Source organism: Cygnus atratus, chromosome Z (assembly GCF_013377495.2).
Source record: "Cygnus atratus isolate AKBS03 ecotype Queensland, Australia chromosome Z, CAtr_DNAZoo_HiC_assembly, whole genome shotgun sequence".
Taxonomy (NCBI): Eukaryota; Metazoa; Chordata; class Aves; order Anseriformes; family Anatidae; genus Cygnus; species Cygnus atratus.
In genome coordinates this window covers 15,046,259-15,334,616 of record NC_066396.1, presented here as the reverse complement: position 1 = coordinate 15,334,616, position 288,358 = coordinate 15,046,259, and the positions used below count along the sequence as shown (strand labels likewise).

The 288,358-nt window shown below is 40.8% G+C and overlaps 6 protein-coding genes, 1 long non-coding RNA gene and 1 other non-coding gene across 16 annotated transcripts; 3 read left to right on the top strand and 5 right to left on the bottom strand.

The window, feature by feature from the left end:
- The first annotated feature begins 2,286 nt into the window (after positions 1-2,286).
- On the top strand, positions 2,287-12,730 carry HMGCS1 (3-hydroxy-3-methylglutaryl-CoA synthase 1). The gene is made up of 10 exons (XM_035566169.2): positions 2,287-2,418; positions 5,599-6,056; positions 6,390-6,515; positions 7,008-7,172; positions 7,854-8,022; positions 8,150-8,320; positions 9,016-9,122; positions 9,465-9,590; positions 10,413-10,576; positions 10,976-12,730. Exons 2-10 carry the CDS (start codon positions 5,609-5,611, stop codon positions 11,066-11,068), a joined length of 1,569 nt encoding a protein of 522 aa, XP_035422062.1. The 5' UTR covers positions 2,287-2,418; positions 5,599-5,608; the 3' UTR covers positions 11,069-12,730.
- NIM1K (NIM1 serine/threonine protein kinase) lies at positions 12,099-25,777 on the bottom strand. 3 transcript variants are annotated; one of them, XM_050716595.1, is made up of 4 exons: positions 23,222-25,777; positions 18,948-19,032; positions 17,856-18,124; positions 12,099-15,143 (listed from the first exon to the last, which is right to left on the bottom strand). In XM_050716595.1, exons 2-4 carry the CDS (start codon positions 19,015-19,017, stop codon positions 14,394-14,396), a joined length of 1,089 nt encoding a protein of 362 aa, XP_050572552.1. In that variant the 5' UTR covers positions 19,018-19,032; positions 23,222-25,777; the 3' UTR covers positions 12,099-14,393. The 3 variants fall into 3 exon arrangements, with proteins under 3 accessions (XP_050572552.1, XP_050572551.1, XP_035422063.1); XM_050716594.1 differs by lacking the exon at positions 23,222-25,777 and adding an exon at positions 20,285-20,940; XM_035566170.2 differs by lacking the exon at positions 18,948-19,032.
- Positions 25,778-45,453: 19,676 nt separating this feature from the next.
- Positions 45,454-64,963, bottom strand: ZNF131 (zinc finger protein 131). 3 transcript variants are annotated; one of them, XM_035566174.2, is made up of 8 exons: positions 64,834-64,954; positions 61,158-61,296; positions 59,614-59,715; positions 58,358-58,502; positions 55,098-55,461; positions 54,773-54,995; positions 50,429-50,559; positions 45,570-47,978 (listed from the first exon to the last, which is right to left on the bottom strand). In XM_035566174.2, exons 2-8 carry the CDS (start codon positions 61,279-61,281, stop codon positions 47,316-47,318), a joined length of 1,752 nt encoding a protein of 583 aa, XP_035422067.1. In that variant the 5' UTR covers positions 61,282-61,296; positions 64,834-64,954; the 3' UTR covers positions 45,570-47,315. The 3 variants fall into 3 exon arrangements, with proteins under 3 accessions (XP_035422064.1, XP_035422067.1, XP_035422066.1); XM_035566171.2 differs by having other exon boundaries at positions 45,454-47,978; positions 54,773-55,461; positions 64,834-64,963; XM_035566173.2 differs by lacking the exon at positions 64,834-64,954 and adding an exon at positions 61,885-62,547 and having other exon boundaries at positions 54,773-55,461.
- Positions 64,964-68,266: 3,303 nt separating this feature from the next.
- On the bottom strand, positions 68,267-75,906 carry LOC118257797 (uncharacterized). Its single transcript, XR_004781706.1, has 3 exons — positions 75,753-75,906; positions 70,917-70,997; positions 68,267-68,452 (listed from the first exon to the last, which is right to left on the bottom strand). It is a non-coding gene; the product is annotated as an uncharacterized LOC118257797 (long non-coding RNA).
- Positions 75,907-78,529: 2,623 nt separating this feature from the next.
- Positions 78,530-87,787, top strand: SELENOP (selenoprotein P). The gene is made up of 5 exons (XM_035566165.2): positions 78,530-78,636; positions 79,920-80,123; positions 81,958-82,170; positions 84,000-84,117; positions 85,997-87,787. Exons 2-5 carry the CDS (start codon positions 79,933-79,935, stop codon positions 86,642-86,644), a joined length of 1,170 nt encoding a protein of 389 aa, XP_035422058.1. The 5' UTR covers positions 78,530-78,636; positions 79,920-79,932; the 3' UTR covers positions 86,645-87,787.
- A 75-nt stretch (positions 87,788-87,862) lies between these two features.
- CCDC152 (coiled-coil domain containing 152) lies at positions 87,863-125,009 on the bottom strand. Its single transcript, XM_035566167.2, has 10 exons — positions 124,991-125,009; positions 114,195-114,494; positions 112,423-112,622; positions 104,308-104,413; positions 93,676-93,744; positions 92,440-92,504; positions 90,852-90,954; positions 89,586-89,713; positions 88,541-88,627; positions 87,863-87,999 (listed from the first exon to the last, which is right to left on the bottom strand). The coding sequence occupies exons 1-10, from the start codon at positions 125,007-125,009 to the stop codon at positions 87,877-87,879; spliced, it is 1,200 nt and encodes a 399-aa protein (XP_035422060.2). The 3' UTR covers positions 87,863-87,876.
- On the top strand, positions 120,721-120,802 carry TRNAS-AGA (transfer RNA serine (anticodon AGA)). Its single transcript has one exon. It is a non-coding gene; the product is annotated as a tRNA-Ser (tRNA).
- Positions 125,010-126,265: 1,256 nt separating the features above from the next.
- On the bottom strand, positions 126,266-264,483 carry GHR (growth hormone receptor). 5 transcript variants are annotated; one of them, XM_035566134.1, is made up of 10 exons: positions 264,268-264,483; positions 212,921-213,005; positions 196,885-196,964; positions 142,888-143,017; positions 140,258-140,418; positions 139,035-139,213; positions 134,302-134,473; positions 132,055-132,145; positions 129,353-129,422; positions 126,266-129,071 (listed from the first exon to the last, which is right to left on the bottom strand). In XM_035566134.1, exons 3-10 carry the CDS (start codon positions 196,952-196,954, stop codon positions 128,109-128,111), a joined length of 1,836 nt encoding a protein of 611 aa, XP_035422027.1. In that variant the 5' UTR covers positions 196,955-196,964; positions 212,921-213,005; positions 264,268-264,483; the 3' UTR covers positions 126,266-128,108. The 5 variants fall into 5 exon arrangements, with proteins under 5 accessions (XP_035422027.1, XP_035422028.1, XP_050572356.1 ...); XM_035566135.2 differs by lacking the exon at positions 264,268-264,483 and adding an exon at positions 264,006-264,153; XM_050716399.1 differs by lacking the exon at positions 264,268-264,483 and adding an exon at positions 263,523-263,656.
- Between the last annotated feature and the right edge of the window lie 23,875 nt (positions 264,484-288,358).

Sequence of the window (288,358 nt, the reverse complement as noted above, 5' to 3'; positions counted from 1 at the left end):
AAAACTAGGATTGCATTGTGTCTTTAGACTCTGTTTTAAAATTCAGAAAATCCAGTAACTGGCTGTTACATTTTACCTTTTAGCTTTCCTTCATCAGCTGCAGGATGTAATCTGTAAACGTGCTTTGGTATGGGCAGAGTAGGAGAACATGGTTATAATTCTGTTGGCTACAGGTGGTTCATTCATTTGTAGTGTTTTTAAATTTCTTTTACTGTTTTGCACATACATTATTTCAGATTAATATCAATGATTTTGTGCATGTCTATGTCATACTGTCTTCAACAACATAGAAAGTTAATGAGAAAGGCTGTGGAAAGACTGGAAACAAGGCAGTAAATATGGATCATCCCTTGGTCAGATATGTGAAGATGTAATAAAAATCAGAATATTGCTATTTACATATGCACATATTGTTGGGTACACATTAAAAAAATAATAATAATAAAAAAATCTGCTTTTACCATTCTGGAAGCAGATAGGACGTTTATCAAAAAGAAAGCCTGATGTGAGTGCAGGCGGACAGGCAAGCACAGTTGATCTGTCAGGGAGCAGCAAGGGCAGGCTGCCGGACAAGGGCAGGTGAGCCAGGAGCCGAACGTGACACCAAGGCTGGCCGGGCAGCGGCCTCGCTGACAAGGGCACGCTCTCACGGCGCCCAAACAGAAAAGCAAAGCAGGTCCAGGGACAGCTGCAAGGGTCAGCTGGGAGCCCAGGTTTGCAGGGAAGGTTGTGGCAGTGAGGCAGGTCCAAGGTGAAGCTGGGCATCATGTCCATGGCCAGGAGCATCCCAGGAGGGAGCTGGACATGTGCACCTGCAGAGCTCCTGAGTTGGGAGGCAGCTCCAGAGTGATGGGGAGTCTTCCTGCTGCTCCCTGCCTCACAGCCCTCCTCACTGCATCCGACCTGGCTGAGGAGGGCATGCTGTATGGCGGCTGGCCCTGCACAGAGACAGCAGGGTCCCCAGGGTGTAGGGAAGGGGCTGTGAAGGCCCAGCTTGCTGCGCTTCCACCCCGACATGAGGTCCTGCAAATTCAGGACCAGACAGCTTGTTTCCTCTCTTCCTGAACGGGTGCGGTTCTCCACGGCAGAACAAAGTACCACAGTGTGAGGAGCCATTCTGGCACTGGGGTACGTGGTAAGAGGCTGGCATTAGGAGCCCATTCTAAGTCTGGAAGAAGGAAACTTTATTTTTTCTGTGGTAGGAAGAAGGAGGAATTGAAGTTTTAGATACCCAGGGGAGAAGTTCAACTCTTCCAAAAGAGCAGAAAAAAAAATCAGTTTTCTAGCAGGAAGTCTGTTTGGTCTGTAGGCATGGAAGATGTGGTGTGTCTATAGGATGTAACCATGCCACGGCATGTTCAGTTTGCATTTTGTCACCGTGTTTTTTCAGGATTATAAAGGGAACTGGCTAGTAGAGACTGACATAAGCTTATCAGCGTGCAGAGTACCAACTGCAAACAACTCCCAATTTCTCAGTAGCATTTCTCAATTTTGCTCTATGAAGAGTTCCATGACAAATCTGCGACTATGTGTGACGCTAGCTGAGTGATTACAGGTTCAAATCAGATTGAACAAACAGGGCAGGAGCTAAGGCTTTCCATGAGAGCTTTCCCCTTCCTTTTCCATTGTTTTCACTTGTTCCTAGGACTGTGGAAACAATCTATTTGTGTTGCCCTGACGCTGCGTGAGGTGAGGAAGGTGGTGTCCCTGCCAGCTGTAGCCATCAGATGCCACAGAAGCTGACACCAGCTGCCCAGGGAGGGTATCCCTTTGGCTCTAGCGGCTTTAAAATCAGCCTGCGATTTGGCACTGCCCGCTCCCAGCACCCCGGGACAGGACCACCGAGCCCCTGTCCCCCCGGGGGTGTGCCCGTGTGAGGTGTGCGGGTCCGTGTGAGGTGTACGGGGCTCATGTCAGGTGTGCGGGTCCGTGAGGCGACCCCCGCCACACGCCGCAAAATGGCGGCAGGGTTCGGGCCGGGGCGGGCCGGGCCGCGCGGGCCGGGCCGTGCCGCCCGTTGCTAGGCGACCGACGGCCTCCTCGCTTCGCCGTGCCCCGGCGGCCGCCCTACTCTCACCCGCGGTCGGCCGCGCGCTCCCATTGGCTGCCCCCGCGCGGCGCTCGGCTCCCATTGCTCCGCCGCCGCCCGTGCCGCGTCCTCATTGGCGCGCCGCCCTCTGGCCACGCCGCGTCACTTTCTCACACCATTCCCCCCGCCTCCTCCGGCGGCCGCGGCGCGCTCGGAGGGCGGGACCCGGGGCGGTGGCGGCGCCCGTGATTGGCCGACGGGAGCTGCCACTCAGCGCGCGTGCAGGAGCCCGGGCCGCGGGGCCGTTTAAAGGCGCCGCGCGCCGGTTGCCGGCGTTTCCTCCTGGTCGGGCGTGCGGCAGCGGCAGCGATCGCCATCGCCTCGCGCAGGTGAGCGGCCGTGGGGCCGGGCCGCGTCCCCTCAGAGTGGCCGGGGACGGGGGGCGGCTGTGCGCGGCCACGGGGCGAAGTGCCGGTACCGGGAGCGTAGGGTCGGGTTTTCGGCTGGTGACTTGCAGCCGGGGGCTGTGCGGCCGTTAGTGGCCTCAGAAGTTACCTCAGAAATGTCAAAAGTGTCGGCGGTATCCTCATGGCTCCCTACAGGTACCTGAAGGGAAGGTGCGGGGAGCAGGGGGTCCGCCTCTTCTCACAGATAAACGGTGATAGGACTAGAGGGAATGGCCTCAAGCTGCCCTAGGGGAGGTTCAGGTTGGAAACGAGGAGACATTTCTTCTCGGAAAGAGCAGCCAGGCATTGGGACGGGTTGCCCAGGGAGGTGGTGGAGTCACCGTCCCTGGGGGTGTTCACGGAAAGGCTGGACGTGGTGCTGAGGGACGTGGTGTAGTGGGTGATAGTGGTGGTAGGGGGATGGTTGGACTGGGTGATCTCGGAGGTCTCTTCCAACCCCAGTGATTCTGTGAATAATGATCATGAATGCTGCCGGTTGTTGTGGGAGAAGGCGTTTCTACATCTGGCAACGCAAAAGAGAAAGTTGTGGCTGTCTGATGCTGCTCATTCATTCCCTGCAGAACCCAAAGGGGATGCAAAACAAAGCAGGTTCCTCGTTGCCTTGCACTGAAGCATCTCAGGCTCTCGATTTTTAAAGGAAGTAGTACTTCTGAGTACCATTTCACTCTCAGTGACTGGGATTGTTTGTTGTTGGACCAGGGGAACAAAAGGCTGCTTGTCTCAGGTCAGACGAACAATTTCCATCGTAACAAGTGACTTAAGATGCCACACGTCCCATTTTCTTAAATGACCAGAGCAGGCATATAAAGCAACGTTGTACACTGTGGTGTAACCTGACAGCCCTGGCTGCTGCTACGCCAAGCGTACTTGGTGAGAATACAACAGAAATCGCCTCCCTTAAGTTGTCTTCCACAAAAAGCTCTTCAGCGAAGGAACTGCGGCAAGTAACATGTAATTAAATGCTGGTGTTGATCTCCAAGCCCTGTAACTGGCAAGCACAGAAGCAGAGTGTTTTCCTCAGAGCTCACCAATGATGCAAACCCTTTTGGCATACTGAGCTGTCCTCAGAATAAATGCCTGATTAAAAGCCATTGTTCTAGGGCTGTGACATGACAAGTCCATTATATGCCATCATCTTGTCTTCTGTGCTCATATGTAACTTAATTAAAACTGCAGTCTCTGCTCCCTGGTAACCAATGATGGGATGCATGGCAATGGCACAGAGCTGTGCCGGGGAGGCTCTGGCTGGACATGAGGAACAATTTCTTTGCCATGAGGGTGGCTGAGCACTGGGACAGGCTTCCTAGGGAGGTGGCTGGTGCCTGTCAGGGACACTTGGATAACGCCCTCAGTAGCGTGCCCTCTAACTTTTGGCTAGCCCTGGTGTGGCCAGGCAGTGGGACTTGGTCATCTTTCTAGGTCACTTCCAAGTGAGCTGCTCTGTCCCAAAATTAACCATCGCAGTCTCCGCAGGATTGTGCCGGGCTCTGGGGGCGAGGCTCAGCCCTGGGGTGTCACCGTGACCGTGCCAGGGCACCCCACAGCTGGCTGTGCCCTGTCTGGTGCCGTCCAGAGGGAGGAAGGGGTGTCTGTGCCATGGCATGCTGCTCTCCAAGCGGCTCTTTGGACCTGGAAAGCTCGTGGTTGGTGCTGTTGGCATTCATTCACCCTCCTCTCCTCACCAGTGCCCGTGTAGATTTAGGATAAAATGCGGCTCTGGGGTCTGGGAGCAGCGCTCCCAGAAAGCCACGAAGCTCACAGTTGCTGTCTGTCCCCCTAAATCCTTCTCACGGTCAGTGGGGCAGCCCTGGAAGCATGCATGGGATGCCCACCGGAGCTGGATGGTGCTCTGGGCATCCCGTCTCCCGGCTGCAATTTCATTTAAAAACAAATAAAAAAAGGTGAAAGCAGCAGCGAAGCGTGTTCAAAAACAAGAAGAAAGGTGAGGGCAGTAGGGAAGCCTCCGACACGGAGAGCAGGGAAAGCCGGCGGGACGCGTGGCGCCGGCCGCAGCAGGGGCACGGCGGCGCTCTGGGGCCGCGCCGTGCCCGCGCCGCGCGCGCTCCCGCGGGGAAGGAGGGGGGGTGCGCGCGCGGGGGGTGCGCGCGGTGCCCGCCCCCCCCCCCCCCCCCCCCGCTCCGGCGCATGCGCCCTGGCCGCAAGCCGCCGGCCATGGGATTCCGCAGCGTGTGAGGGACGGGACGGGACCCGGGGGGGGGGGGGGGCGGGGAGAGCGGACGGGAGGGGAGGGGAAGGGAAGGGAAGAGAAGGGAAGGGAAGGATCGGAGGGGAGGGGAGGGGAGGGGAGCGGCTGTCCGCGCGGCGCGGCCCCGGGTGGGTCCCGGTAACCTTGAGGCGGGCGTGGGGGGGCGGCCGGTGGCGGCTGAGGGCCCGCCCCGCTGTCCCGGGGGAGGAGCGCCGTAGGTGGAGGGATTGAAGGGGTAACAAGGCCGTGGGTGCTCCTCTGGCCGGGGAGCACACCTCTAGGCATGGTGTCGGCGGTCATAGTTCAGGGACGGCAGAACGGAGTGGGTGTTAAAGGAGCAGACAGAGCCTGGCGTCTCTGGCACTTACAAGCGCGGTGGAACACCCTGGGTCACTGAGCATAAAGATACAAGCAGGTTCGGAAAGTTCTGACCTGTGTTATGGCTGGGTTTATTCCTGAGTTAGTTGGTTCTTGATCAGCAACAGTTTAAAAAGCAGTCCGGTGTTCCTAGCCTGCTTGTGTAGAATTGAGACTTTGCTTACACGCAGAAATAGAATAATAAACAGACTCATTTCTCAAACACTTCTTGATCATGTATTTTGCTGCGGTGAAATACCTTGGGCTTTAGCTAAATGTACCCGGCTCCAGTGCTGAAATTGAATTTTCAGTTAAAAGAACTTAAAATGAAATGTTATCAAATTGATTATGATGTTTTCAGTATGCTCAGACCAAAATCTCTGAGGCTTGCCTTTTGCAAATGAACTTGTAGGATACCTAAAACTTAACCTTTTCTGTATACCTGCAGAGAAAGCTAAAGTACATACAAAGTAGGTCTCTAGAAAGGGATGTGTATAAATGAGCTGTTTTTGTTTTTTTTTTTTTTTCTTTTCTTAAAGATCTGCCACAATGCCTGGGTCTCTTCCAGTGAATGTTGAATCCTGTTGGCCCAAAGATGTGGGAATCGTTGCACTAGAAATATATTTTCCATCTCAGTATGTTGACCAGACAGAGCTGGAGAAGTATGATGGCGTGGATGCTGGCAAGTACACCATTGGGTTAGGCCAGTCGAAGATGGGGTTCTGCTCTGACCGTGAGGATATCAATTCCCTCTGCTTGACTGTGGTTCAGAAGCTTATGGAGAGGAACAGCCTCTCCTATGATTGTATTGGGAGATTAGAAGTTGGAACGGAGACAATAATTGATAAATCAAAATCTGTGAAGACTGTCCTGATGCAACTTTTTGAAGAATCTGGTAATACAGATGTAGAAGGAATCGACACCACGAATGCATGCTATGGAGGCACTGCTGCTCTTTTTAATGCGGTTAATTGGATTGAGTCCAGTTCTTGGGATGGTAAGTTCAGGGTATTTTCTTGCAAATTTACGTCATTCTCTGCTGTTGGTTAATCTCTTTATAATCACAGTGTCTATGCTTAACTGTATGAAATCCAGAGGATAAACTATGTTAATTCTTTCTGAAGTCTTAAATATTCTGGGCATTTGCCACTAGTTAATTACATGCAGAAGATGAGACCATGGATAATCATCACTGGTCTTTTCCCACGAAATTCGGTAGCTGACAGAAAAGTTAAATGGTTTGAAATAACCAAATCCCAAAAGTTGCTGGTGGGTAGCAAAATCTAGATTCTTGACTAGTTCTCATTGTTATTTCTGTGTGTTTTTACAGGGCGTTACGCACTTGTTGTTGCTGGAGACATTGCTGTGTATGCCACTGGAAACGCCAGGCCAACAGGGGGAGCTGGTGCTGTTGCTATGCTGGTTGGCCCAAATGCTCCTTTGATTTTTGAGAGAGGTGAGTCCTGTGAGAAAACAAATACCATTCAGCCAGATACTCGGTCCATTCTGAAGCATGCCCCCTGTTTCTCTGGGTTGCTGGAGGGCTGGATTAACTCCCACTAATGTCAGAAAGTTGTCTCCTTTTGGCTACCTTGGCCAAGTCTCCTATAGTACGCAGTAAAAACCAGTTAGAGATGCTTCTATCTGTTTTGTACTAGGAGATTCTCCAATAAAGTGTGGGCTAGAACTGAATAACAAAGCACTGCACTCTCATTTCAAGAAGAAATGACCTGTTAATGTGTTTGTGATGCTCAAGCCTACTGTACATGAGTTGCAGGCGTTTGAGAACTGTGTGAAACATTACCTAGAAAGGCTTGAAGTGCTAAGAAAACCTGTTTGTCTGGGACCAAATATTAGTTGCTTTCCACATTTGTGAAGTGATGTATTCAAACTGACTCACAGAAGCTAAATAAAATAAAATTCAACGTTGCCAAATTCTCTCCATCAGGATTGCGCGGAACCCACATGCAGCATGCCTATGACTTCTATAAGCCAGACATGGTCTCCGAATATCCTGTCGTTGATGGCAAGCTGTCTATACAGTGCTACCTCAGTGCGTTAGATCGCTGCTATACTGTCTATCGCAACAAAATCCACGCCCAGTGGCAAAAGGGTATGTAGCCACAAATACTGGAACATATAATTACACAAACAGTATATTTTCAGGTTTTAGCATCCAATCTAAAGACAAGCATACTGCCTCCTTTTTTTTGTTTTTGAGGTGGTTGAAATGTTTGCTCTTCCCCCTTAAGAAACACATTATTTCTGTACTGTTACAACTGAGTACCTGATGATCAATAAGGAGTAGTCTCTTCAGGCTTTTGTTGTGGCAATATAAATACCTTGCTTCAGAGTGTGTTGTTTTTCCCTCCCCCAAAGCTCTTAAAATATTGAGGTTAATATTTAAATACAAAGTGATTATATTTATTTTATCCTCCCATGTTTAGTAGTTGCTTCACCCCTATTAAGAAGGACAGGTTTGAAGGAGAGGTGAAGCAGAGTATTTCTTATTTCAAAATGCTTGGTAGAAATACTGAGTTTCTGTTAAGGTTATAGCTGTTTCTTCTAGAAGAGTAAACATTGCTCAATGGTGCACAAGATCAGTAAGAAATGAATTTTTAAACAGACGTTTTGTCAGTGTTTTAAATGAGTTTGCCAGTAAGAGTTAGTCTTGAGTTGTCTTTTGTATGCTGACGTATTACGACGACTAAGTCGTGCCATCCCCCTGTTTTATTTTAATAGCTGAAGTGAGTACAAGTAATAAGTTGTAACACAACTTTTCTGCCAATTCCAGAAGGAACAGACAGACGTTTCACCTTGAACGACTTTGGATTCATGATCTTTCATTCTCCCTACTGTAAACTGGTGCAGAAGAGTGTGGCTAGACTGCTGCTGAATGACTTTCTCAGTGACCAGAACCCAGAGACAGCAAGTGGCATTTTCAGTGGGCTGGAAGCTTTCAGGTGAGAATGGTTGCTGCCTTACTTGTTCAGATAGTCTTAATTTGGTAAACATGCAAGATATTCTTCCTTTTCCTCTAACTATTACTGACCACTTCTTTTTTTTGCATTTATCTGTTTGTTGTAATAGGGATGTAAAACTTGAAGATACATATTTTGACAGAGATGTGGAAAAAGCTTTTATGAAAGCTAGTGCAGAGCTCTTCAATCAGAAAACCAAAGCTTCATTACTTGTGTCCAATCAGAATGGAAATATGTATACCCCTTCAGTCTACGGTTGCCTTGCCTCTCTTCTAGCCCAGTAAGTATAAAATTGGAAAACCAAACTCATAGCTTTTTATATGTAAGCACATAAAATGTTACGAAATTATTCTGCATACGCAATTAGTTCAAGTGACAAGTGGATTCAAAGTTTGTGTCAGAAGCTAATCTAAAACACTGCTTACTGCTTTCCAAAGTAGGATCTTATTTGTAAGGTGGTGTACCTTTTCCCAACCTTCTCTCCCTTAACCTCCCCAAAAGACACTGCCATAGTAGAAAACAGAATCAGAATGCTTCCTCTGTTTCCCTATAATAATAAAAGCAAATATTTACTTAACTTTTTTTCCCATCACTGAGACTTAAAAAAGCATGCTAAGTATAAATTAAACCACTCATCTTGGGTCTCTTGTATTGTTACTTTGCATTCCAAGATGCGATGTTTCATTTTAGGCTTTAGGACACTTAGGAATGAAAATTGGCCACCTCCTAGATTATCATATTCTGGGCATTTCTTTGCTCTTCGTTTTTGCATAGGCAGTCTTGAAAATCATCTCATAACAGCAGTGTTTGAAATCTTTTTTTAAAAAGCCCTCATTTAAGCATATAGCATGCTAGATGTGGTGTTGTAGTTGATACAATCTGATGTCTGCTTTTTCTAAGCTAGCTGCACTTTCTAGTTATTTAAAACAGGCATCTTGACTTAATTCTCAGCTTAAACTGTTGTTTCGTTTGCAGGTACTCTCCAGAGCATCTCGCAGGACAGAGAATTAGTGTGTTCTCATATGGCTCTGGTTTTGCTGCTACTCTGTATTCCATCAGAGTTACACAGGATGCCACTCCTGGTGAGTGAAACGAAGAGATGCTAATTAACTCCCTTGCACAGCTCACCTCTAAAAGCTTTGCTACGTTACCCACCAGCCTAAGTAAACCTGTAGAACAGTGCTTAATGACAGTAACATCAAAGATGTTCCAGCTCCAGGATATGTTTTAAGTGACTCTTTGGCAAATAGATAATATTTTTCAAATGCTACAAATGTTTTTCTCAAGTAATTGGGAATATTTATACCTAACTAGAAACTTAGCTTCTATAATGCAGAATATTTTGAATAGTCTTGCTATGCAAACATGCTAGTGTGCAGCTTTTGGCACTGGTGCAAATGGTACGTGATGGGTTTATGTTGTAGGTTCTGCACTGGACAAAATAACTGCAAGCCTTTCTGATCTTAAAACAAGACTTGACTCGAGAAAATGTATTGCACCTGATGTCTTTGCTGAAAACATGAAGATTAGACAGGAAACTCATCACTTGGGTAAGAACTTCATAAACATATATTGTAGAACCATAATCTTAGAATTGCAGAACAGTGTGGGTTGGAAGGGATTTTAAAGGTCATCTGATTCCAACACCCTTGCCATGGGCAGGAACACCTCCACTAGGTCAGATTGCCCTGTGCCCCATTTAGCCTGGCCTTGAACAGCTCCAGGGATGGGGCATCCACAGCTTCTCTGGGCAGCTTGTGCCAGGGCCTCTCCAAACCACTGAGTGAAGAATCCATATCTGTAAATCCAATCTAAACCTACCCTCTTTTAGTTTAAAGCCATTACCCTTTGTCCTATCACTAGGACTTCCTGACAGAGTCCCTCCCCAGTGTTTTCCCACATGTCCTGGAAGGCCACTGTAAGGTCTCCCCAGAGCCGCCTTTTCTCCAGGCTGAACAGCCCCAGCTCTCTCAGCCTGTCTTCATGGGAGAGGTGCTCCATGGTCATCCTCATGGCCCTCTTCTGGACTTGCTCTGACAGGTCCGTGTCGGTCCATGCCCTTTATATGTTGGGGGCCCTAGAGCTGAACACAGTACTCTGGTATTCCAGTATTCCTAATCCTACAGCAAAATACTTAATTTGCACAGGTGTAATGATTTGGTTATGGAATGAAGAGGATGTCCAACTCTTTCTACTTCCTTGTAGCTTGTAAAGTGCTTTCCTGTAGCTTGTACACATTGAAATGAAATGAAACCAAATGAAATTGGTTTTCCCGTCTTAGTACTTCTAAACTGCAATATGTAAAGGCCAGTGTTGAATGAAACTCTCACCAGGAACCAACTAACAGTATGTTGTTGTTTTTATTTTCTCAGCCAACTATATTCCACAGTGTTCTGTAGAAGATCTCTTTGAGGGAACATGGTACCTTGTGCGTGTGGATGAAAAACACAGAAGAACCTATGCACGACGCCCAATCATGGGTGATGGACCTCTGGAGGCAGGAGTTGAAGTTGTCCACCCAGGCGTTGTTCATGAGGTGAACACTGTGCACTCTTTTAAAGTTTGATGTAAATGGTGGAACGGTTTATGTGGTTGTCTTAGCATGTGCACGTATGGTAAAAGATGAAGGGATTTAACAAATTATTTCAAGTGCTTTGTTAAAATATGTAGCGTACAAGCCAGAAGTAAAAAAAACACATGGAATTTTAAAAAATACATTTCATCATAACAAGAATGAAACTGCACAAGAATGAAACAAGAAGAAACTGGCTGTTTTCACATGATCACTTTGCATGAAGCATGACCAATGTGAATGACTTAAAACCAAGCTGTCCAGTATAGCATGAATGTTGTTTGAGAGTTGGACTAGCCATGAAGTATTGAATGTATGTGAACTAGAAAACTGTATTTAATGTCTTTTTTCCCTTCTTCTTAGCACATCCCAAGCCCTGCTAAGAAAGTGCCAAGAATCCCTGCAACAACAGAATCTGAAGGCGTTACTGTTGCCATTTCCAATGGGGAGCATTAAGATACCTCTGTGAGGTGGGGAATGGAAAAAGGTGTGAGGGTAGGGTGAAAGAAAGGATTACAGTAGTACTGAAGTTGCATTGTACAGTAGTACTTAATTGGGGATGAAAAACCTTCAAACTCCTTGAAAGGATTTGTCTTAATGCAGTGTGCTGATATTTATAGTATTTTCAGGACACTAAAATCATTAATATACTGGAGATAATGGGACTTGCTAGGGGCTTTGTGGATTCTTTAACATGTCTGAATTTTTTTAATTGCAGAGTAGTAGCTGTAGTCTATTACAAGGTCTTTGTACATAGAAAAAAGTGAATCTTCTGCTTGCTTTTTCCATGTAAAATGGCTTGAAACCTACACTTAAATTCTACTTGTATGCAAAAGTGTGTGGCAAAATAGTCCAAGCTTTTAATGTTAGGGTTCTCAGTGCCTTGACAGTAAGCAGTCAGTCTTCTGAATTCTGCACTTCTCTTGCCCTTTATCACCTTCCCTTTCTTCTCCCAGTCTACCTCTGCTCACCCCATTGCTTTGGAAAAGATACAGTACCAAGTAACGCTCACTACCGTAATAAAATCACTCTTCCCCTATCAAAATAGTGGATCAAGGACCACAAGGCTGACAGTAACTAACAATGTTAGTTATCATGAAGTTCCACCTAAAACCCATTCTGTGCATTTTTTACCTGCCTTATAAATCACATCAGCCTGGGGGGAAAGAGGAATGACGAGGGAGGTAGACGGTTGTTCTTCTAAAGAACATAAAAGGGTATATTTCTTGGACTTACTGATTTGGCACTTTTCAGGATTATTTAACTGTAACAAGTATTTAAAGGAGCAGAATTTTCAAATAAAACTTCTAGACATTATGGAGCTGTTTTAATTGGCAAACTAAGAAAGGGAGTAGGATCATTTTGTCTGGAACTCTGGCCTCTCACTATTCTTTATATAATACATTTCTAAGAGACTATTTCTAACTTTGGATTTGGCTTTGTACTTTGAAGTCCTTCTCACTATTGGTGATGTCTTAGGAGTGGGGTCTTTTCTTTCTTTTTTTTCCCCAGTATGCAAGCTATCCATTTTTGCAAGTGGTAGATACACAGTTCTAATGGGGATTCCATTCTGGTAGCTTTTTAAAGCCCAGATTGGTAATGAACTATGACATGAGCCTTGTAAGCTTGTATTATATATTTAATTGAGCTAATGTACAGAATGAAGTTTTGTTGAATTTTATTTCTTTGCTAATTCTACAAAGCTACATTATCTCATATAAAGTAGCAAGAAATGATTCATCTGTTTAAATCACGATCTTTTTTGTGTAACGAAGTGTTTGTATTATCTGTCACTCACTAGGATTTGGTAACTTGCTGTATTTGTACAGTCAAGCCTTGGTAAAATAGATGTTTATTATAAATTGATGGATACTAATCTGTTTGTTCTGCTGAAAGTTATGGAGCAGTGATGCATGAAGATAGTGTTTGCAAGCATTTTGGTTTAGGTTGCCCTCATGAAACTTGTATTGGCACCAGAAAAAAAATTGCCATGGAACAAAGTCCATTGCTGGCAGTGGACAAGCCAAGAATTGAGCTACTGGCACAAAAAGTTAACCACAGACCCTCACTGTCTGTGAGGCTGATCCCTTATTAAAATAAAGTTTGAGATATTTGAAACCTGCTGGAGTAGTGCTGACTTGTTGAGTTTTCAGGATGCATTTTATCCTTAACAGGAAAGAAAGGGGAAACTGGCCTTGTGAAAACCCGAACTGTGGGGGTCACAAGCTGTGTGGGCCTCCTGGATCTTTCTCCTTGATATCATTCCATTACACAAATGGAAGAAAGGGTTGTCAAGGTTGGTGGGAAATCACTATTTCAGGGCTGTGTTTCAAGGTAACTTACATGTTTTCAGATGGAAACTTACTGTTGTGGAGGAATTCATTCCCAGCTTATAAAGTACAATCAGTGTTACTACTGTCTTAGGAACAACAGCATTGCTTTATCTCCTTCTCACATACACCATGAAAGGGGATCAGTTCTTGCTTTTTGCTTACCTGGGTCTTGTTGAGCACAGTTTTCCATGGGTGGCTTTTCAGAGTCATTCTGTTGCTCGTTTACATTAACTACTCTTTTTAAGGTCAACAGATCATCTAATTGGCCCTAATAATAGATAAGGCATCCTGCCTTTAAATTTGACATCACCAACTGTACCTCTCTAAACGTTGCATTAGTTTACCTGTCTTAACTAAAATCATACAGGCTCTACCTGTCAGCGTGGGCATTTCAACTGTGCCTGTTCAAGAGGACAGCTACTACCCGTTCACATCTGAGCTGCTGGTGTTGCTGATTAAAATGCCTGATTAAAGCTGAAGGTAGGAGTACGTACGTCTTGGTGACACTCGGAAACCTGACAATTCCTATTTTTCTAACTTCATGAATATCAAAATCAGTTTTTCACCAGCCTCTGTTGTCAAAGTATTATCGCAGAAGTTAGTACAAGCCTGAAATACTCAGTATGAAAACAGACCTAAGTATCCACAGCGCTCAGCTTACCTAGGGATGCCCAGTGCTAAAGCAAGAATGTAAAAGTACACGAGTCTTGGAGTACGCTTATGTTTGTTTCGTTATTGGAGTGCAACTGGGTTCTAAGCGGTTGCGGACTGTGAGAATCATACAAATATTGGAACGTGTCAGAAGGTTAGATGGCAGCCCAACCAGTTATGCACTGAAAATTGCAACCACACCTGCAGGGTTAGAGTAGCATATCTGAATTTGCCTTTCTGAATTTTGACAAATCAGGAACCGCTGTCAACAACAGCCTTGTCCTTTCTACAGTTATTTTTCTTTTCTTTTTTAAAGCTCTAATTACTTTTTATGTTTAATTTGCTGAATAATTTTTAAGAAGATTTTTTTAAAGAATTTACAGTTGTTTGCGGATTGACTGTTCTCTGTGAAAACTGTTCTGGTCTGCAGTGGCAGAGTTTTGTCAAGCTAAGGTAACTTTCTGAGAAGTCAGTTGTAATGTGTGTGCTTAGAGATCTCCCAGGCATGTTAAGGGCAGTATTATTTTATCTTTATTAAAAGATCACTTCCACTATTTATCTCGTACCTGTTTTACCTGAGTTCTTGCACTGGCTAGACCATGCCCCTGGAGCAAAGGGAAAACCAAGCACATTAGAGCTCTGCATTTGAGCACTCCAAGTTTGAACTGAGAAATACAAAGGAGATGAGGCGTATTTGGTTTATTTAAAAGTTACAAAAAAAATGTTAACACCAAAGCTTGGGAAAAGTGAATAAAACCCTTTGTTAAGTGTGCCGAGTATAAAGCCTGCAGTGCAGTTTACAAAATAGAACACAGCTTCGATGTGTACTTTATCCCACTGTAAGAGTTGATACCTTTCTTCAAGTCTTGTTCTTTGGGATCTGGACAGGACATTATAGGGACACACTCAAGCGCCCTTTTCTTCTGTACTCTGTGTAAAACAATTCTGTAGACACCTGTTATTGAGCTGCGTGCGTCTCTTCCCCGGTTATTTTGAATGTGTTCTTCTGTGATTCCCAGATCTTTCAGAGTGTTTTTCACTTCAATTTCTTCCTCTTTGAGCGTACTAATCTCAGACAAATACTTTGGATCCAGTTTAAATGGCTGTAAAGGCTTAGGGTATTGTATCCCCTGCATCCATTCACTGTTCATAATAAGTTTGACAGAGTATCGTTCTGTTGGTACTGGCTGAAGGACTCCTTTTATCAGTTTCTGGCAAGGCTCTGAGAGGGAGGCAGGCAAACTATATGTCCCTTCAAGAATGCACTTTTTCAGTTTGGCCACTGTATCTGCTCGAAATGGCATGATACCTGTCATCATGAAGTATAACAGGATTCCTAGTGCCCAGATGTCAACATAAATGCCGACATAGTTTTCATCTCGGAAGAGTTCAGGGGCAGCATAAGGAGGGGAACCACAAAAAGTATTTAAAGTTTCATCTCTCTTACTGATGGTGCTGAATCCAAAGTCTCCCACCTTAACACAGGTGTTACTGGTGTAGAAAACATTTTCTGCTTTCAAGTCCCGGTGAATGATATTATTCTCATGCTATAGAACAAGAAGAAAATATGGTATTAGCTTGTTCATCGGGAAGTTCCCAAGTGACTACCTCTTACCATTGATTAATTGCCACAATGGGGAGAGAATTGCCTGTCTCAGACGAAGTCAGAAGTAAGCATTACTAGGAAACTGAAAAGTTAAAGTATTTAAATAAGTCTAATGATTCTCTACTGCTGAGAAAACAGCACAGTACCTGGAGGAGATAGGAAGAAGGATGTCCTTTTATTTTTAAGGACAGCAATCTCATGTTAACAAATTTACTATTTTCATTAAGTAGATTTGTGGTGGCATCATGGCTATCCATACATGTCTAGATACCTTCATGTGCAAAATGTGTTTTATTTTTTCAGGGTTCAGAACACTTTTGAAATTACTACATTTCTGTAATGATGTAAGTAACAAAAATAATTTCTTTTTAAATGATGCCATTTTTGCATATGTTCTGAGCACTTGGACTTGTGAACAGACAGCTTGTAGTTCACGAAGATCATAAAGGGAATGTGAACAGACAAAATAAGAAAGCTGCTATAATTCTGTTGTGTGATCTAATATCCTGTGAAGAACTGGTAATGGCAAGAGAGAAGGATCACAAACTTGTGCCTTGTAATATTCCACAATCTTACAGGACACTGAGTTCAGTGGTGTCTTCTAGTTTTAGAAATCGATAGTAAATAGGCTGCAACTTGTACCTTTTTTCCTCAAATTGAAATTTTGCAAATTGAATTTGCTGAGTGGACATACACCTGTCTTGATTAGGTAAGGGTTTAACGTCGTCTTTGAAATAACTAGGAAGAATGGAAGTGTTTGAGCACTTTCTGCTCTTTACCCTTAGAGGTAAGAAGGTGCACGTGTATCTGGGGGCAATAGGGAAATCCTTCTGTATACCCTTCTGTGTCACACACTTTTAAAACTGTCATTAGTAACAACCAGGGATCTTCAATCCTCATCTATGAGGGATGAGATGGGATATGAGTATCCTGAATTTAATGGATTAGCAAAAGTAACATCTTTTTTGCAGAAGACTCTGTGCATGAGTGAAGAGGTTGGCCAAGGTGGTAGTCTGGGTTTGATGCTAAGAAATAGATGCAATCTTTAAAGTAAGATCCAATATCTTTGGAAAAGGTGTTGAAGCTAATCTGTCATTTAAAGAACATCTCATCGTTCTGTCAAAATACATTTAAAAAAAAAAAGACACTCCTTATATATTCTGTAAGCAGTTTGCAGCATGTTTCTAGATGCCTGACCTGGAAATAAATACCCTTGCCTGTGACCTCCTGCTTTTCAAAGCCCAAGCGAGTTACCTGGCAGGAGAGTGAGCCACCAGAGGGCACCCTGTGCCAACCTTAACAAGTCTTAGTTTTACTTCTCAAATACAGAAGAGTTTTCTAGTGTTTTTGTGCTGTAGTCACTAAGCAAGGTTCAGAGGAGGTTGTACAGGAAGTAGTTAATTACCCTCTTCTGCCCTTGTAGGATGCTTTGTGTTCTACAAATTGCATCATTCTAAATCCAGTTGCAGTAATGAAGACTAGGCAAGAGGAAGTGACTGGCTAGGGGTTAAGATCACAGATTGCACCTAAGTGAGGACCAGGAATTAACTGTCTTAATTGCCAGTCTCCCACATTCATTAATAAGTAAGCTGGGTGTTTGCAATACCTAGCACACTTTCTCTGGGACACTTTCTTCTAGCAGAAGAGTGATGCTAAGTTTTGAAATATCTGGAGGGAAGAAATTGAGCTCTGTTACATGGTACCTACAGCAACATAGGAGAATGCTGTTACTAAATGGATGGTTCTACCCACCAAATGCTCCTATTTCAGTTTCCTCCCAAAAGCTGCCAACAGAGGGGCAATAACTTGGGGTGGATATGAAAGTTCTCTTGGATATCTTTCACAGAATCACAGAATATCCTGTTTTGGAAGGGACCTAAAAGGATCATCAAGCCCCACTCTTGGGCTCCACACAGGACTACCTAAAAATCAGACCCTGTGTCTGAGAGCATTGTCCAAACACTTCTTGAACTCCAGGAGCTCAGTGCCGTGACCACTGCCCTGGGGAGCCTGTCCCAGTGCCCGACCACCCTCTGGGTGCAGAACCTTTCCCTAACACCCAGCCTGACCCTCCCCTGTCCCAGCTCCATGCCGTTCCCTCGGGCCCTGTCGCTGTCCCCAGAGAGCAGAGCTCAGCGCCTGCCCCTCCGCTCCCCTCATGAGGGAGCTGCAGGCCGCCATGAGGCCTCCCCTCAGCCTGCTCTGCTCTGGGCTGAACAAACCCAGGGACCTCAGCCGCTCCTCATACATCTTGCGCTCTAGACCCTTCACCTTCTTCATAGCCCTCCTTTGGATGCTTTCTAATAGTTTTATGTCCTTCTTATATTGTGGTGTCCCAAACCACACATAGTTCTGGAGGTGAGGCCACACCAGTGCAGAGCAGGACAATCCCTTCTCTTAACCAGCTAGCAATGACATGCTTGATACACCCCAGGGTACTGCTGGCCCTCCTGGCTGCCAGGGCATACAGAACTTTAGGACAGCCCTTCTCTAGTTTTTTTTTTTGCTTTTCAGAGATACAGGCCAGAAGTCTTGATAACACTAAACCTACTGCTTGGAAAAACAAAAGGTACATCCACTAATTCTGCCAAGGGTACATCCACTAATTCTGCCAAGTAGTGAGGAGCAACGTGCCTGTGGAAGAGCAACTTACCATGTGCTTCACAGCAGAGACAATCTGGGAGAAGATTATTTTACACTCTGTTTCTAATAGCTTCCCTTCTGTAGTGATTTTAGTGAAGAGCTCCCCACCTCCTGCATACTCCATCACCAGGTGCAGTTTTGAGAGCGTCTCCACTACTTCATACAGTCTGATGATATTTGGGTGGTGCAGTTTTTCCATGTTGGATATCTCACGAGACAGCAAACGTTGAGTCTTCTGGTCTAGTTTTGTCTTGTCTAAAATCTTAATAGCTACTTTCTCTGAAAAGAAAAATGCTTCTCCATGTTAACTCAACAGGTACAAACGGTAACACTCTTTGTGTACAATAATGCTTGGTTGTGTAACTGCAGTGAAATTTCACCTATGATGAATACAAGATAAGCTACAGCAGCCTCCTAAGCCCTGTCATCTTTCACACACACCCATCTTCATCTTCCTTTCTGATCTCCAGCGTCGTACTCACAGCTGGTATAGCTAGAGAGTGGTAGAGTACTGCAAGTGCTAATCAAATCATGTGTTGTGTTCCATGGCTATCAAGCTAATACATGTCTGATGACCACAATTACATCATCTGTTAGGTGTCTAGCCTAGGCATTGCAGCTTTCAAAACAGAAGTCTGGCCCCAAGTCAGAGAGATGGGAAGCTGGTATTGCTGCCCTCTGTTTTCTAGAAAGAAATGGACAGCTGAGAGTCTCATCTTGGTGTTACAATAACGAGCGGAGATGCTGCATTCCTAGAACACAGACTGATCCTGCAAAACCCCTAAGACTGGGCTGCAAATGTGTCTCCCTCCTCAACTTGCTACTCACTAAAATGTTGAAGTCTGTGCTCTCGCTTTTTGATATTAGCTCAGTGCTGTTCAGATAATTTAGGTGTGTTATGCACAAGAGCCTGATTCTTCCAGACTAATGGAGGTGTTGAATTTAGGTGGTTTGTTTCAGAGCCGACAGAATACTCGGAAGTAATTTAGGGACTTTGAATATAACCCTGCAAGCTCATAACAGAAAGATGTGTTTAAGTTGGTGTGACTTACAGAATGGTTGCCTAACGTCTTATCCCATATCCCCACAAATTCTCAGTTACCAAAATCAGTGTTGCAGAGGTTTGTCTTTCTCAGGATAGCTGAGCCAGTTTTTCCAACGAGTTCATGCATGAGTAGTTCTTGGTACTGCACAGAATACAGGAAAAGTACAATTTTATGTCTGTATACGACAGTGGGCCATGAATTCACACCACAGATAGACTTTATACTAAGGAAGGAAATAAAACAGTGAAGTAGAATAAGTTGCAGGGATCCTGTAAGACAGCAAATCTGTCTTGTGCTGTCCTGGTAATGCAAAGCCGTGGTTAAGTTCTGTGTTTCTGTTGCTTATCTACAGTGAAGCCAGGGGTCACAAAATGCTCGTATACATACATACGCAGCTGCACTGTATCAAAAGGGAAGCTCCAAAAGATCAATCAGAATTGCCCTTATGTTTCTGTCTTAAACTGGTGGGCCATGCCTCTTGTCTTGAATACAGCTGGTACCAGAAGGATTAGCCTGGTTAGGATAGGTTTACAGTGCCTTTGTGTAACTTATCAAGACAGCAAAATTAAACTGAACCAGGGCAGGTAAAACAACTGTTTGTTCTTGGAAAGAAGCACATTTAAACAACCATTTCAAGATTTAGATTAGATTAATCATTTTTTATCAAATCTTTTAGAGAAAAACTTCACCTTTCTTTCTAGCACACAGGGGCAAATTAAAAAAAAAATCAGTATTGCTTACTTGTTGCTTTAAGAGAAGAGTGACAAGACCATAACATGTTTACATTGGGTATAAAGATATTCAAGATGTTTTTACGTAATATTATAAAGCTGTTTAACTCAAATTTAGTGTTTCAACATACTGGAAGTGTTACTGATACATATGCATTTATCTCTGTACAGGTTAAAAAATTCCACATTTGGTATATTTACATTTCTTAGTAACATAAATGCATAAATTGATCCCCCTACTAAAGCATGCAGATATTGTAACAAATGAGGTTCTTCTGAAAGGTGCTGGATCGTCCCTTGATGTGCCTGTTTTCAGAAGGACTCTGGACTGAACACGGGGCAGGCTTCCCCGCCTTGCTCCCCTAACCTGTTTCATGCTGCCTAGCAAGCCAGTTAGGAGAGATTGCACTGTGCTCCCGCATGGTGCTGGTGGTGGTGGCGAGGCGCATCGGAAGGGAATGCAGCTGCAGAAAGGGAACAGCACCCGGCACTGATCCTGGCAGAGCTCTGGCTGCTGGGACCTAGGGGTGAAAGACTGTAAAACCCTCATCACGTTGGTAGCTTGTTGACCACCAGCTAGACTGAGAGGAAAGAGCATCAGCTCACAGTAGGTAACATTTGCACAACTACATGTGTAGGGATAACAGTTCTCAGAATCTTACCTAAATAATTGCATCGTTACATCTTGATTCATAAAGTTTGGGTGCATTTGGGCTTTAAACAAGCAAACAACAAACTTCTAGGAGAAATTCTTTCCATTTTCTTTTGCTGTAATTTACTATTCCTCCTAGTCTGTTTTCCTGCAAAGTGTTTATAAGGAAGGAAAACAAAAAAAGTTTTAGAATCAAAGGGCCAGATCCTGTTCTCACACCACCATGTATCAGGACCAAGCTCATTTAAATCTACATCGTGTTTGTGTATGTGTGATGTTTACGAAAACCACATGGCCTGAATTGTTAAAAAAAAAAAAAAAAAAACACTCCTTATTTTCCTTCTTAAACTGCCTCAAAAAGAAACAAGCAAACAAACAAGAAAAACAAAACAGAACAAAAAAAAACAAACTTGGTTTACAAATCCTCTATTACCCTTGCATGGTAGCAGTTCAAACAGGAGGGCATTTTCAGTAGGCAATTTATTTACCAAAATACTGAAATTAATTAGGAAAAGATTTTGATTGATCATATGCTGGGTTTGTTCAGGTTTTGAAAAGACCTATCTGAAATCTCAGTCAACAAGAGAGATTAAAAGAAGGCTGAGAAAGTATTTCAGGAAGAAGTGGTGTATGCTACACTGGCAAAAGGAAACAAAAGCAAAACTGACCTGAAATAGCTTAAAAACAAAGTAGGTGACTGGTCAGTCCTGCCCTTGCAATTGCTGCTTCACAGCAGATGAACTTTTTAACAGCTGTAAGTTTGGGGTGTTCTTAATTGTATACATTCAGCTGTGCTCTCAGACACGTGGAATAAAGGTCACAGAGTGCTTAGGAACCTAACTGTCCTAAGCAAGCAACTCAACAGGCATCTGGAGAAAATCCCTGCCAAAATTCAGGTTAATAACATGGACAGCACTCCTGAAAAACCCCATGAACAACATAGCACCAAAGATTTTCCTGTATCTGGTAAGCAATCAAGGCAACCCTTGTGAGAGAAACAAGGTTCTCATCAAGTACAGTCCTGCAGTTTTTTCCCCCTTGGAAACTTTTCCAGGTATCCTCCTGGAACAGAACTCACGGAGTACAGAACAGCACACGTGTAATTACTTATCATAGAATCATAGAATATCCCGAGTTGGAACAAAAGCTGATCTTGGTAAAGAACAAAACTTTCTCAATACAGGGTGAAATGTCAGGAGGAGGAAGATGCTTAGAACATACCAGTATGACAATTTCTGAACACCTAAATGTCCCCTCCCAACATACAAGAAGCCTTTCCCTACCCCAGGAACCCAAACAGAAGTCATAATAATGAAGCCTGTTTAATTTACGTCTCAGCCAAGAAAAAGACTTGTACTCATTAGCGCTGTGCAGACACATCAGCTCATTAACAACACAGCAGTGTACATCTGTTGGAAAAAAATAACTCCTCTTCCAAAGGATGTGTGTGTGTGCACGCCTGTGCACGGGTTTGTGCACGCCTGTGCATGGGTGTGTGCATGCACACATGTTCTTGGTCTCCCATCCCCACAGTGCATTCTGTGAGGACGGATGAGCTCGCAGGCGGAGACAACCAAGGATATTTTCCTCTCATCCCTCCTTCTTCAAGAGCGTTGCAAACTTAGTATCAAAAAATTAAATCCTTGCCCAGTGAACATTATAACCCAAAAAGCTACTAACAAACAAAAGAAAATCAGCCCTATACACATTCTAAAGCAACCTAAGTTCAACAGGTAAAAGGTTTATCCAGCCCCAATTTATCCTTCCATTAGTGTTCCTCCTGTGCGTGGTGCAGGAGTGGTATTTCCGTCAGCAGCAAGCACAAGACAGTTTTCTTTGGAAGGAAAAAAATCACTGAGCGTAAACAAAACTATGGGCCAAGTACAACAGTGATGCCTCCCTGAAACAAGCAAGCAAAAAAAACCACACCCAGATAAACCAACCCCTAGCCTTAGGCAGGCTTGAATTTTGGGGAAGAAATACCGCCAATTGTCCACTGTGCTCCCAGTGCAGCAACAGCATCATAACTGGGCTAAACGTGAGCTTCCAGACCTCTGCATCTGGGCTGAAGGAGGTGGTCAGCAAAAATAAGAACTGGCAATAAGGAATGAGGGCTTTGGGGAATATTTAGTTCTCTCAGCCTTAAGGTGATGCAGGGAAGGAGAAACAATTGAATTGGAAAGACAGAACAGAAGATATTAATGTACATGGGGAAAACTAAGGGAAAACAAGAATAGTTTCTAATATTGTCACAGACAGCAGAATAAACAGGGTAGGTGAAGACAAGTTCTGAGTTACACCTGTAACTGAAATGTTTGCTGCAGCTACCTAGCTTTTCTAGCTCCCCCTAGAAGCAGCTTATGCAGTGCATTTCTGTACTTAGAAAAATAATTGGCAGTTCAACACAGCCTTCTACCCAGGTTTGGCTGTAGCAAAGCTTGTCCTCCTGCGTCTGCTCAGCCCACACCGATATGCCTTGTCCCAGCTTCCTGTATGAACGCACTACCTGCACGAGTCAGCAAAAACAGCATAACACTTCTCACCAAAACTACTGTTATCGAGTAAAAGCCTCAGCCATGCCAGTAAATTTGCTGTGAAACAAAGGAAGCCTTGCTAAGTGGGGCTGTGGGCAGCCCCTGAGCTGGGCAGAGCTGACAGCAGGCGGAGTGTTTGCAGGAAGGAGGTACAGCACCGTGGGGTTAACTTCCCCAAGTGCGCAGACAAACTTTGCCACTCTAATAAAACGTTTCTGGCTGCTAGTCATGAATACAGGCTTCTCCAAGCTAAGCGTTTACCTGTGTGCCTGCTTACAGAGTCACGCAACAAAGGCACGTACAACCTGCATGTGTATTTAAGGCTCAGACAGCACCTTTTCCCCAAAAAGGCCCATCTGTGTACACACACAACTAGGGCTCACAGAAACCACGACCCACACAGCAGTGCCTACCTTTGGTCAGGGAATGAATTCCAAGTTTCACCTGTGAGAAATTCCCACTTCCTATTTCTCCTCTGACTCGATAGAGGCCAATTCTCTTTCCCAAGGTTAATTCTTTCACCACTTTTTCATTCTGGGACATATCCTGCATTAGTTTCTCAAATGGGGTCAGCCTCTGCTGCCTGCCCTCTTCGTCTCCTCCACAGCACTCCTCACGCCCGTAGTCCTCTCCGCTGTCCTCACGATTCCACCTGGCATAGCGGAGTTTTCCAAGACCTCCTCCATTCACATATCCTGTTGTCATAGTCTGTAGGATGGTCACTTCCCCATTGAACAAAATGCCTCAATAAGCAGTTTAATGAAGTGAAATAATTCTCATGAATATACAATCCCACATGTAATGGACATGGTGACAAACAGAAGAAAAAAAAAGCTGCTTATCAAAAGTCCAAAGACTAGTCTGGAAATTACCTTAAAAACAAATCTTCTGTATTTACATGTTGCAATTTTGTCCAAAACTGGGGACAAAACTTAGAGCTATTTATGTCCATCTCCCACTAACAGGTTTACCGTGTCAGGATCTTCATCTACAAGATAAAAGAGGCTTTGCAATTGAAACACTAAGCTTTATGCACAAGAGTGGCGAGTTGCTCACGTTCTATATAGTACCTTTGACACAAATGCAAAATATTTGACACAAATTTTCAGGCTTTAGCTCGCTGCTTTGAAAACTAACTTGATAGAAAAAGGTCAAACAAATAGCTGATTAACTGCCCTGAATAAACCCAGATGCTTCCAGTTCATTTTGAATAGCTGACCTTAAGAGCGTAGCTCTTGACTCTGGTACCAGTCCAAAAGCTGAATGCAGGGTTTTATTTTGATTCATTCTTCAGCCTGTGAGCTTGTCACTGTGCCTTGGAAATGACTGCCTCGAAGCCTTGCTGTAAATAGTCTGTTGCTCCTCTGTTTCCTTCCCATCGCTAGTTTAACAAAGCAACTGATCTTGGAAGATGACAGGAAAAGCATAATCTGTGCACCAGGCAAAAGAAACGCTGCGCCTCAGTATCACCGGAGTCACATGGCAGGACAATACAGGATTAGGTAACTGCAATGTCACTTTAACCCGCCTTTATTTAGATGAGCTTTCTTTAACGCCTTGAGCCTTCTCAAATTTTTGCCAGACGCATGGTGTTCCTAAGCAGACAGATGAAGAAAGTCATTAAAACCTTTACATAACGGCCATGCACTTCACTGAGCGACAGCACGCCGTGCATCATTTTACCAGTTTAACTCAATTTGTTCGGCAGCACACGTAAAATGTCCTTACCCTGAATGCACAAGCCACCACTTATCTTTAAAACAGTACAGCATTTTTTACTCCTTTACCCCTGAAAAATAAGCGTCCATCAGCAAGTGCTAATCCTGCAAACACGTCCTTTTGGAGTGGGGAGCTGGGCCTGATGGCTCTGCAGTACTGCCAGCAGTGGTAAAGCTCACCTCTCCTGCTCCCAGCCTGCAGCACAACATGACTGATGGGCACAGGGGACACTCCACTGCTGTCATACAAGGATTCATGGGACTCAGAGGGAGCACTGCACCAGTAATTCCACATGTGGAGGATTGGGAAGGCAGACAGTCACCTACGGCACTACAATGAAAGAGGGTCTGTGACAACGCCAGGTGGAGCTGGTCTCCAAACCCTGACAGGAGGAGGAGAGGCCAAAGGCACCACAGAAGGGTGAAGAAAAAGGAAGCTGACAACATCTGTCATTAAAAATGGGAACCAGAGTGGCACGAAAGCATTCACCTGCACTTGTTAAGCAGCGCTCTGCAGCGAAGACTGGAAAGAGTGGCTCTGCTTCTAGCTGTCCGCCCAGAAACGCACACACTGGCGTGTCCCCTCACCTTCCCGTGCTCTGGCTGCACGGACAAAGAGCCTCCACGCTGCTCCTCGCCTTCACAGCTCGGGAGGGTTCCTCATCCCTGCACCTCTCCTCCCTGAGGCGCGGGCTGCTGCTTGCTGCCTGCCTGGCCCCGCAACACGCTTACCCCTGGCAGAGCTCGCAACTGCAGCGGAGCAAGAAGTTTGTGTTTTGTGATGTGCCTTTGGGCTCTTCTTAGTCTTTTTCAAAGATCTGAATCCTGTTTGAAGGTTACATATCAGGCAGCTGCAAGGGAGAAGGCTGTTTTCATGGCTGACAATAAACGTGTAAAACAGTAATATATAATCAATTAGATCTGGTGCCAGATCATCAGAAACATGGAGTGCAGAGAAAAAGGCTGGGAAGCAAACAGCCTGTAAACACTGCTCAAACTTCAAGGCAGAGCATTCCAATATATTGATGTTGAATTCTCTAGATCTAAGTAGAGTCTAAACCCTGACAAATGCTGTATGTATGCCATCACTATGTGCCAAAGCCTGAAAATGTCAGTAAAGCAGAGACAGAGGAAACTGAATGAAGCCGTCGGGGTTCTCTCATCTGCCCAGCCTCCGGTAGCACCACAGCTGGCCTCTGACTTTCTTATTTGGCACCAGAGGAGAAACACCTGTGTGGAGGACTCCCTAGCAAAAATAAAAAAGAAACAAACACCGAAACCCAAACCTCACAGTACGTATTTGTTCTCCTTTTCCATTTGGGGAACTGTCAACTTCTTGTAGGATCACCTGAATTCTGGCCTATAGCTGTTTTCTGTTTTAACCTGTTCCATTTCACAATTTTAAGCATATTTTAGGTAACAAAAAGCTTGTTTGATGAACCTCAACCACATTTCACAGCTGTTATTGTGGACAGTACTCTGTCAGAGCAAGGCTTTTGGAAACAACTACTCAACCACAGTGACTAAAATTTTAGAAAGTCTGAAAAAGGATACTCTGGATAGCTGAGTCTCATGAATATCAGCCTATTCAGCATTAGAAGTCACACCACTAAAGACCATGTTCTGCAAAAATCATCAGGGCCTTTGCAATTAACTGGCTGTATGGAAAGGGCTGAGTGCTCAAGAAGGATTTCCTTCAAACAGACCCATACGATCCCTCCTGAATACATTTAGCAAGGGCAAAGAGAAGGCAGCCAGCATGGGCTACATGAAAGTTCAGTACCAGAGTGGCAGAAACACTGCAAGGGAATGCCAGGACCTTGTGAGATGGGGTGTTAAGAGAAGGGCAAAACTGCATTAGGGCATTAGCACAGGGCTCTTTCAGAACTTGCCCCTGCCAAATTCTTACTGGGGCCCAACGTGCTCCTTCTTAGAGCACTGCCTACCATCGATCTCCCCCCTTTTCCAGGCGTCCCACTGTCAGCCTGGCAATCTCCTGGCACGTGGCCAACTGGCTAGGTTTCCCCTGTCTTTTAAGATGAGCTATTTCAGTATTCCTGGAGTTGGCAGAATATATACCATCTATTTCTGGCCTAGGTTCCTTACTGTAACCTGGACCAGTAAAATCCACCCTGACATGATAGAAAAGGGCACTGTCTGTAAAAGAAAACAGTAATTCCAGGAGAGGAGAAATAAACTAGGAAAACAGAAGTCATTCAAATAAAATTAAGGACAATAATTTAACTTTTTTGTCTTCAGTATGGCTGTAAAACCTTATTATATATCTGCCCAAATTATTCATTACTTTAAAAAACAAATTGAACAAGCAAAAAGAAAATAAACAAACAAACAAACTGAACAACACACTGCGAAAAGCAACACAAGCTGTAGTGAGTAAGACTTGTCAAGCCTTTAAGACATGTCCCAGCACTGCTTGTTTGACCTTTTTGTTCAAATATTTCCAGGTGCTGATGTTCTGGTCCTGTTCTGAGAAGTGCTAAATGCCCTCAGACTTCAGCTGAAGGCTCACTTTAAATCCTGCATCACAGACCTGAGGAAATTTAGAATGAAATGGAAAAGGATAAAACGAAAAAGAGATCAGTGGAGATACAGACTTTGGAACCTGAAGTCCTACCTTGGCAGGCAAATAAAAGTGACCTGTTTTTAAGGAGCTTTGAATGGAACACGTGGAAGAGTACCAGCAGCTAGAACAGAGCTACCGGCACCGTGCTTTGCAACTTGCTCTGTTTTATTACGCCTGTCTTTCAGAAAAGCAATAAAAAATCAGATTTGTATACTTAAACAACTGCAGCTCCTATTTCAATGAATGTGAAAGAAGTCACATAGGATGGTCTCCTAGTGCTCGAGTCTTGAGAGTAACAGTTTGATTTTTATAAGATGATGCCACTAGAGATTGTAATAAATTCACTAGAGTTCCCTTTTCAGCCCCTCTGCTTACTGCTCTGAGGAGAGTGAGATTTTGGAGGTATTTCCTTAGGGCAGGGGATTAGCTCGATTTGTTTGACTTCTCCTGAAGAACAGCTCGTCTCCTTAGTACATTCTATATACTGCAAGCCAACTCTGGAACTGAACTGAATTTAAAGCAGCAGGGCTTTTTTAAGGCATTGGTAAGAAAATACTGATCCTTCTCTTTTACTATAGCTTTGAAAGTTCAGTTTTTGCAAGAAAATACCAGCAATCCAATACACTCCTATGTTCAGAAGACCTACCTTTCATAAAAGACGAGAGAGCCCCGCAGGACGGTTGACAAGACCTGTATCACAGACCAAACACAACACAAAAGCCCTCCTGTGCAGCCACACAGCCTGTTCATTTACACAGGGAAAGCCGTAGCTCCACTTCTGTACTTTCGCTCAAGTAATATTGGTTCAGCACAGGGCTGCTGTGGCCAGAGGAAGTCAGTGTTTGTTCAAGGTTTGTCCTAAGCACATTTTTTTGGGGATTTGAATAAGCAGCACCCTCAGTGTTATGTCTGTGAACACCAGCAAACAGAGTGACTGTATAAAATACACACCTCAGAGCTGCGTATGGGTAGCAAAAAATATTCAGAACACACAACATAGCACAGCTACAGACTGAACTCAGATTTGTACAGTCCCAGCTGAGGTAGGAAGAAGAGCTAAGAGCGCTCAACATTGACTGTGGAGAGCCTCCAGAAACAGCTCTCTTTCTGTCTAGGTCCACATGCCACTAATTTCAGTGCATACTAGAATTACTACTGTTTTTTAGCAAGGCATTCAGTTTGCCAATTATTGTTCCATGAAAAATAGACACGAACAACAATGTATCCTTTAACCTTAGAAATACTCTTACCTAAAGCACGTTGTTCTTCCACTCATGGAAGATTACCACACACAGCAGCCAATAGGCAGGCAATATAAAACATAAAAATTTACAGCAGAACATGCATAAGCTTTATTTACTTTTTCACTTAATTGAAACCCTATTTCTCTAATGCGAGATAAACGCCGCAGCATTTTAAGGCAATGACCGTAGCATGCATTGTAGTGAGGCACAGCACTCCATTACCTCTTTTAGTGTGGTTTAGGTTGTGACAAAGCACGGAGGTACCACAATATGAGTGACTGCTTTTAAGCAGATCCTCCAGCGGTCTGAAGCAGCACATAGCAAGCAGGCACCTCCAGCTCCTCCAGCCCAGCAGCGCTGACACAACCTGCAGACACAGGGCAACTCCCAGCCACCCTGGGAGGCTGCACCAGCGCCAAGGCAAAGCAATCTGCATGTCTTATCTCTGCATGTCTTAGGGGCACCAGACACAAACATGCCTTCACGATGGCAAAGTGAAAGGGAAGGCTAACAACAAAACTGAAGAACAAGGACTATTATTTTTCCTACTGCAGATTAATTGATGAAACAGAACACAAGCATCTTCAATGCTTTCCATGTAAAACCCAGCCTGATGGCTGCAGCACTGACAGAGGAAGCAGAAGAGATGATAAATGCTTGTCCTGCAACTGACTGCTTCACCTCAACAAAGGGCCTGTCTGTTCCATGTGTTGATGCTAAGCCAAGCAAATCAGAAATCCTGCTGTAAAAAGAATAAATAAAATAAAACAAAAACACCTAGGAACACAGCGATCCCACCCACATCTCCCCCTACAATTGTGACAAAGAGGAGAAGACAATGCACTTTGCAACCTGTATGTAAGTTTAACTAGCCTGAGCCCAGTGTGCCCAAAGCAGGGTATGAAGGGCTGGAGGGATGAAGAGCCACCAGCTCCCTGTGCTACAGACGTGGGTGCAAGGGCATTACCTGATGTTCCTGCCAAAAAGCCAGAGTGGTGAAATCTAGTTCAGCTGACCTTGCTGTGCTCTGATCTGGCATTACTGTAGCAGGTACAGACACATTGAAACACCTTTGTCTAAAGCGAAAAAAAGCCAAGGTAGGGACAGAAACAGTACAACAAAGCGATGATCCCTCAGACACAGCAGCTCACTGCCAGAACAAGTTGGAAGAGACTTTGCAATTTTATTTACTTCAGTTACCACTACCAAAACCAGATCTCAGACTAACACTGCCCCTACAGCCAGAGCAAGGGTGCCCACACGTGGTACTGAGTCCCCCAGCCCGGCCAGAAGGATCCAGACCACCCAGTGAGAGACATCGAGTGCCTAAGCAGCAAATCCAGCCTCCCTGGCCCTTGTCACAAATTAGCAGAAATGAGCTGTTAAAAGACCACAGCGGGCAAAGCCTCCCTGAGGGGTTCACAGCCCTGAGAAGGGAGGCTAATGCGCCACCTGGGGGAAGGTGTCCATCAGAGGATAGTCAGCATTTCAGTAAAAGAGCAGCCGAAGACAGGATCCTAGTTTTATTTCCCACTGGGATAAAGGAAAAGCTGTGGTGATGAAAATGGAACAGAACAATCTTCTCTCTTGGTTCACGTGAGGATTCATTTTATGAAATAAGCCAGTTTAAGGACAACATAAGCATTTGTTACACAATTGCTTTATAACCCACCTGTTTCCACAGATACACCCAATCCTGCAGGCAGAGATATGTCTGCAGGCCCCTGCAACCTCTGCTGCCAGCCTCTCTCCACCAGAGGAACCTCCTCCCCTGCTCTCCCCATTCCCCCCCATGTTGTAGGCACCTTCTGCTTGACTGAGTGCCCCCCATGCTCCTCAGAGAGGCTGAAAACTTCATCTTTGGGTTGACGCCACGCTCCTTATGGGACAGACCCTTAAAGAAAAGCACAGATGCTGAGTCTCATTAAGGGGAGCACCAGACGGACCCCACGCCCCGTAACATCCACATGGGCAGCTGAGGGATGTCTGCCGGCCGCATCGTGGGTCTTGCCAACTCACCCGTCTGCTTCCCCGAGCAGGGCAGCAAGCAAAATTTGGGGCATGGAGCCCCCAGGCTGGGAGTCAGACCCCCGGTCTCTGTGGAGCTGGTGCTTGGCTGCTACCGAAACGAGAATAAATGCACCATGGTCAGCACAACAAGAACCGTACTAAGTGAATACATAAAGGCCTGTGAAGTAGAAGCTAGAACATGGGGAAAAAATCCCTTTTATCTTCCTGCTGCATTGCATGGTAAACAGCTAGAGACAGAATTAATTAATCTTTGAGTTGCAAATAAACTTGCATTAAAAACAAAGACAAAAAAGGAATTTATTAATAGAACCCATTGATTTCCCAGGCCTTTGAAATACATGAGAGGAATTAATTTGAAGTCTGACTGTGTTTTGAAATAAAATTTAACCTGGCCAGTCTCCTTCACTTCCTTCCCTGAAGTACAATGTAAATTGGTCATGGAAATGTTCTTCCAAGATAAAAACGGCTTCCAACATGTTCTCTGAGGCAATAAATGCAAAAAAATCTTTATCGGCCTTTTAAACAGCAGGACAAAATTTAAATCTACTTCAATTACATCACTAAAAAAAAAAAGACTCGTATGCTTGCAGTGAAGAAAATGAATTCTCTGGAAAAAGAAAGCTATGGCAAACAGAAGTAAGAAGCAGACAATTCTTTGTGTGCCATTGAAATCACAAAAGAAATCAGTCTTACTGCAAGAAAATGGTGGTATATTTATGCAGATGTACACTGCTAAGCAGATGGCCTGCAATAAAGTGGTACTGCAGCTACTTGCAGGAAAGAGAAACACGGAATGTGTTTCCATATGTATGAAAATAGAGAATGCTCTATTTTATATTGTCTTATACAATTGTCTTATACAGTTTTCTTTCACTATTCACCATGTACAGATTAGATGGGCCCCAACAACTACAGATAACTCATTACCTCTTTTAAAATCATCAAGTTTAGTTGCATCTATATATATGCACTCCCCAAAAGTACTTATTAGTAAAAGATTAAGTATGCAGAAAGTAAATTTTAAATGAATCTGGGCAGAAGATAAGCAGTGGCTCTTATTTTCCAAGGAGCTATGCGGAAAGAAATTCTGTACTGACATTTCCAGTTTTTCAGAGTAAAGTCTGAGACACTGAGGGGATGTGTCCTGAATCAGCATTAACAAGCCATTGCGTTGCAGTAATTATATCACTGAACTTGACTAAAGGAAGGTGTAGATGTACACACACAGTACTCACGTAGCAGTGGCAGATGTCAAGGAGAAACGGGTCATTGCCATGAAGACTGTCTGCTCAGTTTTATCAGTGCTGAAGAAGGTCCCCTGAAAGCATTTTTGCAACTGCTCTGTCCTTGCCAGTTTCAAAGGTCTCCAAGTGACAGCAGTACTGAGAACTTTCAGAACATACGGCAAGAAAAAAAAATCTACATAGAAAGAGACATATTTGTACTTTTTATCTAATTTTTATCTAATCTATTGCCTTCTGTATGCCCTTCCTGCACCCTGAAGAAACACAGCCATGAGGGGGCACAGCCACGGGCTCACTAGACTCTACCATGCCGAAGCTGCAGCTAACTTCTGGAAACTGCTTAGTGCATGGTAAGCATTCAAGACCCAGCAAGAAGCTTAGCAGGAACTGATTTGATCTTACCTGACACCTTAAGGTGCTAGCCTCTCAATATCAAAGAAGTGTTGCCCGCTAGTGAATGCCCTGCACTGAAGTGAAATTAGAAGTGAAATCAGCATGGGCATTTTTGAAACTGGGATCTTCAGAAAACAGCCTTGTTACAGTCAGCAGCATCCTAAGAACATCCTACTGCCAAGCGAACTGTTCTTTCTGCTGTGATGCACATTAAGGATCCTAAGCAAGGGACATTAATCCAAACAAGATGGAGCACGGCTCTACATTTTATTCTTTTGCAACCTTGTTGTTGCAGTGTTGCAACTAAATGCTTAGACATGCATCCCCGCATCCTGCTAAAATAAGCTTTAGTTTAGTTTTGCTTTTGCTTTTAAGTTTTCCTGGTTTTGGAGCCCTGAGAAGTTTATAACATGTCTCTCAAAGCAACATTTCTAAATGCAGCAGGGTGAGCAGAGGAGCCTGTACCCAACACCTTGAGGCAGCTGCCCCGTCCTGCTGCCAGGACAGCAGAGGTCTACGGGCAGGCACAGACCAAAACCCATCTGACTGGGAAGGTGCAGAAGGGGAACACCTCAGATGCCCATGCAATTCACAGCTCGCTGTTGATCCATGGTCAGAGACATGCAAAAAAGTTGCTACATCCCAAATCCCTAACACTGTCCTGCATTTCATAATACATTTCAACAGCAAAAGCTTTCCTGACTTGAATGAGACAACATTAACATTATACATTTTGCTATATTTAATTTAATTAGCTAACCTGATTGAGATTTGCAGCATATCTGTGTTGGAACACAGATTATTACTATATTTGTCAAACCGAAGACTCGTGTAAACTTGGTCCCGTAAGAAAGAGTAGCACAAATCTGAGTAGTCAGCAGCGTTAGGAAAACAGTTCTTTCCAATTTCCTTTTTTTTTTTTTTTAATTCTTCTTTTTTTTTTTTTTTTTTTTTTTTTTTTTACTTTTCCAACTAGGAAACCATTTTTTTCTAATTAAATGTGCTGGCAAAAAAACTGTTGTTCCAAAATTTCTGGAACTGCTAAATATATACCATGTGACATTTGAACTACCATACAAAGGATCATAAAATTTACCACACAGAGGACTATAAAACATCTCCAGAAGTTACAAAAGATGATACTCATTAACATTAAAAACAAACAAACAAACAACAACAAAAACATATTCTACATTCAAGTTTGGGGACAAGATTTTGACAAGCTTGCAAAAATAAAAATTAGGAATAATTCCAACTCTGTGGTATTACACAGATACAAATTATGCTCCATGGTTTCAGGAAGCAGAGGGTCATTGATAAATAAACAAACAAACAAAAGCCAAGATATGCAAAAGTAGAACATAACTAATTTTAGAACAGCTTTAAACCATATTCTTCCCTGCAAACACCCACTCCCCCAATGCATACTCTTACCAAACATTTACAGATTCAAAACCGCCGTTCACGACGCATGATCCAAAATACCAGATTTAGGAAAAAGTCTATAGGTAGGACACTCCAATTCCTTAACTTACTTCAATTTCCTCCCTGCAGAAATTGGCAGGAAAATTGCAGGTAAGAATCCAGAAATGAATCCAACAGTAGAGGCACAATCATATACATGTCAAAGAATTTATAAACTATTCCTATTTTACTGAAATTCTGAGAGAGCAAACTGTTTTTATATAGACGATAATATAACGCCTCTAGTATTTCATTCACTGCCACTGCCCTGGATTTGCTTAATGCTCTGTCCCTTTAGAGCAACCTTCTATCAACACAGAAAAAAGTCAGCTGCTTGAGAGTAGCACAACTCAATGAAAGTGGAAAAAAACTCTAGTTTCATTTTACACTGTAAGGGGGGAAAAACAACGACAGAAAAACTAGTGGAACTAGCTGCTAATAACTGCTTTTAAAAAAAGGAAAAGAAAATGTACAAAATCAGAATATTATAAGAGTCTACTACTTTAATGGAGATAACTGCTTCAGCTATTTATCATAATTAAACTAGGAAGTAAATTAAATCTATGGGATGGGATTTTTGTCAAGGCACGTAGGAATGAAACTGCCATTTAAATGAAATGTGCATGGAATTACATGCTCACAGGGAAGCATACCGAGGAAAAAAAAATTACATTAAATTTATAATGATACTTTTCCCTAATACTAAAGGCAGCACTCAGGGCATTGCCTGCAGTTTGAATGACCCCCCATTAAAACATACGAAGTCAAACAAACCTGTTAGGCTTTCTAAAACTGCTTTGCAAATGGAGGGAAACGTAAACAAGAGATAGGAGAGAACAGTCCGTTCGGCCTCCACAAACCCAGCCGGCTAGAGAGGCGAGGCCAGCCAGACAAAATGGGATGAGAAATGCTCAGCGTTACCCCGAAGCCTGATGGCGGGGCAGCTGGCAGCCCAGGAGGCCACCACCCCTCATGTTGGGCCTCGTGGCTTGGCCTGGTGCTGGTCAGGACAGTGGCGTAGGCCCGGGCCCGGGCCCGGGCAGGGCCTCACCTGATGGACACACCAGCCCTAGGCACGATGGCAGTTCTCACCCTTCCATCACCTGGATTATCAAAAAAAAGTGCAGTGAAGAAGGGCAAAGGCATGACCAGCGCTTGGCAGCGCTTTACAGATTACTAAACCTTGAAGGGGATGTGTTGGAAGCATTTCTGCAGTGAGCTGCTCAGGGTAGACATAACACAGTGTTTAATTTTGCCTGATAACACATCACACGTGAACAGTCAACACCGCCTTGAGACAGAACTGCCTTATTTGATGGCACAAAACTTCTCACTGTAAAGATCAACATGTTCTTCTGGCTCCTCCAAAGCTTAGTCTCTGACTAAATCTTCATCAACAATATTTACTCTTCTCTCTCTTCACGGCAGCAGTGTATCTCAGTGCCACACTAGCTCAGAGGAAAGGAAAGAAAATGCATGTCTCTTGCACCTTCACACAGAATTACCTCTTAAACTCAGCTAATCACACCACTTTATCTGGTGACAACACGTAGAGCTCAACAGAAATGCAAAGAGATTGTTTTCATAACCTCTCAGTCATGGGCCTGGCGTGAACAGTTTCCCATCACCGTTTACTGGCTCCAGAAATAATTCTGTCCATTTTCGTTTCTAATTTTTTAAACCTGGCAGTACCTCTAGCCTCTCAGAATGCAAAAACACATCACTCACCACACTGATCATGACAGTACTGAACACCAAAAGTTAGAGAACCATTACTCTGAAAGCCTGCTCCCATCTCAAAGACAGCTTCAGGCCCATATCCTGCCCCCATGCACTCTCCAGAACTCCCAGATTTTGCTTAAACATGCTACAGAATTAGATGCATGCGTACTTTCCAGACACTGGGAAAAAAATATTTTTTTTTAATTAATTAAAAAGAATTTAAATTTAATTTAAATTTTAAATTTTAAATTAAAACAAAATAAATTAAACAAATTAAATTAAATAATTTTAAGTTAAAAAAATAAAATAATTTTTAAATTAAAACCAAAGCAAACAGACAACCTCTCCTTCCACATTGTGCTCAACTCTTGCTCATGAAAATAATTAGATGTGCCCATAGACCTAACCCACTATTCACTCTAGGCAATGTCACGTTTCTGCTTACTGCTCCTGACATTCCTTCAAAGCTCTGTGCTGTTCGTATTTTTCCATTACAACAAAACAAACAAAAAAAAAAGGCATTAAATTGCTGTTGGCATGTAAAGTTCACTCTGGAGAAGTAAACAGGTTGAGCCTGTGGCTTTACTGAGCTGTTAGCATGTGCCCAAGACACACACAGAGAAGACTAAAAGGTTTCATAAGCTGTGGGAAATGGACTTGAAACATTACAGCTGAGACGCAGAGGGTTGAGTCTCATTTCTGATGAAAATGGGGTTTGTTCACTTTTTCCATTTTAATACAAACATACAGCTCTTCATCAATTAAAGGAGGCCTGGCAATACATTTGCTAATTCTGAACTTCTTCAGTTACAATCCTAAATCTAAGAAATAATTCTGAGCGTTATTTTACAAATAACAACCTTCTTGTTTTCCCAACACCCCCAAAATCAGCAGCATATCCCTTCCACATGGAAATCAGAACTAGCTTCAGCTACGAGCTGCAAGTGGTCTTGTTGATTCCCAGGGGGACCTGCCCTGAAGGAAGCTAGGATCCTTCTCATGTTTAAGACCAGGTTGCAGGAGATGCCAGTGCCAATCCAACTGCCCACTGCTGCCCCTAGTTCCCTTTCTCCCTTACAGCAGGATTTGCCAGACAACTTAGAGACGATTTAGCTCTTCACTCCAGCACAAAAGATTCACTTCTTTTTCTGTTTTAATTTCCTGATGGTTTAATGAGTGGCTATGGTTTTATCAAGGAGTCAAACACAAGACAGGTGCTTCAGAAACACATGGTCAGCAATGAAACCACTTCTTTCAGTGGTGGCAAACAGGTTGAAAATTCATGCGATAACCAGGGCCACCCTTGGACTTCCTGACTAATGTCACTGCCAGGATGAAAAATACTCGTTTTTAATATTATTAATACAGACTCAAAACCTTTATGCCAAGACATCTAACATGGCCAAATGCTCAAAAGCTGAGTTCTTTTCCTTCAGCTCGTATGAGATTTCCAGTAAGGTTCTTTCAATTATTGTTTCATAGTAGCTTAGATTTTACTTCTGATTTCCAAAATGCCAACTGAAGAGAGAAAAATAATGGAAATAGAGGCATGCTTTCGTCCTTCCTCAAATGGTTTCTCCAGGTCACCTAGTGGTTGTATTCCAAGATTCAGATAAAACATAGACACCCTTTGAGCATTTACATATCCGTTCTGTACTGAAACATATTTATCAATCCCCAACTTAGCACAATATGCTCATATTTTACACATAGGAAAACTATGCTGGCACACATAAAATTTACCTACAAATATAAACAGGATCAGAGTACAAATCAGATTTAAAATTCAGGAGGCCTTGGCAGACATCCCATCTTCAAAGCACTGAAATCCCATACACACATCATGTTGTATTTACTGCTGAGAGGACCAGCAGAGAGCAAACCCAAAAATAAGCTCTCAGTGCAAAAGCTGCCAAATTTAGGGAGTCTTCATACAGGACTTTTGAAGGATTAGACGTACGCAGAACTGTATCGCAACTAATTGTTGTGTCAGTATTTACCAGGTGAAGCTCAGGTCCCCAGTAGAAAATGACTCTGATATGAGCTAGGGATTGATTTTCTTTTTTCAGGCTGTAGCAGTCCGGTACCATTTTGTGCACATGGTGTGCAGACAGCCTACCAGTCACAGCATCAAGACAGCTGCTGAATCTGCCAGCCTTCAAAGCACAGGCACACGCACTGAGTGCTTCCTCCAAAAGTAGTTCTGGCTTTCTCAGCATTTCTCCTTACAGTTTTAGATAGTTATGCTTGTCTCCAATGTGTCCTGAATGGTAACAGTAAAGAGACAGAAGAAAGCCTCTTTCACTGGGTGTACACACACATCAGAAAAATGCAGGCTCAGTAACAGGCACCACTGAAACAAAAGCTATACAGGTCAGACACAAGTGTGTGACTTCAGGGGCTCTCACTCAGTTTTCTTTTCCCTGCACTATAGCCTTGAATTCCTTCCTCTGAAGGAAGCAATTTCTGAAACACATCTATTAAGAAAGCTACATTCTTGCTGTCAGTTAGTGATGCACTTGCTCCACCTTTAGCCTTCACTGATAGCAATCTTTTTGCCTATGAATAGTGGAAGAGGCAATGTCCCAAGACAGGCACTTCTTTGCAAATGTCCCATATTGCCTCAGACGTCTGTTAGATGGAGCTGATTAGATGTTAATCTGTTAGATGTCTGTTAGATGTTAGACGTCTGTTAGATGGTTCCTTTTCTTTAGAGAAGTTATTCCACATCAGGACAAAACCAACTTTCGTATGCTTTTAAATGAAACAAAACCAACAAAAAACAGATCGAAAGAACTCCTGTGAGGTAGCTCTGTTACTGGAGCACCTGCTTAGACTTTGGCGGCACATGTTTGAAACCCTGTGGTAAGCCCTGAGGAAGGGTCTCAGGCCCAGCCTTGTCATCACACGGGAGAACTCTGTAACTACACAGCTATCCCACAGGCATGCCTTGAAAACCATAACTGCAATTAAAGCAAGTTGCTGTGAGGATGGGACAGGACAACAATTCACCCACTGCAATGCAGTCCTGTATGGCGTTTCTTTGATACCATGTATGCACCAGACTATCACCCTCTCACATGAAGTCAAAAAAAGGTTTCCCAGCATCAGGCTTATGGGAATAGCTCTATACAAGATACCCAGATGAGGAAGTGTGATATTTAGTAAGGATTAAACCTAAGTTACCATGTGTTTCTTTTGACCTCAGAGACTAGAAAGTTTTGGTAACTCCAATCCACGTTCCCACGTGCATTCAGTACATATCACTTGGTGACTGTACTTTCATGTGAAGCATAGGGCTAGGTTTGAACTCCAGACCTTTCATTTTTCTGCCAAACACATCCTCAGGAGGTCATCAAATCCTGGGTCACCAGAGACCAAGAACACCAAAGAGGATGGATGATATAAGCTGCGGCTGGGAAACAAGCCAAGCCCGGCTCTTACTGATGCTCTGGCTCTTTGATTGTGCTGGGGAACCTGCAGCTCTTTTTTTTCTACTTAGGAAGACATCAGCTGTTTCAAGTGGCATCAACCAGCCAAAAGGGGTCTGGGACAGCAGAGATCATGATGGGGGGAGGAAGGGAAAATCAAAGAGAAACAAGCAAGAAGGCCTTGAAATAAAATACTTCTGAAAAATCTTCATTACTGATACAAGAATCTGTCAGCATTAATTACAAATAAACTGCTTTCAAGAGAAACCTCCACCAAATGGAGCTGATTACACTTCAAATTAAGATAAAAAACTGTCATTTATATACCACAGAAGAGCAGACACTTATTAGCTCTGCTTCTGAAATGCTGTCCTTTGATTTTCTATTAAATCTGATCCTGCTAGAATCTTAGCGTTTTTCAAGACATCATGAATGTGCCAGCCTAATGGGAGCTCTCTGTGTGCATCCCCGTCCTCTGGATGACACCTGCCTAAATACAGCTCTGGTGATAAATATGATAACACAGTCCTCAAGGACAGGAGGGCAGCCATGCTCTCCCCTTGCTGCATGCAGCAACACAGATAAAGGAAGCCTGCCAAGCAGGAGGATGCCAAACATACAGCCACACGTGTCGGCAATGCCTGTGTTCAGTGTGGTGGTGCAGATGTGCAGCACACCTACACACAAACATGCTATGGACCAGGAAATGAATGGCATGCTGTTGGTGAACCCCCCGCTGCTTTACCATCAGTCCCGGGAGCTCTCCACTGTGTGGAAGGCGGGACACATGGTGATCATCCCTGCAGCACCTACATCCAGAATTTAAGAAAAAGCTCTGATTAGTGCTTTTCATTACTTCACACCCACCACTTGCCTCTGTGCTGTAAGCTGGGGCAGGGGCAATCATTTCCACTAGTGTATGTCTCAGTATATTTCCAAATGTCAAATACAAATTATAAAGAAGAAAAATGTGTTTGTAAACACAAGTACACAAAGAAAGCAAACGGTTTTGAAATACAGAAATTACCTAAATCATCAATTAATACTGTGCTCCAAGAGAAGCTCAGCTGTAACTGGGTGATAAATAGTTGCCTGAAGAATAGGTATTTCCAAATATGTTACAATAAAGCTGACCTGTAATTATAAACTCAGACTTCCAGGTCTGCTGTGACATTTAGCAGCCTACCATCATCCAGAAGGGCAGAAACAACACTGACACATAAGAAATAACCTTATGTTTTCTGACTTGTAAAAGAGTAGTAAGATGAAGCTATATTATGCCCTCAAAGGGTTGCAGTTATGGCTTAGTTTCCAGGTGGAGATCCTCGGGGGTTTGGGGCTGTACCAAAAGCATCGTGGCCAACAAGGCAAAGGAGGTGATTCTCCCCCTCTGCTCTGCTCTTGTGAGACCCTGCCTAGAGCACAGAGGAAGGCCACAAGGATGATCAGAGGGCTGGAGCACCTCTCCTGTGAAGACAGGCTGAGGGAGTTGGGGTTGTTCAGCCTGGAGAAGAGAAGGCTTCGGGGAGACCTTATAGCAGCCTTCCAGTACCTAAAGGGGCCTACAGGAAAGCTGGGGAGGGACTCTTTGTCAGGAGGTGGAGTGATATGATAACCACCAGAGCATTAACTTCCTGCCCGATTCAGGAAAAAAAAAACATTCTTTCAACTATGCTGTACAGAAAACAGTACTATATATGGCCCTATTTTGGAGGAGAGGGTTGTCATTTTACATAAACGCAGTGTCTCTAAGAAGCCACCCTGCACATAAAACTGGGCCTGGGTACTTGACTTTGTGAAAGCTTTCACAGACACTGAAGGTCACATGTACGTTGCAGTGAACTATTGGAAAAACTATGGCAGTAATAATGTAATAACTTCAAAATTAGAAAAGAGGCATATGCAACTGAGAATCAGTCCAAACGAGGAGTAGTTCTGAATTCTTTAACGCCAGCTCAGTTTCCAATCATGTTCTAACTGCTTTGCAGGCAATACTCACATTTTTCATTTCCTTCCAGATTAAATACTTTCTCATTTTGCAACAAATGCTTTAAAATTTGTGACAGCGTTGCCTCTTATTGTTGCACAGCGTAATAACTGGTTTATCTTAAAGAGGGATTAAAGAGTCCTTAAACTATTCACCCACTTGCTAAATCATAAACGACATCATAACTTAGAACAATTATTTATTAGAAACCTCTGACATATCCTGAGTTTGGGATAGCTAAGCCAAGTCAGATACTTCTATTACAGCAACAAATTGCTCCATGGTTTAACTCTGTGTCTCTCCTAGAAGACTGAATGTGCATCACTTTGACTCTGGACATTACGTTAGAAGATAACGAAGAGCATTTAAACCAGCTGTTATCTAGCAGCTCAGTATTGATGATCTAATTTGGAAACTGGATTAAACTGCACGGATTAGCACACCGCTGTACAGCTGCATGGATTTAAAGGTTGTCATGACAACCAGTTGAAAATGTATCCCCCTAATCCTCTCTGAGCAGATCTGTCTCCATGCAGCATTAACAAGATTTATCACTAGCACAGACATACTTACAGTTATTTTATTGCAGAGATCTAGATAGGTATAATCTCTAACTCTCTCTGCAGCTTAAAATACCAATTCACAACCACAAGGAAAGAGAGGCTCAGATTATGAATGACTTCTGGAAGCAGTGAAACGTCCTCAGATGTTATCTGGAATGTATAATTTCTTAAAACAGATTAGTGTTTTTCAATTAATTTTCAAGGGTACTGAGTATACAAGTATGTATTTATGTTATCAATGTAATAAAGTGACTCTTAGCCCATGCTTCCCACCTCAGGTACAGTCCTCTTATTTTTCAAGCATAGCAAGAGACACAAAGATGTCTATTTCAGAGTTATCTTTCTCAATAACTTCCCTGCTGCGGAGATAAAAGTTTTTGGTATTATGCTTCAGGAAAGACAGTCAGGAGCTGGACAGTATTTTCAGTTCCAATACTGCCTGATTGCAGAATTATTTGTTCTGTGTAACCATAATAAAATACAAGGAAAAAAAAAAAAAGGAAAAGAAAAGCCATTTACCTATTTTAAATGAGCAGTCAGAGGTTGAGCTGATTAATATCTGCATTTAGTGTCCTAAAGCAACAGAGTGCTACCTACACCTATATTTGGGTAAAGGACTAGCTTTTCCCAAACACACAGAGGAGCCAGCATGGAGATTTTGCCATTGCCAGCTGAGAGTTTCAAAGGATGGAGTTTCTTGCCTGCCTCACAGTAAAAATCAGGAAGAGAAGCAAGTATTCCCAATTCCTGGGGCTCTGGAATAGTGCTTGGGGCCAGGACTGCCCATGCAAAAGTTGCATGTTTCCAGCTGCGAGGAGCTAATCCCATTGCTTGTCAGTATGGTTCAGATTCATGTGCTCTCTTTTGTCATCTTCCCCATGCCAGTATAAGTTTGTCTCCAAAAAAAAGCAAGCAAGCAAGCAAACAAAAAAATCCAAATCCACGCCAAAGAACACATTTTGAACATCTATCTTACAACCATCTGTCATTCATGCTTCCCATAAACAAAGCATCACAGCTGACACAATGCAGTATCTGCTCAGGTCAGTGCCCTGTACCTCACAGAGTGGGAACTTGCAGTGCACCCACTGCAAAGAGCATCGTCCTGAGAAGTTCGACCTACAGGATGCAGAGAAAAGCCCTTTTCAGCAAAGTGCTATCTTATGAGTTCATTGTAATGCTGCTACACTATGAACCAGTTCTTTTCCAGTGCTACTTTTTCTTTTTCCTTCAAAAGAGAATTACTACATCAAAATGTGTTACCATAAATTATTTGTACTTGCAGTAGTGCAGGACCTGTGTGGAGATCAGCTGTGTTAATTTACAATATCACTTGGAGTATTTTCATAAGACAAAGCTAAGGACCTCACAACCAAAGAACGTTTTTAAAAACACCCTAGAACTTGCAATTTTTAAAACAACGGTCTCAAAAGAACCCCAAGAAGTAACTGTAAGAATAGCAAAAATGAGCACATTCAGGTATATTTGTAGCATACGATACCACAGATTAGAAAGGAGATATCAATTGAATTAAAATTGTTCTCTCGAACTTATAGCAATAGGATTGCTCAGCCTGCGAAACTATTCAAGACCTGAGAAAACATTTGGAAAGAAGTTATCCAGAGAAAGAAAAAATGCTTTACAAAAATGGCGAGAAGACAAACATACAAAACTAATCTTCCTTCTCTCTGGTAATGTTAGTAGCAGAGGCGTAATAGGAACTGACAAAACATGGTTGTGTATTTAGCTTAGGACACTTTGCAATATAAGTCTAATCTTGCTTTTAATTTACTTTATTATTATTACTTTACACACACGCACTCCTTTCTCTCCCTGAAAATGAGTATTCTTTTTCATTTTACTGTATTTTCCTTCTTACCAGTGGAGGGGAGGGCAATCTAAACATGCTCTAACACACAGACACCTCTGATTTTAGGAAATCAGCACCTCAGGAGCCAGTTTCAACACCAGCCTACATCCTGAAAGGGGCAAGACCTGAAAGGGGAAAGCCCTGAAACAACAAACTTCCCGTGACACATGCTGATGAACGTCACCCGCTGTGCCGGCCCCTCCACCAAACAACGCCTTCACCCGCAGACCCCGCAGCACACCCTGCCGGACGGCAGCTAGCTTCCCCGGCAAGAACAACCCCTTTCCGCCGCTCGGCTCCTCCTGCAGCCCCAGCAGGGACCAGGTTCCCCTCAGCCGCAGCCTCCCGGCGGCTCCACCGGCCGGGAGAGGCGGCCTTAGGCTCTCCGCCTGAGGGGGACGGGGCCATCCCCGCCTCAGCGCGCCCGCCATTTCCTCCCGTCAGGCGACCCGCCATTTACCCGCCTCCCTCCTCCCTCAGGCGGCCCCGGGCTGCGCAAACCTTGGACAGCTCCGGGCCTCGGGGCGGGCAGGGGCTGTTCCCTCGGCACCCCGCTGGCAACGGGGGGCGGGCAGGCTCTGTCCGGGCCCTCCGTCGGGTGACAGCTTCACCTCGGCGAGAGGAGGGGCGGCGGAGGCTGTGTGCCGGACCGGACCGGCTGACAGCCCCCGGTGTGTGAGGGGCACCCCCAGGAGGTGGAGGTGGCAGCTTCGGTTCTCTTCGTAGTACAGCTTTCCTCCTCACAAGAGGGGGCCAGCCTTCATTTGAAGGACTTGGAAACGGGCTCAAGAGTTTTATAGATGTCAAGAGCCCAGCCTGGGAAATAAGACAAATTAAAAAACCTGGCAGGCAAAACCTAACGCATTCCTCGCCGTGTGTGCAAAGCCCTCATCACGGTGTGAGCACAGGCAGAGTCCCAGCATTGTGTCCAAGCCAGCCACTGCTGAGCTGTGTTGGTTTGAGCTGGTGAATTGGAAAAAGGCTCCGTCTTCTGTTAGAGCTGCCTGAACTGGCAACTGCTTGAGAAAATAATTGCTACAAGAAAAATGGTACCTCCGAAGGTACAAAATATTTGCACTTCCTTTAACAGGTTACTTTCATTTTTAAATTATTTGCAGCAAAACACTAGAGTTTAAGGACAAACTTGTTAGAAACAACAACAAATCTAACTCCATGTTACATTTTCATATGATAGTCCCTCGGGGGAGATACTTCAGTCCATAAACAACCAAATTAAACACCTAATATAAATGTAATATAAAACTTCATTTAACATAATAACAAGTAACAGAATCTCTGTAACAGTACCATATCCTACACAACTGGCTAACTAAAAGTTCTGCTGCAGAAAACCAAATCAGAGGCTGCAAGATTCTCCTCTTGTGACTGTGTTGCACAGGAATGACATCTGATTTCATCCTCATGAGCCTGCAGATTAAGCTTTCTTCAGCTCAAGAAGAGTGGTTTTCCTAAACAACTAATCCTTTCTTCAGGATAATAATTCAGCAGCTCTCAAACTATCAATCAGCTTCCTTTTCCTCTCCCCACCCTATTTTCAGAAACAGTTTTTGGCTTTTCACAAATATTACATACAAATCTGGAAGACTACCTCTAACCTGAGTCTGCATTTAATGTTCACATCATCTGTCCAAACTCACCTCACACATTCCTGTTCATTCCCTTTTCCATTTCTCACTGCCTAAAGCCCCATTGCTTTATCCCATTAATTTCATTCTGCAGAAATTCAGCTGTTCACTCTGCAAGCCAAGACACACTGCAGACTGCAGGCAGCAAGTTCCACAGTTGACTGTAGCAAAGTGGCCATTACAGAGAGCAGCCAGAACTTCTGACTCCCCAAATTTTCCCTCTAACCATTATAGGTCTGGTCTGCAAGGGGAAACACTTTCCAATGGAGTTACTGAAGAAAACCTTTCACCCTGTTCCTGAGGCTGTACCGCACCTCGAATCCAAACCTGTTCCTGAGGCTGTCCCCCACCTCGAATCCAAACCCTTGACCCAGCATGGCCTCAGCTCACACCCCCAGGCACTGAAAGGCAACCTCTTCCATGCCAAACACCTGGGAAGAGAACTCCATAGCTACAAATACCAGTTAGGATCTATGACTGCTTTTGTCCTGTGTAGAGAAGGAGCAAAACAGCATCCCTCTCCTTCCTCCACTGAAGGTGAACATGCAGGATTGCTCCTGCCCCTTCCACGCTCCCACATGGGCTCAGCAGCACTCTGGATGAAGGCAGCACTGGGCACAACTGAGCATCCTTGCTCTGCTAACTCACAAGCCATTGTTGAAAATGGGAGATCAAACAAAACAAAACCAACAGTGCTTGCTAAGCTACAGCCCTATTACCAATACCACCTGATTTCTTTAGTTTCATTAAGACACGCAGACAGGCTGTTCCTTTAATTCCACAGATACAGATCTTGTGTCCATATGCACAACTTTACAGATACCTAAAACAAACAGATATGCAGCAAAGCAAGCAGGCCTGCCCCCTCCATGTCATCAAAAAACCAAGTATAAATACAATAGCCAATTTCCACTTGCATGATTAGCATTGTGCCACCTTCTTCCCTTAGCACAGAATCTCATCACGTACTATTTGCAACTCAGGAAACAAAACACATCATTAAAAAAGAATGCAAGTTACATTAATCAAATTGTTTGAAATTTTTAATTGAGATCCTTTAATTGAGATTTGTGTTTGTTTTGCAACAGTTTCTCAAAAAATAAGATGAAACGCAAGAATCATTTTGAATGAGACTGAAAAGCACAAGTTTGAGGAAATAATTCCGCCTTTGGAGACGACAATAGAAAAACTTGGTTTTAACTAAGATCTATGGGATTACTAAGCGCATTAGGGAACTTCCTTGCAATAATTCCTCCATTCAGTTAAGGCTTTAAAAAGAGTTTTTCAGAAGTATGGAACAAGGCAATAATTGGGAATTAGAAGTCCTTAGTATGGCTGAACACAGAGCCAGACCAATATTTTCTAAAACAAACTTAACTTCACAGTAATGAGCTATTAATCTTATTAAAATGGGATTGATTCTTATCACTGGGATCTGGCACTGTAATTGCCAGTCACTAAATTGTTTCTTGTTTATTGGATGAAGCAAATAATGCAACATTTCATGGTTGGTATTATTTTATTGTCTAATATTGATTTAAATGTTTACACTCCTACTTTTCAATCCACAGCTTAGCACTCATACCTATGGCTTTTACTTTTATTTTTAGCACAACATCTTTGTGTCAAGTGTCAGAATTCCATTTCAAAAAAATCCCCATAACCAGGAACCTGATACCATATAGACAAGTCTTCTCTATACTTGTTAAAACAAATTCATTTTCAAAAATGAAGATTTATAAAAGAAGAATCTGCTGGTAGCTTTCTTCCAGCTCATGTTTACCACAGATTCTATCGAGCTTTTCCTGTTTTAAGATGTTCCTTTTAGAGCGTCTTATTGCCTCTAAGTGGAATCTGTTTTCTCCCTCAACACTCCCCCCATTCTAAGTTTAATGCAAAAAAAATCAGTAGCTGACAATTTTAAGCAAAAATATAAAGCACTATAACGTTACCTACATTGCCTTTTTACTGAACTAGGTTCTTGAACACTCTAGAAGCTTTGTGGAAATTTAACCAGTCACTGTTGAGAAGGCACAGAATTTTTGTGCTCTCAGACCTCCAGCAAAAACAGCTTTCCCCCAGACTGAAAGTTCAGAAGTTCCAGCTTGATATAAAGCTTCTCACATTAAAGAAACGCAGGGACTGCTGTTAGATACAGTACTGCATTTGGATGGCAGTCTGCCCAGAAAATTCACAGGTATCTGATTGGTCATTTATACTAGAACCCACCAGATTTTACTAACTCTTCTGCCACAGACACCCTGCAAATCTATAACAAGAGTTTGCTTCTACTGCAAGAGGAAAAGAGATGAAGTTACTCTTACATATACCCAGGGATGGCATAACAGTGAGACAAGCTACTCATTACTAAAATCATCACAAAGCTGTCCATTTCGGTGGTAGTTTCTGTTCCGTGGTATTACATGACAGTTATTTTTCACATATGACAGAAGTGTAGTTGTATATGAAGAAAGCTAACTTTGGTCCACTTGTCCAGCTTGCTAAGGACAGCATATTGGAAAGATGACCATTTACAGTTCAAAAAACAATGTAAAAGTTAACAAAAATAATTTGGTATTTCACTCCTAAACCTGCACGCAGTCAATTGTCCTAGTCATCCACCTTTTCAGTCTGCGTGTCCACTAATTGTTGAGCTTTTAAGTCTTCAGCTTGTTCATGATCCTCCTTATCTGCATCAGCTACGTGACTAGGTTCTTTTTCTTCTGCTTCTCCTTGATCAATACTTTCGTATTCTACTTGTTCAAGGTCTGTTCCATCTATAAGTTCTGCTTGTACTTCTTCCATCTGTATTTGATTTACATGCTCAACATGCAACTGCTCCACATGAACTTCAGCACCGTGGTCAGTCTGAATGTGCTCAACCTCCAAGTAACTAATTTGCACCTGTTCTTGTAGTTCATCCAACTGCGCGCCTTTCACTTGATTGTCCTGTATGAGATCCTGGTGCATCTGTTCCACAGTTACCTGTGCAGGATCCACTTGTACCTGAATTACTGGTAGGACATGAACTTGTTCCACTTGTTCTATTATAGTCATTGATGTTACTGGTTCAGCTTCCACAGCTTCCACTGGAAGAACCTCTTCTGTCACCAGTCGTTCTGAAATATTGTGCATGTCTTTGAGATGCCTTCTCAGCTCACTGCCTTGCATAAACCACAAATCACATAAGGTACAGTGGTTGGGTTTGTCACCAGTGTGTATCACCAAGTGATCTTTAAATTGATCCCAGCTGTTAAACACGCTGTTACAAACCTGAAACAGAAGACAGAGCATGTTAAACAGTGCCAACAGAAATATGACAAAGCATAGTGCCTATTTCAGTCCATGGCTTCACGCAGTGTTAGCTTCTTGCTACATAGATTTAAAACACACACATATATGTTAGAGGTAAAAGCTGAGAAGTCAGTTTCAGATGAACAGAGCACCTATTATTATTTAAGGAAGTGTGACATTTTGAGTTGTGCATATACAGGATACCTACTGAATTTATGAGTCAGTACAACATTTGAAAGATTTCCTATTTCAAGCTTATGTGAAATTCACATACAGAAGCAGGCACCAGTAAGAGTTGCTAGAATTTTGGGTGGAAAGCAATTTGTGTAATAGTACAGCATGATGAAAGTGTAATACAAACTGTCCTGTTACTGAAGTTCTAGATGCAGTACTGCTAGCCAACTTTTCCCCATCACCTTTATTTTCTTCACAGAATTGTGAAGTTTAACTGGCTAGACTAAACTCCCCCATTTTGCCTTTTCAAAATAAATAAATAACAGTACATGAAAATCTCTTAAAACTCCATCTGTTAGACTTGTCCAGCTAAAAGTACTGCGAAGACTGCAGACGCACTATTTACATAGAATACTTGAACACACTGTCTTCCCTTCAGCTGGTACTGAGGTGTGTAGCCTGAGGACAATACACAAAGACACTGTAGAAATTAATAAGGTGCCTGAGAGAGAAAAGTAGGGTAGAGTCACACTTGCACTAAAGAAACAGGGTCAGGAGTCTTTGACCATGCAAGGGTTCTCATTGGCAAAAAGAAGCTAAGAACATGTTTCAGCACTCCTTCACTGCTGGCAAACATTTTAGAAAGAAAATGTTTCATCTCTTCATTTTTGGTGACAGCACAGAAGGCTAATGGATTATCTGACAGGGATTAACTCAAGGAACAGGTCTGTAAAATGGATCTGAATAAACTTCATTTTGCTGTTGAAGTCTGTTAAAAACAGGTTTGTGTTGCTATTGCCAGGCTTTCTTCTCCACAGGCTCATGCTTTAAAATGAAATAAAGTTGGACAGCACACATTCAAAATACTAACCTTATAAATAACCACTTAAAATTACTTCATGATATATAAAGATAATAACTATTAGTAATGTCCAGGCACATAATTGATAGCCTAATTTAGTCGTCTAGACATACACTGAAGAGTAACAAAAATGGTCATCAAGCAAACATAAATTTTTATTTTTTATTTTTTCCCTTCTTCAGGGAGACAAGATTTTATGTACTGAACACTATTCAAACTTAATTCTAAACAGGGAAGAATTCAAGAAAAACTTATCCAGGAATTACTGTAATTGCTGTGGGCTGAATCCACATTCAGCTACTAATCCATATTCACAACATCTGTGAGAGGACATGGTATCAATTAATAAACAGAAAGCTACAACACAGTGAAATTAAACCAAAGGGTCACAAAACAGTATATTCAGTCTGAGGCTACTAGTTACGACTTTGTGTTACCCAGCAGTTCTCATGATCAAAGCTGTCTTATCTTTAAGATATAGGTACACTCACAAGAGTTAATTTCAGACTAGGATAAAAGCTAAATAATACAACGGCCACAGTCGAACTTCCAATTCAATGACATGACTAGCAACCTACAGAATTCATCCATTCATTTCCTGCAGCATTTGCTGCTTTCTGTGAATGAGATCCATCTCTTTTGGAAGAAATAAAGCCCACGTCCAGCAGTTTTCTTCACTATACAACCCAAATTAACTTAAAACCACAGTATTTCTGTAAATTAAATAGGGTGAGAGTCTTAAGGGTAGTGGGTGTGGTGGGGGGAAGAAATGTATTCTTAATTGAGACTGGAGCAGCAAAACAGCAAATAAACTGCTACAGCCAACCTCAGTTCTCATGTTTCTAGCCTTTAAAAGCTGACTTTTAAGAGTCAAGCAAAATTCTTCTGAAAACCTTTTTGAATCCCAGTTATATATAGTGAAAAAGTACCCTACATTATCTATTTATAGCATTTATATTTGCTTAAAAAGACATTACAGATTGTCATCACAATATGGAATGACTTTACAGGTAAAGTCAACATACTGGGTATCAAACAGAAGAATAATAAAATAGGAAATAAAATAGTACTTTGTATTTTGGACTTTAGTGAAGCATGTTCACAAGCAGGAAAGGCCTAGGTCAGTGCATCAAGAACCTTGAAAAGGAAGCAGAAAGATTAACAAAGTATTATGAAAATCCACACCAGTAATTCCGCATTTTAAATGGAACTACTTAAATATAAAAATTTATCTGCATGCTGTGGTTGAATGTGATCCTTGTATTTGTTTTAGTTAAAGTGGTTCTTGGAGATGTAAGCCCACTCTTGCTGCCTTTCCCACTTAGTACTCCCACACTCCCTCAGCACAGGACGGAGGCACCTAGCCTCGGATTCTGTGACTTTCATTACCCACCTGACATTCATACAGCTTCTTTCTTCCCTTTTTAGCTCCAGCTCCAGACTGACAGGCCGTCAAGTGACATTTGAGTGTGCTATTTCTAGCAAAACGTTCGTGGCAGTTTGGACATTCAAATGGTTTTTCACCTATTAAGACAGACAGGGATTTATAACGGCATAAAATCAGTTTTCTGTCAGCTCTCCCTTCTTCCCCTCTCACTGATAGACATGCTGTAAAGGCTTGGCCAACTGGATTATTCTATAGAAGAAGAGAAAGACACCCTGCGTAAACTTCATTTATATAAATAAAAGGGCAAAGTCTTAATGTGGAATCATAATTCTCATTTAGAAAAAGGATCTGACATAACTGCTGGTGCTAATTAACGTATGTTTAGGTTTTTATGGAAGTTAGATCACTAGCCTGTCAAAATATCTTAATGAAATAGCAGCTATTTCTGTCTTTTCACCTGATAATATTTAAAGACTCAACATTAGAAATTATACAAAGTTGCACAATAAAGAAAGTATTAAAAAATACCAAGTTATATATTCAGGAATGGTAACAGCTTATGCTGAAGAGCTAAAACTGAGCTCCAGAAAAAAAGCTGGCACAGAATAACTATGAAGTAACAATGTATCAGCATTTAACAAAAAGAAGAAACCAAGCCAAAAATGAAAAAGAGTGAAGAGAAAGCAAAGCGAGACATGGCACAGATGGTCACAAGCAAGACAAAAATTCCTTTCTATTCGGTCACTTCATTTCAAACCTGGTACCAAAAAGAGGAGTGTTTTTCATTGGGAAGCCAGCTAAGGACAGCAAGCAGGGGAAGATGAAAACAGGCTCTGTTTTCTCTTTTTCATCCAAAGTAGTATATTGCTATTACTGACATCAAGCAGAAAAAAGAAAAACTGGTGTCTGTTTACTAATTTCATCATGCGTAAACACAACGAAATTCAAGGAAATGAAAGTACAAAAAAACCTCGGAACAGCATGTTTCTTCTGACTGTCTGATAATTAATCTGTGAAGGTACTGGCAACACCCTAACTATTGAAACAAACTGCTTAATGAACTCCAAAAGACGCTGAGACATTTCAGTGAATAATGTAAGAGTTTATTCTATCTGGATTAAGATTTAAAGCCTACATTTTCAGGAAGACAGTAGTTACTGACTGGGATGGAAAGCCAATAAACCCACATTTTCAGAAAAAGATATTCAGAAGTGCCTAATTAGGTTTTCAACAGAAATCCACAAGTAGCCTATAATTCTTGCTTACACACTCAAAGTCTACAGAAAAAAATTAAACGTGTGAATATTCCCCTTAATGATTACCAAAGGCTATGTTTTTTGGAGACTGTTTTATAGCCAAGAAGATAAAAGAGCACAGACCTCACAGCACATAACTTCACCGGCCCTGCAATATGGCCACATTTAAATAGTTACTTGGTGCCAGCCACCTCCCAGTCAGGGACAGATTTATTCTTCTCTTACTCAAATTCTTCAGTAATCTCCCACACATAGTGGCAAAAGCATCTGACAGTGACAATTCAATGACAGTGGTGGCAATATCCAAGAGTTGAAAGAAGTGCGACTCCGTGCACTGCACAAATCAGCACAGTGACCCAGGCTGCACAGCTTGGGGGCGATGGAAAGAAAGCACAGGCATCAAAGCACATCCATCATCCTGCCAGCCCAGCTACCCCCAGAGACACACTGGCAATGCGTGCAGGAGCAGAGCTCCTCTGTGAGGCACGACAGCCTGCTGCCATCCAGCTGTGAGCTTAGCCCCATCTAACTGACATTTTATGAAGAGTTTTTTTGTTTTTCCTGGATCTGATGATCGTCTTTTTTCAGTGTATGAGAAAGAATGAAATTTCCCTTGCCTATTGTAAGTAACTCAGGACAGGAACTGTTGGGAAGGAGATGGCCCAAAATAAATGTTTTTAACCCAAAGGCCCAAAATAAACATTTTTAACCCAAAGGAATTTCTAACAACTAACACTGTAATTTCTCTTTGCCTAATATATAAGAAATACCATCCCTGCATATAAGAAATACATACATATATACACATAATACATATATATGTAAGAAATTCATCCCTGAACATAAAGCTACCACACCATTATTTAAAATGTGTTTAGAGAGAAACGGTAGTTCCCCTCTGCCCACAAGTACACCAAAAACAGGTATTTATCAAATGAACTCTACAATTATTTATTCAAGGTATGCAAACAGAGTCCATTTGTTAACTTCTATGGAAGATGTTATCTGCAGTTTAAAGTGAGCTTCGTGTAAAGCATATTTTAAATTTACCACAGAACGGCAAAGACCTTGATTAATTTTTTTCCTAACAAGTCTGTATTATCTGTATACAAATTATGTCAATTACAGGATTTCCAGACATGTCAGGCATCATGGCTGCTAGGAGCACAAAACTCCTTAATTTCCATCTTCACTCATGTGAGCACATGCAGCCTCCATAAATAAGCCTAACTTTGAGAAATATTTAGCAGTCAAAATTCCCAGGGAAATCATGGGAAATCAAAGCTGTTCAGTATCTCTTTCTGGTAGGGGATAAAAACTTTGGAAAAAAAAAAGACAAGACGAGAATATTGAGAGCAGTAGCTTCCTTTTAAGATTGACTTCTTTATGAGGAAACGGCTCTTCCTGTGCAAGACTAGTTATTAAATTCAGTGGATATACATTAATAACAGTCTTGCAGAATTTGTCTTGTGAGTTACTTCCAACTGGCAATTGAAATCTCATTCACTTTCATGCAAGAAAAAAAAAAGGATCATTACATCACACCAAAAAATCTCCCTTTTTATAAATTCTGGAGATGACTTAACATTTTCAGGGATACATGACATGCATTTCTTTTGGACTTGCTACTTTAATGTTATTGCTGGTGTTGTAATTAAACAGCAGCAGGACGAGATAGTTTGTAGCACATTTTCTCCCTGGACACTTAATTTTATTTTAGTATTCAACCAATGTTGTTTAGAATTAAGAATTTAGAAAGTGTTTGGCTCAGTGGGTGTTTTTCCACTGACCTTAGGAAAGCACAGTTATATGGTAGTATCAGGTTTGATTTTAACTTAAGACTTTCAAAATGTGAAACCAAAAGTAATTAAATTCCATGAGTTCTACTTGGATCAATACATATCGACACAGTACACTGGATCTCCTGTGATATGCTGTTACTTTGTGTCCCAACTTCTGTCACAACAGCAACTATCACATGAAGATATTTTGTTTACTCTGCTAACCTACCAAAAACTTCTCTCTGAAAAGACTTTCCTTACATAGCTGGTAGCTGTCTTAGTCACGCCACAGAAACACTCTCTACTTTATAGGGAATATGGATTTGCTAAGGACTTCTTACAAATGCAACTCTTAAGGGACTATTTGGAGTAGACTGGATACAGTGTCATTCATGCATCAATACACACCTGTCCCATAACACAAAGAGGTTCCAATTAAAAGGCTTTAACAAGATAAAAAGATAGGGGCTGCTCCTCTACATTAAATCTTACTGATACCTCATGACTGACATATTAAACAAAAACACCTGGATACCAGACCATATTTTATATGGTCTTTACATATAAATACTTTGTATGTATTATAATATATAACTATTACTCATAATTAATATAATTATTTATATATAATTTAAATATAAATTCATCTACATAATGCTTAGTATCTGTACAGATAGTACAGACTTCTCATATTATAAGAAAGACTGAAGGAGGCACAAGCAATTTTGTACTCAAAAGATGCTATCCAGATGTCAAAAAGTCAGATTTTACAGTAATATAAGTCTACTATAGCCAGTAGAAATGTTTTGCTGTGTTACTTAATATGCAAATAAAATTGAATCATAGACATCAAGACCAAGGATGGTATTGTCATAAGAGGGTATTTCACACTGACAAGCTCACTGTTCAGATCTTATTTCAACAGAAAAATTAAACTAGGAGAATTGTGAAAATAAAAGTAGCTACTCAGTTTGGTACATTTGAAGAAGTAAGCACGCCTTACAAAGTAATTCTTACAACAATGTTTAATACACTCAAGAGAAACTTCATTAAGGTTTTCCAGTTCTAGGAGCATATTTTTAACCACTTAAAAAAAAACAAACTCAATTCCTCACAGTTTATATCAATGGGAAAAAAACATCAGTATAGAATCATCAACACAATTCGATGATTCTTTGATTTTAGTTGTAACTAGAAGCTAAGAATTTCTAAGCACTTGTGGGTTCTCTTCAGCATTATCTCTACTTTCCACGAACATGCGAAAACCCAAAGAGGCCAAAGCCACAAGTACTTGACTACAGCAGTGCTCTTACCTGTGTGCTTCCGGAGGTGCTCTTTAAAATGTCCAAAGTGGTCAAACTGTTTATCACAGTACTGGCATATATGTATTTTTTTGCCAGGTCTTTGCTTCTTGCTGGCGCCACCTTCATCGAGGTGGTAACAGGTGAGGTGCTGTTTCAAAGCACTCTCTCGTAGGTACCTTTTATTGCATATGTCACACTTGTAACTCTCAGTAGAGTGTGTTTTCATGTGTTCCTTAAAATGGTAAAACAATTTAAACGAACGGTTACATTTCTCACAGTGGAATAAATTGTTCACGTGTGACAGCTGAAGTTCCACAATTTCAATACCTTCTACCTGTTTGCACGAGGGATCAGTTGCACTGTCACCTTCTTCTTCGATCTGGCATTTTCGCTCTCCCTGACGATACTTGCTGGTGATATCTGCCAAAAGAGCCAAAGCAGATTCATCTGATGTACCTGTTGTCTGTATGTACTTTATGGATTGCTCTGCAGAAGCTACTTCTTCAAGTGTCTCGATGCTATCATCTTCCACTTCAATTGTCCCTTCAGCAATCTCAACCTCGATTTCAACCGGATCTGATTCTGCAGATGGCAGCGTTTCTGTGATAACGTTAGAAGTTTCAGCTATCTTCCTCTTTTTTGGTTTATTTTTACCTTGGGTTTGATTTGATTCTAAGGGTGATGAATTTTCTTTGTTCCTGTAAAGCATTTGCATAAACATGGTTAAGATCCACAAGCAATTACATAACAACTCCTGCCCGATACTGAGCTTCTGCATTAAACACATTCTAGGTGTTTCTCAATGAAGCTGAATGCACATAACCCGTGTGCATTTTAGAAGATAATTTGTCCTTCATCTATACTCATTAGTCCTGTAAAACAGGAAGTTTGGAGCTATGGAGCCTTTTACATCAGGCTACTAAAATGTTTTAAAAAGCTCTGCTTTGAACAATACACAATGCATCAATAAAAAGACCAGTTAGCCTAATGGCACAGGTTTATCTGAACAACCTGTGAAATTCTGCACTTGAGAACTTTCACAAAGGGCAGAGTTCTTCTGCCTGCCTACTCAGAAATAAGATTCAAGTCCTTCCTATGCTACGCACCTCTTAATCTCTGGTGATTGCCTGTAACACTTAGGCTCCTAGAAAGCACTGTAGGTGTGACCTTACACAACGATTATCATAACATCTAGTACTTAGGAAAGCACACAGGTTAAAAAAAAGAAAAACTCACTTGGATGTGGAAAGAGTACTCTAATTTTCTGGTCTTACACAATCCCCCCTCCCCCAGCTTGGTTCCTCTTATCCCTGCACCATACACACACAACCCCCTTCCTCCGAGACATCAGGGATAGCATCCCATGCCAACCACATGCAGAGCTGAGCGAGCCAGTGCCTTCAAGCCAGACACTCAAGATTACCCACAGTGCTTACATGCTGGAGGTTTTACTCTTGATTTTTGGTTTTGGAAATGGGCAGATATCTTCCCCTCAAACCAGACTGACAGGAGTAATCTAATGCTTTCACCTTCCTTTGCAGTGTGATGAATCCTTTCACGTAACCCAGTCCCTACTGCTTCTGGGTTTGCTAGTAACAGGTGAGGTGAGGTTTCCTTCAGTATCTGCATATCATGTCAGAAATATGCAGCTAATGATCTAATGCAGGATAGAGCTTATCAAATTACATCTTAAAATATTCAGATACAGGAAGACAGAATATCTAAACTTATAGTTTAATCTACCCTAGATTTCTGAAATTTAGAAGATAAGTTACTCTGCACATTACTGCAAAGAGCTCCAGGATCATGTACCAAAAGAATAATATCCCCAGCAAAGAGGAGACTACCATCCTTGAGCACCTGGTGTGAAAGTCTGAACATGAATACACACTTACAGCACAACTGCACTTTAATGAATAACAGCTGGTTGTTTTCTTTCTAGTCTAGGTTATGTGATGTCCATCTCTTTGATGCATTATACAAGGGGCTTGCTCGATTACCATTTATTTCTACTTTAGCTGAAGTTTCTGAAGCTTAACCTGAAAGCTTAAGTTAAAGCTCAAACTGTGGCACTGTATTATAATTCCTCCCACTCCTACTGTTGAGGAGAGACTGATAGTGGTACTCAAGCTTGTTTGTTTTTTGTCAAGAAAAAAAAAAGCAATGAAAACAAACAAAAAATCAATAATAATAAAAACAGCCTTTCAATCTATTAACAATGGAAAAAACTAAGAATAGACTAGCTTGCATGTGTTAAATATTTTTTTCGCTTGTAACATAAGAATTATAGAATTTACTGGTGATGGATAACCAACAAACTGCACAACATTATGCAACACTGGGAAATACTCGCATGCTGGGCAGTTTATTTTGATGGGCTGATCCAAATCCTGGTTCAACAGCTCTACTGGTGTACACTGACTGAAACTGGTACCATTTAGAACATAGTTTTTCAATTTCAAGTATCTTTTCAATTTCTCAGGCAGACACAAAGGTCTGCTTTTTTTCCTGAATAGAAGTTATCTTGATAGTATTATGTTTAATCTCAATAATGTCAAAACACAAGTGTTGGCGGGGTTGGAACGCCGGACCAGAAACGCAATCTTGTATCTCTTCTATTAAAAAATTGCACACTTTTTGCTCTGCTGCCAATCCCCAGAATAAGCACAGGGTAAGTTCTTTTGTTGATACTGAAAACCAAGTTTCTAGTGTACCATGGAGTTTTTTGTTTGCCTTTTTTATTTTTATTTTTTAAAGAAAATGCTAACTGGCTTCTAGGGGAACTCTGGGCTGATGCCATTCCCCTTGGCCAATGCTGTTTATGGAAAGATAAAGAGGAACCTTATCCTTGATGCAAAGATCTTTCAGTCAGTTTAGAAGAGAAAGCCATGATAACCATAAGACCCCTCCCCCTACTTCATGCTGAAACGGTGGACCATCCAGAAGGAATGATTACATGACCACACTTTGTGAAAGGGAATGACAGGGAAAAAAACAGCAGGGTGGGAATGTCACCTGCTTTTCTCAGGTTGTAGTTTTGCAACTGAGTACAGATACCAGACTGGATAAGATGTGCCACAGGAATATTCAATTAAGTATTTATCCAGTATAAAACTGATTACACCAACTATATTTACTCAAGAGTTTTGATAGGTTAGTTTTGCACCAGGGAGCTTTAAGATCACTACCTATTCTCTCAGAAACAGCAGAAAGCTGCGTGAAATCAAAATACCAACACAAACTTGTTAATGCGATCTAATTACCTGAAGCACTGTACACACGGCTCTCAATCAGGTGGAGTCAGATAGCCCAGAGACCTCGTATTGGTTCCACAGAGACACAGCCCTACAATGGCCGTGATGTTTACCAGCCATGTCACTTGCCATTGAGCTCCAGCCCAAAGAATGAAACATTCCTTTTTTAGCCTCTGTTATTCTGACCCCTATTGTGCAATTGAAAAGTATATGGCCCCAAACAAGTTTCCGAAGTTCCAGGATAAGAACAGCACTGCAAAATACCAGCAGACAGCTCTAGTAAAATGATTCTTACGACTACATTTCAGTGTTGGGAAGAAAAAGAGGCTTATGTGTTTACCTGATTTCAAGTGCTTTGATTGCTTCTAGCATCTGTAGATACTCAGCTGCTTTCCAAACATCATTTGCTTCTTCCTCACCTTGCACCATTAGTTTTGCTGTATAGGTGAATTCTATTAGGTGACGAAATGCCATGTTACTTACACCTGTTTGGAAGCAAGAAAAGCAAGTTAACAATGCCTCAGTACCTTTATCTGATCAATCTTGCACACTTGCCTGCTCACCATTTTGCCCACAATACTTTAGCTGCCAGTTTCATGAAGACAACACCCTTGAAAAGCTCATGTTGGAATAACAAGTCTGCTATAGAAACACGGAAATTTGGAACAACTATAGAATCATGCCATAACAAAGGTAAAAGTAAAAGAAAGATAAGATGGGCAAAAAGCTGTTTGTGTGGAACAGTAAAATGTACATATTTAAAGTACAGTTTATTTATTTAGTATTTAAAGTACAATAAAAAGTACATATTTAAATCATATTTAGAGCATATCTCTTTCTCAAAAGACCTCTGACCAGCAGATGATTGCTCCAAGAAATTGCTCCTGGCCTACCAGGCAAGTATTGCTCCATGTCTATCCTGTTCTTGCATCCCAGCTAACACACCTGCCACTGGCCTTCACTGGGAGCCTTTTCATCTGACCAGACTGGCTGTTACCAAGGAAAAGGTTATACGATAGACTGCTAGTCCTAAAAAAATACAGTGACTGCAACCTCCGTTAGGCATGTATTGGAAAAGAAAACCAATCAACTCAGAACCTCATTGGGTTACTTCCAAAACATTTAATATAAGACTGATCTTTTTCTTTTCAATTTTATTTTGAGGGAAGCTTTTTCTGGTGCCAACAGCTGCCTCAGAACAACTCAAGAACTGAGACCTAAAAAATTAATTGATATCACTAGGTACCTATATCTTTTAGGATAAGAGAGAACGGCCTGAAGTTGCGCCAGGGGAGGTTCAGGTTGGAAATGAGGAGTCATTTCTTCTCAGAAAGAGCAGTCAGGCATTGGAACGGGTTGCCCAGGGAGGTGGTGGAGTCACCGTCCCTGGGAGCGCTCAAGGAAAGGTTGGACGTGGCGCTTAGGGACATGGTTTAGTGGGTGATATCGGTAGGAGGGTGGTGGTTGGACCAGGTGATCTTGGAGGTCTTTTCCAACCTTAATGATTCTATGATTCAGCCTGCACCAAGGACACCACATCCGTTTCCAGTTCCAGCACACAGCTCTGAAAGTTTTTATCTGCATGAACCAGATTACCTTCAATCTCCACCAAGGGCTCCTGAGTGAAATCTTGGAAGAATTTGTAGAAGAACTGGCTACAGGCAGCAAGAACAGCCTTATGAGCTTTGAAATGGTGACCTGTGAAAACAGACAAAAATTTTAGTTTAGGATGACACCTTCCATACTTATTGCAGAATAAGAGCAGATGCACGAAAGAGAACAGCTGTAACACCTAGCCTACAAATCTACTCTAGCAGAATACAGTCACTTAATGTGTCTCCTTGTAACATGAGATGCTGCTGCAGCTAGCCTTCCACATCTCATGCGACCCTTGCTGAAGGTCTGCAACTCAAAGTCAGAGAACTTGCTCACTTCTGTGTGTTTCTCTTTTCAGATACTTAATTTACGGCAAGTCCTTGTGCAAACTTTTTTCATGGATGTCTTAGGCTCAGCTCTCAGACTTCATCCAAATTCTCTGTGCTTTTTGGCACTCCTATGTACTGATCTATTTTATCACCCTTTCAGCTAGCTTAAACACCCCTGCAGAACAGAAGCAGTTCTGATTTGTTCTCTCTCTTTTCCAGACTCTGTACTCCCCATCACTGTGTTGTCTTCTCCTTGGTGCAGGCATATAAACATTTATAAGGCCCCATGAGATCAAGATGAGAGAAGCAATGTAGATTAGAACTACACAGCTGCACAAAAAAGCTTTGAGTCCAACAAAAAGACTTGGTAATGTAAATGGATTTGGTAACACTAGAGCAGGAGCAAACATTCAGTCTAAGTTTTGTGCAAGAAGTGCCAGTGAAATAACAGTGATTCCATAATAGTAATCTCTTCTTCATTTGTTTCCTTTTTTCTAATCCAGGCTCTACACAATCCCTTTTCTCCAAGTGAGTTCTGGTTACCCTTTCAATGGTCAGGCAGCTCTCCTTTAGTCGAGTCCATTCTACTGGACACTGCCTATTTTCCCCAAAATGCTCATCCATTCTAAGACACGTTTCGGGTTAGAAGCGATCTTGGGTATCTACCAGACACCCTCTTTTCTAAGCACTTGTATCTCCATCTTCCTTTTAGACTAACATTTACAACTCTAGAACACACAGAAAAAGAAAAGTAAATTATTCTTCCTTATTTTAACAATATATTAAACATAGTATGCAGATACTAGAGAAGCAAGGAGGAAATTGTATTTCAAGCTTTTTTTTTTTAAACAATATTTGTACGAGTTCTCTGCATGCAAACAGAATCACATTAAGTCAAAAAAAAAGCATTTTAAAAATGTTTTGTAAATATTTTGGGTGACATTAAGTATAGTACAGCAGTTGCAGAGTAGGATACTATCTGAAAATATTTAGCCACTTGTTTGGAAAAACAGAAGCACAATTATTAATCACTGCTGGAGATGCTGTTCACCCCAAGACTTTAAAAGAAAGTCCGCATGCAACTCACAGACCAGTACAGAACCAAGAATTTGTTAACAGGCCCATTTGACAGCTACGTCAAGACCAACCCAAGAGCTTCCCAGCACAGCTTTCATAACTCCTAATATACCAACTGGTCCACAGGCCTATACATACCATCCACAATCAGAGTGATGTCTGTGAACTGGTCCTGCTCACGTTGTTCATTCAGTCTATCCAAAATAACTTTATAGTGCTCTGGGAATTCCTGGATACATTCCATCGTTTCTTCGGCTTCCATGGCAGAAGGACTAGTCTGCAAAAGACGTGTAGCAGAATAAGAATACTGCACCACTCAGTAAATGCTACGCACAGTCAGGTTAGTATACAAATGTGAACTAACTGGCACATTTTGTGGACTACAAAGCCCACAGAAACACCAAACTGGTAACAGGTTTACCTGATTTTAACTAAAAGGTAGAAAACAATTGGGTTAATGAAGTAGAGTATGGCCTTATTTATATTTAATCAAAGTACAGTTGAACTGTGTATCGCTTTATTCTATGTATTTAACGAGGACCCACCTCCCTCAAAGCAAATAATGCAGGGATGTAACATCTGTACAGCTAACTATTTAACAGCATCTCATCAGCATAACACCAGAATCTTTACACAGCCACTTTCTGCGGTTCTACCGATCCACTTGGTGCAAGAACAGTTCTTAAAAATTCCTTATTTAAATAAGTCACAGTTGGTATCTAGTGAACACAAGACGTTCACTTCCTTTAAGAAAGGACGTAATAAGGCAGCGCTTTACAGCTTCTGTGTACATAGGAGCTGCCTTGTATTTAAAGTGTTGCCACACCCAAGAACAAGAAGCTTCTTATTCACCCAGACTACTTACACTTCTTCCCCTGCATGGCGAAATATCCGTTGCCAGCCTTTTCAATGAGACACGTGGGCTTGCAAGCTGACGGCCCTTCCTCCCTTACTGATACAATAAATGTAGCTATGAGTGGGAGTTGAGGAGGTTCTCAGACCTGAAGAGGTTAAGCAAAACACTGTGCCTGTGGAGACGATGCAGCAGATGCTAGTCTGCTTCTTATGCAAAAGAACCTCTGGAGAGAGTCCAAGCGCTTCAATGAAAGCATATCACAAATTATCTCTAAGCAAAACGACTTCAGGTCTGTGCTGCAGCCCTCGTCTTCAACTCCCACGTTCACATGGCTCTCATGCTGAGAATGCCACAGAAAAAAGACATTTCAAAGCAACGTTAGCACAGAAAGTTTCTTTTCACAGTCTATCTCACATTGAAAAACGTGGTATCTGAGAGAAGACAGCGATTAGACTTGAATGAGCTTCAAAGGAATTTGAGAAGTACCTTTCACTTTATTGTTATGCTTAGTATGGACAGAAGGAAGAAAGAAGAGCAGTTAGTATCTCTGAACACAGAGGTGGAAATTTTTGGTGTGACGAAGAAGCAGGTATCTTTAGAGTGCTGGAAGAAACTAAATAGGAGGTGCTCCCTGACTCCCAGTGCAGGTTTGTTGACTGGAATTGTAAAGCCCTGAGCGCAAACCTGTCCTTGTGTGTACCAACTACATCTGAACAGATGCCACCAGGCATGCTAACGCCACCGTGTGGCTCCGTAAGTTCAAGTTTCCTTCCAACAAACGCACATTCCGGTATTATGGGGTTCAACAGGAGAGAGGAAAATAATTACCCAGTTATGATGAAAGCAAGCGTTATTTTATTATGACTAACATATCAAGCAAAGAAAATTGTCACATTTGTATTTTCACCACAAAGGACGCTCTTCCTTGCATCTCAGAAACTGTCCCACAAAGATGACAGAAGTGAAAGGCAAAAAGGGAAAAAAGCAAATGCTTATGGAAGCCTAGTTTTGCTTGCTAGCAGTGCTGTTCCAAGTGGACACTGAGGTACACATGAGGCTCTTAAAGGGGACAGAGAAGACCAGCCTGTGGGGAAAGTGAAGTGGAAGGAAAGGATGCTGCTGCCTCCATCTCACCTCTTCTGTAATAATGAGCTTAAGACAGACGACAAGCAGTTCCCACCTTTCCTCTGTCATCTGGTATTCCACATGAAGTTTCATATGGGAAGCTGACAGCCATTTACGTGACTGTTGAATTCTTCCTACCCATTTTTGAGAAATCATTCAAGGATGCATGACTTGCAGTTGAAAATTGAACTCCTTAAAAGTTAAAGCAAACCAACTTTTGACCCTCAAATATCATGATTTCCACCTATCCAAATGCAATTTGGGAGTAATTTGCATGTTTGCAGGGGTATCTTACAAAAAAAAAAAAAACAACCTCAAAATAATCAACACACCCCTGACCAAACCTAAAAGTTTGTTTTAAAAACTTGAGTCTTTGTCAGAACACTTAAAAAAAAAACAACAACAAAAAAAAACAGAACCAAAATAAAACAACAATAACAACAAAAAACCAACACATGAATAACATACTACTTATGACTGGTAATTTATTGTCCTGAACTAACACAAAGCTCAGTGATATATTGCAAAAAAACGCCCAATGTAACAGCATGTTCAAAGCCCTGTATATGTTCACTGAAGGGATGAATACTCTGGAGCAAGAGGTAGGAACTGCAGTACTCTACAACTCCCTGAAAGGAAGGTGCAGGGAGCTGGGGGTCGACCTCTTCTCACAGGTAACTAGTGACAGAACTAGAGGGAATGGCCTCAAGCTGCCCTAGGGGAGGCTCAGGTTGGAAATGAGGAGACATTTCTTCTCGGAAAGAGCAGTCAGGCACTGGGACGGGTTGCCCAGGGAGGTGGTGGCATCACCATCCCTTGGGGTGTTTAGGGAAAAGCTGGTGGGTGATGGTGGGGGGATGGTTGGACCAGATGATCTTGGAGGTCTTTTCCAACCTTAATGATCCTATACTCCATCAAAAAAAAAGTCAAAGGAGGCAGGCAGACGTGGCCCCACCTGACGGTTACATACCAGCCCACAGCTGATGGAAATTCAGCTGTTTCTGTTTCCTACACATTTTTTACGACAGTTTTCTGGATTTTCTTGGGAGGACTCGGCTACCGAGCTAACACCGTTACCTGGTCACGCTTCACGTACCCGTGACAGGCAGCTGTCCTCACACACCCACCCCGCGGCACCCCTGCTTTTATCGCCACACTCCCGCACCCCTCCCGTCCCCATTTTCCCCCATTCTGCCCACACGCTGAGGTCTGCCCGCCAGACCACACACCCCCACGCCGCCTCGGGGCGGGAGGCTCCGTGGACTGACGGAGGGCACAACACCGGGACCCTCCCGTGCCCGTCCCCGCGCTCCTTCCCTCAGGAGCGGCCCCGGCGGTCCCCAAGGAGCGCCCCGGCCGCGCCGCCCCCCCCCACCCCCGGCCCCTCAGGCGCCGCCGCCATTGCGGCGCCTTCCCCCCCACCGCCTCCCTCCCATTGGCGGGCGCCGCTGTCAGTCAGCGCAATCCCAGCCAATAGCGGCGCGGCGACATGGCCCGCCCCGCGCCGTGGGGAGCCAATGAGCGCCCGCCGAGTCCCAGGAGCGGGAGAAGGCGGAAGGCCTACCCAGCGCCCGCCGCCCGCCGCGCACGGCGGCCCCGCGAGAGGCCTGGGCGGCCGCCGGCGGGCGCGGGCGCCGCGCGGGCCGGCCCCGGTGCGGGGAGCGGGGCCGCCGCGGGGCCGAGCGGGGCGGCTGCGGGCACCGCCGCCTCGTTAGCCGTCGTTACGTCATCAAAGCGCGCATTAAATCGATCCGCTTTTAACGCCCGGCCGGGTCGCGGCCCAGCGGCGCGCGGGCCCCGCGGGGTGGGGAGGCGGCGCGGGCCGGTACTCACCGCCTGCAGCGCTCCGCCCCGCCGCGCCCGCGCCGCTGCCGCCGCTTCCTGCTGCCCGGCACGCTGCTAAGCGGGGCGGGCGCCGGCCAATCGCGACTCGCATTCCCGGCCTGCACCGCGCGGCGGAAGTGACGGCGGCGTCACCTTTCACACAACAGGGCGCGCGGGTGGGGGGCGGGGGTGGGTGGGGCTGGGGGGCGGGCGGCCCGGTGCACTCTGGGAGATGTAGTGCGGGGGGGGGGGCGCCGCCATTGCGGGCTGCCTGCAGGGGCTGTGGGGCGGACGGGTCGTGAGGTTCTATGAGACTCCTAGAACCGTGGGGTCACTGGGGTTGGAAGAGACCTCCGAGATCACCTGGTCCAACCACCCCCCTACCACCACTATCACCCACTACACCACGTCCCTCAGCACCACGTCCAGCCTTTCCGTGAACACCCCCAGGGACGGTGACTCCACCACCTCCCTGGGCAACCCGTCCCAATGCCTGACTGCTCTTTCTGAGAAGAAATGTCTCCTCATTTCCAACCTGGTGCAGCTTGAGGCCATTCCCTCTGGTCCTATCACTAGTTACCTGCAAGAAGAGGCCAACCCCCAGCTCCCCGCACCTTCCTTTCAGGCAGTTGTAGAGGGCAATGAGGTCCCCCCTGAGCCTCCTCTTCTCCAGATTAAACAACCCAGATCCCTCTGCTGCTCCTCATGAAGGGAAAGCACAATTAAATGGGGTGAGAGGGGGTGAAAGGCAGCCGTCCATCCCCAGGCCCCCAAGTGCCATCAGCCCCACGATGAGCCCCCACACACTGCCACCCCAGCAGAGGGGCTGCAGCGCTCTCCCCTGCCACAGAGCACCCTGGGGTGCCAGAGCACTGTAGATGCACTCCCTGCTCCAGAGGACTTCATGTCACAGTGTATGTGGCCTGGTGCCATCTGCCACAGTGTCCCACAAGCCAGGGCCTGGGCTGTTGCACCTCTGTCCCCACTGGTGTGGGTCTCACCAAGCCCACCGCCACACCTATGGCAGGAGCGGCACACAGGTTTTCTTGTGCTGTTAAAACTGCGCAGTGCTGTGGATGAAGGCAGCATGGAAAGCAGGTCCAAGCCATGCTTTCACTGGTGCCAGCCCCACCACTGTGGCGCTGTGAGTCTGCTGCAATGCCGCTTCACTGAGCATGAGGGAAGCAGCTGAGCAGCATCCTGCACAGCCAGCAGAGCTGCTGCGTGCCCTTGTTATCCCTAGGTTCATGCACTGGCTCTGGACTGCACCCTGGGAAAAAAGGCAAGGGAGCGTTGCTGGCAGAGAACATCCCCTCTGCTGCCACAGCTGAATGTGGGCACCGCCAAGCCTGGAGTTCTCCTCTAGGCCCTCATCACCAGGGGCATCTGTAGCCAGCCAGACTTTGTGGTCTGCCAGCAGGTGAAAATGTATTCCTCCACATAAAAGACCATTAGCATTTAGGATGTCAAAACAGACACTTTGACATCCCTTTGAAAGCCTTTATGTCAATCATAGCTGCAATGGCTGAATGTTCTTATGAGCTTGCCCACGTTATTCCCGTGAATCAACATGTTTTATGACCTTCTCCAGCACTTTTCCCTAGTGCCAAATCTGTGCGATTTGCTTCACCATATTCATCCTCCACTAAAAGGGTAAATGCTTTTGAAGTTAACACATCTGTTCAGTATATAAATCCTACCACCTCAAACAAAATGTAAGTAATAGCCATTCTGTCAAGTTCAAATTTAGTTTTATATAGTCTTTTTTAATATATAAACTCCTAGGTGCCTGTGCAGTGTTTTATAATGCAATAATATAAAACGAGCGTCAGTTTTATCGATACTGGTAGTTTGTAATGCAATACAAATAACTTTGAAGTAAAATTTATGTTCCTTTTATTTCCTCATGTTATTGCCTAATGGATTTGCTAATATAATAATATGTATTTTTTCTTGTGTTAGTAGGTCTGTTCAGACTATTGTTTTCAGTCTAGAAGAAATTTCATTTCTAGAAGAATGATACAGTCATTCTTTTCTGGTATATGGGAGTACATTAGGAATGTTGATGCCTCATGTATTTACAGCTTCACTTTGAACAACTTTAAAACTAATGTTAGTTGAAGTACTCTATCTTCAATAGTTTGAAATTAAAATATTGCTGAAATTATCACTATAGGACCAAACCACTACACAGTAATTAAAAATCATTTATTTTTTCAGTACCTTCTACTTGTCCAGACAAGGTTGACGCTTTGCTTATTTTTCATTAATTTATGTTTTTGTTTCTGACCATTTTTTTTTTTCCAAAGCATCTTCTATAGTGTTTCTTTCCTACTTTTTTTTTTTTTTCCTATGGCTTCACCCTTTTAATTGTTTAGTCAGATTACATGGAAGCTTTTGAATGAACAATTTATAATTTTTTTCTAATAACTTTTCAAATATGAAATTAGACTGACCAAGCTGTAACTTTTCAGATTCTCATTTTTCTCTCTTAGAGGTGTTTGTGGTGTTTGCCTAGCATACCTCTAGGATTCTGGAGTTATGTCACAGAATGGTATGACTCAGCTGTGTGACTGGTGCCTCCTTCTCCTGACCCCTGGCAGAGTGCTTAGCAGAACCAGCCATAAGGTGAATACCCCTAATACGTAAGCTGGCTGTTAATGAGTACCCTTGCCCCCTTCTCTCTCCTGTGTGGGTGTGGGGACACCCTCTGACACCGTGGCTAAGCCCATCAGCATTCTCAACACCCAGCTGCAGGGTTGCCTGGAGATGGTGACACCCGTCCTGGAACAGGGAAGTGTAACAGCATGGGGAACGGTGTCTGTAAAATTCAGGCAGCAGCAAACCCTAAGTGGGACTTGGGCTGGAGGCACAGCTGGACGGCACAACCCGTGATCCCCTAGTGGCCAGGGATGTCTCCACCATCGTCTTCGTCCTCCCTCCCAGGACTGAGTGAGTGACACGTTCTTTTACATAAAGCCTGAGTCTAGGTTATGACTGTATCGTGAACCGATAGATAAGGATTTGACCCAGTCTGCAGAAGGTCTGGCCAGGTGACTGAAAAAAAGGTGACTCTATAACTGAGAATTCTAGAAATTCTGTGCAGCTGCAGGCTATGCTAAGTGCTAGAAAATGTAGACAACAAACGATGCTGATTGTCGATTTCTTTCTTCTGTAATATAAATCTCTAATTATAACCAGAATCGTGTGGCCTGTCCTCATTCTGCCAAGGATCCGTAAAGAATCTGTCTGTCCTCCGTAGTGTTGGGTGACAAGTTGTAAATCTCAAAATAACCTGGTTTATAGTGTGTTAAACAAACATGCGAATGATCTTTATCCGTATCCGTAGTTCAATCCGTATTAGCCATTTCTATGACTAAAAAATCTCTCTCTCTCTCTCTCTCTTTTCCTTTTTTTTTTTTTTTCCCTTGAATCACCTCAGTGACGCTCTGGAAAAATCTGTATTCATTAAGATAGCCTGATAAGACTTCTGGACACAACATTCCACTGAGTTTGGGCATCATAATGAAGCATAGATGTTCTCCAGCTCAGGACTTTGAACAGCAGTGTTGAAGAAGGCAGAGAACATTCAGCCAGACTAAGTGTTGGCAGCCTTTCCCAGGGAGATCTGTAAAGTAGCAAACAGAGAAAAATGAATACTAAACTAATTATAGAAAAATGTGAATCATACGTTTTTCTTTTTTGAGGTAGAAGTTTGAATCATACACTTTCATTATTTAATTAAAAAACCCTCTTGTCTGAAGAAATGAGGGAATTAATAAACTGCAGGTGGTGAGACCAAGAATTCAGAAGGTGTGCTGATGTGCCAGATTGAGCAAGTAACTATTTTCCAAAAGCAGTTGATTCAGATTATAAATGAAGACCAAGGGGACCATTAGATTATCTTGTTCAAAGCTGTCTACCCAGCAGCCTGATCTATACTCAACCTGCTGGAGAATCCTGTCTGGCTCCTCAAATGTTTGTGAAAATTGCTTAGTGCATTCGTACACACCCAGATATACTACCACAATGTCCTGATCATGACCAAATAATTCATCCAGGTAGAGAAGGAATTCAGATAGCTATAATGTGGCCTTTTCTGTTCTCTTACATTTAAAAAGCCTTATGAAATAACTGCTTATTCCTGTAACGATAGCAATCATATGTAAGAAATCTTTTCTATGTTAGAAGACCCAGCATGTTTCCATTGCACAATGTCTTGCTCCGTGCATAAAAGGGCTTTAATGTCATGCCTAGAGCAAGGCAGATGTATGCTGTTACACAAGAGAAAAACATATCTATAGAACCACTTTGATAGGTATGCATAGTGAGACAATACCAGTGACTGTCTGAATTTTGTAAAGGAAAATAAATATGGGCTGTGCCTCAGACAGAATGATAAAGGGCTCTTCTGATAATTCTCCTCATTCTATTACTCTCCCAAGAGCAAAGGGAAGATGTAAGGAGCTAATGAAAGTCAAAATTATAGTGATAACTGTAAAATGTAATACTTAAAAACTGTAACATGCTGAATTGTGAACTGATACTAAAAATCCTTAAACCATGCATCTGTGACACAAGGGTATCGGCTTGTTCCTTTGTTATCTTTATGTTTTCAGAGGAAGTGCACAGCTAGTACAGGATGTGCATTTATGTCTACTCAGTACTGCCTGCCGCCTTACAAGCTCCATGCCAAATCTGGTCTGCTGTGTGTAAGTTTCATACTTTTGTAGCCCCAGGAAAGTTAGCTGACTAGTGAAATCAGGGAGAACAGTGTCTGGTGAATGCTGGGAGAGAGGATTGTTGAGTTCTTTTAATCCTAATATTTTCTTTTATATTATTTTGAATTTCTGGAAGAAAGAACAAATATTAGAATTCATGGGTTTATCAGATCCATAAACCATAGTGACTTGACTTTTGCAGAATTATGAGAAGCATTCCTAAAAGGATTGCATAGTGATTTAGTGCTAAAGTAACAGTAGGTGTTAAGTACTTTGTGATTTTTTCATTTTATCACAGCATATAAATTCAACAGCATTGGCTATGTCAGTGTTTGGCTGGGAAACCTCTTCAGGAAAATGTTAAAAAAAAAAAAAGTTAAAATGTTACCTGTGTTTGTTCTTAAACATAATCCATTTTTGTATAAGTGCACCATAAGTGGAAATAACATACAAAAACATTGTTATAAGGATATTGTGTATATACTACATCTTCATGTGTAACCCAGATTTTCACAAGGAAATCTTCCATAACCTGATTTGCAAAAAATGCTTTTGTTTTGTGTTTATTTGTTAAGCAACAGTGAACATCAGGAAGTGAAACATGGTGATTTTCCCGTACTATTTAATGATCCATGGAAATCTAAAGGGTTTGCAAAGGATGAAAGCTAAACTGGCAGAAAAGTTTCTGACCTAGTGCACTATCAGTTCTGCTGTTCCCTGTGTTATACACACAGGAATATTAACAGATAATTTTAGATTACTCCTCCTTTCAGGCTACATCATCTTCCTATAAAACTGTAGACCTATGGACTATCTTATTGCTGAGGAGAAATAAAGTCTGACTGATATGTTCATAAAATGTTAACCATAGATGAAAATTTACTTTGGAACTTGGAGACAATCAGGGCAACATCCCACATGCAATTAAGGTAGATAATACTGAGTGCAGTAAAAAAATGAGAAAGCAGACAACCTAGAAATAATTCTTCCTGGTATCTAGGGGAGAATCTTCAATTACTTTTTTCTTTCTAGCATAGCATTCCACCCATCCATGCAAGACCATGTGTGCTATGTGTCACATTGACTGTAACTGTGCCATTTACAACAGCAGCTAAACTACTCCATTTGCAGGCGCACAGATGGAGCAGACACCAAACTACATGTGCTGCTGAAAAAGCACCCGTTCTTTCATTTAAGTTCCTAATACCAGCTTCATGTATGATCCACACTGCAAGCCTCAAGCAGTGCCTGAGCTGCTAAAGGCACAATGATTTGCCTGAATGGTGGAGACTGAAGCCCTTCATTCAGTTTCAGGAGAACTAGATGTCTGAAACCCTGCCTGATCCCTTAAGTAGGTATTTTGTAACTTACCTTAAGCACATATCTGTGTTAAACAATCAGCAGAAATTTCATCATTAACCTAAAGCATTTGCAAGCAAGACATCAGGAACTCTGCAATGAAAAAGGGAATACAACTGAAAATCATTTATTGTTAATTATTACTATTATTGCAGTCATAGGATTGATCACTTATGCATTTAGCTTTCTGGTCTGCCTCTCCTTCTGAATGTCTTCTAGCTGTATTGGAGAGAATGTTCTACAGCTTTATTGCCATGATTTTTGAAGTGCAGCAAGTGTTTTTCACTTCACATTCTTATTTTGTTTCCTCTTCATGAGTTCTTACAGGAAATCTGGCAAAGACTGTGATGCAGGATCAGCACAAATCCCTGTTTTGTTTTTCTGCCTTTTTTTTTTTTTTTGCTGACAAGCAAATGTTCAGAGAAATGCAGCTTACAGTGTAGAAGGCTGGATTAAACCATTGGTCAAAGATGGGTGTGGGAGCTGCTAAGCTGTTACACCAAGAAACACTGACTCTGGGCTCTGCTGGGAATACAATCACCTCCTTAGCTTTAATCCCTGTAAAACTACCTTTGAGACTGTTATATGCCTCATATTTAAATAATATCTAGTGAATAATATCAGGGATATGAGACTAGTATTTTTGGGCAAGTGTTGCTGCCAAGAGACAGCCAGAAAAAAGAGAAAACAAAACAAAAACCTGAACATCAGCTAAGGTCAGCTAGAGATGAGGGCTTAACAAAGTAAAATTGGAACACATCTCTCCTTGTAGTGCTGCAAGAGTCCTTACAGATCTGGGGCCACAAATGAACAGCCACGCAGACCTCTACTGACTGGAGAGATGTTGGGGCATGCTGTGATGACTACTTCTAGTCAGATCAAGGACTCAGTTACTTTTCAAGTTCCACAAGTTGAGCCAATGATTTTGGAACTGGATAGTGAGGAGACTCAAAAGTGAGTAATGTTGTTGCTGCCTGTAGTTAGATATACGATATGAAGCCTGTTCAGTGTGAATTCTTAGACAAGTCAAAAAGTTCATCCAAGCATTTGAAATAGAGACAATTCCATTGAAGCAACCAAGAGGGGCTGCTAGTGAATTTTGCAGGGCAGATTTTTTCATGTCTTTTTGATTTGGAGTGATGTGACATAGTATGATTGCTTGTGCAGGTACTTCCAAAGTTGTCCTCTGGCAAGATGTCATATATCTTCTTTTATACTCTCCCTTCTCTTTCTTTCAAACACCATGTTATTTCCTCTGTGCTGTGCTGCATACTGTGGCCTTTATGCTGGAATGCCATTGCAGTTCTACTTCTCTTTTTTAATTCTTCCCCCAACAGCCCAAAATGTAGGAGACCAAAGCCATAGGAGAATAGTAAGACTGCCAATGTAGGGATAAAACATTTGTAAGGAGTAGTAGCGCCCAGTCTTTGAAGGCCCATTGCCAATATACGACAGAAATAATATTCTGTAGGGAGAATTTTACTTTGACTTCACGGTTATATTCAAGAACTGCATCTGTGAAAAGTAAATTATTGGACTGTAACATCACAAGTTTGGGAACTTCTGCTACATTAAATATATATTTAATCCAAAACGTACACAGATAAGTGTATGTTACTTAATTATAATTTTCAGAACGAATGTGAAATCTTCAAGAGAATAGTTGTGGATTCCCCGTCCCTGGCAGTGCTCAAGGCCAGGCTGGATGGGGCACTGGGCAGCCTGGTCTGGTGGGAGGTGTCCCTGCCCATGGCAGGGGGGTTGGAATTAGGTGGTCTTTAATGTCCCTTCAAAACCAAACCATTCTGTGATTCTACGATAGTAGGAAATACATGCAAATCTAAAGCTGGTGATAGTCTTACTAACTGATCTTTTTTTTCACCATTTGATATGAATTTATGAAAATATATTATGTGCTCCAGTACTAAAGCTATTCCTGTCCATTAAATAAATTGGCAATTAACACTTCTAGAAGGTATGCAATTATGCAGCATTCTCATTACATTCTGAGTGTGGGGAGTGTGGGATGCAAATACCAAGTAGCTATATATCAGTAAATGGTAATGTAGCTGCTGAAATACTATTTGCTGAATGCAAAACTTGTAAAGTCAGTATAGTTTTGTTATCAGAAATTAAATCTAGGCAGGGACTGAGTTTTAGTCACTATGGCTTTCTCTTTAAATAATAGCACTGATGACAACTGGAAAGGCGTTACCTTAAGATAGTTGATACAAGTCCTTTTCTCATATTAACTGGTGTTTACTGATCTAACTTGAAGATTTGACTCTTCCAGATTTCCATCAGCTTTCAGAAACAGAGGGAGGTGGTTAGTCTGTTCAGAATTTGATTGCTGCAAGCAGATGCAACTCTCCCTCTACTTCCATATAACATATGCTTAATAAAACAGTTCAGACCTTCCACCAGTCTTTAGAAGGTCAGCATTGCTTTACAATATTTATTTATGTACAGAGACCAATTGAACTATTTACATTTGGAGCTCATTTTGGTTCTAGGAAACCCTCTTTTTGTGAAAATAGTTTTTACTCATGGTGGGAGCAGAGGAGTAGATGGCTATCAATTTCATCTCCTTGAATGCTGTAGCTGTAAAATGTACTCTGTTAAGTGAAGACTCACTTAGATCTATCTATTTTTATATTTCATCTTCAAATTGCTTCAGCAGTTCACAGACAACAAGCTACTGAGAATGCTTTGATGCTGAAATTGCAGCTGCTTTTGCATTTCCAAGATGGACAGGATAGGAATAAATGGTTGGTTTAGTCAGTTATGCCTTTGTTACTGGTGCTGGTGGCACACTCGCATACTCTTGCCCTAAGAAGGGCACACAAGATTTTTTCACAGTTCAGCATTCCAGGTCTATAATATCTGAAAAGAAGTATCATCAGCAATCAATCTGCAACATTATGTATTTGAAGCCACATTTTTTTTTAAAGTTTGTCAAACTCCATTTCATGTAAAATGATCTCCATCTTGCACTCAGCTATCTGAATCTACCCCTAAGCAATTCTAACATCTGTTGCAGACCATGATGTTGGCAGCCACTGCTATATATCAGGAAAATAAGGCAACATAGAGCCACAAAAAGGAATTTGACTGAAAATACATCGTCAATTTTTTCATCACAACTCAACAGATCTTGAAAAAAGCCTTTTGCATACAAAATCCCTCTCATTCATTGGCTGGACCCAGTTTTCACTTCAGTTTTCATGTATTTTACAACAGGTTAGCAAAAAACAGCTTTGAATTTCCTGTAAAGTTCACAGTATGTTGTCACTGAAGCCTATGCACTATGCTGTTATAGTTTCCATTCTCCAGCTAGGGTTCAGTGCAGTGAGCTATGCTTGGATGACCTGTTATAAATCATTAACAAGAACTTGTTTTTATGGGTATTTGTGGTGAGAGACCTTTACTGTCACCTGGAGTGAACTGCTGTGAATTTAGCAAATGAATCATTTTCTTCCACATCTCCTGAGGAGAGTTATTGGGTATAAAGACATTAATGGGAGTTGTCTGTATTGCTGATATTCTAAAGTTATAATTACAGCTACACCCTCTTTAAGGCCTGGTCTGTTAATGTGAAGAGAACTGTCTAAATACAGCAAAATCAGAGGGGTTGTTTAACCTATTGAACTCATGAACTCATATTCCTTAGTCCAGATCTTTAATCGCTTTAGTTATTCACAGACTCAGTGCCCAGTACTGGAAAGCCTGAAACTGCCTGCTGAATCCCAGGTGCAAGTGCATCATCCCTGTGGAAAGAGGGATCAGGGATCACTGTGTGGAATATGAGATCCATGTAGGAGATCTGTACAGCCAGCCAGCTTCGGGCACTGTGTGATTATGTTTGTTTTTCCTGGTTTATTGTCTACCACACCAGGAGCCTAAGCAGAACCAAACCAAGGGCATTTTCAGTTTTCTTCTGTAGATCACAAGACTGCTAAGTATTACTAAATATGCTAAAGCACACAAAAGTATAGAAGATTTCCTATACCTATGATCTCAACCACTTCTTCTTAACAACCTCTTAAGTACGTACCATTAGGTAATTTGCTCGTTCTCAGACAATATGATGCCCACAGGTCTTAGGCCCACTGAGGTGGTGTGGAACTTGTAGGCTGACACAGTTATTGCAGGATAAGTGCAGAAAGGAAACGGAACCAACAAGGAACTCAGAACATATGTAGATATTCAGCAATAGGGTCAGTTTGAACTTGTAATGTGTGCAATGATTATAACTGAGGACATGTCTGATGGAAAAATGATTTTCCTTGTTAATTACAGTGTGAGACAGATAGGTTAAAGTAGAGAAAGATACTGCATTATTAAAATGGAATTTCCAAGAAGGAAAACAAAACATCTATTTAAAAAATCGGAGCTTCTTTTAGACCCATTGTTATTTTTTAAATGGACAGCTGTGTTTATCAGCTGTTCCTTAGTTCACTGAAGCAAACTCCAGGACTCAGTGTCTGAAGCAACATCTTTTGTTGCTTCCTTTGAATTCTGTCAAGTATGCATTTGGCTATCTTGCACTGCTCTGGCAGAAGACCAATATTGCACTGCTCTCCCTCTTTCCGGAGTTACTTTAACTAAGGAACTTGTGGTTCCGATTATTTTGCTGAATCTATTTTATTGTAACATATATTCTTAGTTTTCACTTATATTAACCTTTATTTACAGCATTTAACCAAAGTTTAAGGTTAAGCATTAAGTCAATGGCCTGTTTTTGTTGTAAATTAATCCTCTGTAAAGTTATGAGTAAGTTCACTGAGTTGACATAGTTACAACGTTATAAAATGAGAATACATACAAGAATAATCAGAGGAGACTTACAATCTGCTGATGGACTTTGAATTCCCTGTTTGTGACATCCTTCAGTCCCAAGAGCAAAGACACTGAAGTCTTGAGATCTTGTGACAGAATTTGTGCTGGATCCACGTTCTGCCTCTGTTCTCTCATTATTTGCACACGTTGCAAATCACTACAGCAGACTTTACCAGAGTATAATTGCCAACAGCCTCATAATTCCATGTCCATCTGGGATTTTTTTCAGAAATGTGTATGATGCCAATTACCAATCTAGATGACAGAAATAGTAAACATCAGTTAATTTCCAAATTTCCTTCACATTGGCATTTCTGTGCTGTTATGCTTTGAGAAGTTTGATACATATCAAAAAGTGTACAGTTTATGCTCAATATGAAGGGAACAGGGCTGTTATTTCCCCCAGAACCATTTTTCCCCCCTGCTAGGAAAGAGAGTGAGTAGTAACAGGATGATAATTATAAAAATTATTTTCTTTGAAACTGAAGACTTGTCCAAATTAGAGCTGATAACTGCCTCCTGCAGTGAGACTAGAACATTCTCAACAACTAAGAAAATACTTGCATTGGAAATCAAAATTAAGATTTAGGACAATTATTTCATTAGAAGCTATGGATAACGCGCTACAGGAGCCTTCTAATTAACGGAGGCAGGCTGTAAGAAACTGAATGTTTAGAATTTTATACTATAAATTTTACAATTATTTATTTAAAAAATGTGGAAGTTGATTTTTTTTCCACTCAGAAATGGTAATGCTTCAGACAGAAGTTTAAACATATTTAGGGGGTCATACATTTCTAAAACAACTGAATTAGAACCATCTACACCCACAGCCAACATATATTCCTTACCACTTGCTTTAAGATGGGAAAAGTTTCTTCCTCAAGAAATCTTGAGGCAGAACAATGGTCTTAGGTAGGGTGAATGTTATAGGGCAAGATGCTTATGGCTTATAATTATGAATGTGGTTAAGGCCTTCCTCTCAACATTGTCAAGGTTGTAATAGCTATCATGTAATGTAATACTAAATAATGTAATAAACAGTAATCATCAGCACAGTGATAGCTGGTAACAGAACTGCTGCTTCTCATCTCTGTAAGGCAACTGAGGGTCTGCAGGTGTCTCTGCATACTATTGGGAGCAAATACTAACTTTTCAGCAGTGACCACTGTGGATTTCCATCCTCATCAGGAAGTTAGCTGATTTATAAGTCAGCTGTTTCAGCTCACTCTGTCTGGACCCTTTATTCTTCAGTAGTTCTGAGCTGCGAGTCTCAGCTGCGCTCAGTGGTATAACATACAGCTCGTGGGCTCAGCACTGGTTAATTAAGCGTTGTGCATGTCCCTCTGCATAGCTGCAGAAGAAATGGGAATGGAATACTGCTCTTTATTTCATAGTATTTCCGCCTGGGTTGCAGTAACTGGTAAGACACCAATTGTCAGTTACTACTGAGCTGTATCTTACTCCTTTCCCTGTTCATAGAGCTGTACCTGCTGCATTTCTTTTTAGCTGCTTCAGTGCTCATTTAGGAATTGACAGACCTGATGTGTACCAAATACTTCCAGCAAACCCTGTAGGGCTTTATTAGCACTGAAAATCAACAATTTATCTTGAGGCAGCAGGCTCAGCAAGTAATCTGTCTCTTGCAACAGTACAGGACATCATCACAGTTCTGAGGGCTTGGTTCCAGCTATGAGGCCTGGCAGAGTACACAGAGATTAACTTCACTAACAACATAAGCAACATGAGCACGTCCCACTTCAAACAAACAAACAAACCAGTCCCTGTCAGACATCTGTTTCTGCTTTCTTCACTGTGTCCTCAGAGACTATGGAATAAAACTTCAGATCTTTGTCCTTCTTTCCACTGGCTTGAGTGTAGCACATCCTGACGATAAACCCTGAGGTCAGCAGTTCCATTTCTCATGCCCAACAAGACTTTCGACCAGAAGCATGAAGCTCGTCTATGCAGGAGACAGTCTCAGGCCACAGAGCTAAGCAGTGTAAATCTCACCACCTTAAACTCTGCAGGCATACTGCTTTTAAACACTTATTTCTCCATAAACATCCATGAACATGTACTTTGAAGGAAATCTATCTCAAGCAAATCGCTGTCAAAGTAAAACATTTCATGCATGAACAGTTCCCTCTCTGAGGAAGGGGTAAGAAAACAGCTTCACACAAATGTTCTCAGGCATCTCAGTGATGACAATGTGGAAAGAAAACGTAGCAGAGATAAATGGCTGCCACCAGTAGGTAGAGCTCCATGGCTTTCGTGCATCTACACTGCTTTAAATGTCAGGAGATCTGGACATTAACTTCCGGCATAAGCTGTCGAACTGGCAGATTCTCCACAAGTTTTAATGCCAGCTGACGTAACCCAGAGCAGCTGTGCAAGAGGAGCTCTGCACTGCTCAGGCGCTCAGCCTGGGTACACCACCCTCTAAGCAACCACGAGATAAAGCATAAGTGCAAAAACCTGCTAGCTCAGCATTTTTGTGAATGGAGAAGTACCTTCCCCCTCTGGCTGTGTTCACAAAATGAGGACTCGTTGGCCCACCCCTCCCCACTGGCTGTACCACTGCCTCCAGCTCTCTGGGGTGACCGGCGCCTGGCACGACCCGAAATTCAGCCCTCGCGCCTGGCACTCCTCGCCGTTCCGCGTGACAAAACGTTTCTGTTCGCAATTAGTTAACCCAGAAATATTTTGGCCACTTTTGCTGGAGGGGTTTGCTTTGCTTGCAAGGTCGTTCGGAATGAGCTCCCTGAACTTTGAACCGTGTCTGCACAGCGAGATAAACAAGAGCAGTATAAATACCGCAGCCCTGCTCCTCACGCTGCTTTCCTCCGCGGCGCAGCGGAGCGGGGCTGCCAAGGCGAGTGGGGAGGAAGGGGTAAGTCTGCTGTTTTCACTTTGACAAAGAGCCGGGACTTCAGATTTGGCAGGGTGTCCGCTTGTTTCTCCAGCTGAAAAGGCCGACTGTGGAAATTTCCATTGGAAAATGAAAAGCGAAGGGAAGTGTTGAGTTGGAGCAGAGCTCCCGTCTGGAGGCTGCATAGGAGCTTCACACCTTCCTGACGGAGCCCCGTAAAGGTGGACGGCTTCCCAGACTTGTGGAAAGAGTGAACAGCTGCCTCTGCTGATGCTTATTGGGCCACTATCTCATCCTCAAAGTGTTGTACACAAAAATGATTTTGGTAGAACTGCAGGCAGGGAACGTGGGGACAGCAGAATTTCTCAAAATGATGCTGGCTCTGCAGCAGCTGCCTCTTGTTTGAAAGATCAATAATTAAAAGTTTTTTTTTTTTTTTTTTTTTTTTTAGAATGTGACAAGATTGGTGATAAGCATAGCCTATATCAGAACTTACTGTTTCCAAAACATCCTGTGTTTACTATCAGACTCTGATGTGTGTGTTGGAATTATACAATTCTGCAGCCTAGGATGTGTTTGGGAACAGTTTTAATACTTTATTTGAGAGTTTCCTGCACGTTTAAGCCAAAATTATTATGCTATTGGAATAGAAGGATAATTACAGAATTTCTTGTATGTTTTGATTTTCATAAACATTAAATGGGCTCAGTGTGGTCAGGAGTTTTTGTAAGATATGGCAAATCTGAAACTTGAGTTTTCATTTCCTGCTTTTGCAAAATTGTTTCTATTCCTGTATTCTTCAGAGATTTCTCAACGGGATCCAAGTGCTACAAACTGACTTTTAAAAAATTTTGTCTTTTTTTTTTTTTTTCCTGCTAGGATCTGTAATGCTTGCTATGTATCAAAACACTCTGGTGGTGCAATTTCTTTTAAGTCAGTGGACTTGCTGTTGAGCGGGTTGGATTCATACCATAATCTGGAGTGAAATGGCCTGGATTCTTACTGGTGTAAACTGGCTCAGCACAACTGATTTCAAAAAACAGGAAATGGGGCTGTTTAGTAGCATTAAAAGAAATTTCAGTTATTCTGAACACTTTTCAACAACAACAACAAATTATAATCTACTTAATATACGAGAACTCAACTGCAAAATGGAAGAAATATGATTAAGGAGTCAACAGTAGTTCAATTTTATGTCCTTTTATTTTATTTACTTTTTTACTTTACTGTTTTGTTATGGGAATTTCAGGGTCTGAACTTCGTTTAGGCATTGATCTCATTTTGTTTATTTTCTCTCTTTTCAGATAAAGCCCCGCCATGTGGGCAGGGCTGGGGCTAGTTCTGGTTCTCTGTCTCCTCCCAGGAGGAGGGACAGAGACCCAGAACTGCCAGGAGCCCCCCGAATGGCGGGTCGGGGAGGAGAACCCAATGCTGAACTCAAGGGGTTCGGTGATGGTGGTGGCTCTCCTCCAAGCTAGCTGATATCTGTGCCTCCTGCAGGCTTCCAGGTGAGTGTAAATCTCTTTCCCAGCGTTCGTTAAAACATGAGTGGTCGATTTTTTAAAGCCATCTGAGGATAATAATACATGTGCCTAACTACAGAGGCACTCAGTGAACACTAGCTTCCTCAAAAGCCATTGGCAATCCCAGCTGGCGTATGTGGCCTGGTGTAGGAGGATTGTGTGCCAGTGGCAAAGATTCTTCAGCTCTTAGCTTCATCCTGACTAACAGATCATGTTCTCCAGATGGTATTTACAGCATCAGATATGATCAACTTGACATTAATGAAACCCAAAACACACAGAAAGCCAACAGAAACAGTTCCTCAAGAGAGATGCTTCAGCTAGGAACAGATAATTAATGTAGTAACATGCTGAAGCCAAGAAACATAATTCTCTGACTTGGCTAGAACATCTGAAACAGACCAGTTATCTCTCATTTTTTATGTAAAATCTGTAAAGGGAACGACAAATCAAAATGCACATTTTTAATGTGCTATCCCAGCCTCTATTCAGAGGTTCTAGGTACAAAAAAAAAAATAATCCAGAAGATCCAGTAGGAACTGGCCTTGCAAAAACTGAAAAGGCATTTAAGGGAATCATCTCTGTTAAATTTTTGTCCAGGTCCTGAGATGTTAGTGCACTGGTTTCTTGAACCTACCTCAGTAGAAATAACTAGGTACCATGACAGTAACAGGAGCAAGAAAATAACTTTGAGCTGACCCAAACAGGAATTACATACAACCCTTGGATTAATTTAGTGGTTGTGAAATCACTTTGGCTTAAAAATTCATACTGCTGGTTTCACAGCTTGATTTTCATCACTGTAATAACACGTGTTTTCTCCCCTAGGCTGCATAAGTTCATATAATAATAGTCTTTTCAAATTTTTCAAGAGATGGATTTTGAAAAAATGGTAAATTTCTACCTCCATCAAAGTCAAAAGTGAACTTTGTAGTTGGCTTTCATGGTAGTTGGACTTGATTCCATGCATTTTAGAAAGGCTGTATTCTTTCAAGTCCTAGAGTACCTCCTGAAAGTGAAAAAACGAACGTGTTTTGTAGAGTAATTTATTTGGAATGATCCTGGTCAAATGAACGGAAACGTTTTACAGCAAGAAAGCAGCTTTCTGTACTAGGTAGCAAGGAAAAAGGGGTTTGTGATGGAACAGAAAAAGAGGAAGACTGATTCCTGCCAGCCAGGTTTTGAACACACTCTATATAGCCATTTTTTCAATCCTGCTAATGTAACATCCCTTTTCTGACTATCATGTCTGACTACTATACAAACCTATTATATTATAAAGGTTTGCTTTCTTGATTGTTTGTCTTCCTGATACATTCACTCTGTGCATTCTTTAACCAACTATGTGACCCAAAGCTCAGCATTTGAATAAAGACATCTCATAAGCTATCTCTGTTAGACCATGAAGAGTGTGAAAGAACTGCAATAAAAATATCACTGAATTCATCTGAAAACAGATGTCTTCTTTACTTAGCTTTCTAAGCTTTTGTAGAGTCTGGCTTGGTGACAGTATAGAATCATGCTGTCATTTAGATCGGAAAAGACCTTCAGGATCATCAAGTCCAACGACATAATGGATAGTTATGGGAAATATCAGGAATGTTTTAATATTTTTAGATTGTTGACATTAAAACTCAGAGGGAAAAAAATAGCTGTAATGTAAGGAACATGGAACACGTTACATTTTGTTGAGTGTGGAAATTAACTTATGTCTGGAAGCATGCATACATTTAAGAATAATGTTTTTGTATTGCAAAGCAAAAAAAATCTTACAATTCCCGATGGCTTTATGGTCTTGCTTCTTCACATTCTCCTCTAGACTGGAGGACCTGAGAGTGAAGCTAGAGAATGAAGGACTTGTCAATGTCTCGTATGTGGTTGTCAACCATCAAGGAGCTTATTCCCAGAAGAAATTTCACCTACTGAAAGAAAGTGTTTCAGAGTACATTACTGTCTACCAACAAGATGAACACCAAGCTGATGTGTGGACCACCTTAAATGGAAACAAAGATGATTTTCTCATCTATGACAGGTCTGTGTTTAAAAGGAAAAACAGGAAAATAATTGGACATATTTAGAGTAATGCTTTGTGAATCTCTATATTAATTCATTAAAATAATCTCCTAACAAAGACGTTATAATCTAAGTTGCACTGAGTAAAGCACTTGCACTTTTACTGGAAAAAGGAAGCTACAAAAAGAAAAGTCTGCTTTTGCATAAGTGAGTTTGGGATAAGTACATTATTCTTCATAATTACTCTTCTTCATAATCTACTGCCTAATATTTACTGCTATTAATTTTAGAATAACATAATTGAGTGTAGAATTTGATGATTCTGGTCTTAAGCTGTTTTTATTCTCTGACAACTTCATTACATCCATGTATCTGAAAGTAGAACCAGAAAAGATACCTGAGCTACCTGACTTCTCACGAAAACATTTTGGCCGAAGTTGCAGAAAGTATCACTGGGACATGTATCTTTTGGCAGAACTAGTAATAAATATTTAATTGAAATCCTGATTTTCCAGTTTTGAAGTGATGGAAATTATTTGAAAATTCTTGCACTTATAAGATGTCCATCTAAGTTACTATTATGCTAGCGTAAAGAACATTCTCAGTTCATACTGAAGCATAATGAAGTTTGTTATAGAAAGTTATTTAACCTTTTTTTTTTTGTTGTTGTTCTTGGGTAACATGATGAAATTAGGAACCAAATGCTAAATTAGGGAGCAAATATGCCCCGGTATGGAAGGTTGCTGTTGTATGACAGACAAACGGAACGAGACTGTATATTGTCCATGGAGGGGCCCTAAAGCTGATACCTGGCCCACATTTAAAGGTTGAACAGTTCTGTGCTGTCGACACATAGGATACACCTACACTGACACTGCTAATTGGTTTGGCAATAGTTTGGCTGTGATCCATTTTGGTTCTAGGAATTTTTGTTCTGCCAATCCGTGGTCCTAGATGTGTACTGCAAACGTGTAGCGAGCTAAGGCTGGAGGAACTTCTGTTGACATTGCAGGTGGGGCGCATAAGAAGGTGCCCTTGTGTACAGTTTACACTTTTATTCCAGCTGGTCAAGGACATACCAGAACATTAAAGTACAGACTGGGGCAAATACGCACTGTAAAAATCCCCTCATGCACACCAGATCACTAATGGAGATAGATCACAATGCTCATTCCCATAAAAAAAAAAAACAAAAAAACAAAAAAACAAACAAAAACAAACAAACAAAAAAAAAAACATTAAGTTGCATTAAAACATTCCTTCTATCAGAGTGCATGTTAGGGAAAGGTTCTGCACCCAGAGGGTGGTCGGGCACTGGGACAGGCTCCCCAGGGCAGTGGTCACAGCACCCAGCTGCTGGAGTTCAAGGAGTGTTTGGACAATGCTCTCAGACATTTGGTTTGTTTTTTGGGTGGTCCTGCGTGGAGCCAGGAGTGGGACTCGATGAGATGTGTGGGTCCTTCCAACTCTGATATTCTATGGTTCTTTGGATACAAAAACCAAGTGGTGATTTGTACCACTACGCAAACAGCCCTCCTCATTAGCAAAATAGGTCTTGCTAATGGGTACCTTTGGTAATCTGGGTGCAGCTGAAGCTGAGTTTTCTGCCCATAGAGTTGTTATGTCAGTCAGAAATCAGGCTTCACACTATGACTGACGCAGCTGAGCAGACAGGTATTTGTAAGGCAGATACTATTTTTTACTGTAAGTTTCTTGGAGAAAAATGCTCTCCGTTGGTCTGTACATTATGGGTGGACTGACGTGTAAAATAAGGTATGCTAAGAAGAAATATTTAATTTTATATATATTTTTATGTGTATGTAACCATGAAGTTCTTTCTCTTCTTAGATGCGGCCGCCTAGTGTATCACCTGGGTCTTCCCTATTCCTTCCTGTCTTTCAACTACGTAGAAGAAGCTATTAAGATTGCATACTGTGAAAACAAGTGTGGAAATTGCTCTTATACGGTATTTTCTAGTTTCATTCTATATATACTAAGAAAGTAAACTGGATTTGAGTGGTACTTACAATTTTTTTCTTCAGTGTGATTAATCCCAAAAGACATTATTTTGAGTCTACACATTTCGTGGGTCTAACAGAGAACATTTACATATTTTTGAAAATGAATTAGATGTAATTTAGAATAGACTGATTATTTAAATTCCTGCCCTTGACATAAATGCAAATCATTTTCAGAAATCTAAATACAACTTTGTATGGTAATTCTGTTTCTGGAGCTAGTGAGCATTTAGATACTGTTTTTGGGGACAGGTAGGTAATTAAATAATATTTTTGTGGGAAACCTGGGAGCCAAATCTGAGCTGGTGTGAGTTACTATTCCTTTTAGTTTATATTTGAATGTATACAACATACAATAATATATTGTATATAAATAAGTGTAAATGTATGCAGTATACAATAGTTAATTTTAAAAACTGATAATACAGTGTGACAATTATTACCATTATGAAAAAAAAAAAAAGGTAGCTTTGTTTTACATGTAACTAGGGATCAAAAATACTTCAAGGATTACCAAGAAACGTACATACATAGTCATGAAAGTTCGACAAGAATCATTGTTTTGGTTTCTATCATACAGCTTTCCAGCTAAATGTAGGCCTCAGGCAGGTCAGATATGGGAATATTTTCATTAGTTATTATGTAAATTATATTTTCTAAAATTTAATGTTAAGAGGCCTGTCCAGCCTGTCCGGCCTGTCCAGTGTTGTAAAACAAGGTTCCTTTTGATACATTCAAATCTTCTCTTCTTTTCTTTTCTTTTCTTTTCTTTTCTTTTCTTTTCTTTTCTTTTCTTTTCTTTTCTTTCTTTTCTTTTCTTTTCTTTTCTTTTCTTTTCTTTTCAGCAAAGCAGCACTTTCAGAAACAAACACTTTTTTTTTTTTTCCTCTGGGCTAGCTTTAGGGGGGACAATTCAAAGTATTTAAATGCTAAACACCACATATGATGTTCAGAAGGCACAAAGCACCTTTGCGCCTAGCTCACGTTCAGCCCCTAGTGCTTACAGAAATAATCACAGTCGGAATCATGCAGTCTGATAAACACAACAGTTTGGGAACTGAAATAAGACACGAAAAGTATGTAACAGAAAATCTTCCCTGCCCTATTACACAGAGTTACAGCCAACCAGGCAGCAGTGACACATGAATGTGCTTTAATCTTCAGATGGAGAAACCATTTTGAACAACTTTGCCAGCTGCAATGTTCTTATTTAAAGAAAGCTTTAATTTCAGCAACTGAACAAACATTGCTGACTAGTTTATCTATTTTTATGGAAAAATCTTCCACAGTCCAACTCGTAGTGGTATGAGATTGGTTTTCGTAGCTGCTCCACTGACGTGCTTACCTGTGCCTGAAGTGTACAACCACAGAAAAGTTGCAGTTAAGCTAGGGATGTGGGTGATACAGGGGATTTTTGTGCCTTGAACAAATCTTGGAGGCAGATGTTTCTTCCCAGTTTTTCTTTTGTAATTGCATCACCTTTCAGAGGGTGTGGTAGGCTCTGTTCTTGAAGCCAACATGTTTGGATTTCCCCTCCCCACCCACCTCCAGGGCAGACAGGTTACAGAGAGAACTTTTTTGGATAGTCTTTGTATTTTCTTGATTTTTGTTGGAAGCTGGAATGTTAAATGCATTGTTCTTTTCTGCAAGGAAATACAGACTGTAGCTCACCGCTTACATTGCTCTGAGTTTTTCAAAAATACTTATAAACAGCAGTTTAAAATATCTCATTGCTTGAGTTCTAAGTACTGTGAAAATACTTAGGTGATTAATATTTATAAGTAGTTTAATTAAATACAATGCTTTGTATAAACTTCTGTTTTGCAGGAACCTGATATTGGTGAAACATGTGAAAACATCACTAAAAAAGCAGATGAAAAGCTATCAGAGGTAGAACCCAAACCAAGTGGTCAACACTCAAATCACCACCAACAACTGCGCAAACACAGACACCACCACCACCACCATCGTCATTCCAAAAATCAGCACCATCAGGCTCCTTCTGAATCTCAAAGACGTCATCCTCACAGCGGTCGGCGTCATAGAGTTTTTGACCATAACATACATGATCAGACAGGTAGCCATGAACAGGTAGAAATTGTTCATCCAGGAGAAGGTGTGGAAATTCTTAGGCAAGGTACAAAACTATGAAAAAAAGGGAAAGCCAGCTGTAAAAACCAGTTAACCTGAAATTGGCAGACAGCATCGTCAGACTCAACATCTAGTAGTTGATGTTGTCATTGTCGACACCTTTTGTTTGAAGAGCTAGGAAATTCTGTCACTTGACAGTGTCGTGGAGCACTTCCAAATTCTTGCAGGTGACACGGCCAGCTGTTAGCAGAGGACATCACTGAGTCCTGACAGTGACGTCTGCTCACTGCTGCCTGAGAGTCACCAGCAGCAGGAGCAAGTGAAACTAGCGACACCTGACAGTGACAGGAAAGGGCAGGAAACTGAGCATGAAAAACAAACTAAGCACCTTAAAAATGCAAGGATGGCCTATTGCCTAAATTCATTTAATTGCTACAGTGGAAAAATGATAGATTAAGTATTTCCATTGCTCCCAAATGAAAATTAGACCAAGACAGGTGACAGGAGTGTAGAGTTAAGGTTTTGCAAAGAGCAGTGCTCTTGGAATTACACAATACCTGTCAAACTCCATCAACAAAAAGTTTATTAATATAAAGGAATTAAATTAACCCAGAGTTTGTTTTTCAGTTCTATGTGGGAGGTGTCGGCATTCTTGATTAATTTGTCTTCCTTGTTTCTCTTCTAACATTCTGCTTGCATTTGTGAGGACAGGAACATAAACTATGACCTAGGGGTTCCTGTCTGATGTTTTGCAATCAAGAATAGAAGAAAAGCAAAACAGACACTTTAATCTTTTTTTTTCTTTTTTTTTTCTTTTTTTTTTATTAAGATGGAATATACTCAAAAGCTTTTTCTGACCTGGGGATACAAATTATGTACAAGAAAAGCTTATTTCTAAACAGTGTGCCAAAATAACTTTTTAACTCAAGAGTAAGATACAAGCAATAATTGCATTGTTTTAAAATCACAGTTATATGCTTTACTTTTGTGGGTTAGGTGCAGTATCAGGATCCACTGATACATTCTACTACAGTTTGTAAAATCCCACTGAATCAATAAGATCATGTCTGAAGTGAGAAATGTTAACAATTCTTTGTGCAGAATCAATGTTTGTAACAAGAAAGGGACAAAACAAACTCAGTCTTGGTTTAGTGTTTATCTTCATTTATGACAGTACTGAATTTGTTAAATCTGTATTGATTAGTAAGGTAATATACCACTGACATTTGTGTAATTTCTCTGTTTGTAGCATAGCATTCTCTAATTTTATTTAACCAAGCTGAATTACAGATACAGTTGTGCAAAGGATTCCGGAATGAACAGAGTATTCAAGAAAGGAAAGCTGCTTTGAAAGCATACACCATAAGTAATGATGATTTAATAGGAAAACTATTACTCCTGCGAAACCTGAATCTTTTTATGGTGAATGCTAATTAGCAAGAAAGTAGGACTGGATATAAACAGAATGCATGCTTTTGGAATATATGAAATGAAAATTTTCAATAAAAAGTATTCAGTAGTTCTTCATATGTTGTTTTTACTTTCACTTTACTTTTACGGTTTGAAATACGTTGTTTCTCATCGTTTGTACTACTGAAATGCCTCATACTATTTACTCAAAACCGCCTCCGTTTGAAGTGCAAGTCCTGGACTTTATTAAGACGTTGCTCTAAGTCTCTTATGGTGTTTCGGAGAACTTCAATTTCCTTGTTTTTCTCCTCCTGGAGATGCTGCAACTTCTGCAAAAATGCAAGAAAAGTCTGTGTTCATAAACATCAGGTAGGATTATCTGCAATATGCTATTGCTAATACAAAATACTAGAATATCTTTCTCAGTATTTTTTATCACAACATTACAAAGATGACTTCCCCAAAATCCTGTTTCTGTGATATCACAAAATTTCCAGCCTATAAAAACAATAATGCATATATAATTTGTATCAGTTATTGATGTCATTACTACCTTAAGTTCCAAAGTTAAAAAATCTGTACTAAAACCACTTCACATGTAGGCTTTTGTTGTTGTTCTTGTCAAAGGTATTAAGGTAAACCCTATCGTATACCAACATCAGCACAAAAGACATGAAATTAGTTGTCTAGAGGTGGGAGAGGTGTGTTGGAGACAGTGAAGATGAGCCCTGTAAGACACGGAACTTTTTTCCCCGAAGTTTTATTGTGGAACAAACAGAACACAGTTTCTGTTTGAAAAAGAACTGCTGTTTGAAACAGGCTGTAGCAATAGTTGAGAGTTTGCAGATTAGAGGCTATTAAATCACATACCCTTCGATAGATACTTTGTGGCAAGACAGAAGCATCTGAAAATGACTTTGTTGTTTTGTTCTGGACTCTTGCCAATTTAGCATTGAACTGAAAGAATCAGGAAAGAGAGAACATTAACAGCCCAGCAAGGGGGGAAAAAAAAGTATGTTAATACAAGGATATATATATATATTTAATGGATTGTGTACCTGAAAGTAACACTAGCAAATTTATCTACTATTTAATCCTAGGACAATGAAGCTTACTTAGAAAATAATGCATTTATAGAGTATGTTTCTTAAAAAAACAATTCTTCAAAATACTGCAAAAAGCAGATAGTGCAAATATTCTAATCCTAATACATTACACAATATAAATATTTCTGAAATGCTAGATGAAAAGAACACTGTTAAAAAAATTGTTTCATGTATGCAGGAGGAGAAAATGAACGGATGCTAAAAAATTCTGAAATCATCCCCCTTGCCTCATGTTCCAAGGATAACTCAGCCCAAACACTTTCATACCTTGCTTTTTTTTCAGTATGTGAAAGGTTTAAAGTATTTTCATAATTTTTCTGTAGTGAGGACAGTGTCTTAAAACTTGAGCCATGAAATACACGTTGAATTCAATTACTCAAACCTCTGCAGTATTAGAAGTTTTAAAACTCTTGGACTTTTATTTAAAAAAATAAAATTAAAATAAATAATAATAATAATAATAATAAACCACGTTCCAAGCATTTAGAAATACAAAAGATTAAGAATAAACATAAAGTATTAATTTTTATAGCTCAAAAAATAGCAAAATTTTCAAGTAATTTAAACCAAGAACACTGCAAACTTCATTCTCCATATGTATCAGGTTGGACTCTAGATTTCAGAGCAGAAACTACCCAGATACCATTACAGAAGAGAGCATGTGCCACTGATCTTTGTAAAGATGATCACTTTTTAAGTTTCATAGGTTCCGTCACATTAGTTTATGTACTAACTATGAGATTTTTCACTCCACAGTCTTCTAAGTTTACCCAATACGTAATTGATCTTTAACTCAGAATAACACATACCTCTATCTGCAGTTTAATTATTTCATTTTGCTTCTCTTCATCTTGAGTTTTCAGCTGCCTAGTTAGCTCTAGTATTTCCAGTTCTTTCTTCTCTATTTGTTCTCTAAACTCCACCTCTTGTGCTTCAGCTAATAACACAGTAACACCAAATATGATGACTAAACTATAGAATATGATCAGATGAAAAAAATAGTAACAGCATTTCCCAAATATTAGAACTTTCTTGAACAGCAGGTCAGTATTTCACAGGAAAACAATTTCAGTCAAACAAAACACACATCAAAGCTATGTGGAAACCACCCTGTCCCATGACAGTGAGATGAAGTCTCCTTAAAGAAGCATCACATTCTACAAAGACTTTGGTTACCTTTTTTAAGCTAAGTGGATAACCAAAAAATCCTACTTTTCAAGGCTATGTCAGTAATGAAAAGAATATCAATACTGCAGTCAGATGTTTCTTTTTGCAGACTTATCTGCGAAAAAAATGTATGTTGTCATGCTTATTGAGCATAGCTGGAACACCCTCACAGCAGTCTAGCTCACACTTCAGCAATTTTCCACATAGCACTTAACCCAAAATTTCACTCCTTCAGATGTTTAGGTCAAAGTTCCCAGTGTCTGTTCTACCTGTTTTGGAATTTCTGTTCATCTTACCTTGCCGTAATATTACCCCACTGCCATTCTCTAAGGGGAGACCTTGTACTCTGATTTCTTTAAAGGAAGTTGTAACAAGGTGGAGATCAGGCTTTTCTCCCAGGCACAAAGTGATAAGATGAGGGGAAATTGTCTCCAGTTGCACTAGGGGAGGTTTAGGTTGGGTATTAGGAGAAATTTCTGAAAGCGTTTTGCAGCATTGGAACAGGCTGCCCAGGGAAACGGTTGAGTAATCATCCCTGGAGGTCTTCAAGAAATGTGTAGAGGTAGAACTTAGTAGCATGGTTTAGTGGTGGACTTGTCAGTACTGGAATAAAGGTTGGACTAGGTGATCTTAGAAGTCTTTTCCAGCCTGAATGATTCTATGATTCTATGATTCTGTTCTCTTGATCTAAGATCAAATTCAGTTCAACACTATCCTCTTCGAGCTTTCAAGTGTCTTTGTTTTGTCAGTATGACATCTGTACTCTAAGTAGAAACTGTTTTCCAGTGTTTTCCATGAAGAAGTTGAATTCTTGTATTTGTGCTAGAAGGAGTATAGCTCTTTATAGCTCTTACAGGTTACAACGTGGCTTACCCAACTATGTATCATTCAGTCTTGAGAGAACTTACATTTTTTTCTTATGTTGCAGTTCAAGCGTGTTATTTCTAATTTGTGGGCTTCTTCTTTGTTTTGAATTTCTATCATAAGTTTCTCAATCTGATCTTTATATTCCTGTGAATGTAAAAAGCTTCATAAAAATCTTCAGGTTTCTGTGCTTACTTAGAAAGTCTTCTGCAAAGCACAACATTCACGTCAAAATGTACAGTACTCTATAATTCAGTACTGGTTTTATGTTGCATCTGTTCAATTCTAAAATTCCAGTTACTTCTTAAACAACCTGGTGGAAGTCTACAGATGAAAGATGTAGCAAATTTCATTTTATTACAGCTACCAGTTAAAATAAAATTAGGAATTTCACTTATGAGGAGAAAAGGCAAATGTAGAAGTGGTATCCCTTTCCCCAGTCTAGGATATGAGGTGGTGCTGCAGTTAGTTAAGTGACTACATTTTTACCTTACTGGATTTTTATAGTTATATATATAGTAGGACTATATAACAGAAATGGGATTTAAGGTATGCAAGGTTGTTAATACTGCTTATACCAAGGATTCCACAACTTTACACTGGCAGCAGTGGAAACATCAGTGGTATTAGTGGTAGTGACGGTGGTGGTGCTGATTTTCAAGTAAACAGTTTGAGCATGCCTATTTTAAGTTTGATCCAATGAGAAATACTCTGGAACTGGAAAGGAATTGGTTGTATTTGCAGAGGTGCTTACTCCAAAGCTCTTGTCAAGAGCCTTCAGTGGTAGGTAGACACTGACCAGAGCAATTCTTTAAGTCACTTACAAAGGCAGTTACTATTTGGTGGTAATAGCATATACAGGGTGGTCAAGTAAGTGCCTTCAGAACATCACTAGCTGTGCATTTATACATAAAAGACGTGTATAATCATAATTTGCATACGTCTTTTCGAAAGCATTACTTATTCTCAAACTGTCAAGGTAACAGCTCTATTGGTATAAAAGTTTAATATACACTTATGACTACTATAAACACAGGCAAAGGAAACTGGCAATAAGATCCTTAATCCTATACAGGTAAGAGATATGCAATCATAGCACAGACATCTAACACAACACGTGGTTAGCCCTGCTCATGTTACCTCCTTTCCAAACCAGAGTGGGATAGATAAAAAGTACAGAGATGGTAACTTGAATTTATTATGAGATATAGAGACCTATTCTTTTTACAGCATTTACTCCCAAAGAAACCACAGACAAAATTCAGACAGTTCTTGATTCCCTGGCAGTAGAGCAGCTATCTTGAATATAATCAAATTATGTGCACTTTCATGTGGAATATTATACTTTAGAATACGAAGTGAAATTTAAAACTAAATACACACACACACACAAAAAGTGCATCTTATTTCTCAGCACTTTGTAGTTTTGACCTTTTAGGCCCTGTAACACATTCTTATATTGATACTGTCATTAGAACAAATTTTCTCTTTTTACACATGATAAATTTAAGGAAAAGTGCAACACTAATGTGATCAATAGCAAACCCAAGAGCATAAAGATATATGAAATACTTCAATAGAGACAGAAATATTGCTATTCCTCTGACTAAAGAATGATCGTTTGTGACGAACCTGTTCACAAGCCTTTAATTTCTCTTCCAAAATGTGAATGTTTTCCTTCAGTCTACCGTTTTCATCTAAATAATAAATAAAAGAGAATAATACACTAAAAGGTACATTTTGGCAGTTATTAGCATGAAAGGAGAATAAGTAAATTACACTTTTTTACTTGCCTGAACTTTACAAAACTTTACATTTTCTAGAGGTGTTAATCTTAATTTACAGAGCTATATAATCTCATCCTCCCTATTTTGAAAAAGAAAATTCGTAGTATAATCATAATATTTGCTTGGTATTACTAAGTTGAACTGTTTTTACTCTTCTGATTACCGATGCAGTCCAGAAAACCTAGATGCAAAGTTAACTGTCTCAGAAAACAAAAGATTATAATAATGTCCACAGCACTTTCAAACTGGGAGATGCAACTTTTAAAGGACTTGTTTCTCAAAACCACAACTCAGTTAATGTCTGTAAGCTCTTATAAAGACTGTCTACAGCGACAATAATTATGCAAACTGGAAAGCGGTATCTCAAAAACAGAATTCAGAAAAAGCAGTTGCTGCTTTCTTGATTAGTAAAATTCATTTTGAGTATTAAAAACAGCCATATACTTCTAATCTTAGAGGTTTATTAATACTTATGCTAAATTTCATTGAACACACAGCAGCTATAAAATAGAGTATAAGCTCTAGAATTAAACTGTGATATAAAGATACTTTGATATATGGTGTGTATAAAAATATAACAAATATTTGTCTATTTAACTTTAAAACAACAGTGAGTAATTGTTGAGTATTTATGGATAACAGCCAAATTTTAATGACATTAACCTGAGGATTAAGACTGGTTTTACAAAGAACATTGGTAAAAAAAAAAAAAAAGAGGCATAAATGCTTAAAGGAACTACAGTTTAGTGATCAAATAATACTTTCTGAAATTTTCTAAAATTTTCTGTGCTGCGCTGAAAAAAAAATTAAATCCAACTACTAATTAAAGATCTCACTGAGACAGAACTTTTATGGGTGGATTCTAAGTAGAATAATAGCAGTAGACATGTATTAAGCACATAGACCACCAAAATCTGCACAGGATTGATTTTAGATACACTTTGTTTCATCCCTGAAATGAAACAAAGCCAGTGAATTTCTCTCTCTGAAAAAAAACCACACGTTAATATAAAGAAAAACTGTAAATGTCTACTTATTTTAATTTACTGCACAGAATATATAAGAACATTTTTGCTTTTACCTTTCACGTTGCAGTGATTTTCAAGAGTTTGTGTTAGACCCTTGATCACATTCTGTAGGGCAGTGCATTCTAGAAGAAATGAGAAATCCAGTAGTTTTAAATAACTTCCTCACCACTTTAATTTTGGAATTCATTATAGCAATTGAAGAAGAATAATGAACACCAGGTTTAGGCAACATTTTAAAAACACAATAAAAATGCAAGAGAAAAACATACATTTTTGAGTAACAGACTTTAGAGCATAAATCCTTCTGTTTGGTCTTCCAAGAATATTCAATCCACATTTTTTGGAATAGTAGGAAAAATATACTGCTTTACCCACTGTAAAGGTGATTTAAACTCTTTTTAAAGAATCAGTGTTGTCTTTCTCTTTGTGAGTTAACCTAGTTTAATTCATCACACGACTTTGAAGAAGGACATTTTTGCACAAGTAACTTACAGAATATATTATTTTAAAGCTTACTTGCACTGTATAAATCAGCTTAGAGATTTGTAGCCTTCTGTTAACAGACCACAAGAATTCAGAAAAAGTAAAGAAGCTATACACAGTGTTGTTCTAAGATTGGGCGTTTAAAATAATAATTTAAATGTGAATTACTTCATATTTGAGATTTTGCTTATTTAGCAACCTTGTCATCCCATGTATCTCCATTTGAAGGTGAACTTCAGGCAAAACAATGGCATGCTAAAGGAAAGCCTGTTGAGCGTTTTGTAGGCAGCTATTTAAACAGCAAACATTGGGCATGTATAGGAATTACTGTTCATTTGGGGAAAAAAATACAGTGAACACAGTGTATAGGACAGGGCTTTGAAAAATGATAATAAGCCAGTTATTGTTGGATAGATTTGTGAGTTTCCAAATAGTGTATCAAGCACTCTGGTAATCACCATTAAATTCCACAACCTATAAAGGGAGGAAGAGAACACTGGAGAACTCTGGTACACAACATTATCTGCAAATAAATATTTCAATAAAGGAAGTTTAAAAGCAAAATAAATTACTTTTCTACATTAAATTAGTTTTGTCTGCTGCAATGTTTTAGTTCTTAAAGGTTGCTGACAATATCAGTGCTGAAGACACAGTTCCAGGGTGTCTAATGTTTAATTGCTTAACAGTTAATGACATTTATTAAACATTTTCCTATCTTAATACAGCAAGGAAAACACCATTTAGCTTACAGAAGCCGGCTAAACACTAATTTTAAGGCTGTTAATTATGTAAGTTTTACATACAATGAGTATTACAATTTGATAAAAAGTATATAAAGGTATGAAAACTAACAACAAGCTTACAAAAATTGAGTTGCATACTTAACAGCAGTAAAATTGAACATGAAAAAATCCATTGCGGGCTCTGAGAAACTGTGCTTTCCTAAAATGTCCTTTGTCATTAGTTTTCATGTGTTTGTCCTCCTATTACATGAATTGCTAAAATATATATTCTTCAGAACAGGAACATTTAAACTGTCAGTGGAGGAGACCTAGCCTCTATCAAACATTTAGCTGACCTCCACTCTGAAGATGTGGCCATTTCAAATTCAGTCAAGCTGTTGACTTCAGAAAATCTCTTTGTATGTGCTCCCTAGAGACCATTTACAACTCGCTACTAAATTTTCAAGACTCAAATTGACACTCCCAAAACTGAACAAGACTTCTCCTACTATATCTCCTAAGAGATAACTGCTGCTCTGTAATAAAAGCTGATGTCAGCCTCTCTGTTCTGTAACCATGCTGTTTCCTTCTGTTGGTGATTAAAGATGCTTTGCTGTAATGAAAAAGGCAGAGACTGGGAAAGACACTGTGAAAGAAACTGAGATGTAGATGGGAGGAGCAGGACACAGCAGAGCTAGGCGTGCCTTGGAAGATAGATGACAGAACTGTGAGTCAAGAAGCAACTAATGGCGAAGAGGAGTGGCAGCTGCCTAGAGAAAAAGGACAGCAGTGGTAAGATGAAAAACATACAACGAAACATGCAATGAAGTGACGTGGATAAACAGGAAACTCAGAACAGGATGAAGGCAGGACAAAAGAAATCAGGCTTTAAGGACAATGTGAGTCCAACCACTCACATCAACCTTTCTTAATTCTATCATATCTGAATTATGAATGCTCTTAATCATAATTTGTCTAGAATACATGTGTAGGCATACAGTTTCTTCCCAGAAAGAGGAGGTGGAGAGAATACGGAGTGATATAGTGATCTGGGGATAAAACTACCATCATCTTTTTAGCTATAGAAAATCAAAATCTTATCATGAATGACACAGGATGCTGTAGGAAAAGGAAGGACTGTATGGACTACTATAACATTATATTTTCATTAAATACTATTTTTATCTCTTCTGTTCCTTGTAACCTTATCAGTAAAATGACAAAACTTTCAAAGACTGAGAAGACTGGGAACACAAAAACTAAGGTAGCTTAGTCTCGAAACTTTGCTTTCTATTTTCAGAGTACCACTGCATTTCTGAAGTTGCTTTTAATTCCCGCAGCTGATAATGTTATGCTGAATAACAGTTCCTTGTCTCACAAGGCCAAAGGTCTGTTGACAATTGTAGATCCTATAAGTAAAGAATATGTCACAAATAATGGAGTAAGGATGATGAATTATGATTCCACCTCCAAGATTCAGTTTTCCACTCAAACCTTTTGACCTTTTAACCTACCGTTCCATCGGTTGCTACTCACTCAGCTGAGTGTTAGCCGCCGACATTCTCCTGTTCAATTCCTCCAACACAGCAGTAGAGGGAGCAGGAGCAGCACAGAAACATTGCCTGCTCTCAGTTCCTATGCTAGGTAACACACCGTATCAACAGCATTTGCAGAAAAATCCCATTCAAAATCTGAAGCTTTAGGTCAGCATGCCCATTTCTACCGACACATTCCATTACAAATTTTCTCCCCTTTGAAAATGCAGAAGATAAACTCAAATGCTTGTAATTCTTACACAAACTGTAAACATCTATTCATTTGAGTAAACAAGGGTACAGCAGCTAGTCTTACAATGAATCACAGCTGTTCAGGTGAAAGCCACTCTTTTGTCTAGTCCCGAGAATATTTCCTTATCTTTATTATCTTTAAAAGATAAATATTGACAAATTCCTTCTGTAATTATAGTTGTGACTGGACAGAATTAGTGGGCACCTGGTTTGGCTTGGCTGCATTAAGGAAGAAAAAACAAAATTTTACTAAATGGTTGCAGCTTTGTAGATCACTGGTATTAGCATCTGTTATGGATTTTGTGTGGCTCCTTCTCTGTACAGAACACTCCCTACATTCAGAAAGACTGAACAGCCTAACAGATCTTTTTCCGTGTTTAATTTATAATTTATTGCAGTGTCTTCCATCTGAACTTAGAACTGAAAATATTTGCTTTTTTTCTTATAGGGCAAGTGCATCAATGACCTTTTTTTCTTTTTTTTTTTTTTTCCCTTTAACATCTTTAAAACCATAGTCAACAAATATTTAATCCCAAAGATGCTAAGAAAATGTCATGTCTTTCCCATCCTTGTTACTTGGAAGCAATATCTACAGCTACAGAGCAAGTTCTGCAAGAAATATTTGAAAAAAGCGAAGTAATTATTGGCCAAACTAAACAAAAACAAACCCAAAACACTATTTCAGTCAAAATAGAACCACCTTAAGTTTTCTGTGGAAACAATACAATTGCTTTTTTTAAAAAAACTATGGTATATTTTTGTTCAGAACTGTAGTCTGCACCACAGGACTCCATTTAGTCAGCACAGAAAACACTTAGGAGGAGAAAAAAAAATGTCTTAAGTGTATCTGCAAGGATTTACACTAAACAAAAACTGTGGTCCTGAATCTCACTTTGGTTTAGCAAAAAGCATATTAAGACAAAGCAAAGCCTATTTATTATCTTTCAGAAAATGTATACACTTACCAACTTGCTCGTCTTTTTTTACCTTATATTTGGTTAGTGTTTCACACTCATCTCCCCCTTGAGTTTTATACATTTTATTTCTTCCTTTGCATATCCCACTCTTCTTGTACCTTACGGATTTCCAAAGAGACTTCTGGCAATCAAGGATTTCATGGAGCCCTCACGTTCTCACTGATACTTGTTGGAGATTTCTTGGGGCATGAAATGTGATTCTCATTTCTGTTTCTCATACTAACAAAGAGTTCTTCAACAAGAATAAAATTCCACTTCCTGCACCCCACCAGCACTAGCAGCCACAACTCCTTGAGGGTAGGCAGAACAACAGCCTTCCCTTCCACGCTGCTCTTGCTCTCTGCTCCTTTGCTGAAAGCAGCATGTTTATTCGGAATCATATGTGAAACATTCACCAGCATGTGGTCTCTCATGTTTTTCCTTAGCTGTTCTGTGAATTGCTTTGTGGTCTACTGTTAAGCCTTATAGTCTAAGGCTGAGTTGTTTATCTGTCCTATAAGTTCATTTGCTCCTGTGTTAAATTTGTAGTAAGATGAACGTAAGAATGTTATTCAATTTGAGAATGTACATACATTAAGAATGCATGTTGACATTGTTCATTAAAAAATTGATGCAGCTGTCCAGACCCAGCAATTTCAGCTTTTGGACCAACTCTTCTACAGATACTCTTGGGAAATGTGGCTAAGCTGGGTTCTGGGAAGTGGTTTAGGACATGAGGCTAGAAGAAATCTTTTTTTCCAAGCCACAGCTGGCCCTATCATTATATTAAAGCCATTCTCACAGCCAGTGTCTGTTAGGATAACTCTTGCCAGAGTAAGAATGGAAGTATCAATGCTGCTTTTGGTCTCATACATCTTCTCCAGTTTTGCACAGGACTCCTTTATATCTCCACCAATAATAACAAGTGGTTTTTAATGCCACAGTGCTTTGACTTTCAAAAAAAGTTCTACAAAGAATCAAACTATTTGACATAGCACTTCCAGTGTTCTGATTCTGAATATACAGTATGCTACTAATTTAATCATAAATCTGTCTTCTGAAGGTTGAATGTTGCAGGTGAATTTGATAAAGTTACAAAGATTACTACCATCGATTTTAAAAAGAAAAAGCAAAATGCCTTAGAAATATTTTATAATTATTCTAATTTTTAATTACTAAAAAAGCTGTAATGACCTTTTGAAATATTTTTAACATTACAATCACTGCTGATCTCCATTAACATAGTAACTTTTGTTCGGCTGTGAAACTGTTGCCTGATCGCCTTTAATGAATGCAGTTCAAAAATGTTACTTATATAAACTCTTCAAGTATTGTGGTGTGCTAGAGTTCTACTGGAATACCTTATTAACCTAATAAAATGGCTTTAATAATTACATTAATTTCTAAATATATTTTTGCCCTTGGCATCTCTCGTTTATCTTATCACCAAGTAGCTTTCAGAAACACTTCTTGGATGTTCCACTTTGTTCCAAGTTCCCCCCTTTGATTTTTCCTTTACTGCTACTAGCAGCTTTGTAATCTTTTACTTTTAGACAAGAATTCTCGGCTTCTAGCAATTCTGTTTCCTATCAATATCCTTACCAATTTGTACAACTACTACAACATAAGTATTTTTGAGATGTGTTGTTGTTGCCTTTTTTTCCACCCTTCCATCTGCTGCTAAACAGCTCGAGGTCGCTCTCCTCAGTTTTATCAGCATAACTATCGCCTCAAATCATTTCACTCAGTGAAATATCTCAGTGACGTGAGGCACCACTATTTAAGAAGCCTAAATCTCTCTACTGAATTCCATCTGTTTTCAGTCTATTCTGCTTACAGTGTCCTTGCTGCAGTTTTCCCAGCTGGTCTGACTTCCTGCATTGTCTCTTGTGCATTCTCTGCTATTTTTCATACCACAGGTTTTATGGAAAGAATAAATTCTTCTATCAATTTTTTCCTTTCCCTCTTTAAAATCTCTTTTGTATAAAAACTCACCTCTTTGTTTTCATCACTAATGAAGCTTCTTGGTCTGTTTCTGAATGCTTATTCTTCATTGTCTTTTGTGATTAATAGAAAAACAAATGACTCTAATGAGTCAGATCAAAGTTCCACTATCCCCTTTCTTAGTACCCAGTAGAAGACACTTCAGGAAAGAGTAAAAAAGCTGGACAGACACTGCCATAATGCATCCTCTCATCTTCCAAAAAACATAAATAAGGAAGATCTGAGTGAGAGGTACTGTCTTTGTGTTAAATACTTGGGGAGTCTTGGGGAGGTTCTAGCTGATTGGAAGCTAGCCAATGTTATACCCATCTACAAAAAGTTCATGAGAGAAGACCTAGGAAATTACACAGGTTAGACCTGTTAGTCTAACCTCAGTGCCTGGAAAGGTTATGGAGAAAATTATCTTGGATGCCACTGAAAGGCATTTAAAGAACTAAGCTATTATCAGACATAGTCAAAAAGGGTTCACAGGGAGAAAGTTCTGCCTTAGTAACAATGAACTGGGTGATGAACTGGCTGAAGGGCAGAGCTCAATGGGTAGCAGTGAATGTGACTACATCTGGCTGGCTTCTGCTCACTGATGGTGGCTCAATTCTAGGCCAGTTCTGTTCAACATTTTTATCAATATGCTGGATGCAGGAGTGGAAAGCATCTTCAGCAGGTTCACTGACAATACTAATCTGGGAGGTGATTTGGATTCTCCAGAGAGATGAGACTTTGCAGAGGGATCTGGACACCTCAGAGCACTGGGCAATCATCAACGTCATGAAATTCAGTGAACGAAAATGCTGGATGCTTCACCTGTGATGGAGCAATGCCAGACACAGGCACAGCCTGGGAGACCAGTGGCTGGGGAGCAGATCAGCAGAACAGGATCTGGAGGTGCTGCTCAGCAGCAAGCTCAACGTAAGCCAGCAACATATCCTGGCAGCTAAACTGCTTTTGAGGGTGCATTAAACACAGCATAACCAGGCAGTCAAAAGAGGTGATTCTCCTGCTATATTTAGTGCTGGTGCAACTTCACCTTGAATATTGGGTGCAGTTCTGGTCTCCACAATATACAAATGATGTTAAGGTCCTTGAAAGCATCCAGAGGAGGGCAACAAAGCTGGTAACAGGGCTGGAAGGCATGTCCTGCGAGGAGAGGCTGAGGACACTTGGGTTGTCTAGTTTAGAGAAAAGGAGGCTCAGAGGTGACCTTGTTGCTCTCAGCAGGGGAGGTGGAGAGAGAGGTGTTGGTCTCTTCTCTTATTATAGGATGAGTGCGAATGGCATGAATCTGCACCGGGGAGGTTCAGACTGGACATGATGAACAACTTCTTTACCCCGAAGGTGGTCAAGCACTGTTCAGTGCTTCCTAGAGTGCTTTCTCTCCTAGTGCTTCCTTTCCAAGTGCTTCCTCTCAGCCTTCCTAGAGAGGTGGTTGTTGCCCCACACCTGTCAGCGTTCAAGAGACATTTCAATAATGCCCTCACCGATATGTTTTAACTTCAATTAGCCCTGAAGTGGTCAGGCAGTTTGATCTTTGAAGGTCCCTTGCAAGTGAACTATTCTGTTCTGTTCTATTCTATTCTAATAAACATGATAAGGTTTTCTTACATGTTTTTTTTCTGTTGTTGTTGTTTTTTTTTTTTTTGTAATCTTTTTGGACTAATATATACTTCTGATATCCACAAGCTTCTATGGGAATTCAAAAACATAATTTTGTAACTTGTGGATTTTTTGTAATTTTGTTTGCTTTAAATCAATCAACCAGTTTGATTTCCATCAAGTTCTTATCACGATTGTTACCTAGTCTCTTTCTCTACACTATAATTTTACAGCTATCAGTCATACCAGATGTATTTTTTTTTCACTTCAGGGTGAAAAGATATCAGTCAACTTAAGTTTTTCTTTAGATGTTCCACTAGTATGGCCATGTTTCTGAGGGCCCCAAGCACATCCTTCCCCAATCCTCTCCTTGGTGTTTGGTTGGGCTCAGGGCCAGCTCAATGCCCCTGAAAAAAGCTGTTTCAAGAAGGTTAGATGATAACTTGGAAATAGCCACCCCTCCTTCACTTGGGAGCTGCTTTTAAGCTATGGTTCTTGCCTTTTGTCTAACTTGAGCTAAGTCACAGCTGTGTTGCGGCTGTACCTGTGCCTAGCCACATACCCCATTGATCTCTGCACTGGTTCCAACCAAGGGAGTGACTTCTGCCTTGATTTCAGACCTGCCTCATCACCGTGAACCTACTGGGGATGAAAAGAACATATCTGGCCCCTGTCATGGGTTCTGGATCTGATCCTGACTTGCCCTCTTGCCTTGACCTTGGACCTGTGCAATCACTGTGTACTTTTTTCGGTACTGTGGAATTTTGTCTGACCTTGGCAGCCAGCACTGGGCCAGCCCTGCATGGGTATGGTGGGACTGGGTCCCTGCTGTTGAGGACCCTGCCTCTGTGAGTCTTGATACATTATTAGTTCTCAACTCTCTGTCCGTTGCTCCTCCCTGACAATAAAAAACCTTTCTGCCTTCTCTGTTATTTTTTTCTAGTTCTGATATGTCCATTTTAACATGTGGGGATGTGAACATGTATGAAAATCACGGACTTTAAAGGGACAAGATGTTACTTCCATAATCATGCCTACCACTATTTTTGCTTATATGACTACGGATATTTTCAGAGAACTGTCCACAAGTACACCAAGACCTTTTTCCTGAGAAGCAGCCAACTAGAGCCAACTGCTGTTTATATATGAAGCCTCCCATATGCACTGCTACTGATTTTCACCTCCTCATTTTATCACCTTGTCATTCTGTATCATGAGATCCTCATTGTAAATGAACAGATCAGTATCACCAGCAAACTTCACTTACTCACTCAGAAGTTTTTCCAATTCATTTGTGAATATGCTGAATTACTTGCGTCCCAGAAAAAGTCTGAGTGAACCTACTGGCAACCTCACTTCAGTGTTCAACTAAGTTTACTTCTACCCTGTTTCCTAACTTTTATCAAGTTAATCTGTCAAAAGCTCTACAAAAAAATGCACCTTTCAGCAACTCTATGAACTACAGGAGAATAAGAAACCACAAAGCCTTCACAGCATAAAATCAATGATGAATACTAAATATTATTTCTCTTTTTGTCAAATACCCATCTGAAAAGACATACTTCTAGAAAAGAAGTATTTAAAAAAATCTTAATTTAATAGTTTTCACTTTAATTACTCCTTTATTTGACAACTGTTTTATTGTGACGTGGATGCTTAAAATTCCCACCTGTAAAACAGTAAAAAGCCATTTCTTTACTTAGCTTCCATGGAACAGTTTGAATCTTTTTAATATTGATATAAACTTTTATTATCATTGCTAACTGTTCAGCACCATAATGATACCTGCTATACAAAGTAAAAGAAATATGACCAAAACTCTGATCACAATAAAGGTGATAGTAACACAAGTGAAGCCTATAGAATAAACTTACAACAGCAGTATTGGCTTAACTGAACTCAAGCTTGAAGAATTACATGGTATTCTTTAACACCTTGTAACTGAGTTGGAAATGCCACTATGATAGAAACTTGATAGTGACATTATAAACTGAAAATGGGCTGTCACATTGTTTAATTCTGACCTCTTCAGAGATTACATTTCACACAGATTCAAAGTCTAATCACTTTGGACAGATCTCCAGTCCTTGGGAAGTCAAATAAATGTATAGGCAAAACAAACACTCATATTCCACCAATGTCAAAGGTCCTTAAAACAGCCCAGAAATAATTTAAGTAAGCAATATTCAAAAAGGAATACTAAAACTTTAATACCCCTGTCAGCATGGTAGAAAATGTATTCCAGCCCCTGAACTGGGTTATCCTAAACAAACCAAATCACACAAACAACTAAGAAAAATAATTCTTCGTGTTATCTCAGAAGACCACCAGTCTGACATCCCATCTCTAATTACAGGCAAACTTTGACATTTCAGAAGACAGTGGAACAGGCATTCAAAAATACATCTGGCTCATTTTTCAGTTGGCAAAACACTTCTGTCAACCAGATGAAACATGACATTTGCCATATTGAAAACAACGGAATAGCTCAGCCAGACACATGGTAATGCCAATGCTGATCTTACTTTTCCCAAATGTTGACCCTATTGTTCTACACAGATATTCGAGCTGCTTGTTGATTAACACAAGTCACAGTTCTAACACTTTAAGTAGAACTACTGGTGTTAGTTTGCTTAGAAATGCTGGCAATTGTAAACTGCAGCTGTTCATAGGAAGCTCAGAAGGTAAAGAAAAGAAAAAGGTAAGCACTTGGGATCAATAATGTCATCAGGTGTCTCAAGCTTAGGTGACCCTTTTCCTCCTTCCCTGTTTCCTCGGAAAAACAAGTAATGCAATCAACAGAAAAAATATCACAAAGTTTTTCTTTCATAGGTATTGCATGTGCTTAAAAATCTAATGAAGTGGGTGGATACTAAACTCAAGTGGAAAATAGTTACTTTAATGCAGTTCTCAAAATATATCTGTGAATTAAATTTATCTGTTTTGAGAAAATGAGGTGAATTCCATTACTTGGCACAAGACTAAGCATCACTATTTTTCACGCAGTATCTTAGATCCTTGCTACTGTATTTCTGTATTTTATATGTCTGAAAATAATGGAAATACTTATCAGAACTTCCTGAACACAAGCAAAAACAGACTTCTTAAAAGACAAACAAACAAAAATCAACCAAAAACCTTACCTTCTTTTACTGATTCCTCCTTTGATTGGCTTAATGATAACAACCTGTTAGATTTTTCCAGCTGAAGAACCAGTAGATTGTTTGCTTCACTAATTTCTGATATTTTCTAGAAAATTGGAAAAAGACTAATGTTACATTAATATCTTTTGATATAAATTTTGAATTTTGAGTTTTAAATTGATATAAAAATTAACATTGACACAATACTGCAGTCAAAAGCCTGTGTTATTTGACTTTCTGGAAATTTCACCATAGAATGTAATGTCTTGGGTTGAAATGGGCCTTTAAAGATCAACCAGTCCAACTCTCCTGCAATGGGCAGGGACATCTTTTACTAAAGTAGGTTGCTCAAAGACTTTGACCACTTCCATTGATGGAGCATACACAACCTCTTTGGGCAACTTGTTCCAATGTCTTATGCTTCTCATTGTAAAAAATTTCTTCCCTATATCCAACCTAAATTTACCCTCTTTCAATTTAAAACTGTTGCCCCTTGTCTTGTCACTACAGGCTCAGGTAAAAAGTCTTTCTCCATTTTTCTGATAAGCTCCCTTTATATACTGAAAGGCCACTGTAAGGGCTCCCCGGCGCCTTCCCTTCTCCAGGCTGAACAACCCCAACGCCCTCAGCCTCTCATTGGAGAGGTGCTGCAGCCTTCTGATCGTCCTTGTGGACATCCTCTGGAATTGCTCCAACAGGTCCGTGTCCTTCTTGTGCTGGGAACCCCAGAGCTGAACACAGGACTCCAGGTGGGGTCTCATCAGAGCAGAGCAGAGGGGGACAATCACCTCTCTTGCCCTCCTGGCCATGCTGCTTTTGATGCAGCCCAGGATACAGCTGGCTTTCTGGGCTGCAAGTGCACATTGCTGGTTCAGTTTTTCATCCACCAGTATCCCCAAGTCCTTCTTGACAGGACTGCTCACAATCAATTAATCACACAGTCACCCAGGTGCAGGACCTTGCTCCTGGCATTGTTGAACTTCATGACATTCACATTTTAGACTTGAAAGACCATGCAGTTGATAGTTTACTCTGCTGAACGAAGAATACTACTTACTTCACTACTTATAAGCTAGTTCTTTCTTCTGAATTCTGTAGTCTATATTCTACATTATTCCTCAGTTAGTTTCTGTCTACTGTTTTGTGTAAGAGGCTGCTGATGCCTTCACTGAGCACCAAAGTGAGTAATGTGTGTGAATGGGAATTGGTATAATATATTTTTTCTATGAGAAAAATATTTCTTTCAGGTGTCCAATCTATATTATCCCTATTATGGACTTACTGAACAGGATCCATTACCGGAGAGCTGGTCAATGTGGGTCTAACAAGAATTACAATACCAATTTTTCTCAGTGGATCAGTCTCCTAAGAACTGACAAATAGAGAGCTCAATGCATATGGAATACAAGAACAGATGCTTCTGTTATAGTAAAGATATTTTTCTAGAAAAAAAAGGAACGATTCCTGAAAGGAAAGTCCAGCCAAGCTCTGTAATACTGGTATCACCAATAGATGTTCTTGTTACAAAAAGGTATTCTGCACTTCTCCTGAGAAGCCAAAGTTGGCCTCAGCACCATTAAAATTCTAGTACAGAAAAAGAAGCCTTCTCAGATTCCACAGACTTCGCAGAGAGATCTCTCAAATCAAAGAGCTGAGCAATGACCTGCTGCATGAAGTTCAACACGAGCAAGTGCTGAATTCTGCACCTAGGATGGGGCAACGCTGGCTGTATGTACAGACTGGAGAAAAAGAGGTTGGAGAGCAGCCCCACAGAAACAGATTTGGGGATTCTGGTTGAGGACGAGTTGGATATGAACACTTGGTTTGTTCCTCCTAGAGCAGAGCAGGCTGAGGGGAGGTCTCATGGCAGCCTGCAGCTCCCTCACGAGGGGAGCGGAGGGGCAGGTGCTGAGCTCCGCTCTCTGGGGACAGCGACAGGACCCGAGGGAACGGCATGGAGCTGGGACAGGGGAGGGTCAGGCTGGGTGTTAGGGAAAGGTTCTGCACCCAGAGGGTGGTCAGGCACTGGGACAGGCTCCAAGGTATGTGGTCAAGTCACCGAGCCTGCCAGAGTTCAAGAAGCATTTGTACAATGCTCTCAAACCCATGCTCTGATTTTTGGGTGGTCCTATGTGGAGCCAGGAGTGGGACTCGACGATCCTTCTGGGTCCCTTCCAACTTGGGGTATTCTGTGATTTTATGATTCTATTAAATCACTAGTATCACTCGGAGATACTGTCAATACAAACACTTTCCAAACAAAAGTATTGTTATTACAAGGCATATTAGTAAGCCAAAACCACTTAGAAGAAACTTTGAAATGATAAGCTTATTAAAACATCACAAAATATTTGTAAATAGGGATTTCATTTTTTAAAAATTATTTTTTACTTTCCTCACTTACCTTTTCTATCTCTGAGAAGTTGTCTAAAAGTTTATCAAGATTCACCACACTGATTTTCTTCATGGCTGTGGTTCACTTATATCTGGAAGATTTCATCCAGTGATCAATGTGTATATTAAAAATAGATCTATGAATGTATGTATTTCCCATTCACACTATATCAAATGATTTCATATGCAAAAAGGTAAGGAGAACAGAGAATACTGTTTAAAAAATATTATTTTTTTTTCATATTAATCGAAACTTCAACATGAGCTCAGGCATTTCTAAGAAATTAGATGAATATCAGAAAACCCAAGGCAAATCTATCAAACTGTTAGATGACATCATAGAATTTGGATTTTTTGTTTTTGTGATTCGGAAATAAACCTGAATCCTCTCCAGAGACACAATGACACTATTTTACCTAAAAATATCAGCAATCTGCACATAGGATGCTTTTAAAACATATGACCTACTTCTTTTTATATATGCTGCTAAAACAGATTGGTTATCCTAGTCTCACTTTAAAGAGCAGGAAACTGAATCAATTGAAACAATTACTCATTCTCCGCTATGTGTAATTTATTGGCAACAGATGAATTTCTGTTAATTTTGATTAACTTAAAAAATGTTTCTTAAGTAAATGAGCTTTTATGAGGCACACATTACTGTAAGATACAGACCTTTTAACTGTGAACATGCTCTAACTATTGAGGCTTCAAGTTACATATATCTTTTCTTATAAACAATTTGCATTAATATCAGTGATGAGACACTGCTGCATATATACCTTACAGTATGAATAAAAATAGTCTTTTGAGGCACATCCATATAATTCCAGATTATTAACACAATTCCTATTTTTACTAGAAACTCTACGTACAGAATCTTCAACATGCATTTGCAAGATGAATTTGAAAGAAACAATATGAGCATTTCAAAAAATATTTAAAATATCTTTGAATATCAGGCTTCATCAAATAATGATTCCAATACCAGATACAGCATGTATTCTGGACAAAATCATCAGTTCTCGGTGGAAGTATAAAAATTGTCTTTTTATAAATAGTAAAAAGATGAAATGAGAGAGCTGAACCAGAAGATAGAATGTGTGCACTACCCAGAAACTGAAGAGATTTCCAGACAGATGTACTTAAAATGAAGTTATGCTGAAATATACATGTAAATGAACAAGTGCTGACCAAGAACCAAATGGAATTTTCTAATTCATTCAATATTTACAGTTCTTTATGTAAATGCAGCTTCTTTAGCAAACAGTACAATAAAGACATGAGTTTTGTGTGTTTAATAATTTTGTCTTGTATCCACTGTTTCCTTTAGTTAGCATTAGAAGGATCAATGCTAATTTGTCAGGTGAAGATAATGAGCTTTTAAAAAAATCAATGGTTTTTAAGAATATGCCTAATATTAAAGAACTAAGTTAAGTTAGTTATCTTCTTCAAAGTTAGCAATCTTAATGACCTGCAGCTGTTATTATAATGCAATGAATTGTTAAAATGGAGTTTGAAATATTTATTTAGGACATTCAATTTTGTAAAGCAATTAAGTACGTTAATAATTTATTAGTCAATAATCTAAATGTAGACTATGAAAACCCTGATCTTTCTAGTCCTTATCATGGGCAATATCTTAAATGATTTTCTGTTTCACTGTCCCATCTCATCATGCTCTTAAAGCTCTATTTTGCCCTCTAAATTTTGACTGAGGATGGAAGCTCAGGGAGCTGCCACATTGTATGCTGTTTTGTTTGTGTGCTTCCCTATTCCATGGCATCATTTGTTTATGTAGAAGGCAGGATGTGCTCAGCACTCAGCAGTGTTAGGCAACAGTGCCACTGGGAATACAACTCCTGCTGAACAAAAACAATAAATTAAAAATAAAAAGATGTATTATTAATGTTTTATTTTTCCAGTAGGAAAATTCATCACTTTTTGTATAATTATTGTTACATATGTAATGTCCTCCAAAGACACTTTTGTGAATTCCCTATTTTACTAGGTGGAGAACTAAAGAATTAACATGTATTTTCAGCAGTCATAAAACCGATGCCTATATTTAATCTCCACCCCCTCATCTCTCACCGTTGCTTTTTAAGTATTGTTTCTGATGGTTTCGGACGTTTCATTTTTGTTTTGTGTAACAGTGAAACCTGTATTTATAACTGGAAAACCCTGAGAAACTCTGATTTTTTCACAGCACACCTCATCTGAATGTGATAGTTACCCAGTAGATGGCCTCACCGTTTTCCTGACCTCCACCCACCCTTCTTTAGGGTAGGCACCCGACATTCCCGTGCTTTATTACTCACTCTTTGGGGACCCTCTGGGCATGTACAACATTGTAGGTGGACCAAAGTGACTGGCACCCGGGTAGCCCTCAGAAGCAGGGCAAATCACACTGCCCCAAATGATTTCACAGAGCCCTTACCACGAGGTGGAGGTAAGGGCCCCTGCACCCCACCGGCCCTGCCTGTCCTCCCAAAAACCCCACAGCCTGTTGGCAGCCTGTGCCCTGAGTCTGAGTGAGGTCCTTTGGGGGGGCTCAGGTCATAACCAAGAGAGGGCACCGGTAGCTTCTCCCCTGGGCCCCGCCGCCTTGCCTTGCCCCACGTCCCCTCACGGCTGCCTGCAGCTTTTCCCTCAGTGGGCTTAGGCGAGGAGCATGGCGGCCTGTGGCCCTGGGGCAGGAGGCCGGCTCTGGGAGCAGGGTTGCTTCCACCCACCTTGGCCATGATGTGCCTGGGGGAGTGGGACAAGGGGGTGCCTTTGTCATGACAGCACCCCAAGGGCAGTGACTCTGCCCCTCTGCTTCCCCCACAAAATAAACAGAACTTGAACACCTCAGCAGAGCACCTGTCAAGACCCTGATTTCGCTGCCTGTGTAGTGCATGAGTTATCTCATCAAATGGCTCCTGACATCAACATTAATGTTAGGTGAGGGGGAATTTCACGTCTGAATATTCCTTTGAACATAGGTGAATAGACTTCATATGGGAGCAGGTCTGTGAGTGACAGAGAGATCGATTGATTCCCATTATCTCCAGTTTCTAAGTATTTATACTGTGCCTGTAGCTATGGTTACCAAGCAGTGATACTGTCCGTGCAGATCACTCCTTTCGCTGAGGTAAATGACCACAAAGGGCTTCTGAGTAAGGTTTCCATGATAGCCTTGTTAGTGGAGAACCATGCTACAGGAGGTGCACATGCTACGACCTGTGGAGGTCGAGCTGGAGCTCACTACAGCAGTCAGGACATTATCTGCTCTGTAGGAAGGCTGCTATTTGGGGGCGTGGTGTGTAGGTGCTGCTGCAATGCTCGTAGTGATGGAAGGTTGTGCTGCTGCTTTGGGTAGGCTGGGAAACTGAAGAATCTGCTTACAAATGAGACGGAGCAAGTTACTCTTTTGTTTATTTATTTATTTGTTTGTTTCTCTGACGGAAATTGATAACAAATCCAGTTAGGATTACCCTGTCCTAGCATGTTTTCTATTCTGACAAGTGTTTTTTGTTTGTTTGTTTGTTTGTTTGTTTGTTTGAAAGTAGACACATAGGAATGAAAGAAACCCACTGGATTACTGAAGACCATCCCTGTGAAATCAAGTGGCAACCAAGCCCTGTAGTTACACAGGAAAACTAAACAACTCCCCCTCCAGCTTCTTCTCACCTTATTAGGTACAAAATGCTTATTTTCCAGGCTAATGTTCAGTTGATGACTGAGACACACCAACATCTCTATAATTCCTCTAGGAGCATCTGTATATTCTGTTTTGTATCCTGCCTTACCATGGAAACAAACTCTACTGAGGCAGTGGGAACTCTTCAGCAGGGGGGCTTATATCAGTAAATGTTGTAATTGTAGAACAGGCTCAATAGCTAAGACCTTTACTGAAAACGTCACAGGAAAACGTTAACTATCTTGTCATTAAAATGATCACAACTAGGTTTCAGCATTAGTAGTGCTGGGTGACTATTTGTCTTCACAGAATAATTTAGTTTGGAAGGGACTTCTAGATCTTGTCTGGTTCGAACCGCTTCTCCAAGCAGGGCCAGCTTCAAAGCCAGACAGAGTTGCTCATGACTTATCAAGTTCAGTTTGGAATATCTTCAAGGAGAAGATTATTTTATGATTTAAGCTTCTTGAAGATGAATTGTTTTAGAAGCTTGGACTTAGGCAGAAGTAATTGTTAATTTATTTAATTGACTTCGATTTTTTCAGCATCACGCTGTAAAATTAAGTACCGATATACATTTGCATACCAGAATAAGTGGACTTGTTCTCAGAAATGCTAAATAATTCTCAGGTGGTATGGTTTTATTTGTATCAGAGAAGAAAGACATAACATCTTCAGTGCCTGTTGATGCTGTCCTCAAGACCAGAACTGCTTGTCTGTGTAGATCAGAAGCTCTGGGAGCGTGCAGGATCCTTTATGTCTGAGCATGTCTAGAGAGATAACAACCTACCAGTCATGGTCACAAGCACTATTTGTAGGCAACAACATGATCATAGTGTCTGAGGGTTGCTGTCCACTGGGATATAGACACAGCCAAAGTGATGAAATCAAATTTTGTGCATAGAAGATCTGCGGCTGAGATAGATACAAGAGGGTAAAGGGCTGTGCCCTCATGGTCATAGCCTAGGCTTGGAACTCTAGATGTGTCATGATGACTAGTATTGATATGGAAAGGAGAACTGTCATTTCCCAGTGAATTTCTGTGATACTTGTGCTTTCTAGCTCACCTTCCCTGCTTCACTGGCCAGTTTTCACAAAATCTGTTATACACTTCCCATTGTACTTGAAAACTGCAGCACCCTCAAAAGCCTGTTCTAAAGGGTAGGGACTTAAAGAAAAAAATCCAAGTTTAATAAAGTTATGTGTTTGAGAAAACTAGATCAATGTTAAATCAAAGTTAAATGTCACAAGCCATAAGTGCTCTTCTCAGACCTTCAAAAAGGTGCAAAATCACTGTTGATTGCTCTAAAGATTTTTAAAAAGCAACCCACAGTCCTAAGTGTCGAGGATTTTAAAGCACAGTAAACCACGAAGTATTGCACAGCCTGTTTTTAGAGTTAGTTATTTAGTGGTGTTTTATTTTATCGATTACATTTGCAGGAAGACAGGGAGTGAAGACTGAAATCCAACTCTCATTAGTAGGCAAAAATGTTACCCTGTGGCCATCTCTTACATTTGCAATAATGTGGCTCCATATGTCCATACATAAAAACATCATAGAATCACAGATTAGGCCATCCCAAATTGGAAGGGATTCACAAGGATCATTGAGTCCCACTCTTGGCTCCACACAGCACAACCCAGAAATCAGACCATGTGTCTGAGAGCATTGTCCAAACACTTGAACTCCAGCTGTTTGGTGCTGTGACCACTGGCCTGAGGAGCCTGTCCCAGTGCCCGACCACCCTCTGGGTGCAGAACCTTTCCCTAACCCCCAGCCTGACCCTCCCCTGTCCCAGCTCCATGCCGTCCCCTCGGGTCCTGTCGCTGTCCCCAGAGAGCAGAGCTCAGCGCCTGCCCCTCCGCTCCCCTCGTGAGGGAGCTGCAGGCCGCCATGAGGCCTCCCCTCAGCCTGCTCTGCTCTGGGCTGAACAAACCAAGGGACCTCAGCTGCTCCTCAGACATCTTGCCCTCTAGACCCTTCACCTTCTTCATAGCCCTCCTTTGGACACCTTCTAATAGTTTTATGTCCTACTTACATTGTGGCTCCCAAAACTCACACAGTACTGGAGGTGAGGCTGCAGCAACACAGAGCAGAGCAGGACAATCCCTTCCCTCGACCGGCTAGCAGTGCTGTGTTTGATGCATCCCAGAGTACAGCTGGCCCTTTTGTCTGCCAGGACGTCCTGTTGAGTCATATTTAACTTGCCATCAAACAGAATCCCTGGGAAGATGATTACTGGATAGAAAAGCAGAAAATGGACTGAGAGAGCAAAGATGACAGACTCTGACACAGAAATATACAAAACAAAAAAAATTATAAGTTGGAGGGGGAATATTTAACTTATAATAAGTTTAGAAGACAGCAAATATTCTTTTGTTTTAGCTTTTAAAATAGTGCTGCTAAATTAGTAAGCAATTTAATATTGCAAACATCCAAAATATGAGAGTTTGTCTATAGTTCATGTAGAGTTCATTCTTTTTTTTTTGCCTTTTCGTAGGGTAGTAACTTTTCTAGCAAGACAGTTCAAGAGTCTGGTGGTCACTGAAAAATGTATATCTACTGTCTATTATGCAGGTAGGGAGATTTTTTTTTTTGTGACAAAAATTATCAGGTGGCTGGGTGTTGCTACATTAATGCAGTGCAGCTTACAGAGAGTTTCTAATAGTGGTAAACACAAATGCATTTTACTGCAATCACGAACATCCCCATAGGAGAAACTTTTCTGTGTCAAAGACCCAAGACATGACAGTCCCATCCACAGTTTCTCAACAACAGCAGCATCTGTATACATTTAAAATGCCATTAGTAGGTTTAGGCCTGCATGATTTTTTACTGTTCTTTATGCTACTTTCTTTAATACCCACCCCTATTACCTCAGCCATACCAAAGGAATGTGCCACCTGCAGTTAAAATAGCAACAGTGACAGCACTTACCAGAATTAAGCTTTGCAAGATTCCCCTTACGCTGAAGAAAGAGCACATGGAAGAGCAGATTTTAACCTGCCTTAGAGCACTGCTGTCACACATATTACAGTATCTAGCACACTACAACATCAAGCTGCAGCGCAGCTTAATCAGACAGAAGAAGAAATTTTACTATCACGCATCCTAGCCAGCAGGATACTGTGTGCTATGTTGTTTTCCTCTTGAAATAAGGACTTATTTTTCTAGTTTAGGTGAAAGCTGTCTGCCAAGCTTCATTTTTGGTGCAAAATATTCTGTGTCCAAAGGATGAAAACATGTAAATATATGCAAATACATATTTATTAAGTGCATTAAGGTACTATAACTCATTTAAATATGGATAACTCAATGTACAGGAATGCCAGTGAGTAAGTACATTTCAGTAGGGGCCCAAATTAAAAGCCGCTACACAAATGCACCTACCGTGGGAAATAAACAAGGGGAACTGGAATCTTTAGCCTAGTCTCAGGGCTACTGTATCATAAGCCTCAGTGAGATGTGGTAGGGTGGCTCTCATGATTAGAGGGCTGAAATGGATGGCTACGGGCTCATCAGAAGAGATAGGCAGGGAAGGAGAGGAGGTGGGATAGCCTTCTACATTAGGAAAAGTCTTGATTGCTTGGAACTTAGTTATGGTGATGAAAAGGTTGAGTGTCCCTGGGTAAGGCTCAGGGGAAAGGCCAACAAAGGAGATATAGTTGTAAGATTATGCTATAGACCACTCAACCATGATGAAGAAGCAGATGAAATATTTTGTAAGCAGCCAGGAGAAGTGTCACGATCCCTAGCCCTTCTTTTCATCAGAGACTTCAACTTCCTAGACATCTGCTGGAAATACAATACCATGGAGAAGAAGCAGACTAGGAGATTTCCGGAATGTGTGGATGGTAACTTCCTGGTGCAGGTGGTGAGGGAACCGACTAGGCAAGGTATCCCACTTGACTTGTATTTTGTTAACAGGGAAGGTCTTGTGGTTGATGTGATGGTTGGAAGCTGTTGTGGGCACAGCGATCACAAGATGATAGAGTTCTCTATCCTTGGAGAAGCAACGAGGGCAGTCAGCAGAACTGCTACTTTGGATTTTTGGAGGACAGATTCTGTCCAGTTCAGGACCTGGTTGACAAAGTCCTTTGGGAGGCAGTTCTAAAGAGCAGAAGAGTCCAGGAAAGCTGAATGTTCTTCAAGAATGAAATCTTGAAGGTTGAAATCTTGAAGGAACAGGCCATCTCTATGTGCCAAAAGGTGTGCCAGTGGGTAAGAAGACCAGCCTGGCTGAACAGAGAGCTTCTTCTGAAACTCAGGAAGAAAAGAAGAGTTTAAGACCTTTGGAAGAAGGGGCAGGCAACTCAGGAGGACTGCAGAGATGTTGTGAAGTTATGCAGGGAGAAAATTAGAAGGGCCAAAGCCCAGCTAGATCTTAATTTGGCTACTGCAGAAAAAGACAGTGAAAAATGTTTTTATAAATACATAAATAACAAAAGGAGGACTAAGATGAATCTCCACTCTTTATTGGATATGGGAGAAACTTAGTGATTAGAGATGAGGAAAGGCTGAGGTACTTAATGCTTTCTTTGCCTCAGTCTTTATTAGTAAGACTGATTGTTCTTAGGGTTCCCAACACACTGAGCTGGAAGCCAGAGGTAGGGAACAGAATGAAGTCCTCATGAATCAAGTGGAAATGGTTAGCAACCTACTACACTGCTTGGTCACCTTGGACAATCTATGGGACCAGATGGGATCAACCCAGATCAACTGAGGAAGCTGGCAGAAGTGCTCACTAAGCCATTTTCAATAATTTACCAGCAGTCCTTGCTAACCAGGGAGGTTCCAGTTGACTAAAGGTTGATGAATGCGATGCCCTTCTACAAAGAAGAGCAGGAAGGAGGAGCTGGAGAATTACAGGCCTGTCAGTCTGACTTTGGTGCCTGCTAAGGATATGGAGCAGGTAATCCTGGGTGCAGTCACACAGCACGTACAGGACAACCAGGTGGTGAGGTCCCATCAGTGTGGGTTTATGAAAGGCAAGTCCTGCTCAGCTGACATGATTCCCTTCTATGGTAAGACAACGTACTTAGTAAAAAAAAAAAAAAAGTCTGTGGCTGTTGTTTACTTGGACTTTAGCAAGGTATTTCATGGTGTTTCTCACAGCACTCTCTTGGAGAAACTGACTGCTCATGGCTTGGATGGATGTACTGCTTGCTGGGTAAAAAACTGGCTGGGTGGTAGGCCAAAAGGGTTGTAGTGAATGGAGTTAAATCTGTTTGACAGCACAGCCGGTGTTCCCCAGGGCTCAGTATTGGGGCCAATTTTTTAAAATATTTTTATCAGTGATCTTGATGAGGTGATTGAGTGCACTCTCTGTAATTCTGTAGACAACACCAAGTTAGGCAGGAGTGCTGACTTGGTTGAAGGTAGGGGGGCTCTGCAAAGGGACCTGTATGGGCTGGATCAGTGGGCCACATCCAGTTGTATGACATTCAACAAGGCTAAGTGCCCAGTGCTGCACTTGGGGTACTACAACCCCATGCAGCAGTACAGGCTTGGGGAAGAGTGGCTGGAAAGCTGCCCAGCAGAAAAGGCTCTGGGGGTGTTGGTCAATATCTAGCTGAACATGAGCCAGCAGTGTGCCCAGGTGACCAAGAAAGCAAAAGGCATCCTGTCCTGCATCAGAAATAGCATGGCCAGCAGGACTAGGGAAGTGATTTTCCCCCTGTACGTGGCATTAGTAATACCACACGTCCACTTCTGAGCCTCTCGCTACAAGGACATTGAATTGCTGGAATGTATTCTGAGAAGAGCAATGAAGCTGGTGAAGGGACTAGAAAACAAGACATGTGAGGAGTGGCTGGGAGAACTGAGGCTATTTAGTCTGGAGAAAAGGATGTTGAGGAGGGACCTCATGGCTCTCTACAACTACCTGAAAGGAGGCTGTAGCAAGGTGGGTGTCAGTCTTTTTCCTCAGGTGACAAGTAATAGGATGTGAAGAAACAATCTCAAGTTGTGTGAGGCTTAGATGTCAGTAAGAATTTCTTCATGGTATGGGTGGTTAGGCATTGGAATAGGCTGCCCAAGGGGGTGGTTGAGTCACCATCCCTGGAGATATTTAAGAGATGTGTGGATGTGGCGCTATGGGACAAAGTTTAGTGATGGGACTTGGTAGGTCAGATTGATAGTTAGACTAGAAGATCTTGAAGGTCTTTTCCAATATAAATGATTCTTTGTTTCTATGATTCTATGTTACCATCACTCATACACGTTTGCTACCTAATTCCTGGGATGGGACTTACTAGGAAAGAAAGAAAAGATTATGTATGCGACCTTATCTTTCCTCATAATCGGAGCCATCAAATAACATAAAAGGCCACTTAGTTTCAGCATGTTCTGGAGCTATTATTTTGTTCAGAAGCAGGTAAAATAAGGTAATATGTTCTTCCACAAAGTGTTTTTGTTCCTCTGTACTTGTGTCTTTTCACTTGGCAACAGATGGCCTAATCCTTCCTTTATAACTTCATAGGAAAAAATAATGGTAATGCATGAAATGAAAAAAAAAAAAAAAAAAGAGAGAGAGAAAGGTAAACACTAGGTGAACTGGAAATGAAATTTCCTAAGATGTATGTCATTCTGTGCCTCTGTAAAAACCCTTGTTTTTGTAGCCTCCAGAAGGAGTCATTAGGGTCAGATATAAAATCACACAAACTTTTTTATTAGTGGTAACGCATGCTTGACTTTAAATGGCTTTAGTCTGCCTTCTGAAATAACTTTCTAAGTGATTGTGACTGTGGATGGAAATCCAGCTCACTGTATCATGCTGTCTGCAAATCTTAGTCTGGAATAGCCAGTGCTTGTCTGCAGCATAACTTTTAATAAAATATTTAGCCATATGGTATTGAAGATAGACAACATGTTCCAGCACTTTGCTGCATAGACAGACTGGTACGTGCTGTTTCTAAGGGGAAAAAAGCCCCTCACATGTCATTAGAGCCTAAGAGACTTTTACAGTCATTTAGCTTGTCAGAACAATATTTTTGTTTTAAAAGTCTCAACCATCACCCAAGCAGGACTGAAAACATTAATTTGTAGTACAGCTTATTTGGTCTGTGTCTGACACAGATGCTCATTTATGCTGATTCTGTTTAAACTCTCTCAAATACAGAAGTACATACCAAAACCCAAAGAGAAAGGACATACCGAGACTAAATAATTATATTAATACAAAATTTTAATTGCTGCTACAGGGAAGAAAATGTCTATCTGTACACAGGATCAAATTCTTTCGACCTGAGTGTAGCTTAAATGTTCTTCAGTAATCAAATGTTCTTTGTTAGTGTGTCAATATCATCAGCTTTGAGCCAGTTTCTGATAGAACATAATTAGCAGACACACATTTTTTTACTGTTTTTTTTTTTTAATAAAACTTGAAGTCAATAAAACAATTGCTTTTTTTTTTTTTTTTTTGTCTAATGATCTTCACTTTATGAATTACCATTTATTTTTTATACTGCAGCCATGTCAGCATTCCAACCATGCCAAAGCTCTCTCCTGCAAGCTGCTGTGCAAGCTTAGAAAAAGACAGTCTGCTTGGACGCATTTAACAGATAGATATTCTATCCAGTTTGAATAGGATATGACAAAGAAGACTGATGAACATTAGGGTTGAACAGCAACAGAGAACAGCAAGAGAGAAAGAAGGACGAATTCAAGAAAAATAATTGTATTTTTTTCCACTGAAATCCTAACCTAGTCTGCATTTCTTTGTTTTCTCAGTTACATATGATTGATCTTTCTGTTGACATACCAATGGGCCAAACTGTTACAATTTTAAGCACATTCATAGCAATTATGTTATAATTTATTTGTGATTCTAGGTCTCTTTTAAAGTAATACTGAACTTCTCCTGATCTAATTTTATTATACTCCTAAAAAATCAGGGTAGTAGCGAGTGTTTGAACCACATGGATGTGTTTGTATAGGTCAGATTGGCAAGGAGAATAGTTTCTTAAATACACCTAAAACACCATTTTCCAAGATGATTAAATCTGGTCTAATTGATCCTATCCAAAGGAGTCCAATTAGAGAGTATTCTTGTTCTAGCTTGTTTTGTTTCTTCCCAACAACACCCCCCCCGCCCCCCCCCCCCCCCCAACTATTAACCTTTCTTCTGTTGAAATTAAACAGTGGGGGAAGTCCTGTGAGAAAAAAATGCGTGTGTTTGAAGCATCATTTACTACACCGTGGAAGTAGGAAGACAACTTGTATCAACACCTATGCATCTGTTTTGTTGTATTTGTGTTTGTGACAGTGCTCAACTATCAATACCAGGCTAAGAGCATTCATTGAGCATCTGAACAGTCATTTAATTATCACTGAAGTAAATTCAGAACATTGTTGTAATTGATTGATTGGTGTTGTAATTGATGGATTGGTGGTGGAGATCAACTAATTAATAGTAATCATACTCCAGAAAGAAATTGCAAAGTTGTTATTTATGCTATAGAAGCAACAGACTTTGTATCCCTAGAGCTTTTAATAAAATATGTCACTCTTTGGCTGGCCTGATGTTGGAATCTGACTACTATAACAAACTGTATGAACTACACCCAAGCAAAAATTTGCATTTTTAAATTCTCTGTGTTTACAAATTTAATTGCAGTTCACACAAATGCTTCTCCAGAATTGCACATTCTTCCATTAAAATCCCTTGTCTATGGCTCAGGAAATTTCTCTTAGAAGTTTTCACGTTACTTTCAAGGCACTAGCAAATCTTTCTGATACAAAAAAAAAAGGTGGGGGGAGCCATGAAAGAATTCCAACACATAGGCAAAAACTTAACTTAAGGAATTCCACACTGCTAGGCTACAGAGAGAGGGCAGAGTGCTGATAATGATCTTAACTCTGGGTAACAAATTTATGGTCTGTTGTTGGGTTGGACCCACTTATTTAGTAGCACACTTTTGCTAGGAATCATGTTGGTAACTTTCCAGGCTTGGTGCCTTACCCTTCCAAGGAAAGCACATTTAGTTGGCTCACAGAATTAGTTCCTGAAGAAGTTTTCCATTCAGAAGGGCAAGGTTGCTATTTCTTTTGTTTGTAATTCAAGATTGTAGCACTGTATGTGCTACAGGGATAGCTACTGTGAAATAGATCAGGAAATTTAATTTCTTTCTTAGTATGGGAAAGTGACCCAACACTGTATGATTCTGAACTTAATATCTTTCTGGTATAATACCATAAGGCTTCATATGCAATACAAGTAAAAAAATATGCAAAATATATGTTCTGTTAATTTTACTACTGAAAAAAAGAGTGTGAGGAAGCTGTTACCTGGTGTGCATAGGCCTCAGGTGTCTCTTAGTGAACAGATTTTATTTTCTTGAGCTCAAAAGCAGAACAAAGATGGTAGTGGAAGTGTCATTTATAGCATCTGTGACTGGAGGCTAAAGAAAGTTGTCAGGTCTTCAACTTCACTTTTACTCCCACTCCCTAAGGATAAGCCTCTGCAGATTTCTTTCCTTCCAGTTGGGAGGAGGGGAATTCATCTATGTTCTCTCACAATTTGAAACATGCTGTGGAAGGATTCTCTGGATTCTCTATTTCAGGAAGCTGATATATAATTCATCTGCTAAATTTCATTTATTAGGATAAAGAAGCTCATATTACGAAAAAGAAAAACTGAAGCCTGTAGAAAAAAAATTAAACCTGTAAAAAACTTGTGTCAATTTACCACATGCATTGAGTTTTATAGTTGCATCTGCTTTTCATTTCAACTACTGACTACAGTTGTCATCCACACCACTCCTACAGCTCCACCTACAACTAATTACCCTGTGCGTTGCTGACTCCTTTTGGCTGCTGCTCTGTTGGATGTGATTCTTAAACACCACTGTTATTGTGTTTCTTCCCTTCCATCTGCTTCTGAACTTTCTCTAGTACCCTTTCTAGTAGCCCTGATTAGAGTAGGGTGAGGAAAAGTTTACTCAATACAGTTATGCCAGAGTTCTTAAGCAATATACAAATCATGGAAATGGATTTGGGCTACTTTTGGGGTGGGGGCTAAATGCTGAGCACAAGGAAGAGGGAATGAACAGAGATGAGTGGCGAAGTAAGACCAGAGTTCAGTGGGCAGAACTACAGCACTTAGGTACATCAGAAAGCATGACTGGGAGCCTGTTGGTGGAGGAAACACTCAGAGCTTAGATCTGAGTCCAGAGAGGTGTGGGATGAGATCACGAGGTGAGGAGAAAACAAACTAGGTGAGGTGTCTAGTATAAGAATAAGCACCTAGGAACAAGGACGGTGAAATTCCCAGTGTAGGTGGGACAAAACAGGTAAGGTGAGCCTTGAGTAGTTGACACTAAGCAATAAATTGTGTGTAGTCGTGGCCGAGTGGTTAAGGCGATGGACTAGAAATCCATTGGGGTCTCCCCGCGCAGGTTCGAATCCTGCCGACTACGGCCAGAGCTGAAGAGGCTCTGTGCAATTTTATGGATTACAGGAAGTTCGGCACCAATATGAGAAAGAACTTCTTCACAGTGAGGGTGACGGAGCTCTGGAACAGGCTGCCCGGGGAGGTTGTGGAGTCTCCTTCTCTGGAGATATTCAAGGCCCGTCTGGACGCCTACCTGGGCAGCCTGCTCTAAGGAACCTGCTCTGGCAGAGGGGTTGGACCTGATGATCTCTCGAGGTCCCTTCCAACCCCTACAGTCCTGTGATTCTGTGATACTTGGATCTTGCTTCTGTTTGGCCTAAGGGCATGGTTTCTATTGGAGTTAAAGCACTGGCTATGTGTCCAGTTAATGATTAGTCAGAAATCAGAATTTGTACAATGAAATTAGATTTTAACAGAGGGAACTCCAGCATAAAAATACATCCAGTGTTCTCTCCTCAAACTCAATTGGCTATAAAAGCTGGTTATTACCAATTCCTCCATCTTGGTGAACTAGGATGTTCTGAATTACAACTGGAAAATGTGTAATATAATAGTAATCTTCTGTAGCATTGACCACCCCTCCTTCCCAACAAAATCTGCATTGCTTCTTTAATTAAACAAACAACAACACCCTTTATTTATTTATTCTCTCTTTTCCTCTCAAAATAGTTAATCTGGCACCCTGTGTCAGACACTCCTTGTTGCAGACTGTGTGGTAATAAGCCCTGGTGATAACACACCTCAGTGCAGGGAAATAAAGGTTGCCTCTGGCTGCATTTCAGATGGACTTATAACTTGCAACTGCACTGATACATACATTGCCGTATTAGCTAACCATAGAACCACAGAATATCCCAAATTGGAAGGGATCCACAGGGACCATTGAGTCCCACTCCTGGCTCCACACAGCACAACCCAGAAACCAGACCATGTGTTGAGAGCGTTGTCCAAACGATTCTTGAACTCCAGCAGCTGGGTGCTGTGACCACTGCCCTGGGGAGCCTGTCCCAGTGCCCGACCACCCTCTGGGTGCAGAACCTTTCCCTAACCCCCAGCCTGACCCTCCCCTGTCCCAGCTCCATGCCGTTCCCTCGGGTCCTGTCGCTGTCCCCAGAGAGCAGAGCTCAGCGCCTGCCCCTCCGCTCCCCTCGTGAGGGAGCTGCAGGCCGCCGTGAGGCCTCTCCTCAGCCTGCTCTGCTCTGGGCTGAGCAAACCAAGGGACATCAGATGCTCCTCATATGTCTTCTTCACCATCTTCATAGCCCTCCTGTGGAGGCTAATAGTTTTATGTCCTTCTTATATTGAAGTATCCAAACCTGCACACAGTACTGGAGGTGAGGCCACAATGGCGCAGAGCAGAGCAAGGCAATCCCTTCCCTTGACCAGCTAGCCATGCTGTGCCTGATGCACCCCAGGGTACGGTTGGCCCTTTTGGCTGCCAGGGCACACTGCTGGCTCGTGTTCAACTTGCTGTCAACCAAAGCTCCCAGATCCCTTTCCATGGTGCTGCACTCTAGCATCTCGTCCCCCAGCCTGTCCCAGGTGATGAATCTGGCACTTGCTTTTGTAAAACTTCCCATTGTTGGTGATTGCCCAGCACTCTCATTTTTCAAGATCTCTCTGCAAGGCCTCTCTACCCCCGAGGGAGTGAATAGCTTCTCCCAATTTAGTGTTGTCCTTAAACTCAGTCAGTATACCTTCAAGTCCTGCATCCAAGTCATTTATGAAAACACACAGAACTGGCCCTAAAATGGAGCCCTGTGGAACCCCACAGGTGACTGGCTGCCAGCCTGATGTAACCCGATTTACTACAACCCTTTAAGCTTGACCCATCAGCCACCTGTTCTCCCATCGCATTATGTACTTGTGTAGTTATATGCTAGACATTTTGTCCAGAAGGATTCTGGGAGAAACAGTATTGAAAGCTTTGCTGAAATCCAGAAAGATTACATCAACTGGTTTCCCTTGGTCAACAGGGTGGGTAACTTTGTCATAAAATTAAATTAGGTTCATTAAAGAGGACTCCACCTCATGAGCCCATGTTGGCTGTGACCAACAACTGCATTGTCCTTCAGGTTTTCAATAACTCAATTGAAATAACTCCATAATATTATCCATAAATTCACCAGGCACTGAAATGAGACTGACAGGCCTGTAATTACCAGAGTCTTCTTTCTTGCCCTTCTTGAAAACTGGAACAAGCTTCGAATTGACTGGGACCTCTCCAGATTCCCAAGACCATTGAATAATAATTTACAGAAGTCACAATGACATCAGCCAGCTCTTTGAGTACCCCGGGATGAATTCCCTTGGGCCCCATACACTTATATGCATCCAGCTGCAGCAGCAAATTCCACATAGGTTTGGGGTCAGCTGGGAGTTTATCATTACTGCAGTCATAGTTCTCCAACTCAGGTCTCCAGGAGTCCCAGAGCTCATCACTGGTGTTGAAGACAGGCAAAAAAGGCATTAAAAGTCTCTGCTTTGTCTACGCCCCTGTTTGTGAGGTGACCACCCTCACCAAGTAACAGACCAATGTTATCTCTGGTTCTCCTTTTGCTGTTAATGTATTAAAAAGTCAACAAACAAACAAACAACTTTTTATTATTCCCACAGTTCTGGCCAGCTTCAACTCTAATTGAGCTTTGTCTGCTCAAATTTTCTCCCTACAATGGCAAACAGTGTTGCTGCAGTCCTCCCACCTTGCCCGGCCTCACTTCCAGTGCCCATACACTTCCTTTGTCCACCTAAGCTCTAGAAGATTGCCACTCAGCCAAGCTGGCCTTCTTCCCCAGCTGTTAGACCTCTGACATTTTGGAACTGTCTGTTCCCGTGGTCTTAAGTGGTGGTACGAAGCTGAGAAGGACAGTAGAGTGATCCCAACATTGACTGCCACCATAAACTTGAAGAATTAATAAAAACAGGGGAAGTCTGTAGAACTACAGAAGTCTATAGAAGTCTACAGAACCTTCCACTTCTTCTTTAGCATACTTACTATTTTGAAAAACAGAATATACCTTAGATAATGTTAATTTTCATTCAGAAAGAGTGAACAGCTGTCATGATCTGCTGATCTCATCTCCTGTATAATAAGTCAGGAAAAAATATTTCAACTCAAGTAGTAAAGAACAGAAAGCTAAGTTATTTCGTTTCACAAAATTATTTATATCTGTGGAAACTGGTATAGATGGTGGTGTTTCAGTCTCTTGTTTCAGTAATTTGGAAGCCTGGGAAATGCACATTGTCCTTGATGGAGAAAAACGGATAAAAATCAAGCTAAGGCATGCTTCTCGATGATGCCAAAAGGCAGTCAGTGCAGAAAAATTAAGTCCTTCTTGCTTTTGAGAATCAACATGGTTACAGAATATAGATATCCATACAGACTAGCCTCTACCAGACAATATACGACCAAAAAGTCACTCCAAGAATGGGAAAAATTAAGGCCATTTTACATGACAAAAGCTTTAGATGCAGTAAAAATTACTGTATTTACCATCAAAATACTCCATGTTTACAGTGTCCCTATGAAATGTGTTTCTTTTCACCCTGAACATTTTAGCCATTGATTAAACTTATTAAGTATAAATTTAGTCAGCATTTCTAAGAGTGAATTCTGTCACTTTTACATTGACTTATATGTCCAACATTGGTACAATATGTATCATTACAGTATAAGAGAGACAATAACAAATTACTGGTCCAGAGGCTCCTTCTGTACAGCACAGGTATATTTTTTCCTCCATTTCAAAGAAAATGTGAAAGTAAATAAGTAAGTTGCTTTGCAACAGTGTAATAAAAGCTTTTCTGTATCTGACAAGTGCATCATACCTTGAAATAATAGGTTGCTCTGTTCCACAGGAAAACGATGAATTGCCAGCATAAAACGTAAAGTTCAGACAGCTGGAAGCCTGACACTTGGATTTGTCTTCTGAGCAAGTGAATTGTACGCACAGCCTACCGACACTAGGTGTGTAAATACTTCAGCTACACTACAGATGGAGACAGGCAGGAATGCAAGCTGGCTTTCCTCAGTCCTTTTAAATTGGTTGGAGATAGTTACCACCAAACGAGGTTGTTACACTACCTCCCTGCAAGCATACACCTACCCTGAGCCATGTACTCCTCCTGTCTCTTGCTTATATGAGTGAGCTGCACGCAGAAGATGTTTTGGCCAAAAAAGATATTCCTGTAGGAAGATCACTGTAGCTCCTACCTCCTTTGCTCTCGGCCATGTAGTCCTGCCTTTCTTCCTTGGTATTCATCAAGGATTTTGCTCAATGAGTTTATCTCATTAATTAATAGAAGATAACTTCTGGTATTTTGCTTCCATGAAACCCCCACTGGAGCTCAAGTAGGCCTACAGCCTTAAAAAGCCATAAGCCTTCTGAAGCTTACCTCTTCAAGCAGGAGCTATAAGTAACCACATTTACTCAGCTTGATAGTTCATTTGCATTGAGTTCTGTAGCTGAAGCTTTTACACAGACCATGAACCATAAGAGAACAGCAACAGCCCTCCTTTGCTTATCTTCCAGCAAAATATTAAGACAGCTTAATTAACACATATATTTTTGTGTCTGAGTGTGAACAAAACGTCAATGGTCCCCTTGAGGTATGAAGAGTGGAGAGATCTCACCAGCTCACCTAAAGCAGACAGCTGTATCTGGTCAGCTAGGTAGCTTGTTAGACTCTTAGCTAAAATGGTAATTCAGACCCACCTGACACAAATACGTTTACTTTCCTTGAGCTGTTTCTGTCCACTGAGGATTGATTCAGCTGCCAAATCTACCATCCTTTTGGCTTTTAGATGAGACAGAATGTCCATTAGACCTGTGCTGTTCGGATCAGCACCTGGAAGCCTGATTATATACCTCACATGTCACTGGACTCCTGTGTAGGAGGAACTGAATCATACACTGATTCCCTGGGGAGGAAAGGGTTTACCAGTCCAGTTGTATTCCAACAGCTCCCTCTCTAGCCCTGCATAGAGAAGACTGGCAGTAGTAAATTACTACATTACACACTGGGAAACATTCAAAAATGGCATTTTTCATAGAGACAGACTATCTGCTGTTTCTGACTTTTCAAATACTGGTAGGTTTTGGGTATAACTGTAAATAACTATCGAGGTATGTCAGAATATCTGATTTGTAGATTGAACTGTAGGTGTAAATCTTGAGCTAATTCAGTTTATTTATTTGCAACCACAGGCTGTTCCAGCCAAAGGTAAACCGGTCTGCTAAATTAGTAACACGTCTGGGCCAATTCTGGGTACAGCATGTCCAATCTCTATCTATAAATTTAGGCTTGTACTTCTATTTTTAACTATATACATATCAGCCAGTGAAAACACTGAATCCAGCAGGTATTGCTTCTCTTCTAAGGAAAGATGTGTTCTACTTTATTCAATAAGAAATACTTGATCCTCACAGAATCTCTCTTCTCCATAAGCATTCAGTTATCTGAAATAAACACAGTGTGTCAGGACAGATCAAAGACAATACATTTATTAAACTTTGAGGAAAACAAACAAAACACTGACATAAGGAAAGTTAAATAGAAACTGAAAGACACATCTTCTGACCGGCTTATAATGGCTTGTGTGACCAGTAAAGTACCAAAATGACATTCTGAGTTTGATTGAGGTATTTAACTATTTTTGGCAATAGAAACAGAGTAAGAAACTTCTTCCAAACACACACATAGGCATTACTTGCATTAGTGTCTATCATCTATGAAATTTTATATGAAACTAAATAATGTAGCTGTTAGAAAAATATAGCAGCAAATTAGCAGAATATCTAATGCACATTTACCATAAAGTACATGCTAAATGTAAAAATCCCACTGAATAGTTGGGCCCAGTCCTGTAGCCCTTGGTCACAAAGAGAGCGTCAGTGAGTTCAGTGGGAGACATCATGAGCAAGACCTGCATTCACTGCACTTCACACGCTGTTCAGGTCAGACAACAGCAATGAACATCCCCATTTGCTTTCTCAGAAGAACCCCGTCATGACGGAACTATAGCCTAGCAAGGTAACTTCTGAAGCAATAACATTTCATTGCAAAGCCCTATCAAGCTCTTAGTGTACTTAATAACAAAGAGAGCATTCCCACTGAGTTTTGGTTTTCTCGCCTTTCCTAAGAAAGTCTGCCTAACGCAGTCAAAGGAGATGCTGTTAGGCTGCAAAGAAGATAAACTCTTTTGAACAATACTGTATTCAATTTGCTTGTTCCATTGAAGACTTTCAACCCAGTTTTAGCTTTAAAAATCAACTGTTGGCCAAATCCTGAAGTCCTTGTTTTATTTTCTTAATCAATACTTTATGTGGCACAAACAATAACTGTAGCGGTAGCTTTGGCTGTTGGAGGGCTTCAGAACTTGGTCAAATGTGAAAAGATTATGCTGTTAAGTCACCAGAGCTTATTCATGTGTTTTCAAAATTTTTCAATTAAAGTGTAGTTCCACGCTATTTAATATTGTGGTCAACAAAATCTTGCTTATAAAAAAGTATATTATTATCATTAACCAGAACTCGACGAAGAACAGAATCTTTTGTCCAAATAATTTGTATAGTTTAAAGTTTTCTATAAAACTTTAAATTTTCTATATATTTCTACATTAGTCACCATAAGAAAGTAATAGGATCAGTTGCTGTTAAGTTCCTACAATATTTCAAAATTTCTCTAAGATTTCTCTGGAGGTATAAAATGGCTCTGTAAAAATCTATTTTTAATTTTTGCTGCAAACAAAAAATTTATAAAACAGAAAACTCCTTTTTAAGATCGCAGTAATTACGTTCCTTGGATGGGTCATCATAATTAAACTACAGTGTGTAGTGTAATATAAAACATCTATGCTTTTTTGACTAAAATATTAAAATACATTTTATTAATTTATATAGATGAAAATAAATGTTTTATTCAAACTACTTTTGTTTTTTCACCTATGCTCAGTTCCCAATTATTGATATAAAGATCTCTGTCAACAGCATGATTTTTACTAAATTCTTAGATTTTAGACCACCTGATTTTTAGCTTTATCAAAAAGCATGATTTACTGTACATTAAACATAGTCATTTCAATGTTTAGTATCACAAAAATCAACACCCACGAGAACAAGACAGTCACGGCTAGTAAAACAGTCTCAAGACAAATTCATAGATAATATTTACAGAACAATAGGAATATTTTGATGAATATTTTATGTTTCAACATTTGAGATAAAATTATAAGAACCACGAGAAACGTTTAGACTTCGTTTTGGTTTCAGCATAAAAGCCCAAGCTGACTCTCTGCTGTGAAATACTGCACGCACCTAGTCAAAGGAGAACTACGGCATGATTTTGTTCAGCTGGTCTGTGCTCACATAGCCACAAGACATGTTGAATTCTTTCTCTGGCACAGGCAGTGCAGTTGCATTGAGCACAAGGCCTTGCGGAGAGTGAACTATATGAATAGAAGTATAGTCTGGGACAGGCATCTCCAAACTTGGGGTTTCTGCCATTGAAGCCCCAAGACTGACACCACTAGTGGTAAGGCTCTCTGTGGTGAAGTAAGCGTCCTCATTACAGCTTTGCTCCTGCACATGCGGCTCATCCTCTTCCTGGGAAGTCACAGCAATACATTTTTTCACATCTGCCTCGCAGAAATAGGCACTGTCCATGGTGAAGCTTTGTTCTGTGCAGCCTTCACACTGTGCTCTCCCCACCTTGGATTTCTGCCCTGGTGAAAGTACAACACTGCCTGCTGGAGTAATATCACTCACTTGCGCATAGAAGTCAGTGTTTGTCAAGGAATTCTGGTTACTGAGCTGGGTATGGACTGATGGACTAGCTGAGTCGGTGCTGTCTGCAAAAGCTGGCCACGACTCGCTACGTTCAGACTGAGTATTGGTATGTGGCTGTTGGGCGTCTGTGTCAGCAAGAGTTGGAACGGACTCGTCATCATCTTTCCTGTCAAGGCACAAGAGATCTTCTTCTTTATCAGTTACCTTTTTGAACTGATCAATATCAGAGATGGCGTCACACGTGTCGCTTGCACTGAAGTCTGTCTCTGGAATATCTGGTTCACAACAACTGGCCCGTCCAGAATCATCATCCTTTGCTCCCAAGCAGCTGTGTGATTTCAGACGATCATCACTCAGGAGCCTGTCGGTGTCTGAGACTCTGTTCTTTTCATCGGAGTCATCTATGTCCAACTCAATAAACTCGACCCACAAGTCGTCATTGTATAGCTGTGTCTTGTAGCTGTCATGGCTGGCTAAGATGGAGTTCACTTCATCTAGCTTTCCTTTCTATAAAACAAGAAAAAAAGGACGTTGCAAAGGAAAGAATAACAATGTTTGCACTTTTATGATGTCAATTTAAGCAAAAGTAACTGCGGTTGATCTAATAACTGCAAGGTGGTTTTTTATTTTGTTGTTCCTGTATTTTTGAAAACTAATTTGTGGCAGCTCCCCCATGTTGCCATAAAACGCAGCATTTTTTTCATACAAATTTGTTCTGCTTGAGACAACAATTGTTAGCTGTTACTACTACTGCAATTCCCATTGTAGATTTTAAAGCACAACATTACCTTCAGGAGATCTGGGTCAATCCCTTTAATCTTTGGAACTGGCACAGGAGGAAAAATCAGCATTTTTAACCTGGAAAAAATAAATGATTGCTTTTAATTTACAGCAGTCCTTTTTGAGGAAGCTAGAAAGAAAAGAGCTTTACATTGTGTTTAGACTTACTTAAAAATTGAAATGCTTGAAAATTCAATTTAAAGTAGTGCTAAGGAAAAGAATGATTGTTATTTTTCTCTCATTCCAAATAATAAAAAAAGCTTTCTGCAGCCTGTCTTGTTGAAATCATATACACTTATGCTGGACTCCATTCTGACACCATTCTGTTACTTTAACACTCATAGAAGGAGAGTAAATTCCTAAAGCATTGTCAATACTTTCCCTTTTTATGTAATTTCCCAAAGTTTTTTTTGAGGGATAAAGTAGTCTTGCATAAGCCCAATAAATTTAAAGAGGGGAACAGAAAAAGGGAGTTGGTGAAAAGAATGAATTACTTTAGAACTAATAAATAAAACAGAAACACAACAGCAAAAATGTAGGCCAGTATTTTATCTTTATGACTGTTCTGTTTTCTGAATTATTAATGCAAAAAGTAATATATAATAACAACAAAGTTTCATCCTTGTAGATAAAGACTAAGCAACTTGCTTATGCATGTGCATACTGTGAAAACAGGTATTTTTCTAACCCTTCATAAAAAGAATTTCAAATTCTTTGCGAAAATAACACTGATAATAATCTAGCATCAGTGGGATGCCTATCCTCCTCCATTTTACCTCCCTGCTTCTTTTACAAACAGATAAACTCTACTCCCCAGAAGAGAAATTCAGTGTTGTCTTTATACTGGATTACTTGCCTATTTTAGAAGGTAAATGGTGAGAATGGTAGAAACAAATCCAATCATTACTTTTGCTGTAATGTAAAATCCCTTGGTAGGGTCCAGGGATTACCAAAGGAGTCTTAAGAAGTGCTAGAGAGAAATTCAGGCACCTTCTGCTTAACTACAGAAGGCCTACATTCCCCAGCTGTTTTTGTTTTTTGGCAGACCCTCAAAAGTTCTGCCCAGTGAGCCTCAATGAGAGCCAGAAATCCTGTAATTTTCCACTTAATCCCTGGAGGGGCTGTGCTAGCTGTGCACTGGCTGGGCTGTCAGTGTACTAGTTTAAGATTTGCATTTCCAGTTGAATCCACAAATCAGATATTCTGGCAGGATTGGGCACTGCATCTAACAAAACAGCTGACAGAGTTTACCGCTCTCTGCCTCGAGAAATAATCAAGGAGGGAAAACTACACTCAGCACTTTTCTCAGCCTCAGGTAGCTTAAGCCTGCATCTCTCTACTCTCAAAGAGCCTAAATAGCCTAAACCTGGGGCATCTGTCCTAGGGAGCCTAGTTCAGAACTTGTCAGATCAGAGCTGAAGAAATATGAATTGGGATCTTTTCAGATACAGGAAGAAACAACCTGGATATTTTGCATTGCTGGAAACCTGTGCAGCCTCTATCTCCTCTGCAGGAGGTGTTGCCACTCCCTGTACAACATGCATATGCACCAGATTGGAGGAAACAGAGGCCTGTAGGTCCAGAAATACATTCTGGATAAAGGGTATTTAGTGGAGAAAAGCCTTCTCCGGCAATCATGATTAGCACCGAAGAAAATGAGCTGTGATCAGAGACATGCTTCATCCCTCAGGGTTTTTTGTGACCAAGCCTCTCCTTGCTCAGTGTGTTGAGTGGTAAGCTCCTGGTCCAACATGTGAGATCTCCCTGCACCAATCTGACATATCTAGCTTTCGTCATGCATTGTATTGGGAGCCTTGCTCTTAACTCCAGGATCAGGATGCTATTGTAGGGAGTGGCTTACTGGAAGTTAAACACTGCTAAAGTGTAGTGCTGCTTGCCTAAATTATTTTTTTAGAGGTAGCTCCAACTGCACCATCTTGTTTTCATTTCAGTGACTTGTCTCTATACTGGTACGTGCAAAACACCTCAGTGTTCATTTTTCATGTGTATATATAACACCACTAACAACATGCCTGTGTGCACTGGGGCTGGACCATGGTGTTGCTCCATAGTCTAGGACAGTATGGTAATGACATCTAAGGTGAATTAGTTCTGCCAAAACCCATCCCTGAACACACGTTTTAGGGGATGAGTTCACTCTGAGACCATTCTGTCATTCTTATAAATGTGCCATCATGTCATTTTTATAAACGACACAATCCTGAGTTTTGTTTTATTTTGTTCCTGTTATTTACAGGAGCGGCAGTCTATCCACAGATACCAAATACTGCCCTATGACTCAAGTTCTTTTCCTTGGCTCAATAAAGAACTAGTCAGATTACTGGAATAGTCTAAGAACAAAAACAAATATAAAGCCATATGTTTGAGTGAAACTTTTGAACAGGAAGTGTGTAAAGACAGCATTTACAAAATCTGAATGGACAAAAAAAATCCCCTTCAAAGCCGAAGTAAATTAACTAAGTAAATACTGTATTATAAAATATTCTGCAATCTAAAAGGAATGGAAGCTGTCAAAATAATCAGATTCCTCCCGCTCAAGGACCAGTACGTACATATACCAACATCCATGTAACTTAAGTGGATGGACAGCAACAGTCAAAATAATTTCTACTCCCCCAGATTTGAAAAAGTTGAAGCACCCTTTTTTTAAACTACAAGTAAATAAAATCTGATGGACAAAGATCCCTACCTTGGTTGTTTAGACAACAGGATTAAGATCACTGTTACGGCCAGCCCACATGCTCCGAAGATAACAACTAGGAACCATGGAAACTCGATTTCTGAAAACACAGAAGAAAAACATATTAGCAGGAATCTGCATCTCTGTTGCATCTTTAACTTCCACCTTCTCTGCCACAAGAATTTCAAAGTCATAAAAACTTACAGAAGAATTTTTGGTTACATAAATGTTGAAGTTCTGTAGCAAGAAGAAATAAAAACACCCTTTGGTATCAATAGTTTCTGTATTGCATCCATGACACTACCAAGACTCCTTGCAAAAACAGTGTAAGCTTTTTGATATGAACAGGATCTTGGCACCGACAATACATGTAACGAAACAAGACAAGAAGAAAATTCTGCCTGCTTGGGACACACTACCAGTAGTCTTGTTGCAGAGCATGCTACGGGTTCTGTTTGCCTAAGCCGAGAGAACATCATTAATAGCATGTAACTCCACTAAATCTTAGACAAAGTATTCTTCTCTCTTAGAAACTAAAATATGGTGGTGTCAAACGCCATAATATTACTCTTTCCAAAGGCAGAATATTACTCTTTCTAAAGGCAGAACATTAATTGTGTCATGGGCTGTAACAATCAGTTGCAAAAAAAAAATAAAAAAAGGTCATTAATTGAAGTGATTTGGCAGGAAGAAAAAAAGTTGATAAATGAAATGCTTTATCTTTTAAATACTGTCAATTCCATCATACTTACACCAACACTGTAGAATACAAAGTATAGAAAACTTTATTTTGGCTTTAGCCTTAGTTTCTTTTAATTTGTTCCCAAATTTAAGTTTTCCATACCAACTTCACTCATTTTTTGGGCCAAGAAATACTGGACAGGGAGTTTTAGAATTCTATACATGAACATAAATATATGGCCTTTTGGGAAAAAAAAAATTTTTAGGCACCAGTTTTAGGCATCTGCTCCCATCTTAAAGTTTTGACTGTGCGTTTTTGAATCTGAGTATTTAAAGTTCTATCTAGAGATGTCTGTGTTAGACAGGTCCCTATTTTAATGGAGAACCAGTAACTCCTTCTAATGTCAGTAAGACCAGAGTCTACCTTCTACAAAAACTTAGAATACTATATTTCAATTTAAATACATAACTTTTAACAAGGAAAATTTCAAGTCTGTGTTCCTAAAGGTGAAATACAAAACAAGGAAGAATACATTTTGCCAGACCCATCTTATGCTTTCTCAATTCTGCCTTGTGTACTTCCAATTTGTGTTCTGATTCAGCAGTGCTGTACATGGAAGAAAACTCATCCAGCAAATAAGATCACTGCTGCTATGTGAGACGTACAGATAAGAATCAACTTGCAGAATTTGGATTGTAGTGACTGAGGAAAACCGTGCTAGTATGATGGCCTTAGATTTTCACAGTATCTTAATTTTGTTCATATGAAAACCTTGATAATGCAGATTGATTTGGGGTAACAAAACAACGTGGATGGAATATTAGCTATAATAATATAAATAAGGAATGAAAATTAGTAATGCAACGAGTTAAAAAGGGGACTATGTCAAGACTTAGAAAGATAAGAGTTATGAGTGGTTTGATTTAACTCCTAAACTAATATTCTGGAAAAAGAGGCAAAGCAGTTTGTTAAAACAATTTGCTGATGACTTCATATTTTGAAGAGTTAATTTAGTAGTTCAGACCTGAGAATGCTTTAGGAAAAGGCACCATCTCATTCCTTTCATAGAAAAAATGTGGTGCCCAATGGTTGCTTCTTCTTCTGTTTTTAACAGCACTTTAAAAACAGCTACAAGCACAAAAGAAAGAATAACACTGTCCTTGATTGTACTGGGCAGATCAGGAAAGCACATCATTCTGATAATAAAGTCAGCAAATATTATAACACCTTATTAGTGAAAATTCCCCTCTTTGTTGCTGGAGTGCTCAGCTTACGCAATGAAGGATGAGATTTAGCTGTCTTTATTTTAGGCTCTATAGCATTTGCAAAAGCTGTTATTATTTCTTAAAACTATCTGTACTTTTGTTCTCTGATGAGCTGGGAAACAGTCTTGCTGAATGTATTTCTGAACCTGTGTATGGAACTTGCACATTCTCAATCTCACCAAATGATTTTCATGTGGTAGGCTGAATTATCAATCCATTTAAGTATACCACATCAAAGGGAAGGAGAAAAAAAAAGGCATAAAGACAGCAGTGGTTATAAAAACACTTCATTGCACCTCACTTATTTACCTTCAGCGCAATGAACAAATTCAACGCCTGCTTGAGAAAAAGATACATAGAGGATTTCACTGAACTCCCCAAATTTTTCGGAGGTACGTTGTCTTGATCGGACTCGTATCTCATAATCTCGTCCCATCTTCAGAGAGTACAGTGGAACCATTGTTGAGAGCCTGGGTTCTAACTGTAAAGACAGAATGACTGTGATTTATTTGTTTGAGTTGTACGTGCAATTTAATACTGCTTCTTGATTTCAGAAATAAACATTTAAAGGCATTTTGCTACCTGGACTTCAAGAATACATTGAGAAGAGTTCAGAGAAAATTCACATCATTTACTTCAGACTTACTAGCTATTGCGTTTTGTTGTGATTCAGACGACCAAACAAAAGAGAATCCAAGGTCTCTAAATAAACAGTGAAAAAAGGCAGCTGCCCCCAGTTATATGTTCTAAGTGGGTAGTGTGAATATCGCCCACTGATCTTACCAAGCTGAAAATCCTTCTTACTGTTGACACAACATTATTGACTCCATAGTGCCAAAAACCTTGCTAAAGTCACATGGATATCTTAAAACAACTGCAATTTCCACTATGGAATTAACTGTAAGAAGAAAAATTATTTAAAGGTCTTCTAACCAAATGTATTATATCTTACAAACATAATTATTTTGGGAAGGCTGCATAGCTCCCCAAATCTTCAACTATATATAAAATGGGATAATGTATGGAGACTTTGGTAGAACTGGTATCACACTGCAGGTCTTGAGACTTCTATATTACGTATTAATTACAACATTCTTACTTACTGCTGCATATCAAACTATGTTGGAAGTCACACCGTAAGTCTTAATATGTGAAATCTCTCTTCTACTGCTTCTCTCAGAATATGCATTTGTTGGGCTCCAACAGCCCAACAAAAGTAAAGAAAAAGAAGGAAAATGTGCACAAAATATAAATCCGTGTGGCAGTTGTTATACTCTACTTTTACTTCAGAAGGATGATACTGGCAAAACTCATTGTGGGCTAAGAATTAAAACATCTGAAAAACAATACCTATTGGGGATTTCAAAGAAGAATGAACAATCCAATCCAATAACCACTATGGCTGCATAATCTAAATTTGAAACAATTTCTGTTGTTAGCCATGATCTGTGGAGTACTCGTGATCCTTTATGCCTCTAGACCTGAGTGTTCTGACAGGTAAGTGGTGAGATTTTGGACGAGGCAGTGATCAGACAGACTGCTTTTCTCTGTTACTGAATGAGCACAAGATCCTGCAGAACCATTGCTCTATGCATCACAGAGGCTTTTAATATGGTAAATCAATCCAGTTCGAAAGTGTTGGGAAGGGAATATGATCTGTGCTAATCTAGTTTACTAATTTTGTGCGATGAAGCCACAAAACATAGCACACTGCAGTTTTACAGCATGTAACAATGCATTGTGTTTTTTTTTTCTGGAGCAAGTAATGGAGATACTTAGGAGAGGGGTGCTGGCCACACAAAATTTTATGCACCCCAGATAACAGCAGCACTTGGAAAAGGCAGTATGCAGGCCAAAATGGAGCGCCGAAGGATGTGAAGTAGAATTGCTGCAGCTGTGTAACTGCAGTGACCTGAAATTGCAAGGGTTGCTACAGAGCAGGTAACTGGTTAATGGGCAGGATGCCTCCAGTCCATCAGTGGACTAACAAAACTTCACATAAGATGTATAGAACAGAGAAGTTAGAGCATGAACTGGAGAGATGAATAGCATTTCTCATAAGGACAAAATTAATTAAAAACCATATGGGAGAGATGTGATAATATAATTAAGGAAAATGCACGCAGCATACAACAAACATTTAAAGTATCTGAAGGGGAGCTTCAGATGCAGACTGCTGGGTTGCTGTGTCTGCAGCATGCCGTTCAGTCAGCACAGGGCTACGATCTGATTGCCATACTCTGCTGAGTGAAAACCCACGGCCATGCTGGGCTGTGACAGTGCTGCCTGTCTGCAAGGTGGCGTTAAAACAGGCCAAGGAGCAGCTCTGTCCCTGGTGGGATGGAGCCCCAGTGGCTGAGAGGCACCGGCGGCAGAGGCTGGCCCAGGCCCGACAGGCCCCGTGGCAGTGGCTGCCGCTGACCCTGCAGTGAGGCCTGGGAGATGCACGGCTGGGGAGAGGTTTGGAGGTACCCTTAGGGCAGGCACAGTGCAAAGTGGGACACCCACACCACACGCAGGTAGTAGGTTGCACACCTAAGGCAGTGTAGGGGGATGAATTTAGCACCCTGCAGACTAGTAAGCCCAGTGTCTCCGGAGGGTTGACCAGCTCAGACACAGTGCTGTGGGGATGCAGCGGTGGAGGTAGCATGCCATGCTTCCCTGCCCTAAGCACATTTCACTGCATTAAGAAATTGACCTTTCCGGTCCAAAATCCAACAACTTAGCAGAGCCAGCAGAGTCCTCGCTGGTCTAGCCCTCTTCAATTTTAGTCTAGTGACTGTAATGGTCAACACTTCATCATAAAAGAGTAGAATTTTAAAACAATACCCAGCAAGGAGCTAGTACCAACAATGAATGTTTTTCAAATTGTGAACCAGACGAAATTTGGCTTTGTCTCAAAACCAGACACTCTATAAGGGTGGGGATTGTATTGTTTTTAGCAAGGTTCTCAAAATAATTTTGATCCTCTTATCACTGCAACTTACTGTTATAATAGTTTACCAATTAATGTCTTAGTCCTCTTTGAATACATACATTATCTATTTTCAGTTAGCAAATTGATTGAAAAAATGTATGATGTATGAAATACTAAACAGGTTCATCCCCAAACCTCTAAAAAAATTAGATGGAAATCTCAGCAAGGGGGTGACTTAGAATTTAAGCACTATGAATTCATTTCTATATCGTTTTTTGGATCAGTTATATGTACAAACCATTATTATATATTTATGCAGTCTGAGATTATCCTTTGTGCATAAAACTAGCAATTTAGTAAGTGTAACACATACCCCTCTCTTTACTGCTTCAACACTTATTTTAGAAGGTGTTTGTGAATGCAATGAATGCAGAGTGAAACTGCTGCTACACTACTGTTACTAAGAGTTTCGCCATTGTCTATGTCCATACCAAGTTTTTGTTCAGAAATTTCTCTTTTGTGTTCTAATTGATAGGTTCTCAATGTCATGTTTGTGCTTTTAAAATGAAAGGTACAATAACATACAATATGTACAGCTCCAGTACAACATAATCTATAGTACTGTTTTTCTTGAGGCAAGTACAGTATTCAGCAGTATCTGTTTTCTGCAAGAAGAAATACCGAACTTCAAGGTTTGCTCTCATGAGGAGAACCATTCTCAAGGCATACGCTAATTATTGATGATACTGGAGCAAGAACAATGGTTTAGTAGGGGATTTATGATTGATATCTAAAGGCTTATAAAAAAATCAAAATGTGCATTTTTAAAGAAGTACCTGTAGTTCCACCTGCTTTTGTAAATCTCATAAAAACTCTGCAGATTTTCAAATTCTTAAGGAGTACTGATTAACTCCCTAAAGTTAAGTCAATTCACTTAAAATATAGAGGCAATACAGTAGATATAGAATCATGAAATCTCAGAATGTTTTGGGTTGGAAGGGGCCTTAAAGATCATCTAATTTCAACCCCATATATATAGCTTAAACAAGTATAGAGAGAAATTCAGACAAGTATTAGGAAAAAGTTATAGACAATATAAGTCCTGTTTGGCTTCAGACTTACTAACAAGGATGAGGATAAACAGAAAAAAATAACATTGAAAAGGATCAGAGGTGAGAAGGGCTCCAAGGTCTTTCATAGATGAAGGCCAACAAACCAACTTGACTATGTTTCAGCTGGTAAACTTGCGTATTGTAGATTAAAAGTACTATCTGCTTCCTTTCTGTCATTTAACTCAGTTCATATTAATAAGAAAATTAAGAATGGCTTCTGCTCTGAAAAGATGTTCTTACTGCATTGAGCATGTATTCAGAGAGAAGTCTCCATATGCAAATATTCTGCAACATATTGGCAGTCAGCCTATACATTTAGGTAAGCTGGGCACAACTTTTTCCCCATAACAGGAAAACTGACTATATGATAAATCAGTGATTTTCAAATGAAAACTTAAAAAAATTTGAGGCACATACACTTCATAGTATACATTTTCATGGACTACCCCTACAGTCACAAATTTCACTTTGCTGTCTTGCATGAAATCTGTATGTCTTACCTGTGTTGCATTGATTTTGTTTATTGTATCAAATTTTAAATTATAATTCAATCTTTTACTTATTTTTTAATCCACTGAAACAATATTTATAAATACTAGAACTTTATAAGTACCCTGAAGAATCTGGACTAACATGGCGACACTTTCCAAGGAAAAAATTCCTGTTCTAACTACTAAAAATGCCATGCATTTTTTCAAATAGATGAGGTTTAAGAAAACAATAGAGAAATAGTTTATTCTTGAAAAACTTGTATATATTTGACTACTGCCATACTTTCTAATCTAACTCAGGGATTTCAGGGTCTCACTATCATCCTGCGTGCCAGCTATCTTTACATATAATGTTACAATGTTTGCGAGAAAACTTTAAAAGAATATGGGTATATTGTTTAAGACTTAAGATATTGTCTAATTAGCATTTACAAACCTGTTGCTTTTCAAAATAGCATAAAAGAGGATAGAACAAGCCTGCAGTGTACTATGACTACCGTATAATAAATATTTGCTCCATACCTCCTTCCATTTTGTCTCATTAACTTCTTTGTACTGCAATTCATACTCCAGAGTAATCCATCCCTTCTGAACATCTGCTGTTGGTGGTGGATCCCATCTTACTTGGATATCCCCATGGATCCCAGTTTGACTAGTATTTAGCAGAGTCCAGTTAAGGTGGACAGGGGGATCAGGTAGTACTGTTTAAACAGAGTATTTGGAATGAAACAGCCAGTTTTCAATGCAAAATGACCATTCTTACTACACACTCTTAAATGATTTCAGGACTAAAAAAGCATATTAATCACATATTTGCTGATTAAATTAAAACCTATGAGTCAATGACAAAGTCACTGGAAGCCTGATAACAAGAAAGCACCCTGCTACCAACATGTTCTGCATAAATTTTACCTGAATAGCTAATAAAAAAGACTAAGAATGAATTACCTATTAAAATATATTTTCCAATAGCAGCTTATAAAACACTGAGGCATAAGTAACTCTCCATCAAAATTTATATTTAGAGTTCTCTCACTAAATAAAAACTATAATTGAAGTAACACAGAACTATAAATATTCAGTAACGACTTCAGAAATAATGCAGAAATACACTGAAAAACAATTGTATCTGAAAAGTGATTCGGCTTTTACTGCACTGAAGAAAAGGGTACAGTGAGTACTCTAGTCACTTGCAGGAATAAAATGTTAACTGCATGTCCATACATCACTGATCTGGACAAGCAATAATGTCTGGAAAGTCCAGACAGTCACAGTTCATATTGCAATAAAGTCTCGCTTGGAAATGCTAAATGTCCTGATTCTGCACATGTGTTGACTGAGGAACAAAAACCTACTTGGTTCCAGAATTTTGCAGAAACAAGATATTAACACCATCCTTACTCAGGCTGACCAAGGCTACATAGCATCCATTTGAGAGGGCTCAGAGTGACAGCAAAAGCAAAAACATCTCCACATGTCTGAGAGAACACTGGTCTTCATAAAGAAAAAAACACGAATTTGCTTTTAACCTTTTAGCTTGCTTTCAACAGTGGCACTATTTTCTGGGTGTAGATCACATTACATATTTTTCAAATCCAAATCCCCTCCCATGTATTGTATTTTTTTTAGAAAATAATTTTTCTGAAGGGGGAAATTTAAATACAGAATGAGTTATATGAAAGCGTATAGAATCACACCTGTTGCAGTATAAAAATATAGAGGTAAAATGCACAATAGAAGCATACCTATTTCATCAACACTGAAACATTTTTCATCAAATACTTCATCTTTATTGGCAAGCTTAACACAATATGGTATCCATATAGAGGTGTAGGATGTGTTAAAATAACAGCTATTTTCTCCTGCAGTGATATAATCAGGACATTCTTTCCAGTCTTCATCATTCCTAGAATGACAACAAAAATATAAGATACGTGAGAGAGAGATTTATGGATTTTACAAACTAGAAATTATAGATGTTACAAGACACAATGTTGATAAGTCACATCTTCTATGGAAATGAGAAGTACATGCCAATATTTACTATGATTTACAATACTGTGATAATACTGTGATTTGATGACAAATAACCACCCAAGCAAGCTACATAAATGTATTTAGGTTCTCAGAGGTACTGTTAGTGACATTTCTATGCTTTGGATGGCATTTCTGTAAGAACAGTCAGAGGCCACATACTGTTATGTTAATGACTGCCAGCAAACATGAACTTTAGTCAATTTAATATGTATTTAAACAACTTTTCTTCAGGCAAAATTAAATTGCAATAAGATGCCCACCTAAATGATGAGATCTGAAACACTGAAAGCCAGTCCTTGAGGCAGATCAGTGCTGCACCACCTGCAAGGCTAAGGAGAGGGAACCTCTGCAGGGGAACTGAAAGGGAATGTAGGCACTGGGGCACTGACTACACCAATGGGAAAGTGCCCAAGGGCAAATGCTGGAGGAGACCTGGCACAAAACAATCCAGAACTGCGGGATGTGAAAGAAAGGAAGAGAAATACAGTGCTGGGAGTGAGGAAGGGCTAAATTTCTTGGGATACAGAACTTCTAAAACACAGAGTTGGAAGTACTAGCAATGACACCACTGAAGTTTTTCCATTCTGACTTTGTTCAAAAATTTACAAATGTTCTCTGTAAATAAAAGAATTGCAGCAGGAAACATAATATTCATATATATCATTTCATCTCTTAAACAAAGAGAAATCAGCAGAGTTATAAAGAGTGGGATGAATTCTCAGACTGCGAAACACAGATCCCTGTGTAGGGTCATACAACCAAACTGAACCAAACCAGCAGGTCCAAACCCCCAAAATTATTTATTTAAAGCAAAATGGGAACAACCAGATTATTAGAAATATTCTACAGGAAAAGCATCAGATACTCAGTATTTCTGAAGTATTCAGATATTCAGTATTTCTGAAGTCATTTTAGGAAAACAAATCTCATAGTGAACAGATCTGTTCTGAGTAGGGATCTTTTCAGAAATTACAGTCTTGGTTTGCTAAAAACATCATGTAAATGCCTTTTCTTACTAAGAGCTTTTCAAACTATACAGAAGAGGGATTAGGCTAAAACAATTATTCCAAGTGCATCCTTCAATGCTGGAGTGTGTGCTTAAGAAGTAAAAATGGCAGATGCTACATAAATGAACGAGGAGCATTTCTGCCAATAGGCAAGGGTCTTGTATTCAGCTGATGAGACCAGATAGGTTTCTAAAGGAAATGCTCCTGGCAAAGTCAGGACTTGATAAAGGCGGATGAGGTCAGATACTATGGCTTGACTTAAGCAGGAGATTGTGTTAGCTGATGTAGTTCAGTCCTGAGCCTTAAATATTGCTTGCATATTGAAACAGAAATAATTTTAATGTGGCTGTTCAGTTCACATCTGTTATTGCAGTATACTAATTTTTTCTAGGCCAAGATGAAATATATGATCTGTTCAATGTATGTGATACTTTGTTGTATGCTTAATTTTTGAAGTTTGTGCTTTTGGTGCACGCCACTAACAACTATCAGCTCAACATTTACATTTAAATAGTCGTTTTAACTTGGATCCCTGTATTTCTGAGCACTCTGGGAAAAGTGGTTAGAAAACAAGCCTAGCCATTAAGCTTGTTTCCTAAGCAAATGTATCATCACCTGTAGGAAGTGTCTGTAGATCAAAAAGGTTGAAAACCAGTACATTAGATGTAACAGGAATGCACACTCTCCTCCTATTCCTGTGAACAAAAGGCTTTTGTTTCCTAAATAGCCATTACTGGGTAACATAGTAATGTGCATGTTCTCTTTTCAGCTAATCATTCTAACAACCTGAAAATTGCAAAAGCTTAAGTGAAATATGAATCTGAATCCAACAGGTCTCAGTGAAACATAATCCCCAGACTCTGAGCAGGCTTTTTACCTGGACCTGCACATTCAGCCTTCAATCTAGCAATTGATCAATTAAGGTTTTATGTAACTTTAATAACAATTCAAAGGGGCTTGTATCCAAACTCTTCTTCTGTACACACACAATGAATCTCACAGCTGCTATTAAATTGATAAGGAATAAACCGAAGTTCCCCATTAAAAACTCCTTTCCAAAGCCCTACAGTGTTCAACTTCAGATTCTGAAGTCTGGACCTATATTTGGTAGGAATGTGTTATAAATTGTCTCCCACGTAATGCTTGTGACTGCATAACGCTTAGCAAACAAATGTGACATTGAAAAATATGCACTTAAAACACAGTTTTATGCCCTTAAAAACATTCTGGTTCATATCACATATCACATCTCATCAATGAGGTAACAGGAATACAAGAGCATATGACTTCTCTCTCTTTTCCTCTTTCTTCCATTGTTTCCGTATTATTACCTTTTCATGTATAACAGTTGTATTGTTCCTGGAGCAGTGAGGTTATACAAATTTCCATCAGTCCAATAACATGAAAATGTCTCCAGTTCTGGTGATCTGCACTTGCTGATTTGTGGCCACCGTAGAAGATCTGTCAAGAAAAATGGCATGAGACAGAATGAGACAAAATAAAGAAATCCACAAGCCAGACTAATGTACTGTTAAAATGAAATTCAGCATTTTTTATATGTAATTAACTTTTCTTTCAATTGCCGATGTACAATGAGGCAAGATTTAAATTCCGCCAAATTTGAAAGATGGGTCAAGCTCTCTTTTCTGTGTGTGAAAATGTTATTCCCACAGCCTGACACCAAGAGTGGGGATAAGCCAATGCTGGAGCTGTAGTTCAGTGCAGATATACCTGAATTAGCCCTGCACTTTTTTTAAGGAAACTGTGGTACTGCAGAGCTCAGTATTAGACTAACCGCAGCTCTGTATTTACCCAGCTGAGCAGTTTTGCAATGTGTCAGGGCCCGTAGTGCTAACATTAGAATTGCTACCTTGAACTGAGTTAAGGTTTGTGTATGTTACATTGCGTAGATATAACCTTGGTCTGACAGAGATAAGGGCAGCTCTACGCATGTGCCTGTTCTGCCACGTGCTGTTTTGATACTCATCATTTCTATTCTTTGTAAAAACTGAAGTGATGTAGATCCATGAAACGACTAGTGCAATTAGTCAGCCTTGTCAGCCCCGCGAAAGAAATAAAAACAGAAGTTGTGGGTATGATTCACTGCTTATGAAGTTAAGTATGTAACTTCTTTCCTGATTTTTAAGGTCTAATCAAGCTGTCATTCTAAAATGCCAGCATTTCCTACTTGGCCTGTAGAGCTTTCCAGAGGGAGATGCATATGGAGGTGTCTACCTCTCTTCACTTACTATCTGGGAAATATGATAATCTACTTAAGAAAATTTCTCTATTGTGCACCTAAAATTTGGGTGTTAGTCAGGTATTTATGACCGGTGAAATGACCCCTGGCCAGAGCACAACACAATGCTACTGGAGTCTGCATGGGAAGCTCTGCAGAAATATTTTTGCAGCATCACAGCTGTAAATATTTGGTACAAAAGATTTATACTCAGAGTTGAGAAAGCACTAAGGTACAGACATCCAGCAGATGCATCCTCCTACGCACGGGGATTTTGTAGCCTTCTTGAACGTTAGCTCCTTTATTTACAGCTCAGATAGACGCAGACACTGAATGCCGAAATAATTTGTATTTCTTTGGCTTATTGGTTTAAATCGTGTCCTCTACATTCTTCACTGATGAGTGTCTATATCAGGCAGTAACTAAAACATGAATATTACGCATTTCTGTTTTCCTCACCCCATATCATTGCCTCATTTCACACTTTGGACATTGAACAAGGCCTGAACTCATGAGTGTAAATAAGAGGTTTCATAAGTCTATATTGACCTATCCACCCCCTTTTCCCCCCCAGTTTGAAATTCTTCTTGCCAACCTAAAATAACTGCTGTTTGATTAAAGAGATTTAAATAGAAATGTTTTTTTTTTCCTTAGTCAGCAATTTCCATTTTAGTGAATTTCAAAGAAATTTAATCTTTTAAGTTGAAAGACATTTTCAAATGAAATGTTGCAGCAAAAGGAAAAAAATCAAACTTCTTTTTCAGAAAATATTGAAATTAAACATTCAGGCATGGCACCTGATTTTGCATGGTATGGTATTCAATATTTGATGGCTTTGGCATATATCCCAAAATGCTTTTGGTTGACCTTGATCTGAATTTTTAGACAGTTTCACATCATTCATCAAACAATCTTCACCTGGCAGAAATCCGCATTAACCCATGACCATGACACTGCAAACTATTATAACATAGATCTAAAATAAAATAGAATATGAGATTCAAGAACAGTATTGTATTTATATTTTTTTAATTCATCATAATTTCAACTTTCAAACTTTAACTTAATTTACATTAAATTTAGTATTTTTTTCTGTAACTTAGTGAAAACTCAAGTCATTGTTTAAAAACAAAGCAAAGAAAACTAAATGAAATTTTGTGCCTCTGCTTCAGAGACATGAGTAAAATTGCCTCAATTGCATAATACCTATAATCAACAAGACACGACTCTCCCTCTTTCTATAAACAGCGTGCAAGGAAGCACATGCTATGGCTTTTCCTGTTTCTATCCTCAGCTATGTGAATTAAGAACAAATATAGCTAGTTTCACTGAAACAGGTATAAGAATTTAAGAAAATGATATACTGGAAAACCCTCCTAAGTTAGAATATTTCTGCTGATGCCTGCACTTATTTATAATTAGAACTTACAATATTTATGGCTCATGCAGACCATGTCCTCATCTCCAGGACAGGAGTAGAAAAAGTCACACAGTAACTCCCTAACATGACCAAATTAATTGAACAGAATCGAAACATTTTGAGATGTCCAGCAAGCTCTTACGTATAGACACTGCTGTATCTTAATACTGAATTCTGTTCTATTTACCACCTTTACATACAAGCTAACTTAAGGACTATGAGGCATACAAACTCTTCTAGGAAAAGGGGTAACAGTGCAGCTAGAAGTGCCGTTGGTTACAATGGAGAGGATTAGCAATGCACACAGCATGCAGATTGAGACTTGGTCTCTTATACCCTAAATTCAGAGGAATGTATTCTTAAGGCCCCACTTTCTATTCCACTCTCTTGTCACAGGATTTGATACTTTATCTCGCAAGTGTTCCTTCAACATGCACAAGAATTTTTGAGCACTGAACAGGTTTGTCCAGGATTCATATACTATTGGTTTATTGGTTTGTAATTCCTATTTTTGTTCCCTTATGACCAGTTCCATTTGTAAGAAAAATGATCTTCTGATTGATCATTTCCAATTTCTGTGTCGAGTTTCCATCCTTCAAAGCCACATTTTTTCTGTGCCTGACTGATGAAAACCTTGTAATATTTTCTTGTGTAATGCTTGGCACTCTTGGGGTAGATCTCCTGAATTTCTTGTTTTTGTGATCAACATTGTACAAGACCCTGTGTGAGCTCCATCTCCTGAACAAACTGTACCAGACTGTGATAAATGAACACAATAGTTCAGCTGAATGCATTTAGGCATAAAGGCAGCAGGCTACTGAAAGTAAAGGATGTCAAACTGAGACTTAAAATAGACTAGGAAAGCAAAATGTAAGACAGAAACATACTTGCTCTTTTCATACCTGATCCAATAAGTTATGGTCAAATTGTCATGAATAAAACCACTCACCTCATTCAAGATAATGGCTTGGCTAAATACATATATTCAGCAGCAGAAAACATGGAAGGAAGCTAGTAAATCTGTGGCTTCCACTGTGACTACAAAGAAAGTTTGGTACAAAAGTTCCTAGTCCCGCCCCAGGGTTTAGTTGAAATGTTCAGCTACCAGAGCTGAGCTGTGGAAGAGTAAAATCGCTTTGCATTCTGCTTTCATTCTGTTATGACCACAGATTAGCCATGGTATAAACTCTGGCTCAGTTAGAAGAAACTGTGCCAAAACAGAAGCTGAAACAGTAGTGCAGTTTATGGAAAGAATCAGGAATGCAGATATGCCATCTCTTTTACTTACATTTCTTTATAAGTCACCAGACGGCAGTTTTCCATTTAGTGTAGTTCCAGTGCAATGTATACTTTAATGATTTAAAAGGGAGTGTGATACAGAAACAGCTTACTGAAAGTTATATATGGAAAGGCCTCAAAACAAAAGAAGTCTTAAAGACAATCTAGAGCTGTCAGAAGGCTAATTCCTTTAGAGATTAAATTTCCTTTTTTTTTTTTTTTTGGTTTAAAAGTCCTTCTAATAAAATTTAATTTTAAAGGGAATTGGCCTTGAGGGCAGAACAGTAGTCACTGAATACCAATAGGAACTGACGTTTACAACTAGGGTGTAGCAAAGCAGGTTATCCTCACCTCAGGGACAGTCTTGCTGCCACCAGAGCTCTAGCAGCTCTGCAGGTGGAGCATTGCACAAGTCGTACAGAAACAACATGTCCTACTAGCATGTGCTTAGGCAAGTGAAATAACCATGAGGATATGACTGTCACATGAAAATCAAGCTAACTAAGCAGTAAATGGAAAAGGAGGGCATATTTTTCCTGAGCAAGCTGAAGTACTTCATGTGGTAATTTTAAAAGGTTCATGCAGAATTATCAGTTATCAGAATGTCTGAAACCTATTAAACCTAGAGCAAATGTACTCCTACCTGTAAACCAATGACAGAACAAACCTTATGAAACAGTACCTATCTTGATGTAATCCACTCTTGAAGCATACACACTGTGTTATCGCTAAAGCATAGTAGAAAAAGACGGAGAAATAAACAGCAGAATTAAATACATTTAAAATTGGAAACAGTTATGAAGACCTGGAGTGTTATTTACTGTAGCTCAAATGTGTACATTGAAAGTGAATGCTCTATCAATTAGGCTCTGTTCCTGAATCCACCAAGCTCAACAAATGTTGCGCAATTTACTTTAATAGAGGTAGGGTGATTTCTCTGGTACCAGGAAATTCTGATTCTTTCAAATTGCACAGCAAAATGAACATTTGCAGACAGTGGATGATATTTTAAACAGTAATGTCTAGTACTAATAAATTAACAGACACCACACATATGGAAAGTGGGATGCAGTAAGCAGAGACAACAACAAGGTCACTTCCTAATAATCAGGTTGCTTGCCAGTCTGACTCAGCCTTTGCTGTAGGTACAACTTGTCCATGAAGGGCCAGTAGCAAAGTTCTGGAACAACATTTTGGGGAAAAGAAGGTAATTTCTTTCATATCAGTATTGAACGAGATCCTTTTCATGAAGTACTCAGCAGAAAGAAAGCCAAGTTTAACAACACTAGAATGGATAAAACATTGCAGTGAAAAATGAAGGGAAATGCTGCACAAGAGAGATTTTTGCCCATGGAGTAAGAGTAAATATTGTAACAGTAAATAATAATGTTTTGCTCAGGAACAGGGAACGGGAATATGTTTTCAGCCCTACATTGAAGACTAATTTGGTGACCACTGCTTTGAGCAATAATATGCAGGCATTCTTGCTAACAGACGGGAGGCATGCACAGTTTTGGGGAATGCCAGAAGGAATTTTTAGCAAGTTTGCAGCATAGTCAATAAGCGAAAAAATCAGAGATCAATTCTGGAGCTTTAAAACACTGAATGAGGAGGCAATGGCCAGCTATTTCCTTTCAGGACAGACTTCTGCCTCTTTTTGTCGAGTGAGACAGATATGGTTAAAAGAATAAAAGCCTTACAGAAGCAGAGCTTTTCCATAGCATCACAGCCCAATGAGTGTATCTTCCCACGCTCTCTGTGCTGCTGAACCTCCACAGCACAGGAGCTGACGTGGCTCACAGATGTGTTGTCTACACTGTGTTACTTGGGTACACAAGAAAATTAAGTAAATAAAGCCCAGCGCTGTGGGTAGAACAATCACGCAGCACTATTCAGTACTACGGGTCATGAGACAGTACAGAGATGAGTGAGGATGTGGATGTGTGTCATGTTCCATGTGTTTTGTCATGCGCTTTCCACATCACATCCTCCTATGTGCAGTGGTGGAACCACGATTTCTGCTACAGGCAAGCCACATAAACTTGCATGCCTATGTGTGTGACATATACAGGGAAGCAGAGACAGAGGGCACAGTATTTGTAAATGAAAGTCAGTTAATGTAACAAAATCAATTTCCAATTATCTCATAATTGCTCATATAGTTGTAACTCAAATTGAAATTACATTTTCAAGAAAGCATCTGTAAGAATAATAATGAACAGTGGTTTTATCTGTTCCTGCCATTGCTGTAGATGTTCAGCAATGACTAACATAATGTGGTAGGGCATATGAGACAAGGTGCATTATCCCTGGAAGCACAGATGAGCTCGCAACAGCAAAGAGCAGTGCAGCAAACAAATACCCTGAAAGGTCTCCATGCCCTTCTTAGAGCAAGCAACCTCTACGCTGCTGACAGCCACCTCCAACATCCTTCTTTCTCCTGCTCCTGGACTAGCTGCCACCCTCCTGCCACAAATGAGTGCTCAGAGCCAGGACTGCTATTTTCCCAGGAAGACCAGCTGAAGTATAATCTGGCATTCAGAAACTGGAGGGCTGACCAAACTCTTTTGTCTCCCCAAACTCTATGAGGAAAATACTCGCAGGGTCCGGGGAGTAAGACCATTAGGTTGTGATCCCAAGTCAAGAACTGCAACTTCACAATTACCTCCATGTAAAAGCCATACAAGGGCACATCATGATGGTCCTGGATGAGTCTGACAACTTATTTTCCTTGTTTCAACACCTGCTCATTTCCTATGAACAGGACGTGCTGTGGGGAAGGGAGAACAGCAGGCAAGCAGCGAGTACTCACACACACACACACACGCTAAGGATGTCCTGGTCTGACCTCAGGACGCGGGGTGGGTGACGGCCCCACGAGCACCAGCAGAGGGTCAGGCAGGAGCACCCAGTGTGCGAGCAGAGCCCCGCAGCCAGGCACGGCAGATGCAGTGCTCGCATCGCTGCATGAGGTGGCAGCAGACGGTTGCACAGTTGTGTTAGAAAAGCAAACAACACGTGTGCCAATGCGAGAACAACACGGGGAGTGTTTTCACAAAGCAGAAGTCACAGCATAGCTCACATCTGTGGTGGGAGTGGATTATGGGAGCAAACGCTGGGGACACAAGATAAAGACGGACAAAGAAACAGAAGGCAGAAAAGGTGAGAGAAGAAGATATATTTGGAAAGAAAAGCATGAGAGAACACAAATGGGATGTGTGTTTTAATAGTAAAGATGAGAATTTCTTGGTCTGGCATGTACACATCCTGACAGTGTACAGAAGAACTTATGTTTATTGGTGATCACCCAGAAAAGATACTAGGACAGGGAGAAAAAAGCAGGCAGCCCTAAGGACAGTGTGGGTGGCAAGGCTGAGGAAAGAAGAAAAATGACACAGTGCAGCTCTGTTTAAGAACATCTGGTACGGACAACTCCGCAGAAGTCTTCCTCGCAAATCTAAAAAGTTTTCAGTCTAGGCTCACCAGAATCAGTGCTCCATAAAAGCACGGGCACGAATTTGCCAGGTTTCATTAGACACACAGCTGTGTATTATCAATTACAAATGACACTATGTCCTAAAAGTGGTGTTTCATCATTGCAACAGTACTTGTTATACACAAGTTCATCCTGATGTTTCTTGTTATTTATTCCCTCTCCCCACCCTCGTTACTTTTGAATGAAGTAACTCAGGAAGATACCATCCCTCAGCCTGTCCTTGCTCTTGACATTTGTTCCTTTTAATTCACATTGCTTTTGGAAGACCAGATTCAAGTTGTAAATTCGTGAACTTGCCATTGTTGCTACTTCTGGCTTCTGCAGATTTTAGCCGGTCTTCAAGATAATGACTGCCTGATTTATGTGGGATAACGTTTGTACATACTAGACAGAAAAATCCTTCATTGTACTCCACAGAGATTTTCATGCAGTACAAAACAACAACCCTTGTTTCATTAAGTTTGAAATAGCACAATTTAGTGTGTTTTTTAATCAAGTGAAGTAAATGAAGGAAAAATGCCACTTTTTATCCACAGAACAACTATCTGAATGTATTTGAAGGAAAGCCCCATAAGTGCTGTTTTTCAGTACAGAGATAAGTTCCCTGTTACAGTCCACATGTATCAATACAAAAATTAAGGAGCTAGTACTAAGAGAATTAATTGTTACCTTCCACACCTGGAGTGAAACTCCAAGAGAGATCACCGAGCTGTCATTTAGCAATTCCCCTGAGAAGTCCTGCAAGATCCATGTCACACAACAGGGGCACATGCACCAAACAACGGATGAGGTCTCCAAGCAGTCCGAGGAGCTACTTTTTGCACTCTGATCACTGACAACTGAAAATTACATATTGCTTTGAGTATCTTACGACTGAAAGTCATGCTGATTCTTCACAATTCTTCGTGATGAGAACTACCCAGTTTAATCTTTACAGAGACTGAGAAGAATACAAGGGCTTAATGTGATAGTCTCACTCTTTTTGCACATCTGGACCGTGACATCTTTTCTTGGGCAATAAAAATGACTGAATCAATGTGAGTATTTTAGAACTTTCTGGCATGCAGTATTACTCCTCTGCTTTTTTGGAGTGTCTGTTTTATTACTGTAGCCAGGATGTTTACTTGTTCAGTAATTCAGAGCTTTATTATTGCAATGAATCATAAACTATGAGTTACTAATGTCAAAGAAGATCCAATGAAATTTTAAAAACAAACTAGAGAAGAATAAAAGCATTTTCTGCTTAGTTTATTTTCAAACTTAGTAAGAACCTGAATCTTTGAAGTTCTGCAGTTTTCTTATAAGAATATCCATTTTAGTAGACTTCAAAAGGAAAATGACTGTGACGAGAGTTTTGTCCCTCATTTATGTGGAGTTCTTGTTGACCTATGAGCATTGTCCTTTTAAAGGCATTTATGAAACAACAATCTGCACTCTTAGTGGATAATAATGAAGCCAATGTGCCATGTACAAATCTCGATAAATTAACAAACAAGTTTTCTTTAAAAAAGAAAAACAAAACAACCAGACTATCAAGTAGTTCTCAAGGCCATGCCCAGATATATGGGCTTTGGATCCCAGCTGAACTCTTGCATATGAAAGGAAATACATGTGACACGTTTAAATTTATAAACATGGAGTATCTGAAGTTCTTCCCAAAATGGGAAAGTTGCTGAGCTGGATACATTTTAACTTATTCTGAAATTCAGGATGATGTAAACACCAGAAGAGAGAAAAAAACATGCCAATAATATTAGGCTGATGGAATTAAATTAACAGTGGAAAAACAACAACTCCCCAACCTCCCAAGATATTTGAGATTCGACACTAGGATGAACAATGCACTAGAGAACACACAAACGGGTAATATTCATGACTCAGATGAGAACTGAATGTTAACAGAATAATACATATTTTCCTTTAGCTTTTACTTCTGCGATATGGCTATGAGCCTAAAAGAGTCTTCTGATCATCTGTGTAGTATTGAGTGGCCTGAAGTAAGCCTCCAGATTCATCCTGATTTTACTATTGCATTTAGTGATTCATGCGCAGAACAGATTTGGACAAAACAATCACATTAAAAAGCACAGTGGACATATTTATAAAGGAAATCTCTCTCTCTCTCTCTCTCTCTTTTTTTTTTTTCCTTTCTTTCTGACAGACTGCCAAAAATGATTAAAGTTTTATGTATCCTCTGTTGAACTTTCTCTAACATTCACTCCCTCTTTGTGAGGATCCATTGCTGTCAGTCCTGTGCTTCAGAGCTTAGCTGGGTAAACATCACAGGGAGAGGTGTTGGGGCTTTCTCTTACCAGTATTTGAAATACAGGCTCCACAGATATACTTGAAGTCATGGAACTAAGGACCACTGGGCTTACAAGAGGTGAAGACTGACCACTATTAAAAAACAGGTCATTTGTGCTTGGCTTGTTTCCCATCTTCCTCCAACATCTTTTCATAAACTAGTCTTTTCAAATAAACGCAGGAGGACATTAAGGGGAAGCCATGATTTTTTACTTTTTTTTTTTATTTTTTAATTTGAAAACAGAGCCATTTCCTGACTGGACAAAACACAGAGCAAGCATTAAAGTTAACTGAAGACCAACCTAAGTCTCTAGAATTGCTGTTGTATTAGCCTTTAGCTTGCCTAAGAATACTCCACTTCTGACAAAACCATGGACTTTCAGTATACTATGCCAAGGAGTTATTCATTCCCCTGAATGACATTAATACATAAGCAATAGTTTTCACAATTGGTTTAGATTAATGAAAAATTAATAGGCAATATCAATAAGTTCATACCCAGTGAATCTTTAAAACAATCAAAGAAAATGTTAAGTCAGTCAAAAAATGCTCTTACAATTCATCTACAATGGTATTCACTACTCCTATAGTGGCTTTCCAACATGCACTTAAAGTCATCACACTCTGGACATTAAACACACAACACATTAAGTGCTTTGGACATCACCTCATTCAAGTCGTCATCCAAACAATGGCACATAATCCCCCTAAAATGATTGTGACATATGCATTTCTCTGCTTTTTGCTTAAAGAAAACTGGATTAAGAAAGGTTTGGTACATGCATCCCAAGTGATCCTGAAAAGTGGGAAGGGGGAACAGCTGTCAAAGCCAAAATGATTGCTCAGAAAACCCTGGCATCAAAAACTTGCTTTAACGTGTCATACGCTGTATTGCCAATTAAGACGCTCCATTTACACTTGTTTCTAAATGCATGTATTAATCACTGATGCATGTGATAGGTATCACTATGAGATACACCCTCCCTGTTCTGAAGACCTCATGTAGAACTGTAGAACTCATCTCCAACAGCGATCATTTGTCTCCTTGCTTCTGGCCCAGCTTTTCTCGTTCTGTCCATTTTTATCCCGTTATCCTTCTGCTATTTTGTAGGTATCAACAAAATCAAAATTTAAGCCAGCAATCATTCTGTTGATTTTGCTCTATTGCTTTAGCAATTGAAAACAGCTTAGAAGAGCCCAAAGATCAATTGATTGCATTTAGCTAAACTTATGTATCTTGACTACGGCCTCAGCAACTGTGATTCCATCTGCACCCCTGCAAAAAGAGAGTCTTGTACTCAGACAGGTCTCAAGAATAATGTTATAATTACACCATTTTCTGAGCAACAACCATAAAATATAATTATACAGAATGACCAAAACTACATTTATGGAACACTAAAACTCATAGAATTAAGTGATTCATTCACTGCCTCTACAGGTGAGCACAAAAACAGGATGAATGCAGGAAGCTTAATCTTTGGAGGTACTTTCTTAATATTAAATAGAAATAGTAACAAGAATAGAAATTAACATGAGAACATCCCAGAGTCACAGGTTGATTGTAAGTTTTACTTCAGGAAATCATTCCACTTCAGTGAAAAACTCATCTCTAACTGATGCTGTTTTTACTATGAATCAACATCACCAAGAAAAATGGATTTAAACAAGTTTAAGAGAGAACTAAGATGCAGATTAGCTTTGGGAAGAGTATTATTCTCTTATTTCCTGTATACATATAATTTTGGCAGCTTTGTATTACATCCTATGTGGTTTTAAGAATTTGGCTCAGTATATTTAAATCTATCTAAGAAATTGACCCAAGAATGTGTCTTTAAGGATGTATTATAGGTGTAATCATGATGACACATAGCCACTGGTCTTTTGCATTAGTCCTAATACACTGGACCTCCAAAAACAAGGATGTTATCTTCTTTTTTATCAGCAATATTTTCCTATTTTTAAGGTGCAAAATTTTAGTAAACTACAGTAAGTTTATGTTCATTTTTATCATGCCATTTCTGAAGGACCTTTGGATTTTTAAAATTATATTTAAGTAGTTTTATGATAACAAAAGGATAATCATAGTGCAGTCTTAGTCTGAGTGTTAATTTAATTTCTGCGTACTTACAGTACAGATACATTAGCAGTGTCTTCAGACTTACTGGGTACATAAAACACTCATTGTTTCTAGAACAGCATTTTATTTGGAAATTTAAACTCCTGCATTGCTGCAGTGCAGGCTTTCACCATCATACCAAATGTGGAGTTTCCCATGACACAAATGGTCACATCCTAATACCTATGGACACATATCAACTGTAAATTTTTGTGTTGCTCATGGAAGCCCCAGCAGTAATATGTAGAAATAGTTTGTAAGATTTTGCTAGTTGTGATTTTTTTGGGTATAAAATATGCTCATTGACAGCTCTCTTAAGTTTAAAATGTTATGGCTATTATTTTCTCAGCCATGCAAATTAAGAAACTGTATGAGAGAGAGACTGTATGGTAAAACTAGAATTAGAACACATCAGGGCATAAAATAAATGCAATCACCGGATTTAAAGCAGCTGGTGTACAACATCCATATGATGAAAAGAAAATGCTATGAAAACTAACCAGCTTTGATGTACTTAACTGAATCAGCTAAAATAAAAGACAAATTACTTGTTTGATCACATTTCAATGACAAAGTAATGTCTGAAGAGAGAAAAAATAACATTCAAGACAACTAATCTAGCGTATTTCCTCCAGTATATGATGTTTCTTAATTACAATTCTAATTGGGTTCAGAAAGTCCTCTTAATTATTACCATTCTTTTGCAGTACAGACAGCTGCTTTTGTTACATGAACACGAGCGACCTTGTGAAATGTCACCCTTTTACTTAGATTTAATTCTTGATTATACACTAAATCATATTGTCTCAGTTTATTTAGGCAAATGCTAAACCATGATGGCCCTTCAGTGCCAGTGAGAATTTGGAAAAGTGAGATGAATTATACATTACGGTCTGTGTTTCAACAGGAGTTGTCAGAAAAGGTATCAAAATCTCCACCTGGAGATTTACAGTGCTGAACTCCGCACTAACCTTTAAATATGCCTGTATTTTCAGTCACTCTAAGATGTTATGCTGACCAACATGCAGCCCAGAATGAGTAGGGGGAAACAGGCACAAGAAAAAAAAAGGATAAAAAATGCACCCAGAAAGGAAACAAAACAAAACAAAAACAGAAGACAAACAAAAAAACACAAAGCCAGGATATATATATATATATTTGTATATAAATTTTAATTACACTTGGATAGAGCTTCTTTTTAAACTCATGCTATAGAAAGCTACTACTACTAAAAGGACACGAAAACTAAACTTAAACTTTTGATCCTCTGTATACCACAGAGCTTTATTTACAATGAGAGGCTGAGAAACCTGGCTGTAAATAGTAAATGGAGAATGGACAGCACTGATTTACTGGGGACAGGAGATTTGACATGTCTCTAAATTGGAGACATGTGGATTTGATGGATGGACCGCTCAGTGGTAAGTAATAGGCTGGATGGTCGCACTCAAAGAGTAGCGGTCAACAGCTCAATGTCCAAATGGAGATCAGTGATGAGTGGTGTTCCTCAGGGGTCAGTATAGGGACTGGCACTATTTAATATCTTTGTCAGTGACACGGACAGTGGGGCCTGCTTCTCTGGGTAACCTGTTACAGTGCCTCACCACCCTCTGAGTAAAGAATTTCCCCCTGACAATGAATCTAAATCTCCCCTCTTTTAGTTTAAAACCATTCTCCCTTCTCCTATCATTACCTGCCAGAGTAAAAAGTTGCTCTCCACCTTTTTTTGTAAGCCCCCTTTAAGTACGGAAAAGCTACAGAGGTGTTCCTGGAGCCTTGTCTTCTTTAGGCTGAACATCACCAGATCCCTCAGCCTTTCTTCACAGAAGAAGTGCTCCAGCCCTCTGATTGTCCTTGTGGCCCTCCTCTGGACCTGCTCTAACAGCCCCACATCCTTCTTGTGCTGGGGGCCCCACACCAGGACGCAGCAGAGGGGCACAATCCCCTCCCTCCACCTGCTGCCCACCCCTCTGTTGGTGCAGCCCAGGACGCAGTTGGCCTTCTGGGCTGCAAGCACACACTGCTGGCTCATGTCGAGCTTTTCATTCACCAGAACCCCCAAGTCCTTCTTTTCTTTCTCTCAAGAGCAATCCGAAGCACCAGTACAGGCTGGGCCATGAGTGGATTGAGAGCAGCCCTGGTGAGAAGGACCTGGTGGTGTTGGCTGATGAGAAGCTCAACATGAGCCAGCACAGTGCTCTTGCAGCCCAGAAAGCCAACTGTGTCCTGGGCTGCATCAAAAGCAGTGTGGCCAGCAGGTTGAGGGAGGGGATTGTCTCCCTCTACTCTGCTCTTGTGAGACCCCACCTGGAGTTCTGCACCCAGCTCTGGGGCCCCCAGCACAAGAAGGACATGGACCTATTAGAGCAAGTCCAGAGGAGGGCCACAAGGATGATCAGAGGGCTGGAGCACCTGTGAAGATCTCCTGTGAAGAGAGGCTGAGGGAGTTGGGGATGTTCAGCCTGGAGAAGAGAAGGCCCCAGGGAGACCTTACAGAGGCCTTCCAGTACCTAAAGGGGCCTACAGGAAAGCTGGGGAGGGACTCTTTGTCAGGGGGTGCAGTGAGAAGGGGCAATGGTTTTAAACTGAAAGAAGGTAGATTTGAAAATGTGTCTTTTTTTTAAGTCACAATTTTAGGTGTCAACAATATTTTGATTATTTTCCAAGACAAACGTGTTGTATCTGTATCTGAATGCCTCCATCCCATTGACTTTTGAGTGCTGTCTGGCCCAGTCTCACTCGTCCCTGCACTAGACATGTGTTGGATGTCCGACACAGGCTGAGGTGCCCCTGCACCATCCATCTGCTTGTCAGACAGGCGCAGCTGCCCCGTGCTCCACTCCAGCCACCGCAGTGGGGGACACCCTGCAAAAGCTTCTGCAGTGTCTTTTTATTGTTATCTCATACCAAACAAAGAAGCGGAGCGAGACTGGGAGCTGTTTCCAAGCCAGTGAGGAATCGCTGCTCAGTGCCAAGCTGATCTCAAGTGTCGGAGATTCAAAGCTGCTTCCAAGTCTGGACTGTGAGAGACAGCCTCACAGCTCACAGCAGAGACAAATAAAATAAACTGAACCAGGGATGCCAGCTGTTACCACTACCTTACTTGGTGAAATGAGCACTTGAGTGATCGTGAGAGAGGCCAGAAGGTATAGAAGGAGACTGACCAAACATTTGTAAATGGGAAGGTAAGATTTCAGCAGTAAATGCCTGCCTATGAACAGAAAGCCTACGCTGTAGGCACAAAGAGACACGTGTTTATTGAACTGAAATAGGCTATACTGATTCTTTTGTGTTACAGCCACGTGTAATATTTATTCTGGTTTTCAAAGAAGTCAGAAAGGAAAACCTATGCGAATTGGCACTTGCCTTAAGAATCAGCCTAGGGTCGTGCACAAGCTGTGAATAACACAAAAAAAGTAATCTGAAACAAATGCTGGTTCTTTCAGAAGATTCCTTCCTTGTGATTCTGGGGAGCTACAAAATTATGAAATTATGAAAACAGATAAAGAACAATTTTTTTCTGTGGAGGCTTGACATTCAAGAAGCACAACAGAAAAGCAAAAGCTAAGGCAAAGGATGTCAGTAAGCTCATGAAAGAGGAAAAAAGACTGGTTGTGAAAAGCAAACAAACAGTCTGTAGAGTATGTTGCAACATTTCAGTCTTACTTGCACTCACTGGAATGTCTAAGAAGCAAATTCATCAATAAAAGCTCACAGTATTTGCCTTTCATCATTGATTTCAAGACCAGAACTATCCTCAACAGCTTGACAGGTCTATATAAACTGCTGAAGTTTAACCTTTTTAACCTTGCAGACTGCAAAAAAACATGGCTTTGAATCCTAAAATGTTTGCAGTAAAGATTATACCAAAACAACACTATTTCTACCAAAAAGCACCTCCTCAGCAGACATTCATTAGTGCTGAATACTGGTAACAGGATTGGACTGACCTCAGTATATATGAAAGCATAGTTCAGCACTTCAAGCTTGGATGCTTGTTTGCTTCTCTTGAGATAAATTCTTCTTCAACTTGCAATCATGCTGGCTTTAGCAAGGCAAGTATTGTGTTGTGAAGAACAGAACATGACCTATGGCCTGCAAATCTGACTGGGAAGTCTATCAGCATGCCCTCTCCTGTGACTTTCAGCACCCTCCTTTTATAGCCAGGCTAAAAGTCATGCTAGAACGGTCTCATAATGCTTTTTTTTTTTTTAATTAAAAGGGAAAATCTGCTGAGCATTCCACTGTTCCCCATGGTCTCTGTAGGAGGAACAGCTTTACTGACAGTGGGGTACCACACAGAAAGTGTGAGAGTCCAGTGGGTTGTAACGTCAGAAGAGAGTGACCCACCTCTCCTTGAACTGGCCAAGCTATATTTAATGGTCACCACCATCCAGCACGTCCTGTTATGTGCTGGCTGGTTAGATTTGGCTTGTAACTATTCTCATGTTTTGGTTAGTACACAAGCTGTCTCATCTCAGAGACCGCAGATTTCATTAACTCACATAAGCCAAACAGACAGTAAGGTTTATCTGGCAGAAGGCAGAAGGGCTGACGGTCTGAAGTGCCATGCTATTAATCGTACTGTGCTTTGGAGAAAACAATTATGGCTAAGGAGGTTATCTTGCTTGCTTCCATCTAACTTTGAAACACTCAACACTGCGTTGCTGTACCAAGCACATCGATCTACAGGGGGAACAGGCAAAATGCACGGGGGCCATCTCATGCTCAAATCAGCATTGGAAGCTTCAGCCAAGTGCAGAGCTTGTGGTGAACTTCAGTGTTTCTGTCACCTTGTATATGTCAGTGACCAAGACAACATTATGTGGAATGACACACATCATCATATTCTCATGGTTACTGCAGGAGTAAAATGAAAACAACTTCTGCTATGCTTGCACAGGATATGGTGTTAGGTGTATGTATGATTAGCTAGTAAGTGTATACCTAGCACAGCACAGAGTCAGGCCCAAGACAATAAACAATCAAATAATACTAACCATTTTATCTCAAAATAGCAAAACTGACAGTAGCTTAAGAAAAATGAAAATCTTTCTTCTCTCCAGAAGCTCCTAGAACTGTTTCCTTTGAAAAGGTGGGCAAAGCGTGGATCGCACCTGGCAGTGGACAGGCAATCACATGGCTCCCTTGCTCTCTTTAACAAATTAATCTTCATAGAAACAACAGAGAGCTGAAATACGTATCAGCTTAGTTTAAAAAATGAATAAATCACCCAATATATGTATACAGGAAAGGTCCTGGATATAAAGTTTGTAATATTTAAGCTCATCCTTCTTCCCTGAGATAGAAGAGTAATGTAAAAAATGAGCGACTGCTGCAAAGACAGAGGCCCCACTGCTGACACAGAAAATTCCCTCCATATTTTACAACTTCTCTCCCTTCTTTCTGTCTCACCAGTCAGCCAAAAGATACTATGACTTATGGACTTGGAGAAAACAGAAGACACACTTCTCATACGCTTTGTCTTGGTAAAAGTCTCCAGATGTTACAGTGAAAGATGAATGGGAACCATTGTGAGAATAGAGGACACCCAACCGACTCGTGCTGCGAAATATCTCGGTCCTGTTCCCAGGGCTGCAGTGCACTGCGGTGAGGAACAGCTCTGCAAGGGCTTTCTCAGCAAACACTGCTGCTCTCAGGGAACACAAACACAAAATCGATGGTGCAAGTACATTCCACAGCTTGCAAAACCCTTATTCACACTTACAACACCAGCAATGAGTTTTGTTACAAAAAATTTGTACCTGATGCAGTTTTACTGTATGTAAGGCTCCCAAGAACATCATTTACATTGACCTTACTCAGGAGTTTTGGTCCCTTTGTTGCCCATGAAGGATCCAATGCTATCACAGATTTCAGTTTTCCTTGAACATATCAAGATAGAGCTAAGAAACCTAAACAGTAAATGAAACCATGTACTAAAATAACATATTTGCATTAAACAGGACATACGGTAGCTACAGGCTGGGTATTCTTTGTGTATTCTCTTCTAATATCAAAACAAGGGAGCACAGGAAATCTTTCCTGTTTTGTCTAATCCCTACAAGTAAACTTGGCATATGTTCTCCAACAACCCCAACACAGTGTTGTCAAAGCTCCCCCAGTTAGCGTTTCCCAGACTATGGACACATGCCACATTGCCCTGAAGCCTTCCTTGTTCGGGGTGGGCTCTCCCACTTTTCCTTTCCCTGGGCTCCCTGGCATGCCTTATGGGCACAAGGATGTGGATTCTTGCCTTAAGACTTAGAGAGCTTCACTGATGCCCCTAAGGAAGGAATAAAAGTGTTCCAAAGGGCCGTTTGGAGACGCTGATCTCACCTCACTGACTGCAGTCCAGGGAGCTCCTTTGGGTGGTGCAGCACTGCTTCTGGAAGAAGCAGGCTCCCAGGCCACTTGTTCCCTCCTGCACCAGTATGATCATGCAGCATGCTGGGCTGGGGAAGGGAGGCAGCTGCAAGCTAACACTGGTGAAAAAAAACAGGATCGCTTTCCAGCCACATCAGCTCCTCAAACCAGTTTCCTGCGTGACTGCAGAGCGGCTTGTGCCGGCCCGTGTGAGAAACAGTGAAGGTTTTGGGGATGAGCATGAGGCATGATGAGGCTCATTGTTTCCGTGGCAATAAAGCGCTTGTTTAATAAAAAAACCTTTCCCCTTACAAGGTGCCTGAAATTGAGTGCCTGTGATTCTGCAAGCATAAAAACGAGGTAGGGACACACAGCATGGAGTAAAAGGCTCAAGAAGTCCCAAGCCAGCCCCTTGTCATGACCTGTGATGACAGTCTTGCAGCAGGGACACGGATAAAAGACAAAACAAACTAGCTTCTATGATTTACACCTGTCACACATAGACTTATGGAGAGGAGTTTATACTGATAAAATGAATCTGAAATTTTGGATAGCATCCCTGTGCCGACAATATAACCATCTCCAACTATGAGATATGCATGCTTTAGTGAGGAATAAACAAGCCAGTTTAGGAAATAAGAACAGCGTGAAGTTTTATACAAGCTTAGCACCCAGCTTTGCTTTGTTCAAAATTTGAACAACTGAAGACATTTTTTTCACTCCCATATTTTACTTATTCTTTCTCTAACCTTCTTAGCTCTACCAGGAAGAAGAAATGGAAATGTCAAATTATCATTAAAAAGATGAGTTTCAAACTATGTATTGTGCCCAAAAAACGGTAACTAAGGAATACAGAAAATACTGATGTACACCTTGTAAAATTTTCATGTTCATTTCTGGTTGATTAAGCTCGAGTTAATCATCCAACTTAAATCACCACATCTTAAAGGAGAAGGAAGAAAAGTTACAGTTTTAAGTGGAAGAGCAAACCCAAAATCCTCAGTAGTTTCTGGGACATTATCTTAGCATAAGAGCAAAAAACTGTTGGAAAGAGGAGTGAGAGCGGGTAGACAGAGTGTTAGCATGACGGAACAGAGATAAAAGATGCCAGAAACATCTGCTAAGCCTTCCTTTAGAGAGCCCACTACAAAACCTGGTATTCAAATGCATGATGCTTTGCTATAATTTATTCATTTGGGGTGAATATCTTAGTGTCAGGTGCCGGCCTCTTACAGAAAGCACCAGCCAGAACAGCTCAGCTTTTCACAGAAGGTTAGAGAAAACAAGTTTGCTCATGCTAAGGACTCTGGTGCTCTTCATTTCAAAAACAGTTTTTCAATTAAGAACAGGTCATTTTCTGGTGGACATCTGCCCTAATTGCATTATGCACCATACTGTAGGCAAAATTGTGCCTGAAGTTGCACCAGTCTCTTGCATGGGACATAATTTTATCACATGGTGCACAGATAGACCTACCACTTCTATTAAAATGACTGCTTATATAATGCCATTGTAGGTCAGCGTAGGTCTTGGTCTTTTGGCAAAATGTTCATGCTGTTATCTGAGCTGGGAAACCAAAACCAGTTGTGATCCCTTTTGAATCCTGCAGGCATGTAACATGGTGGCACATGTTGGAAATTCCTATGACAGTGGCAAAATGCTGACAGATTAATCTACACCTGGCCCTGGAAAGTGCCTGCTATGTCTCACCAAACTATAAATCAAATATGTTTTTACAAGTTTTCTTCTTTTAGAAATCACTCAGCAAATATTTTGAACTCAAATCAGGATCCTTTTTCTCATAAAACCGCCAAGCCCTTTTCAAACCGGTGTTAACTGAGGAGCAGATTAAAGTATCAGTTGCTTCTGAAACACAGGAACTTTGAAGTGCTCAGAGGAGCAGAGGAGCTTTTCTAACAGTACTTTGCAGAAGGTAAGTCACAGAGGCATTACCCATTAACAGTGCAGAAAGCCTGGAAAACTTTTTTCAAACAGCTGCTGTCACATTTGGCAGCAGCAGATTTACATGTTGGGGCTCCCTGTGCCCTGCTCTGCCCTCACCCTGCTGCACTGTCCAAGCCATACAGCAGAGTTAACGTCCAAGGCCAAAATCAGCACGGTGCAGAGGGCATGAGCCTCTGTACTCATCATGGACACACATACACGTCTCCTCTTCCCCTTTCAGTGGAGCTGGAAAGGAAGCAGATTTCCTATCATAAATTGTTTTCAGGCAAGGCTATTGAGAGAGCTAAAGAACAGATTTTTTATGATTAAATAAGCTAGAACTTTCCAGCCTGGAAAAGAGACAGCTTAGTAGAGAAATCTACAAAATCAGAAAGGATAGAAAAGATAAATTGTGACTGGTTATTCACTGTCTCTAGCAATACAGAAACAAGGCGGCAGCTAATGCAACTACCAAGTAGCAGGTTCAGAGGAACATCCTGTAGCTGAGTTGTGAGCATCCCTATTACATAGCATTTATGATCCTAAACTTTCACATATGTATGCTCAAGAGGACAGTTTTCAATTTTACAGGAAAAAAAAATATTCAAAAGTAACAAATATCAAGGCACCACCTCTGACTTCAACCACTCCCCATACATCACTGAAGGAAGGCAGAATATTTAGTGCTCGCTGTTTCTTTGCTTTTTACCACACATTTGGTTACCAAACATTTAAGATATAAGAGAGAGGATGCCAGGCTAAGGTATTTTAGGTCTTCCTTGGCACAATTATTACTGTTTTACAATGCTTTTGAAGAGAGAAGCCTGCAAGGGAGATAGACATGAATATCAAACAATGGTGTTTTAAAATTCTTCCTCTACTTCACTTTATTTTATCTGCCCAGTTTTGTCCATGGTCAGTAAGTGACAAACTTAATAAGACTTGCTATGTAACACAAATATGAAACAAACTTTCTCTTCTACTTTTAGTCAAAAGATACTTGGTGAGCTCATTCCAGTTCTTAGCTCTGTGCCAGTAATTGCTATTCCATTTAACTGCTGCAAGGAAACCTGAGCCGTGTGCACTGTACATATGGAGAGCTCAGAAAGAAGAGTATAGCAAGAATAGCATTAAACTTATGGTTTACAAAGCTGTGAAGTCCTGCGCTCTTCCTTGAACTTGACACTAAGTCCCTCGACTGTAAATGACACCCTCTCAGGCTCACCTGCATGTCACTATACAACACTGAGAGCGGAGCCAAGAAGCATGGGGTGGTCTCACTTATATTACCTGATTGTATATGGATAAAGTGATTTCTGTCTTTTTTTTTTTTTTTTAAAGAAGGCAGAAATGCTGTAAGGGAGGATACACCAAACTGCTAGGAAAGGCAGCTTAATTACATCCTTCAACATGTACTCATTTAGCATCAATAAAACCAATATGCCTGATCTTGTGTATAGAATGCCTCTATTTATTTCTCAGTTACCAGAATGCATTCAGCATTCATGATGAGTTTTAGCTTGCTTCCCAGGCATAGCTGGGAATGGCAACAGTGACTTGAAGAACTGAAAGGACAGAATATTCCCTGAACTTTTGCCATGTACTTATTCTGTTGCTGAGATTGTACCCAGGGACAGATAGAAAAAGATTTATTTGTTGAGAGACCTCCTACAGACACTCACACGTTATAGTCTTTTTTTCCTCCCTTGTAAATTTTAAGGAGCATTCATGCAGCATTAACTCTCTGTGTGACTTCTACACCACCCACGAAAATAAGGCAGAGGATGCATACATTTTGGGAACGAGCTGCTGATAACACGATCAGTTTGCAAGCAGAAATAGAGGGCTCTGCAAACAGAAGGGAAGACGGTGGCACCGACAGCTCTGTAAGCCACAAGAGCAAAAGACATCTCTTATTTTCAAGCTCTGAAGAATCAAATACATGGTATCTGTCAGGCCAGTGCGGTTAGTAAAATAATTGATTCCAAGAGCACAAACAACTTGCATACATTCATTCCAGTGGGAACAGAGAACACTTGGTGCTATGCTCCTAGGAGAGCAGGAGTCGAAAAAAAAAAAAAAAAAAAAAAGGCAACATTGGGATTTTAAATCTGCTTTGCCAAAAGAGAATGCATGTGATTGGAAGACCAGAGAACAAATTCCCTTTCAAGCTGTGTGAGAGCACTGAGGATCTCAGATTTTATCACTTAAGCTAGTGACAGAAATCTGAACTTCAGTTTTTCTTCTTTTTCCCCTGTAACATCATCCTCTGTGTTCCCACCGATGAGTTCCCTGCCTTCCTCTTTTCTCAAGGTGCTTTCCCCCTACACTTGTTTTCTTTCCTTCTCCCTTTGACACCTCACCCTTTGTTGCTGCAGTTCTGAGTTTTGCCGTTCTGAGATGATTTTCAACACCTCTGATGAGCAAAGGCGGGGTGTGCAGCATGCTGCTGCTGAATGCCCATGAGAGGTGGCTGCTTGCTGGGGCTGCTGCAGTGACAGATCCAAACATGGCCCCAGGACGCAGCTTTGTTTTTTGTTTTGGGCCAGAAGTTCCCAGTTAACCTTGTGAGGCGGGAGGGGGGAAACCAGCTCCTTCAGTTCAACCCAGAAAAAAAAAAAAAAAAGTTTGCTAAGGGATCTACACTGGCATCTTGTAGTAGTATAATTAGGGCTCATCCGACAATTGTGCTGCCTGCTCCATAGGGAACACTAAGCTTTTGCTATTGAGACAACAGAACTTGACTACCTAAAAGGCCAGAAAGCACATTTTGGCAAACATTTGTGTGAATTTTGTTTCACAACTTGAAATCCAAAAAGGCTCATGAGAATTACAACTACATTGTGTGACCCTGAACATTACTGAAGCATGTTTAGGGACTGCAACAAAAACACAGCAAATGCACTTTGCAAGTCTTACAGATGAGAAGGTATTAAGTCCCTAAAACATGACAAAGCTCCCTCTAAACTGCTGCCACAGAATCCTTGTCAACCTTTTTAAAAGCCTTGTATATTGAGCTACTGCAGCATTTAGCCATTTGTTACACAATTTATAAATGGATTTACTTTTTGTCACAGACACCCTGGTGAGAAACCTCTTATTGACACAGACAATGGCAATTTCTTCTATGAAAAACATGTTTTAAGTTCACATCAAAGATGCACTAAATAGACATTAACATTTCACCAGCTTTTTGGAAAGCTGGGCTATAAATTAAAAATGTCAGGATCACCGTGTCTCCTGAGCAATTTAAGTCCTATCACTCTCACTGAAAAGACACAAATTCATTATGAAATGAACAGAGGGTGGGACTGGCTCTACCACGCTTACTCATTCTGAACAGGGTGTACCTAGCTAAGGCACCCATGGGACCTTTCTGCAATATGTACTACAGGCCCTTTCAGATTAAATTGAGAAAAGAAATGCAATAAAATGTTCCCTTTTTAACACATTAAAATGCAAATCTGCTGCATTTAATGAGACCAAACTTTGGAGCACTTCTTGCACAGCGCCTAGGTGACTCTCGGTCAACAGCAGATTTATGTTTTCTTTCTGCAGCTCTGGTGCCCAGTAGAAGAAAAAAAAAAAAGACGTATAGAGGAAGAAAATATGTAATAAATATGGGCCAACCTGACTGAATGCCAACTCCAACAACACTGCCTGGGTGGGAAAGGCCCATCTGCTGGCACCCAGCAGCTGGCTCGGACATGCACGTTGCCAGTGAGATCTGCATCTATCCAGTATGAAGCAGCAGACCGATGAGGGTAAGGAATCCAGTTCTAATTCAGGCTCTGGAGGAGAGTAGGCTGTAGAGCTTACACAAGGCTTTTCTGCACATTTCTTTGCCATTGTGATCCCTTGTGTCTTAGTATCGCAAACCTGCCCTTATTTGCTTCTGACTTCTTGTCCTTACCACAGGATGATCTGCTGTGCTCAGTCCTGCTTTTTCCATTCAGGCAACCCTAATCTTTTCTTTGCTTGCCTCAGCAGCCCTTAAATACAGAGCAAGCTGCTGCACGGTTTCCTTATCTTCCATCCAGTCTAAACCAGTCTGACACAGCTCCTCGTGATGCACATCCATTGCACGTGGGGCCCTGCACCACAGCACGCCCCTGGATGTGGTGCTGCACGCCTCCTGCCATCAGCTGAACACCAACTCTGGCCTCTCCTTACCTCATCGGCCTGGGTGTCACACCATGCCAGACCACCTTTAGGTATTACCTGCACCATGTTACCAGAACAGCAGCAGGTAACACAGGCAGAGGCTGCACAGGGAGCTGGACCCTACCACACAGCAGGTGAGCTCATTCTGGAGGACTATCCAAGCAAAGTTTTGATAGTTCCGGGAAGTCTCTCCTGGAATGTGGAGAGGATCGCTCCAGGACGGAGCCCCAAAGTGGCATGTAAGCAGGTAAGTAACGTGGATAGGCATCAGGCAGGTAAATAATGTAGATAGGCAGCTACTGGGCCACTGAGGCTACTTCAGGCCTGGCCCACACGACAGCATAAATGCAACCCTTACCCATATCCCTTTCCCCCAGTTCAGTTCTTGTCCCCACTGAATTTGAACCTATTCCCTCCTCCACGCTGTCTTGGCACCAACAAGAGGGTCACTGAATGCACACAAGAGACAGGCTTCCTGCTCTCATTTCCAGGGCTTGGCCACATCCCAGCCCGCAGCAGCTGGCTGTGGCCGCTGAGAGAAACTCAGCTTTGTCTCCGCAGCCCTGGGACAGAGCACGATCAGAGATCCTCCAAAGGCAACACGTGCAGGCTCATCAGCACTAATTGCTAGGAGAGCCTAACCAAGGTGTGATGTCAGAGGCTTTGGAAATTTTAGTTACTACGTGCAAGGAAATTTCTACTTAGTGCACACACACAAAATTGAGAATTCTCATGGGACTATCAAAGCCTGATTTGATAGACACAATAAATGACAATTCCCCAGTGAGCCAGAAGCAACTGAGAACATTTTAGTAGGAAGAATTAGGCAATCTCAATCACATAAAATGTTAGCAACACTTCCTATATCCCTCATAGCATCAGAGAGCTTGGAAATGCTGAGCAGCACACAAAGTTGGTCTTTGGGTGCAAGAACATCCAATCCAGACTGAAGTTCTCTTACTCTGCAAGCTCCACCATCCATATATTCTGCATAGAAACTCTGTTACACATGAAGCCTCCATGTCTATATCACAGAAAACACAGAAAATCTATGTATCTGCCCATTTCTTTCAAGCGGTAATTATTTAAGAACAGAGAGCCCCAGATCCCCAGACAGAAGAACTGACCTAACTATTTTTTTAAGGGGTGGCACAGACATTATGCCATTATGTATACAATTAGTTCTCACATCTGACAATCTTTGTACATGAAAATACTGGCCAGTTTTCCTATTTATTATTAAACTTAAACAAAAGCAGGGATTTGTCTAGCACCATATGTTTAAACATCAGAAGAGAGTACAACTGAACAAATCTAGAGGAGCAGATGAATGAAGAAAACTGGTTATCTTGCGATTACTACAGCAGCCGTTGCAAAGGTGATCATACTACATTCGGTGTAATTCTTAGAGAATTTCTTAGAAGAACAAAGATAATTTCCTTGTTAGAAGTGTATAGACAGTAAGGCCTGAAAATATGTTTAGCGAGATTTCTATCTTATTGGAACATACTGCAGAATAATTAGAAAGCACGGCCACAGGAAAAGTCCATACAGTACATGACTGCAATAAGCACGTCAGGACCCCTAATGCCGTCAAAAAAGAATGTTCAGTATCCCATTACTTCTGGAAGAAGTGATCTAATTGCATTGTCAGACATCATAAATGAACATTACTACTTCTAAAATAGAAATATATATATATATATTTAAAAGGTAGATATGGCTTCTGTCCTATAAATCATCAAATAATGAAGAACAGGAACTAAAGAAGGGCAAAGTAAAAGCAACTAGGTGTTTTTTTTTCTGTCTGCTCTCACCCATCCTTTCCCCCAGCACATCAATGCAGGGTTTGAGAGGCAGGGCATGGGGCTGAGGCCAGCGCAGGAAGGCTTCCCAGCTACAAAGGGGTGGCAAAGTGATAGGCATGGCATTTGTGTTTCAGGTTTGAAACACAAAAACTAAGACAGATAGATTTATTTATGAAAATATCAGAATAATTTAGGTTAGGAGGGACCTGTGGGTGTTATCTAGTCCAGACTCAGTCCAAGCTGAGCCATCTCTGAAGTTAGATAAGTCTGATGAGGACCTTGCCCTGTCCTGTTTTGAGTATCAGTAATGGTAGATATTCTGTGGCCGCTCCATCTGCCCATTGTCACTTGGTCTTTTGCACATACCTCTGAGAAGAAACAGGCACATCCATAAATGCTCCTGCAGGTAGTGGAAAACAGACCCATTTTTTTCAGCTCCTCCTTGTATACCATTGCTCCCACGCTCTAACCAGCCTAGTGGCCCTCTGCTGGATGGCCTCCAGGTTGTCAACAATATTTGTAATTATTTTTAAAACTCTCTAGATTACACAATCCCACAAGAACACACTGACTTAACAACAGTAAAATAAATATTATGAATATATTTTACTGATCCTTCATGATTCATTAAAGATGACTGCTAGCAAAGTAGTAGGTCTGGGCAGTAATTACAGCACAGTACATGACAGTTTCTACAGGCATGTTCTGCAATAAGGTTAAAAAATAAAGCTTATATAAGAATATAAATATGGGGTAGAAAATGTCCCGAGGAGCTTGATAACTCTAAAAAATGAAGCAACTGAAAGCATGTTTGGTGTGAGTACAGGTTACAAATTTTCAGTTGAAATTCCTTTCTGTTAGAATATTTCACTTCTATCAAAGCCACATTTTTCTGTGAACTGCGATCATTTTGATGAGCTTCTGAAAAATATTTCAGGGGAAAAAAAAAAAGTCTTGTTAATCATTTTCTACACCACAGAATTAGAAACACTCCTTGTGACTGAAGGCTGGTCCATTTCTCTGAACTTGCGTCCACAGAGGAGCTCTCTGAATTATCCAGAACCCCCTCGGGAAACAGCAACTGAAGAGAGCTCCTCCTGCACAACGAGGGCTGCTATGTTTTCTTATGTCTTTATTTTGTAACCCTCACTGAGGGTTTTGTGGATTTGCTAGGCTACAGTTGAGTTCTCCTTGCCCTTGTGAAGGCTGTCTCCTCTATCTTCACTATGCAGCAAAACAATGGGGAAAGCAGGGACCATATGGGAGCAGTTACGATCTTCCCAAATGAAAACTGATGTGTTTCTGACAATGCTAGCAATTGCAAGTAGCAGAGCTGCCAACCTCATTCCCACATTCCTAACACCAAAAACTGTGTTAGTGGCTTTGGGAAATGTAACACAAGGTTTCCTGGAAGCATCCTTCCTCCACAGAGCATTTCAGAACAGGAATGAGCAGAAGAACCATGTCTGGAAGAGAGCTACATGGCGAGGAACACTGCTGGAGGACCGCACCACCAACTTGCTAACTTTAACTACAGAAAGCTGAAGGCATCACTTTGCTACAGCAGACAGTTTCATCAGGTAACCTTGAGAGGAGAAACTTCCACACCACATGTAGGACACAACGAAGTCAGACACAAGAATGGAAAAAAAGTAAAGGTAGAATTTTTCACAACACTTTAAGGCCGTTTGATGCTACTCGACAAGTGCTACCCTATCTGCCTGGTCATGACATTATGGATTGAGTGCCTGCCCACAGCTCTGTACTCCTATGTTCATTCATGAGCCAGAAAAAGGGATTTTTAATCTCATTTTTTGATAATAAAATTAAACTACTTTGGATCAGTTTACAAAAGCTGGTTAAAAAAAAATGCACTAAAAGCTTCAATATTTGTACATCATAATCTAACAGGTACAAAAAGGAATGTAGTCATCATGTGGAGTGAGACTGAAAGAAAGCTTGCAATGTAACTCCAAATATTTATCAGCGATACTGTTTTAAAATAATAAACAAAAAGTATTTTGGGGATGTACTTTAAACTGAAGGGATAAGTATGTTGAGACTGGGGCAAGTACATTTAGGTTCCCAGTAATGACTCTAAACTTACATTTAATCATATACTACCCATCAGTGCATTTTAATATCATTACAAGTAATAAAAATAATAACATTATAGTAGCAGCATTGCTAAATGCAGTGACAGAAAAGTATTTTCATTTTAATTCTCTCTGCCTCTTTATGTTCTTTGTAGGAGGCAGTTTTGCTGTTTTGGTATACAGTCAATTAACGTCTTCTGCAGTTGGTCTGGCCCTTTTACACAGCAATGTGATAGCAAGATTAAAAAACGGAAAATGAAAATGTGCGCATTATGCTACTGAAAGGCTTATGGATTTGGGGACAGGAGAAAGAATATATAAATGTTTTAAACAGATTTTTGAAGATCAATTATGGAGGTGTCTCTTAATTGATGTGTTCTGACACATCTAAATAATTGATGAAGACCTCCGCTGAAGAGAAGCAAGGGTCACGTGCTTGATTTGCAGTTTTACCTAAAACCCAGTAACAGCTGTCCCCTTTGCCTCTCTATCTTTATAAAACAACTGTTGAACTCTCCCAACAACTCCCTGCTACAGCTTCACATGTTCCTTTCCTATCTGGCACCGTACCTTCTGCTCTGATTTCCAAATGTCCTCTTGACACATGCTTGTGCACGTACTGCTGCATCTGCTACTAATTAGGGAGGGATATTTAGCTTGGTTTGAGAATGAGGCTTTTCAGCAGGGAAAGGAAGGCTGCACGTTAAAAACACCTTCTTCCTCCACTGGTATTAATTTGTATACACTCTGAAACAGAAGGAGAAGAACCTCTGAATATTCCCCAGAATGCCAGCATATCTGTGCAAACATATTCAGGTGTTTTTCCAAGATGCTGGAAAGCTAATTTTTTTTTATTTTTTTTGCTTTCCTTTGAACTCTCAGTCAGGCTGGCATTTTTCCACATACCTGTCCATAACAGACCTTTTCTACCAAGTTGTTAAAACTGTCTAGGCTTGCAGAGACTGAACAACATATTCATGCTACCTAATATAGCCAAACACTGTAATATATCACTGTGGAAGAAAAACAGCAGAAAAAGTTATCAACACTCAGCAAATGTGCACAACAAATGAGAAGGCTTTATGTTAAATAAAAAGAGATTGCAGATGTTTTGGAGCAAATGAGTAGGATATTCAGTGCCAATAAAAAATTATTCTAAACAAAACTACATTTTTGTTGGTAAATATGTTGCTGTTAATACCACAATTCTCCTAAAGGATAGGTACTACAAAATATAGAATATATAACATTCACTATGCTTGTACTCTGATTTACAGAACGGATTCCCATATCCACAAGCAACAGAAAGATGTGGTCATACATGTAAGAGTTTGCAAAGGTGAGATTCAGTACACAGTACAGTCAGCAGCCTTATATTCACTGGAGAGAAAGAGGTACAATTCATAAAATGCTTTGGGGACATCTACTTATAATAAAACAAATCATGGTTAAACAGCACCTGCTATTCTTGTGTTATTGTCATCTTATCTTCCAAAGCATCTCTAGCTACAGGTGTACAGAAATGTTATATAAGAGAGAATCACTTTCCAAACCTAAGAGATTTGAGACCCTTGGTGATTTTTTCTTCTGCAGACACTGGACAGGCCAACTGGGGGAAATGTTCTGCAGCACCTGCACTTCAGGAAGAGCTGGTAGGGAATTGCAGTCCACTAATAAGTGGATTACCTCCGACTTCAATACTGGGTCCAGTCCTGTTTAACATCTTCATTACTGGTCTGGATGATGGGATAGAACACACCCTCAGTAAATTTGCAGATGACGCAAAACTGAGGGAAGGCAAAACTGAGGGAAAACTGAGGGAATAGCCATCCAATTTACTGGAGGGATATGCTGCCATCCTGAGGGACCTCAATAGGCTGGAGAAATGGGCTGACATCAGTCTCGTGAAGTAAAACAAGAAGTGAAAGGTACTGCACTTGGAGAGGAACAGCCATATAGATGGAAAGCAGGATTTCAGAAAAGGACCTGGAAATCCTAGTGGACACCAAGTTGAAGGTGAGTCAGCAATGTGTCCTTTCTGCTAAGAAGGGTAGTGGTGTTCTTGGCTGCATTAGGCAAAGTATTGCCAGCAGGTCAGCAGAAGTGATCCTTCCCCCCTGCTTTGTGTTGGAGAGGCTGCACCTGGAGTCTTGTGTCCACTTCTGGGCTCCCCAGTACAAGAGAGACAAGGACATACTGGGAAGAGTCCAAAGGAGGGCTACCAAGATGATCCAGGGACTGGAGCACCTTTCCTGTGAGGAGAGGCTGAGAGCTTAGACTATTCAGCCTGGAGATGAGGAGACTTAGGTGGACCTTATCAATGTCTATAAATAGCTGAGAGAGGGTGCAAAGAAGATGGAGTCAGGCTCTTTTCAGTGGAGCCCAGCACCAGGACAAGAGACAGTGGGCACAACTGGAACACAGGAGGCTCTGAACGTTAGGAAGCACTTCTGTGCTATGTGGGTAATGGAGCCCTTGCACAGGTCGCCCTGAGTAGTTGTGCAGTCACTCTCCTTGGAGATCTTCAAAAGCTGCCTGGGTGCAGTCCTGGGCAACCAGTTCAAGTGGCCCTGCTTGAGCAGGGAGTTGGACCAGATGACCTCCAGAATTCCCTTCCAACCTTAAGTATTCTTGGATTCTGTGAATGTGAAGATCTACAGCAGCTTCACTTGTGGTGTCCATGACGTATGAAAAACTGTTGGAGGCAACACTGTTCAGTTTTGGGCACCATGGTATAAAAAGGATATAAAAGTGTTAGAGAGTGTCCAAAGGAGGGCTATGAAGATGGTGAAGGGTGTAGAGGGCAAGATGTATGAGGAGCAGCTGAGGGCCCTCGGTTTGTTCAGCCCAGAGCAGAGCAGGCTGAGGGGAGGCCTCACGGCGGCCTGCAGCTCCCTCACGAGGGGAGCGGAGGGGCAGGCACTGAGCTCTGCTCTCTGGGGACAGCGACAGGACCCGAGGGAATGGCATGGAGCTGGGGCAGGGGAGGGTCAGGCTGGGGGTTAGGGAAAGGTTCTGCACCCAGAGGGTGGTCGGGCACTGGGACAGGCTCCCCAGGGCAGTGGTCACAGCATCGAGCTGCAGGAGTTCACAGAGCATTTGGACAACGCTCTCAGACACATGGTCTGATTTTTGGGTGGTCCTGTGTGGACCCAGGAGTTGGACTGGATGATCTTTGGATCCCCTCCAAGTTGGGTCCCTTCCACTTTGGGATATTCTATGATTCTATGAAATTCTGGTGTGACCTAAAGGATTTTTTTTTTTTTTCCACAGTAAGGGAACAGGTGTGCCAGAGAATTTGTGGGACCTCCAATGTTGCAGACATTCAAAACTTAAAGCCCTGAGCAACCTGATTTAACTTCAAAATCAGCTCTGCTGAGGAGGTTGGATTAGATGCCTGAAGAGTTTTCTTCTAACTGAAATTATTCTGTGACTGACTGATTCCATAATTCAGTAGAGACCATGCAGAATAGTTGCTTAAATGCTAACTAAGCAGGCTGCGATTCTTCAGTTGAATTATATGAGACTCAGAGACTCGACTTTGGATAAAAACTAATATTTGGAGATGTACTGAGAACTTCTAAGGCTTTTCAAAAGCAAGTTTTCCTCACAGAAAGTGATTCCTGACACCTTCAAAATCTCAAGATGACTTCTTGCCTGTTGCTAAAATGGAACAAAAAGTGGTAATGTCTAACAACACATAATTAAAAAAAAAAAGGAAAAAAAAAAGAGAGAGACAAGATGTTCTTATAAGCTTTGCACCTCTTGAAGAACCAGCATCATGTTGCTGTCCTGGTTCCCAGCATTTTTTAAAGCTTCCACAAGTTTGATTTCCTTTGTATTAGTATTGGTATTTGTACCTTTCTCCTTTTTACTTCAGGTCTCTTTTATGCATTTTTAATCCACTCCAACCACACCCAGCTGTCCAGTTCATTCTTGACTCCAACTTTAATATTAAAATTAATTATTTACTCTCCATGTATTAATGTGAAGATAAGAGATTAACATATTCAGGTAAATATGAAAAAACATATAGTTAACATACACGTATGTGCACTTGTTACTTGTGTTTACATTTAGTGGCCAAATGATGTTTCCTAATCTTTTTCCCTACATGAGGGTCTTCTTTTTGTCTTCTTCCAAAGAGTTTCATACAGCTCAAAACAGAGCTAGAAGATGGTTATTTGTAGAATAATGTACGAAATTCTGCTGATTCACTGCAGGTTTGTCACCATAATAACATTTGGAAACAGGCTTCTTGGACATTTGGCAGCAAGACTAGGAAAATGATAGTTCCACATCTCTAAACCCACCGAGAGTGTTTCCAACAATAAATCTTAATGTCTCCCTGGAACATGTTACTAGTCCTCACAAAAGAAAACAAATCTGAAAAACATTATTTTAAACTCTAGTGCTTGTCCGTAAAAAATGGTGCTAGTCATTAAGAAGAAAAGGCCATAATTGTGAGAACTCTAAGTCCTGTTAACATATGGAACAGCTTATCACATCCAGGATGAATGTCATAAATCAACAATTAGTTATGACATGAAGAGATATAGGGCTCACTATTCTGACACACAAACAAACATCTCAAACTTCCATGGCAATACTGTATGTAGATTCCAGTTTTGTCTGTCCGTAAGATACTAATGCACCATGAGCTTGATGGACGTAGGTAATGATTTGTTTCTAGGGTAGTACTTACCTACTTTTTAGAGAATCACCTCAATAAAGATCCTTAATCGTTATTCAAAGCATAAGCAAGGCTGTCCAGCTTGTGACAGCAGACAGGAAGGTCAAACTACTTACTCAGACTGCTGAGGATCTTACCATTTCCTAAACATAAACTAAGTTTCTGGAGCCAACCTAACTCAAAGCATTAATACATTTTGTGTCTTGCAACCCAAATTTTAGAAGCACAGAAATAGGTTTCTACTGAATTCTGTGGATGACTGTGGTATGTATACAGTTCACATATAGAGTGTTAGATTTTCATCAGCTAAAAATATTGCTTGCCCATGCTGTTTTATGCTAAAAGTATGTAATTGTTACAAACCCTTTTTTTCTCCAGAGAAGTAAAAACAAGAATATATTTTTGCTGGAACCCATTCTGCACGGATATTCAGGTAAAAGCAGTATCAGCCTTCTTCATTTATCCTTTTCCAGAAACCCTCCTACTCAGTTCACCTTTTTTAATTGCTCTGGTCTTCCTGCACTTTTATCATTTGCATTTCCACGTTTTGCTCAGTGACCACTCAGAGCCATGGATATCGCAGAACTGACATCCTTCAGCACAGTTTACAACAATTTGCTAGTGTTAGCTTCCCTGAATCATTTAACAATTCTGGCAAATTTCCCCCAAAGGGGTAAAATAAATCCAGGAAGAACCTTTTATTTCGAGTGTTGTTGGGTACATAGGGTTCTCAGCTCCTTACAGAATTAAATTAGGGACCAACAGCCGTATTTAATCTTTTGAAAGCTAAATGTTCGGACAGAGATTAATAAATTATCTTTATAGGACTATAAACTGCAATACAGAGCACTTCTGAAAATTTGATCCCAGCAGTATTTAAATACTAATGCAACTTGAAATCAATAAAATCTGTGTTATTCATTCAGAATGTAGATATGCTGTTCCTACCTTTGAATTTAATAAGTATCGAAGGGATATAACTGTAATTAACCTTTACTAAAAGAGTATTGCAACATGCATGGACATATCTACATACAATTCCCACTTTGGAGAGAGTTTGCTCTCCATTTTTGAAATACTTGGGTGTCAGGTCCTCTATACAGGCACGTCTGACTAGCCACCATCTCAGCCCATTGGGGATCACAGAATTACAAAGTAATTTAAACTGGAAGTCTCTTCGGTGATTATCTAGTTCTGCTTCAAAGCAAGGCCAACTTCAAAGCTAGACCAAGGGCCTTGCCCAGTCCCATGGTGAGTATCTCTGAAGACAGATTCTGCAGCTTCTCTGGCAAAAACTTCTCCAGTGTTTAACTGCTTGCAGCGGAAAAATTTTCTCTTTATGTCCAAGTGGATGGTTGTTGTTGCAGCTTGTGACCATTGCCCCTTGTTCTTTTTTGTGTACCTCTGAGAAGAAACCAGCTCCATCTGACACATAACTGCCCTTGCTGTGCTAATGGTCGTAGGAAATCAGACTCCCCTTCGGGTTAAAAAAGCCTAGTTTATTCATCTTCTTGTGTGCTCAGCCATCCATCCATATAGTGGCTATTCATTGTATTGTCTTCTGTCGATAGTCTGCTGGGAAGTTCCACACAGTAAGAAAACAGGACACAAGACACCGGTGCTGAACAGTGGGAATGGTCCTTTCCCTTGACCTGCTTGCTACGCTCTCCACAAAACAGTCCTCTATGTGGTTAGCCTTAATCTCACTCACTGTCATTCAACTCTTCTCTCCTCTTTCACGTGGCATTGAACAATCTTTCAAAAAGGACCCCAGTGGGAAGGATCTGTAAGGAGCACACCTTCATAAGCTCACTGCTGTCAAACAGCATGGGAAGTACCGTAACACCGTTTTCGTTGTACATTTTGCATATTTTTTCAGGTTTTGGACATCCTTCACATCATTGCATAAACACATCTCTGTTTCAGAAAGCCAAAGTATTCTTGTAAATTATATACGGTAAGTGAAACTATCAAGATATTACTTGCCAAGAATTTTTTTTATATCAGCAGACTACGAGCTAATAGAACCTGAAGATTGATATAGGCATTACAAACAAAATCTCTCTACTTCAAGCCTTCAGTGAGGGGTATAGTATCTGAAGTTAAGAAAAATAAAAAAAGTATAAAATAAAAGAAGTATAAAATAAAAAAAAGCAAAAGAGTTATTTTCTTTCACCCTCTTCCCAAACACCAGATTTGACCTGTGCACTAAAGGTACACAAAGGTCTATTGATCTTGTTCATCGTATTACTGAATCACAATCTATCAGTACAGTTCAATAATTAAAAACATCACCTTTGTTACTAACATAAGAGAAAAACATGAAGCCCAGTAAAATGAGAAACCTGATTCTCTATTATAATATATGTTTTTTCTCTGCCAAGCCATGACACGCTCAACCATCATATTCCCCTTAAGATTTCTGGAAAATTGTTATTTCTCTGTATCTGTTTCCCTCATTTGCTAAACAAAAATAATATTTGGGGAACATGTTATTGTGATTCTATATTAAAGCTCTATTAATTTACTAATTATTTCGATAGTCACAAACGCAAGGTCCTTTATAAGTGTAAATTTTGGTCATTTTTATCTATGTATATAGTTCTGCTGCAAAGTCTGCACTTTATATAAAGACATCAACTGCTTTTAAAGATAATTTATCAAAATATGCTATGCTAGTTATAATAATAATATATTTCACTTATTTCAAATCAAATTCTAACACCACTATAGTCTAGGGATTTATTGATTCTAAATTACATTGCATCTTACCTTTGATGGGTTGTAATCCTCCCACAGCTGTTGCTGGTGAGACTGTTTTAAATTAACAGGCACTATAAACAGTTATTTCAAAGCAGCACACCCTGTTAAAACAATGAGCTGATACAAGAACCACTCTTTTTTTTAAAATCCTTTTTCACCAAAAGTGTTAAGGTTTTATTGGTAACTATTTACCCAACATTATGGATAGCTGCACAACTTTGCCTTTAACATAAATGATGAAATTGGAAAATAAGCCAAATTGCACTTTCGAAAGAGTATAAAACAAAGACAGAATGTTGATTTCTGTCACTAAATTTTTTCCACATCATTTAAAAAGGCGGAGAGAGAATTCTGATTACACAAGTGAAAGGAGGTTTAACACACTTCACTATGTCCTGTATTATCTTCGTGCGTAAACTGCTTAGCTACTGATTTTTGAGAGGAAAGCAAAAAAAGAATCCCAAACCCTCCAATTCTCTTATCACCCAAAATACACTAAAAACAAACAACATTAGATAACTGAAGTATTTTACGTCTGAAGTTTTTCCCTTAGAACAGTTATTTTCAGTTCCCCAGCTACATCAGACAGCAGCAGTCTGCTGCCAAGAGCATGTGTTCTTGGACATAGCTGCAGATCCTGGGGAGGGATAAAGCCTCCTCAGCTGAAAAACTCTGGCTGCAGAAGGCATTTCCAGAAGAGACTCTGATTACTGCCCATCCTTGTTCTGAAATGTTCTTAAGTTTTTCTTCTGATGTTTTTTTTCCCCCTCTTTTTTTAAGAAAAACAAACCTATAACTGGAATGACACTTCATACCAAAAGCAGAGAAGGAGCCAAGGACTCCCTGAAGCTGACTAGTGACTTTGCTATTTCTAGTATTTGCTGTGGAAATACCACGACTACCAGGACGAAGGACACACCAACACAGGAACTGCATAGATTCTGCGCTGTTTCTACTCCTTCTGCTCAGTAACACAGTTTTCCCTCAGACATAATGTTTTTAAACTCTAGCATAAGGTTGGCAGAAAAAGGAAACTTCTGTGGAAACGCAAATGGACTTTAGAGACCCTTACTCTTCTACTGCTTTTAATCCCAGAACCACAGAATGGTTTGGGTTGGAAGGGACCCGAAAGACCATCTACTTCCAAACCCCCTGCCATGGGCAGGGACACCTCCCACCAGCCCAGGCTGCCCAAAGCCCCATCCAGCCTGGCCTCGTGCACTTCCAGGGATGAGGCATCCACAGCTTCTCTGGGCAACTTTTTGCAGTCTAAATATTGTCTGTGTTGTATTTGTCTCAATTAACAGTATTTTTTGACATGTTACTCCAAAAGCAGTATCAGCCGCACTAATTACTGTGAAGTGGACTAGACCCAACCAGCATTACTTTCATTATTCTACATTGACCTGTGTTAAGGATCCATGGCTCTGGAGAGTGACAGCCTAACCATGGATTACATGAAAAAACAACTTTGAACAAGTTCTGTGTGTCCCTTCTCCTAGTTTGGTAACTCCTGTTTTTTTTTGTTGTTGTTGTTGTTTTTTTTTCTACTAGGGCAGACAGCAATCCTCACACTACTCGCTCTGTCATTTATCACTTTTATAGACATTTCTTAGATTTCCTTCTCCCTCCTTTCTAAACTGAAGAGTATGACCACAGCCATTCTTAGCACAAAGTCTGTTCCATAGTGTTGTTCATCCCTGATGCCCCTCTCTGCATTTTTCCAGCCCTGCTGTACATTGTTTTGGTTGGGAACAGTGGAACTGCACACAATGAGCAGTGAGCCAGCCTCAGGGAGCAATCACAGCTGCAAAATCCCATGGCTGAGTCATAAAGTTTGGAGTCCCTGAATTTATATGCAAAATGAGGACTACATCTTGCTTACATGCATCACTTGACATTTATCTACACTGACTTTAATTTGCTGATTCATTACCTGGACACTTGCCCTGTAAGGTCTCTCTGCAGCTCTTTGGCTGACCCACTGATTTACAGTTCTAAGTAACCTAGCAGAGCAACTTCTTCTACCTCAGCATTTGCCTCCTTTTCTGAGTTGGTTATGAGCATGTAGAAAAGAACAGGTCTCAACACAGACACTTGAGCAACTTCACTAGTCACCTCCCTTCCCTGACTCAAGCTCTCTGGTTCCCATCCTGGTTATCCTTGCAAAAGCTGCTGCCCTCGTATGTCTAAACGGCTGAATTTGCCTTACACAGACTGAGATGAGCTCCTTCCTACTGTATTCGCTTCTTAAATACCTGCTGTTTTATGTCAGCATACTAATGATAATGCAAGATGGAAAAAAGATAATCTTGAACAGTTTTACACTCCCACATGGCTTTGCTGGTTTGGCACACTGTGCCTGCTGGATTTAAGGACGAGCTGTCAGCCTCAGTCCAGAGACAGGAGCATCACTGTATCTGGCCCAAGAAATGTCATCTTTCAGGCTTTTAAATTTTTTAAAAAACATTTGTTCACTGATTCTGCAAGCTGTGTGTAATTAAGCAGGAGGTCTTGGGAAATAACAGAAAGAGGTAAGAATTTGATTCACCAGGATGACTGAATTTGGTTTATTAGTTGTGATCTAGTGCTATTCTAGAAGCATATACTTACTTTAACTTCCTATACTGTTTCATTTTTAAGGACCAAAAAAAAAAGGATTTCAGTTTCCACAACTTTCAAAACACACAACATTCCAAGTACACTAACAATAATTTAAAATACAGATTGAACTACCCAAATGGAAAAAAACTAGCCCCTTCCCGTAAGAAACCTCCCACAGCACCAAACTTAAATGCCCACTATGTATTTCTGCCTCCTGTAAAGAGATTTCATTTGCTGTATTTTATGAACTACAAACTATTTTAAGCATCTAAATTGCGACATGATTCACACTTATGTTAAAAGCCAGCAGAACACATTTGAACTTTGAACGCATTTATCTCCTCTTGTTTTTAATGGTTTAGAACCATCCTAATGTATTTACACAGGTTGGGTACCTTAAAAAGCTGGAACATAGGAAACCTTTGGGCTAAGCTCAAGATGATGAAAGTTCACAGTAATGGATGAAAAAAAATCAGAACAAAATACAATAAAAAAAATCAAAACAGTTTTTCAGCCCTTTTAAATAGCAGAATTTTGTTGTTGAAAATGCAACTAAGTGCAATTTTTCTCTGAGTTATTTAAAATAACACTGTTTTATTACAATTTTTTCTTCATGTTTCAAAAGATTACTTTGGCAAAGGAATTAAATATGACATCTAGAATATGTTCCTATGTACTACACTTTACAGTTTAAAGTAAAGCATTCTCCTAGGAATCCATCCTCTTCAGTAAGGTATTTTAGAAAGTGAAAGAAAAATGCAGTCAATTAGAAACTCCCATTGTTCCTACTGTTCTACAATCACAACTATCATATGACAAATATCTGGATACTTTTATGTAATTCGAACAAATTGAAACCAGCAATTTATCTACTAAGAGATCTATAAAAATAAAGATGTTTTAAGTGGCCAACATAGCACTTACAAAATATTAAGGTAACTCATCAAAAATACAGATAAACAGCCAGACAAGATACCCTCAGGGCAGAAAAACAATTAAAAATATTCTCCTTTAAATCTGCAATATTGATATTTCACTGAGAAAGACATCTTCTAGGATCATTAAAATCTGTTGTAGCTTGAACCATGTTCTGCCTGTATTTAAGCAATTTCATTTAACTAATTCTTAAAATTCTGAGAATAAGTAAAAGAGTAAACCTTTTATAAAACAGGTTTTATACTCACATGTTTTTAGTCATGTCTCTTCTCTAGTAGGGAATTGCTCAGAACAGGAACACTAGGTACTACACAACAGTATGCTTCTTGAGATGTTTATTTGCTACTTTCACTTTCAATATTTTTAGTTGTTAATTTCACAACTGGTAAAAGATTTTAGCTTGATACCAGACCTCTTTGTTTAAAGCTGTAATTTAAGGAAATAAGAGGAAACAAACAATGTGGCAATTAGATGCCTATTGCTTTTCCAGCTCCCATCAAGAATCTAGGTGTCTGTAGTCATCTTCTCACCCCTGAAATTCCAAGGCTACACAGTAGCACTTACATCATAATCAAATCAGATTAATAATATCTACAGTGCCCATCTTTTCAGATTAGACACACCCCAAAAACAAAAAAGAGAGGAGTGCAGGGAACCAACATGACAAAAGACACAAAGCTTCACAGTTAAAAGGTCACTAAGGTTCATGCTTGTGTGACATGTGCAGCCCGGTCCTTTATTTAGGATGGGACCTGCTGGTGCTGAAGGTGCTCACACACACCACCGAAACGTCAGGAACGAACAAGTGTTTGCTTGCCATCCCAAACGATGTTATAATTGACATTTATATTAATCCAGTCAGTATTTTGTACACACAAGAATTTGGCAGATTAGGCTGTTTTGAAGACAGGGAGGAAGCCAAGCATTGTACTCTAGCGCTGGTGGTTCTGTCGTCTCACAAAACACTGCCAAATTCACAGTCCAAAGCAAACGTGCAGTTCAGCCAGTGACAATGCAGCCTTTTCCACAACATTTCAATATGTTTTAACCAGCTTCACAGAGATCCTCTCTACAGTCACAGAAGCCCTTGGTCTGCTCTGCTGACACACAAATAGCGAAACAATTATATCTCTTGACCCTAATGATTTTCCAATGCAGCTTGCTAGCAAGCAGCCTGCCTTCAACAGCACATCTAAAAGCTTTCAGAAACTAAGCAGCTTGAAAATAGTCAATTCTAACCTGTTAAACGTTAAATCTAGATGTTGATACAAGAACCTGCTTGTATGTGCTTCCTCCTCAAGCAGCTGCTGGCTAGCAGAAGCCATAGGCCAGCAGCACCCCCAGCCCCTGTCCTAGCAGAGACACCTTGGTCGCTGCCTGCCATCATGCTGTTTGGGTCACTCAGCACATCTCCCAGCTCCACTCACCCAAGTGGAGATGTTCTAGCCAGGTATATGTCTCATGACAATTTTAGAAAACTTCACACATGATAATTCAGACTTTCCAGTGAACAGGCAAAGGGGAAAAATAGGTTCTTAATTTTAATCAAAATACTGTCTTCTTTGAAAAGCTTAATTTCAATTTTTATTTTTGTATCATGTTATTCAGTGGGGAGAAGGGCTGGAGGGTCACACAGGGCAACAAGTAAAGCAAGAAATGGAAAAATTTCATGTGAGTGGCTGTGTCTCGCTGTATGCTCTGGGCACACCAGTGAATTGAAGCAACACCAAGCAGCAGTCTGGGTACCTCTCCTACCTGAGCAGCCCCACAGACGAAGTGTTCCAGGTGTTGCTGATGCTGCCAAAATCTTTAACATCAAAAGCAACCTTTTGTATTTCAACTTCCCCATGCTACATGGGGAAGAAACATACATATACGCTATGTACGTCTCCACACACTGATTGAAGAATGTGTCTGAACACAAGCTCTATTCAGACACAGAAGTGTGGGTGGCCATTTCATAGTTTCCCATGGTAACAATTAGTTACGGGCTCACAGTAGTACAAGTTCTTGCCCGTTGGAAGAAAAGCAGAGTTCCTGCAAGTATGCAGATTTATGCAGAAATCAAATATGCAGTGGGAGAAACATCAGCGTTTTCTCTGCTTGATAGTGCTGTCCCCTACCTACTGAGAAACAGACAGATGCCTTCTCCTGCCTTGGGAGAGGAGGCAGCCCGCCAGCTTTGTCAGCGTTGGAAGACTACATATATTTTTCTGTTGTTTTCCTCTGCACAATAAATGCAATGCTGTTGACAGGCAGTATTGCATAACTCCAGCAATTTCATCACCAAAATATCTGATCAACTTGAGAAGATTATGGAATTTATTCTCCAAGTGCCTTCTTACTTTATAACTGGGGAGCTGGGACACAGATATTAATCAATTTGCAATGGACACTGAAGAATTTCTGTGGCAAAGCCAGATGTTGAAAGCTTGTTTAAGACCAATGTCTCTATTACAAAGCTATTACTCTTCCTAGAGTCATGGGGATTTTGTCTACTATTGGATAAATAAGTGGCTTAGGAAGCTCATCCATTCCTGTAAATACACCCCAGCCTCATCTGAAGGGCTCAGGTTATTGCAACCCTTTTGTCTTTCTGCTGACACTGATGGCAGGTACAGCTGCTAGGGACAACTCAGGTAGTTGGGGCATATTCCCTCCAGAAAGCAGTAACATTAAAAATGGTAATTTCACACTTCGTGTATAAGCTAAATACTAATTATAAACAAAAAATAAAAACAAACAGAAAAAACAGACTTAATCGGTAAAACAAATCTCACTCATGCCTTAGCACTGAACTAAACTCTACTTGAGAACTCATGATAGTCTCAGTGCTCTGCACAGAGTCTTTCTGGACATCTCCCACATGCTGGCCTGCAAGGATTTGATTAGGCCAGCTCTGTTCTTTCAAGGGACACATCTGTGCTGCAGACATCCCAGATTTGGAGTTAGGAATTTTTATTTCTTACCTAAGAACAAGCCTTGCTCTGATTTAAAGGAAAGAGAACTTCATATGCGTTCTTCTAAAATTCACACGTCTTTCTAACATTCTGCTATTAATAAGCTATGGTGTACTAAGCTAACAATAAGAAAATGTTGTGGGACTTCCTCACCCATTTAAGAAGACAGGGAGGGTTAACTCTAGTAAAGGAGAAATATCCAGGGATCTTGTAAAAGTAATTTGTTAGAAGATTACAGTGGCTTTTTATAAATATAATTGACTGCACAACGGAATTTCCATAGGCAACTAGAATAACAGACAGAGACCATCTCTGTTTAAAACCACAAGCCCTATCAATGTAAGGCATTATATTTTTTATTGGTCCTTGCTTCTTTTCTTAAAGCAGGTTAAAAAACACATCCTAAGTCTAATACTCTCTCTCTCTCTTTTTTTTTTTTTTTAAGGGATAGCTATGACTGTGAAAAATAATGCTTTTTCTAGAAAGTCAGTGTGTATACATAGGCATCTTGGAGATCTTAATTGTGTTTCACACATCTTTGCAAGTTGCTGAGACGTAAAACACATGGAAGGGCAAAGTTTTGTCATGGTCATAATCTCATGTTTCTTGAGGGATTTCAAGGGAATATAACGGAGTTAAAAAGCAAGACATTAACTGTTGACACTTCTCTAAACAGGAAGAAAACAGAGCCTAACTCTCTTAAGACAAACTGCACTTTTGGCTGAACAAATGGAAGGAAAAAACATGTTTAACTCCAACAGTAACAAGATACCATAACTGAAAAACAGCGTTTAACAATAACTTACAATCAAGCCTTCTGTTACAAAGTTGGACAACACTGACCAAACAGTAACCCTGATAGATGTAATCCTTGCACAGTTCTTTCCTGTAACTAGAACTGCTCTGTAAGTCTACCAGCTAGATAAAAAGGTGCAGCAGGCTGTCAAGTCTGCTGTTCTGGGGGGATAAGATAACACGTCAGGTTGAGACCTCTGCAAGGAGGATGTAGTTATGCTGAGGTGGTCAGCACTTTTGGAAAGAAGCCCTCCCCTCCTGCCGATCACTAACTGGAAGCTGTCACCCACTTATCTCAACAAAACACTCACAAGATTGTGCCACAGGCAAACGTGCCCAGAGGGCCAGATTCTATAAAGCCTCCTGGTAAAAAACAAACGTTTCTTGACTTGTGGAGCAAAGAAAGAGTAACTCAGAGCAACCTGCTTTGAACAACCAGCAGTGTTCATGGACAGGGGAAAGCTGACAGACAACAGCAGTTTGATATTTGGGGCAACCACACTGAATTCCACCGCTTTGGTCTTTCCTGCTTCTCTTAGGGTGAAGTCTCATTGTGGAGGGTTCTGCAATACTAGTGCAAGTATCTCTGTAGAAATGAATGTAACCATTTAATTAGCTGGGCCGGGAATGGGCGGTTGAACAGTCTCAGCTGTGATAGCTGGATTCCCCAGAGGGCTGCAAAGTCTTCTTGCCTTCTAACTCTGCAAAGCATGACACATTCCAGTCAGGACTTCAATTTAATTCTGAAAGGCTCTAGGTGCGTTGAAAAGCATGTGTCATGAGTAACAGGAGATACCCTGGGTTTTTCTGATTATCTTCTACAGCTTCCTATTGTGCAAATGCTACTGATTGAGAAAAGAAAGATAGTAAGTTATTGACCTCACATTAATTTCATTACTTGTAGAGTAGAAGTAGATGTGTTTTTCCTGTGAAGTGGTTTAATAGATCTTCACAGCAGGAAGTGCTGAGCTCTGGAGCCAAGTGGAGGCATCCTTGGATAACAGGGCAGTTTCTGACTAAAACAGATGAGGTTGTTACATTCAAAGCTAACTGAACTAGTTAGCATGAACAACCATCCACTACAAATCCAATGAAGAATAAATGAGGGAATGAAACAGTTTGCTAGAGGATAAATCATGTTGTCTTTGTATATACCAGCATTTTTCCATATTGTTCACCAGTATCACATATCTTCTTTGTAATACATTACTCATATTTCTCTTGCCCTATGAAATAAATGGATTTAGTTAAGTGGTGTAGAAGTCAGACCAGTGACTTCTACCTCCTAACACCTTACTCAGACCAACCCCAAATATGAATACATAGCCTATGGCAGAAAACACTTCTGCATTACATTCTGCCCTCAACCATTTCTGTTGCAGAAGCCTTTGAATATAGACACTAGAAACTTTAAAAAGCATTTCTTTTCCTTGCCAAGCCATAAACCATTAATAATTTCCATTCCCTTAATAATCACTTTTAACTTCCAGAAAAACACTTCACTGCAAGCAAGGATATATACAAGTGGATGAAAACAGATGGTTTGAATTAAATCCTATACAACAGTAACTATACTTGTCATCAGCGTTTTCATTGAAATAATTATGAGTATTAACTATTTAATCATAACCAGCAAATAATAAATAGACAGTGTTAGCATTTAAATTATTACCTACATTCACTTCGCTAACACTTGCAATTTCCTGTTCAAAGTCAAATTATTACATTAGTCTTTGTTTTGTGCTTCAGTGCTGAAAAGACAGAAATTTTCTGTAATGATGTTATTTTACTTTGTATATGTTGTTGTTTAAAATTTAGCATTTTTTAAATGATAATATAGTTTTTCCTGTTTTACCGTGGGCATACGTGGCAAGCAGTAAGTGTCTTTTAAAGGAAACATGACGCACATGGGGTTTGCCAGCCAGGCATGTTATTGTTCTGGTTATTTTGTCTTTACAGAGCAATAAACACAGGGTTCTAGCTTATATGGATTCAAATACAAGCTTTTGATCCAAGTGAGTTCAGATTTGCTTCTAAATTTTCTGCGTCAGCCCTGCCTCTAAAGCCAAGACTACACATTGCTAGGGGAATGATAAACAAACAAAATCCCAGACCAGAGGAAGAATCAATGTATTTCCTTTCAGTATGGTTCCCTGAATATATTCCGGGTGACAGTCAGGGACAGCCTAGAGAAGACACACTTCTCAATGTGGGTGGATCTCTCTGCCTTTCCCCAGCCCAACTGCAGTCCATCACCTTGGCAGTGCAGCTCTGCAGTGTTTGCACAGGCATGTGCAGGAATCCAGGAGGCCCCCGATGGCTGCTGCATGCTCACACCCTTCCTTTCACTTCCTTGGCGCCATGCAGGATCGCACAGATTTCTGTCGTGTCCCACCACGGAGCTTTCCAAGCAGAAAAGTTCTTCTCTATTTAATTTCTCTTTTTATTAACTGTGGAAGAGAAACATCCTTAGATGTTTCTGCCATGGGAGCTGATCATTTATTCCTTTATTTCCCCTTCTGATTAATTTTTAATGCTTGGACAGCCTTCTGTTTTATCCCCTGACAATTTTCAAAGAACCTTTGCTACAGTCTTGCACAAAGGCACTCTGAAAATCACCACTATAGGGACCAAACAACCACTTTCTGTGTGCTTGTTGAAATCTTTGAGTCAGTAGCTACGGGTGCAAACACTAAGTGCTTTTTGAAAGAAACAGGGCTTATACCAACTCCAAAATATACAACATTTTTCCATGCATTTATCCATCTATGCTTTTTTTCATGTGTCTTTAAATTTGCCTTGCTCTGAAGACAAACTTCCTGGTGTGCAATTTCCTTGAGCCTTTTTAAAATTGGTGTCAGGTTTGCTACATGCCATTTCTTTGGTGCCAAGGCTGATATAAATGCTAAATTGATAAATTCCCAATCACACTTAATATTTAACAGTTTCCTATTGCATTCCTTGAAACTCCCAGGGAATTAACCAACTTAGGGAGAATAAAAGGTAGGAGCGAACAGAAATTACATGTGGCTCTGCAGATGATATACCAACACTATTAGCCTATCTTACAGCAATTCTATGTTCCTTAGTGTGGAATTAATTTGTAAAATAATCCATTAAAAAACAAACACACACAAAACCCATCACTTGGTTCTTCAGGAAAAGAAAATCTTCACCGCGTTAAGCTAGGAGAATTCAAAATCTCTAGTGGGGGGCTCAAAGTTCTGCAGAAAACTAACCTTTTCTGTTACTACTTCATAAAAAACTTAAAACTTCCAGGGGAGGTTTAGGTTGGATATTAGGAAGAACTTCTTTACTGAAAGGGTTGTTAGGTATAGGAATGGGCTGCCCAGGGAAGTGGTTGAGTCGCCATCCCTGGAGGTCTTTAAAAGACGTTCAGATGTAGAGCTTAGTGATATGGTTTAGTGGAGGACTTGTTAGTGTTAGGTCAGAGGTTGGACTCGGTGATCTTGGAGGTCTCTTCCAACCTAGATGATTCTGTGATTCTGTGATTCATTTTACAGCATGTTTCTGTAATGAGCAAGAAGAAGGAAAAGCGAAGTAGAAAAGCTCTGTCTTGTTAAATACCAGAACTTCCTCCAGATTCAGAAGCTAAAGAGTCCATGCCCATAGTCTGTAGCTCTGCCTGTCATGTACAGCACCATTCTTAGGCTATTCTTCTTAGCTCCTTTCCAGTAAGAGAGAAGGAAAACAGCCCAGACCTGGTATTTTGATTCCCCAAGGGGAACCTTGCCAGAGCCTTGTGTTATCGCATTCCCATTCCCCTCTCCATCACCCAGTTACCAGTAATACTGATACAGAGAGTAACACGGAAGACTGGTGGAACCGCCAACGCTTGAAGCAAACATCTGAGGGACTGCTGCAGTCTATTTTTCCAAGATTTTGACTGCTAGACTGGACCAAACCATCCTCCAAATGGCAGTGCCAGTTCACAAAGTACCCAACCATGGTGGAAGTGCTGCTGCAGCCCTGAAAATCATTGTTCTGCTGAGGGTGGTTACCTGCACGAAGCTTTCAGTCACTCCATGTGACTCAGTGATGGCACCTTGAGAACTCCAGCTCTGGAGTGTTCCTCTGATGCTTCCGTCCTTTGGAAGAGAGAGCATTGACGTGCCAAAATACTGCTGAGGTGCCAAACAATGCTCCCTCATGTACAATGGTATGAACCAGTTCAGTTCAGAGATGGTTCTCCAGTTCCCAGTCACGCTTTTATTCTGTTTCCAATTGGATCCTATCACTTCTGAAGACCACTGCATGGAACAAAAAGGTGCAACACTGCAGACAGTCTCTTGGTTCTAAAAGTCCATTGTATTTTGAATCAGGCAGTGTAAGTTACTACACAATGATAACTTTATCATTGCTTACATTCATGAAAAATTTTTACTGTTTCCCATGGTCATTTCATTATATGTAGTGAATGTGCAGTGACAACAATTTCTTTTTCTGGTTAGAGATGAGTAACACTGAAAGAATTTGCTCTGTATATACCTCTCCATGGAATGATTCATTATAACTCATGCAATATGCTTCCATAATATGGATTAGTGCTTACTTGCTTGACCTCCTTTTCCTTTCCCTTACGCACAGTTTATTAAGTGAGGTTCATTTGGCTAGTACAGTGCAAACCATTCTAATAATTCACATGAAATATACAATTACATTTCAAATACCAAAAAACAAGTTAAAAGCTAACTATGAATTTTCATACTTATCTTCTTAGATAACTATACAAAGTGCTGTGAACATTTTTTGCTGTCTCCAACATCTGATCTTCTTTCTTAAATTCGTGCACTTCAATGCATGTATGGGCAGAAGTTCTTGTTTCAGACTAGCCACACTGCTTCTCAAAAGTGAGCCACAAGTGACCACTGTGAGTGAGCAGTTTTGGGTGCAGCTCATCCCTAGTAAAGGAGAAGCAATTCCAGTTCATAGGAGGACCAGTATGTGTGCTGGCAGTTTGGCTGCTTGGGAAAAAGATGTACATTGGCATTACAAGCCCTGCAGCTGATAGCTTAACTTTTCCTTCTCACTATTCCTGACACCAGCTACAGATGTGCAGCTCATTTTTGCAAATGATCTCAAAACGCAGCAATCAAAGGACAGCAAATTGGTGAGGTTGTGTTTGAAAGAGAAGTAAATATGATAGCAACTAGGGAACAATGAGGGAAATTTACACAACAGCAGAAAGCTACATATAACTGAGATAACTGGATAGGAAAACTGGCATGTACGTTATTCTGCAGGGTGTCTGAGTGAAGCTGATTGTTCATGATGTGTTTTTTTGGCAGGCTTGTGAGTGAAGATATGCAAAGGCTCTTCACTAAATACTAGAGTCACTGATGTGGTTTGGAGGAATGGACAAAAGAGACAAGCCTCTTGCAATCCCGGTTAGCATTTGAACTATTGGATGTACTCAGTTACAAGCCTAAATATGGATTTTAGGGGCATAATTTAAGGCTACTATCCCTCAAAATTCCAGGACTATGTTTTTGTTTTCTGTTTTCTTATAAAACATATGCCTGTCTACAATTCAGTTCCAGGATGTACCTTCCACTCTTAGAAATCCCAAATCCCTTCCTGTTAAAATACCATGTATGCTACCCGTTACAGAAAAAAGACAAAGTAAAATCCTTTCTTCTCCATGGGATGGTCACAGAAAAATGGCTTATCTGAAGTAAATACTACTTACCAGGAAGCAGGAGCAGTGAAAGTACCTCCAAGTGCACAGATTCAAGGCCCTCCTTCAAAATTTTCTGCTAGCCATCAAAGCCATGCCTAATCACAATGGAAAGTGATGATGGAAATACTACTTTGCTCTCTGCCAAAATGAATGTTCCCTCCAGCAAGAACGGCTTAGCAGGATCAGAGTGGTGTAACTTAACGTTTACTTGTGCCAAGCTTCCTGATTTTGGCTCCTGGAAATGCTTCTGTGGCAATTTCTCCTACATAATGGAACATTTTTCTTGCTCAGAGATACTTAAATTTCTGGAAATGAAGCAATTATTCTGAAGGCTTTGTCTGCTTTAAATCTGCTTTAAAACTTGTCATTTTTAAATATGCATTCTTAACTATTCTGCTGCTGTCTGTGTAAAATAGGATTCACTAAGCAGATATCAATGTTGAACTTTCCAGTTTTCACTGCCAGCTCTGCTTTGGTTTGTATCCCCTAATTATATGCCTGCACATAATTGAAAAAGTGGGTAACACAGAGAAAAAAATACAAGCAAAAATATACCAGTTGGAAGAATTAGGGAAGAGAAAATGAACACAATGAACAGATGACTACCAGCCATATTATGGTACTATTATTCACCAAGAGGAAGACAGAGAGTTTGCAGCTGAAGTTAGGGAAAGACTTTACCCTTTCTTATTATGTTTTGCCACTCCTGACAAGATTAGGATAGTTATTCATGCAAATATTCCTAATCACCAAAAAAGTCATTAAAAATAAAAGAACGTTCCTCATTTATGAGAAATACTTTGTCACTGCACTGACTGCAACCTGTAACATTTGAGTTTGTCTAAATCACAAAATGTGTTTTCAGCCAAAACCCCACAGTGCCATTGATCTTTCCTTTTCTGAGTATTACAAACCAGACAGCAAATTCTCTGCTACCTTCCCGCTACAGGAACAGATGGACAAATTTCCTTTCCTCAGCAGAAAATATGCTGCAATTCAACAGCACCTCACTGCTTAGACTAAGAATTCTTCTATTTGTCACAAAAGTCTAAGGCTTTAGACAACATTGGTCTTCTAGGTAACTTCATGCTGATAGCAAGAAGCCCTTTGTTATCCTTTCAACGCAGTAAGAAGACCCCTCACCATGGCTGGCAACGTGGCTGAGCAGCTACACCATTGCCTAGCAGAAAGCACACAGAATTATGCATACCCAGACAAGGCAGCTGTAAGGGTGAGACTCAGTTCAATATGCAGACACCTATATTCAACTCTCTTTGAGCAAGGTAGGGCAAAATCCAGCAGCCTAACATCTGTAGCTGTCTCAGGCTGCCTGCCTTCCAGCCTCTAATTCAAAATGCACAGAGCTCCTACTGGTTTTATGTTTTATCTGTAAGTCTCACATTGTTATTTTGGGTACCTAGTGATACTCCACGATTCATACGTGGATGAGCATCATCCTTAGGTGTCCAAGCTCCCATGAAACCTGTGGAGAGAGACTCAGTACAGTCCCTGGAACAAAGAACAACTGATGGAGTTGATTTAGTTGCCTAAAAACATATATACAGGGACATCTGAGCTGCCTGGTCTCAAGCTTTTTTATAGAGCCCGAAAAGCTTCTGGCCATTTCAGGCGGATGCAGACGTCCTCCAGGTTCTGTGCCATCTCTGAGTCTCGCGCAGGTGCCTGGGAGTGTCTAATGACACTAAAACCCTATTCATGGCTCATGGATTCAAACCCTAGATCTGTAACTGGCAGATTTGACACCTACTGCACACCTAACGTTAGATGGTTTAATCTGGATATGGCATGTATACAAAGCATCCAAGTACAGCAAGGGAACAAATACCAGCACAACAGAAGGACATTTTGATGCAAGTAAAAACTGGACTTGATGTATCTCAGAAGGGAAAATAATTAATCACACTTGTATAAAAATGAACAAAATTGAGCATTCGAACATAAATTTCATACAATAATGTAAAAAAAAAAAAGTTGTGATTAAGTTCATTTCTGAAATCAGACTAAAGGCACAATAAATTCAGACTTGTAGCTCCTAAAATGATCATTGTACAAAAACAGTTTATTCAAAAATATTTTCACTGTTCTATCATTAAATACAAATATCTCCCTAAACCTGTTTCAGAGAATGAATTAACATAGCTGTAACGTTCTAAAATAAATGTTGATTTAGTATCAAAAATGATAAAAGACATTTCCTACTTCTTTCACTGGGAAAAAATTAGTTTTGGAACTGCTTGAGCTTAAGTATTGTTTTATTAACTGGGTCTAATTCCCTGTTTATTCCTCTGTGTCCTTACGTGACCTACACTGATCACTTGTAAAGAAGGAACAAGCAGACAAAACTTATTTTGCCTCCTAAACATTTTGCAACCTATGCCTGGAGTTATTCAGCCACTTTTGATGTCAGCTGGTATATTAAAACAGAATACCCAGATATATGCTTACATACATATTTGAAACACCACGGTTACATTAATCTCAAACACAAATTGCTTACGTGCATTTGAATATAAGCTCTTATTTTTCATTGAAACACGATTACTATTGCACTGAAGTAGGTGAGATACTCATGAATCACTCCTGCCTCTTGTTCACGTGCCACATTACCTATAAACAAAGCTGTGTGATTTTCAAAAGCACATAATCCCTCATCTTCAAAGCAACCGAAATTCTCAGGAGCCTTAGTTCTGCTGACTTGACAAAAATGTCTTCAGAGCTGTGAAAATGGGCCTTCTGCTTTTAAATCTCCAGGGCACAAGGCCCATCTACCTATGCCAGTTACATACCTCTCAGAAATTACTTTCCCACTGCGGCAGCCTTTACATTTTCTTTCTGCCACTGCCTCTGCTGTGCCGTTTACTCACTGCTGTACAGCACCTCCAGGACATGTGCAGCGGGTGGCTCAGCACCCAGCTGGCAGGAGGCTGCACGTCCCAGACCTCCGTGGCTCCGAACTACACACTAAGCCCGATTCAGCAGACATAACTCAGTCACATTCAGCATCTCCGCCTTAGTGATGGTGGGCAGCCCAGTGACTTCACACTCCAGCTAAAGCCTCTGTTTAAGGAGCTGGCAAGCCAGGCTCTTAGCAAAAGCAGAGCACAAAAACTAACTAAATCAATGGAAAGCCTCCAGCAGAACGAGCAGACAGCAAACATGTGACTAAATGTCCAAGATCTGCTCTTGAATGCTGTGCAGTTCTCCAGCCAGCTGCTGGCCTCACACCCTTTTCCCTGCCAGGAGGAAACACGTATGGGATTTAACCGTGTGCCAAGGGTGGATCTGACCCCACTGCTCAGAGCCAGCTCGAAGCACAGGCGCTTGTACAGCTGAATATAAGCCTTACTTTCAAGACGTAAAAATGTGCAGTTCTTATGTGAATCACTCTACATACGAGTCAATATTACACTGTGTCAGCAATGTGATTTGGTGTAAGACTAGCGAATCTGTGTACTTTTTTTGTTGTGCTATGATGAAAATTACAATTACTGAAGTGGATTTCTTCAGGAGCTCTGACACCGCAGATCAGCCCCTGTAGCAACATATCAGGTATGGAGTATATCTAATTAAGTTTACAGGAAGGCCTCAGAAAGACAGTGCTGGGCAGAGCTCTGCAAGATTGTCAGGATTCATCACCTAGCAATAAGCTAGGAGAGGGGCTGTATGCTCGTGAGAAGCATTTGCAGATGCAGGCACACTCACATGGAAAAACAAAAAAGTAGAACAAAACAGTACTGGGTGGCTAAAAAACTGTATTATTATTATTTCATCTGTATTACTCAAGAATTACACATGGATGTTCTCCCACATTATCTCAAAAATTATTGTTCAAGTTACATTTCCTTGTTGGACTTCCTCAGTTGACCATCTCCCCCACCCTCAAAACAGAAGTGCTACAACCCTAGAAGTAGTTTAGTGATTTAAAATTTATTTTGGGGATGACAAAGCTCTGTTCATTTCATATACACAATCCTGTAGTAGTAATACTGCAAATCAGGACACATATAGGTTTATATATAGGTTTCTTCCTATCTGAAGCTCTTTTTAAATAAATAAAATGAACTTTATGGGAGAATTCTCTGAAAACTGATCATCTGAGTTCTAACTATATCTTATTTCAGCCTAAAGTTTTCATTAACATAAGGTAATGGCCCTTGTATTTTTCCATCCATTCTGCAAATATGGGTGTCTAAAACTCTTATCAGGGAGATAGAGGATTACTACACCTTTAAACTGTAGGACAATTATGATTACAGGTAACTACGTCATAGACCTTTGATTTAGCATCACATTGCAAAGTTAACACCAGAAGGGCTAACAAAGTATGGCTTGCAACTCTGTATGTATTTAATTTGCATTTTGTAACACTTAAGTAGGATTGGAGCCACTGAGCAAAGAAAAAAAATAAATCGAGAGATGTGAGAAATTTTCACTGAAAATTTTATCAGTCTGTTTACAACTTTCTGTGGAAGCTGTTTCCACCCCACTTTTTCCGAAATTACTCATCCAGCTGCCCTCTGTGACTCTCCCTGCTAGCACTGGTTTGGGCCAGAAGGTCAGGAGGGGCACCTGCTTCAGGAACCACTCCAGTGCTGCTGCTCTGCAGTCCTGGGAGAAGAGGCAACATGTTTGTATAAGATTAGTAATTATGGAAAACTCACTGTTCTCTCCAAAGGCCAGAATAAGACCGAGCAGACTGGGTATTTTATTTGTTTACAGGAGCAGATCATAATCCATGTAAGCAGATCTGTCTGACACAACATAAAAACTCCCAATGAAGTTAACAGGAACTTTTTGTTCTAAATGAGTAAAAGACCCATCCCAAAGGACCAAACAGGGTCAAGGCAGGCCTTTGGGTAAGACAGAAATGGCTCTAGATCATTGCTGGTTGCAGAAACACAAAGCATCAGAGAAAGCTCAGCTAGAGGGAGTAATTTCCAGCCCTACATTTAATTTACAATTGGAAAAATTGAGGTGAATTAGGATGAGAAGGGGAAGAACTGTGGAAAGCCAGAGGAACATTCAGTGGATGCAAACCCTGAACAGAGCTTCGCCTAGCTAAGAGGTTTGCTGCTGGCTACCCACAGCCATCTGGCTGTCTGAGGTTACATGTTCTTTTCAAATCCCTTTTATAACCTCTACTTAAGAATTTCTAAGTGTATTTCTTATGAAACTTATTCATACTGGCCTCAGACCAAATATGTGAAGTCTTGAAGTCCTTCCTTTATACTTCCAAATAGTTCTACATTTACCATAGAAATATACTAAATAGACTCATTAAGGAAAGGAAAACTTTCCATAAAAAATTAACCTCATACAATTCTTTCATAACTTTGGTACTTGAGAGAAGTGAATTTCAACGTTTAACACCAGCATTGATCTGGTCTGATTACATACCACGCACACAATGCAGTCTACAAAATTCACCTTTATTCTGCAACATATAGTCTCAATATTATCCACTCTCTTCACAATAAGATTAGCTGACATATTTTTCACATTTTGCACCCACCTTACCACAATCAAGGAACTTGCACAGTCCTGACGCATATAATATAAAAATACTCCTTATATAAAGCTATACACATACAAAAGCACAGAAAGGTTACCATAAAACTTACCATCACTTGAAGAAAGTGAGTCATTTGCACAGACCAGCGCCAAAGTAAACAGCAGATGCCGAAGATCCATAACTCTAATTCTGTAATAATAAAGGACAAAAAGAGACTTTATTTATAAACTAATATTATTACAGGTATATGACACAAACTATTATCTATTTTTATTGAACTTCTGATTAAATTTAAACTAGAAGCATATTTAGTTTACGGTTTATTGCCTCATATAGTCACATCATCATCCTGCTGCCTGGGACAGATAGTATATAGTATTTTTATATGAAGACTAGCTCATGGGTCTCTAGTTCATTTAACACAGTGGAAAAAAATCAGTATTATCAATCTCTAGCCTGATTCCAGGAAGTAAGCAAAGTAACCACACTCCCCTCCAGAGCAGCCTTTGGGGAACGGATCCCAGTGACTAGCCTAGGTTAGATGTGAAAGTAGAAAGAAACAACCTCTCTCAGGGAACAAAGACACGATGATTCCCTTTCCAGCCTGCATGCCCCTGAAGCTGTGTTTGTCTTTGCAGGACATGTACAATGCTTTCTGAGTCTAGAACTACATGCAATAAAAATGGGAGAAGTGAGTAGAGAATGAATGCTGCAGCAGCTGTAGGCGACAAGTAACCCAGGCTAATTCTCTGGTCTGTTCCTACTGGCTTCCCACACAGCTGCAAGCATGTGCCTCGGTGCCCTGCTCTGCTGTGCTGTGCTTCAGCTTCTGCCATGGGAGATTGTCTGGCACTGAAAACTTGTCAGTGTGTCACTGCTGAGGAGGTACCTTCAAGCATGTCCATGCAGCACACCACACGGACAGTCCTCAACCCAACAAGCTTTTGTAACCTCCCCAGAAAGCACGTTACTCCTTCTCCCTAATTTATCTGTGCCACACAGACATCACAACCAAATCTCCCTAATTTATCTGTGCCACAACCTCTTCACAACCTGCAACCCTGTTTGAGGGATGCTACGTTGCTTGTGCTGTTATCACCAGCATCTGGAGACAATGGGGAAGGGCAGGACCTGGGTTATGTACTAGGCTAGCACTTTTATATTTGACCATAAAGGGGTACAGCAAACCTTGATTCTACACTGAAGTGCTTTCAGTTGGACATTTGCTGTCTCCATCTGACAGAATATATCAGCAGTGTCCAAGCCACAGAAGCCACTACAGATCCAACAAGCTTTTAAGTGGGTGCTACCGATTAACATGACCGATGCTGGCAATCTGGCTATTGAAACAGTCCTACGTGAGTGAGCAAAGTGTGAATTCAGTCAGCAACTGTAAAACACAAGCAGGCTGAATATGGAAAACTATGTTAACATTGAACTTAAAAGATAACTCCCTCTTAATTTTCTCACCAAGAGAACAGATTGACTCGCTTAAAATAAAAAAAAAACAAACAAAAAAACCCACCACAATTAGTACAAACTCCAGGTTCCTCATTCATGCAGTTTAGAACAAAACTCGAAAATCTGAAGCTATTTCTCACATCCTCATTAACACAACCACTCAGTAATTCTCCAGTTTCATGCCCAGCACAGGGAGAATGTATCCGGACCACCCTGCAGAGCCTAACCCAGGACGCTTCCCACCGCAGCGGGGCTGCCGCAGGGCGGCCTGGCTGCAGCACTCACCCTGTGCGAGCAGACGTGGCTCTGCCCAAAGGCAGCAGCCTGTCCTCCCGTGGGCAGGGAGGAAGGGAGCTGTATGGCGGGGCTGTATGTGTGCTCGTGAAGGATTAGGGCTGGTGTGGGAGTCTGTGGAGCAGAACCGAGGAGCAGCGGAAGGCTGCAGCTGCTGGAGAGCAGCACAGGGCTGGGAAGAAGTTTACAAAGCAACTACAGGCCAGTGATCCTGTCTGTATAGAGGAGCAACACTGGCACAGCATGAGGTTCATCCCAGAACAGCGATGTTTTCAGCTAGCTCAATTGTTTCCCCATCTCCGTCTGTATTTATGTTTGGAGGATTCTTATTGTTTCTTATTAATAAATCTTCTACAGAAATGCTTCACTGTACTTGCCAGTTCCCCTCCTCTTAGACAGCTTGTACCCTATCAAACAGTACCCACCCCCTACAGCTGCTCCACTTTCTCCCTAAAGTTTTGTTCTCTCTTTCACAGCCCTGAGCACACCGTTACTGTATTTACAACCCTCCTCTGCCCTCTCTGTTGTAACACCCAGACATCCCATACTGCCTCTGATCACACCTCCCCGTTCTCTCGTGTCTACCAACCTCTGCTCATTTTCCTACTGCTCTTCTCCAAACTTTCCTACATCTTCCTGCTTAATGACATTACAAAAAAAAAACAAAAAAACAACCCTCATAGGAGTTCTCGACGCAAAATCATCATCACAGTCAATCATTCACAGCACATCTGTGAGCAGAGGCTTGGGTGTTATAACCACACCGCACCGAGCGACGCAGTGATGAGAACGGGATCGTCTCCCATGCGCAGCCATCACAAGCAGGGCTGTCCCCTTTGTGTGCTGGGACATGCAGTTATCCCAGCTTCCTGCAAGGAGGAGCGGTTTGACAGATGGAGTGCTAACCCAGGAGTCTGGAAATATAACCCAGAGGTCAACCATCACGTTAAACCTCAGTAAGGTCTTGCCGCTGCAGATAAAAACAATCCTGCTCCAGTACTGCTCTTCCTCGTATGCTAGCAGTCTTGTTTACATACCTGCCTGCAGTGAACGCCATCAGGAAATCGTTCCAGTTAAAATCAATGCATAAACATTTATTTTAACAAATAATTGTAATAAATTGTAACAGAAAAAGCCAACAGGTGTAGTCTGAACATACCCAGTACGGACAAGACTGACGTCAAACATGGTGACTGCTCTCATGTGAAAATACAGAAGTGCCACGCTCCCCACTTTGTACAAAAGGACCTGGAAAAGGCAAATTGTGCTTCTTCCCTTGGAGCTCAAACCCAGAGCCCGTGGGACAGGGCTTGTGCTCAAGGTCACCCTCCAAGCAGAAGGAGCTCTGCAAGCTGTGTGAAGCACCAGGGCCTGTGTCGCCTCTCTGCATCCTGCACATTTACAGAGAGCTCTGCTGAGACACAGGGAAGACTTCTACTTGAGAAGTATCAAAAGCCAAGGCAGGGCTGCATCACCACAGCTGTAGGCTCGTGGGAGAAAATCTGCAGCACAACAGGAGCTGCCCCACCACGATACTGATTTTGGCGGTACAGAATAAAATTTCAGACAGAAGATTCCTCTGCAGCACCATCTGCTCCACCATCATACAACCACCTTGCAGAAAGTTCTCACATGTGGTTTGCAACAGCCTCCTGTTGTTCCTCTACAACACTTGTGCAAGCTCACAAGAACAGTATTGTTCAGAGGCCGCAGTGTTAACCTAGTGAGAGACAGCTTCTCTCCTCTGATCAGCTTTAGGATAAACCTGACCTTTCACAATCTAGTAATCTCTACCTCCCTGCCTGTGTATGAAAGACAAATACCACTAATAAAATCCCTGTTATTGAGCAGAACAAAACATTTCAGTGTCTTTAATACCTGCTATTCTAAAGAATAATAGTCTATATCTTGCCCAACTCCTGCAGTTCGCAAGAACGAAGAGAGCTAAAACCAGAAAAATAATTACAACAGCTGACTGTCCTCAAGGCAGCTGAAACTTGACCACAGGAACATTTGGCTAGAGGTCAGCTCAGGCTAACTGCTTCAGTGGAGAAAGGGAGCCAGGAGTTATAAAAGGATAGAAAAATTCCTGGCCCTTTTCTATAGAAGTGTTGGAGTAAGGTCAATCACAAGTGAATTTAAACACATCTCTCCAGTGGGACATGAACACAGTCAGCATAGACAGGGGAAGCCAGGCTAAGAAAATCCATGACAAAATAAATTGTTTAGTTATAGCCTACTGAGTGGTTTGCATCTACTCTGGACAAATAACTATGTTGACACTCGGCGCAAATCATAAAGAGTTTTGCTTATAAACAAAACTGTTGTTTGAAGTGAGATCTTTACATTTAGATGGGTCCTGAACCTGAAAGGACCTGAAGGAAAGAGAAGGATATTACACTTCATTAAACTATGTCTAAGAAGGAACTTCTGCTTTTGCCATCTCCATTAACTCACTGTACTCCAAGTACTCCAAACATGAGATTCTTTTTTCCCCTGTAACCTCCTTCAGTTTCACTTTGCTTGCCAAATAACACATGTGCAACTATTCCAGAACCAAAGGTGGCTTCTCTGCTGCAAACTGAACAACATTACTGAGTGAAGGACTAATCTGAGAAGATTTTAATATTTTTTTCTTTATATTTCTACCTTTCATCATTCCATCAATCACAAACAGGCAAGGACACAAGAGCTTGCAGTGGATGCAAACACACATAAATACAGCCATCATCAAGTAGGAATGAGTGCTCAGGAGAAGCGAATGCAAGTCCAGCCTCTCAAGCTCTGTGCCACTCTAAAGCATAGTTAATCAACTACAGAATGTGTATGTACATACCCTTGCAGAATTTTTCTGGGGAAGAACCTTTATTTTTTTGCAGCGTGTACATTCCTTACAAGCTATCTCATGGCAAGATCAGTGACACTAAGAGAAAATCTTTCTGTGCTTGCATAACATATTTCACACAGGTTTGGCTCAATATGCATAGCTGAAATCACTTTGCCTGCTTACCCTCATTTCACTAAATGCCAACAGGACAGAGTCATTCTGCAGATGAAATGAGTTATAGCCTTTCAAATCAGCACAATCTAAAGCTGCCACAGACCTAAAGACTTCTTTGCTTGCTTGCTGATATTACAGCTTGATTGAGTCATCAACAGCACTTGGATGAATGCCTGTTTTTATAGAGTCTTTGTCAGTGCTATATACTCGTCCATGTCAACAAACAGAAATAACGAACCATCTCAGTTGGGATGAAAAACACACTATTCACCCAGCGTGTGTGGTAATCCAGGATATGAAAAGGACATGGAATGATACCACAGAAACAGAAATTATGCACTGCAGATAATAAAAAAAAAATCCCATAAGGGGTGCATTTCTGAGGATATAAACACAACAACAGAAGACTGGGAAAGAATGAGGGGCTGGAAGATGGCTGCAATTATTATGCATGGGTTCATGCAAATTTGGTGATTATTAAGAGGTAAATCTTCATAAAAAAAACTAAAATAATGGAAAAAAGGCAATTTTGTGTTATTAATTAGAGCTCTACATAAGTCAAATCATTTATGAGAGTTTGAAGTATTCAAGTTGGAAATGGAATCTATGAAAAAAACTGCTCACTTCACATTTCCAAATTCCTTTTTTTTTTCACCTAAACAAACTTCATTTTGGAATACAGACTATATGAGAGCTCCATTTCAAGACCACATTTGATATATTTCAACAAGTCCTGATTTAATTTACTTGTATCTCTATTGTAATGGACAACTTCAATACTTTGATCAGAGCTCATTTCTTTTTCTCATGGACAGATGTGTCAGCTAATTACTCTGATTTAAACCAAATTTAAACTGGTAACAGGCCAAATGATAATCAATTCTTACATGCTGTTAAGGAGACCATCAGTGAATCCGCAGTTTAGACATTGTGCTGGGCTTGCACTGAAAGCTCTTCTGGTTAAAGCAGCTGTAAATGGATACTCTAAGAACCAGATTATGAAGTCCCAGGATGGCTGTGGTATATGGCATATCAATTCTTTATTTACAATACAATCTGTTATGCTTTGACAACAGTAACCTGATGGACCAGGTACATACAGGGAGGACCTTAACATGAAGCCTAGTAGGTCCCCTCCTTTGGAAGACATCTGCTAAAATAGAACCAATACAATTAAGTTTCTGTCTACCACACATACAGAAACTTTTCAACTTGGAAAAGTCTAAGCTTCTTTGTTTGCTTTACATCCCCCAAAAGAAAAGAAAGCAGCAAAGTAGATGCATATCAGCTAAATGAAATGACATCTAGCTGCTCTCATGCTGATGTGAATTCTTGAGTTGATACCTAGGTTTACATGCTCTTGTATCACTAAGGAAGTGCACCTCAGCCTATGTATAAGAGTGGTAATTTCTTCAGGCTATATAAACACTCTTATCCACAACAGTGGTAATTTTTCCATGGCTTTGTTTTATTATTATTATTTATTAAGGTAGTAGACAATCAATACACAAAATTCAGTGGTTTTTTTTTTGATTTGTACAATTGCAAAAGGAAATAAAAGATTTTTTTCTGAGCAGAAAGTATATTGTTTGTTTAAAGAAATCTATCACATCAACTTAATGTCAAATATTATAATAAGAAAGGAAAAGAAATGTCTGAATCTGCACCTAGAACCAACCTCCTAGAAATCTGTGCTAAAAAATTGCTTCTTCTGAATGAAAAACATTTGACTAAGGTAATTATTCTCAATTTACATAAAGAAATTAAATGATATTCCCAGTGCTGTAAAACAATTTTGTGCCAGTGTACAAAAAACAAGTAGCTTTTCAATGTCAGCTATCAGCTTTTCAGCTATCGGTAAAGTTTAAATCCCAACAGGGCTCAGTAGTCTAGACCCAATCCAGCAAAGCAGTTATAGACATCTGATTTTAAGCAGGTAAATTTATATATTTAACACAAGAACATGGCTAAGTAATTTCCCTGACACAACCAGCGCTCTTAGCACCTTGCAGAAATGATGAAGACTGCAAACACAGGAATGATGCTGGCAAGCAACCTGTGAGGCATTATTGGGAGTTTGGGTTGGAATTTACAGGATTATTTACATGCTTAATATTAAAGCACCTTCTTATATGTGCTACTGACTGTCACCATACAGCAGGCCAATTATACTGCTCCAGTTAGTATTTTCTTTGCAAGCCCTCTTCTGCATGCTAGTATTTGCATTGAACAATAAGTGTAGTAGCTAACATTTGGGCAATTATAGCCAGTTACTATAGCCAGTTTCAGCACACTTGTTAGAAAGAAATATGCATCTCATCTCTTGCACTTTTCTGTAACAGGATCAACTGATCATGGACAGAGATGGGTGCTGCAAGAGAAGCTGATACAAACAATGCAGCTCCTGCTGACCTCAGGTGAAATGGGGTTTGGTTATAGCCAAGCAAGCATCCTCAATTTGTGTTAATCATCTTGAACCCAAACGTGCCTTTTAGACGTCAAAGAGTAATTTCAGGACATCTGGGAGCAACGAGTTCAATTTTAATTGTATTTATAAAAAAATGTTTCTCATCCAAGGAAAACATTTTCAAAAAGCTGTAAAATTTAAGTTAAAGACTCTGGTATTTATCCTAGACTAATGGAACTACTTAACAGTTCACTACTATGGGACAAATGAATTACATGGTTCAGTCGCATACTAAATTATTCATGTAATGTTAATCAGATTAAAGACTACATAACAAAGCCTGTAAGGCATTAAGGAAGTCTTTTTAAATACTGGATTAAATGAAAGCTGGTAAAAGACAGACAAAGGACATGAACAGGATTTCTGGGTGACCACTCATGACTCAAAAGTACTCACATATTCACATTGGTCATCTGCTGAAAGGAGCAGGAGAACTTTCACACCTCACACACTGCCACCAACTTTATCGCTTGATCAACATGTAAAGATTAATAAACTCGACTGAAGGCATAGCTATAAACAGTGCACTTAAACTGGTGCAACTTTGTATGTCCTGAAGTTCGTATCAGTTTAAAGTATGGTTTATACTGATTTAATTTACATTTACTTTAAGTCTGGTTTAAACTGACGTATAGTTAGAAAATCAATTTGCATCTTTTAAACAAAACTATTCTTCAGAACAATATGAAGTAAAATTCTCTGTTCAAGAAGTTCTCTGGTAATGAGAACCACCATGACTGCAGCTGCTTTCCATGTCTCATGTCTAAGATCATACCAATACTGTTGTGTGACCCTATTCTCCACCGATTTGGTGCTTCAGTGGCATACAAATCTGAACACGTAAGCTGTGTGTATTCACCAAAAAGCAACTTACTGCATCGAACACACACACACACATAAAACACTTTGCATAGCCATATAGAAAATCCTGAGCTAGATCCTTAATTGTCTAAGTCAACGCATAGTTATGAGAGACTAAATGATACCAGCATGGGGAAAAGATTATTTTGTATTTTTACATGCAGCATTGTCAAACAGATTTTAATTAGGTAAGTAATAACTGGTGAATAAAAGCTGATTGCTCTCCAAACCTTTTATAAAGTTTTAAAAAGCCAATTAAATTCTCCCTCCAATTCCAGTGGTAAGATCTGGAAATTATAAAATCTGACTATTTTTAAAGTATGCTTTGATGAAGCATCTCACATACCAAAACAGACCATGTCCACTACAAGTGGTTTATAAACACATCCGTTTTTATTTACAACTAAACATACATCCAAACAGGATGTCTAGAACTTTTATAACGAATCAAACACTTCTGATACACATTTTTATGATACAGCTATCAAAGACACCTTTTAAACGAAGAGCTTAGGATGTATGATGTTAAATCACTGTATATTTAACTTGAGATTTTTCCAAGATCAGTGCATCCAGTATTTCCAAACAGAGAGTGAAATCAGCTCACTTCATTACCTGAATTTATTCAAGTCAGTGTACTGTATTACTGGGTTCCCTAATTTATCTTCTAAGGACTTCAACCAACTTTTCTTCCCAATCACATTTTCAATTCTATCACTGGCATTATTTGAAGCATTCCAATTAGGACAGGACATGAAATAATTCCTTATAAGGAACAGAAGAGTTTGTGTGTGTGTTGTTTTGTGTATCTGTGTGTGTTTGTGTGTGCACTTCTATACACTAAATATACACATATACACACAGACTTATTTGAGTTTTGCTCAGCTGAAATTTGAAAATGTTTTTTTTCAGCTGATTACTTGCCATCCCATGAAGAGGAGAAGTTCCACTGCAGGAAGAAAATGAGTAGAAGACAAAAAGATCGTATGAGAAAGATGTATGGGAGGCCTTGAAGAAATTTTTTTTCCCCTTCCATCGGAGAAGTTAGAGTATATGTGACCGTGGACCAGCACAGGTTGGAGAGTGAGTTTGAGATGAGAATATTATTAAGAAAGTGGAGACAAGTGGATTGCAGAGGCAGGGAGCATGTCAGCATGACGTTTAAGGGCAATAAACTGAACAGCCATGCCTGGTAATTTCTGTTTAGTGACCCACTTAACAGTCACTAGTTTAGTGAATGGAATTCATTCAGTTAATCTTCTAAGTGGCAACCTGCAGCTAGCACAGCGCTACACAGAAGGTGAATACGACAGAAGTGGATGATGGCAGGTTGCAACTAAAAATTCACATTTGAAACTGAAAGAGCTCAGTCAGAGCCAATGCCCAACATTTCCTCTAAGAAAACCCAACTAATAAAGAATTCAAGTTGTGTCTTCAAAATAAGCAGCAGAAATAGGGATACCAATTTTAAAGCTAATTTACTGTATCTTTTTGTAAAGAGATCTTCCAATGCTTTCAGACAGTGTTCTCCATACACAGTCTACAGTGGGGGTCAGGGTCATCATGCATCTATAGACAGGGAAATGGAGACACTGGAAAGAGAAGTGGCTTGCCTGCATTTACACCACAGTCCTGCAGCAGAGTAAGGCACGGACTGCAACTGTGTGCAATGATTTACCTGCCACAGTGCATTAAAGAGTGCAGTAGATGTAAACCTCCCCCTCCATGTTTACCACTTCTCAAATGTCTGAGATTAATAGTCACAGCTCTGCACTGTAACCTTTGTTTTTAAGCATCACAGATAAAAGAGATGAACTCTGCACTCATCAGCTAAAAAGGCATACTCTGCAAGGCAAGCTGGCTGGCACGTGTGAGTATGTCTGTTTCCACCGAAGTGATGACTCCCTCCTCTGCAGGAAGACCAACACGGTACAAACTGTCATTAAGAAAGTGAAACTTTGGAGCAGATTCAACTTTTATTTTTATTTTTTAAGGAAAACAGAGAAGAGTATCCACATTTCTGCATTCCTGTTATTGTTATTTTACACAGGACCAGAAAGAAATAGATGTTCACAGACAGGCTTTGGAAGATACCTGCCTTGAGGGGCTGCTGAGAGCCAGATCCTTCATCCGCTACTACCAGAACTACTGCTCATGCTCATATCTATTTCATGAGGGCTATCCACAAAAATAAATCCCACACCAAGCCAGATCTCCGGACTCACATTACACACGCAGTACAATAAAAATGAGCAGACTAAGGGTGAGGACACTGCACTGTAGCCACAGAGAGTTTTGTACAACCCTACTGGGGGCCCTCCTGGTCTAAGATGGCAATTAACTCATCTGATGGCTGAATAGCAGCCATGCCTCTGTACCCAGTGCCATGGTGAAACAGGCAGTGAGGGTGCGTTTACATGAGATGGTCAACAGAAGTCCAAGCAACTGGGTCTCCCTTTTAATCAGCGTAACAAGAACTACCCTACTCAACAGCTGGCCCTGCAGACTAAGCTGCAGCTTTTAGTCTCACAAGCATGACTGTGTGTGGAAACCTCCTGCATGGAAGGGAAAGAGCTTGACAGTCCCTTTTGTGGTTCTTAATATCACAGAAAATTAATTTTGAGCAATTTTGAGCAATAAAATTTTGAGCAATAAAAGGCTTCCATTTTAGAAAGACCTTACCATGTAAATTCATAGATCCTTTCTGTTTGTTTAGAAATCACTGAAGATAGCATCTGCTTCCAAAATACGTATGACACTTAGCAATCACACTTGAATTACATGTAAGCAACAGCAATCACAATGAGCATTATGAGTCTGACTGACTGCTCATAGGTCCTACTACACTCTACAGCGTGGCCTTAGATAAGTCACACTTCCATAGATGATCATTTTGCCAACATTACTAATACTGAAGAATACTGCAGTAGATGGAGCTTCGAGTTTTGAATTGCCATGATGTATAAATCAGTACTGATTTTTCGTTCACTTACTGCATACAAGTTTCTCTTCAGCAACCAGAACTGCTAACAGGTGACTAGACTTGTATCCTATAAAGAATAATGACTCAGTATAGTTCATTCAAAGAAGATATCTTCCTGCTGCTGCTTTCACAGATTGTATAAGCGATAGCCTGCAAAGATTTTGGAGAGCTTATCAGCCGTATTCTCAGCCAGCTCTGAATATAAATTGGTACTGGGTGCTTTAAACACATGTTGAAGTACCAAGCCCCTCAAATTCTGTAGTCCTTTCAGAGCTTAGAAAGTGAATCCAGATGTCAGCTGTTCTATGGGTTGCAGAGAACAATTAATTGCAGGATTACTCGGTGGTCTATAAATTAGTTTCTTGGCTAAGAAGGGCCTGCTTTTGGCTGGCTCAGAACTGAGTTTATTTTTCCCTCAGCAAGCAGGCTTTCCTCCAATCTCAGACAAATCTCACAGAAAAGCACACACTGTGGGTCAGCCAGGTTTCTCCTGAATAGTTCAGCTGGTAGGGAGGTATCCAACAGCTGTACCCTTACAGAACAGGAATGTCCTCAGAATGTAAAAGTGTTGTGAAGTGCTTATAATTGTGCTTTAATTTCACTGTGTCTTTTTTCTCCATATTAGAGAAAAGGATTTTGTTAGATTTCAAGTCTCAAATAATTAAAACATGCACAGGGCTCACATTCAGTGATACAGATACTTATTCTAGATCTTGCTATCGATAGTGCTAGGTATACTTGTAAGCATATTTGATAAAGGATCTAAAGAACAGATTTGAGACTGAAATGTTGAAGTATCATACCACTGAAGTGGTAGGAAACTTGTATCATGTGGTGTGTCATTTTTTAAGCAACCAGCTTATTTGAAACAACCTGAAAGCTATTTTTTTTTCCAAGAAGAATTTGTCCTGATGGGAGTAGTACATTTAATTTACTGGTGTGACTGAAAGTCATCTAATATGGTAACAAGCAGATGTTACTAGGAGCTGTAGCACAAATTAGTGGAGATGGTGGTACAGCTTTACAGAGAAACATCTTAAAATGAGGACTAGCTTTTCTTTCTTTACGGAAAATTGGATTCTTTAAGTAGGTTTTTATTTACGGCATGTAGTTAATAAAGCAGGTCTTGCCCAAGTAGATGCTATTCAGCCTTTGCCACCTGTTCCTGGAAGAGATGAGAAATGTTTTTTAAAGCCATGAAGACTGCATCAACCCCCCATTTTTTTCTGCCAGCCACAGTCCAAAGGAGAGACGGCTTCCTCCTGCTGCCATAGCTGCAGGGAGATATCGGGAGCTGCTGTTTTTCCAGGAGCAGCCCCTTGCTCCCCTCCTTTCCTTTCTCCTATTTCTTGACCTTTGCTGGTGATGGAAAAAGGAGGACAACTGCCTTCATTAAGGAAAAACATGGAAGGAGGAGAGTTGCTTAAAAGTGTGGTGAAAGGGAATAGCTGCCTCCCGTGGGAGCAGGGCACAGAGGAGGGTGGATGTGGCAGAACAGCCTGCTGCTGCTCAGCTAACAGGGGGACAGCTGCAGCTAAGGGGCAGTATTGAGACTAGCCTTTCCAAAATCCATGCTTACACATACTTCAGTAAAGATTGGACCATGCTGATGTATTTTTACTAGTCACACAAAATAAACCCTAGAGTGGTATCTAAAGGGTAAGACTCGATTTGCTGGTGTGTATTTTTAAAGCACACAAAGTAGTATCTGGGAGGATAGGTTTCCACAGATTTACCTGATTCTTCTCACTGGTTCAGTGTAGCACATTTAGCCTGGAAAATCTGCTTTTCACAAATAATTCTTAAATGGCGTATTTATGAGATATTGTACCCAGAATTCAATCTGAGCAGCGAGGAGCCAGAATAAAAGTGGCTACCCAGGAGTGCAGAGTATTCTCTTTATAAAAACAACACAACAACATGAAGTAAATATTTTGTGCGGTATATTTTTATGCTTACATTCTTAGTTTCCTTTCTATTTTAGGCATATTAGTCAATGAAATATGACTGCCTGTAGCCATTTGCCAGAACATAATACTTGACTTTGCCAGACTTATTCAAACTGAATCTTAACTTTGATTTCAGATCTGCAGTACCACATGACTCAACAGCAGCAGAACTTAATTCAATTTATTTAACATCAAATTAAATTGTCCTACTGATGACTGTATCACTAACTGGTAAAAAGCAAACACTTCAGACTGTATGATGAACTGATAAAGTGAAGGTATGAAGAATAACCATAAAGCTAAAAAATAAGATTGTTTTCCTTTTCTATAATGAAGCATGTATGTATTTTTTGTCTACTAATAACAATTCTGATCTAGGGATCTGGATTTGATCCCAGTCACAAACTAGCGGACATGACCCACACATGGTGGATACAGTTTGTGGCAGCCTAACATCACCAGATAATTTGCCTGATTACCAAAGTATTACAGCTTGTTGGTATTAAACTGCTGGATACACTTGTTGTCAACATAACATGCACATACTGACATTCTCAGCTTAGGCAAGCTCTTCCCTGCAGTTAAAAGGCCATTCAAAAGGAGAAGCCCTGTATGCCTGTAAGTTTTTCCAGACTGCGGAGGAACAGAACAGCCAATTTTATTTCCATACCCTTAGCTTTTCTCAGGCACTCATGGCACCATGAATGGTTTCCTACTCCGTATGTTGTATGCAAGCAGAGCTTTATTTAAAAGACAGAGAGGTGTTCTGACCTGGTTGCTGGTAAGTGTTAATAGCTAAAGAAATGCCACTTACTGGAATATTTTAGAGCAGTTATTTTACAAACATCTCTGCTACTTTTGGCCAGATATTAAAATTTTTTCCAGCATATTCAGCAGAACTACCAGCACTCTCAAAATCTATTTAAAGGTGTGCCTTGTGTTATCTTCCATTGGGGCTGTAAATGTCAATGAGGCACAAATTACTCTCGCCACCTCTATGGGTCACTTTCAGTATCCCTGACTTGAAATAACAAGGCATCTGTTTAATTTTTTAGGAAAGAATGCAACACATTCATTTAGGATAAACAAAATCCTTATTCAGAGACAGAACACTTTATTAATCTCAGTCTAGAAAATGTGCAGATGAACATTTCCCACTGTGCATAATGCATTAAACGTCTCAATTTCACCAAGAGCTGAGAAGTAAACTTCCCTCCAGACAATTGAGCTGGTATTGCCAAATCTGTATTAAAAAGTAAATATATAAAGATTCGGCTCTTATTTGATCTACATGAGAACAGCTATCACATTTCAATTCTTAATCTAAAACTAACTTGGCATAGATAGTATAAATTACAGGTATGTAATTTTCAAGATATCTGGCCAGCATAATCTCCCCTCCCTTATCCTTGGAGTAAGCTAGCTCCCGTTCCCTGTGCCAAAATGTTTTCTGTCTAGTTAGACTAGACTAGTTAGTGGAAAATACCAAGCGAGAAAGCACCACAGAAATGATTTTTACCACCCAAGGATCCACTATAAATTTCCAAGTGCATGGTCACACTTAAATGCAAATGGTTTGAACTCTCCCTTGGTAACGTGGTGTTAATATTGGATCAAATGTGATACACGCTGTGTGAGTAACAGCATTTCCTGAGGATCAGTGTGCTTTGGTCCTTCCTGAAAGTTAAGGCTTATTAGCCTTCATTTACAAATAGGAAACTGAAACACAACGAGGTTAAACAAGGTGGCAGAACCACAGAGTGAGCCAGTGGTGGTGCTCAGAAGTGAGTCCAGACACTGTGTCCAAGCTCGGCACTCCAAGTGCGAGACACACTTCTTGTTCTGCTGCTTGTAGAGGAACAAAGACAAGGCAGCTTAGCTAGGGAATGACCAGCTTGCTCAGCACAAAAAGCCAGGAAAAGAGAGCAGAGAAGCAGCTTTCTGTATGGTTGTATTGCCATGGTTCAGCTATAAAATGAGAGAAGTCATTCATAAATGACTTTCAAGGGTGCTCAACTTAATATGAGAAGGCACAGTAACCACCACAAGGAAGGTTTTGTATGAGGAGGCTCCTTATGATGGTAAATTATGCCCATGTTACAAACATTTTTACAAACAACTTTTCACTATTCTGACCTTTTTACTTTTTTAGTGGAATTGGTATATCCTTAGAAAAGTCTCTTAAGCACAGATTCATGGTACAATGAAGGCATCTAGAGTTCAACCATCTAATTTTAGAAACATTAAAAGTATGGACATAGTGTAGCAAGTTCTACCTAGTGTATCACAACCAAAGAATTTCTATTCTTTTTAGTAACATTACATTTGTGTACACTTACACAGGAATAACCAATTAAGCCTCATAAAACTGTTATTGCACACAAATAGCAGCAGTAAAGCCGTATGTAATCATTTAACTCTAGATAACAGCTTTCCAGTTCCACAGCCTAAGCAATCATGAGCCTGGAACCTGTACCTTGAAGTGTATTTTTATGATATGTTTGATTCAGATTTACCCCTACTATAATTTGATTAAGCTTCCAGAAATGCACTCCAGATATGAACCAGAATCACTACATGAATTCATTCTGGGTGCCATTTAAACGTCATTTAAACCAAGACTTTCTATCTACTATATTCCAATACGCATTTCCAAGCTTGCTCTCCCTGGAAAAACACAGAACGTTTTCCCACTTGTTTTAATATTCTGCATTCAAAAAATTAAGCAACTAATACTTTTATTAACTTCATGAATGAAAAGTGTCTCATGAAAACATAGTGAAATGATTTTTCTCTGACATGGAAAAATGACTTTTAAGCACTTCTATCAGTTACTGGGCCCTTTGTTTCAAATGCTGGCCACTGGAGCTCAGCAAAATGAGGCCATCAACTTACAGACGGATGGAATTTGATAGCCTTAACTCAAATACTTCTGTTTTGGGGGGTATGCCAGAAGATAATGATTGGAATCTCAATCAGAATTCTTATAGCATCATCATCTTCTGTAGGAATGAATTACAGAAATTGTGAGGATTACCTGCAGAGCACTACAGGGCTCTATTGATCACTCTGCTTACCCAACATTCACCATAAAGTCTCCTGCAGGTAAGATAAAAGTTAACATGCTACCTCAAATGTCTGCAGGGGATGGATGATGCTTCACGCCTCCCTCAGCTCAGCTGCAAAGTGCGACTTTCTCCAGCCATCCCAGCACCTATGCAAAATGAGGGGAAACAGAGAAAACATGAGCTCTGGAACGATGAAGGTCACAGTGGCAGGAAGATGACATAACAAAATTCTAACGGTTGCCTTGGCACTGTCCTTCTTTATGGAAGGCGGTCTTGGGAAAGGCCACCAGCTGGGCAGCCTCCACAATGGCACTGCGAGGAGCACCTGGGCTTCTCACTCAAACAGCGATGGCCACCTGAAACCCCCTTTGTCACTGGGGGCTTGCCAAGCAGCAGCACCCTATGCTAACCTTGACATTAAAACGGATGAACACAGATTTAAATGGCAAAAGGAAGTCAGGAAGACTGATCAAGACTCATTTTCCATATACATTTCAACGTAAATCAGCTGGCCTAGAAGGAAAATCAGAATTATCACCAACTGGGTTTGGATGAGTAGTATCTCACTCCTAATACTTTAGAGAATAAATGACAGTGTAGAAACTCATTAACTGCTAGTTTTGAGAAAGTAACATTACCTTTTTCATTAAAAGGACAGTGCAATGTGTAAAAGGCTAAGCGACACCTCTGTAATTACGTTAAAAAAAAGCAACAATAACAAAAAACTACCAGAAGAGAAAATCCTTGAACTGAAAATAGAGCAAAATTCAACAAACATTTGACAATAAATGAAGGAATTTTCCCTGCAAAACAAGAATAACATGCAATACTAATCAAGCTTAAAAATCATTCTATGTGTTGTTAGCTGAAGTGAAATCTGCAATCAGTTCCACTGATATATACCATGGAACAAGATGAGTGGATAGGTTCATACATGGTAAGGCTTTACTTTTTACCCCATAATATACACAATCAAGTTCTAATATCCCACTTTTCAGAAACAGCCTGCTCACATTTTAAAAGGTTACATTTTTACGTAATTCCGTAAGGAGTCCTAAGATGATTTAATTGTGAATTTTCAAAAGATCCCTTCATTTCACAGAGACTAATTGACCTGTGAGCCACAACTGTGTTTTTCAAAAATAAAGGGACAGCTTAGACTGAAACAAAGCTGTGAAGTCTAAGGCAGCTGTTGACTGAAATGAGCTAACAAAGACTACTGACAAATTCCTCTTTCCAAACACTTGGTAAGATATTAGCAAGTGGAAATGATCTCTATGTGACAAAGTCATAATCCTACTACAAAGGAAAAAATATTCCAGTAGTCTTTCCAAAATATTTTGAAATCCTGCTCAACCGTAGAAAAGATCTTAGCTACTTTATGGGCAACGTGAGGGAAATGTCCAAATTTCTGATTACCTAATTGTACTCAGAACATTTTGTTTCACTCTTGGTAGCAAGTGCTGATAGCACAGACTCCATGCAGCAACACTGTTTATCTGCAACGCTGCAGTTGAGAACAAGCCACACAAGCACGAAGACAGTTATCTCTGCTCTTGGCTCTGACACTTCATTATGTGTGAAAAAGAGGCAGTACTGCACACAAGGTAACGAGCTAGATGTTTAAATGGCAAGCAGCCACATTTTCAATGATTCTTGGAAACACATCAACTTGAGCAAAAGGAGAACATAGATTCACAGGAATAAACTATACAGGTGAGGCTTTTTTTTCAGAGAGATATTCTTTTCAGAAACAAACTTGTTTACTCTAACTGATGTGGCAAATGAAAGGATTGCAACACTGAATTATAAGATAGAGCCTGTCCAAGACTTCTTTGCTTCCAAACTAAGATCAGATGCAACTCTTAACTGGGATGGCAGGATCTGTGTCCATTTCACCTCCTCAGCACCTCCCCCACTAACCTAACAAAAAATATAAAACTAGAGAGGATGAGATGGACCCAAACATGTCAAAAGGTCTTCAAAGCAGTATCCAAATGATGACCTAGTGCTGGAAAAAAGTCCCATCTTTGTGAAACTATTCATGGTGTTTTCAGATAGCATCTGAAAGGCAGGTCTCAAGGCAGGCAGGACGAAGTGCTGCTCTGGGTATGCAGGCAGGAACCTCCTTCCCAGGGAGAGATCCATAGAATCACAGAATACCCTGAGTTGGAAGGGACCCACAAGGATCATCGAGTCCAACTCCTGGCTCCACACAGGTCTACCCAAAAATTCAGACCATATGACTAAGAGCACAGTCCAAACGCTTCTTAAACTCTGACAGGCTTGGTGTCATGACTACATCCCTGGGGAGCCTGTTCCAGTGCGTGACCACCCTCTCGGTGAAGAACCTCTTCCTGATACCCAGCCTGAACTTCCCTTGTCGCAGCTTGGCACCATTCCCACGGGTCCTATCACTGGTCACTAAAGAGAACAGATCAGCACCTGCCCCTCTGCTCTCCCTTGTGAGGAAACTGTAGGCTGCGATGAGGTCTCCCCTCAGCCTCCTCTTTTCCAGTCTGAACAGGCCAAGTGACCTCAGCCACTCCTCATATATCTTCCCCTCTAGGCCCTTCACCATCTTTGCAGCCCTTCTCTGGACACTCTTCAAGAGTTTCGTGTCCTTTTTGTACTGTGGTGCCCAGAACTGCGCACAGAACTGCACAAAAAGAGAGAGAGCTAAATGAAATTACGCTACTGCTTGAAGAGAATGCCTGGGAAGTGCATAGGCTCCCAGGAGATCTCAGCCACTATCTAGAAGGAAGGTAGACGTTTTACTGTGTATACTGCTCACTGTTTCCCTTGTAACTCAAGTGAGCTGCTCCAATGCAACGCTGCTGAGATGGCATTAACTCTGCATTATGACTTGGAAGTCATTGGACAGAAGGGAAATGCTGCAGAAGGGCAGGCTCAAACTTCCCCATTAGTCATTGACTCGATCGAGGCTGTTTCATCCTCAGAAACTGAAGGGGTAAGGTACATACAGGAACATTTTAGCATGTAGTTTTATGTTCACTGCAATTGCCTTTCTCCACTTAAGGATGTGGTCATCCAACAAAGGAAATGGGAGGAACAGTGGCCTGGGACTAGACAAATACCAAGCATTGTCACTTCATATATATATGCTTTTAACCACAAGGTGACGTACCTGCTTTTTACAGATATGGGCATATATACATATATACAGTCGTGCTGACAATGTTACAGTATTTAATTAAATTAAACATACTAAGGCTATAACTTATGTGGACATTTGACACATACACTGAATTTAAGTCTAAAAAGTAAGATGAATGATCTTCTCGTGACTCTGGGCTGAAAATGCATTCAGTTACTGTGGCTCTAGCCCAGCATTAACTTGTGGTCACTTGAATTCTCCAGAGCACTTGACAAATGTTTTCAGTGTGACTTATGTACAGCACACTTACATACATACGCACATAAAAGCTTGAAAAGGCAAAAACAGCTTATTGCTCAGATTCAGAGAAGGCATGTGTATACGCCTCCTCTTTAGTTAAAAAAACTACACCTGAATCCTTGTAATGAGCCACAAATATATATATATATATGTATATGGGACCTAAAGGGATGCACTTATGAGCAGTGAGGAAGGTGATCAGTGTCACTGTAAGGACATTTTTTTTTTGCTGTGAGCCATCTGTAGCAAATATTCTGTTCAAAGAAACTTTTATGTGCTATTAAGTCATTCCATCCTTCTTAATTTCAAACTTCTTACTGCTTCAAATTATTTCTCTAATACAATAAGGTTTCACACCCCCAGGTGTACAACCTTTTTACCACTGTGAACTCACTTCCTAAATTCTCTCATCAACTTTTCTCTGCACGGGGATTCCCTAAATTCTTTCAAAGAAACACTAACAAAATACACCAGAACCTTCCACCATCTTTCCCTTATAACCATCTATACAGACAGCCAGTGGTTTGTTTGTTTTTTTAAGCCTCTTTTCCTCCTTTAACCTTTCCACTTGTCCCATCAGCGTTCCCTTTATGAGGGATCACATTCTTGTTCCAATCAGAGCCTTTATTCCCCGCTCAATGCCTTCAACCCCTTAGGGCTCTAGGAATAAACCTTGCCCTTCATATTTTAAATACTTTACTGAACCACATTTCTGTTCTTACAGATTTGGCAGCCTTTGTCTCTTTGACATAACAATAACCGGAACATCTTCTTAGCAGCACTAAGCTAAGTAACAACTGATATTTGTTTTGGCACTCACAGTAGGGATGAAAGGCGAATATATATTTTATACTGCATTACACTTACACAAGTATAGCTTGTGGACAGGATAGCTCATGAGTTTAGCACTGCAGCCCAGGGACAAGTAATAGGAATTAGTACACCTCTTTGGGATGTAAAAGAAGCCATCGGGTTTGTAAGTATGTAAACAGACAAGAGGTCTGAACTTCTTAAGTAGGTATTAAAATTTCACTTGACACACAAGATAGATGTTGTGCTGTCTATGAAAGCAGAATTCAGGCTGTCTTCCATGAGTGAAGCATGTCATATTCCCAGCGACAGTTAATTATCAAGTTGAACTGGAGGAATTTTATGAAGAACTGTTCAGACAATGTTTATGCAAAGTATTTTGAGATCCGGGCAGCTTGAAATACTGAACTCTACTAGATGAAACTGTTGCTGACATATCAGTAACTTAAAAAGGAAACTTCCCTGATAAATTAACAAGGACATACCAAGTACAAGCTGAGAAGAAAGCTGTATTACTGTATTATTGTAGCCAGTTCTCATGTCCACACTTAAGAGACTAACAAACTTAAACAGATACTGAGGAATCAAGAACACAAATACAGAAAAAAATATTTTACAAGGCTGAAATGAAAACTGGAATTTACCACAAACTGAATAAAAAAAATCTCCATTACTGCAGCTTACTTTTCAAGCCTGAATATCACAGAATCATTGAATGGTTTGGGTTGGAAGGCACCTTAAAGCTCATCTAGTTCCAACCCCCCTGCCATGGGCACGGACAGCTCTCACCAGACCAGGTTGCCCAAAGCCCCATCCAGCCTGGCCTTGAACACCTTCAGGGACGGGGCATCCACAGCTTCTCTGGGCAGCCTGTGCCAGGGCCTCACCACCCTCCGAGTAAAGAATTTCTTCCTTATATCTAATCTGAATCTCCCCTCTTTTAGTTTAAAGCCATTACTCTGTCCTATCACTCCACTCCCTGACAAAGAGTCCCTCCCCAGCTTTCCTGTAGGCTCCCTTTAGTTACTGTAAGGCCGCTGTAAGGCCTTAGCCTTCTCTTCTCCAGGCTGAACAACCCCTCAGTTGGCTGAGCCAATTCTCTCAGCCTGTCTCCACAGGAGAGGTGCTGCAGCCCTCTGATCATCGTCATGGCTCTCTTCTGGACTCACTCTAATAGATCCATGTACTTCTTGTGAGGGGGGCCCCAGAGCTGGGTGCAGGACTCCAGGTGGGGTCTCATGAGAGCGGAGCAGAGGAGGACAATCACCTCCCTTGACTTGCTGGTCACGCTTTTGATGTAGCCCAGGATTTGGTTGGCTTTTGAACAAATTACTTTAAAACAAATTTAGGAAGAATTACTGTAGGTATAACAGACCTACAGAAAATAGCACTGGAAAAGACTGCCAGACATCAGCTAGTCTATTCCCACTCTTCACAGCCAGATCAATTAATTCTTAACTCTCAAGTCTGTCTACTGGATTTTTCAAAAAGACTGACAAAGGCATGCATTTTTCAAAAGACTTGCAAAGATTTTGCAACCTCCCCAGGAAATCCATTCTAGTGCATGACTATCCATGCTACTAGGAAGGGCACTGCAAGTCTTTCTTTAAGTATTTCAAACTCTCTACTTCTTTTTTTACTTGTCATCATACTCCTTTGCCTACCTGAGGACCATTACACTTTTCTCCTTCTCTCCCTCCCCAGATAAAACAAAACCATTTCTTTCAAACAAGTTTTCTGGACTGCTGATCGTTCCCAGAGCTTTCCTCTAGACTCTCTTCAGTTAACCAAAGTCTGAAATAGCAGCCTATCTGATATTTTACCAAAGACAAACTGAAAGGATTACCTCATGTAGTTCTCTTTTAGCTTTATACATCTTACTATATCTGTGTTTTTGTAACAGAATGGCACTGTTGACTCATGATCAGCCAGCTCCAGATAATTTTTTACAAAACTGGAAAGCCTGTCTTTTGAATAATACGATTCCCTTTCCTCTCATCATCTCCCACTCTTTTTTGACTAAACATTTCTAAATATGCAAATAGAATATAAAAAGATATAGGAAAACAAAGCTGTTAATTTTAACTGAGAACTAAAACTAATGCAAGGATAAAAACCAGTGGTTCAGGGACTGTAAAACCGTAAGGGACTGTAGGACTGTAAGAAGGTAGACAAAAACATTTTTTCAAAAGGAAATATAAAATATTAAGAAAATCACCTATTAAATGCATCATGCCAAAGTCATCACTGCTCTATGAAAAAACATAGCATATGGGAACATTTGGCAAACTGTTAATACAGAAACAAACAAAATTTACTGGATCAAAAATGCTCATGACTAATCAGCAAAGTGGTGAACAGTTTAGTGCTTAAAACTACAGGACTTAAAATGGAGAAATACAAATTTTATTTTAAGCTTACTGGTGTCTCAGTATGTAACTTGGGCAAAGTTAAAACCTCTGTGGCTCTCATTTCCTTTCCACTTTTGGAAGTTGGGTAATCCACACTTCAGGAGAGTGTTCTTGAGGATAAAGGAAGGAGATGAGGTAAATTTGTTGACACAACCTAAATTGAATTTAATTCAACTTACATTTGAATTTAATTTGGTCATGAAATGTTGCAGCTGATATTCTAAGTACTATTATGTATCTTCATTTACAAATGACTGGCTTTATGAGTTCCTCAGATGGCTGTAATTCAAATGAAGTGTTACCCATGAACTAAGATGGTGGTCATTTTGTTTCAACCTTCTCTCAACAGAAAATCCAAAAAGTCCACATTGTTATTTCAAAACAGCTATTTCATTTTCTGCCTCAGAGCCTCACTGACTGCCCAGTTTCTGCTCCATTGCTTTTTTTTTTCCCAGAAAAGCTAACAGTTATCATTGTATAGGTTCACTTTCAGCTCAGCAGGGATCAGGTTTCCTCAATACAAGAATAAAACACAACTTTTGATGAGCACTCAAAATTATGAAGCAAGAGACTGAGCTTCTCAACTCTCCATATTTTTCTTAAGACATGCATTTCCAAGCTCTGGAGTCCTGAACTGTACTTCAGCCCTTTTGTAAAGTCAAGAAATAAGGACTTTGCTGGGCTATGCAAAGCAATGCCTAGAACCAATGGAGTTGTATACAATTCCAAGTGTACAGCTCCAGGGTCAACATCACTGGTGCCAACAACGGAAAGCAAGTGAATAGATAAAGCATTAAAGAAAGGATTTGCAGAAGTCAGTTGCTATGCAAAAAGAAGCTGAAGTCAGCCAGGGTGGGAAATTGCAGCTGGGAGGTACCTATGCATGTAGAGCTGAAGACCTAAAACTGGCCCTTTCATCCACTCTACATTCCCAGTCATGGGCTCTTCCTTTAGCCACGATCCTAGTCTCCTCAGCTGTTCCTGCAATGTGCTAAGATACCTGTGGCTTCAAACGGTGCTGGAATAAATGTAATAATCACATTAAAAATAAACATTTTATTAATATCAAGCACTGATCTGACTTTTGTTCATCAACAATCACTATTTTCAAAAAAATAAGCAAAAAAAAAGTCATGGCGTCTAACTGGATTTACATTTTAGTTGTCGTTTTTACTACTGTCTTCCATTTTCTGGATGAATTATTCGCAAGCTACACATACTTTGTTTATTTTCATACTCTAAATGCACTTCTCTTCTGCCTTCCTCCATAATTTCAGATAACAAAGAGGCCTCGTATTAAAGAGCTGTCTGTTTAGCAAAGCTGTGGGAGCTGTATGCAAGTCCAAATAACTCTTACCAGTGTTTTTCCAAACACTATAGATTACTCGAGAAGAAACAGTTCTCATTGATTTTATGTTCCTTTTGTTCACGCTTTCAAATATTTCTAGTTTCTAAGAGCTGAATGTAAAGAATGACCCAATAAGAAAAATCCTACTACATCAGCAAACACACCCTCTTCTTAAGTTCCCGGCTGAAGGCACTCAGCATTTTATTTCAGAGACAAATATTTCGTTTGGGAAGATCTGAAATTCAGCCCCTTCTCTCAATAAAGATTATACACAGAATTACTGGCTTGTAATATTCACAGTGACAGAGAACCACAAGAGATTTTTGGTGTCACAAACTTTGGCCCCTATACAGCAATGATATTGCACATTTTTCTTCAGCTCTACTTCAAAAGCAGTCTTCATTTGCTTTCGGTTAATACTTGAATCAGTAACAAAAGAACACACCTCTAGGATACCTCCTTGCAAATCAACCACAGTGAAGCATCTGGGGAATCTGAGTATTTAATCCACAGCCATTCATCCATCTTCTATGAGACTTCATGGGTTTGTATACACGTATATATTTAAATTATAGGATTTCTGCATATGATACGTTTATATCACACATTGTTTTTTGTCATGAGTTCTCGTCTCAGATTTTACTTACTCTTAAAAGTTCACTGTAAGTCCTGCACCTAATTTTCATGTATATTCTTCATTATTCAGTTTTAATAGATGATCTAAGGCACAGGAAGGTCATCTAATAAACCAAGGCAGCACACCACATTAGTGACCAAACCAGAGCAGATCACAGAAATTACCTGACTGACCAAAATACACTCTAAGCAGTGAATTTTCATGGCTTTATGATACTCTGCCATTTTCTGTCTCTAAAAATGTGGGTAGTTTTAGTTAAAATCACAAAGCAAACCTACAGCTGAGACAGTCTAGCTCACTTGTGTGGACTCACTGTGGATTCACCAGACGCCTCAGTAAAAGCTCCACAATGCCTCTTTAGTTTTGGTCTTTTGGGTACATCGCAGCAGAGATGCAAAAAATGTGCTCCCTATCTGACGCAAAGCAAAGTCCAACTATAAGAGCATCCCTATCTCAAACTAAGGTTTCTTTACACGTGGCTAACTAGGGAACAGAAAGCATCTGCAGCAGGATGTTTTGGGTGTTTCTGTGTGTGTCACAATTAACACGGGAGACTGGTGTGGAGAATTCCTTCAAAGCATGTTTTCCCTGAGGCGCCAAGTGAGAACATGAATCTTGTGCAATTCACATATTCAGCCAATTATTTCTCCACTGATTTAGGCTTGTTTTCTCTTCTAAAAATATTAAATCAACAATCTTAAATCAGACTCAGGAATTCAAAGAGGCCTATTTTCAGGGCTTGGCAGGAGCACCATTGATGGCAGTATTCAGCTTCCAGACTGTAGCCAGAATGAGACTATATTAGGAATACAAATGTTCTTATGTATTTATATATATACAGTTTTGTAACATAGGTGCATTTCAGTGGTTCTCTCCGATTTGGTTATACACTACATGACAAAAATACCGAGTAATGGCAAAATTCCCTTAACACTTTCAATGAAAAGAAATGAAGAGTGCTTCTTCTTCCCATTTCAGTGTGCAGATATCAAAAGGGATCCCTGAAGACACCACTGTGTGCCAAATCAGATAATCCTTAACAACTTCCTCATGAAACACTTACAACTTGTTTGTAAATGATGTCATTAAAAAGTGAATGTGACTTGCAATTTTCTTGCATTTCTGAGGTATGTTTATCAGAGTGTTTGTAAATGTACTTACCCCTGTATAAAGGGGAACTCAAAGTTATCAATGCCTCCAAACTATTAAAAACAGGAAAAAAATAAAGCAAAGAGATTTGATTTTTTTTTATTATTATTATTTTTCTTTAACCTCAGATCATTTCAGAAATTTTCATCATAATGGAGTAATTGAGGCTGACAGTAGCTGAGTGGGAGACGTTACAGAGAATGCTCCTGGGCATAATAATTACTGTCTCCCCACAGAAAGCATGTGCATTTATACAGATGCAATTTATGATTCATTGTTCTTCCATTTAATGGTAACTTTAATGCAGAGTTCATTTATACTTTATCCATTTTTCTAAGCCATTCCTTTGAATCGTCCTTTTTAATTATCGAATCATTAATTTAATGAAGCTCTAATTTATCTTGTCAGTGTTTAAGAAGCTCAACTAAGGGATCAAGGGTTTCATTTTGTTATACTGTAAGTTTCTGAAAAGAGTACTGACAAGTAGTTATTTCTAAGCAGTTCTATACTGAGAGCATAAAGAAAAGCAAAGTCAGTTTTCCAGAAACAAAACCACAACACAACTTTCATAAATAAAATACCAAAGTTGAAATGATCTTTACAGAAAAAAAAAGCATCATGTTGAAAAGAAACATTGCTTTAAAAAAAAATCAAACAAATTTCAGTTGAACTTGTTCTCCATAACTCTGATGGACATTACTTTGCTTTCACAAAAAGAATGTATCAGAACAGTGGACAGCAGTTAGTCTGCCAGAGCAGCACAAATTATATACTATGTATCATCTTCAGACTGAAAAATACAACAGTGGCTATATAAGTAAGAGACAAGTATCATTTTAGTATTTGTTCACAAATCTGTAAAAAAAAATAATCTGTGTAGATAAGATTTATGCAATGTGCATCATGCTTTGTTTTCTTCTAAAACCAGGTAACAGTTAGTCCTTAGATGATTTGCTGATGTCGGATTGTTTTGATAATGTTATGACCCATAACTTTTGGGCTTCTCTAAGTGGTCCATGACTTGGCCCTTTTATGAAATATTTCTTACTTTGGTAGCTGATTACTCAGAGACCTAAAAAAGAAAGAAACTGTTCCCAGTGACTCAGGTTGCAATAGAGATGTGAGAAATAGAGTGCTTCTCACTGCGGTAAGTGCTTTTCTCCAAACAGCTCATGCATTTTGTATGAAAATTATCGGTAGAGTCAGACTGAAAGACCAAAGCAAGCTATAGTTACCGTGTCATGAATCTATTGTACTGCTCCTGCACTAGTTTTTCCTGCTACTAGCAATCCATTTCTGTAGCCATGGCTTAAAAGAGGACCACTGGGAGAAATCAGAAGAGTTTCAGTCCAACAAAGAACTGAATTCCTTTTGATAATTTACATAGGCAAGCAGTTTTCAAGTACCCGTCTAAAAGCCCATCATCTTTTTACTGAATCATAGGCAGACACCCTACTTCGATATGTCCTAGCTGCCACAATGATTATCTGATATGTCAGGTATAGCTGAATGTCATGCCCTTCAGTCCTATCTTCAAGAGGAGTTCACACTGTTGATGAATGGCTCCTGATCATCTTTCAGCTGCTGGATAAATATGACTTTGTGGGTTGGGACCTATCATATTTCCAAGAGATACACCTGTCGCTAAGAAAGCGGTGCATTAAAAAAGACATACTTGACTGAGCACAGATACATACTGAATTGTGACAGTGAAATAAAGAGCTCAACTGACACTCACTATGCTTTACAAAAAAATTGAAAGTGGAGGTCTAAAACAGCTCAGGAAGAGGCTGAAATGAAACAAGCAATAAAAAACCAGGAGATTAATAAAGCATTAGTCACTACGTACATTTAGTTCAAAGAGATGAGAACAACTGTACAGTCAGGGCAAGAGGGAAGACAAGAAAAGCCTGGTAGGGTAGAAACAATGATGAGAAGGCTGCATGTCAGTTACCTAGATCCCCACATCTCATTCACCACAAGCCAGGAGATAGTCTGAGGCAAAATTTCAAACTAACAAAGAAAGGTCCAAAGCAGAGCAGGAAAGCTCCCAGGACAGCGCAGCCTATGCTGACCAACAACCTGCCTCTGCACCCACCCACAGGTTGGCTCTGCTGATAAAAGCAATGACTAATGGGTAGCATCATTCAGATAGTATAGGTAGTGTTGCTTTGCCAAAAAGCATGGAAACCTCCTTTGCCAGGCCAGCCTGTAAGAGGCCCAGCTGCTTTTCCAGGTATCCAAAATGTGCTTAGGGGACATTAGGCAGATAACACTGAGATTACATCGAAAGAACTGAATTAACTTCGTTTTCACTTTTACGTCCAAACATTCAAGCTATTCCAAGGCATAAATCCAGGAAAAGAGGTAGTTACAGGCCAGATCAATCTTCTGCTTACCCAGAGATCTCCAAGGAGCATGCATAACAGGTATTAGGCAGTTGCCTATCAAGTTCTCAGTAACAGCAACTGCCTGGACACAGCACAAGGTCCCCAGTCAGAGGGATCCTTGCGTGACTTTTCCCCTTTGCTTACTTTTATTTTTGAGTAAGGAAGAAAGGGGTGGATTAATGCTGAAACAATCTGAAGATTGCTCTCCAGTGAGCGTCAATTTTTTTTTCTTGCCTACTCTAACTCCTCTGGCCTTCTCTTGCACTCTGTCCTATTTCCTCTCCTTCAGGCTTTCCTCTAACCTTTCACTATATCCCACCACTCCCATGTTAAAATTGTACTCAGTATTTCTCATCTTAAAAAACCAAAACAAAACAAACAAAAAACCTCTGCCTCCTTAAACTAGAAGCATTGTGTGTCTTTCCACCCTTTTTTGTCTCAAACTAAAACACAGTTCTTTCAGTCACTGTCTGGAGGACTCATCTTCCACTCTGGGTTTCAAACTCTCCACTTTGGGTTTCAAACTCTCAAGTCCAGATTCTTTTACATAGCACTGAGCTTTCCCAAGATCTGTTTTTGAACAAAAGTCAGAATCTGATCCCACCATCAGTCTCCTTCACTTATTCTTCTGACCATACTCCTGAAAGCTAATCCTGCCTTACTTGATGGCTTCCATAGAGCTTCTCATTCCTCCATTCATGGTGCTCTCTCCTTCCCCTGTATTTTCAGGAAACCTCAAACCAAAACAACTTAAATGATACATAAAATCCTCTAACTGAGAATACTCCTTCTACCTTTTGCTCCAAATCCATTTCTCTCGTCCCAGTGAAAAACACAGTTTGGGATAACTTGTTAACAGCTGTACATTTAAACCGAATTTCACAGAACTGAGATGCAAAAATGTCAAAAGCTTTTCTTTCCTTAAGTCAGTACCCAATTCAATGTTATACAAGAAAAGGTTTTGTTGAAAGACAATTTTATCTTTAAAATCTCACCTGAATCTAAACTTAAAAGGTAGAAGGTTTAAAAAGTTAGATGAGACAACTTGTAAAGACCAAAGAAAATATTAATCAAACCTCTTTTTTTTTTTTTCTTTTGTATTTGTTTCACGCAATTCAGATTTCTGTTTTAAAATTCTCACTAGATTGATAAGTAAATTACTGGAACAGATCTTGAAGCTATTCAAAGCAGACAGCCTTCAGATGTGAGAGTTCATAAGCCACCAATCTCATTTCAGCAAAAGATTTCATATACTTGAAGCAAATAAGTGTGGTTTTTTTTTTTCATTACCATGCCAACACAAAAGAACATCAAGGCAAATTTGGTTGGCATCATATCACAGACACTATCAATTTGAAAAGTCTCTATCTGAAATCAAGAATTCTATATTGAAAGTATCATGTTACTTTTATCTGATGCCAAAATAATAGTAAGTAAAGTCAATTGAAAGTGATTCCACCACCACTACTTATCTTTTGATTGAGCATAAATAGCTAATGCTTTTAAATATTAGCTTTGCCCACAGTAAGAACAAAATCACACTGACTTCTGATTAATTAAAATACATCAGTCTTTGTTCTGCTTAGTGAACTGAGTTACAGTTTCTTTGGATGTAATTTCTAAATACGCATTTACGAATAAAATCACAATTGTCTTGTTTTAGTAATAATTTACAGAATCACAGAATCAGAGAATTGTAGGGGTTGGAAGGGACCTCGAAAGATCATCGGGTCCAACCCCCCTGCCAAAGCAGGTTCCTTAGAGCAGGCTGCCCAGGTAGGCATCCAGACGGGCCTTGAATATCTCCAGAGAAGGAGACTCCACAACCTCCCTGGGCAGCCTGTTCCAGTGCTCCGTCACCCTCACCGTGAAGAAGTTCTTCCGCACGTTGGTGCGGAACTTCCTGTGCTCCATCTTGTGGCCATTGCCCCTTGTCTTATCCCCACAAACCACTGAAAAGAGGTTGGCCAAATCCCTCTGTCTCCCACACTTAAGATATTTGTAAAGATTGATAAGATCCCCTCTCAGTCTTCTTCTCTCCAGGCTGAACAGACCCAGGTCTCGCAGCCTTTCCTCACAGGGAAGATGCCCCAGGCCTCGTATCATCTTTGTGGCCCTCCGCTGGACTCCTTCCAGGAGACCCCTGTCTTTTTTGTACTGGGGAGCCCAGAACTGGACACAGTACTCCAGGTGAGGCCTGACCAGGGCAGAGTAGAGGGGGAGGATCACCTCCCTTGACCTGCTGGCCACGCTCCTTTTAATGCACGTCAGGATCCCATTGGCCCTCTTGGCCACCAGGACACACTGCTGGCTCATGGTCAACCTGTCGTCCACCAGGACCCCCAGGTCCTTCTCCTCAGAGCTCCTCTCCAGCAGGTCATCCCCCAGCCTGTACTGATACGTGCAGTTGTTCCTTCCCAGGTGCAGGACTCTATACTTGCTCTTATTAAACCTCATTTGGTTTCTTCCTGCCCATCTCTCCAGCCTGTCCAGGTCTCACTGAATGGCAGCACAGTCTTCTAGCATGTCAGCCACTCCTCCCAGCTTTGTGTCATTGCTGTACTTGCTGAGGGCGGACACTAGTCCCTCACCAAGGTCGTCGATGAAGATGTTGAACAGGACCGGACCCAGCACCGACCCTTGGGGAACACCGCTACTTACAGGTCTCCAGCTGGACTCTGCGCCGCCAATGACCACCCTCTGAGCTCAGCCAGTCAGCCAGTTCTCAACCCACCTTACTGTCCACTCCTCTATCCCACATTTTCTCAGCTTTGCCAGCAGGATGTCATGGGAGACAGTATCAAAAGCCTTGCTAAAGTCAAGGTAGATGACATCCACTGCTCTCCCCCCATCTACCCAGCTGGTGATGCCATCATAGAAGGCAATGAGGTTGGTCGAGCACGACTTCCCCTTGGTGAATCCATGCTGACTACTCCTCATAACCTTCTTCTCTTCCAATTGCTTGGAGATGGCATCCAGAACAAGCTGTTCCAACACCTTCCAGGGACAGAGGTGAGACTGACTGGCCTGTAGTTTCCCAGATCCTCCTTCTTGCCCTTCTTGAAGACCAGAGTGACATTGGCTATCCTCCAGTCTTCAGGCACCTCTCCTGTTCTCCAGGACCTTCAAAGATGATGGAGAGCGGTTTGGCTATCACCTCTGCCAACTCCCTTAGCACACGTGCATGTGTTACATTTACTTTAAGAATAACTGTCGTATTTCTTCTCCAATAGAGATGGACACATTCCTATATTATATACTTGAGTAGACATCAGTTTCTGTAGAGTACTATTTTAATCTGGATTTTCTTCTTTTTTATTTATTTTTTAATTATTATTATTTTAGGAAAAAGATGGGTGTGGCATGAATTGACAGTGAAGTGTGGTAGGCAGAAACAAGAGACTAGGAACTCATGGACTTTCCACATATTTGCAACAGATGTGGATACTGGCATCTCAGAAATATCGACACTCATCCACACATCATGGCCATACGATATGCACTTACAGTACAATGTCACCAGAAGGGTCAGGCAGAGCTAAGCATTAGGTATGTCTCATAACTGGCAAGAGACACTAACCCAAATACCATGCCCTCTGGCCACAGGAATAGTGATTTTGTCATTGCTCCTGTAAGCTTCACTCATTTTTTGATAGGGAAAACAATATAGTAGGGCTGTATATTGAGCCAGCAACACACTCATTTACCAGCTAAATTCCTCCCTTTTCTGAGTTCACAACTCATTAATCAAGAACTAATTGTCTTTTAGTGCTGCTCTGTTAAACACCATGGGAAAAAAATGAGCCCTGAGAGGCAGTGTGAACCCCCATTGTTGCTGCAGAGCAAGCACAGAATATCCACAGCTGGACCAGGGCTCAGAGTGAAGAGCCTGCATTCCAGTCCCAGTCCCATGGGAAACATCAAATGAAGATTCTGAAGACATAAGATGAAAAGTTTGAACGTATTAAAGCTTCAGTTTTAAATTAACAATTATTTCCCCCTATGTGAGTATTTGTACTTAAAAAAGGGTGGAGAATACATTAGTTGAGGTATGCTGGAACTGGATTCTGTTTTTTAAATGCAAAAGGAGAAACTTTCCTCATACAGCAGAGAAAAGCATATATAAAATACAACTTGTTCCTGGTGCTGACTAGCTATTTTTATGCTAAAAAACGCCAGAAGCATCACATGGCCTTTGTAACATTTTGACTATGTTTTTACTAGTAAACTGAAAAGGACCAGGAAATGTGCCCAATTCTTGGCATCCATCATCCTTACACAATGGTCAATTACCAGCACAGCCCCAGCCGCTGCCCGTGCCCTGGCATGGGGCTCCACAGCTGCTCTCAATCGAGGGTGTGAACATGGCCACCCCAGGGCAGAGGGTGCGAGAGCCTGCCCATAGGGACACAAGCTGTGCCTCACCACTCCATCCTCCAGCCCAAACAGCACCTCAGCTATGTCAGCGTAGATGTCACCTCTGAGCCTTGGGGAAACTGCACTGTTAGTGCTATAAGATGGTAAAGCTTAAGGACGGAAAAGATGGGGCTGAAACAAATCTCACATGGTAGACATCCTTCAAGCTTTAGCGGGACACGGAGTCATTGACAGTGGCAATTTCGATGTATCATCTGGCTCTGTCTGGTCAAATTGTCATCCATGTTGAGTAAAATAAAGGCCCAATGGTATCAAAATGAAACTCATAGTCTGAGAAAATGGGGAATGGCAGCCCATTTATACCAGTCTGCCTCTTCTGCTGGCTTAACTTCAGAAGGAAGGGCCAAGAAGCCTTCTGGCCCAAATCCTTTTACCAAGGTCTTCTTTACCCTTTCAGCCTGACCTTAGCCAGTCTTCAAGCGTATGGGTATCTGAAGTGATTTTAAATAACAGTGAGATGCACTACTACCAGCTTTAATGAATTTTTATATAGGATTTGCACAACTGTTCCCATTAGTAACCTATATGAACTATTCAGCTTTCTGTTGTTACAGGCTTTTGAGAAATAGGCCTGCTAAAGAAACTGCCCATGACAGCATTTACATTTGCCAGGCATATTTTTCACAATCTCAGAAATAACCATATTATTATTTATAATTTGCAACACAATAAATATGCACATTTCCTAGTAATTCCTATTCATCCCCCACATTTTCTGAATTGTGGTTGTTTAACATATGCACAGTCTGACGTGGAAACCTGCCAGGGCTCCCCTGTACAGCAGTTGTATAGATAGACTCAATTCTTTGCTATGAATCTGCAGAGCAAGAAGCACTGTGACCCTAAGGATACTACATTATTCACGCATGTTGCCTCTTCCCACTCTCATTCCCCCAGAGCACTGAGAGTAATGGTCTGTAAAGTGCCACCGCAGCCTATTAGACAGATGGCTGAGCGCTGGTCCCCTTCAGATCACTGGACAGAAAATGGGGGATTTGTAATGAAAAGCTGAAAGCTCTATTTCCCACAATCCTCTCGTATGATTTATAACAATCATGGTAATTTAATGCTGGCAACCACAGACCAGAATGCTTCACTACTATGGTTTTAGTAGCACAATCAAATTATCCATTCTGAGCTTTTACAATTAACTTGTTACATGCATATGTTATCACTTCCTAAGTAGTAACATCACCAGATGGAGAAATTCAGCAGGGAATCACAACAGGAACAATATTCTGAATATAATTCCTAATCTGAGCATCAGTGAGAAGTCTTTTATCATAATACATATTTAATGCAGAAATAGACTTCAGAAACTTTTATGGCATTCTGATCTTTCTCATCCTACTCCTGGAATCAAAATAAAGGAAGGATGGTCTTTAAAAATAAACATATAAAATTCCTGAACACTAAGATAATCACACGGATGTTTAAGTAATCCCTAGGGCCCTTAGAACTTTAATTAATACTCTAGGCTACAAAGACACCTATTGCCAAAACTAATACCAGCCAGCTACATGCACGCTTGTTTCCCATGTTAGGCTTGTGAATTATGGTAGGAGTCCTTTATAGGCATGTGTGACACACCATCCAGAACTATAAAAGGTCATTCTTTTTGTACACCTATCTTACATTCACTTTTCTGGAGAGATTTGTCACCAACATTAACAAGTTAGTTCCACATGACTAACATGCAGCTGTGAAGTATACAGAACATAATACCAAACATCACTTGACTTCTGTGCACTGTGATATTACAGCAAGAGGGATGAAGAAAGCTTTCTTTATACACAACCTTGAGATAAAAGATGAATCACACCAAGCGGGCAGCCTAGCTGTATTTACTCTTCAAATAACTGAACGAAAAAAGAAGAAAAAAATGGGGTCCTCTGGTATTCTTACTAAGGAACTTGGATGTTTAATGAAACACAGATTTAAGAATTTCAAATAGGCAGTGAATGATGTTAATACTTCAGTGAAATCCTATCTGTGTGAGGGGAACCCTAAATGAAATGACAACACCGGCAGATATCAGCTGTGTTCACATTCTGTTCTGTGCTGCTGTGGATGAAAAATGAGCTGGATGTTATATCTAGATCCTCCCTCACTGTTCTCAGATCTTAGCTTCACAGTCAAGTTAGTCTTACTGCAGTCCTGACCTTGGAGAGGCACCGACTCCTCACAGGTATATTTGCTACTTGTTTACTCTGGGCTTGAGATTTTATCCAGGGATCCCTGTGGCTAGCTCTCCTTACTCCCAAGTTAGGTCTGCCTAAAGTGTTAAGGAGACGGCCAAAGATAACCAGTCTGTAGGCACCTGCAGTTGCAGAAGTGTGCCTTGTAGTAAAACGGAGATTTTGGAAGCACTGTCACTATTAGCTACTACCTAAATGCAACTGCAACGGTAATTCTTAAAAATTTGCCTTCTAGTTAGACTACAAGCACTCATGACCAGTTACCTTGCTGCCACGAGAAGGTACCAACATGCCTCCCCAGTGCTAACAGCAGTGTGAACACAGAAAGAGCAGCAGTTTGCTAGCGGTGTGAAGCATACCTGCTCCTGCTCATGCCTGCGCTTGCCATATACAAAACTGGAGGAACTGAACAGAAATGGTAAAGGAGCTCATCTCAAGAGCCAATGAAATAATCACATTCAATATTGGTGTGCATGGGCACCCTAACACATCTTTAGCTGAATAACAAGAACAGGAATGAGACTGTATGTAGAGTAAGAGCAAATACTGATAACAGGTCGGGGACTCAACAGGTTGAACTAAAAGCTACAGTAAATAATAAAACTATTTCAAATACACTTAGCAGGAGAGGTCAGGTCAGGAAATGAAATAATGCTGTTTCTAAGCAATGAGCAGGTGATTTATTAACAAAGGATATGTTCAACAGAGACGAAGGCTCTTGCCTTCCAAGTTCTTATGAGGATGGCAAGAAAAGGCCCAGAAAAACTCTGGAAAAATGACAGAACACAGTGTGAAGAAATTAAAACTTGTAATTAACTTAAAGTTCAGTACTTAATGCACAGAGACCTGTATGCCAGTTACAAACACCTGTGAACACCCAAGGGTTCACCCCGTATCAGCCCTGAGACCACCAGCCCCTGCCCAACCATGGCCGCAGCAGGGCCTGCCTCCCGCTCCCCACAGCCCGGCCGTGGCGAGCTGGGCTCATGTGTAGGCCTGTGGCCCATCCCATCCCCAGGGAGGCGCCCAATGCCCGGGCTGGGGCAGCCCCTGGCTGGGTGGTGGTAGGAATTCTCCTTGGGATTATTCCTAATGGTTTTATAATTCCTCTGTCTTTACCACTGGTTATGTGGGGCCTCATCCAAAAGACGAACCAGCAGAAAGGCCCCGCTGATCTTCATGGGCTCCAGGCTGGGCACCAACAGAAAAAATCCTACAGCTTATTCATCAAAATCCAGTGGTTTGACAGTTATTACTGTGTGTAAAAAGACACAGGATACTTACAAACTGATGAATGCTGAAGGCCGGCTGTGTTTCGCTCCAGCCAGAGCATCCATTAATCTACAGGGAGTATGAACCTCAACACCAATTGCAAAATAGTAACCTGTGAGGACAATAAAGATGAGACAAAGCCTTTCTCATCCTTCCAACTACATACAAAGGACAATCAGCTCACGCTGGTGTGCAATACAATGCTTGCCAACCATTAAAAAACCCCACCCTGCAGCTGTACAAGCTATATGTGCTTGTGTAGATGCTAATGTGTTTTTAGTATCTTATGACTGACTAATAGGGACATCCCTGAATTGTACCTCAGGCTGCATCTTAGCCTCTCGCAGTCCCTATATAGAGAAAACACTAGATTGCTCTAATCCTGGATCATGCTGATTCTGTAAAACACACAGAAAAGCATCCTGGTCAACAAAGGAAAACAACCAAAAAACCACCCAGACTTTAAATGATCACATGTGATGGAAAATAACACTCTCAGACTTCAAAAGCTACTTCTGGAGATAGTCTCCTCAGATCATCCTAACTCCAAGTGTACGGTGTTAAGTGTACATGAAATAATACAATGCAGCATCACATTATTTATACTAAAGTACAAACCACCTAGGATTTGCCAAAAATATAATGCATTTGTATCTTTCAAAGCATCAACAGATACTGAATCTGGTCTTAACTTCGCTAGTAGCCTGAAAGTGTTCTGGCTAAGCTAGAGGACAAATGTGCTGTGACCAGATCTGTACTCACTTGAGTTTATAATAGAGTCATACATCATCATACAAACCTAGCTGGCTTTACTATGACAGTCTTTGATGGAAGTGTGAAGAAGTGAAGTGAATTCCCTTAATTTCTCTAAAGTTGAAATATATAAATACTTAAAATAGTTTAAAGAAACGTCAAGTTTAAATAAACAAAATTGGTATGGGAAAAGAACAATGCTTCCATTGTTCAAAAAAAAAAAAAAAAAACTAACAATGAAGATAAGTTTTGATTTTTCTTAACAGAAGATGAACATACATCTTACACTTCTGCTTCAGAAAAGAAATGCCAGGATGGTCACTTGGCCATGGATACATGTGGCTTTTCTTTCTATTATCACAAATGAGTTTAATTGCTTATAAAATCTACTTATACTAGAGAAGTACAAATTCTAACTTAGGAAGTTATCAGAACTAGCATGTAATAAAAAAGACTTAATTCAGTCATCAAGATACCTTCTTTTTACTGCAAATACCTTGGAACATATTTCAATTTTCATAGATTCTTCTAATAAGGCTACATTCTATTTTTCCAGCTATTAATCAAACAAGAAAATTACCTGAAGAAATAAATGTCACATTGTGTCTACCTAGTATCTTTGACAACTTCTACTTGAGCAATATTGAGTCTTATTACAGCAGGAGTACTGCAATAGACCTGGAACCAGTATTTGAGTCCTTGGACTCAGTAGTCCTACCACAACACTTTTTGTTTGCTACTACCCTTACTAGAGGAGAAAAAGCAATAAAATGACAACGCACAAGTTTTAAACTCTAAACAACTCTCAGTTCATAGCTGATGTCAGCCCTCTGAGAAGCTAATGTCCTCAAAGCAGTAAAAAAAAATAAAATAAGTACGAGGACAGTTTTGAGCCTATTACCTTACCACCCTTTCCCTCCCAGATTAAGCTGACTCAAAGTTTAATCTTCACATTACTGGAAGCTTGTCATTCTAACTAATTTTTTCCCATTAAAACTACATGGCGGCTCTGCAATACTCTAAAATAAGCAGTCTAGCAGTGGGTTAGATACAAAGCTACATGAAAAAAGGTTAGCTTCGCAGTCAGACTCTATTTATATCAGTATGTAATTACCTGGAGCCAAAACTATGGGATGACTACAAAAAGCTACAGAAAATGGAAACATATCTATAAATGCTGGTACTAAACGAAAAAAAATAGCTGCAGTACAACTCAATTATAGAGTAATGGTATTTAAAATTGAACAATATAGTGATACAAGTTTCCAATAAATTAAATAAAAACACAATTACTATGGACAAGCCATCAAAAACATAAAAAACCCAATCAGTTTCTTATAAAATGACTGTAGCACCAGAAATTATTAAATATTGTCATCAGTCAATGCAATGTTGAAAAAAAATTACTGATATCAAGAAATGGATTTTGGGACGTGCCTGAATGACTCCAATAGTTAATAATAAGTTATTAATAAGTTAATAATCCCAGTCATAGACACACATTATGCCCTTGGTTACTGAATAAAATATTAAGGATACTTTTACAATCAGAGAAATGACTAGTCACATTTCACTACACTTTAATGGAAGAATCTTATGTACCATAGACACTGCAGAGAACCATATAGCTTTTATATATGCATTTGCCTTGGGTAAGTAGCACTTTAAAAACTGAGTTACAGTACAAAGCCATATCACATCTACACTAAGAACCAGATCTAGAGGGCCAAGGAAGTAACTACTCCCACTGTAGTGCTTAGTCCAGAAGACTGGTGGGCATAAAGCTTGGAAGAGGGGGGAACTTTGGTCTGTAGGTACCAAGACAAGGTTATGGTACTCCCATCACTCAGAGGCAGGCTTATGTGTGGCAAGAGACACACGCTACCTCAAAGTGTATCATCATTGCTTGCACATGGGAAATATTTTCAAAGGATTTGCCTCTAGAGTAACTTTGATTACTTTCACTGACCTCAGCAGAAGCTGAGGTAAGTCACAATAAGTCACGGTAGTCAAAAGCATGCCAGATGTTTTACAGAACATAGAAAAATTGTTCATGCCTGCAGAAATTATGTCCAAACCCAGTACAAACACCAAACAAGCAAAAGGGTGTACTTGAAAATGAACATTTATTTCAATATAATAGCAGAAAGTGAAATGTAAGTGAAGTAGCTCATGGGCAATGGCCTTTCCACTCCATATTCAAAAGAAAACTTTATTATGGCACAGATAGACATTTTTTTCTCGCTTTCCTTCCCCGCAGTGCTTCATTGGTCCTGGAAGTCTAATCCCATGGTAGACTACATTACTCTCACAGAAAGGTAAAATTATTTTGAAAGAAAAAAAAATCAATACAAATTCAATTCCTAAAAACCAGAAAAATCTGAGTAGAAACTTGCAGAACTGTTATTTGTCACATAAATTTACCTCTCTATTTTTATAATGAATGTTAAACTTGAAATCAAATATCACATAAGGCAATTCTAAATGCACATTAAAACTAAGTGTCATTGAGTTGGGATTTGGTTTTATACATGCCAAGCTACTGTGAGACAGAAGCAAATTAAATACGATCCCAACAAAAATATTAATACTAACACAAGACACTCGTTTCTTGGTTGTGGATATTTTTGTTTGGGAGGGGTGAAGTCTGAAAAATTATACAATAAAACTGTTCTACATTAAGGAGAAAACAATACAGACTAATAGTTGGAGCATGATTACTGACAAAGTTAATTTGAGTATCATAAGTGGTCAGCATCTTATCAGAAATTCATTTCAGACCCAAAATGTTCATTTGCCTTCAGCACTGTACCATACCGACTGTTCAGCAGACCAGGCATCAGCTCATCTGTGGACTGAATCCGCCTTTGTCTGTTGTGTGATACTGAATTATCACTCCCCTCATCTGCACCTTGTCCTCCTCCTGTGTCTGTTCTGCCCTATTTGGACCAAGTGTGCTAGGGCTTGCTGTGTCTGACTCTGCATGTGCAGTGTGTAACACACTGCAGCTGTAACACATCAATATCACGATGTGAATGTCCCAGGGTTAAGTTTCTCTAGCCTGTGCTTTGAAGGGGGGTCAGAGTGCATTGCAATAATTCCAGATTCAAAAGGTCTAGCACAACCATGAAAAACATCCCTCATTATACAGTGCCATTAATTCAAACTCTTCTGCATAAGCATAGCAACTTCTAAGACTTGTCAGCAGAGACACAGACAGAAGATTATGCACTGGAAGCAAATCGGCTAACCCGAATGAGTGCAAATTTTACATTATGTTTCTGCATTAATAGATAGTTAAGCAATTCCATCATTGTAATGAACTTTCAATGAGGTTGAGATAATCTATAATCCCATTGTTGAATCACCACTGTCCCCTTATTAGCCAGAAAGTGGAGTTTGTTTTTCCGTTAATGAAAAATGTGGAAGGCTGAAGCTCAGAGTCACAGTGGTTTAAGATAAAGGAAACATCTGAATTTCCATTGGCTTAAAACAAACAGCATCAGGCCATAAGGTGTGCAACCTGAGTTAGTCTTTTCTTATTCTTGTATACCCATGATATATTTATTTAAATCTGACTGAGAGTACTGGAGATCCACAATCTCCTTAGACAGTATTTAAATAAAAATAATAGTGTATAATATCGAAAACAAGAATGTCTCACAACTGTTATGCATTACACAATTTAGGTACATCTCTGAAGAGCCTGACAAGTATAAACCAAACTTCTCACTCCACAAAATTATGGCTAGGAAGGACCCTTTTTAGTGTTCTGGAGGCAAAGGTTTCACATTCATGGAACTATGAGTGGTTTTCTAAAGCAATACTTAAAATTCTTGGAGCATTTTTTGGGCTAGTTTTTTCTAGCACCAGAACTATTCTAGTTCCGCAGAGGTGCAAATGATTATCCTCTGGTTTAATAACAGCCACAGTTATTTTCAGGTGTATTCTGTTCCCTCAAAAATCCTGGTACTTCAGGATTACATTAATGTAAATCAGCTTATTTTATTTAGATAGTCCTTTTCAGGTAGGCCAACCTGCTTTGAAAGTGGATTACATGCCAGTTGCCAGCTTAAAAAAGGTTTGCTACTTACAGAAAATTGCCTGTTAATTTACAGTTCAACAGAGCTAAACAATGACAAAAGTCCTTTCTATTTAAACTGAGAATTGTTCTTTAAGTATGGGTCTTTAGCATGAATAGATTCAAGACTTTCATATCTTGTGTTTACCTTTTGCAAAACTTGAACTGGCTTAGTGAAAGCCAGAGATTTATCACCAAATTATAATTATTGGTCTTGAATGAACTCAATATGAACTGCACAATTTCTTTATTTTTGCTCCATCCTCCAAATTATTTAGGATCAAAATTTGGTAGTTGCACTGTCTCTTTCTCTGGGTGCAGGGGTAGCACTTGCATCAGGTGCCAGAGCAGACATCAAGAGTGTATCAACTTCCACAGTAAGTGGCCTACATACAGCATATAAGAATGTAAGTCCCAGGAAGTTTTCTTTCTAATTTTCCAATGAGTTTTGATAGGTCTGCTCCCAAAATTTGATTTCAGGTATTTTCCCTCTGTACATTCAGGCTGCTGAATACAACTCACACATAATGAAACCATGATGTTTTAAGGAGCATCCTGTTAAATTCAACATACATAAAAGTTTCTACATATAAATGCTACACAAATCTCTTCTATTATTAATAACTGATATGATATGCAAACAACCAATTATAGACCCAAAAGATCACACACTGAAATCACAGAATGGTTTGGGTTGGAAGGGATGTTAAAGACCATCTAATTCCAACCTCCCTGCCATGGGCAGGGACACTTCCCACCGGACCAGGTTGCCCAAAGCCCCATCTAGCCTGGCCTTGTGCACTTCCAAGGATGGGGCATCCACAGCTTCTCTGGGCAACCTCTGCCAGTGCCTCACTTCCCTCAAAGGAAAGAATTTCTTCCTAATATCTAAACTATATCTACCTTTTTTTTTTCCTTTAATTAAAAACCATTTTCTCAGTAATGTTTAGATGCTATTTTATCATTAATATAAGTTGGACCACCACAAATCTTCTGAGGAAGCTGCTATGTACTTAAATAACCTTTTGGGTCCAGTTATGATATATAACTCCAGATGTAAATACTGCCCAATGACACAGTGCTGAAAGCCAAAATCAAAGTGATGCAAGCACTACACATTCCAATTTGAACCCATCACTGGGATCCACACAAGGGTACTGAGGGAACTGTTGGAAGTACTCACCAAGCTGCTTTCCATCAGTTATCCCAGTTGACTGGACAGTAACAAATGTGACACCCATCTACAAGAAGGGGGACTCACGGAAATACAGGTCTGTCAGTCTGACCTCAGTGCCAGGCAAGTTTATGGAGCAGACCATCTTGAGTGCCACTGTGCGGCACATACAGGACAAACAGGTCTGCACTGGGTTTATGAAACGCAGGTCCTGCTTGACTGACCCGATCCCATTCTATGAAAAGGGTGACCCTCTTAGTGGATGAGGGAAATGCTGTGGATGTTGTCTATCTAGACATTAGTAAAACTTTTGACAGTGTTTCCCACAGCATTCTCCTGGATAAACTGGCTGCTCCTGGCTTGGACAGGTGTATGCTTCACCCGGTAAAAAACTGGCTGGGTGGCTGAGCCCAAAGAGCTGCAGTGAATGGAATTAAATCCAGCTGGAGGTCAGTCACAAGTAGTGTCCCCCTGTGCTCAGTACTGGGGCCAGTGCTCTTTAATATTTTTCTCAGTGATCTGGACAAGGGGATCAAGTTCACCCTCAGTAAGTTTGCAGATGACACCAAGTTAGGCATGAGTGTTGATCTACTCGAGGGTAGGAAGTCTCTACAGAGGGATCTGGATGAGCTGGACTGATGAGCTGGACTGATGGGCCAAGACCAACTGTACGAGGTTCAACAAGGCTCAGTGCTGGGTCCTGCACTTGGGGCACAACGACCCCATGCAATGCTACAGCCTCGGAGAAGAGTGGCTGGAAAGCTGCCCGGTGAAACGGATCTGAGGGTATTGGTCAATAGTTGGCTAAATATGAGCCAGCAGTGTGCTCAGGTGGCCAAGAAGGCCAACAGCATCCTGGCTTGGATCAGAAATAGTGCGGCCAGCAGCACTAGGGAAGTGATTGTCCCCCTGTACTCGGCTCTGGTGAGGCCGCACCTCGAGTGCTGTGTTCAGTTTTGGGCCCCTCACCACAAGAAGGACATCGAGGTACTGGAGCATGTCCAGAGAAGGGCTACAAAGCTGCTGAAGTGTCTAGAGAACAAGTCTTATGAGGAGCGGCCGAGGGAGCTGGGGTTGTCTAACCTGGAGAAGAGGAGGCTGAGGGGAGACCTTATTGCTCTCCACAGCTCCCTGAAAGGAAGCTATGGGGAGCTGGGGGTCGGCCTCTTCTCCCAAGCATCAAGTGGTAAGATGAGGGGAAATGGGCCTCAAGTTGCACCAGGGGAGGTTTAGGTTGAATATTAGGAAAAATGTCTTCACTGAAAGGGTTATGAGGCATTGGGACAGGCTGCCCAGGGAAGTGCTTGAGCCACCATTCCTGGAGGCATTCAGAAGCCATATAGATGTCGTGCTTAGGGACATGGTTTAGTGGTAAACTTGGCAGTGCCACAGTAACAGTTGGACTTGATCTTAGAGATCTTTTCCAACCTAAATGATTCTGTGATCCTACTGCACTGAGTGGCAAAACTACAGCACATTAACACAGAGAGCACACAACTCACAGCGTATTGTTGTTAAATATGAGGTTCAATAAAAGCAGATCTTGCTAAACTTGAATCGTAACATTTAGGGACTAATTATGTTACTGAGACATATTTTCTACTGGTTTGATACTACCAGAAACCAATTACACAGTATGATAAGCACCAACATAAATAAATAAATAAATTAATAAATAAAATCTTTGGTGATTTCTCTATTGGAAAGCCATTAAAAAGAGTAGTTTTGTGTGATTATGATATTGTTGTATAACACCTGACTTAAAAAACTGCAGGTAATTAGGTACGTCTACTCCAAAAAAGGAACTTCTTGGGTCATAATCACATTCTTTATGATTCCTACGCAAATGGAAATATATTTTAAAAGTACACTGAGGTATGCTGTCTTTCATTAAAGAAAAATATGTTTGGTCTGCAGGATATTGGAGATTGCTGCAGAAGAAACCCAGACAGGATTTTAAAACTTCAAATTTTTAATTTGATCAATAGGAATAGTGTAGATGAGATCAAGGACACTAACACTGTCCCCACCCCCCCTTTTTTTTTTATTGTAAAATACAAAAAAAATATTTTGAAAGAAAAAAAGATTCTTTCACTAAGAAAAAGCATTGCAAAAACAGGGAGAAAATTATATGAAATTAGATATTAGGTGAAAATGCCCAGATGATCACTGGCTACAATAACAGAAGCCAACTTCTTATTCTTAATTTAATAGTCCCCTCATTAATCTAACCTTAACGTTACATATATGAGCAAGATACATCAAGCATCAACCCAGATGACATTGCAGGACACCTTACACAACACTGTTTAGCCATGCCAATCTCCAGGGCCAGGTTTGAGAAAAAAAAAAAAAAAAACAACAACTTAGAAGCCAAATTATACATCATGGAAGTGAGATTAAAAGAATAAAATAAAAAATAAAAAACCAGAAACTATTTCTTGCAGGTGATCAATACATTCAAAAATTTTTCTGGGACAACTGGGTCCAGGTTTCACACAGAAAAAGTTCTCAGTGCAAGCCTTTGAAAACCAATGTAAAATAAACTGAATAAAGGGAGGGCCATATACAGAATTAGCAACAATATTAGGCAAGTGTACTTCAGTTACTCAGTTGCTAATTATAGCCCCCCTCCCTGTTTCCTCAGTGTTGATCTGGTGAGATCAGCAGGTACAAACCAGCATCACCACCCCCATGTGTCTCAATTCCATGTCCCTCCCCATAGATTAAATCACAGGTGACTGATGATTCAGAAAACATTTAGAGAAAAAATCTCAGTATTAAATGGTGTGTGTTGTTGAGAGGACTAACCATACCTGGTCCCACCTGGGACCTGTTGCAAGAAAGGAATCTACCCATCGCACAGCACATCACCAACAGCATAAATTTTGACTGTGTGTCCCCAGGCTTTCTTATTGGTATTCACTTTCATTCGGAATTGAGCAGGCACCCTAAAAAATTGGCACAGAAACACAGCAGAATATTTGCTCAGTAAAATAAATTGAAATTAAAATTCTGTGTCCTGCTCTTCACAGTAGATCTCCAGTGAAGGCTTTCCTCCTGTTCAAAATCCTTGGCCAGTCTGGCCACAGCATCTGTGTGCATATTCCCTCCTCCACTACTGGGACTCATGATGATTGCCCCTTTTCACCCACAGTGACACAAACCTGAAAAGGTCTTGACCAACTGCTTGCTGAAGCCATATTGATCTCTGTATTGAGTGACAGAGGAGGAGCAAAAGGACTGGTACCACATTTCACCAGATGGACTGGCTCTACAACAACTCAGTGCTCAGAAAAAGCACTTGTTGGAAATATTCCTGGCCAGAGGATGCATGTTTGCACTAGGGGAGCACATGGCTGGCCAGCACTGCCTGGCCCTGCTTAACATTGGGACAATCCCACATTGCTGTCAAGAGGTAATCCCAATGAAGTGCTGCTGAAAGGCACTATGGAAATGACAAAACCATTCCTAACACATTGAGAAAAATGCAAGTTTCCATATCAGTTTTGAAAACTGTTCACCACACTAGCAATTGAGTCCTTTTCAGCGGAGATAAAGTCTCAAATGGAAACTATTTACAAAGATCAAAACTATGTGGAGGTCCATACTAGGATGTTGTGGGACAAACAATCTGCAGAACTCAAAAATTTTGAGAATGAAAAAAAAAATCACAGGCCTTTTAACAGTCTATAAAATCCATAAGTCCATGGCATGTTCAAATTTGTACAAAATGTTATAATTTTCTATTGTATTTGATGTATTTTCCTACGAAGTAGGGTACTTTTTATTAATCACATTTCTCCCCACAAGCTGGGACTAAAATACTAGTCTGTAACAACAGCTAGGAAAGAAATGCTTAATAATTGTTGTTATTTGTACAGAGTAATGGCAAAATAAGAGAGGGTTGTGTAATTTGTTCTGCATGTTTTATGACTGCCTCCACCATGACAAGGCTTCTATAGCATACTGCAATAATCCTCAATTTTTTATGGACCTGCTGTAGGTTGAATTGCTTTATTGCATTCCATGTGCCTTAAAACATTTACAATTGCATCCTCTCTCCACTGTGCAGATTAGTCACTAGTAAAGCACATATAGAGCTATAAATCTTGAACTACTCTAACCCTGTTTCCTTTAAGATCAAGAACAGGAAGATTGTTCCAACAACCTGATAAACTTCTAACAAGAAGTTCAGAGTACAACTGTGAAGCCAAAAGGAAGCAGGGATGCATGGAGTGAATGAGGAAACAAACTACCCCAATTTAAAGGGGCATAGTAAAATCATGATCTAGTTCATCAAAAACTGTTGCTTAAACTTTATTTCACTGCCACCCCAACTAAAATCTCCTGCTAAATTTTATATATATTCTTTTCTATTTTCCCACAATGTATCATCTCCCCTGTTGGTGTAGCATAGAGAAGACACTGCTATCATTCTAAAAATGACTCAAAATCAATCAGAAGCACAAAGGAAACAACATTAGGCAATAAAGAATAATAATTATCTATTTATCTTTACTAAGAATCATTGGTTAATTCTTTTTTTACTTATCCTTTCAGGGACTCTCATTTTTCAGCTTATTAACAACAAATCGTATCTTCCACTGAGCATCCATAGAGTGCCCAGTACAAGGTGTATCAATTCATAACAGTGTCATTTTTGAAGTAGAAGTATAAAAAGACAAAACAAAAACATGTTTCCCTTTAAAAGTTTTTTACTTCCCAACAGTTAAGTAATTCAGTATGCAGAATTATATACCAAAATGTATATAAAGAGAGAGGGAACAGAAAAAACATGAGATGGATGTCACCACTAGATGATTTATGTTTAGCATTATTCGTTCTCTGATAACAGCAATCGAGTCAATCCTCTGACTTCTAATGGAATATTATGGGTATCCCTGTGGATCTCTGCAGATCAAAGCACACCTCCCATCACTTCTGGACACAGCAGGAAAGCTGGCTAAGGTCAGCACCATGGGGCAAGCATTCATTACTTGATCTCTGTACAGTAGCATGCAAGGGGAAAGTAACGATGACTCTTAGCACGCAGAGGGGAATGCTTTCCTCTAATGCATTAATGTATTGTTCACATGAAGAGAGACATCTCAACCTTGTAACTAAACCCCATTTTCTGCACAGGCAAATAACCAAAAATTAGTTTTTGAAGAACTGATGAAAGGGAGAGTTAGGCATGTTTTATGTCTCTATTTCTGGGTAGCCATTGGTCGACCTGAAGAGAAAATTACATTTATTTAATATTCATATAATAGTAATTCCCAGGGCCATAATCACATGTAAAATCAAAATCACCAAGTGCTTTACAAACAAAAACATAGGCAAGGTCTTTGAGACTTTAATCTCACGCACCCCATCAGCTGAAGAAAAACTGAGGCCAAATTAATGGTTGTTTGTTGTTTGGGAGAGGGGGGACGGACACAGACTAAATTGATTGCATCAATCAATAAATAAGTTTCAAAGAACTCTTTTAGCAAAGGCCAGGCCTAGCCAGCAGGTATTACATTAACTGTCATTATCAATTGGGACTCTCTGGGAACAGACTTTATTTACAAAGCAAGAGTTCTGGGAATTCACTTGTGTGTTAAAAGAACCTCTGTATTGCTCCAGTGCAACATTAGCGAAGCTAAGTGCTGCTTCATTAGGTGCAGCACTGCACATTTCTTAATGGACAGCAACTCTAATATTTCCAGGGAGTTCATTGTCATCATCTAGCGTGGGATATAAGCATTCATGCTAACAATTTCAGAAATGAGATAAAATACTATTTGTTCATTTTTCTTCCTTCTTGCTTAATAAAGGCAGTGTATCATAAATGAAGCATTAGCATAAACTAGACAAACATCCTTCACAGTTATTAAACTTTGCCAGCCTTTAGCATGTTTAAAGCTAGCAACTCTAAATGGAGCAAACGAAGTAGGGTAAAAACTGCAAAATATTCTGGCTTCTGAGACCTATCTCACATCCTCAGCCCTATTCAGAAAGGCATTGACCACTCCACAGTTTACGATGGAAATAATCAAACATGGGAAAGAGAAGAGGACCGGTATTTCTGATGACTCATTTTTCTCTCTAATATACAATTTCTTTATCTGTAAATCATTCTGCTCATGGGCTGGAAAGATGTAGAGAAAGATACTGTTTCTACTCTCTTCGTTTAAATAGTTGAGGCATTCATATACCAAATACAGTGAATGGGACTGCTTTAAGAAGTTACTTCATTTGTCAAGCATACCACAGGCATTCAAAATTCACTGGGTTGGCTTAAAACTGTGCTTAAAAAAATCAGTTTCTTTTTTTTTTTTTTTCCTCCCTGGGGCTTCAAACTTTAGGATTTGCAAAATTCTGTCGGCAACAAGGAAGGCTATAAACGTGCATCGTAAGCAAGATAAAGGCTTGCTGCAACTCTGAATACAAAATGCTTTCGGGCATTTTATAGTGACCTGTATGATCAAATGTCTAGAAAGGTGCTGAACAGATATGGAAGAATACAGGGGGTAAAACACAGTGAGTTTTACCAGATGCATTCATCTCCTCTCAGCTCCCTGAACCCTCTAAAGATAGAACTATCAAGAAATAAACAACACCAATCAGGAAAGGGAGGCTATACTCACACAAGGCATTTTTTAACATTACTGAGTTTCACAACATGCAAGTGGACAGTGTCCATTTTAAAAAGCAACCCCATTTTTACAGTCAATTGACTGTAGCAGAAGCTTATACTCATCATCCCTCAAAAAGACACCAGGCTTCCCTCTATTAGCTTGAACGTAAAGGCCAACATCACTTTTGTGTACACTCTCCCCTCCTGCCCAGTTTGCAAATGTATAATTAAATATAAATAGCATTAACTTTCTCTCTGTGATTCATTTAGGAGGTTAAAAAGTTCAATTGAATATACAGTACTCATCCAAGTAGCCCATGGTGAGGATTAATTGTATCTGAGCTGTTACGGTGAAAATGGAACGCAAATTGATTCGTGTTGTACAAACAAAGCACTACTCCTCAAGACAGAGCAGCTCCACCTGCAAAGTCTCTGTAAATCAGCCTTTATAATCTGACGCTGCATTCTGTCCTTCCCGTCCCCACAAAGCCAAGAAAATAACAATTAAAAAAGATGAAATAATCCAGCACCTGGATTGGGAATCCAGCCAAGACAAAGAACCAGGCTGTTCAGTGGGAGCTCACCTTTCAGCACATGTGCAGTCAAGGTCAACCTTAAAGGAAGAAAGAAGCTGTGATATCCAGGGGAAGGAGACAGGCTGGAGGGCAAGGGGGCAAGCTGTGCCAAGGAGAATGGGTGAAGGTCAGAAGATCACCACTGGCAAGTATTCTCCAACACAGCCCCTCCCAGCCACCACCCCCTACCACTTGCCCTACAGGCAGAATCTCCTTGCTAAACCCCGCTCCCATTTCCTACCTGCCAGTCTTCCTCTTTGGGTATATATCCCATTCACTCATCCTTGCTGGTAATCCAAATATCCCCATCTCCAGCGATAAAAACTCAGTGCAAACACGCAAAACGTCCACAATCCATCCCATCAAGAGCTCTTACAGCAAAAGTGAACGATCACCCTCAGCACAGTTTGGAAACCGTACTCACATTGGGTTTTCCAGGAAAGAGCTCTCTGACAGAAAAGGGAATAAACAAGAAAATGTGTACAGGGATCATCCGGAAGTTTAAAGGCAAAACTGTGCTGAGTGAGAGCAATGGCCCTGTGTACCCAAAAGTCAACAACTAGATTCCAAGTATTTTGGAATATGAACTCAATATTTCTTTGGATAACAAAGTTTACAAACCTGAAGTCATGCCAGAGACAAAGAGAACATTTTCATTTTGCAATAAACCTCAGGGAGAGCAAAAGCTCTTAGAAAGGCTCAACATGTAGCTGAAGAAAACTGCCTGCCAGTTTAGTAGTTACATTTGCAAAGTTTTATAAGTAGCAGTTAAGGCCAAAGGGGAAACTATACTGTCAGAAGCTTAGTTTGGCCACCACAGTTATCACCTTAATCCATGAAAAAAGCAGTGTTGGGATCTTTACTGACCACAAAGCAAACAGGACTTTGAACGTTTGATCTGACACAGGACAGTGCCAGAGGCAGAACTCCAATGTCACGCTAATGCAGGAGGTGGAAGCTGTCCAGATCCTCAGCAAAATCTGTTCTGACCACCCCTAACATGGAAATAAAGATGGATTTTGTCTACTTCAGTAAAGCATTTTTCAGGCTGAAGCTTTTTCTGAAACACCTTTGGTTTGGGGCATGTTAAGGAAAAAAAAAAAAAAAGAGTAAGACATCTCAAATCACAGGGGTTTAAGTGATTACATCTGGGGAATTCCATGATGCAAGGCAGTTTTTATCATTGTTTTATTATAAAATTAAGCGTTAGACTGTAGTATGCTACCACCAACAAATGTTTCTTTTTTTTTTTTTTAAAAAAAAAAGTGCCCTATAATGGAAGAGGAGTTTGGAGTAAACCACAAACTGAATGCGAGTCAACAACGTGATGTCATCGTCTCAAAGGCAAGAGCAATTCTGTAACGCATTAACGGGACTGAAGATTAATTGTTCTTCTCCCGGGTGCTACTGAACACCACGTCACGTTTGGGCAGCTTCTCCATGCAGAGGTCGCTGACAAACGAAAGAGCGTGCAGAAGACAGCAATACAGATATGAAAGACTGACCAATGGAGAAAACCTAAAGAATGGTATCTGGCTTATGAAAGAAGTGAGACACACAGGGGAGCAGAGGAAGAAAGAGAAACACAAAGTGTCCGCTCACTTAATCATTAGCGGCATAATTACTAATATCCTAAACCTCATCTGACACTGATTATGCAAGATAATAATGATAAGATAATAGTCTCCGGCATCAGTAAATACTCATTTAGTAAAATTTTATCTGCTTAAAGGCATCTTAATACCTTCATAAACTTCATAAAAACACTAGCTTCTCTATAAAGAAGAACTGGCAGGAGACAGCATAACAGCAAAAAACAGTTCAACAACAGATCATTCTGGCACAGTGAAAAAAATTCACTTGGCTCTGTTTGTAGTGGAATATATTTTTAAAGGAGGACTGAAATTTTTATTTTTAGTCAATCCATAACACTTTATGCAAAACAAAATAAAATCCATTTTCATTTGTTTGAATGCACTTGAAAATATTTAAACTTACAACTTGAACTTATTTGAAATTACTTATGTTTAACTATTTTTTTTTCATTTGACTCCATTAAAATCAAGCTTCAGACTGAGGAATTAATCATTTTATTTAAAATATTTGAGTGAAATAGTCCCAGCTACTTGTAGGAGATGAAACTGTTAGGCTAATTCAACTCAAAATTATAAACTGGCTTGGTTTCTTGGAAACTTTTTTTTTTTTCAGAATTACTACTTTATCTCATCCAGTCAATGGCAAGCTTATAATGAAAAGCTTATATAATATGCTGCACAGAAAATACTAATTGCTTTCACTCTAAATTCAATATTCAAAGATTCCTTTACTGTTCCATTTCTTTACTGATCTCATCAGGCTACATTCAAAACTGACTTAAAAACTGAGATTTCAGGAAAAAAATATTTTCATTCAGCTATTTTAGCAAGGCATAAACAGTTAATATCAGGGAGCATCAGATTTCAACAGGCATACATAGAGTGTGTCAACAAAAAAAAATGAGTTAAAAGCACAAGTAATAAGCATGTGATTACATTTGTTTTGTTCTGCACTGTGAATTATCCTGCTGTTCCTGAGTGCAGTCAAGAATGCAACCTGCCAGTTCTCTAGAGCAGGTTTCTTCATATTTCTCTGTCATAGTTTAGTGAACTGCTAGCCATGGTTATGACACTGTATGAGATAAATTATTGTCACTTGAGGCAAGAGTTTTTGCTCCTGTTTATCACAGCAGGCAGTGCACACTAGGGAAATCCTGTGTGTACCATTGAGGATCAAGTACTAAACTTAGCTGAATTAAGGTCTTAGGTTTTATCACAGTCAATAAAGTCTCCGGAGAAGGCTAATAATTGAGGTATTTAATGCAGATACTTAATATTTGATCATATAGGTACCCTTCAGCAACTGAAGTCTTGGCCTAATGACACTTGGTATTTTGAGAAAGCTTATGATACTGGTAGATACCTACCCACACACCTGTCCAATCAGGTGTCCAATATGCACTTACTCGCCTCACAGAAGAAATTAAGCTGCAAAAAGGTTAACTGTACTAACTAACCTCCAAGTGCTTGCACTGTTCCTTTGTGTGATTAACATCCTCAGAGGCACAGAGCATGTGAAAGATGCTTACTGTATCCTTTCTCTTCTGCTGTGAGCTAAGTTGTCCCTGGCAAGTTACCATCACAGGAGGTACCAGACCCATTTATAATTAACAAAACAAACAAACTGGTATCAACTCACATTCTTAGGTGAAGTTCTGTTTTTTTTGTAATGGTTCATAGGAATGGAAACCACCTCAATGCTAAAATTATGCAGATGTGTGACAATATTCTGGATTAAATAGAAAATCTTGATTTCTTAATTAGAAACATACACTGAAATACAAAAATAACAAAGTTATGATATCACCTAGACACACCAGGCATTTAGGTCACATTCCCATTTGTTGCTGCATCTGCCCATCCCTGCTTAACTAAAATTTGTTTTTGATGGCAATGCCCTGCTTGTAGAGCTCTCGAATCCCCTGTCTATGGATACATGACCCTTTGGGTCACCCGATGGCTGCAAGCAGGATCTTGGGCCACCTTGCAGTTTCCTGCAGTAGCTGCTAGGAGAATAGAGCCCAACATCCCCCTTTGAGCAGCACATGGGACCCAACCACTACAAGGCTGCCTCTGACCCTGGCTCTGCAGCAAGATTACTGGCACCTGGTATGTGGGGCTGTCAAAAAGCATCCCCATGCCTAACAAAAACCAACATGGCTGTGGTCTGCTGCCAGAACGAGCTGACACCCCTCCTGGTGACAAGGCAGCCCACCACCACAGACGCCCAACCCTTCCTGCTATCAGAGAGTTGAGGGAGAAGTTGCATCAGTTCATTGACCTGGATGAAAAAGGTCGTGGTTGTTGTTCTCCTCCTATATGGTTATATGAGCTTGTTGTTTCAAAATGCAAATTGATTCACCTGACATTTGCACAATGGTTGGTGCTGACATTGGCAAAGTGGGAACCAGGATCCTATGTGGGAGAGGGCGCAGCCACCTTTCCCAGGGGGAGAAGAGTCTCGGTTTGGCTTGATCCAGGTGGTAAATGCTCCCAAGCAGCAGAGCAGCTCAGGCACTCTGGGCAGCAGCATACATTGCTGCCTACATAACAGAGTAATGTCAGCCCCTTGAACAAATTAATCCTACACAGAATACGTGTGTTTAATTTTCATCCTCTGTCTTTGGGCGTATTCCATTTCTGAAACTATCTTAAGCAGACTATGCGTTGGAACAAACTCAGCAAAGCTGCACCTCTCTTAACTGTGGCAGCTCTGAAGAGTGAGATGTGGATTCAGAAACTGCAGCTCTTTTGAGAAATAATAGGCTTCTTATACTCCAGCAAATCATCAGGGCAGTCAAGTTGCCAACTGACAGTCAAGAGAATAAAATCTCATGAAGCAAAGGCAACCACAGCTGGGAAATTGTCAGTTTTTCACTGATGGAGTTTCTATTTACCAACAGCTTCAGGAGAGTTACTGTAGCTCGCTGAATGTGTATCAAGAGTCAGAACTGTACATCTGTTTCTGCATACATGTACACTTACAGATTTGTGTGTACATAATGTGGAATGTGAAGGTCACATTTTCCTGTACTATATAAAACAAAAATTCACAAGCTTCAGTATATAAAATACCATGCTCTCATACAAATGCTCTGAATATCCAAATATGCTTGATAACCAACTTCCAATAATGAAATTTATCAGTCTCAATCCTTCAGAGCAAAGTGATTACTGATAATAAGAGACAAAGCACTAAGAAATTAATATATCCACACATTTATTTCTCCCTATAGTTCTCAGCCTCACAGAACTCACAGAATATTTTTTTTCAGCCTACAATTATGGAAGCATTTCAGCTGTGTGTTTAAAAAAAGTCAAATATATTTTCCTGTCTACAAAACACCCAAGAACATGCCAGAAAGTAATTAAGAATTACAGGCATATAATGACATGTGAGCTGAAAGTATTCAGCTTTTAATCCGGAAAATAAAACACTTAACAACGGATATGGAATGCTTTTTCTCTAGCTCCTTTATGCATAGCTGACATGACTAATTTAAAAAATAAGAGAACCTGTGCCAATCTACTTTTCAGGAAGAATTCAAGCGATGGAGAAATTCAAACAGGAGAAGAAAGAAGATCATAACAACCTTATCAGGAGCTTATATTAATTTTTTGCAGAGGAATAACCAGCATCTCTAAGAGCCTGTAGGTAATTCTCCACAAAAAGACTGGTTTGCACTTGGAGCCTACCAGATTCCCGTCTTTCCCAAAAGGATAATTTCAGCCTTTCTGAGACCGGTGAAGAAGTGATTGTTTCATGCACTTAGTTTATCATCAGGCAGAGACTGCAGTGAGAAATTATCTACCTAAGCAGGTATCTACTGGCATCGTTTGGTAATTTTTTTTTTCTGAATTTATAAAAATCACTGTTTGATAAAAACTTGACATCATAATCTGAATTTTCAGAGAGTAATGCAGGATTTTGAGCAAATGCCTAAGAGTTCTAGTACAGCATGGAACAAGCAGATTTGTTAGTGAGCAAAAGAACAAGTTTATTGTCACCTTTGACTAGAAACTCTCCCTTAAATCCTACCAGAAGCAGGGTTCCTCAAGCTCGGCTTGCTGATGAACAGTGCAGGAAAGTTTTATGATGGAAAAAAGAATTCTTTCTATCATGCAACTTGGCAGCAATGGCTTATCCAATACATATCTGTCCCAAATAACACTGGCAGTGTATTCCAATTACTTAGCAAAGTAGCTGTGAAGGATATTATTGTCCTGTGCCTCACAAGGCAGGCTTGCTGCCAACTGGGTCATACAATAATCAACAAACCAGACTTCAGACAGGATGCTAGATCCCTCCTAGCTGCACCTACCATTGAAACAATTAAATACATTTGCACCATGTAGCACTGGACTGTCACTTCTTTATTAACAAACTGCTTAAGGGGGTCTGATCAGCAGCAAGATAACTTTAATGGCCTGACTTCATACTCTGCCACCCATCTTTAATTCATGTAAATCTTTCAGCTCACGCAACTGCCAGATAATTGCTTGAACAAAAGGAATAGCCTGTTTTTAGATTCCCTGGAATCTTGGGTTGGGTACATTATCCTTAAAACACAAGAAGAACCTGGCTTATTACTAATCCAACCCTGCACAGAGAGCACAATACATTCAAAACAACGCTGAAACACTCAAGTATTCCCCTCTTCCAAAGAAACAAAGAACAAAATCAAAACCCAACAGAATTCCTGCAGTGGTTCTGCCACGGTTTGGAAACCAGTGCCACGAGCGCAGCACTCTAAGCATCCTCTGAACACTCATGTCTGGCTGAGGTCTTTCTGAGCTTGCTGCAGAGCCTGCTATGCAGGCACGGCCAGGAATATGGCTGTGTTCCTAGCCACAAGAAGCGGATTGCTTCCAGGAGCTACCGTTTGGGAAATACAGACCGAATCTTTCACTCCAGTCCTACAGCCTATTCTACAACTCCTTTCTCAAAGCCACATTAAATTTCCCAATTAAAGATGCTGTAGGAATTCCCACAGCTATCAGGACAGATGAGAAATACTTTACTCGTAAGCATCTTTACTACCTGCTTGCTTGTCATTCAAACTGTCGGGTAGTCTGCAAACTATTAATAAACTCCTAGTTTATACATAAACAACTGTATTGGTATTGACTTTGAGTAATTTTAGAAAACAAATTCCCCCAGTGGTGGCTGCTGTTCCCTCTCAATCAGCATCAGCACCTGGCAACAAGCAATTTCACTGGGTAATCTTGGCAAAACTTACTTTGAATTTCCTTCACAACCTCTCAGTGCCAGACTGTACTAAGAACTGAAGATGAAAGAACATTGTTGTGGGTCTTCCTGGTCCCAAGATAATTATTTCCAATGGTTCACATGGCATTTCTTTACTTTTTCAACATTTTCTTAAATTCAGTACAATTAAGTGACTTTTCTACCTAGTGAATTGCTGGTAGCAACAGTTAGAAAAGCAGCCAACCTTTGATGTCAACAGATAGACCTATGAGACAAACAATGGCACGAAATACTAATGCCATATAAAACATAACCTAAGTTTGTAATGCTATCTGCAGAGAGTTCCCTACCAGTAAGGTCCTGCTTTGCTCTTCAGAAAGGAATTACCAGGACAGTTTTGAAACCATCATCCCTCACCCACCAGCAGCACACAGGTCTTAAGAAAAAGTGGAAAGAACCTGAGTATTCTGTTTGTTTTTACTGTTGGGAATGACAAAACAACATAGTAAGTGGCACTAGTACTTTTCTGTACTAGCTGAAGCACTCTGTGAAGAAAAAAACAAAGGAATGAATAGTTAAGAGCAGTAGGGGTCAAAAGTCAAGGCCCAAGGCCAAAGCTGCCAAAAATCAGCTATTTATAATGTAGAACCTCCAAAAACATTTGTGCTGTTCACTCAGCAGTATACACACACTCCATCTGTGAGCTACAGTACAAGAACTTACTACTGTACACATCTCCTTCCCTTAATGTATCCCACAAAGCTTATACAAATTAAAGAATCAATGCTAACCTGGAAGCACAGTTACAATTCAATGTACTTTTGGTTCTTTTTTTTATTGTTGCTTTTCAGATGTCTGAATTTCTCTTTTTAAGTTATTAACTACTTGTGTTGTTATAGTGCCTACAAGTGATTGCCAGCCAGCTGTGCTACAGACTGCACAAACCAAACAAAATGCAGATTAACACCCATCTTTCCTCAGAAGATGCCTTACTTCCTGCCAGTAACTGTTGTAATGAATCCAGGCTGCTTGCTCAGGCTTCCTGCTATTCTCCATTAGCTGGTTTCCAACTCCACCAGTGCCACACCTCCACCACCTTCTGCAGCTCTGCTCTCTTAAGGTCCCCTAATGTGTGGCCTTTATCATGCGCTGCTGCTTCTCTGCGGGCATCACAGGAAAGCATGTGCTGAATTCATATACAATTCCACAAACTCTAAGGCAGACTTCAATTTCTGCTCAGCAAGCCAGCAAGCGAGCAGCAGGGAAGGAATACAAGGCAGCTATGCTTGCAGACTGCTGAATGGGCAATTGAAGCCACGGCTGCCTTTTCCTTCGGCTGTGCACAGCTCAGCACTTTCCCAGAACTGGCTTCTCTATGCATTGTCTGGACGTGCTCCACAAGCCACAGTTTGCGAACAACTGCACTGCTTCTGTCTGGGAATTTTAATAACACTTTTTAAAAGCACCTATTTGTATTGTTACAGGAGTAATCAAAGCAAAGAACATTCAGGAAATACCGATCAACTACAGTATTAAGTAACATCACAAACACAGCATTCTGACACTGCCCTCCAGAGCCACCCTTCCAAAACACAATGATGTGGCGAGAGCTAGAGATCGTTCACTCGTCCTCTAAAAGAACCTGCTGTCAGTTCTTCCACATTTTTTCTAAGCCATGCATTGACTTCATGTTCAGTAAGCAATGGATCACCATTCTGATATTTGCCTGTATCAATTATTCAATATGACTGCTTAAAAACATTCAGAAGATGATAAGAAAATCAGCTATGGAAGCCTCTACAAGTAATCTGCCTTCTTACTCACAGTCAATATTGACAGTAACACAGCAAAGTTTGAATGCAATACTTCCTCCCTTCTCTGTTTAGCCAACTCATAGTAGTTTTTCCACAGAATATTCAGTAGGTCTAATGACTTTCATCATGGTAGACTACACTAGGGTGAAACTGGCACAGGTTTCCCAGAGAAGCTGTGGATGCCCTGTCCCTGGAAGTGCACAAGGTCAGGCTGGATGGGGCTTTAGGCAACCTGGTCTTGTGGGAGGTGTCCCTGCCTATGGCAGGGGGATTGCAACTAGGTGGTCTTTAAGGTCTCTTCCAACCTAAGGCATTCCATGATTCTATGAAACTGGCTGCAGCCACCCATTGGCTTGAAGGCTGCACACAGAGAGTGGAGGTCAATGGTTCTACGTCCAGGTGGAGACTAGTGACAAGTGGTGTCCCTCAGGGTTCTGTCCTGGGACTGGTGCTGTTTAATATCTTTATCAGTGACACAGACAGTGGGATCAAGTGCATCCTCAGCAAGTTTGAACATGACACCAAGATGAGTGGTGATCGATACACAAGAATGAAGGGATGCCATCCAGAGGGACCTGGACAAGCTTGAGAAGTGGGTCCATGTCAACCTGATGAGGTTCAACAAGTCCAAGCGCAAGGTGCTGCACCTGGGTCGGGGCAATCCCAGACATGAGCACAGACTGGCAGAAGAACCCACTGAGAGCAGCCCTGCAGAGAAGGACTTGGGGGCTCTGGTGGACAAAAGCTCGACATGAGCCAGCAGTGTGTGCCTGCAGCCCAGAAGGCCAACTGCGTCCTGGGCTGCACCAACAGAGGGGTGGGCAGCAGGTGGAGGGAGGGGATTGTGCCCCTCTGCTCTGCCTGTGTGAGGCCCCACCTGGAGTGCTGCGTCCTGGTCTGGGGCCACCAGCACAAGAAGGATGTGGGGCTGTTAGAGCAGGTCCAGAGAAGAGCCATGAGGATGATCAGAGAGCTGGAGCACCTCTCCTATGAGGACAGGCTGAGAGAGCTGGGGGTGTTCAGCCCGGAGAAGAGAAGGCTCTGGGGAGTCCTCATTGCAGCTTTCCAGTACCTAAAGGGGGATTACAGGAAAGCTAGAGAGGGACTTTTTGTGAGGCAGTGTAGTGAGAGGATAAAGGATAATGGCTTTAAACTGAAAGAAGGGAGATTTAGATTAGATATTAGGAAGAAATTCTTCACTCAGAGGGTGGTGAGGCCCTGGCACAGGTTGCCCAGGGAAGCTGTGGACGCCCCATCCCTGGCAGTGCTCAAGGCCAGGCTGGATGGGGCCTTGGGCAACCTGGTCTGGTGTGAGGTATCCCTGCCCATGGCAGGGGGGTTGAATTAGATGGTCTTTAACACCCCTTCCAACCCAAACCTTTCTATGATTCTATACAGGCCTTCCAACCTATGGTGCCTATGAAAATTGTCAATATAAAGCATGTTTAAATATGCTGTGATATAAACATGATGTATTCATAGAAGAGTTCATGCCCCTGCTAGAAAGTGATTAACGGTTCAAAATTAAATAAAACTTTACTTGACGTAGCATATTCACCTCTCAGTCTCAGGTTTTGGTCTGTGGCTCCAGAGGCCCAAGAGCCAGACCACTCCTAAACAGAGCAAGCAAAAAGCAACAGGAACAGGCAGCTGGTCGACCAAGAAGCCACAGCCAAGGTTGCATGACTGGGAACGCACGTACATCTCAGACTAATTTTCAAGGCACTTGGTGCATTCATGTGTTTGAGACCTGATTGCTGGGAAGGATGAGGATTTTTTTGCCAGTAAGGGTACAGTTCTGCTTCATATGGACAGGATTACCACATCATAGCCTCTTGTCAGATCTGGCGCCTGGGCAAGAACCTTTTAAATTTAGTTTTAAAAAATCCGTAAAGTAATAACTAACTGGTAAGAGAAACTTGTGCCAGCCTTAAGAACAAATGGTGGCAGTCATTCATGTTTAATGTCATCTTCAGTTTCTTCACGCTTCAGTATCAGGAAATGAAATGAAAGCTGCAATATGAACAAACTGTGTGTACCAACTGCTCACATATAAAATGAGTTGGTGAAAGACATCAGTTGTTTGATGCAAAAATACCATTGTTCCATTCCCTGTGTCTGGTTACAAGATGCTGCATTGACAGGCTCCTGCACAACACTGCAAGCAATATGCTTTCCATTTGGAAAGCACAGCAGTGCAAGCTTCTGGCAAAACAAACATTTCTACTCTTACCACAGATCTACCATGAAAATGGCATAGTCTTTTCAGTATGAAAAAATAAGAATCAGTATGAAAATATACTTTTGGGTGTAACTCAAGTTACATTCAAGTTTTCAAATTATCTTGAGGTTTTTTTTCTTTTCTTTTCTTTTTTTTTTTTTTTTATGTTTCAAGCCATCTCAAACACCCTTAAACAAATCATTACAGTTAGTCTTAAACATGCCTTTCTAATTATTGGTCCTATACTGTCTAGCCTTCACCTTAAAGTAGTACAACTGGAGTTCAAAGTATATAACTTCAGTACTTCCAGTACCATCCAACAACACCCCAGACTTTCATGTCCTGTTTTTTCTACTTACTCATATTTCCCTTTATTTCAGAAATTATCCACAATCTATATTCAGCACCTGGCTTTTGATCCTTCATAACATATAACTGACTTTCCTTCTCTGTATGATTTAGCAAACTGAAACACCTTTAGGACATGCTCATCCATTGTGGAAAACGTCTTCCCTCTTCAGCTCTGAGATCTCCTGTTGTTAACTGGGCACACAGCTACCTTAGGCCTGAAATAACATTCAAGCAATAGGACAAAATTCTTTGAAAACTGAATTACATCTGAAATTCATACCTTAGCACACAAAATAGTACAACTGCTTCTGTATGAAGGTTTTCGTTCTGTTGTTCAACATTAAAGTAAGCAATTAATGCACAGCATGAAAGTCACAAGGAGAGACTTTCTTCCTAAATCATACTTTATTTCTTTCTGATAGATGTACTTTTTATTTTCACTGGATCCATAAAGAACTGCCTTGGGTTCTTACAGAGAAAGTCCTCAGTGTACAGTAGTAGAAGAGAGGAAAAGGGTCCTGCAACGATTTTCACAATCTTTTTTGTTACTCTAATAAAACATTAGCTTATTTATAATTGGAAAAAAAATAGAACAGGCTAAAACAAATGCACAGGCACAACAGTAAACAGCATTGCTTTTTCCATCCTGGCATTATATGCATTCACCTATGTCACATGCTGCATCAAAGACACAAGTGTACAATGTATGGCTTATTTCCCTTGCATGTCCACACATGTCAGATGTGATCTACAGATACACACAAAAAGCCTGAAAAAAGTCAATGGTGTATAAAGATTCCTCACGCAAACGCTGCAGTCCCTGTTGCTCTGATGCAAGTTAGGCAGGTTGCTCACACCACTTGCACTCAAACAGGTAAATGCCACCTTCCTTAATGCCACCAGCTGCTGCGCCTGCAGTCAGCCGAAGCCTTAAGAGCGATCAGACAGTATCCTCTGTAGTTAACACACTTGTGCATGCCTCATGGTGGAGAAATTACACGTCACTGAAAAAAGGGCGCCTGAATCCTGCACAATCAAAGAAACCCATTCTCTTAAAGCTACCTATTATGTCAAGTAAGCTAGCTATTCAAGCAAAATACTTAACCAAAAACCAGCAGCAAGGAGGTGCAGGCTGCTTCTAGGGGAGTGAGTGCTTTTTCTGAAATGGCTTCTGAACTGATAATGGCCACCCGCGCTGAACGCACCTTTGTGCTGGAAGACACCGGAGCTCATCACATGCACCCACAAAAATAGCCCTCCTCTCCAGGAGGCTGTGGGGACATTTCTCTCTGTCCCAGGCTACGGTTCCCCTGTGCAGTACAAGCTGTCCTGCACCCACAGAGCTGGCCTGCTTACAGAGAGCTGGCAGTGACCGTATCACGTAACAGGTGCCTGCTGAGCAGTGCCACCACCACCCAGCTCGATTGAGCCCTGAGACTCACGGCCGCTCTCCAGAGGCTGGACACAAGCGCAGGACGCTGCTTCTCACAATCCCTCTGTCATCCTGCTGCAGTAGCATTGCAGCCGTGGGCACGAAGAGTTTGCCTATGCGTCCTGGACCGGCAGATTAGCACCGTCTGGAACAAGCGCAAGAAAAGCCTGAGTTTTGGCTGCCTGCAGTTTGGTTACAGGTGTTGATGAGCCAAGAACTTCTGCACAGGAATTTGGGAATAAAAGGCAGGATTTTCCAAAGCACACTGCAAATCGTTCCTGATAGCGGCTCCACTCACTGAGGCAAGCACGGAGCTACAACATGCCCTACAAACACTGAAAATCAGCCAGGAAGGCTGAAACCCCACCGAAAGCACTGCTGACAAGGCTTGATCTGTGCGTGCTCGGAGGTGCAGATGGGTGTGCAGAGCCTTGGAGCCCTGACCATGATGCGCTCTGTGCTGTTTACTTAACATTTGACTTAGCCCTTAGAGCTGCTCTGTGCTCGAGTTCACACTGTCGCAGTCAGTTCAAAAGCCGTAGTTTTCTTGATTTTTTTTGTAAGTACAAGTTCCATAGCATTCCCCAGACATACCTTTTGCTCTTACAGAGATATTGATATCTTCTTCCTACGACTACTCTCAGTAATCACATGCAAAGATACGCCAGCTCATCACTTCTAATTGCCCTCCTCCTCTCAATTGTTATGCCAGACCTTCCATACTACAGGCAGAACAGATGAAGCTTGGCCCCACATATCATCACACTCAGGCACCTTCAACTTGTCCAAAGCGAGGGACAAGAACCATCACAAGAACCAAGAAGGAATCTCACATTCTTACACTCCTTCATTCCCTTTTTGCAGCGTTACATGAAGTGACAAGCAATCTCTTGAGCAGTCAAAACATCAAACAGTTTGAGCTCTTCTGGATGAACACAGTATACTAGACATCACTCAAAATAATTACAAGTGACAAAGTAGGTTCATAGCACTGTTCATGAGCAAACGCAATTTAATATGCATTCAGTACCAAATTTAAACAATATTTGCAGTCATGCAGTAAAGGAAAGCCCACTGCACCAATTCATTCTCAAGGTAACACTGACAAACTCCTATATGTGAATGAAAAAGGCAGGCAAACAAAAAAACAACCATGAAATACAGCAGAAATCTGGCTGCTACCTGAACATTTGAGAGCAGCTAGGAATTCCAATTAGGCACACAGTTTGTGAAGTGAAGCAAAAATTGACAAGCACGCTCATATAACTGAGACCGCTAAAACAAAACGCGTTGGTTCTTTCCCTGTGTTTCTCACAGCCTACAAACTCTACAGTCAGACCATCTCCATCCACTCCCCACACTCCAGTAGACAAAAAAGGAGTTGTTCAGATGTATCAGTAAGGTTGTAGAGATGAGCTATGCATGGAATAAAGCACAAAACTGTTGCACGCTGGACAGCCACCTACGCATCTGTTCACAGAAGTGACCAATGCACATACAGTTTCTATTTGCAGGTTACCAACAATGCATCCTGAAGATGTACAGACATACGGAGCCAGCCCACATGGATTTAAACAAGAACACTATTTCACAGATGCAGTGGATTTTCAAGACTGGAAACAGCTGTTCAATGTTTCTACCTGGGAAAAAACAGGTAAAAGTACTTATGTCCTCCCCAGATTGTAGGCTCATCACACCTGAATGCCTGCTGCCACCGTAAAAGCTGCGATACTGAGCGCGTGCATCAGGCTGCACAGGGCTGCAAAGCGACAATAACCTGGGTACAAGCAAATTGACCCTTAGTGCTGTGCTTGAACAACTCCTGACAACAGGTCAGAATATGTTTTTTCTCCTACTGAAGGGCCCTGTTTTACCAATCTTATTTTCTCCTGAAGGAGCAAAACTTCAAGCTCAATTTAAGCACTTGAATGATGCAACACGATGGCGAGCAGACCGAGCTGTTATTAATAACCCAGCTCTTTCCAACTAACCCACAGAGTTATGTGTTAGCTGCTGACAAACCTGTATTGCACAAAATTACCCTGTGGAGCATCTGAAATATTACTTTATGTTTGGACTGACTACTTATAAACTGAGTTTGAGGACTGCAATGGACTTTTAGTATTTAAACAGCTTTTCGAGTTCTAAATGTCAATTATCTCCCTGTTATTATCCAATGTTTAAACGCTATCCAAAAGGAATTGATTATTCATATTTATATATCATCTTTGTTCTGGGATTACAAGCGTAAGCTTATTAAGTGATCACAGACAGAAATCTTTCTCCTTAATGACTGTAAAGCTGGTGAAGCATCTTCACTTCATACACTCTAAGTTTGACTTCCCAGACTGTGTACTCTACACAGTGATCAGTGCTTGATCCACAGGCTTAACTGGTCCAGCACTATCATACCCTAACACTGTGCATCTCTCTGAACGACTACAGAGGAGGTGAGACAGGAAAGCATAACTCCCTCCCCACCAGAGGAATGAGCACTGCGCTTATTCTCCCAGTGCACAGAAGTTGAGATTTTCTCCTAAATTTACCAGACCTCCACCTCTTTCCATCCGCACTCCCCATGCAGCATTTGTTGTCTCCACCACATCTCCACAGCTCTCCATACAGCCCCGTTCCCTCTCCTTCGCCCTTATCACCACGTTCACACACCGCGGTTCCCTTCCTCAAAACATCACCACTGCTTCTGCCACGCAGCAGGACAGACACTGGGCTGTGGAGCACGCTGCTGTACGCAACATTACCTTGTTCAGGTAAAACACTAAGTCCACTCCTACTGCAAAACGCCATGCTACTGCAGAGTGTTTCTGAAGTCTGTGTTAGCTTATTAGCAAAAACCCAAAGTTTCTGGTGATGACTTCCTTTTCAAATGAATACTTGCTTTCTAAATAGATATTCAATAAAATATCGTGCTTAGATGTATTTTGATTTCATAATCTGCAGCATATATGATATGGAAAACATCTCCCTCTGTCTGGAAACAGCCTTTATAATTTACTAGTAAAATGTATGTCTCCTACACTGAGAACTAGCTCCGGTAAGACGACGCTTGCTACACCTCTCATGAATTAAAATGATGTGTAAAACAAGCAACCACCTCACACCAAGAACTTAACTTGGGATTTGTATACAGTAAAGAAAGATTTCCCTTGCGATTACAATTGGAGCACAAAGTGTTCCTTCAAGCCCTGACATAAATCTGTTCCTGCCAAGCTCGTATCTCGTTGCATCAGCCTTTTGCCTTCACCACTGTTGTGGTGCCTGCTCTCTGCCTGCTTTCCTCACGCTGCCCTCTTCCTGCAATTACCAACCCAACTCCGCTGAGCCAAAGATTCATCTTTCCATCAGCTCTATAGGTGATGAAAAAATCAGCAACATCCTTTTAGTTAAAAGGAACCTGACCCTTTAACAAAACCGTTGTTCAGGGACTCCTGTGTGGACTTGTTACCACGCTGCTGTTATCCTTGCCTTGCCTTTCCCCAACAACTTTATCCCCTCTTTTTGTTACTAATATTTTTATTTATTTACAAAGCTTTGAATTTGTTTTGACACCTATCTTAAGACGGAAATTGCTTCACCTGGCTTGAGTGCAGGTGCTACCATGTTTGATAAACTATTTTTTTTAATTATTTTATTTTAGATAGCTTTTACTTTATTATCTTGCTTTCTCAGTGACAAGTATTCCCAACCTCTATTTTGTCCGTGAAAGTCTAGTATTTCAAATAAGATACAAAATCTTACATTTATTCAGCCCAATGCTCCCTTTAGTAGTGGAAAGTAAATACTCACTTCGATTAAAACAAAAACAAAAAAAACACAACAATTTCTGAAGCAAAAGGCATCTTTTTTTTAAAGAAGTAAGGCCTATCTTTAATGTATATACAAGAACAGAAACACATGTACAGTCAAGGGAAATAAAGCCCTGTAAGTGATACGGGCTAAAGGGACCGATCCAGACCATGGAACACAGAGATATCAACCCAGAAATAAGTGAATTTCCAGCAAAGATTTCTTCTACCCTTCCCTGCTGGAATCAGGCGCGGGAGGTCACCCGCAGCACCACACACCCGTTCGGCCAGCAAGGATGGGCAGAGCCGAGTTCCCTGCGCCCAGCCAGGGCACCCAGTGCTCTGCAGACACCCGGGCACTCACTGGGTGCTGTGCTGCCGTCCTGCAGGGCGCTACAGGCAGCAGCACCCCTGCAAAGGTGGACGCAGGGCCCCCGGGTTTATGCGACTGCACAGTGCTGCTCTGTGCAGCGTGCACATACCGACACCGGGAGACAGTGAGACGGCTCGCAGGAACGGAAACAAAGCTGGACCATACAGCGAGAATTTGGCTCGAGAATATCCAGCCGTGAGGTATCTGGGACTTCTGTGCACGTTAGAGTAAGTTTCAGCAGCTGTCTTCGTGAATTTAATAAAAGTACTACTACCACTTACTGGCAATTTTCAAAACGACTCCTTGGAGAAGCCATGCAAACCATCTTGTTTGTAAATCCCTTATAATTATTAAAACACGCTAACGTCCTGAATTAACACAGCGAGCAGCAACTCCAGTGCTGCCAGACTGAGATGCGGTGGAGATGAAGGACACTGCATTCCTACTTAAACATTTCAAGCTGCCCGAAAAACTTTTCAGCAATACTCATTTTTATTGCTCGGAACCACAAAACATCTCACTTGCAGCCCTCTGTAATCTCGGCATTGCAAATAGCAGCTCTCAAATACATAAGGAATAAAACTTACCAGACCTCTTTACACTGATCCCTTCCCAACTGCACTTTCAGCACTGGCGCGAGCAGCCCAGCCTGTGCTACCACCGGGAGCCCTCTGCATTTAAGCACCTATTTATCCGGGGAGCGATTTCAGTTTTTCCTACCCAAACGCTCGCTTAAAGGTTCACAGGATTTATAGCACGGGATGCGATTCGGGCGGCAGTTTTTTCAGCTGCTTCACCCTTGCTCCTGCTGTATTCGACAACATCGGCTACTCCCCCCAACACCTTCTGCGCCGTGTGTTTACGCCTGTTTTTATCAACATCCCCCCCCAGGGTTTTCTCCCCGAGGACCACACACACCGAGATGCATAACCGAGCGGAAAAAGTTGGGCTTTGGTCGCTGCCGGTCTTTTTGCGGGGAGGAAAAAAGGCGCTGCCCGCCGCTCCGTCCCCGCGGGGGGAGAGCCCCCCGGGGCAGCCCCCTGCCCGCTCGCCGCCCGGCCGCTACTCACCGGCCGCTCACAAACTTCCCCCGACTCGCCCCTCCGCCGCCGCCGCCGCCCGCCCCGCCTCGGGCGCCATCGGCCCCACCGGGGCACGGCGGCGCCGGCGGGCACGGCGCTGCCTCGGCCGGGCCGGTGCCGACTCGCGGGGAGGGAACGGAGCCGCTCGCAGCCGCGCTGAGCGCCGCCGCCCTCGTCCTTCCCCCCCCCTCCCCGGAGGGCGGGCGGGCAGAGCGGGGCCGCCCCTCACCGCCGCCGGGCCGGGACTCACTTTGCTGCCCCCCCTCCGCCTGCCCTCAGCGGCTTCTTCTTCTTCCTCCTCCTCCTCCTCGTCTTCGTCTTCCCCCTGCCATGGCCGCGACAGCACGCCGGCCGTCAGCCGCGGGGGGGACGAGGCGAGGGAGCGGGGCCGGCGGCGGGCGGGGGGGGCATGGCCGCGGGGAGGGGCCGGCGGCGGGGCCCCGGCAGCGGCGATGGCCGCCGGGGCGCTGAGGAGAGGCGAGGCGAGGCGAGGAGCGGGGCCGTGCGGCTCCGTCTAGGGGAGGAGGCGGCACACTGCAGCGCGTCCTGACGGAGGGCACGGCGGGAGGGTGGACGGGGTCCCCGCACCGCTGCCGCCACCGCCGCTGCCACTACAGCCACCGCAGCCACCTCAGGGTGCCCCGCGACCTGAACCCGGCCGCCTCCCGGGTTTGGGCTGGGGAAGGCGGCAAACCCCTCAGGCAGCCCGCAGTGCTGCCTGAGGGGTGCCTCAGTGCCTTCCTCCACCCATCATGTGGCACAGGACGGGAGCTGTAGGGACATCGTAGCTCGCCCTTGTTCCCTGCTGTGGTACGATGGGCACGAACACTTGTGTCTCCACATGGAAGTTGTTGGGTTACAGGGGCCAGGTGTGGTGCTGTTCCTGGCAGCCCACGCTGCCCGAGTCAGCACTGCCCTTGTTCTTGCACCGGTGCTCATGTGTCTGATACTGCTTGGCTTTGGGGAGCTGGTGTGTCTCAAAATCTGACCTGCGAATAAGAAGTGTGCCCAGGTGGCCAAAAAGGCCCAACAGCATCTTGGCTTGTATTAGGAATAGTCCAGCCAGCAGGAGCAGTGAGGTGATCGTCCCCCTGTACTCTGCTCTGGTGAGGCCGCACCTCGAGTGCTGTGTTCAGTTTTGGGTCCCTCAGTACAAGAAGGACATCGAGGCCGTGGACCATGTCCAGAGAAGGGCTACGAAGCTGGTGAAGGGCCTGGAACACAAGTCCTGTGAGGAGCGGCTGAGGGAACTGGGGTTGTTTAGTCTGGAGAAGAGGAGGCTGAGGGGAGACCTTATTGCTCTCTACAACTGCCTGAAAGGAAGCTGTGGGGAGCTGGGGGTTGGCGTCTTCTCACAGGTAACTAGTGATAGGACTAGAGGGAATGGCCTCAAGTTGCACCAGGGGAGGTTCAGGCTGGAAATGAGGAGACATTTCTTCTCAGAAAGAGCAGTCAGGCATTGGAACGGGTTGCCCAGGGAGGTGGTGGAGTCACCGTCCCTGGGAGCGCTCAAGGAAAGGTTGGACGTGGTGCTTAGGGACATGGTTTAGTGGGTGACATTGGTGGTAGGGGGATGGTTGGACCAGGTGATCTTGGAGGTCTTTTCCAACCTTTATGATTCTATGATAAATGATCAGTCCTCAGGCAAGCTCTCCCTTCAGGCTGTCTCTCTGTTCATCTCATGTAAGTGCCAGACCAAATGAGAGGGCAAAAATACACAGCTGGGGCAGAATGGGCAGTGAGGTGTGACCTCATTGATTTTGGATTGGCATAAGGGAATTGAAATCTAACATGTCAATAACTAACTGCCAGAAGTCTCACAAGGGCTTTAAACTAAGTGCTTTCAGGGCATGAAGACACATCTTCCTTATTCCTACATCAGAACCATCTACTGCCTTTCCCTCACTTCAAAAATCATGGAAACAGAACTCTGTATTTTCTCAAGAGTCTCAAGTGATAGAATAGCTTGTCCATTAACACACATGCAATGGACACATTTTCAATTCTTACCACTGGTTAGGGGATTCACATCAGCATCTCCCAGGAGATGCTTGTGCTGCCAAGCCTGTGGTCGTTCCAGAGGCCTTTCATTCTTATTTCCTGCTGCTGAAGCTATGGGAGAGTGTAATTAGTAACTCATGGGGTTAGAAACTGCAATCACAAACCTGATCCTGACCCTGTAGTTTTGTGGTTTGGAGCACTCCGTTAGAAAAGGCAGAGTTGTATTCCAGCTCTAGAGATGTTTATGGTGTTTAGCACAACATTCTTGTACCATAATGAGAACATATCTCAGATTATTGCAAACTATGTCAGCCCAGTAGCAGTGATAGTTGAGTATCTAAAAGAGCAGACAGAGGAACCAGGGAAAATACTTTACTGCTCTCTCCTTGTATGTACAAATAAGCATAGATAATTATAAATCAGTAGACTTGTATATTACTGATTTATGCCTTCCTGCAGTTACTTTGTACTAGATAATGTTTTTTAATGCTTCATATGGCAAGTGGTTTAGTTTCACAGTGATTTACGTCAAGCACAGTTCACTGCCAGCCAGACCAGATTTAGGCAAAAGCAGCCTAAGTAATTTTCAGTCGGCAGGCTTATTGGGATTTGGGTAGGGCTGGGAGGTCAGGAGACACATAAGAGTGTAGGTAAGTGCTGTTTTGGGGTCCTGGCTTGTGATAGCAAAGGGGCTTTGCAGGGTTGGAGGTCATCAGTACACAGGTAGGAGAGGTTTGAACATTTGTGAAATAAATTAGCTAAAGATGGAAGACAAGAGAATTTGACTTTTTTTTTTTTTAATAATTAAGACTTTGCCCATAAATTAAGCTTCAAGTCTCCACACTGTCTACAGCTAGTCCTGAAGATGCAAAACACAATGGTGTGCATGTTACATGTCTGTAGGATAAACATCTTGAATTTTCTTCATTGCTTCAGTAAAACAAAGTAGTATAATACATGGTCAGTGATCTTATTGAAAAAAGTCTGATCTTATTTTAATTATTTTTAATAACTGTTATACTCAGTTTCAGTGAAGGATTTAGGGGCTTCTGTGATTCACTTATTCTGTTCTGCTAGCTTGTGGTTGTATTTTAATCATTACCAGAAATTAGTTTCAGAACGTGTACCTTACAGAGCACAAATCTTAAGTTTAGCCCTACAACAATGTAGGAATAGATAATGTTCTTTATATATCCATTAGGAAACATATGCCTCTTTAACTACATATAATTTCACATATGCCTATGTATGTCACTGTTTTTCCCCCTCCCCCTTCATTTATGGTGTATTATCACTCATCCAGATCCTCTCCAAACCCCTTAGCAAGCCTGGAAAATTAAGTCTGACTAGCATACACTTGATAAAAGATACCTGAATGTTGACCATTTATTCTGACATTTTGTTTTTCTGCAAAATATCCAACAGTACCAACGTCAGCTAACATAAGTATTCTCTTCTCTGTACACTCAGTGTCCACTTCAATCCTTTCCAAAGAGTAGTGTTGAATGTCATCTCCATTCTGAACATGATGCTATGGAACCAGGCACAGCAGAAAAAAAAATGATGACTGAATCTGGTTGTGCTTTCTATTTATGTTACTGTATAATGCAATGTTTATCAACAGGATGTCAAATGGGATTCTAACAACTCAGCTCATAGTTCTTCATCTGGAAGAGGTTCCTTCATTTTAAAGTGACTACAGCTAGTGCTCCTTAGATGAGGATTGGCAGTACTTCTGCAAGACTATCTGTGAACGCTTATTGTAAGTGCTGGCTTAAGTCTGTGCTTGTACAGTGTAAGAGTAGCTATGTCATTAAAGTTTGTCACAGGTGGAGTTACACTGGTCAAACTCTGGCTGCTTGGTTTAGCAGGCGATAACATCCTATAGATAGAAAAAGCTTCATTAGTGCATACATACATTTCTAAAACAGTGTAAAGGGCTCCACATGTAGGGTCCGTGCTAGAAAAAGGGGTTTCTTTAGCTGGTGCAGTTTATGCTGGAAGGAAATATTGACTTTTTTGCTGCTGGGCATTTTGCCAATAGGCTATTGCAAAACGCACTCTTAATTGATATTTCTCTGCTTGCTGAGAGGCTCTGAGGGCTAGTGTGAATAGTTCAAAATTCCATTCTGCATGCAGTTTAAGTGACTATGAATGTGTTTCTCTTGCGTGAGGAACTACTTATATTAATGAGAAAAACAGTTTTTATTTTTCAAAACTGCATGAAAAACTGTAGGAGACTGAAATTAAATACAGACATTGTTCATATTCCACATTCTTATCCACAGCTTCAGTCTGTGTTTTTATCTATTTTCTTTGCTCTGACAGCAAAGATCTTGGAGGATCTCAGGAGGTCCCTTGTCGCACCTCCACACAAGGCAGGGCCAGTGAAGAGGTCAGACCTGGTTGCTCTGGGCTTTACCCACTTGGGTTTCCAAGGATGGAGCGTGCTCAACATCTTGGGGCAACCTGTTTCACTGCTGCTCTGTCCTCACCTTTTTCTTTTCCCTCCAGTCTGAATCTTCCCCTGTCAACTTATGCCCACCATCTCTTGTCCTGCTGCCTTGCACAGCTGTGAAGAGCCTGGCTCCATCTTCTCAGTGAACTGCTCACTGAGGTAGGGGTAAGCTGCTCTGAGGTGCCCCCAAAACCGTTCCTTCTTCAGGTTGAAGCAGCCCCATGCATCAAGCTGCCCTTGCAAGGTGGTTGCTCCAGCCCCTGTGCATCCTGGTGGCCCTCTGCTAGGCTCACTTTATTTTGGCAACGTCTCTCTTGGATGGACAGGTGGCAAAGCCGTATGCAGTTCTTGGGATGTCCTCTCATGGGTGCCAAATAAAGGGGGATAAACATTTCTTACAATCTTCTGGCTGTGCTCACCTTCTCAGAGCTTGTAGTGCTGTTGCTCTTAACTGCTGCCACAGCAGCTGCCAGGACACTTGGATGGACCATCAAGTCCACCAGGTCCCTTTCAGCAGGACTGCTCCCGACGCAGTCAGTCCTCAGCTTGTATCACCGTTTGGGCTTCTTTCTTCCCAGGGCAGCATTTTCGCATTTGTCCAGGCAGAATTTCACACAGTTCCCATCAGGCCATTCCTCCAGCCTGTCTAGGTCCTGCAGCTGGAAGACAGCCCTGCACTGGAGTGCACTGACTGGTCTCTCCAGTCTGGTGTTATCTGCAGGCTTGATGAGAGTGTACATTACCTCCTCCAGGTCATTGGTATAGACATTAAGCAGGAAAGGTACCATAGATCCTGTGAGACTCCACTGTTACTGGCCTCCAGGCATAAGGACTATGGATCTGTATTTTTTCAGTAATATAACATCTTTCTCCACTTAATGTCCACTGATCTTATTTGGATGGTAAGGGAAAAATGGGGGACATAAGAGGAACAGGTTAGTATTGTAGAGTGAGATAGAGACTGGTTCACATAAATGTTTGTTTACCCAACCACCCATTATATATTGACTTCAGAAAAAAAAAAAAAGTCTACTTGTGCTGTGTGAAACTTAACTGATAATCTCAATATGGAGTAAATCAATCTCCTAAGCACACATTATGTGTTCCATGGAGCTTTCTGTTTATAGAATAGGTGCAAGTCAAATTTCTGTTCGGTAGGTAGGTTATGGCCTCCTCTCTTCTCACTTCACTGTCTTCATGTTCTCTATTAATCCAAGATACAAGAATAACTGAAATAAGAGAAGCATACTTTTAATCTAAACCTACATCATAAATGGAATTGCAGAAAAAGTTTTGTTACGGCACACTACCACTTACCGCAAAAAGGAAACCACACTAATAAGAGGCATATCCCAGCCATGATCAGACTTGTACCCAGAGCGGTACCAAAAACACAGTGCTAGCTGTATGCAAAAGTAAAAACAATGTTTAATAGCAGCTCTGCTCTCAGCCTCTGGATATGTGGAAAATTTTAGGTTGTGGGTTGTCTGGGTTACTTCCGTTAAAGCTACAGAGCAAAGCTCCCCCGAGTACTTTGTATTAAAGCAGAATAATTACATAGCCAACAAATATCTGTGGAAACAGAATTTTCTTTTTTTTTTTTTTTTTTTAAACAAAACAACAAAAAACAACAACAACAACAAACAACTAACCTCCAAGGAATCAATGTGAACATGCATGCAGGAGAGAAAGGCACAGGCGAAGTGAGAAAGGAAAATGAAAGAACACCGTGCTGCAGCATGCAGCCTCTTGCTCTCTCTTTCTGCTGTTTCTAAGGCATCTATCATGCCATTATCTACAGCTAATATAAACTGGAGACCTAGCAGACTCTGTAATGAATATATTGACTTTCTGGTACTCTGTGAAAAGAAAAGTGACGATGTAAGTATTTTGCTTTTTTTGTTTGTGAAGAAGGGAGATGGAGGAGAGTAGAAGTGAAGGTTTTGATTCACCCAATATATTCAGAGCCCTTTTTGGAAGGCAAGGAATTTCACACCCGGTGTCCTAGCCCACTTTCAGCACTAAGCAGTCTATCCTGCACCCTATCTGTACATTAGCCAGAAGAATTGCTGCAAATGAACAATGACAAACATTAGTTATTTTTAAGAGAAATAATGTCTAAATCACAAACGTGCAGACAGCTATGCTCCAGAATACAGTGGGTGTCCAGAGATATCTTTATGTTCAGGGATGGCTATCTCAGCCTTGGTGAACAAAATGCATTTTAGTGCTAACTACACATCCCAGTTCAATGTGTAGGGGCTCTAGGCATCTCACTCTGGGACCCGCTTACCTTGATTGCCCAAGACAGGTATTCACTGAAGTGCTAAAGGGGATCTGATCTGTTGAGTTTGAGGTACTATCTCATATCTTCTACCACCCTCTGTGTATCTGAGATACCCTATGGTACCTAACATAACCCAAAATGTCTGTTGCAGTTTCCTGAATTCCATCCTTAGTCTTCTCAGTGCTTGCTGGATGTTGTGAACCAGGCACATATGCAAAACTGGACTCCAGAGCCTGAGACCACTTCCTACATCTATGAGTCTACACTGGCTTCCATTTCTTTCTGCTAATAGTACAAGTTTAGGCATCCAATGAAACTTCTGCCTAAAATACTAGTCTCTGAAGTGTCTCAAAAGTTTAAACACATTAAACAAGATTGTCTTGGATTGTTTTCCTCTACTTAGCTTACTAAATTCTGGCATGTTAAAGTCCTGTCTGGTTTGCTTTTCAAAGAATTTTGCATTTTATTGCCCAGAACATGCACTCATTGTCTGCCCACATTTTATGAGCATTTTCCTATAACTCTTGTTACATATTCCACCCCTTCCACAAGTTCTTTTGTCAGATTTAGGTGGAAAGGAGAGAATTTCAAGCAGAGACTGTATCTGGTTGATCAGGATACTCAAATTCGCTTTAAGCTAAGCAGTAGCATTACCATGCAAAAAGCAACAGACAAGATTTTGACCAAGGTCACAGTGTGTAAAGCAGGAAATTTAAATTTCGTGGGGTAGTTGAAGAATGAGAATGAAACCACAGAAAACACTGTTTGTTGTTTTCATAAGGCTGTTAGTTCCTGGAACAGTAGCACCCTTCAATTTAAAATGCAGCTTAAAGTCCATAATTGACAGCTCTTAAGTGTACGTGATGGCAAGGAATTCAAGTCGGTCTGATAGAGTATGTATTGTTGTCTTTTGTGCAGAACTGATAGGCTTACTATTAAGGATGACATGAACCTTCTGAACAGCATGTGTTTTCTGTTTGTTTGTTTTTCACATCAAGTGACCATTCTGAGAAAAATCTAACATCAGTAGAGGAAAATCTTGTTGATATTATTCTGTTAAAGTGTCATTTAAATGCTCTAAAAATAATTGTCTTTGAAAACAGAATCTTATTTATATACACAAAGTTCATAATAATAAGTGAGATAGCACTTTGACTCTTCCAAAACGCAACATTCATTCACGTGCTTCCCACCCCTATCCTGTAGTATGAACTTCACCATCTAATCAGGTGTAAAACCCGGACCCGCTGGTCTTCAGTTCCTGGGATCATCCCCAAAATCGTTTTTTGCAGATGGGATTACACTTATTTCTTCAGAAATCTTAATTGCACCATAACTACCTTGCAATCAAAATGCAGATCTCTGGACTGCGTCTCTTTTGCTTGAAAAATCTCTGTCCTACTTCTTCAAGGTCCTCCCATGGACTTCCATTCAACTTGTAAAAAATGGTTTGGCTGTTCATCCACATGATCTGATGTCCTTTAGCCCTCAACCACTGCCTGGGTGAAATTGTTGCATAAGATTATTTTAAACTTGTTTCATCTTGCGTGCTTGCACTTTGATGATTCTCAGTACAAATAACTGTACTGAAGGGCAGTGACGGCAAGAATCAGCTGATAAAGGAATGACCTCAGGAGTCATCCAGTTCAGAATGTCCAGCCTTTCTGATTAATGGATCTGCATAACAATGTTTTGATTTGGACAGAAGCCATGGGATGCATACCGTGTGCCTTGGAGAGGCCAAGGACCAGGAGTCATATGAGCAACAATTTTCTTATGGGACTACAGAGTTCCATCATGGGATGGGGCCAAGCTGAATATAAAGCAGGGTTCCAGGAAAATAGGTGATTTCAGTCTAAATAAGATCTGATGACTACTATTTTTCATAGATGGAGACTCAGATCCAGCCGTAGCTCCCATACCAGAGCAGACTATCTGCTCATCATGTTCTTGGAATGCTTCACATTTCATCACTTTGACATGGTAACATTTGGATTGCTGTTGAGCCAAGTGCAGTTGAAACTTACAGGTGACCTACTCCTGATGTGCATACCAGAGCAAGATTAATTGTCCCTACCTAATTCTTCATACTTACTTGACTAGTTTTTCTAAGAAGTCTCAGTGGTAAAGACCTCCCTACCTACCAAAGCCACCTATATCAGACCTCCACAAATTTACAATTAGAATGTTTTCCCACATGCCTAACCCTTTTTCTTACTACAATTTAAATTCCTGAATTCTTCTATCCACAGTAGAAACTGTGGTCATTATTTCCAAGCTCTTCTTCTTTTACCTCCCCCCTCCCTTTTTTTTTTTTTTTAAGGCACCTATTTTTGTCCTTTTCCAGTATTAGACATCCATCTTTCATGAATTCTCAAGTTATAGATAATCTGATTACTTCACCTAATTCTTAAAATATACCAGGTCGTGGTCTATCTGTTGAGAACATTTTGTCACTCTCTCTCATTCTCTTTTTACCCTGTTTTAGATTGAATTCTTAACCCTTTGTCATGAATGTTAATTATGCTAGTCATGTGCATGCAGCTCACATGCAAAAGAGGTTTTAAATACTCTAAACATTGTTGGATCATCAATTTACATGTCATCGCCTTACACCCTTTCCTCTGAGAGACAGGAAAAACAAGTAGTGTTTTCCTTGCTGTTCCTTATTATTAACGCACCTTAACTTTTGAGGACTTTTGTAATTGTATATGGGTTTTGTGCCTGTTTTTCTGATTGTTTTTATACACGTGCTCTTATTTTATATGCTTTAGAATTTGATCTGATTTCCACTTACACATGCAACTTTGTGAGCTTGAGGTCAGTTAAAAGCTTCTGGCTTACCTGAATTCATCTCTCATTACTTTTCCCCTTTGATAGGGATAGCTTGTGCTTCCTGCCACAAGAAATGATTTACATTTTCCTTTCGCTTTGTTATTGACTTGAGTGGATAGAAGTTTGCCTGCTTGAAGTCCATGGTTTTCTTGTTTTCTGTATTTTCCTTTCTGAGGACTGTGAACTCTGTAATTTCATAGGCATTGTCTCCAAGTTGCCTTTCATCATCAGATTCTCAAACAATTACCCTTTACTGGTAAGAACCACATCTAGAAGAGCCTCTTCTCTGTCTGCTTTTTCTACTGCACCAGAAATGGTGACCAGTGCTTTTCCATTTAGAGCTTGCTAATCAATCTGTCCTGATGTTTTCCATTCCTAACAGTCCTTTGGACAGCTAAAGTCTCTGACTCTCTAGCCCCGTGCATTGAATAATTTGTCATATGGCTCACAAAAAAAGGCTTCCACAGCAGACATTTTCAGATGAGGTGTTTGGACTAGCAATGGTAGCAGTCATGTTTCACTGTTACACAGATCCTTTCTCTGAGTCTGACTTTTTCTCACCTCTGGAATTCAGAACCAGTGCAGAGCTGTATCCTTTAATAGTAAAGAGCCCTATTATGTGAATTATCATGCTCATAAGCCTATGCTTTGCCAACATTTTTTTTTTTTTTTTTTTGTGGTTGTGGTTTAGGTTTCCCTGGTCCTTGTATTACTTCCCACATTTCCTTATACTTTTTACTTGGCTTGTCACAATCCTTCTACCTCCATGCATTATTTTTTTTTAAAGTATTTTAAAATCTGCTTTATGTACTTGAAATGATCACATACATACAGAGTGACATATATAAAATTAAATCTAGGCATGTTACTTTCTGTTCTTTCCTGAAGGTTATGATTTTTTTTGTTTTTTACTTAAGGATTTGTATATTTTTGATCAAATGAACAAAAATAATATGAAAAAAACAAACAGGGTAATCAGCTTTCGTAATCCAACTTCTATGCCAGTTGCATGTTTCTGTTCTCTGTGGTGGTGGTGTAGTCAAATTGTTGTTGTTTTGTTTTGTTTTTTTTTTGTTTTTTTTTAATTGTTATTGGCTTGAGACCAATACACTTTAGACAGCAGCCCTGAAGTCATTTGCAAATACCATTTAAATGGCTTCAACACAGTGTCAGTGATATTTACCTAGTGTGAGTTTTATTTATTTCTTTTAAAACGAAACAGCTCTAACACCTGTGTGAAGCACCAGCAGACATGTCCTTTCCAGTTCCCTTTAACAGCACTCGATAACATTCCTTCGATCCTGACACTTGTAAACAGATGCTTAGATATCCAGCCAGCCAAAACCTCTGACACAGACCACATCTAGAAATAGCTTGTACAGAAATACGACGCAACAACCCCAAGCAGAGCTACAGGCTGGGAGATGAGTGGTTGGAAAGCTGCCTGGCCGAGAAGGACCTGGGAGTATTGGTTGATAGTCGGCTGAATATGAGCCAGCAGTGTGCTCAGGTGGCCAAGAAGGCCAACAGCATCCTGGCCTGTATAAGAAGCAGTGTGGCCAGCAGGTCTAGGGAGGTGATTGTCCCCCTGTACTCGGCTCTGGTGAGGCCGCACCTCGAGTACTGTGTTCAGTTTTGGGCCCCTCGCTACAGGAAGGACATGGACGTGCTCGAGCGAGTCCAGAGAAGGGCGACCAAGCTGGTGAGGGGTCTGGAGAACAAGTCTTACGAGGAGCGGCTGAGGGAGCTGGGCTTGTTCAGCCTGGAGAAGAGGAGGCTCAGGGGCGACCTTATCGCTCTCTACAGTTACCTTAAAGGAAGCTGTAGTGAGGTGGGGGTTGGTCTGTTCTCCCACGTGCCTGGTGACAGGACGAGGGGGAATGGGCTAAAGTTGCGCCAGGGGAGTTTTAGGTTGGATGTTAGGAAGAACTTCTTTACCGAAAGGGTTATTAAGCATTGGAACGGGCTGCCCAGGGAGGTGGTGGAGTCGCCATCCCTGGAGGTCTTTAAAAGACGTTTAGATGTAGAGCTTAGTGATATGGTTTAGTGGAGTACTTAGTGTTAGGTCGGAGGTTGGACTCGATGATCTTGAGGTCTCTTCCAACCTAGAAATCTGTGTCTGTGTCTGTGTCTGTGTCTGTGAAATAATCCCGTAAGTCAGTTGACACAGCCAAGAGGAGGGCCCTGAAGCGTTGAGAGACTTGTGCTCCTTGCATGTGCACTGCATAGTAAGAATCCCACCTACTTCCACCCCAGTGATCGTGTTCATGACTTCATGTGTACTATTATACGCTCACTACACAACATGTTTGCATGCACTTCCTTTCAAAAGGAACTGTCACAGAACTGCCATTTCCCATTTTCATAAATTTGTTTACTTTGATAAAGCAGTTTTCAGCTGTTACCCCTGCCACAAGACGACGTGAGGAGGAGGCCAGCAGCTGTGTCTCTGTCCCACACCGAGGGCACAGGGTTAAAGTTCTGTTTGTCTCTGCCTTCCCCCGCAGATCAATCTATGCCTGGCTAAATTGTCTGTACAGATGTGCTGCTGGAATATTTCATTTGGGTTCTTGATGCTTAAATTAAAATATGAAAGAAGCCACTAATATTCCTGAAGGCAGAGAACTTCACAGGAAGTTTATAATTCTGGAAGCCTATCACATGATAAAGCGTAGCTTCTGTAATTTGCAGAACATAGACAGTTTTGTACACCATACAGAAAAAAACGGAAAAATCAGCACCAAGGTTTCATAGCTGCCTGAAGGACTGGAACCTCCAACTTCTCTCCATCTATCTGTTGTGGAGAAAGCATGAGTAGCATACAGCTGAGTAGGATGAGTTGGGGCAGGCAGGACAAGAATTACAACAGTAAGATTACTGTCTTTTCATATGTGCATATATATCAGTGGTTCCAATAAAATACTGTTGTAGCTGTAAATCTACTCACATGTTGGGACTGACTCATTTTTTCCCCCAGATGTGCCAGTTTTAGTGAAGTTTATAGAGACAGCAAGAACAGAGATGGAAGGAAAGTTTTGAATAATTGTCAAAAAAGCGAAACAGACACGTTTCCCAACCCATAGAATGAGATACATAGCCTACACACACCCTGACACATGGGTAACATGAGATGCAAGCACACCATTGACTCTCAACTGCTTAGTCATGTGGAAAAGAGGGAAGGATGCAGTTAAGGTGCAGGGGTTAGTCCACTATTTCCAGCTACTGTGTCATCCAAACATCTCGAACTTTTTCAAACTCCATATTAAGCAACACAGGGTTGAGTTTTGGGGCGTCAGAACTTGGGTTCTCTAGTAGTTACACATGTTCTTCTCATTTCAACCTGAAGACATTCATGGCCTGCAAAAGTCCACTTTTTGTGTATCAAAACTGTCCTTTACCTGAAATTACTCACCTTCTCCCTAGTGCTTCTCCCAGGCATATTAATAGTTACCTTATTGCTTTTTTTTTCCCCTCAGCTTTCACTTTGTTTTTCATCAAACTGCTTTAGTCCCCTCTCAGGGAAGAGGCTGCTGCAATAGCTATAGCAGGAGATTTCCCCGTTTGGGCTTTGAACTTCATTTTTCTAATAATCCAATTGCTGAGCTGACCAAACACTTTGAAACTTCTGAGAATTCTCTGAATTTCTAAGAATGTCATTCAAAATCTGCCCATGTGAGCATCAGTTGTCACCTCAGTTTTGCTGCTGAGGACCCAAGCCTAAAACTTTTCTTTTTTTTTTTTTTTTTTTGGGGGGGGGGGGGGGTTGGGGTGACACACCCCACATGCTTTGCTCCCATATATTGGATTTGGCTGCTCTGGAATCACAAAACCTGAAATCCCAGCCGCAGATGTCAGCCCCTGGTGTGGTCAGTCTGCTGAAACTTGTGTGTGTGGTGAAAGCACCCACCCATTCGGGGAGGCTCCCAGCAACTCAGCTCAGTTCTGCTGAAGCATCACGGAGCCTGCAGGTTTCATATCACATGTTCCAGGGTTCAGTGAATTGTTCCTTTTGTCGTCTTAATACTTCTAATCTCTGTACAAAATCCCTTATCTGATCCATCTTTCTGTCAATTTTGGTCCTTTAGAGCAGGCCACAGTCACTGCAGTGCTTGATAGAGCTGGCAGTTGTTGGAGGAAGAGAGGCCATGCCACACAGCACACAAAACAGGCCTTGGAGGCCCTGACAGGAGGATGGGGATGTATGTACCACAATTCAATGAGCAGCACTGACAAAGCTGTGTGCAGTCATCAGTTCTGTACTCCCTTTTCATCTTGCACTCAATCCCATCCTCTCCGCTTTAACACAAATATTTTTCCCACATTGCTAAACAAAACAGGGCGGGGTGATGAGTTCACTTACTGGGGCCTAAACTCACCCACATCATTTAACACACTCCTTGGCATAGTTTTGGCCTGAGTCAGTAAGTCCTAAATAACACCAGGGAGAAACACTTGCTAGAAACTGGTCCCAGTAGACAACGAGGAGCTGACTAAGCCACCAGGGCTGGCTCCTTTCTCTTACGCTGTCCTCCAGCACTATCCCAGCAGCTGAATCCCCAGGTATGCAGCATAGTACATGTCAAGGGTATGCAACAAATGCCCTCACTTTCTTACTATGAAAACACTGGTCTGGCAGACCGAAACTTGAGCCTTCACACAATTTTAACCACCACACAGAAAGAGTCATTATGCTATACAAATGCTGGATGGGGGCCCAGAGGAAACCCATGACCAAAAGCTATGTCGTGTGGGCATTGCCCATCTGCGACCAGTTCTGTTTCACTTAGTTGTACAGATATAGCTATGGTCATCTTCCTTCTTGGGCTGTCTTTAATTAACTTCCATAATTTAAAACTCAGAGTGAAAATAACTTTTTTTTTTTTTAATTATTATACTATATCCAAACATCTACCAGTTGCCTGTCTCCGTAACTCAAGCAAAAGCTTGCTTTGAGCCAGTGCACTCAGCTTTTAAGTGGTGCTTCGTGTAAGGTTCTGACAGTTCTCCCAGATGGTGTCCTCCAGCCACAACTCTCCTACCCCCACTCCTGACACAGATTTTGGAAATCACAGTTCAGAAGTACACAGCTGGAATTAAAAGTACTGGTGCAGCTGTCCTCATTGTCTTCAATCACCCCTTTCAGCTGCTGCATCCTATATCAGGCCTAGCTTTCTGGAAGTCTGTTCCATGTAAAAGGAAAACATTAATGTTTATTTATATTAATATTATTTGCAAACCTTTGCCAGCATTCTCAGATCCCACCTCTCCTTCCCTACTTTCAGCTGCACAGCTCTGCTGCACTTCAGCTTAATATTCTCAGGGAGGCTGAGGCTCCTTGTGATAGTTCCCAGACCCCTCCTGTAATCAAACTATAAATTCCAAAGACTTGTTGGAAGAATGTCTCTTATCTGGTCACTGATCTGATTATTTGTCTCTGCACCCATGACAGCAATACCTTGTACTCCTGTGCTGTTTTATCAGAAGTCAGTTAAGTTCTTCCCTATTGCATGGGAGGGGGAGGGAGAGGAATTATCTTCCTTTTCCATTTTTCAAGGATTTTTTTTTAAATTTATTTTTCTTTTCCTCAAGCCTCTTAAAGATACAGGATTGAAAGATTCATCTGAATAAGTATGTTAGAGGAGAAGAGACAGCGAAGATATTAGTCAGAAACAAAGATTTAAGGCTACTTTGAATTGTCTTGTTCATTTATATCGTTGAAATAAAAGCTGTGAATTCTTAAAGCAAGGAGATAGATAGTGTTCTGAACTGTGCTGTTTAATATATTTACTGCTTATTATCTGACTAGCTTAAATAAGGGACACAGCCCAGGACCTGACCATTCACATACTAATGAGATCTTTGCTAACCACAGCAACTGCGGGAAGAAATGCAACACCTGAATTCAAGCAGAAAGGTCACTACATGAAGGTGTAACACCAAGCACTGAGACACTTACTTAATGAGGTAGATAATTGCAGGGCTCATTGTTTGGCAATGTTTTCCCTTTCTACAGTCTACTGGGCTCTCTTCTGAGCACCACCTCAAACACAGGACCCAGTGTCTGATAATCAAAACAGGGCTGAGAACTGTAGCAAGCAACAGAATCACATATCAACGTGGCTAGAAGAAATAAAAGCTTTTGACAATTTCATTCATGCAATAGCTGTCAAGTTTCCTCAGCAATTTTGGTCATGAAGTATTCAAACAGAAGAGCTAGGTTATGAGTATACAACAATATTGTATACAGCTGAGTTTAATCCTCATCTGTTCCCATTGGGTGGTAATTGTCACACTCATTTTTCCAGCAAAATGAAGACCATGATTGTTATTAGAGAAGTAAAAGTTGATGCTACTGGGAATATTTATCATTACAATAAACTAAAAATAAATAAATATTGCTGTTAAACAGTGCTTTGATTAATAGCAAAATGAGCTGAGTGCTGTTAGTTATAGTTTCACTGTTTGTTTCCTCTTGCTGTTTTATTCATAGACCTTGTGTTTTTGCTAAAAAGGGAATGATAAACAGCTGCAGAGTGTCCTGGGTCACAAACTGAAATGGCCTCTTTCAAGGCATGCGAAGCTGATAAAACTGCAGAACCAAGTCTAAATCAAAATCCAGTGTTGGCAGGCTAAGTCTGAAGTATATTCACATGCTCATTTTTGACCTAACTACATTTGATTACAACAGATGAGAATGATTTGGTTCTTACTGATAGCAGTAGAGCAGATGTACAGAATCTCTTAGTCCTTTCTCCTGCTATAATAACCTCGATCATCTTCATGTTGCTCAGAGAAGAGGGTTAATTTGCCTGTGAGTAAGGATGATCACTTTTCCTCCCTATATATTTCCTAGACCCTTAGCAACATTCAAAAGTGTGCCACTCGTCCTTTAAGTGTTTAATCACTGCACTCCAAAGTACAAGTTTGGCGTGATCATTATATTTCGTCACACATTCAATATTAAGTTCTCATTTGTCTTCTCTACAGAAGTTTTTGGTTTCTTCTGCCTCCAAATGCTGCCAGCTCAGGTCATGGTTACTACCTCTTCTACCTCCACCAAATACTTAAGTATCTGCAAATATCATGGAAGTCCTTCTGGACATTAGGATTGAAAGTTTCCTTTGCTATGTTGATTTCTCTCTTACTGCCTTTCAACTCTTAATGTGTCCAGCTGTTTTTCTCTCTATCCCTAAATTGTCTCTGATACTTCCTTATTAAAAAAGATTTCCTCCAAGTTCCCATAACCTAGCATAACAATACATTTTTTAATGCCTTAAACTATTCAGAGAAGGGTTTTATTAATACATTTTTTAATGCCTTAAACTATTCAGAGAAGGGTTTTATTTATTTGTGCAAATGTTAGCTATTTAAGAGTGTTCTGGGCATTTGTAGGCAGCCAAGAGAGCAGAGCAGCTTACTTCTACATGGAGCTTTCATTATCTGTTTTTAAACTAAGCTAGCATCCTTGTGAAGGATAAAGCTCCCCTCTTCTGCTTCAAAGACAGAACCCAAGAAATTTTTATTGAAAATGACATGTAGCTCAGAAGAACATAAATGAAATGTTGCTCTAACCATGAGTAATCATTCTTTTCCCTGCTCTATTTTGTAAGCAACAGGAATTGACCCTACCGCTAGATCGAAGCAAACTGAGGTCTTACAACTGGTTAAACAAGGAGTTCAGAGCAGTTACACACCTGTAAATTTTGGAAGCAGAGAGTAGCAAGACTTGCTAAAGTTATGCCATAACCTGAGAATCCTGTGTGCGGGGACAAAGAGGATGTTGGTCCTCTCCTGATAATCTGTGCTATTCCATAACATTCTGTTTATTTCACAATAAGCTAATGAGTCTCATGTGTTGCAGCTTTTATCCCAGAGCTACTTAATTCATTGGTCTGGCAAGTATACTGTTTGCTGGAATAGTAAATACCAGCAGAGCTCCAAATTCAGCAGAGTTCATGGCATGACCTCTGATTATAGTCACAGCAGAGACTGGGAGTAGCATGGGGACATCTCTGCCAGACTCTGCCTTGTGATCAGCGTAACCGAAGGTCATTTAAATAAGGGCCTTGTCCCTCCAAGTAGCCTCTTGTTGATTATCTCCCTGTTTTTCCCTACCAGAAACTACTACACACGATGGGTCCACAGCATCTCTGACAGTTACTGTAAGGGAATGGTGATGAAAACAGCGCTTTCCCCTGGCAAGGCAGAATGCCTCAGAAGGACCACTGCTTAACCTTAACATAAACTTTGAATTTGGCTATCAGCTCTGGTGGTTCAGTTCACCCTTCATCCTTTCCCAAGGGTTAAGTAACCAGGGAGATGTGTCCTATGACATTCATGCTCCACATTGCCACTAACAGTATTTTTGTGTAGCCAGTTATAGTTCATCAGCATCTGAGCTCCAGGAGAATTATGGAGTTTCATGGCAAGATGCTGCCATTCAGATCCCCATTGCTCTGCCATTACAGAATAGGTTTCCTTCCTCCCTGACAAAATAGAGCGTTGAAGCCCCCATGGTGAGGAAAAGCCCTGGATCAAGATTCATTGCCCATTCTGCTTTAGCTCCTGAAAATTAACACAACAGTCTATAGTAGAAATCCTATACTCTGCTTGAAAAACCAGCAAGAAAACAATCCAAAGCAAAACCCATAATCCACCAAAGAAGCCTACACCAGCATAAAAGTGATGGTTTTCTGATGATAATTTTATTATAAAAACACTCATCTCTAGTAAATATACAGAATACCCTTCTCTTCTATTCCCAGAGATAAAATATATTATTGGGGGTGGGGGAGAGGAGTTAGTATGTGACTTGCTTTGATTAAGCTTCTAAGCTTTGAGCACTTATTTCCTAGAAAATACTTAAAGGCCACATTCCCTCCAGATTCCTCTAAGAGGGCCCTTTGCTGTCAGGCTGTTACGCTGGGATGTGCTTGTTGTGGTAGTGAAGAGCTGTTGTTTGCTCTACAGTAACTCTTGCTTTCTACTCAGCTCGCTTACTCATTGCTCATTGTTGTAAACTCTCCTTAGTGCTTAAGATCAGCTGGTGCCTCTGTTTGCTTTCCTTTTTAGCATGCTGCTTGAATCCATCTTCCTTTCAGAGCTCTGCTCATCCCTGAGCAGAAATAGGATCTCAGTTCTTCTCTAGCTGAAGGAATTACTGTCCTTCCAGCATGTATCTTCAATCATCACAAATGCCTACAAGGAATTCTAGAAGCACAGGCCAAGCCAAACTCCATTTCCTATCACACAGTTACCCTGACACAGTAAGTTTCCTGACCATTTTTATTGTGAAGTCTCCAAAATGTGGTCTGTCTCCAGCACTGACACAGCTGTAGTGTCAAAGTGCAAATGCCTTACATTCTTCAATGCATTTATCCTCGGAATAAATTTCTGATACAGCAAAGTGTTTTATCTCTCTTTGTAGATGGGGAACTGAGGACTCCAGAGGGTGAATCTCAAAGAGGTTCATTTTTTGAACATGCTTATCTATCCCCACTGCCTGTGGGGACACCCTTTTAATAACAGCAGAGACTAGAATATCTAAACATGAGTTAGATCCTATCCTCAATTTGTCACTGAAGATCACAGGGGAAGTAGTTAGCAATTCAGAAAATTGAGCATAAGTATTTTGTAACCTACAATATCACCAAGAGTGTTGGATAACTTTTCCTATTAGTATTTGCACCTTCTTTTTGTGCGGGAAGAAAAAAAAAAAAAGCAAAAATCAGGGGATAAAAAAAGTAAGAGTGAGGGGAAAAAAAGTCCTTGGTTTCAAGAAGCAGCTGTCATTTTCGTAATCTGAAGAAAGATGTCTTTTCCCTTCCATGTATTTGTAAGAGACTGGGGAGGTGCATCTAACTCCAAAGTAAGTTAGAGGGACAATCAATGAACCATTTGAGGAAATAAAAAAAAAAAGAGGATTCTAATTTTGCCTTTTTTTTTTTCCCCTTTTTACAATTGGTTGGGCTCCAAGCTAATAAGAAGGACTTGGTAATGATAGGCAGTTACTCCCACTGCACTGCCATTATAAAAATCAATGGCTAACTGGAAATGGAGAAATAAATATATAGAGAAACAAAATTTGTAAAGACAAACTGACCCTCTAACTTCAGACAGGGACTATATGTTGAAGTTGCATCTCTTGGAGCACACCTTGACAACTGGTCACATTTATCATCAACAAGAGACAATATTTGTCATTCAAATTATACCACAGTGTAAGCTGAAACTAGACCATAAACCATTTTGGGGTACAGCAGTAATTTTCAAGATTTAACCATTTCTTCCTGAGATGGATTTCAACAGGACAGAGGGAAGCAGATTGTCTCATGCTCTTCTGCAAATACCATCAATCCAAAATACAGTGGTACGCTGATATTTCTCCTTTGCAGGTGCTCATGTTGAGTACTGCTACTCTGATAAACAGTAGAGTTCAAAGCACAGAATACAACTACCTCTTCTCAATACATTCAGTATATAAACCTCATCTGGAACAGACAAAGTTGTTTGCAAGAGAAAGCACTTGGCTGAGTGTTGCAATGTTTGGCATTTGGGTTTCTATTGGATGGTACACACATGAAAGGTCTTTATAATTGGTTAAAAACATGACAGTTTGTTAAGTTTATTTTAGGACATCTATCCCAAGGGCTTTTGACAGAAAGAAAAAAAAAATACCCACGCTCTGGATAAGTTAAAAGTTCATTTCAAGTCAGACTCAGATGTCATGTATATTGAAGCTACAGGAAAATAAAATTTAGATTGTTCCTATAATCGAAACCTATAAAGTTTTGAGTACCTTGTCTTATAGTCAGTGAAATTCATCTTCACTAATCAACTACGGAACTTTCCCCCTCCCCCACCATTTGAAGATCTTTTAGCAGTTTTCTGCTTACAACTAGTTGCTAGAAAGATTCTATGTGAGGACAACCATTTATATATATATTTCAAGGTCTTTATTTATTTATTTATTTTTGCAGAGGAAGGGCAGCAGGCCCATCACGTCTGCCATCTTAAAAGTTCAGATGGCCATACTTCAGTGTCCCGTGCAGACAGAATTCCCTACAAGGATGTCAAGTACAAAAGGGCCACTAAGAGCATGTGGGAAAAACCCTCAAGAAACGAAGATTTTTTTTTCATCTAATGCTTGCTTCAACTAGCTGAAAAGACCCCAAAGGAATGCAGTTTGAAGGAGATATTTCTTGAGGATGTTAATTTTGTTATTTAATTGTGTATTCTTGTGGTGGGTAGAAGGATTACCTGGCCTTTAGTGGATGAAAGAAAGTTCACTGTGAACCATCCCAGGGGCTGAGGGAAGATGGTCCATGCTTTCCTGGTTATGGAACTGTAGGAAGTGGTTGCATGGTGCTGCAGAGACTCCTAATTGCAGCTTCCCTCTACAATCCATATGGGACTAGGTCTATCACACATCTGCCTCCTGCTGGCAAATCATACCTCTACCTTCCCCCACCCCCTTCTAATGATCCACCTTAATCAGCTTAATTAGGCATGCCACTTATCATCGTAGCATCTGAATCCTTAGAGCTGGATGAAATATAGCTTGAGTGGCTGGACTACCAGCCTCTGTGCTGCTCCCCAGTATGGTCAGGTGCAAGGAGTACTCAGCAAGGATGCAGTCCTCTCCAGTTACCTTCCAAGAGAAGAAAACCTTTTTGGAAAGAAGCGTTTTGCTAGGAAAGATGGCATTTAGATCAAAGTGAGAGAATGTTAGTAACGTTCTCCTGTTAGTGCTCCTTGGCAATGAAGGGCCTGTTAAGAGAAACCCCTTATTCCCATGTCATTCTGTCATTGTAGCCTCAATCTGCCTATGCACTCCTCCACCGTTTCTTTTTGAAATGCACATGCTACAGTCTGCATATGACTTACTTTAGCAACTGCTCCTCTTCATTTTGGCTCTTGGTGCTCTTATTCATCCCTGTGCTGTCTCCCTCTGACACAATAACCTCCCATCTCCTGTCAGCCTGGTTCCCACTACTGCAAACTCACTCTGCTGTTCATAAAGCCTCATCATTCCTTAAAGCCTGTACATCTACAGCTCACACTAGATTCCCACATCATTGGGCTCCTGGTACTCCCACTTGCAATTTTAGAATATGCCTTTTTCCTCCCAAGATGAACACAGCATTGCAAGAACAGAAACTTTTCCTTGGACTTGGAAACTTTGCCTTAGGAACAACAGGCAGTGAGCTTTCTCTCTTACTCTCATCTAGCTGTACAGATCTAGCTGTTCTCAGAACAGAAAAAGCATGTTCTTGAGGTTTGAAATGCACTCACAGATGCTAACTTTCAGTTACTTATCTCCCCTTATACTGATGCTACTGTGGAGTACAGAGTGGAAGTAAACTGCTGCAAGAAGCATATACAGACACACGTTCATACTACCAGGTTAACATGATGTAAGGCAGGAACCCCCCTTTCATTATCTTGAGATAAAGTGGCTTTTATCTTGCAGGAATTTCCATTGCCTCCATCAACACTGTTAGGGTGGGAGGAATAAGCCTTGTGCACCTAGTAGCAGGGACACAAATAGCAAGGATTTGTCATGAATGAGGAGATGAACAGTCGTTCCCAATGCTGCCTTTTGTTATCTTCACACGCATGCTCCAAGGAGTGTTCACTAAATACACTGTTCATTTAAATCAGTTTTAATCTTGACCACCATTACTACTACACCCCATATTGCTTTCTTTTTTTCAAAACTTCATTCCCACCTCCCCAGCATGCTTCTGCAGCTTTCCAGTGGGATATCCAAGTGAGGTGCATTTACAGAATCACACAGAATCATCTAGGTTGGAAGAGACCTCCAAGATCACCTAGTCCAACCTCTGACCTAACAATAACAAGTCCTCCACTAAACCATATCACTAAGCTCTACATCTGAACATCTCTTAAAGACCTCCAGGTATGGTGACTCAACCACTTCCCTGGGCAGCCCATTCCAATGCCTAACAACCCTTTCAGTAAAGAAGTTCTTCCTAATATCCAACCTAAACCTCCCCTGGCACAACTTTAGCCCATTCCCCCTCGTCCTGTCACCAGGCACATGGGAGAATAGACCAACCCCCACCTCGCTACAGCCTCCTTTAAGGTACCTGTAGAGAGTGATAAGGTTGCCCCTGAGCCTCCTCTTCTCCAGGCTGAACAATCCCAGCTCCCTCAGCCGCTCCTCATAAGACTTGTTCTCCAGACCCCTCACCAGCTTCGTTGCCCTTCTCTAGACTCCCTCGAGCACCTCCATGTCCTTCTTGTAGCAAGGGGCCCAAAACTGAACACAGTACTCGAGGTGCGGCCTCACCAGAGCCGAGTACAGGGGGACAATCACTTCCCTAGCCCTGCTGGCCACACTGCTTCTTATGCAAGCCAGGATGCTGTTGGCCTTCTTGGCCACCTGCGCACACTGCTGGCTCATATTCAGCCGACCATCAACCAGTACTCCCAGGTCCTTCTCTGCCAGGCAGCTTTCCAACCCCTCCTCTCCCAGCCTGTAGCTCTGCTTGGGGTTGTTGTGCCCCAGATGCAGGACCCGGCACGTGGCCTTGTTGAACTTCATACAGTTGGCCTCAGCCCATCTGTCCAGCCTATCCAGATCCTCCTGCAGAGCCTTCCTACGCTCCAGCAGATTGACACATGCACCTAACTTGGTGTCATCTGCAAACTTACTGAGGGTGCGCTAGATCCCCTCATCCAGATCATCGATGAAGATTTACCATCAGACTCACCCATAGTGGTCTGGACTTACTTATATAAATAATGATCCTGTGAACCAGGAAAGCTTGTAGAGGGGTGATAACAAAAAAAAAAACATAAAAAGCCATGAATTAGTATTTCAAAAGAATTATTTAACCATTCTATCAAAGATAAATTTATTTCCCTGTCAGATTAATTCAGCTATGGGTCAATTTAGTAGGCATTATGCATTTATTTCAAAATACCTCTGAATTTTTCATGTACATTTGACTAACTGGTTTCCAGCCTGCAAGATAAGATCCAGTTCCCACCAGCCATAAAACGTTTACACTGATTTCAGCGGAGCTGGATCCAGCCACAAAACCACACAGCCAGGAAAGTACTTAAAAATACAGGGGAAAGTACTGCAGAGCCAAATACAGCTCAACCCAATGCTATATGCTGTAACTCCACAGATCTTCTCTAAGAATAAGTGCAAAGGGAGGAAAATTCTGTTAAAGTACAATACAGTAAGAGTTTCTAAAAACGTAGAGTAATAGTTCAGCATGGGAAGTGTTGCACTGCTCACATAGTCACTCAGGTTTAGATCATTAAAAGATAAAAAAGAGTTTGAAAGAAAGATAAAAAAGAGTTTGAAGTTCATGGCTGCCTAGACAGTAGCAATCACAACCAGATTATGTTCATTAACACCTTAAATAAATAAGTATAAGTTCTACCACTTTCTTCTTGAAACTTAGAATTACCTGTGATTTAAGCCACCCACTCAGAAACCTAGGGAATAAAGGCACAAGGCTATGAGGAGTCCCTTCACAGGTCAAAGAGCTTTGAATAAACAAGACTTTAATGAAAGGACAAAGAAATACTATTAAACAATAAATCAGTAAAAAAAATAAAAAAATCTGCATAAGGAGCTACAAGCCAGAAAGATTACTAACCTTCTCACAAGTCCAGGAAAGCAGTCCAAATGTAGGCTAACCTCCTTAGCAAATCTAAGAAGCACAAGGCAGCTTTTGTTATTTGTATGGCTACTCTTCAGCTCCACCACAGCTC

Bases quoted from the DNA above. Each gene is read 5' to 3' on its own strand.
- CCDC152 (XM_035566167.2), bottom strand. The intron at 104,414-112,422 runs GTAAGTAGGACA...CCAATTTTCTAG, and splicing joins TGAGTTTTGGGAGCCACAAT to AAAATATCAGAAATTAGTGA. The intron at 89,714-90,851 runs GTAAGTTCTCTC...CTGTGTTATTAG, and splicing joins CTGCAACATAAGAAAAAAAT to CTGAAGCACAAGAGGTGGAG.
- GHR (XM_035566134.1), bottom strand. From the start codon at position 196,954: ATGGATCTTCGGCATCTGCTGTTTACTTTGGCGCTGGTCTGTGCAAAT. The intron at 129,423-132,054 runs GTAGGGATCTTT...TATTTTTTCCAG, and splicing joins CTGTTGTCTAAACAACCAAG to GTTAAAAATGCTGATTTTTC. The intron at 129,072-129,352 runs GTAATGTTGTGC...CTTGTTTTATAG, and splicing joins TTGACCCAGATCTCCTGAAG to AAAGGAAAGCTAGATGAAGT.
- NIM1K (XM_035566170.2), bottom strand. From the start codon at position 23,513: ATGACAACAGGATATGTGAATGGAGGAGGTCTTGGAAAACTCCGCTAT. The intron at 18,125-23,221 runs GTAGGCACTGCT...TTTTCTTTTCAG, and splicing joins AATTCATTCCCTGACCAAAG to AGAAAGTAGCTATTAAGATT. The intron at 15,144-17,855 runs GTAAGTTGCTCT...CTTGTTCTATAG, and splicing joins TCTCTGCTGTGAAGCACATG to CATGAGAATAATATCATTCA.
- HMGCS1 (XM_035566169.2), top strand. From the start codon at position 5,609: ATGCCTGGGTCTCTTCCAGTGAATGTTGAATCCTGTTGGCCCAAAGAT. The intron at 6,057-6,389 runs GTAAGTTCAGGG...GTGTTTTTACAG, and splicing joins TGAGTCCAGTTCTTGGGATG to GGCGTTACGCACTTGTTGTT. The intron at 10,577-10,975 runs GTGAACACTGTG...CCTTCTTCTTAG, and splicing joins ACCCAGGCGTTGTTCATGAG to CACATCCCAAGCCCTGCTAA.
- ZNF131 (XM_035566171.2), bottom strand. From the start codon at position 61,281: ATGGAAGCCGAAGAAACGATGGAATGTATCCAGGAATTCCCAGAGCAC. The intron at 59,716-61,157 runs GTATGTATAGGC...CTGTTTTCACAG, and splicing joins CATCACTCTGATTGTGGATG to GTCACCATTTCAAAGCTCAT. The intron at 50,560-54,772 runs GTAAGAGCACTG...CTGTCTTAATAG, and splicing joins GCACCTCCGGAAGCACACAG to GTGAAAAACCATTTGAATGT.